This window comes from Tachyglossus aculeatus, chromosome X4 (genome assembly GCF_015852505.1).
Source record: "Tachyglossus aculeatus isolate mTacAcu1 chromosome X4, mTacAcu1.pri, whole genome shotgun sequence".
NCBI lineage: Eukaryota > Metazoa > Chordata > Mammalia > Monotremata > Tachyglossidae > Tachyglossus > Tachyglossus aculeatus.
Genome location: NC_052098.1, coordinates 54,183,522 through 54,471,879, shown reverse-complemented (window position 1 = coordinate 54,471,879; position 288,358 = coordinate 54,183,522). Strand labels below are relative to the sequence as shown.

At 41.9% G+C, this 288,358-nt stretch overlaps 1 non-coding gene across 1 annotated transcript; it reads right to left on the bottom strand.

Annotated features, from left to right (window-relative positions):
* Positions 1–52,469: 52,469 nt before the first annotated feature.
* On the bottom strand, positions 52,470–52,606 carry LOC119948480. Its single transcript, XR_005456873.1, has one exon. It is a non-coding gene; the product is annotated as a small nucleolar RNA SNORA7 (small nucleolar RNA).
* Between the last annotated feature and the right edge of the window lie 235,752 nt (positions 52,607–288,358).

Sequence of the window (288,358 nt, the reverse complement as noted above, 5' to 3'; positions counted from 1 at the left end):
AGGAGAGGGGGAAGCAATAATGGGCTAACAGTCACATATCAACTTGCATGCAAAATCACTTTATAAAACTTAAATAACAATTACATACCCTTGACATACAGTCACATTTCAAATATCCTCAAGCCACTCAGGAACTATTCAAGAGTAGCATCACATAATTTTCAGAGCAGGAAAGAACGAATTAGTCGTAACACAGACCTTTTTCTTTGCACAGTGTAAGTGCTTAATAAATGGCATTACAGATTGGTTGAGCATGGTTCAAATGCAGGTCCCATGTGACTTGCCAGATTACTTTTAGTTATCCATGAACCCCAAAAGTTGGTTCCCAGTGGTGACATATCAGGGCTTTGGGGGGCCAGAGAATGGCCAAACTCCCTCCAATGCCCAAAACTTGAAATGGCAAAATATTAGAAAACATATTTGTCTTTGCCAACAAGTGGCAATGGGGTTCAATTCCCTAGACAGCTTCCATCTCAGCCTCCTGTCTCAGCTGAAATTGCAAAGGTGGGGAATGGGTTTAGCTACAGCCAGACTAGCCCCTCTAGCTACATCCACACTAGGCTTCTACTTGCTCAAATGACCCTGCTTCTAAACACTTCAATAGTGTTCTGAGCTGCGTCCTTCCCACGTGTGTGGTTTATCAAACCGGCCTGGGTTCAGGGACTGTTTCCCTCTTGGCAGTCACACTGTGGGCATCCTTAGCACTGAGCAGGCAGAGGCTCTTTTGGGCCAGCTGTCTCTGTTTATGTCCACCCTCTCTGGGGCCCTATGTGTCTTAGGTCACCATGGAGCTTTCCGCTGCCGAGGCCAATCGCCCCCATTGCCCTCTGGAAAGAAGGGCATAGAAGGCTTATCTCCAGGTTGTGGCTGCAATGATATTGCTACAGAAGACCTTTATTTCCTCATTCACCCGAAGCCTAATAATTAGGTTCCTTGAATAATAATAATAATAATGATGGCATTTGTTAAGCGCTTACTATGTGTGAAACACTGTTCTAAGCGCTTGAAGGTTTGGATGTCAATTTTTCAAAATATTGGTTATACTGATCGCTCCCTTTCAGAGCACAGGGGCTGATGGGCAATCCAGCAACAGGCCTTTTGAAGGCCCTCTGACAGATGATGATTTAATCTGTGAGATAATGATGATTATGATTATGTTGATTAAGCTCTTATTATGTGTCAAGCACCATGTTAATTGCTGGAGTCAGTCAAGATAATAGGCTAAACAATGAAAGGTCACTGTTTAGACCTTGGGGACATGCAGATGCAAGTTGCACAGACCCAAAGGCTGGGCAATTACAGAATCTTTTTTGGGGCAATCAAGTATTTTTGTTCCAGTGAGTGGAGATTCCTGATCCAAAGGTTTGGGTAATGTGGGAGCCAGAGAAATGGTCACTGGCCCTTGGGTGGAGTAGGGGTAGTTTCTATTGGATCCAAGCGCTTAGTACACTGCTCTGCACAAAGTAAGCACTCAATAAATATGATTGAATGAATGAATGAAATAAGAATAAAAAATTACTGTGGTATTTGTTAAGCACTTTCTATGTCCTAAGCTCTGGGGTAAATAAAGAGAATTAGGTCAGCCACAGTCCCTGTCCCACATGAGGTTCACAGTCTAAGTAGAAGGGAGAACAGGTATTGAATCCCCATTTTTCAGATGAGGTAACTGAGTCACAGAGAAGTTAAGTGACTTGCCCAAGGTCACGCAGCAGGCAAATGGCAGAGCTGGGAAGAGAACTCAAGTCCTCTGCCCCTTCCACTAAGCTGTCCTGCTTCCCATCGGCCAGGGAGACAGGGGACGTGGGTTCTCATCCTCAGTTCCCTCGTCTGTAGAATGGGGATTGGGACCGGGCCCCGTGTGGGACAGGGACTGTGTCTGGCCCAATTGGCTTGTATCCACCCCAGCACTTAGTACAGTGCCTGGTACGTAGTGAGGGCTTAGCAAATACCATAATGATTATCCTTGCCCTTAAAGAGCTTACAGTCTTTTGAGGAAGGTGGATATGAACATCATTTGCAAATAGGAAAGTGGAATAGAGCAAGAAAGATATGGGCCAAAGTTGCTACTGGTAGGGGTGTGTGGGTGTGCATCTGTGTCTGTGTACACACACACATACACACACACACACACACACACCCCTCCCCCCCAAAATGTTTGGATGGTTCAGAGTGACGGTTGGGGATGAATATCGTGCCCGGTACTAAATGCATCTTGGTACCTTCTGGACCTTTGGCTGGCTTGGATGAGGTTGTTTGTTCAGTGCTTACAATACGCTAAGCGCTGGGGTAGATAGAAGACCATCAGATCGGATACGCTTCGGGTCTGAGGGAGCGCCGGGGTCTCCTTGAGGAAACCGAGGCCTAGAGAGCTTGGACCGCAACTTGGCTCTTGGACTCTCCTGCCCCAGGTTCACCCTCTCCAATAATCAGCACTGCTTTTTGTGTGCCTTTGAAATCCCGGGTGAGGATGCGGGTCGAGCCCCGGGACGAGGTGGCATCACCGTGGCGGGCACAGGAGGGTCATTTCTGCTCCGCCAGCCCTGACTCCCCCAGCCAAAAAACCTTCCTCTGGGATGGGGAAGTCATTGCAGTTCCAGTGGCCGGCAGTGGTGCCCATGCCCAGGCCTTGGTTTCCCTCACAGCTGGCCCGTGGAGAGGCCTTGCCGTGGTTCCTTTGCCACTTTTCATGCAGCCAGCCCATGGGGCAAGCGCTAGTTGATAATAATAATAATAATAATGGCATTTATTAAGTGCTTACTGTGTGCGAAGCACTGTTCTAGGCCCTGGGGAGGTTACAAGGTGATCAGGTTGTCCCACCCGAGGGCTCACAGTCTTATTCCCCATTTTCCGGATGAGGTAACTGAGGCCCAGAGAGGTGAAGTGACTTGCCCAAAGTCACACAGCTGACAAGTGGCGGAGCCGGGATTTGAACCCATGACCTCTGACTCCAAAGCCCGGGCTCTTTCCACTGAGCCACGCTGCTTCTCTATGCGGCCTCGTCTCTCATTCCAGACTGGCTGACGGGGTTGCCTCGGCCCTGGAGGGTTAATATGTTTTGTTTTGTTGTCTGTCTCCCCCTTCTAGACTGTGAGCCTGCTGTTGGGTAGGGACCGTCTCTATATGTTGCCAACTTGTACTTCCCAAGCGCTTAGTACAATGCTCTGCACACAGTAAGCGCTCAACAAATACGATTGAATGAATGAATGAATGAATCCTAGCTCTAGCTCTGCCCTTTGCCCACTGTGCAGTCTTCGGCAAATCACTTAACTTCTCTGTGCTTCCAAGTTTCTCCACCTGTAAAATAGGGATTCGATACCTGTTTTCCTTCCCCCTTAGACTGTGAGCCCCACGTGGGTCAGGGACTGCGTTCAACCTGATTACCTTGTATCTACCCCTGTGCTTAGTTCAGTGCTGGGTAAGCACTGAACAAATACCACAGTTAGTATTATTATGGGAAGCAGCATGGCCTAGTGGCAAGAGCATTGGCTTGGGAGTCAGAGGATGTGGGTTCTAATCTGCCTCCACCATTTGTCTGCTGTGTGACCTTGGACAAGTCACTTCACTTCTCTGGGCCTCAGTGACCTCATCTGTAAAATGGGGATTAAGAGTGTGAGCCCCATGTGGGACAGGGACTGTGTCCAACCTGATTACGTTGTATCTACCCTAGCACTTAGAATAGTGGTTGGCACATAGCACTTAACAAATACTATCATTATTATTATTATTATTATTATTAGCTGCCAGTTCTGCACAGCCACCCTCACTCAGGAGACTTCTGCAGACTCAGGTATCCCTAAATTAAGCCCAGCAGCTCACTGTCCCTTTGGAGAGTCCAGCTTGGTGGGTACTACTCTCATGTTAGCCCCTTAGTCTCAGACCAGATGATGATGATGATGGCATTTATTAAGCCCTTACTATGTGCAAAGCACTGTGCTAAGCACTGGGGAGGTTACAAGGTGATCAGGTTGTCCCACAGGGGGTTCACAGTCTTCATTCCCATTTTACAGATGAGGTAACTGAGGCACAGAGAAGTTAAGTGACTTGCCCAAAGTCACACAGCTGAAAATTGGTGGAGCCATAATTTGAACCTATGACCTCTGACTCCAGAGCCCGGGCCCTTTCCACTGAGCCACGCTCCAACCACAGCAAAGCCTCTACTAGATCCGAATGCTGCCCCTTTAATTTCCAACTCCAAAAGAGCTGTAAAAGCATCCGTGTTCAGGAGCACACCACCAACCTAGGATTTTTTTTTAAAAATGCCTCTCAAATGAGTCATCGACAGGGGCTGACACACATATGTTCAGCTGGGTTTCTTAAGTCATGTGTCACCAAATTCAGCTGCAAAAATTCACATGCAGCCCGTGCCAGTGGCAGATACGAAAAACTTTCAGGAAGTATATTTAATGTAAATGCATTTAGAGAGTGCTTACTGAATACAGAATACTGAACTAACCATTGGGGAAAGTACAGTTCAATAGACTTGGTAGACACAATCCCTGTCCACAAATAGATTAAGATTACAGTCTAGAGGGGAAAATATAAAGATATTAAATAAGCATATAGTCAGAATAAGTGAGCAATATGGTACAATCTATTTCAAAATCATTTTGGATTAATTTAAAATTTGTTTCATCCAATTGAACAAATTACAGTAATTAAAATGAACTATCAGAGAATATGATCATAGACAATTAGCAATTATTTAAAACAAATTGTTTGGCAATCTAGTGAATGATGATTATATGCCTAAATAGTTTCCACACCAAACTGCTCTTGTACTTTTCAAATTATTTACATAATCACCAGGATTTTCTCATTTACCCAGAATAACACTTATTATACTCTCTTTAATGAGTAAATGATATTTGATTTATCTAAACAGATTCCTTAAAAGCCCAAACACATCCCTATGGAAAATTTTAAATATTCAATGTAAAGTCATCAAGGAGAAAAGTAAAGGCTCTCACTACAACATGATGCAGGAAGGGAAAATAGTTGGACTGTATTTTAATATTTCCTTTGATTCATGTTGCAGTCTCCTTCCAGTAAGTCCAAAGCAATTTAGTGAATCCCTTCAGAATATTTAATAAAGAATCAAGAATACCAAACAAACTTCTCTGGAAAATGATAGAGACAGTGAATTACACTGAGTTGGAAACAGAGGTCCTGGTTGTTCTAGCCCTCATTTTTCTGGTTTTTTTCTTGAGACTAGTTAGACGGTGAGACATCTGGCAAGAGTTGTTTGATAATAATAATAATGATGATTATAGTGATAATATCTGTTAAGCACTTACCATGTTTCAAGCACTGTTCTAAGTACTGGAGTAGGTACAAGTTAATCAGTTCAGACACAGTCCCTATCCCACAAGGGGCTTACAGTCTAAGTAGAGGGGGCAGGTACTGAATCCTTATTGTACAGTTGAGGGAAATGAGGCACAGAGAAGTTAAGTGACTTGTCCAAGGTTACCCAGCAGATAAGTGGCAGATCTGGGATTAGAACCCATCATCTCTCTGACTCTCAGGCCTGTGGTCTTTCCATTAGGTCACGCTGCTTCCCTCCAATCAGAGTCCTAGCAGAACTCTGGCAAGGGATGTGCAGGAAAGGAAAGGAGAAATCTACATTTCCCAAGAAGCAAAGAAACTGATTAACTATATTTCCCAACATCCACTGGGGCTATCCAAGGGGTACCAGGAATGTAATCTGACTGCATGGATATTTGGCAAATTCCCCAAGATTTATTGGTTTTGAGGTGGTTTTACAAAACCACTATTCCTTTTCTCAAGACTTCTAAGCCTTGGTTTCAGCGGTGTTAGTGAAAAAGGTCTCGGGGGATGAGGCAGGGTGATTGCTGCTGGGCCACCTTCCCAGAAACCACTCATTTATCTTCAATTTTCCTGGAACACAAAGCCTGAGTTCCAGACTTCTTGCCTTCCCCCATCTTCCCCAGCCCTAGTCCCAACAGTGAAGAAAACCACAGCTAGGTCAGGGGTGGGTGAGTGGGAATTCAGAAGAGCCCATGGGGCATTTTCTGGGATATTCACTTGTAGCCAGGAAGGAAGGAATTAGCCTCAAATCTGCAGGTCCGCTCTCTCTGGAGGAGCTGCTTAAGGCCCCTCCCCAACTCTTCTACTTCTAATAGAAGTAGCATGTCTTAGCGGAAAGAGCACGGGCTTGGGAGTCAGAGGTCATGGGTTCTAATCCTGGCTCCGCCACTTGTCAACTGTGTGACTTTGGGCAAGTCACTTAACTTCTCTGTGCCTCAGTTACTTCATCTGTAAAATGGGGATTAAGACTGTAAGCCCCATTTGGGACAACCTGATTACCTTGTATCCCCCCAGCACTTAGACTGTACTTCCCAAATGCTTAGTACAGTGCTCTGCAGACAGTAAGTGCTCAATCAATACGATTGAATGAATGAACAGTGCTTGGCACATAGTAAGCATTTAACAAATGCCATTATTAAATTAATAATAATAATAATAATCGTTGTGGCATTTGTTAAGCATTTACTATGTGCCAAGCACCATACTAAGCGCTGGGGTGGATACAAGCAAATCGGGTTGTTTTCTACTCTTTGCTTAACCATATGTGTGGGAAAATAGGCCAGAATGATGCATTTTGAAGTATTATGGTCTCAATTTTTGGTTAACCTTTCCTATTCTTTTTTCCAAGCAAGAGTCGTAGACCAAAATTTGCCCATATGCTCTGGGACCTATCTTAAGCACAAGGTAAATAGGCTCTTTAACTCCTAAGTCAGTCCTATGTGAGCAGTTTAAATCTGTCCAATTTTCACCTCTTCTTGCATTTTTCACTTGTATCTAAGATTAAACTATTATTTATTAGAGGCATATTTGATCCAAGTTTAAAAACTTCTCCAAAGATTTACTCAAAAGTTTCCTCTGAGCCTTGATTAGATTCCATATCTTCTTTATTCCATCTGAATGCCTTTTGTTTATAGGAAATTTTATGCTAATTAAGGGAGAAAAGGTAAGATCTTGCCCCAGATCTCTAAACACCAGTTATCATTTCTGGATATCAAACTTTTCTCATTTATAAACGTAGAGTTGGAGAATGAGATGCAGATTGTCATCCCACTGTTTGAAGAATTGAGACTTGTTTTACTTCAATTCAGGACCAAAATGTGTCATCTTTCTAAAAACCTTTATAAGAACTGGGATGAGAGAATGGAGTAAAATAGGGAGAATATCTATCTACCACATATGGCTATGGCAAAGAATCACTGAAATTTGTGTACAAGTGTATCTCTGTCATCCATTTTAAGAGGACAGTGCTGATGGTGTTGCTATCACTGTGAGCAGATGTGGTGAATAGACTTGGTATATATGAATATTTTTTTCTTTGTGATGCTGCTTCTCTTTGCAGACCCTGTCACTGAAGATGAGGCTACCAGCAGATTTTATCAGTGAGTGTCAATGTGGTTGACAGCGTTGATAGTAAACAGTGCTTCTCTGAGACACTGTCTAACAGGCAGCCATCAAGTCAGCGGGTACAGGAAAGTGAGTGCATCAAGATCAATTTGATGAAAATGACTCAGATTTAAAAACTACTTGTCACAAAACAGAAAATGCATTAAGAACACCTTAAGCCTAGACATGACCACCAAAAAGCAGAGGCCTATGAAAGTTTGCAATGGTACATATAGATCAAATTAAGAAACATATGTAACCAGTGGTGGGATGCCAGAAATGAAGAGATCCAGGGATATGCTGACCACTGCCGAGCTGATGACTTTGATTCATCATCCATGCACCCTATTAATGTACCCCACCCCTGGAGGGTCCATTAGCATCAAAGAAATATAGGGAATCCTTCACAGATGGCAAGAAATGACTTGAAGTTTCTTGAGGGTAGGGATCATTTCTTCTAACATTATTATAGTCTCTGGTGCTTTGAAATCCACCAATCTATGTATTTGTTGATTGCTTACTGTGTGCAGAGCACTGTACTAAGCAGTTGGGGGGGTACAATACAAAAAGAGTTGGTAGACACATTCCCTGCCCACATTGAGCCTAAACCCAGCGCTTAGAACAGTGCTTCACACATAATAAGTGCTTAACAAATATCATCATCATTATTAAATCTGGAGGTAGAGACAGACATTAATATGAATAAATAATTTACAGATATGTACATAAGTGCGGTGGAGCTGAGAGTGGGTATCTATAATAGTATTTATTAAGCACTTACTATGCGTCAAGCACAGTCCTAAGTGCTGGGGTAGATACATGATAGTCAGATTGGATAGATTCCCTGTCCCACATGGGGCTCACAGTATAAGTAGGAGAGAGATCAGGAATTGAATCCCCATTTTACAGTTGAGGAAATGGAGGAACAGAGAAGTGAAGTGACTTGCTAGGATCACACAGCAAGCAAGTGGCAGAGCTGGGATTAGAACATAGCTCCTCTGACTCTCAGGCCCGTGCTCTTTCCGCTAGGCCAAGCTGCCTCAGCATCCAATAAATATTATTGCTTGGAGAAGTAATTTGCCCCCTAATCACCTTCAACTACCATCTCTACACAGATGACCCCCAAATCTACCTCTCCAGCCCGGACCTCTCCTTCTCTACAGCCTCACATTTTCTCTTGCCTTCAGGACAAATCTATTAGTGTGTTCCATCAACATCTTAAACTTAACATGTTCAAAAAAGGACTTGTCATCTTCCCACCTGATCCTGTCCTCCTCATCTTTTTCTCATCACTGTAGACAACAGAACTATCCTTCCGGCTTCACAAGCCCCTAGCATTGGCATTGTTCTCGACTCATGTTTCATCTAACACAAATATGCACCAAATTCTGTCAGGTCTAGCTCCACAACATCATGAAAATCCACCCTCTCTTCTCCATCCAAACTGACATTATGCTGATCCAAGCAAGTATTCTATCCCATCTTGACTATTGACTGCATCAGCCTCCTTGCTGACCTCCCTGCCTCCTGTCTCTCCCCACTCCCATCCATGCTTCACTCCACTGCCCAGGTCATTTTTCTAAGAAAATATTCAGCTTAATCAACCAATTAATAATAATAATAATAATGGCATTTATTAAGTGCTTACTATGTGCAAAGCACTGTTCAAAGCACTGGGGAGGTTTCAAGGTGATCAGGTTGTCCCACAGGGGGCTCACAGTCTTAATCCCCATTTTACAGATGAGGTAACTGAGGCACAGAGAAGTTAAGTGATTGCCCAAAGTCACACAGCTGACTATCGGCAGAGCTGGGATTTGAACCCATGACCTCTGACTCCAAAGCCCGTGCTCTTTCCACTGAGCCATGCTACTTCTCTATGTGCAAAGCACTGTTCTAAGTGCTGGGGGGATACTAGGTGATCGGGTTGTCCCACGGGGGGCTCACAGTCTTCATCCCCATTTTACAGATGAGGTCACTGAGGCCCAGAGAAGTTAAGTGACTTGCCCAAAGTCACACAGCTGATAAGTGGTGTAGCCAGGATTTGAACCCATGACCTCTGACTCCCAATCCCAGGCTCTTTCCACTGAGCCACACTGCTGGTATCTACTGAGTGTTTACTGTGTGCAGAACACTGTACTAATTTCTTGGGAGAGTACAATAACAGAGTTGATAGTTCACATCTCCCCACTCCTCAAAACTCTCCAATGGTTGCCCATGCACCTCTGCATCAGCCACAAACACCTTACCAGCATCTTTAAGGCATTCAATCAGCTCTCTCCCTCCTACCTTAACTCAATTTCCTTCTACAACTCAGCCCTCACGCCTCACTTCTCCAAAGCCACCTTATACACTGTTCCTCAGTCTAATCTATCTCTCTGCCAACCCTTTGTCCACATCATCCCTCTGGCCTGGAACTTTCTCTCCATATCTGACAGACAACCACTCTCCCCACCTTCAAAGCCTTATGAAACTCATATCTCCTTCATGAGGCCCTCCCCAACTAAGTACTCATTTCTCCTAACCTCTCTCCCTTCTGCATTACCCTTGCACTTGGATTTGTGCCCTTTAAGTACTTGATATTCATTCACCCCACCCCCAGCCACACAGCAAATATGTACATATCTGTAATTTAATTCAATGTCTGTCTCCCCCCACTAGACTGTAAGCTCCTTGTGGTCAGGGAATGTGTCTACCACCTCTGTTTTGTTGTATCCTCCCAAGCACTTAGAACAGTGCTCTGTACACAGTTCGTTATGAGCAGGGAATGTGTCTACCAACTTTGTTATGTTGTACTCTCCCAGGCGCTTAGTACAGAGCTCTGCATATAGTAAGTGCTCAATAAATATAATTGATTGATTAATAACAATGAATTCTTAAACATATAATCCACCATCGAGGAAGAGGCCCTCCAAAGTTTAAAAAAATCATCCAGAAGGTGGAGACATGACCTTAGACACTACTTTTGAAGAAGTAGCCTCCACAATCAATGCCATGAAAAGTGGAAAAGGACCCAGATTTGATGAAATTGTTATACACAAAGAGGGGCCTACTCCTCAGAAATCTGCATGAGCTCTTCCTCAACATATGGATCGCTAGAGAAATGCCACAAGGCTTCCTAGAAGCTAAATGAATCACCTTCAAGAAGAAAGGACAAAGAGGTTTTTTTTTTTTGTGGAAACCACAGAGGAATCTCCCTATTTCCCATTACTGATAGGATTCTTGCCAGAATTCTTCTGAACTGACTACTGAAGAACACTGTCAACTGTGCACTACCTGAATCACAACACAGTTGCTGACCAAATCACAGCACAGAAGATATGATCTTTGCAGCCCATCAGAAATGGGAAAAGTGCAGAAAACAACACCAAGACCTTTGTTCCTTGTTTCTTGAGCTTACAAGCTTACAAAAAACATTTGGCCCCATCAACACAGACCAGAGCTCTGGAAAGTGCTATGCAAATTCAGCTCATCTGAGAAATTCATCAAGATCCTTGAACTACTCTGCAGCATCGTGGTTGTTCAAGCTAGAGTTGAAGGAACCCTATATGCTCCTTTCCCCATTGATTTCAGGATGAAGTAGGGTTGTGTGGTATGCTGCCTTGCTTAAGGATGGAATGAAAGATCCGTAAGCTAGTAGCAGAATACATTTCCAGTCCTGAAATTCTTCCAGTTCAACAGGTTAAGAGTATCATCAGGAATGGCCAAATCCATATGACTGTGTTCTGGAGGACATGCAAATTACAAAAAACTGCTTTATAGATTTAGCGTGGTTCTATAAATTGAGAATAAATCTAAATAAGACAGTAATAATCTACTAGCCTACACTTGGGAAACCCTATGGAAAAACCAAAGGTTTTCACTGCCAACACAACACTCAAAGTGAACACTGAATTCTGCTATTTAGGCAGAAAAAGAAAGACAGAGGAAATAGAATGGAGAAGGCCAGCATGTACAGGGTGATTCAAAAAGAATTGAAGACTTTTAAAACTTTATTACTCAGTAACTAGCTTATATATGAACATGTAGTCATGGCTTTCTCAGACACCCGTGGCCACCCTGTACTCTTCAATTCTTTTTGAATTACACTGTATTTTGGCTGATGTGAGACAGAGTGCAGTAATAAAGGGGCTTCGAGGTTAATAGGGCTGCTGCGGTGTCCAACCTTCTTCTATATGGCTGTGGAGACTTGGACCTTCTCCTGTTTCTTGAGCAGTTTCACCATGATCACCTAAAAAGCACAGTCAAATGGCAGGACAAGATTGCCAACCATGCATTCCTGGGACACAATCAAGTTCTGCAGCACTTTGAAGCAATGCTTACAGTAACAACGCTCTAGTGAGTGTGACGTATGAGGAGGATAGATATAGCAGCAAAATATCCTAGCAGCTGCTGTACGAGGAACCGAAAGGGGACATGCACAGCCCCAGAGGGCAGAAAAGAGAGATTTAAAGACATGGAGGAGGAGCAGTAGGCCTAGTGAAGAGCATGGGCTTGGGAGTCAAAGGACCAGTGCATTAATCTTGGCTCAACACCACTTGCCTGCTGTGTGACCTAGGGGAAGTCAGTTAACTTCTCTGTGCCTCAGTTTCCTCATTTGTAAAATGGGGATTCTATATCCATTCTCCCTTCTACTTAGACTGTAGGCCCCATGAAGGACAGGGACTGTGTCTGAACTGAATGTCTTGTATCTACCCCAGCACTTAATACAGTCGTTGGCACATAGCGTTTAACAAATATCACAGTTAGTATTACTAGGAAGCATAGTTTTAAACAAAGTGGCATATTAATGGTCTGCTGGGAAGCACTGACAGACTAGAAGTTGGAAGAAGGGTTGTTCACCCTGAGAGAAGACTTCATGAAGGTTGGGGATAACAAAAGGCAGCCTTCAAAGCAAGAACAGGCCCTAGAAAGGATACCTCAGCAAGGATCTAGCTTTGCATGCAAATGATGTGGAAGAAAGCATTTATCATGCATCAGTCTTATAGAATTTAACCATTAAGTAGCATGATCTTCGACCACGTGGGACATCTATCCACAGATGGGGAAACACAAAGTATAAAATCAGCCCTCACTCATAACAATAACAATGGCCTTAAGAAAGTGTTCATTCTCCTCACCAAGTTTCTCCTGGGGCCAGATGGGTTGATAAGACTACACAAGGTTGCCCATTTATGTGCATCGTACTTGAATAATTCAGGCTCTAATTCTGTAAAGATAAAATTGGAAATATCACAAGTGCAAGCTCTCTCTCGAGATTTGAAGTCTATTTATAGTCCCAATTAAAGCTAAACCTGTGGAAGCTCGTGAAAATTGAAAATCAATATTTGAGAACCTGGAATAAAAGTGAGATGGGAAAGTGGCAAATTTGGATAAAGTGATCTATGGAAAAGGCTTTTCTCTGGATTTTTGAACATTAAAAAGTGATTTGAACTGATTCATTTTTTGCCAAATCCCAATCCCCTGCTAAATCACTTCTATATTCATTCATTCATTCAATCGTATTTATTGAGAGCTTACTGTTTGCAGAGCACTGTACTAAGTGCTTGGGAAGTACAAGTTGGCAACATATAGAGACAGTCCCTACCCAACAACAGGCTCACAGTCTAGAAGAAAGCAGTCTAGAAGAAAGCACTGATCTAAACGCTGGGGGGGGGAGGGGGGGATACAAGGTGATCAGGTTGTCACAGTCTTAATCCCCATTTTACAGATGAGGTAACTGAGGCCCAGAGAAGTGAAGTGAAGTGACTTGCCCAAAGTCACACAGGTGACAAGTGGCAGAGCTGGGATTTGAACCTATGACCTCTGACTCCTAAGCCCGGGCTCTTTCCACTGAGCCATGCTGCTTCTCTATCTCTATCTTTAAATATGAAGCTTCATCTAATGGTTATGTATATTATTCTTCTTTTCAGGAAACATCACATAAAATTCATTTAGATACAGTTGACTAAGGCTGGATCCTGGAAGACCTCTTGATTATAAATCAAATACTTCTTACCCTGTTTATGGAATTGGTTGTTAAATTATTTATTCAGTTATGCAGCTTCTTTGTCTCTTGGGGTGTTCAGACAATGGCTGAAGAGAACATTGGTATGATTCCTCTCAAAAATGATCGGAATGATAGTTGAAATGTCTGCAGGACATTTAATCTACCATGTTAGTGTAAGATGTCCTTGCTACTTTGCCACAGGTTCTCTCATCTATCGTCACCTCTATGTTCAATATAGATTTAATAAATAAAACATACTTTGTTCTCTAGCAGTTTTTTTTAAGTTTGAATTCCATCTCTCCTTGTCCTTTAGAGACAATAAACTTGATTGTATTGGATAATCAGAAGTACAATTACGGAACATGAATGATACAGAAGGTTAAGGTAATTAGGAGCAGTCCACAGGAAAAGTACATGTTTCTACTTTGGGTGAGTGAAGCATATTCACCATAGAGGTACCTTTTTAAACATAGGTAGATTTGCCTAATATCACTAGCTTTGTAGTTCTTCCTAAATAGATCATAGCCAATTTTTTATGGTATTTGTTAAGTGCTCACTCTGTGCCAGACACTCTACTAAGTGCTGGGGCAGATACAAGATAATCAGGTTGGACACAGTCCCTGTCCCACATGGGGCTTTAAAATATTAATCCTCATTTTACAGATGAGGTAACTGAGGCCCAGTAAAGTGAAGTGACTTGCCCAAGGTCACCCAGCAGACAAGTGGTGAAGTCAGGATTAGAAGCCAGCTCCTTTTGATTCCCAGGCCCATGCTCTATCCACAAAGCCATGCTGCTTCAAAGCTGTTGCCCTAAACTCCACAGCACTAAAGACTGTGTAAGGATGCCTTCTCCCATTTAAACTTAATTTGGAAAAATTCCAACCTATTTTTCCAGGGCTAATTAACACACCAGATATTGGTTGGACTGAAAACCAAAGAAAAGTTATCTATAAATATTAATTAATTAACAAGTCATATTTACTGAGTGCTTACTGTGTGCAGAATACTGTTCAATAGAGTTGGTAGACATAATCATTCATTCATTTATTCAATCATATTTATTGAGCACTTGACTGTGTGCAGAGCACTATACTAAGCGCTTGGGAACTACAAATTGGCAACGTATAGAGACGGTCCCTACCCAACAACAGGTTCACAGTCTAGAAGGGGGAGACAGACAACAAAACAAAACAAGTAGACAGGTGTCAATATGTGTCAATAATCCCTGCCCACAAGAGCTTGCAGTCTAGAAGGAGAGACATACATTAAAATAAATTACATATAGGGGAATGGCAGAGGAAAAAAAAGATGTACCTAAGTGCTGTGGGACTGGCTCTGGGGTGAATATCAAGCAATTAAGGGGTAGAGATACAAGCGCGTAGATGATAGAAGGAAGGGCAAATAGGGGAAATGAGGAGTTAGGGAAGGCCTCTTGCAGGAGATGTGATTTTAATAAGGCTTTAGAGGTGGGAGAGTGGTGGTCTGTTGAATATGAAGGGAGAGAGAGTTCCAGGCTAGTGAGAAGTTGTGGGCAAGAGGTCAGTGGCAAGATAGACAAGATCAAGGTAAAGGGAGTAGGGTGGTGTTAGACGAGCAAAGTGTGTGGGCTGGGTTGCAGCAAGATGAGGGGGAGAGCTGATTGTAATGCTAAGGAATTCGTGTAAGGAATGGCCAAGGACATATCCAGTACAGATCCATCCATAATGGACCTTTGCTGAAGTTCTTTTGCTGACAACCAAAAAATTTAATGGATTGAGATTAAGCAGCTCATACCCTTCATGATGAATCATACAGAATTCAAACCTCAGGAACTCTATAAGCTATTTTGGCTTCTAGTACTAAGTACTAAGCACTGGGGTGGATACAAGCAAATCAGGCTGGTCACAGTCCCTGTCCCACAGGGACTCACAGTCTTAATCCCCATTTTACAGTTGAAGTAATGGAGGCACAGAGAAGTGAAGTAACTTGCCCAAAGTCACACAAGAGACTTGTGTCAGAGCAAGGATTAGAACCCAGGTCCTTCGGACTCTCGGGCCCATGCTCTAACTACTAAATCATCCTGCTTCTAATCTGGATTATTTTTTCATCTACGGCCACTTCAGCACTTCTGTGTCACTTAAAACCTTGAATACTCAGCTGCTCCTCTTCCTCCATATTGCACTTATGTGAATATTTATACTTTTGGAGGGGCAGTGTTGCTTAGTGGAAAGAACACAGGCCTGGGAATCAGAGGATGCAGGTTCTAAATCTGAGTTCTGCCACTTGTCTGCACTATAATTTGGGCAAATTGCTTAACCTCTCTGTGTCTCAATTTCCTTATCTGTAAAGTGAGGATTGAATACCTGTCCTCCCTCTGACAAGCTATGAGCCCACTGAGGGACAGGGACTATTTCCAAACTGATTATATCATTTCTATCCCAGAACTTAGCATACAGTAAGCATTTAACAAATACCACCAATACTACCATTACCACTTACTTCTACATGTAATTTATGTAATTTATCTTCCCTACTTGAGCACAGGGATCATGTCAAATAACTCTATTGGATTCTCCGAAGTACTTAGTACAATGCTCTACACATAATAAACATTCAGTAAATACTAATGTTTGGTGGATGTATGTTTTCTAAACCTGAACCAAGACATCAACTTCATTCTGCATTGGTATAGCCAGATGGAGACTCAAGCCGCATTCTATCATGAATACTTTCAAAAACACATCAAAAAAAAAAGAAACAAATTTCTTGGAATTTTTTTACCTATCAGAGGAACCAAAAAAACGCCAAAATCAGCATTAAAATCTAATATTATTTATGTAACTCATTGTGAATGTGAAAGAAAAAATTGTCAAACAGGCTCTATATATTACATTTATATATGTATTATATTCATGACAGTATACATGAACTTCTGTCTTTGGGGATTGTGTATTATTCTGTATCATTTCCATACTCTGGTCAGAGGCATTGTGAAAATACCTTTGTGCCCTGCCTCTACCACAAGAGAAAACATGGGTTATTTGAGATATTCCTCTTTAGATTGTCACTGAAAAAGGATTTTTTTTGTAGAATAAAGAATTTCTGAAGTATCATAATAGGCAGTTCCTTTAATATCCTACCTAAAATTTATTTGTTCAGGGCAATGCTGTCATCACAAAAAAGACTTTTCAAAATATTTTAAGGTTTTCAATAAATATTTTTATGTCTTTTATTTGAACTAAGGGGAGTATTGCAGGTTACTGTCCTTCAAAATGTTTTAACATATTAAGGTTTTCCTCATATTTGGTCATTTCAGCCGGCAATTGTGAATTCTGTCTCTCAAATACTTTCTCCTAACTCTCTGACCCAAAATAACCTAGCCCAATTACCCTAACTCCATCATCCACTCTGCCCCAGTTATGTCTTAAGACTTTGAACAAATAGCTGGGCTGTGTTGAAGGTACAAAAGCAAACCTCTACATGTTCCTCATAGTCCTAATTTGTCCACTTCGGGCCAGAGTTCTAGCTAATTTTAGAAGGAAGGAAAATGATATCAGCAATCGATAACAACAACAATAAAAAATTGGGGAATCGAGAATTATTTTACAAATAGCATTTCGGTCCTTTACTCAAATTTTGTTGTTGAATTTTGTAGTCCCATGACAGACTGGGGCATTTTGTGCTATGAATCGTTAGGTGAAATCCTTCAAGGTGATCCCATAAAGGAGTAGTTAACAGTGATTCCTGTCCTGTTGTTTGCATACTTTAAATTAGGAAGGCACCCAACCCTTAGACCAGGGTGCGGCACTGGGGAAGAGGGGCACAGGACTTTCCTCTGAAGCTGACCCCTGGGGCAGGGACGGGGGGAACCCCAGTCTAGGCTGGGTGCAGAGAGATGACGCCACTGCTGCTGCTGCCGCTACTGCTACATTGACAACTGTGGAAGGGGTAAGAACTGGGCCTCTCCAGGCAGGGCTCAGAGACACACACAGAGAGTGGGCCCTAGGCCAGCATCAGATTGCCTCGTGTGACTGGTAGATGTCAATCATAGGGGAGACGGCATCATGTTGGGTCATAGTTCAACCTACTTGATTTGGGATTTGTAGAACTGATAGGATGTTCAGGCAAATTCTTAAGCCAATAAAATGCTTCTTATGCAAATCGCACTACCATCGCAGACCCAATTTTGCAAGTGCATGAATGTGCTTTACCATTTTACTTTACCATATTTAGTACTTTCTATTATGTAAATTAGTACATTAAATAAGCACAGATGGCTGGAGAAAATTGCTTTGAGATATATTTGACTACAAAGTCAAACAAATAAATACCAATTCCAAATAGTTTCTGGGATAAATTCTCTATTTAGGAATTTACAAGTGATGTTTCACATGCAAGATAAAGCAGCACATCTACATTAACAACCCATTTGAAAGCTTTTCTTCCTACCTTTAAATTTACTTTCTATTTTCATTACGTCTAAATGGAACAAAGGCAGAATGGACAAAGATGATGTTGCTCTTTAGTCTGAGGATTAGAATTTATTGTTATCAAAACTGAACTTTTTATATAAGCAAAAAACCACCAGAACTGTGGCCAAAAATTACATAGCAACCCAAAGGGGCAAGGGGGAAATGTATACAGAGGATGAGATGCAAAGGAGCATATTGATCCTCAGGAGCCAAAAATGGTACGGCTGTGATGATGAAGATTACTTTTGAACTCAACTCTTCTATATTCCAATAAAACAACCCCACAAGTTGCAATGTCATTAAGTAACCTTGTCCTCAACTCTTCTATATTCCAATAAAACAACCCCACAAGTTGTAATGTCACTAAGTAACCTTGTCCTCAGCTGGAAAAGTTGATTCACAAGTAATAATGCTTCATTCTATCAAGAGCCTGGATTTAAATATTTTCCTGAACATATGGATGTTTTCGCTGAGTGGAAAACAAATACCTGCTGGATGGCATCACTGTCTGGTATGAATACGCGTGTAAGCTAATTTAGAAATTTCATAAAAGCTGAGTTGGTGGATCAGCTTTTTCAGATGTGCAGTTTTTTGATAATGACTTCTTCAGAGATTCAATATAGTATCATTGACCAAAGCTCAAGTATAAAATGCTTGATAAGGTGAATCACAAATAAGGTTAAAATGGCTACATAACTCAAAAGAGGTAGAGGTCAACATTGTCATTTGAAAATCCCCAAATTCTATTTTTTCCCACAAAGTTTTCCATTTTTGCCAGTGGCCTTAAATGAAAAAAACTTTTAGAATAAAATAAAATCCAATTGTATGGCCAAAAGAGACCATGTGCTGCCTGGATCATCCTTGTGAAGAAAAGCTCTGGGCATGTTACTCTCCTCCTCAAAAATCTCCAGTGGCTGCCTGCCAACATATGCATCAAGCAAAAACTCCTCACTCTCGGCTTCAAGGTTCTCCATCACCTCGCCCCCTCCTACCTCACCTCCCTTCTCTCCTTCTACAGCCCAGCCCACACACTCCACTCCTCTGCCGCTAACCTCCTCACTGTACCTCGTTCTAGCCTGTCCCGCCATCGACTCCCGGCCCACGTCCTTCCCCTGGCCTGGAATGCCCTCCCTCCACATATCTGCCAAGCTAGCTCTCTTCCTCCCTTCAAAGCTCTACTGAGAGCTCACCTCCTCCAAGAGGCCTTCCCAGACTGAGCCCCCTTTTTCCTCTCCTCCTCCCCCGCCCCGCCCTACCTCCTTCCCCTCCCCACAGCACCTGTGTATATGTTGTACCAATTTATTACTCTATTTTACTTGTACGGATTTACTGTTCTATTTTGTTAATGATGTGCATCTAGCTTTAATTCTATTTGTTCTGATGACTTGACACCTGTCTACACGTTTTGTTCTGTTGTCTGTCTCCCCCTTCTAGACTGTGAGCCCGTTGTTGGGTAGGGACCATCTCTATATGTTGCCAACTTGTACTTCCCAAGCGTTTAGTACAGTGCTCTGCACACAGTAAGTGCTCAATAAATACGACTGAATGAATGAATGAATTTATCATTTTAGCCTCTCTCTTGCTTAGATCTATTTTAAACTTTTCACCTCAAGGAAATCTATTTTCCCAACGGTATCAGTAAACTAAAGATGTAACAGTTAATTTCTTATGAATGTGCTTTCTTCTATTTACACTACATCAGCTGAAGTCATGTTGTCAATTTTTAAGGCGCAATAAGTACTCATCCTTGCTACAGTGAATTCCCTGATGCAGTTATCATCGTGCATATGAAAAGGTTTCTCTGGAGGACTCTTTTTTTTACCTCTTAAAATAGTTTCCTTAAACAAATTCCTATTGCCCACACCATTCCCAAGGACTTAGTTTCTGTTGAAGTAATCTGCCCTTTGAACTTTATTGGTAATGCACATGTAGAGATTTGTCCTCCTAGATAGGAAACATTTTTCTGTCAACATTCAGATCTATAAAAAGAAAACAACACATTTCTACAATGTTAGGTATGAAAACGAATTTGGTTAATCTTTACCCTCGTGACATAGTATTACTTGGTCTCAGTCTACACTTGAGTGCAAGAATTCCCAAGAATAGCTGGAATAGAATGAAGCGATAATTGATCAAATTGGCACAAAAAATTGATCCACTGTACACTAACCACATATTATTTCTAAATGCTCTTCTAGATATTGCCCTTAGTCTTTTCTACCTTTTAAATTTGAGATGTATGACCTCAAAGATTATGTGTTTCACTGGATTCCAATAGCTAATTAATTCCAAATTCCTCTTCCTGTAGATCTCTAAAGTCTTGTTCTGTTATGCTATCAAAGTATTCTAAGTCAAGTATTCTGTCCAATAGAGTTAGGTCCCTTTGGTAATTCATCAAAATTCAAGTGGTGAAATCTTTTGGGGGTACTCAAGGATTATTAAGGCTTTCTTTTATTTAAAAAAATTATGCCAAATCTTTGGCTTACAATGAAAAATGAGTATAATGCTTGCTATCATTCTAACTAGAGGATATCATGAATGTTCTTATAGCAAAAGTTCCCTGATAGATTGTCCACAAATCTCTCACCATTCTCACCATTTGATCAATATCGGTTTCATTCAATAATTGTCATCATCTGAATAATGAATGTTTGATTCCACCATCCTACTTCCAGCTATACCTGAATGTGAAAACACCCTCCTCCTACATTTCTTAACCTCTCTTCTACCTCTTCGATGAGGCCTTCCCTGACTAATTGAAAGAGAAGTATCGATATTTGGCCTCTTCCCAACCCCACCCTGTATAAACAAACCTACAATTCTTTAACCCTACCACCCACTGTCCCTTGGAATATACTTAATATGAATAGCTGATGTTTTTGATTGAGATGTCTATATCCTTTATCCCTCTGTTTAACCTATACTGTAACATGTATATTTGAAAAGTAGCATGGCCTAGTGGAAAGATCATAAGACTAGGGGACGGGGGCCCAGGTTCTAATGCCGGCTCTACCACTTGCCTGCTGGGTGATCTATAGCAAATCAATCAATCAATCAATCAGTCAATGGTATTTATTAAGCACTTATTATGTGCAGACCACTGTACTAAGAATTTAGGAGAGTACAGTACAGCAGAATTAGCAGACACTTTCGCTGCCCATAACGAACTCAGAGTCTAGAGGACTTTCCTTCTCCGGGCCTCAGTTTCCTCATCTGTAAAATGGCAATTCAATACCTGTTCTCCCTCCTACTTAGACTGTGAACCCCATGTGATACAAGGACTGTTTGACCTAATTACCTGGTATCTACTCCAGCACTTAGTACAGTGATTGACATATAGTATGTGCTTAACAAATCCCATTATTCTTTTTGTTGATGTCAAGCAATGTATTTAGCTTGTTTGTCCCATATCAGAAGAAAATTATGAGCAAGAAGATATTTAATGGTTATTTCTGCCAGTTTTATGTGTGTGTGTTTGTGTGTGTATCTGTGTGTGTGTAGCTGCCCTTCTTTAAGATTATGCTAACAATGAGATGCTCTCAATTCAAAGATTGGTGCATGTCCATCCTTATTTATGCCCGTGATCATTGTCCTCATCAGTTTTTTTCAGATGTTTAACTCCACCCTGAAACCCTCCGCCCCCTGCTTCCGCCCCACCTTCCCCATCTCTTCCCCAAACGACTTGGCCATGTACTTTACTGAGAAAATTGAAACCATCAGGCATGATCTCACTAAAATCTCCCCTGCTCCTCTCCAGTCCCTCCCTCCTCCTGGCCCTTCAACACTCCAATTGTTCCCAGCATTATCTCAAAAGGAGACCTCCTACCTTCTCTCAAAATCCACCCTCTCCCCCTGTGCCTCCGTCCCCATCCCTTCACACCTTCTGAAAGGGCTTGTCCCCACCCTTCTTCCCTTCCTGACCACCATCTTCAACTGTTAACTCTTCAATGGCTTCTTCTCATTGATTTAAAACATGCTCATGTCTCCCGTGTCTGAAAAAAAACCCTAAAATGACCCCATGGCTCCCTACAGTTATCACACCATCTCCCACTTACCATTCATTTCCAAACTCCTTGATTGAGTTGTCTACACCCTCTGTCTCCACTTCCTCTCCTTGACCCACTCCAATCTGGCTTCCTCCCACTTCACTCCACGGAAACTGCTCTCTCCAAGGTCACCAGTGATCTTCTTCTTGCCAAATCCAATCCAATGGTCCAAATCCAATCCAAATCCAATGGTCTCTACCTCCGTTCTGACCCTATAAGGTATGGGGGAGGAGGGGAGGCAGGTGGGGAATTGGACAAGTGGAAGGTGGGAATCTGGAACTGCCTGAGCATGCAAGGGATAAATATCTGCCACCTCCGACGTTCTGCAGTGGTGGATTGAGACTTGCAGCAGTTGCTTGCATCGCTTGTCTACCCTGCCCAGAGTGTCAGACACCCATTCTGTCTCTAGAACCAGTGCACTAAAATGAAGGACCATGGGATGGGTGAGTATGTCACTGAGTACTTGTGGTAGGGAGCCTGATGCTTCACCACAGGCTGGTAAAGCATAAGTGAATTCCTCCCAGAAGGGAAGTTCAATTTGTCACATCTAAATAATTATGTAATTTCACTTCTCCCAAAAAGGAAGTTCAATTTGCCTCATCCAAACAATTAAATAATGATCTCCCTCCCGAAAGGGAAGTTCAATTTGCCAAAGGGAATACACTTTGTACAGCTCAGCCCTTGACTCTCTTCTCTTTTTCTCACCACACTGATTCCCAAACCCATCCCCGGGTGATGGGTGACCCCATCCACTTCCACATCAAACAGAAACTCCTTATCATGGGCATTAAAGCACTCAATCACCTTGCCCCCTCTTCCCTTACCTCCATGATTTCCTGCTACAACCTAGCCTGCACACTTTACTCCTCTTAACACCTACCTACTCAGTGTTCCTCGATCTTGTCTTTCTCACTGCTGACCCCCTTGCCCATGTCCTGCCATTGGCCTGGAACTGCATCCCCTTTCACAGCAGACAGACAAATACTCTCCCCACCTTCAAAGCCTTACTGAAGGCACATCTCCTCCAAGAGGCCTTCCCTGACTAAGCCCTCATTTCTTCTTCTCTCACTCCTTTTAGCGTCGTTCTTGAACTTGGATTTGCACTCTTACATTCACCCCACCAACGGCACTTATGTACATATCCATAATTTATTTATATTAATGTCTGTGTTCCCCTATACAGTGTAAGCTTGTTGTGGGCAGGGAACGTGTCTACCAACTCTGTTATATTGTACACTCTCAAGAACTTAATGCAGTGCCCTGCACACAGTATGAGTGCTTGTTTATTATATCATCGATTCACTGATTTATTGCTCTTGAATCCCACTTAACGGACAAATAATAATGATGACATTTATTAAGCGCTTACTATGTGCAAAGCACTGTTCTAAGCACTGGGGAGGTTACAAGGTGATCAGGTTGTCCCATGTGGGGCTCACAGTCTTAATCCCCATTTTACTGATGTGGTAACTGAGGCCCAGAGAAGTGAAGTGACTTGCCCAAAGTCACACAGCTGATAATTGGTGGAGTCAGAATTCGAACCTATGACCTCTGACTCCAAAGCCCGGGCTCTTTCCATTGAGCCACGCTGTGACTTATCCACTCACCTTGGGAAGATTTTTATGTCTTCTCTATCTTGATTTTAGTGGGAAGAGCACAGGCTTGGGAGTCAGAAGATTTGAGTTCTAATCCTGGCTCTGCTACTTGACTGTACCTCTCTGTGCCTCAGTTTCCTCAACTTTAAAATAGTAACTCAATACCTGCTCTCCCTCCTACTTAGACTGTGAGTCCCATGTGGGCCTTGGGATGTGTTTGCCCTGATTATCTTGTATCTAACCAGTGCTTAGTACAATGCTTGGCATATAGTGAGAATTTAACGAATGCCACAGTTATTATTATAGATTCCTCACATCTGCTGCTACAAAACCAGAAATTTCATCTCTATTTCCTAGCCTGTAATTCTAACAATCTCATTTTAGCATTCACTGACTGACTCTCAAAATGCCAATTATTTAACATTATAAGTTTTCATAGCAATTATGTGCCCAGTTAACATGCTCTTTTCCTTAACCATTTCAACAAGTTTTTTTTTAAGCTGTTAACATCCAACATAATAATCATGTAAGTAGGATTTTTAACACAAAACTGATGGGCAAATTCTGAACAAGTACTTCTGAGTTCTGACTGCGTAGAGCAAATGAATTGAACAGCATAAGCATAATTCAGATATGAGCATTAAAACCTATCATTAAATTTTTGTGACAACCAACTGAAAACGTGTTTTCAGGCAAAACCACATATGGTAGGAAAATATGTAAATCTGATTTAAACATCATCTTGCATCTCAATGTCCAGGTCCTTTACTGTGTAGGCACAAGCCCCCACCATAGACTCTCAAAAACACTTATTGCTGATTCTATATATCTACGTATGTATATATAATATACATTTAGTCGCCAAGAGGCATGCTAAAACATTCAAAATTCAGCTAAACAATGTATTTTTCTTATTTTTACATACCACACTAATTCAGATGATTTTCCCATCTTTATAATGGGGATTTGTAGGAATTTCTGAGAAAGGGAAGCTCCATTCAGGTGACACATTTCCAGCTCTACAAAGAATGGAAATCTCATTACACAATTTCTTTGTGGCTACAAACCTCACTCTTTAAGAGTGGCACCTTTAAAGGTATTGAGTAGTTCTATTTAACAACCTAGTAATGTTTGAAAACCTGGCTTTGAAGGCTTTATAGATGTGGATATATTTATGTCTAACTTTATCAGTTATTTAGACCAAATAAGGCACTCCTCTCCCCTTTCCTTTCTTCTTTCTTTTTTCCCCTCTTTCCTTTCTGCCCCTGTCTTCTTTCTCCTACCTCCTCACATCTTAGAGGAGCCCTTATCTTTCAATGGCTCTGGTTGAGAGAAATAATTATGTGTTTTTTAGAACTAACACACCATGGAACTAACAACCCAGGGATAGTATAAATTGGACCTTTCAGGGAATGAAACCCTCAGAAGCTTTCAATATAATAGAGAAGTCAAGATAAATCAAGAAAAATTGTAACAATAATTAAGAAAAAAAGAATTCATGGGGAGGAGGAGCCATGGGTCGTACTAGTTAGAAATTAGATGGATTTAAGTGGGAAAACTTCCTGTGGGGATTTGAGCTGTAATTTGAGAGGTGAAGGAAATCTTTGGTGGGTTGGGAAAGGGAGGCTCTCCCTCTCTAGACTATAAGCTTATTCTGGGCAGGGAATGTGCCTACCAACTCTGTTGTACTGGACTCTCCCAAGAGTTTTAGTAGCATGCTTTGCACCCGATAAAAACTCAATAAATATCACTGATTGATTTATCAATTGATCTTCCATTCATAAGGACAATTTGGGCTTAAGTTTAGAAGTGGAGAGGGAAACCTGAATGGCAAGCAGACCTGAAATGGAGTTTGAGGACTGGCTATAACAAGAGATGTGAGTAGTCAAGTACAGTAGAGTCAGCAGTTGAGCCCTAGGGGGAATAGGCAGAAGGTAATATTCGATCTGGAGAGTAATGGCAAACTATAGGAGGACTGTATGTAGTGGAGTGGCATCAAAGCCTCAATCAATCAGTCAGTTGTCTTGGTATGCTCCTCCACTAGACTGTCAGCACCTTGAAAGCAGGAATCAGACCTATGTACTATATTGCACTCTCCCAAGTATAGAATAAGTGCTCAATAAATGCCACTGTTTGATCAATTGACCTATATTGAACATTTGCTTGTTGCAAAAGATATGGAAGAAGAGAATAACTGATTGATAGTGGTAGGCATCAGTTATTAGAAGCAGGACAATCTAAGAGTGGTGTGTTGACTGGCTTTGATTTGTGCTATTTTATGGACTTTTCTACTCAACACCTCTCCCAAATTGCCACAAAAATGGGAAAAAAAGAGAATGATTTCTAGCTCATATAGACCTCTACTAAAATGAAGGGTGATTTTGAATTATGAATTCACCCATTTGGGTTCTTCATTATTTGAAAATACTTCTACCTCGAACTCTCCTATGTTCCAGGCTAGTTATCAGCTGGTTAAATTTATTTTACTTGTTAACTATAAAGTATATCTTAGTTTATTATACTGTTGCAGTGACTTGGAAGAGTTAGCCATTCTTCTCTCCTTGTTTTCCTCTTCATTTATTGCTATTAAGTGGATCCACTTAGGAGCATACTCCTAATATGCAATGGGGAATAATCTAGGAAAGGGACTTCACTTCAAATTATCTTTAAGTGGGGCAGTCACTATCACAGCTGGATTAAATCTCATAAATCTCATAAATAATTTTAGCCAGTGAATTATAAGGGAAGAAAAGATTAATTCTGATAAAAATTACCCCTTCTTCATGCTGTTTGCAAAAAGTTTAATTAATTTTTATTGAGTTTACAGTTTTAACTCTTTTGGACCTGGAATTCTGAAATCCAGATAAAATTTGAGCTCATCTAGGAATTTTTAGTGTAGGATTTTAGCTAATACAGAGCTGTAAAATATTATGCTTAGGACGATAAATGCTCAATAAATGCCATTTAACTGTTGATTAGTTGTGCCATTTTAAGCATGTTTTTAACATGTAAGAATTATATTAAAATTGTAATACTGGACTGAAAAGATGCTTTTTAGATATGTACTCAAATAGAAGTACAGTCTCACTCTAAACTTCATGGGAATTATCATAAAGTGAGAAAGATAAAATCTGGGGGGGAGGCATCACCGTGACTTTTGCCCAAGTTCAATTTAACTCACTGAATGGCATCACAGGAGCCTAGCAGCACCTTGCAGAGGTCAGTGTATAATAAGCAGTTTTCAGAAATGAAGTGAGGCCACATGGTCCCTTAAAATAGGATTAGATAGATAGATTAGAAAGCCCATATGCCTTCAAAGGTGCTCCAATAATCCCCATCTTTGAAAAGAACACTGAAGGTTGATTATGGAAACTACTGGCACACCTCACTGATTTCGATGAAGGGCAAAATTCTAGTCAGATTCCTTCTGGGTAGGCTACTTAAAATCATAGTGTAGCTTCAGACCCAAATTCAGCAGATATGATCTGTGCAGTTCTACAGTTACAGGAAATGTACATGAATTAACATCAACAAGCTTTTGTCTATGCTTACTGACCTTTTGGCCTTCCAAAATCATGAGAAGCAGCATGGCCTAATGGAAAGAGCACGAGCCTGAGAGTCAGAGGACCTGGGTTCTAATCGTGGCTCTGCCACTTGTCTACTGTGTGACCTTGGGCAAGTCATTCAACTTCTCTGTGCCTCATTTTCTTCATCTGTAAAATGGGTAGCCAGTATCTGTTCTCCCTCTTACTCTGTCCAATCTGATTATCTTGTATCTACCCCAGCACTTTGAACAGTGCTTGGCACACTGTAAGTACTTAACAAGTACCACCAGTATTTTACCTTTTACCTCTATTATACTCTCCCAAGAATGCAATACAATACTTTATAATAATAATAATGATGGCTATGGGCAAAGCACTGTTCTAAGCACTGGGGAGGTTACAAGGTAATCAGATTGTCCCACGGGGGCTCACAGTCTTCATCCCCATTTTACAGATGAGGTTACTGAGGCCCAGAGAAGTTAAGTGACTTGCCCAAAGTCACATAGCTGACAAGTGGCAGAGCCGGGATTTGAACCCATGACCTCTGACTCCAAAGCCCAGGCTCTTTCCACTGAGCCACACTGCTTCTCTGTACAGAGTAGACACTCAACAAACATCATAAATTGATTGGTCTGACATCATTAAGAGACCAGGGTTCTGACACCACTAAACTACCCTGACTGCTCTGAGAATTTCACCAAAATTCTTTTGTTGCTCTACAATATTATGGGTGACTTGTAGATACCCTGTTTGATGCTTTCTCTATCGTTATTTCTATACTGTGAGCCCATTGTGGGCAGGGATTGTCTCTATTTGCTGCTGAATTGTACTTCCCAAGTGCTTAGTACAGTGCTCTGCACACAGTAAGCACTCAATAAATATGATTGAATGAATGAATTATTTAAGTGAAGCAGGGCTGGGTGGTATGTTCAAGCTATGTATTCTGTAATACTTCAGGATGCAGCGCAATTATAGGAAACTGGAGTTGGAATACATGCGGACATCTTTCCTATTCAACAGGTTACAACTATCATTAAAGGTCTTTAAGAGAATGGTTCAGAAATTGCTCTATGCGGGTGAATGTGCTTTTGAGGCATATATACAGGAAGGCAAGTAAATTATTCTGAATCACTTTCCAGATCCATCTCAGATGCTCTGACAATAAGTCTGGAAAAAAAAAAAACAAGTTATATACGGGCCTACACTTGGGAAATCCTAAATACAACCAAAGATATTCATAGGCATCACATAACTTACTACTGTTAGTGAATTACTTTTGCTCCCCAGGCAGTGCACTATCCAATGATGCATGGATAGGCAAAGTATAAAGCAACATTTTAAAAGACCAGAAAGACTTCATGGAAGTTAGCAATCCATCAGAAACATCCAATTTCACCACAGTGATCTACAAACCGTATTCAACATCAAACAGCAGAGCCAGATCCTGGAAAACTATCAGCTCTCCACCACTGGAACAATGTTCACAGCAAGGGAGTTTTCCTGATGAGAAAAAGTGAGTTGAGTAGTTGATGGCAGGATATCCAAGTAGTTGCCCTAGGGTGAACTGAGAGGGGACCCATGCAAACCAGGAGGAAAGAATAATCTATTTAAAGACCTAGTGACACATAGCCTCAAACAATGTAATATAGCAGTGAACTCTTAGAAGATCACCACAGCAGAAGAGGAGGGCAGTAGACCACCTCTTTTTGTGTGTTTCCTTCCACTGGCTTAACCCCCAAAAGGGAGATTTTGGAAAATCATGGTTCACTCATTCTTGGCTTCCTGGCAGGGAAGCAGTATACCACAGTTGAAAGAGTATAGTCCTGAGAGTCAGAGGACCGGGGTTCTAATTCCAGTTTTGCCACCTGACTGATGTGTGACCTTGGGTAAGTTCACTGAACTCCATTTCCTCATCTGGAAAGTGGGGTTAAATACCCATTCTCCTTCTCACTTAGACTGCGACCGCCTTGCGGGACAGGGACTGTGCTCAACCTGTTTATTTTTGTATCTACCCCAGTGCTTAATGAAAACCACAATTATTTTCTCCACCTAAACTGCTACCATTACCATGCTGATTCAAGCACTTATCAGACAGAGGAGAGGGCAAAGTTAAAGCATGCAAGGATGAACTGGAGGTGGATGAAGTCAGCCTATGTGAATTTCCGCACGTCACTCACCCGCACACTCATGGATGCAGTCTCACCCTCATCAGTGTCATTGTCAGGTTGAAGGACAACTATCATCACCATCACAGCAAAAAGGCCACCTGGCATGCAGCAATTTGAACAATCTGTCAATCAGTGGCATTTATTAAATATGTACTGTTTGCAGAGCACTGTACTAAGCACTTGGGAGAGTAGAATACAGCAGAGTTGGTAGATATGTTCTCTGCTCACAAGGAACTTAAAATCTAGATGAGGAGACAAACATAAATTATGGATACATACATAAGTGCTTAAAGGGTACATATCCAACTGCATAGGTTTTGCAGAAGGGAGAGGGAATAGGGGAAATGAGGGCTTAATCAGGAAAGGCCGCTTGGAGGACATGTTATTTTAATAAGGCTTTGAATCAATTAATCAATGGCACTTATTGAGCACTTACTATACACAGAACATTGTACTAAGCGCCTAGGAAAGTACAATAAACAGAATTGGCAAACACATTCCCTGCCCATAATGAGCTTACAGTCTAGAGGGGGAGGAAAGTGGGGAAAGTGGTGGTCTGTGGGAGAAGTGGGAGGGAATTCCAGGCCAGAAAGAGGATGTAGGCAAGGGGTCAGAGGCAAGATAGAAAAGACAGAGGTACAGTGAGTAGATTAGCATTAGAAGGGGAAAGTGTTCAGGGCAGCAAGGACCTATATTGATAAGTTCATAGAACCTGCATAATGGAATGTCAATACCATATCAGTCTTTTCAGGCTTACTTACATTCAAGGCTAGGATGTCAGCCTCAGGAGCATTACCTTTGAAAATGAAGAATACATCTCTCTCTCTCTCTTTCTCTCACACTCTCACTCTCAGTCTCACTCTCTCTCTCTGGTTGACTCTCCTTTCTCTCACAAAATTTGGTTAGACTGCTGAACCAGCCCAACAGGATTAATAAGAGTCAACAAAATTTCCTTCTAGTATTTTTATGGCTGTGTGACGATGTTATAAGACATAATAACCTTAGCATCTCCAACAATTCTGACTAGATACTTGATCCGATCCATTACTGAAATAGAATCTAGCTTCAAACAAATCTAAACCTTTAAATTTAGTCTGCTTTACCCAGTGATGAAACATTTTAAAGTAACCAATGCAGTAATATCGTATGATTAAAATATCAGCCGATCATGCACAAAGATTCAAGATAGGAATATTTAAATATAAATAAAAGTTTGGCATTAACTACATTACCATTTAGATATTCACAAGTCAGCTTTTAATATTTAAAATGTAAACTCTACATCTTTAAACTTGCATGGCAAAGTTTTATTAAAAGTATCATTGAATAATGGATCATTCAATAAATTATTTATATTTTTCATCCTTGTATTACCTTCAGCTCAGGCCTTGGGGAATCGGTTTGGGGAATTTAATTTGGTTTCATCTCAATTTTCAAAGGGCGGTGGGATCAGCAAGTGAAAGACAGCATATACAACTTAATGAAAACAATGTTAATCGAATCATCCCGGAGCACATCTACTTTAAATAGAGACCTGTTGTTAAGTTTAAACCTTTTTTTAAAAATAGTGGTGAGTGACGTATGTCATAAGGATGCCTCGTGCCATGGGGGCCATATCTCATCTTTCCGGGAAGAGGATAAGAATTGGGGATTGGGCAGTCCCACTAGCTGAAAGGAGCAAGCTGAGGAGCAGGGGAAAGTTGTTTCAGCAGTCCTCCAATCCTCTAAGAGGTACACAGAAATGGAATCAAGAGTGTTTTGTTGTTATTGTTGTTAATGTTGTTAAGTGCTTACTATGTGCTTAGTACAGTACAGTATCTACCTTAGTACACTGGGGTAGATAGTAGGTTGTCAGATTGGACACAGTCCCTGTCCTTCATGGGGCTCACAGTCTTAATCCCCACTTTAAAGATGAGGTAACTGAGGCCCAGAGAAGTGAAGTGACTTGCCCAAGGTCACACAGCAGGCAAGTGGCAGAGCCAGAATTAGAACCCAGGTCCTCCTGGTTCCCAGGCCCATGCTCTATCAACTAGGCCACGCTGCTTCTCGACATTTTAACCTTTAACCAGTATGAGGAGAAGATGGGAAAGAGACATTGTGTTCTGATAGATCTGTTTCCTAGCTTCTCTCCATGAAATGAGATCGATCTTGGTGAGAATGTCCAGATGCTTTTCTATGTCAGTGGAAACTTTGGCAAATGAAAATTTTCAGGGTGAATTACAAAATGATTCTAATATTCAGGAGGGATGAGAGAAGTATGAGTAAATAATTCAACTTCATAATTGAGCCGAGAGAAAAGTGGTCTCAAATTGGTAGAGAGGAAACATCTTTCGACGATCAGAATTGAGAGATGTATCCTACATGAAGTGAACAGTATGTACACATGACTTTGCATATTGATCTTTTGATAATTAAAATAGGGTTCCTTATAATTGCTTTCCAAGCCTCTCAACGTATTTAACATTGCCACCCATCTTTCACTGTCGCTCTCTGACTGATGAGTATTATGGCACCAGACATCAAGTCTGGCGTAAATAAGGGACCTGTTAATTCCTTCATTAAGCAGTTTTGCCGGTGAAGGGCTATTTAGGGAGAGCTTATAGTTCTAGGTCAGGTCTATATGTGGAAAGAGAGCTGGAAATAAATGAGATATTTCTGTGTTTAACTTGATCCAAGTATTTAGCCCACCTAGATGATTCAATCCAGAAACATTCATTTGGGGACCTGAGTAACCCAGATTCAGAATTCTGAATCCAGGCAGAATGTCCACATGGAGAAGATAGACCAGATAGACATGTATTTAGACCTTTTTCACTTCACTCACTGCAGTGGAACCAAGAAAATAAAACTGATAAACATGAAAAATTGTTTTGGAATGTCGAGGGGTATTTTTTTTTTCAAATTGGAAAACATTTAACAGTCTTGATTCACACTGTTTTCCCAGGTATAGCTTAAATTTTGGATCGTTGAATCTCTGTTCTAGGTACTGTCAGCTGGCACAATTTTTACATAAACTCATTTCATTTTTCCTCTTCATCAGCACTAGGAGCCTTTAGAGTTCTGAGCTATGTAATGGTGGGAACTGAAATGTGTCTTTCTGGGAATCCTGCCTGAATTACTACTATTCATAATCTATTTATACATTTATTTGTCTTTTGAGTTCAAAGATGTCACTGTGGTTGGTGTTATTTTATCAGTATGTGTGGGTGTGCCTGATGAAACAAATGTGGGACCGACAACTGCTTCTGTATCTGATTTATTATGTCTAATCATTTACATACTCTTATGAATGGTTTTTATTTTGGTATAGGTAGAAAGTGTGTATTTTGCCCCCACCTTCTCTATCTCCCTCACTGGCTATGGACATAAAGGAAAGTCACCTTGTGTAAAGAACAGGAGTCTGGAGTTAAATCTCCAGAACAATTTCACACACTGAATTGTATTTATCACCAGAAGTCACACATTTCCATAGGACTCTGTGACAGTGACATTTATATTTAGGCATTATTTACTAAAGGGGTCAGCAGGATGACAACAGAGTTAGTACGCTATTGGATTAGGATATAGAATTTGGGACTAGGTCCCGACATATGCATATCCTTGCATGCCCAGAGCTCCCAGTATTAAAACCACATGATTTTTAAAATTTAAAAAAATGATTTAAAAAGACAGAGAAACAGCGTGGCTCAGTGGAAAGAGCACAGGCTTGGGAGTCAGAGCTCATGAGTTCAAATCCTGGCTCTGTCACTTGTCAGCTGTGTGACTTTGGGCAAGTCACTTAACTTCTCTGTGCCTCAGTTACCTCATCTGTAAAATGGGGATTAAGATTGTGAGCCTCATATGGGACAGCTTGATCACCTTGTACCCTCCCCAGTGCTTAGAACAGTGCTTTGCACATAGTGCCTGGCAAATACCAAAATTATTATGATTGATGTTATGCTTACATAAAACTCTCTCCTTTAATGTTTGACTCTGACTAAAAGAACTCAGATCTAATGCGGATATGCTTAAATACCCTTCATTCTATTTCTTGTTTCCCCAATTTTTTTTTAAATGGTGTGCGTAAAGCACTAATTACGTGCCAGGCACGGTACTAAGGGCTAGGGTAGATACAAGCTAATCAGGTTGCACACAGTCCATGTCCCACATGGGGCACACAATCTTAATCCCCATTTTACAGATGAGGTAAATGAGACCCAGAGAAGTGAAGTGACTTGCCCAGGGTCACACAGTCATGTGGCAGAACCAGGATTAGAAACCATGTCCTTCTGACTTCCAGGCGCATGCTCTATCCTCTAGGCCATGCTGCTTCCATCTCCCCCTTATCCTTTCTCCCTTATCATAGTTATTTGATTGATTATTTTCTTCTGACAAATTATCTCTTTTTCTCTTTCCCTCTCTCTCTCTCTCCCTCCATATAGTAGTAGTAGTAAAGTAGTAGAGTAGTAGCAGTAGTAGTAGCAGCAGCAGTACTTATTGAGTGCAAACCTGAGTGCAGTGCACTGTACTGGGTGATTGGGAAGTACAGAATAATGAAGTAGCATGTTCTCTGCCCTCAAGGAGCATGCACTCTAACAGGGGAGAAAAACATAAAAGTATTTACAATTAGAGTGGGCATACATAGATGAGTGCTAAGGAGAGTGTGAGGAAATTAATAAGTGGCTGAAGGGATGGTACAGCTCACGGTCTTGGGAAATGAATCAGGGTAAGTTTGTTGGAGGTGGTGAAATTTAAGGAGAGACGTGAATGTGTGCATGTGTGCATGGGTGTGTGTGTGTGTGCGTGCACGCGCGTGCAGAGTGGCCACTAATTCTCCTTGTATATACTGGACAAGAAGGAGCATGTGATGTCACATGCATTACTCCAAGCAGTCAACATAACAAGATTATGTCAAAGCCACAATTTTGCAGAACTACATTCATTCATTCAATCGTATTTATTGAGCACTTACTGTGTGCACAGCACTGTACTAAGTGCTTGGGAAGTGCAAGTCGGCAACATATAGAGATGGTCCCTACCCAACAACGGGCTCACAGTCTAGAAGTTTAGAAGTCACAGTCCAGAACTACATGATTTGAGATGATCCTGGAGCACATCTCTGAGGGACCCATGAATTCCACACATACCTCAGCGCCTTTGAAATCCACTCCCAGATCAGTCTGAAGTATGGCACAGCCTTCTAGTTCTTGAACTCTGCAGCAGGGAGTCACAGCAGAGGGACACCCGACCTGGAAAATAAAAAAGAAGGACATACAGGTTTCCAGTACTGTATTAGAACCATACAGGGTGCAGGATCTCTGAAAACTGGAAGACTGGTCACCCTACACAAACACACACAATGTAAGCTCATTGTGGGCAGGGAATGTGTCTGTTATATTGTACTCTCCCAAGAGCTTAGTACAGTGTCTGCACACAGTAAGGGCTCAATAAATACGATTGACTCACACACACATATGCTTCTCTTGATTAATGCCTTTCTGTTTGTCTGTCTGCCTACAGCTATTTCCAAAAATCCACTGCTTTATCACATTAAAGATCCTTAGGCTATTCCACAATGGTACGGTCAGCTAAGTCAAGAAATCGATCGGAAAAAACTTTTTGGAGGAGGTGGTATTTAAGGAGAAATTTGAAGGAGGGGAGAACTGTGGTCTGCCTGATGTGGAAGTGGGAGACAACATATCGATGACCTAAGTAATGACCATCTTGAGTGGGTCAGAGGGGGCACCGATGCCGTTGCTGTAAGCTACCCTGAGGCAACCGTTTATATTTCTGGCTGTTTTAAGCCTGCCCTTTTCCTATCACTTTTGGAGTAAAGCAGGACTGAGTCTAGCCTTGTTCAACCTATTCTCTGTAGCCATGTTTGAGGATGTGATGAGGGGCCTGGAGGCTGGTACCCTGTTCTAATATCCTGGGAAACTCCCAACTAAATGGGCTACAAGCATCTTGAAGAAGTCATCCCAGCCCTGCTCTATGCTGGTTACCGCATACATACGGGAAAACATGCAGATCATTTAATCAATCCATGGTATTTATTGTCTCTATTTGTTGCTGAATTGTACTTCCCAAGCACTTAGTACAGTGCTCTGCACAAAGTGCTCAGTAAATATGATTGAATGAATAATAATAATAATGATAACATTTATTAAGTGCTTACTATGTGCAAAGCACTGTTCTAAGCTCTGGGGAGGTTACAAGGTGATCAAGTTGTCCCACGGGGGGCTCACAGTCTTAATCCCCATTTTACAGATGAGGTAACTGAGGCCCAGAGAAGTTAAGTGACTTGACCAAAGTCACACAGCTGACAAGTGGCAGAGCCAGGATTTGAACCCACAACCTCTGACTCCAAAGCCCGGGCTCTTTCCATTGAGCCACGCTGTTAGCACTATCCACTGTCCTTGGGAGAACACAATACAATAGAATAAGTAGAGATGATCTCTGCCCACAAAGAGCTTACAGAATTAAAGGGGTGAAACAGGCATATAATAAATTACAGGTGGTTATGCATATAAGCGCTGTGAGAGTTGGGAGAAAATCAAAGTGGTTGAGGTGTTAGACCCCAGTGCTCAGGAGATACAGAAGGGAGAGCAAATGGGGAAGTAAGGGTTTAATCAGGGAAGGCCTCTTGGAGGAGATATGATTTTAGTAGGACTTGGAAGATGGGGAGAGCGGTAATGTGTCAGAAATGAACGGGGAGTTCCAGGCCAGAGGGAGGACATGGGCAAGGGGTTGGTGTTGAGCAAGACAAGATCGAAGTATAGTGAGTAGGTTGGCATTAGAGGAGCAAAGTGTATGTGTTGGGTTGTAGTAGCAGATCAGTGAGTGTTGGACTGACCACTAATAATAATGATAATGATGGTATTTTTAAGCACTTACTATTTGCCAAGTGCTGTTCTAAGCTCTGGGGTAGATACAAGGTAATCAGGTTGTCTCACGTGGGGCTCACATTCTTAATCCCCATTTTCCAGATAAGATAACTGAGTCCCTGAGAAGTTAAGTGACTTGCCCCAAGTCACACAGCTGACAAGTGGCGGAGCTGGTATTAGAACCCACGACCTCTGACTCCCAAGCCCATGCTCTTACCATTAAGCCATGCTGCTTCACTGCTCGATACATTCCAAACTTTCACCTCGGCTTTAATGTTAGTATCCCCAAATCAACTCCAACCCACCCAAACTTCTAGACATATGCAATAAACTTTGTAATGATATTGAAGCAGCCCAGTTTGAACAGGAAACTCTATGTGTTAATACCAATATGTCTAATTAGTAAGCGTCTTTTTAAGGTGTTGTATAGCATAGGTCCTTAAATATTGTGGGCCCTGCCAGCAGAACTGGTTTGCTGAGAAAAATTCCTAGATCAACTAGCTAATTGAAGCTAAACAAGCAAAGCATCAACAACGCCTCACCAATTTTCACAGCCCCGAGAAAAGGGATGCTTACCAAAGCTGAAGAGAGCTAAGGCTATGCAGATCAATATCAACCCAGGCCTTTTATAAGTCCATGAAGAATATTAGTAGTATTTATTGAGCACTTACTGTGTGCAGAGCACTGTACTAAGCGCTTGGGAAGTACAAGTTGGCAACATATAGAGACGGTCCCTACCCAACAGCGGGCTCACAGTCTAGAAGGGGGAGACAGACAACAAAACAAAACATATTAATAAAATAAATAGAATAGTAAATATGTACAAGTAAAATAGAGTAATAAATATATACAAACATATATACAGGTGCTGTGGGGAGGGGAAGCAGGTAGGGCAGAGGGGATGGGGATGGGGAGGAGGGGATATATATATCCAGGCATACTATCATAAATGAAGAGCATACATGGCTTCCCCCATATAATATGTTCTTCATTGCTGGTTAATCCTAGCCAAAGCCCACCTGGATTGATGACCGGAGAATATCATTAACTATGCACATCAAGACAGTGCAGTTTCTACCCATAATGGGATCTTTGTATTCATCAGGATTAACTAGTATGCCATCTTTTTGAATGGGGGTCTTGAGCCATCTATTGACAGATCAGCACTTAGAACAGTGTTTCGCACATAGTAAGCGCTTAACATATACCATAATTATTATTATTCTGGTTGTTGTTATTAGCTCAAAAGAGGAACTCCTCAGTCTGATGATAATGCAAGCAGTGACCAGTACGGGGCACTGAGCTCCTAAAACCATGTTGCCGTTTCCAGCTACCAAATTCACACTACTTTGTCCCACTGTTACTTCATCGCCTTGAACGCGCTGGTATTTACCACGTTAAATGTCTGTTGAAGTTATTTCTCAGATATGTTAACACTCTGACAGTAGCACTGTAATTCTATTACCCTGAGCCTGTTGTAATACTGGTATCATTCCTAGAATACTGTCACCATGAAGACCAAAGGAAGGATGTAGACTAGACATTTTTTGGATTTTTCTTTCCTAAATACCATTCAGGTGATGCAGAGATGAGTGTCACTGGGTTGGTGCAGCACCTAGTGGGTTCACAGCTGTGTAACATGACAAACTAGGGTAGAGCCTTCCATCCATGTAACTATTTCGAGTGGTATGATTTCTATATTCTGGATAGTCATAAATCACTTCCCTTCTCTCTAAAATGGCTATTCCTTGGTCAAATCCTTTCCTCCATCCTCACTTTCATTTTCCTAGAGTTTTGTGCGGTGTTTGACAATATCACTATATCTGCCCTCATCTTCTGAAGATACAATCCTTGCCCATGACCATGTCCTAAATCTCTTTTTAGTCCTTTAATTCCTTAAGAATCCCCTTCAGAGGATTCACCTGTAACTCCGCAGCACCTGACTCCCCACTCCTCCATCTGTGTTTTTGAAGCAGGAGCATTTAGAATTCTGCTGTTTTCCTACCAGATATCTTCTATGTCCAAAGGTCATGACAGGAGCAATACGGATCTATGACAAATCCTGCATGGATCATGGAATTAGTCTGGGATAGTTTGAGGGCCGTACAGCTAGTCACATAAGAGGAGTTTTTCTTTTTCCCTTGCCAGAGAGACTCAAGCAATGTAGATTCTATGTGCAACATTTAGAAAGTCAAAAGGATCATATGGTTAATGGGTTTGATCAAACCTTTAGCTTTCCTGAAACAGCAACTAGTGACAGCTGACAGGCCTGGGTAAAGAAGAGTTACAAACCCTATACTATGTGGAAGTCTTCATTAAGCAACTGTCACTTTTTTTGACCTTCAGTGCTCTTGGACTGCACACTGCTGTGTGACTTATCCATCTCTCATGAATTTAAAATGATGTTGCTTTTCCTTTTATTCTCTCCCTCTTCCTCTTGTTCGAGATTCAATTAATTTCTCCCATCTTTTTTGACAATGTGTCAGTGAAACAAAGGTCAAACTGTTTTCCAAATCTTTCCATGACACAAAAGTGCTTTATTTTTGAATAGTGAATATTGAAATGTCAGCCCTTGATATTGATTTGAATCTACTGAAGTTCAAACCTTAATAAAGTTGTACTTAACTAGTCTGATAAAATGTAGTTACATCTTGATAGTTCACGTATGAGGTTTAAGTTATTTGGGCACCATATCTTTTGTGTACCTGAATCGAGGAATACCTGATCATTAAAATGATCTTAGTAGTGTTTTGGCTGCTTGCATTTTATACAAGCCCTGACAACAGGGGAATCCAAATAACATGCTCCTCTCCAGACACTTTAGAGTAGATAATAAATTAAGGTTCTTTCCCAAAACTATAGAGTTCACCTGTTCCATAATTTTATTTTGTTTTTCTTTACTCCCCTTGCATTTTCAAAGGAAGAGATGTCCTGAAATACTACTAGACAATCGGTAAAGAAAGGAATTAAACAGGGGAGATCAGAATATTTAGAATATAGCCATAGGAACTTAAACTCATGACCAAACTAAGATCATATTTTTCTACAGACCATTCATTTCTATCAACAAAAGATCTGGCTTGGGACTCAGGATTGCTAAATTTGAACGTGAGGTTGACCTCTGCCTTGCTAAGATTGTAAGCTCCTTGAAGGAAGGGATCATGTCTACCACACTCTCCCAAACACTAAACACACTGCTCTGCACAGAGTAGAGTAAATGCTCAGAACATACTAATGATTTCTAGGGGAAATTCTGTAAGTAAATCTGAGCTCCTTTCAAAGAAGAGGAAATCAATTAATCAATCATGGTTCACTAGTTAATTAAAAGTGTATTTATTAGACTCCAAAGGATTCTCATGCACTCGGACACTCTATTATACAATAATAATAATAAAACACAGGTACTTATTAAGTGCTTATTATGTGCCAAGCACTACAGATGATAAGTATGGTGAAGTGGAGATCTGTCTCCCTTGCTAGACTGTAAGATCACTGTGGGCAGGGAATGTGTCTACCAACTCTATCTTATTGTTACACAGTACTCTCAAGTGCTTAATACAGTGCTCTGCACACATTCAGTGCTCAATAAATATGATTGACTGATTGATTGCTCGATTGACCATTGGATTGCCTGTCCCTGGTTTTAAGAGGTAGTCTTTTTGTAACACTTAGCCCAGTCTGGTTTGGGATCCTCTTTGTTCCAGCACATTTTGTTTTGGCTCTGTGTCTTGTTCATGTCTTGCCATGTATCAAAAGGCTCAATTACATCTCCTCTGCATCTTATTCAGAACTTATGATGTCTTACTAAGCCTAGTTACTTCCTCTATGTATCTTATTTGAAGCATAAATTGTTAACTATCAATTTATACTTCACTGGTAGGGAGAGCCATGCCCACATTCTTGGGTGAAAAGAAAAAGTTCCTGCTTGAGTTCCTGACTGTGTGAACATACAAGCTTTTCCTTCTTTACCTTTATTATTTATTTATGATATTTGTTAAGTGCTTATTATTTGTCAAGCAATGTTCTAAGCTCCAGGGTAGATACAAGTTAATCAGTTCAGATGCAGTCACTGTCTCACATGGGGCTCACACTCTAAGTAGGAGGGAGGACAGGTTTTGAATCCCCATTTTACAGTTGAGGAAACTGAGGCACAGAGAAGCTAAGTGACTTTCCCAAAGTCACACAGCAGGTAACTGGCAGAACTGTGATTAGAACCCAGGTTTTATGACTCCCAGGACCATGGTCTTTCCACTAGGCCCTAGGCTTCTGTATCTTTTTCCTTCTGGATACTTTTCTCCAGTCATTCTCATTTATACACCATTCTTCATTATATTACGGTTTTATTTCCTACACTTTTAAGACAAAATTATTGGAATTGGAACGCATACCTCTCCAGCCTAGGTACCTCAACAGGAGAAGCCTTTCAGCAAAGTGAGCCATAGTTTTAAATGGAAATACAATCAATCAATCATATTTTTTGAGAAGTCAGTCAATCGTATTTTTTTTAGCGCTTAATGTGTGCAGAGCACTGTACTAAGCATTTGGGAGAGTACAATATAGAAATAAAACAGACACATTCCCTGCCTACAATGAGCTTACAGTCTAGAGGACTGACTGTGGGTAGAGCATGTACTAGGTGCTTGGGAGAGTAGAGTAGATAAGTGCCCCAAAGTGAAGTTTGGAAATAGGAATATTTTACTGCCCACTTTCGAATTGCTTGTTGGTAAATCTGCACCTCCATGATGGGGCTTTATTAAGTGCCATCATGTGCGTAGAGGAGGAAAAGCTAGCATGCCAATCGGAGCCAGTTTTGGCACATGCTTGCAATGAAATGATAATAGTCAAGGGACAAGAAGTGGATACCTCTTCAAGATGTCTGAGAAGTTTACAAGATGATCAGGAGGATGAGGGTCTGGGCTTAATGGAAGCTGTTAATAATATCAAATAAAGGAAAAACTTCTCTTAGTCTGAACAACTCCATTTCATTCAACCTTTCCTCAAAAAACCTGCTTTTCAACTCTTGAACATTTTTATTGCTCTTTTCTGGCCACTCTCCAGTGCCTCCATGACCTTTTCAAAGTGTGCTGATGGGAAACTAGGCAGAGCATGCTGACAAAGGTCTGCCCAGTACAGAGGATTTTGGAAAGCTTGTTTCCCAACTCTTGTACATCTTATACTTATTGATAGGCCTCTAGACCACGAGAGGGTCTTTTAAGGAAGCATTGTATTGGCGACTCATTGAGCAAAGTATTGTTGATTTTTGCCATTCGTATCCCCTAGGAATGAAAGGTTCATGAGTAAAATTATGTTTCATCATTTACTTTCAGAACAAGTCATCCTTGCATTTTGTAGAAAGTTTTCAATAGCATTTACATAGCAATAACAACAGACTGTGAGCCCGTTGTTGGGTAGGGACTGTGTCTATCTGTTGCCAACTTGTACTTCCCAAGCGCTTAGTACAGTGCTCAGCACACAGTAAGCACTCAATAAATACGATTGAATTAATGAATGAACAGCAAGACTTTTAAGATATCACAGTTTGGGATTTACATTTCTGTACAATTAATCTTACCACATTAATGTTTATCAGTCAATTAAGCACATGTGCTTAGAGGAGCTACTGTTTTCACCCATAATTGATGTCAACCTAGCATTTGATTAGAGAATCTTGTCCCTTAATGAATAAATGGTAGCAATCTGCAAAACACAAAGAACATTTTAACACAATTGAAAACATGAATAAATCCAACTTTTAAGCATTAGTAAGCTAATAGCAACTTCATAAAGGCCCTTATAATCATTGATATTTTTTTAAGTATTTGCCAAGGAACAAAATAAAGAATACTTAAGACAGATGAGTTCTACCTTTATTTAATTCTTTTTTTTTTAGAAAGCATGTTTCATCCCAAAGAATTCTAAAGTAGTTTACATATTTTGCTAATCAGTTTTAACTGATTTCAAAAATGATAAACACACCCAGAATCCCTAAATCAATCAGACATTTTTCCAAATGTTTCAAAGTTCCAGTTTATCTGTCACAAGTATGATGCATTAAAGGAAGATTATAAACTTCTTGAGAACAGGGATCATATCTTCTAATTCTGTCGTATTCTTCCAAGAGCTTAGTACAGTGCTGTACACAATGTAGGTACTCAACAAATACTATTGATTGATAAGATGATAAGGGAAAAGATGATGGTCCATGCCATAGGACAGAATGAAGCATGATTTAGTGGATAGAGCTTGGGCCTGGGACTTAGAAGGACCAGGGTTCTAGTTCCAACGCCGCCACTTGTCTACTGTGTGACCTTGGTCAAGACACTTCACTTCTCTGGCCTCAGTTCCCTCATCTGGAAAATGGGGATTAAGACTGTGAGCCCTTTGTGGGGCAGGGACCGTGTCCAACTTGATTATCTTGTTTCTCCCCAGAGCTTAAAACAGTGCTGGGCACATAGTAAGCACTTAACAAATACCATTATTATCATTATTATTATTAATGGAACCCGAGCATCATAGGAGAAGCCTAGTAAATTAGTATAGGAAAATACAATTAAAAATAGTTTGGCTATGAGTCTTGTTGATGAAGTCCCTCGTGGGCAGGGATCGCGTCCACCAACTTGATTGTATTATAATGATGATGATGATGAACGCTTAGTACAGTGCTCTGCACCCCAGTAAGTGCTCAAAAAATACCATTGATTGATTTACCTAACCTTGCAGAAAAGTGATTTAGAGCCACCACAGGAGTGCTTTTGTTAGGATTTAGGGTTTGATCAGGCAGCGAATGGTACAAGGGTCCAGCAGAAGAGGGAAGAAGAAAAAATGAATAACATGAAACCCAAACAAAAGTGAGGGCATAAACGTTTTACATAAAAAGGAGCATTTGTGTGTGTATGGTGCCAAAACGTAAGGCCAGAGAGAAGCAGTATCTACTGGGAAAGGAAATCCTGGGAGTCAAACAAAAGATGAAGATCCTGAACTGGGACCAACAAAGCAGGTAAATCTAACTGGGAGTTTTTAATCTGCCTCAGTCATATTGAAGGAGGAAAGAACAATCTTTCTAATTATGAAGATACCTCTGTTGGTATCATCAGCTCATAATCCCCATTCAGATGCACATTTAAATCAAGCACTTAATCTTACTCAAAATTCAGTTTTTGGCATTTAATACCATAAAGTCAGTTTCACTACACAAATAATTTGTGAAAAGAGTAGTTTTAAAAAAGTGCTGCCATCAAATCAAAGCCCTAAGCCAGAATGCTTAATATATGCAAGCAGAAGTTTGATACAAAGGCAACTGGATGTCAGTAGAATGGAGCAGGGTAACATGATGCGAATTTACAACCAGAGTCGAGACTCTCTGGAGGGAGTTAGAATAATGGTGATTGATTACTCTAATCAATAATAGAAAAAAGAAATTAACAGGACTGGTCTGACAATTTATGTGAAGCATCACGTGTGAAGTCCAACAAAGGCCTCTCCAGAGTAACTTAAAAACAGAATAACACATTCTTGGAAGTAATTTATGCTAGGTGTGGAACTAGTATTTAGAGAGGAACCAGACATTTTGATCCTCAGTAAAGTGAAAATGAGTTCATTATTTTAAAGGAAAAAACACAGTGCCCCCCAGATTAGCTCAAACGATGTGGAAAGCATGTTGAAATCTGATTTTCCAGGGAGTGTGAATGTGAGTGTACCTGTGGTACTCAAAATTGATAGCAAGTTCTCAGGCATGTACAATATTGTTCATACCTTTCTAAAGGATGTTCGGTATTACACTTCAACAAGCTTTTCAGAAGCAGAAATTTATCCTTCAAGTACCTGTAATGCTAGCACTCAAGACTATAGCAGTTAGAGAGAGTAAGCCTAAATAATGAAACAGGCCATTTTCAAAACATAATTTCTGAACAATAGCAGAACAAATCATTAGACGACATAACATGAGTAAATTTAAATGTTAATCACGAAGGTGAGCCCAATTCACAGGTCTGAAGCACCTGAGGACCTAAGAGTACAACATCTGGAGCAGCAGAGAAAGTAATTTCCATCTGAACTTGCTCTTATTCTTAGCCAAACATCTACTTCAAGCTAAAACTCCCTCACTACGTGGCACTGGCTTCCACTTGCCTCCTCCCCCACCCCAACATGTTTTGAATGTGCTGTAACGGGGGAAGAAGATAAGGGGTGACCAATAAGGGGTGACCACGCTGATATCAGAGTGTTTATCCAGGACCCCAGTCTCACCCAGCTCCCAGCCATGGTCTATCAAAGGGATATATGTCAACCTTGTTGCACACCATGTGTAATGAAGCCATTTACTGTTCATTCACAGTACCCAGGGCAAGGGATGCTTTATACTGTTCTTTTTCCTCCATACCCCTCACCCCTCACTACTTACCTGAAGGCATCCCTAGTCAGGGGCAAAATTGGGCTCCAAAAACAACAAGAGGATTTTTTAAAAAGAAAATCGACAGCTTATTTGGCACGGAATCTCCTAAGCAGCAAATGAACTACCATGCTTGGGATGTTTATACACACACACACACACACACACACACACACACACAAACACACACACACACACACACACACACACGTGCACCCACCTTCTAGATCTCGCTCTGCCACTTGTCAGTTGTGTCGCCATGAGCAAGTCACTTAACTTCTCTGTGCCTCAGTTATCTCATCTGTAAAATTAATGCTGTGGGCCCCATGTGGGACATGGACTGTGTCCAACCTGATTAGCTTGTATCTCCCCAGTGCTTAGAACAGTGCTTGACACATAGTAAGCACTTAACAAATACCATCATTATTATTATGCATATTATTTATATATAGTACACATATACTCTGTGTGTGTGTGTGTGTGTGTGTGTGTGTGTGTGTGTGTGTGTGGTTTGTGTATTTGTTCTTCATTTGTGAAGACAATGCCTCTGAGGACATGATCTTATCCACACACATGAATGTGGTGGAAAAGACTGATATGTGGGGGACTACTCTTCCTCATTGTGTGCCCATAAAGCTAGTTCCTTGCTGCACAGATACATTTATCCCATACAAGGCCGGGCTCTGTTTTCAAACCTGCATCTTGGTATCTTAATATTTTTATTTCCTTTAATCAAAGTGCCGCTTTTGGTTCAGTGAAATGAGTACAGCTCTATGCAGAGGGAGACCTAGGTTCTAGTCCTAGCTCAGTAAATAGGGGAATATCTGCTGCGGCTATGCCATCAGTCTTGAAGTTTTCTGATTGAAGAACCCCTTGGGGCATTTCACAAGGTGGATAAGCCTAGGAGCAAATGTTTTACCCCCATTTTACTCTCCAAAGTGTTCAGTTCAGTAGGAACTCAATAAATCATATTGATTGACTATAAAAGAGCACACATATAAAAGATGATAAAAGCAAGTAAGAAAACAAAGATAACGAATAGCTAAGAAATGAATAGTGTTAGAGTGGTTGATGGGCTAGGATGACCAGAAATGTGGGGTGTTAATCCGGGATTGACATTTTGAGGAGATGACTCTATTGAAGGGCTGTGAAAATGGGCAAGGACATGGTTTGGATGTCTGGTGAGTGAAGTGGGTATTATGCAGGGAGGAATGCTGTGAACAATGGGCCGGTGACAGGAAAGTTATGAGTGAGGCGTGTTAAGGTATCTTAGGTGAAGAAGTGAGAGTGAGCTGAAATGTAGCATGAGAAGAAAGCAGATAAATGAGAGAAAGCTGATAGCCTTGAAGCCAATGATTAATAATAATAATAATGGCATTTATTAAGTGCTTCCTATGTGCAAAGCACTGTTCTAAGCACAGGGGAGTTTACAAGGTGATCAGGTTGTCCCACCTGGGGCTCACAGTCTTCATCCCCATTTTACAGATGAGGGAACTGAGGCCCAGAGAAGTTAAGTGACTTGCCCAAAGTCACACAGCTGACAAGTGGCGGAGTCGGGATTTGAACCCATGACCTCTGACTCCAAAGCCCGTTCTCTTTCCACTGAGCTACACTGCTTCTCTGATTGTCAGGAGGTTTGTTTTATGCAACCTAGCAAAGCTTGGTGCAATGAGCATTGCCTCAATTCCAGTTGACTAACTGCTTTCCAGAACCTCACTGTTGGTTATCTTAGCATTAGGGGTTGAGGATGGCTAAAAAATGATGGTGAAAAAACTGTTCAAGAAACCAGAATGCCTTTCTATCATTGATCTGGTCTCACAGCCATATAGAAGACTGCAAACCACCGCAGTTTGAATGCCAAGCTGCCAGGGAAAGACACAAGGAAGGGGAAGGACCACAAGGAAAGGACCACCCCTTCCTGCCGAGGATTCTGGAACAAGGACATGCAGCATCGCCTCACCACAGAGGCTGGGGGAGGTGAGATTGCAAGTGCAATCCTACTAAAGGCACTTTCCCCTAAGAAGGAATGTCACTCTTCTCTCACCCTGAGTCAACTTTCTGGAGCAAAGGGCAGGGAAGCTAAGTCTGCAGGGGGTGAGAACTGTCACCTGCAACTGCCTCTACTTCCCACCCCAAACTACTCTTGTTCTCCTGAACAGTAATGGGGGCAGAAGCACGTAAGAGCTAGTGTTCAGTGCCCTTCCCCATTCATACCCCTACGAAGAGGGTTCTTCTGTCCAGAAAAATCAGGAAAGAACTTCTGACTTATTTTAGTTGATTAGTTAGGGGAGAGAAGAGGTCTGACCTGATTATCTTGTATCTATACCAGCCCTTAGTACAGTGCTTGAAATAGAATAAAAGCTTACAAATACCACAATTATCATTATTGTTATTATTCCCTTCCCTAGTCCACAGTTACTACAAGACCTCCTAGACTGACACACGATTGGGGAGCTTTTTACTCTCTCCCAATTTAAGGAAAAGTAGAAATCGACCTAAAGAAGCCCTGGACAAAGCAATATATCATTTTGTAAAATCAACTTTAAGTTGGTCAAAATACAAAAATTAGCTGTCCCTGATGATCATTTAGCCCAGCTTAATGGTCAGAGAACCCTTAGAAAGTCAAATGTCAAAAGCAGGAAGAGTTTTAGAAGCTTTTGATTATATTTGGATATCTAACTGCCAGTTACGGTTTCTGAATACTCTGGAACATGCAACTTGGTGTTCTATAAATTTATGGATATGTTAAGAAAAGGAAAATATCACAAGCAGAGAATATTGCAAATAATTTTTTCTTCTTTGGAAGGTGGAAAAATGTGAAGGGATAACAGAAAGCATTTCATACTAAGAAAAAAGACTGAGCTGCTAAACTAAATCCACTGTATCATCCTTTATCTTAAAATTTATAAATATTATCCCATTTGTAAATGTTATTGGATAACAGAACAACTTAACTGTCGGCAGTGAGTTGTTGCATGTTTACATACTGTAAAATTGCTTCAGACACATCATTTACCATTTCCTGATGAGTTAATATGCAAAGTGGAAGATTAGTGCACAAAATGAACATGTTTTCCATTAGGCATTAATTGGAAATTCATCTAGAAGGCAGGCACTGTTGGCAGCTAATGTGTTTGCATACCTAGTCTGAGAGAATGCTAATAATTGTCCCAATTTCCCCCGCTTTGATGGTGCCTAATATTATGTATTGTCCTCTCCAGAAAAGTAATCTAAATACCCATGGCTCCCACTGCTCAAGAAAGGTTATCTTAACCATCATTCTCTTTAAAATTGATCTCAACTTTGCGTGTTCCACTTAAAGGTCATGATCACTCTTTTTGAGTCTGGTTTTTTCACGTTGTTAGAGAGCAAGATGACCAGCCTGAGAGAGGGATACCTTCTCCTCCAGAATCATTTGGGAATTTCTGGGAGGAGGTTGGCCTCTCTACCAAGAGTGAGAAAGCTCCATCCCACCGGGGGTGGAGCCAAGCTCTGCTGAACGCAGAGCAAAGGGAAGTCAAGAGTTCTGTTGGCTTTGAGGTGAAGTAAAAGTAAGAGAAGGAGGAGAAGTAATAGTAGTAATGGTAATTCTTAAGCCCTTACTTTGTTCAAAGCAGTTCTGGGAAAAATATACATGGGCAAAAATTAAACAAAATTGCTGGCCCTCAAGGGGCTCACAATAAAGAAGGGACCTGGGGATGGGCTACAGCCATATAATACAGGGTGAAACAATAAAAACACATAAAAAAACATAAAAGACAGGACAAAAACAGAATCAACAAAAGGGACAGAGGGCATTGTGGCTAGAGGGAGCAGAGTTTCAGGCTCCTCATGGCTTAGTGTCCAACAGTGACAGCCATGACCACAGTCACAGTCATGGTGAGTCATAGTGGTAGACTGGAGTAGGGTCAAGCCATATTTATTTATCCTTCCCTAGCCTGTATGTTTGCTCACCTCCTGTGACTGTTGTCATTTATTGAGCTTGGATGGTGTGTTTTTTCCACTGTCTCCATGTACTGATGGTTCGGAACTGGTGCAGTCCTTCAGGGAAAACAAAAAAACAAAAACAAAAAAACCTCCAAAATCTGTGTCAGTTTGCTTAAATATTAAAAATGCCAGTCATTCACCTCATCTGGTAGTGATTCTTTCTGTGTTCGTATGTTCATTAGAGATTTCAGAGTATTTTCATGGCTGATGTTGGTTTGGGGGGGCCTATAAATAATACTAATAATGATGGTATTTGTTAAGCATTTACTATGTGCCAAGCACTGTTCTAAGTGCTGGGGTAGATACAAGTTAATCAGGTTGTCCCACGTGAGGCTCACAGTCTTAATCCCCATTTTACAGATGAGGTTACTGAGGCACAGATAAGTTAAGTGGCTTGCCCAAGGTCACACAGCAGAGAAGTGGCAGAGCCAGGATTAGAACCCACACCCTCTAACTCCTAAACTCATGCTCTTTCCACTAAACCACGATACTTCTCTAAACTCACAGTAGTCTATGTTTTCTCCTCCACCTTCATTTAATTCCTCAGACTTCAAGGTGTTGTTGAGAGATAGGTGACTGCAAAATGCCATGAATGAAATCAAGGAAATGGAAAGGCGGATGGACAGAAATGTCCAGCTGAGATTTAGATACTTTTTTCCCTTCACAGTTCACTCTCCAGAACTTCCAAATATAAAAATATCCAGTAAACGTTTTGCTATACAGCTTCTAATCTCAGAAGTTCTTTGCAAGTGAAAGTAAGACAGAATGTCTCTGGAGTGATGGCACTGCCTGCTGTTGGCTCCTGGTGGTGGGAGAGAAGTGGAAAGAATGGGTAAATGGTGGATTTTTTTTATAAAAATACAGTGGCTTTTGATGGGTCTTCTAAATTTAGAGTTTCTTGGAGAAGTGCCTGCAGTGCCTGCAATTATCTGAGGAAAATCGCTGAGAGACTTTAATTATTATTAGTAATAATTATAATAATAGTATGGTCAGGGATGACTTTGTGCTGGTTTCTTCTTCCGGTGGAAGAATTCGGAAGAGATATCTCAGTGTTGCATTGGGGAGACCTCAACCACTCCATTATATCTACTTAAAGTACATCCCATTCATTAATTTAAACTATGTCACTGAAAGAAGGTGAACCTGTTAATGATATAAACTGTTTGGGAGGCATATTGAGAAAGATAAGGTGCTGTTGGATATAGAGGAGGAAGAGAGGGATAATCAGAGAGGGAGAATGGGAAAGGAAATTGAAAGGTATAGGTAGAGAAGAATACAGGGACAGAAAAAGAGAACATGATAGGCTCAGAAATGAAGGCAAGATAAGGGTGAACAATGCAGAAAAAGAGTCTGAGATTCTCCTACATATTTGCCCACAGATTGACCCGCATTCTTTCTCCAACAGGAGAGGTGGGGTGGGGAGGATAAAGTAAGAGTTAATTCTAGGAACTGTTAATCTGGGACAAATTCATAGGGACAATCCCCAGGTGGCACCATAGCTTTTTAAAAACCTAGAGGGAAACTGTGATCATCTCTGAGTTGGGAGATAACAGAGAACAGGTCAATACCCCCACAGGTGATGCATTTTTGTGGTCCCAGATAAGGTATAGTGAAGTTTGGGAAGTTTGGCAATGGAAATTTCATAGAGCCAGAGGCTTCTATTAAGAGACATCAGAGCTGTGCAACTGCCCAGTACCAGGATTATGGTATGTTTGAGCTGAAATCATTTGATTTAGCCTTTAGAGTTCAATTCACATTCATTTCATGAGCCCCAAGTACTGCATTAAGACATTTCTGAATGGGGTTGACTTGGCAGCTGAATGCACTGCTTGGGGAAGTTCAAACATCAAGCTCGCTTCCTTGCAGCAGGACTGGAGTTCAGAGATAGCACACAGGCTCAGGGCAGCAAAGGCACTACAGTGAAGCCTGCTTATATTATTCTCCTTGTTAATGCTTTAATCCTACTGTGTAATCAAATTCCAGCTAAAAACCCATTAAGATATGCGTTTTCTTGTTTCTCCCCATTTATCAAGTTGGATTTTTATAACCCTCTGTAAAAGAACAAGACAATTTTCAGTGAAACTCAAAGTATATTGTTGATGTGCTTCACTAAAGCCCCTTTCAGTCCTCCTCTACTAAGGTGGCCAGATTTCCATTTTTAGAAAACAAGACACTGATTACAGTCTGGCTTCACTTGCTCTCTAATTCTGTGGAGAACCAGGGTTTATGTCACTCCAAAATGGGACAATTATTCCCTCCAGACAAATCTTTCTGGGAAAGCAGGACAGGGTGACAAAAAAAGGGACCCGCCTATTTGCATGGCAATTCCCTACGATATAAACTGTATAATATGAGATTGGCCTCCGGCACACACAGCAGATGTGAGATTGATCAATACCAATAGTCTCCCTTCTGGCTCAAGCCCCATGTCCAAGACAAAACAGATCTCTGGCAAAACCCAAATGCTATATCACCATACAACTGCTGCAGAAAAACCACAAATCAAAAATCAACTTCACTTCACTCTGAGGACCATTCCCGTCTCAAAACAGGAGTCTTTCTGCCTCCCTCCAGATGCCAGGCTCTCCAATCGGCCTTCCCTTGCGGCACTCTTTGGCCTGCTATATTTTTTGGCTTTTCTCTGAATACCCTCCTCATGATAGCAGCTGGATTCATGAATTATCCTGTCCACTCTCTTTTGGTGGGGCAGAATCCCTAAAGAAACAGCAAGTTTAAAAGGAAGAGATTAGGTGCAGTAGGGAAGGTAAGAAGAAACATTTCACAGAATCCAAGATGTGTTACTTTTTTGTCATGGGGGAAGGGTCACTGCTATGGAAATAGCTCTTTAACTGACAGGTGCAGGGGAAAGATTTATATCATCTTGGTACTCTGGACCCCTGGAAAAAGGAAATAAATAGTCTTAGTTTTCAAGTAAAGATACACTGAAGCAGCATGGCCTAGTAGAAAGAGCACAGACCTGGAAGTCTAAAGGACCTGGGTTCTAATCCCGGCTCTGCCAGTTGCTTGCTGTGTGACTCTGAACAAGTCACTTAACTTCTCTATGCCTCAGTTTCCTCAACTGTAAAATAAGACTTAAACCTGTTCTAATAGTAATAATAATGGCATTTATTAAGCACTTACCATGTGCAAAGCACTGTTCTAAGCGCTGGGGAGGTTACAAGGTGATCAGTTTGTCCCTTGGGGGGCTCACGGTCTTAATCCCCATTTTACAGATGAGTTAACTGAGGCACAGACAAGTTAAGTGACTTGCCCAAAGTCACACAGCTGAAAATTGGTGGAGCCGGGATTTGAACCTGCGACCTCTGACTCGAAAGCCCATGCTCTTTCCACTAAGCCATGCTGCTTCTCTGTTCTCCTTCCTACTCAGAATATGAGCCCCATGTGGGACAAGGACTGTGGCAAACCTAATTAACTTGTACCTGCCCCAGGGCTTAGATCAGTGCTTGACACATAGTAAGTGCTTAAAAGTGCTACTTGAAAGAGAGAGAAGAGTGAAATAAAATGACAGTTATGGGCTTGTGAGACAAGGAGGATGGTGGTGTTGTCTACATTGATGGGAAAGCCAGGGGAAGCAGCAGAGCATAAGGATATGTGCTGGCTGGAGGGAGTAGGGGGCAGGGGGAGGGTGGTTAAGGTGGCTGGATTATAGTGGGAGAGGCAGGAAAGGTAGAACTGAGTACCTTAAAGATAATGCTAAAAAAAGATAGGGAAAGAATAGAAAAAGTTTAGAGGGAAACTTCTGGCAGGACTGGAACTCTTAGTTCTTATGCTCTGTCTTGTCTTATGGGTCTATCTGACCCATAGTGATTCCATGGATATATCTCTCCCAGAATGCCCCACTCTCCATCTGCAATTGCTCTGGTAGTGTATCCATAGAACTTCCTTGGTAAAAATACAGAAGTGGTTTGCCATTGCCTTCTCCTGTGCAGTAAACCTGAGTCTCTGCCCTCAACTCTCTCCCATGCTGCCACTGCCCAGCACAGATGTGTTTGAATTTGCAGCAGATTGCCTTCCACTTGCTAGCTACCGCCCAAGGTAGGAATGGAATGGGTATGCCTCTGCTTGACTCTCCCTCCCATAGCTGAGACTGGTAGAGTACTCAAACTCTCCAGGTGCGATCCTGAGAGGGGGCTTATGCTCTGTGGGGAAGCTCTAATTCACAGTGGCCTCCTCTTACCAGGTGTATAATGCTGTTAAACTATTTCATTTTTTTTTACCCAAATGTTTGAAAATCCTGAGCTGAAACATAGAGTTACCATCTTACTGCTTGAGAGAACAGCTTGAAAACCACATGGCTAACATCTTTAATAATAAGGATACTTCCCAAGAAATGAAATAGAAAAGAATTCAAATAATGAATGAGTAATAGTCAGCCCTCATATACAAATAATTTTCATTTCATTTAACTTACTGAGTTCAAAAATACAAGGAAATAATTTACAACAACAAAAAATACCTTTCTAAGGATATCAATTCACCACCATAAAAGAAGGCTCTGTTTGGTCTTAGAAGATGGGGAGAGAAGTAGTCTGCCAGTGGGAGAGAAGTCCAGGCAAGAAGTCATCGACAAGAGAGACAACAGCAAGGCAGAGTGGGTAGGTTGGTATCAGAGGAATTATGTTTGTGGCCTGTGTGGTAGTGGGAGAGGAGTGGGGTTAGGTAGAGAGGAGAGAACTGACTGAGTGCCTAAAAGTCGATGGTCAGGAGTTTCTGTTTGATGTGGAGAGGGATGGCAACCATTGGAGGTTTGTGAGGAGTGGGGAGAAGTGTGCAAAACGATGTTTTAGAAACTTTATCCAGGCAGCATATGGATGGAGAGGGGAATGCCTGGAGGCAAGGAGGTCAGAGAGGAGGTTGATGCAGAAATTGAGATGGCATAAGACAAGTTCTTGGGTCAGTGTGGTGGCAGTTTGGGTGAGGAGGAAGGAGCAGATTTTGTAGATGATGTAAAGATAGAACTGACTGAATTTGCTACTTGAAAGAGAGAGAAGAGTGAAATAAAATGACAGTTATGGACTTGTGAGACAAGGAGGATGGTGGTGTTGTCTACATTGATGGGAAAGCCAGGGGAAGCAGCAGAACATAAGGATATGTGCTGGCTGGAGGGAGTAGGGGGCAGGGGGAGGGTGGTTAAGGTGGCTGGATTATAGTGGGAGAGGCAGGAAAGGTAGAACTGAGTACCTTAAAGATAATGCTAAAGAGTTTCCCCCCATCCACCTGAGTCCCTCAAGAAACAGTTATGGATCCCCTTCTAGTCTCTAGCTCTCTTGAAGAACTTCTTCACTCCCACAGCTTCAATTATCATTCTTTGCTTTTAGTGGAATTATATTTGCTGTTCCCCATCATCTATCTGTTTTTTTCAAAATCTAATTCAATCAACCAATCAATGGTATTTAATGAGCACTTACTGTGTGCAGAGCACCGTACTAAGCACTTGGGAGAGTAAAATACAATAGAGTTGATAGACACATTGCCCATTCACAAGGAGCTTAAAGTCCACAGGGATGGACAGACATTAAAATAAATTATGGATATGTACATAAGTGCTATGGGGCTAAGCATAGAGTGAATATCAAGTGCTTAAATGTTCACAGCCAAGTTCATAGGCAACTTGGAAGGGAGAGGGAGTAAGGGATATGGTGGTTTAGTCAGGGAAGGCCTCTTGGAGGAGAAGTTTAAGCTCATTATTGACAGGAAACATGTTGGCTAATTCTGTTGTACTCTTCTAAGTGCTTAGAACAGTGCTCTGCACACAGTAAGTGCTCAATAAATACCACTGATTGATGTGATTTTGATGAGGCTTTGAAGGAGGGTAGAGTGGCAGTGGTATATAAAGGGGAAGGGAGTGGACAGGCCAGAGGGAGGATGTGGACAAGGGGTCAGCAGTGAGATAGATTGGGATCAAGGTACAGTGAGTAGGTAGTCACTGGGAGTGAAGTATTGTAGTAGGAAATCAGCGATGTAAGATAGGAGAGGGCAAGGTGATTGAGCACTTTAAAGCCAATGGTAAGAAGTATCTGTTTGATATAGTGGTGGGTGGGCAACCATTGCTGGTTTTTGAGGTGGATGTGAACCGAACGATTTTTAGAAAAATGATCTGAGGAGCAGAATGAAGTATGAAATGGCAAGTCTGAAACAGTTGGCATGGGAAATGGGCATGGGAGTCAATAAGGGAGAGGTATTGTTTCCAGACAGAGGAGAGGGCAGAGTTATAGCAGTTAAACCAGCCATACTCATCATCAACAATGAGGCATGTACAAACCAGGAATGAAGAAGAAACAATGTAAAGACATAGTGAAGCAGTGTCGAACAATGAGGCACAGCATTGGACTGTTGGGAGACCCCTATAACAACCTGGTGGGCAGCAATCAGGAGAGATATGGATCTTCTCTAGCAAAAGCTGTGCAAAAAAATGGGATATCAAGGGACAGGCTTGAAAAGAGTCAGGTCCTGTGTGAGGAAAATCTATTAGCACAGAAATGAGCTATCTTTATGTGCAAAACAGGTAGATAGAAGGGTTGCTCACACATTTGTTTTTTTAACCAAATTCACACATGCAGATAAAGCTCAACATATCTTGTTTCCTTGTCTTTCCCCTGCAACCTGCTCATACTTGTACCTTTTTTCATCTCAATCAAAAATGACACCATCTTCCTGTCATCTTCAAATTCTCACTATTTTTCAACTCACATTCAGTCTCCTGCTAAATCCTGCCAGCTCTTTCTACAGAATATCTCCCGGATCTGCCCCCTTATCTCCACCCAAAACTGCTACCACTCTGGTCCAAGTCATTCCTTGCTGCTCTGACAGATTCCAGCCTCTCTCCCCTTCAATCTAAGCTATACACTGCTACACTGGTTATCTTTCTGAAGCATCACTTGGCTCACATCACCCCTTTTCTCAAAATGCTCTACTTGGTTTCTGTTTCTCTTTTCATCAAACAGTAACTCCTCACAGTCAGCTTCAAGGCTCTCCACCAAATCTATCTGCTCTCTCCACCTGGTGTTCCCCAACATAATCCCTTTGGTCTGATGGAACAAACCAACCACCAAAACAACCTTCGAGCTGTACCTCGCTCTTGTCTCTCTCACCTTTGTCCCCTTTCTCATGCTGTTCCCTCATCTCAGAACTCCTTCTTTCCCCACATCAGACAGATCACAGCTCTCCCCACTTTCCATGAATGCCCTCCTAAAATCCCACCTCCTTCAACAAGCCAGCCCAGATTAATTTCCTAGACATGCATACTTTGTTGATACATATATCTTAAATTATTTACTTTTATGTTTATCTGTCCCATAAGAGTGTTAGCTCCTTGTGGGCAGGGAATGTGCCATTTCTATTTCTTTAACTGTACTTTCCAAGAGACTCGAACAGTACACTGCACCAAAAGCATGTTCAATAATTATCACTGCTTTCTTTCACTGTCAATAGCACCATTTCACAGATATATTGAAGGTGTTATATTTAAATCACACTTTTATAAGAGGCAGATAATTTATAACTGCTTCTCCTATATTATTATAGATGATTTGGCTACTTTTATAAAAACCCAAGAGAACTTCCTTTAACTAATGTCCATGATGAAAGATCACATACTTTCTTTGCCTTCTTGAAACTTACCTGGGTGATGTCAGGGCTGCCAATCTGTGGAGAAAATATCTTCAACTGAAGACTAAGCTTTGACCTATAGCTCTTCTGCTGTATTGCAAAAAACTAAATTTTGGTTTCATTAAGAGCAAATCACATTTTTTTGACAGTTGCCTTTGGCATGGAGAAAAAATAAAAGGCACTTCATTAGTGTAAAGCAGTTTTTCATTTTGGGGAGAAAAATGAAAATATGTGATCATCACCCACTATATAATAATTACAGTACTTGCTAAGCACTTACTATGTGACAAGAACTGTTCTAAGCACTATGGTAGATACAAGTTAATCAGGTTGGACACAGTCCCTATCCCACATGGGCCTCACACTCAATCCCCATTTTACAGATGAGGTAACTGAGACCCAGAGAAATTAAGTGACTTGCCCAAGGTCACACAGCAGACATGTGGCGGAGCTGGGATTACAACCCAGGTCTGTCTGGCTCCCAGGCCCATGCTCTATCCACTAAGAAACACATTATATGTTGTTCCTTCTACTACTTTTGAGTAGTACCTCCCTACCTGGATCTCACAGATTGTCTACAGCATATTAATGGATGTTGCACAGGAGACACTTCCCTGTTTCTTTTCAGTGTGCCTCTAAGATACGTTGAGAAGATACTGGAAGGTTGGGAAGTTAACTTCTCTACACCTCAGTTTCTTCATCTGTGAAATGGGGATTAAGTATCTGTTCTCTCTCCTACACTGTGAGTCCCATATGGGACAGGGACTGTGTCCAACCTAATGATCTTGTATCTACCCCAGTGCTTAGTACATATTAGGTGCTTAACAAATAGCACAATTATTATTGTTAGAATGGACCCTGATGAAAGAGGGGCAAAATTTGATAAACTTGGAAATGGCAGTTTCTGGGCAGTGAAGGAGGTGGAAGCCAGATTGGAGGGAGTCAAGGAGAGAATTGGAGAAGTGGTAGCAGTGGGAGTAAATCACTTGTTCAAGGTTTTGGAAACGAATGGGAGGAGGGAGATGGGGTAATAACTGGAGAGAGCCATAAGGCATATATGAACCACTTGGAAGCAGTGGGGAAGAAGCCAATTGGGAAGTGAACGGTTGAAGATGGTGGTCAGGGAGGATAAGAAGGAAGGGGAAAGTGTTTTGATAAGGTGCTGTGGCATAGGGTTGGTAAAAATCAGCTGTAGTGTAATAAAACTATCTTCATAGTATGAGATTAGCACCACAGTCGAAATGATCCCTTGGCAAACAATTATACAGATGACTTTCTATAGATTTACAATGTGGTCTTCCAATAGATGTATTTACTGACATGTTTGTAAAGATCCTGGCACTCTGACTGATGGGTCTGTTTAGGGCCTGTGGTAACCTGGCCTAAAAAAAACATGGGTGCATTGCCAGCTCAGGTTGGGTCAACTCATCATGGTGCTGCCTGCACAACTTACCTTACCATCCCTTATAAAACAGTCAGTTTGTAAGGAAAAAAGACTAACAAAAGGGTAGCCTTGCTTGAAGAAAATTAGTTGTGGTCAGCCCTGCTTTGAGGAGGTCAGATCCAGAACCCAGGGCTCCTACCAGCTTGCCTTAATCATAACCCTCTAGCCTTCTTTAGAGGGGGCTGGCTAAAAGTCAGAAAGAAGATCAATCAGTCAATGGTATTTATTGAGCACTTACCATGTGCAGAGAACTGTATTAAGTGCTTGGAAGAGTAGAGTTGCTAGACATGCTACCCACCCTCAAGGAGCTTACAATTTGGAGATCTTAAGTGTAGTCTGTCCCCATACGACCCCCTGAGAGGGCTCAAGTGTGCCGGAATCTTCTCTGCAAATTAGCACCCCCAATGTCCCCTTCACTAAGTTCCTTGGTGCCACAAGACCATATCCTGCCATGTCTGGGGGTTTAATGAAATTGCTTATAAAATATTTGAAACATATTCCGGTCCTCAAAAGAAAGACACTATATACTTTCAAGGCATTATCACTAGGATGACTATGATCTAATAAGTTGTTCAAAGTAGTTTGAGAACTTCTCTCTCTAAATGGATGGAGGAATGGCCAGGGTTAAATTTGTTCCCTTTATGGGAGTCCTGAAGAACTGAGACACTAGCAAATGATATGCCAAAAGGTCACATAACAGCTGAGTCTGCACAGGGCAAATGGAAGAGCTTGTTGCAAGAAATCCATAGATTCCCATGGCATCGTAAAGGTGCTGATGACTCACTACCCTGCTAATTTCAGGAGAGTTCTTTTTTCATCATCATCAATCGTATTTATTGAGTGCTTACTGTGTGCAGAGCACTGTACTAAGCGCTTGGGAAGTACAAGTTGGCAACATATAGAGACAGTCCCTACCCAACAGTGGGCTCACAGTCTAAAGTTTTTGTGACATTTCAGGAGAGTGGAGCTCAAAAGAGCTAGGTTGTGCTTGAGCTCATCTATATTTGATTGTCTCTTCATGTGTCCCTCCTGGTTAATAATAATGGTACTTGTTAAGCGCTTACTATGTGTTGAGACTGTACTAAGTGCTGGGGTAGATACAAGTTAAACAGTTGGACACAGTCCCTGTCCCCCATGGGGCTCACAGTCTAAGTAGGAAGGAGTAAGATTTAACCCCCATTTTACAGAGGGAGTAACTGCAGCTCAGAGAAGTTGAGTGACTCGCCCACAGTCACACAGCAGACATGCGGCAGAGCCGGGGTTAGAACCCAGGTCCTCTGACTTCCAGGTTCATGCTCTTTCCTCTAGACAACACTGCTTCCCTAGCCCAGATGAGCTCAGATAATTTCCCAGATCAAGCTTCTACTTGAGGAAGCTGCAAGTCCGACACTCCTCCTGTTGTCCCAACGTCAGGCTGCCTAAACTGTAGGAACGCTGAAGCCATGTAGGCCTCTGGTCAGTCTGTAATAGATCTGTAAGTCTTCCTATCAGGCAGATATATCATCAGAATTCCCAGGGCATCTTGGAGAAAGCACTTACAGTACAAGGCTCCCAAAACACTGATCCTAACTACAGAGCACAGTCTCCACTCGGCACTAATGTTGCTCTGTGCAGATTCAGGACAGAAAAGGAACTTTCCAGAGGAAAATGTTCTTGCAAATATAGGCCTGGCCTTAGCATTATTGGCCACTGAGTTAGCGGCAGACCTCCAGTGAAAAGGCAGATCTTTTTTGATTCCGCAACACATAGTATCACTACTGGTGACAGAAATGTTTACTTAATAAGTAGTAATCTTACTCTTATAATCCTAATCTTACTCTTATCTCATATTTACAGATAACTGAGTGATAATTGCCCTTTGAATGGCCTATTTAGTGTCAGTTTAGCTGTAACTACTGTTGGGCCACAGTAATTGCAAACTTCTTCGACAGTGGAGCTAAGAGATTGAGGGGAAGAGCAATACAAAGTGAAAAAAATAAACTCTCAGTCGACATTTCCCAAAAGGCAAAGAGAACCTGATTACTTAGATTGTGAGCTCCATGAGGGACCAGGATTCTAACTTGATTATCCTAAAGCTAGTCCATTGCTTAGGACAATTTTTGGCACAAATACCACAGTTATCATTATCTTTATTATTAGCACAAAGCAACTGTATTTCCTGCATTCCCAGGTTCCCTGGTTGGTGAGGCTTTCTTTCTTCTCTGCTGCTGTCATACTTGCCCTGAATCCGACTATGTTGTTCGTCTTCTGGGAAAACTTTTCCATGTATTCTAAGGAACCTTGTTGGAATCCTGTTAAGATGATAAACTCTTGTTTGTTTCTCAGAGACTTTTATATGAGGAAATAGAGATAAAACTATCAAGTATGTAGTTGTGAAGTTTGGGATTTTGTGAAGGTTTTCCTGTCTCATGATTTGTTAAGCACTTACAAGGTGCCAAAGCACTGAGCTAAGTGCTGGAGAAGGTACAAAATAATCTTTTTGCTGAATTAAACTCCTTTATGTAGTGCAACTTAAGTATTAAAGTTGCATATTTCTACGCTCCTGTGAGAAGCAGCGTGGCCTAGTGGAAGGAGGACTTCTTCCAACAAGATTCTCTGTGACAGACTGTGAGGCTCATGTGTGATGGGGACTGTGTCTGTCTGGCCTAATTATCTTGGATCTACCCCAGCACTTACTACAGTCCTTGGCACATAGTAAGCGCTTAAAAAATATCACAATTATTATTATCATTGTTTCTAGGGAATCTGTCCACAATGCATTCCTTCTATGTATGCCTGACATCCTGGCTCAGTGGAAAGAGAATGGGCTTTGGAGTCAGAGGTCATGGGTTCAAATCCTGGCTCGGCCAACTGTCAGCTGTGTGACTGTGGGCAAGTCACTTAACTTCTCTGTGCCTCAGTTACCTCATCGGTAAAATGGGGATTAAGACTGTGAGCCCCTTGTGGGACAACCTGATCACCTTGTAGCCTCCCCAGTGCTTAGAACAGTGCTTTGCACATAGTAAGCGCTTAATAAATGCCATTATTATTATTATTATTATTATTATTATCCTGCAAGATCTTTAAACAGGCTTACTTAGGGTGGCCATTGACAGGTTTGTGAATAGCAGATATGGAAATGTTCATGATGACTCATGTGGGCAGGGAACATGTCAACCAACACTGTTATACTGTACTTTCCCAAACGCTTAGTACAGTGCTCTACACACAGTAAACATTCAATAAATACCATTCATTGATCGATTGATGTGTCACACCAGGAATGCAGCAGTGCTGTGATAGTGCATGCACCATTTGCATAAATGCACCAAGTTTGGCAGAACTTATAGCATTTCTCTGGGAAGACCCTTGTTCCTTCACTTCCTCCACAGACTTTATGTTTTCCTCCCAGATCCCTGGAGACATGGGCTCTGCTACCAATCTGTGGATTTTGGTGGCAGAAGCAGCAATGGAGGGAGCAAGATGCTAAAAATAAAAATACCCAATGATTATCGGACTGTCCAATATAAAATAAGATGAATAGCTACTCTAGGTTTGACTCTCCCAAGGTAGCATTTGGTAATTCATTAATCAATCAGTCTATCAATACTGCAGGAAGAGCACTGTTTGAAGCACAAAGAATTAAAACTAGTATCAGAAAATATTATCCCTGCCTTCAAGGACCTTACAATCTAGAATGGGAGATAGACACAAAATAAATAACAGAGAGGAGGAAGAAGAGAATAGAAAGCTGGATATGTAAGAGCTTAAATAACACAGAATGTCAGCTGCTACGTACAGTACTGCTATCAGCTGGTAGGGAGTGCAAAAGATCAGAGGTAACACAAAAGTTGGTAGGATATGACCTGGGGAAAAGAAATATTAATCAGGAAGATCTTCCTGGAAGAGGTGATTCATTTTGAATAGTTCTCATGGGGGAGTAGAGGAGAAAAGGCAACCTTGTTCCATTTCATCAATCGTATTTATTGAGCGCTTACTGTGTGCAGAGCACTGTACTAAGCGCTTGGGAAGTACAAATTGGCAACATATAGAGACAGTCCCTGCCCAACAGTGGGCTCACAGTCTAAAAGGGGGAGACAGAGAACAAAACCAAACATAATAACAAAATAAAATAAGTAGAATAGATATGTACAAGTAAAATAAATAAATAAGTAGAGTAATAAATATGTACAAACATATATACATATATACAGGTGCTGTGGGGAAGGGAAGGAGGTAAGATGGGGGGATGGAGAAGGGGACGAGGGGGAGAGGAGGGAAGGGGCTCAGTCTGGGAAGGCCTCCTGGAGGAGGTGAGCTCTCAGTAGGGCCTTGATTAAAAAGGCCCTTTATTATTGATTAAAAAATACAACCATTGCTGCTATGTGGCTATACACATCAATCATAAAAATTAATAAAAAAGAATTGTCAAAAATGACTTTTAATGTTTGCCATCACTGGGCAGATACTAGAATTCTAGCAAGAACGTTTATTAGGGTGATAAACAAATGCCATTTTTGCCATATACCATTTACTCTGGCTACATCACAAATTTTCTCTTCTGATTTATTTTAGTATTTTTCCCTCATATGAAGGAATACAACTATAAATGATTCCCTTCAGCAATCTTAGACATTAAATAACAGAATTTAAATCTTCAGACATAAAGCACAAACCCTGCCATACTACAGAGATAGAATAGCCATCATGGAGATTAATAGCTATGCTCAGTACAAAAAGTGAAGCAATGTAATTGTAGAGACGGCTGTGTTCTGTTAAGCCTGAAAATCTGGAAGAGTTTCTCTTACGGTGGAGGAGGCTCCTACCTCCTGGGAGCTCCTGGGTCAGAGTCTCTGAAGGCAGATGTGGAGAGATTTTCAAAATAGGCTCTTATTGAACATCATGTAAAATTTAAATAGAGCAGCACTGCCCAACAACAAAGGGGAATGCCAGTTGGTGACTGTCCGATAGTCGGAAAGTGCTGCAGATTTTCATCCCACCCCCCATGCTCTCACACCTTCTTCACAAGAAATGTCACCATTTTAACCTGCTTTTCTGCTCACAGGTGAGTCAAGGAGCAGGGGAAAAATAGTGATTGATTGATTCCTGTAGGATATTCTAGTTCAGGAGGGGTTCCCTCCCTCCCTCCCTCCCTCCCTTATGGTTGTACATATTTATTACTCTATTTATTTATTTATTTATTTTACTTGTACATTTCTATCCTATTTATTTTATTTTGTTGGTATGTTTGGTTCTGTTCTCTGTCTCCCCCTTTTAGACTGTGAGCCCACTGTTGGGTAGGGACTGTCTCTATGTGTTGCCAATTTGTACTTCCCAAGCGCTTAGTACAGTGCTCTGCACATAGTAAGCGCTCAATAAATACGATTGATTGATTGATTGATTCCCTCGAAAAACATTGACACTTTTGCAGATGATGTTCACCTTTTGGGTACTAAGGATGACCACTGGGACCATGCCATCAGTAATGGAGGTTTCTGACTGAAGAACACCTAGGGGGGTAATAATAATAATAATAATAATAATGATAATAATAATGACATTTATTAAGAAACAGCGTGGCTCAGTGGAAAGAGCACAGGCTTGGGAGTCAAAAGTCATGGGTTCAAATCCTGGCTCTGCCATTTGTCAGCTGTGTGACTTTGGGCAAGTCATTTAACTTCTCTGTGCCTCAATTACCTCATCTGTAAAATGGGGGTTAAGATTCTGAGCCCCACATGGGACAACCTGATCACCTTGTATCCTCCCCAGCGCTTAGAACAGTGCTTGACACATAGTAAGTGCTTAACAAATACCAAAATTATTCAGCACTTAGAACAGTGCTTTGCACATAGTAAGTGCTTAATAAATGCCATCATCATTATTTTTACTATGTGCAAAGCACTGTTCTAAGTGCTAGGGAGGTTACAAGGTGATCAGGTTGTCCCATGGGCAGCTCACAGTCTTAATCCCCATTTTACAGATGAGGAAACTGAGGCCCAGAGAAGTGAAGTGACTTGCCCAAAGTCACATCGCTGAAAATTGGCAGAGCTGGGATTTGAACCCATGACCTCTGACTCCAAAGCCTGGGCTCTTTCCACTGAGCCATGCTGCTTCTCTGCTCTTCTTAGGGTACCTTGGGTGATAGACTAGCTCAGCAGGAATCCTGACAATAGCTGGCTAACATGGCTGAGGCAGCAATTTTGGTTACTGCCTGCTGGTCTATGGCCCTATGGCACAGTTTGGGCCATTAATGGGCTTTGTATGTAAAAGTGCTCTGTACACACAAAAAATTCTAAAAATCAAACAATTGCAGACAGATCCAAAATTCATTTCAAGCTGCTTTCTGACAACAACTTTTAAAAGGCATAAAATGTCTTGATTATCATTTATAGTGACTAACCACAATATTTGAGTCCCCACAAGGTGCATTACATACTCTCATGCAGTTTCTAGGTCCTGAAGTCTTCATGAATGGCCTGGGGATTGGACCGCTAGGGTGGAACAAACTGCCTCAGAGAGGAAATTTAAAAAGCAAGTAAAAGATAGTGTCAAGGCTGCTTCAGCAAGTTGTTCAAAATGCCGTCCCTCACGTGACATGGGACATAACACCTCACGATGCCCACAGAACATGGGCTGATTACATCATGCAGCATACTAAGTGCTGTTATGAAATCATGCTGTTTTGCCATAGGGTGGAGCAGTGATATTAGGTCTTAGTTGGTCCCCCTCGTGCTAACCCTACCCTTCTGCCCTAAACTGCAGAGCTGCCCACAGCCCTACCCTGAGTTGTGGAGCCAATAGCACTTGCGGCTCAGTTAGCTGCTCTTTCCAGAAGCAGCAGCTCCTTCCCCTGTCTCTGTCCCATCTGAGTCTGTCCTTTCTTTCCCCGCTTCCCTCTGAACCTCTTCCTCTCCACCTCTGTCAGTTTTCTGCTGTGCACTGGCCCTTCCCTGACCCTCCTTTCCCTACACTCCTGGCCAGAACCTTAGAGTCCAGGCAATGAGGGCAGCAGACAATGTGCTTGACTCCCTGAGGCTTTCCCCACCCTCATGTGTCCACTGTCCCTTCCACCCCACAGATAGGCCAGCTCCCTCCCTGGCTATGAGCCCTTTTCCCAGCCTGACCCATGTGAGGCACTCCCAGTGCCAGCCACCCACCCCTCCCACTCTTGGCTTCTTCCTCTCCCTAGGCCCTGGCTCCAATCTCCTTTATCTACCACCCCTTCTCTTCAGTTTCCTGCCCCACTACCTCAGTGCCAGGCCTTGTGCACCCTTGGGACCCTTGAGCGGGCAATCTACCCCTAGGCCTCTCAGCTACCTCCCCCAGAGCAGACACAGCATCATACATGGTGGCCATAAATTGTGAAAGCACTCATTTGTGCGCTTTCATTTTGTTTGACTTCTCTGCGAAAAAAGCCACTGACCCCTGCTGCACATAATACTCACCCCTGTTTCCTGAAACTTATCTCTTTTGAAAGCTCACTTGATTAATTAGTGATTAGTTGGGAGGTTGCATTTATCACTGTAGATCTGATCCCCATTTGCTGGCTTCTAATGAAACTGATTATACTAGTGTTTTGTTAGAGGAAGGTCCCTGAGCGCAATGTTCATCTTCATTGAAGGCAGAGTAAGAGGGAAGCATTTTAAACTGTGACCAGAGAGATTTGGATTCGGTTTAGGGAAGCACTCCATGTCAGTGAGACCTAATAATCAATCAGTCAATCAACCGATCAATCAGTTGTATTTACTGAGTGCTTATTGTGTGCAGAGCCCTCTGTTAAGGACTTATTAAAACTGGAATAGCCTTTATGAAGGCAAACATGAATGCCTTTTCCTAGGGAGCTTTAAAAAATTCAATGCTCATCTCTCAAAGATGGTTTCGATGTAGCCTTCCAGGACTAGATGCACTTGTAAGTTCTGGTTTCTACAGATTGATTTAATGCTTGGAAGATTCTTTCATTTTCTCTAGGGTGGAGTTCTCTACAACCATTTCCTTTTCAGTCTTTGGTATGAATATCATAAAGAAAAAGGCCATGTTGATGAAATTTCTGCAGCAGTATAGTAAAGCCCTGTTTAAACCACTATCAGTTTATTCAAAAACAGCCTCTATTCACCATCCATTTAAAAGTCATATATTCCTCCCCTTTGTGTTTCTAAGACTATGCATAGTATAGTAATTGTACAATTGTGATATTCATTAAGCACTATGTGCCAAACACTGTACTAAGTCCTGGGATAGATACAAGATAATCAGGCTCACAGTCTAAGCGGGGGAGAGAACAGGTATTGAATCCCCATTTTGCAGATGAGGGAATTGAGGCACAGAAGAAGTAAAGTGACTTGCCCATGGTCATGTAGCAGGTAAGTGGCAGAGTCAGAATTAGAATTCAGAACCTCTGACTCCAAGGCCCGGGCTTTTTCCATTAGGCCATGCTATTTCTTGTGATATGCTTATAAAAGGAAGTCTGAAAAAAATACCTATTTTTTCAACCACTTTCAGGTATCAAATGCATATCAAAGGTTCTGGATTTCTTTATAAAGTAAGTCTATGTCACGAGGTATGTGGGTGCATCGTCACTTCATATTTTACACAAATGCCTTATACATAGTGTACATAATAATAATACTAATGGCATTTATTAAGCACTTACTATGTGCAAAGCACTGTTCAGGTTACAAAGTGATCGGGTTGCCCCACGAGGGGCTCACAGTCTTCATCCCCATTTTACAGATGAGGTAACTGAGGCACAGAGAAGTGAAGTGACTTGCCCAGAGTCACACAGCTGACAATTGGTGGAGGCGGGATTTGAACCCATGACCTCTGACTCCAAAGCCCATGCTCTTTCCACTGAGCCATGCTGCTTCTCTTGAAATCAGTAGTCCGTGAATAGCCTTGAGGTCAATCACATTTTGTAAGGCATCCTATGAGATTGGAGGTTTAAGGCTTTGTACATAAAATATACCAAAATCCCTAAATCAAAGAATGTGGGTGCAGAGTCATAAATGTGGCCAGGATTAAAAAAAAAAAAAACTTCGGATAATCTGAACCTCATTAACTCAAAGTGGTTTTTTTTCTAGGCTATGTCACTTCAAATCATTGAAGTGGGATGTGATTATATTTTGTAGCTAGATAATCCCAATGAGCATTGAGAGAAATTTTGATCATAAAGTTGAACCAGATTTGCTTTCTACTCAGAATGAGAATGAATTAACATAAATCTATAAGGACAGAACTCTGCAGATTTAAGAGCGGGCAAGGAAGTATCCTTCCACTAAACACAGATGGGGTATTAGAAAGCAGAATAGTTGTTCTGAGGAGCTAGACAGGCAATTTGAGTCTTGGTGGGGAAGCAACAGAGGATGCCTGGGAATTTTGCCCATATTTCATATGGGATAACAATAATAATAATAATAATAAAATATTTATTAAGCACTTAATATGTGCCAAGCACTGTACTAAGCACTGAGGTAGATAAAATATCATTAGGTTGGATACAGTCCCTGTCTCATATGAGACTCACAGTTGAGGAGGGAGAACAAATACTTAATCCCCATTTTACAAATGAAGAAACTGAGGTGCAGAGAAGTTAAATGACTTGCCCATCCTTCCATCATCTTTTCAATACATCTTAGAGGCACACTGAGAAGAAACGGGAACGCGACATTGCACTCAAAGTGAAGAAAGAGGAGGATACACAATGACAAGTTCCTCTCTGCAACCTCCAGGAATGTACTGTAGACAGCTGGTGAGATCTAGATAGGACAGTACTGCTCAAAAATAGTAAATGGAAAACACATAGTGGGAGATGATCACATTTTATCATTTTTCTCCCACAGAGGGGAAAATTGTTTTACACTAATGAAGTGTCTTTCATTTTTTCTCTATGCCAAAGGCAACTGTCAAAAAAAATGTGATTTGCTCTTAATGAAACCAAAATGTATTCTTTGCAACAGAGGGGAAAAGCTATAGGTGAAAGCTTGGTCTTCATTTGAAGAGATTTTTTCCACAATTGGCAGCCCTGACACCACCCAGGTAAGTTTCGAGACGGCAAGGAAAGTACGTAGGCTTTCATTAAGAAAATTATTTAAAGGAAGTAGCCAAGTCACAAACATCTATAAATTATCCACCGCTTATAGAAGTGTGATTTAAATATAACAGCTTCGATATAACACCTTCACTATATCCGTAAAGTGGTGCTACTGACAGTGAAAGTAGCAGCAGCAGTAATTCTACTAGTGATAATTATTGAATACTCATTTGCTTCAGTGTGCTGATCTAGGCTCATGGGAAGTACACAATAAAGAAATAGAAATAGCATGTTCCCTGCCTGCAAGGAGTTTACACTCTTATGGGACAGATAAACACAAACGTAAATAATTTAGGAGATAAATACATCTACATGTGGATGTATATATGTAGATATTTATCTCTCTCATCCTTCCAGGTGTGTCTCAAATGGCAATCCCTCACCTCCTTTCAAAATCTCCCCCTCAACCGGCACTTCCTACTCCATCTCTTCACACCTTATTAAAAACACTTGCCCCCTCCTTTTTTCCCTTCCTGACTACCATCTTCAACTGCTCACTCTTCAATGGCTCCTTCCCCTCTGTTTCAAATATGTCCATGTATCCCCTATCCTAGGAAAAAAAAAACCTCCTTTAAGGCACTGCACCCTCCTGTTATTGCCCCATCGCCCTATTCCTTGAACAGACTGTTTACACCCACTGCCTCCATTTCCTCTCCTAGACCCCCTGCATTCGGCTTCCACTATCTCCACTACACTGAAACTACCCTATCCAAGGTCACTGATGACCTCCTTCTTTCCAGATACAATAGACTCTACTCCATCTTACTCTCCCTTGACCTCCCAGCTGCCTCATACATTGTGGACCACCCCTTTCTACTGGAAAAACTATTTAATCTTGGTTTCACTTACACTGCCCTTTTCTGGTTCTCTTCCTACTTCTCTGGTTCTTCCTTTTCACTGTTTATCACCAGTTCTTCCTCTGCCTCCCACACCATAGCTGAGCAGTCCCTCAAGGATTAGTTCTGTTTTTACTTCTATTCTCCATTTACATTCACTCCTTTGGAAAAGTCACTCGTTCCCTCATCTTCAACTACCATCGCTACACAGATGACTCCCAAATCTACCTCTCCAGTCCTTCTCTCTTTCTTACTCGGCAGTCTCACATTTCATTTGGCCTTCAGGACATATCTACTTAAATATCTCACCAACACCTCAAGCTTAACATGTACAAAATCAAAATCGATCAATCAGTTAATCAATATTTACTGAGCGCTTAGTCTGTGCAGAGCACTGTACTAAGTGTTTGGGAGAGTACAATTCAACAGAATTAGCATATATGTTCCCTGCCCATAACGAGCTTACAGTTTAGAGGGGGAGTCAGATATTAATGTAAATAATGATATAAAATTTTACGATCTGTACATAAGTGCTGTGGTTCCCACCCAATCCCTGTCCTCCCACGTCTTTCCCATTGGAGTAGACAATATCACCATCCACCTCGTTATTCAAGCCAGTATCCTTGACACGAAACTCAACTCATCTATCTCGTTCACCCCACATATTCAATCTGTCACCAAATCCTGTCGGTTCTAGGTTCTATCTTCACTACTTCTATAGAATTCAACTCTTCCTCTCCACTTACAGTGCTACAAATGCTTAGTGCTCTGCACACAGTAAGCGCTTAATAAATATGATAGAATGAATGAAAGAATACCATTTGGGACCAAGCACTTTTGTCATATCTGTCACAAATACTGCATCAGCCTCCTTGCTGACTGTCACCAGCCTCTCCCCTTTTCATTCTGTACATCTTGCTGTTGATTCATTCAATCGTATTTATAAAATGCTGACTGTGTGCAAAGCACTGCACTAAGAGATTGGGAGAGTACAGTATAATAACAGACACATTCCTTGCCTACGAGTTTCCAGTCTAGAGGGGGAGAAAGACATTAATATAAGTAAATAAATTACACATATGAACACAAGTGCTGTGTTTGACTATCATTTTTTTTTAATGTTCTCCTCACATCTCCCCACTCCTTAAAATCTCCACCGGTTGCCCATCCATGGCCACATCAAACAAATCTTTCACCCTCATCTTTAAACTATTCAATTAGTTCTCTCCCTCTTACCTATTCTCACTCCTCTCCCACTACAATCCAACCCGCACCCTTTACGCCTCTAAAACCAGTCTACTTTACCTCAATCTCCTCTCTCACCACTGACCCCTTGCTCACATCCTCCCTCCTGCTGATACTCCCTCTCCCTTCATAACTGACACTCCACCACTCTCTCCATCTTCAAAGCCATACTATCATCAATATCACTACTAATATCCCCTACTAAACCCTCATTCCTCTTGTCCTACACCTTTCTGCATTGTCCTGATTTGCTCCCTTTATTCACCCCCACCTCAGCCCCGCGGCACTTATATACATACCTATAATTTATTTCTTTATTATTATTAATAATAATAATAGTGATGGCATTTGTTAAGTGCTTACTATGTGCAAAGCACTGTTTCAATGATAATTATAATAATTGTGGTATTCATTAAGCATTTACTATGTGCCAGACACTGTACTAAGCACTGGGGTGGATCCAAGCAAATCGGGTTGGACACAGCCCGTGTCCCACGTGGGGCTCACGGTCTCAATCCCCATTTTCCAGATGAGGTAACTGAGGCCAGAGAAGTGAAGTGACTTGCTCATGGTCACCCAGCAGACAAGTGGTGGAGCCGGGATTAGAACCCATGACCTTCCGACTCCCAGGCCCGGGCTCTAGCCACTATGCCACGCTGCTTCTCTATGCTAATTCTGCCTCTACCCACCTAGACTGTGAGTTTATTATGGGCAGGGAATGTGGCTACCAACTCTGTTATACTTTACTCTCCCCAGCGCTTAGTACAGTGTTCTGCACACAGTAAGCACTCAATAAATATGACTGATTAAATATCCCTACAATACTATACTATACTACTAATATAATAATAACAATAGTATTTGTTAAGCGCTTACTATGTGCCGAGCACTGTTCTAAGCGCTGGGGGAGGATACAAGGTCATCAGGTTGTTCCACGTGGGGCTCACAGTCTTAATCCCCATTTTACAAATGAGGGAAATGAGGCACAGAGAAGTTAAGTGGCTTGCCCAAGGTCACACAGCAGACAAGTGGCAGAGCCAGGATTAGAACCCACATTCTCTGACTCCCCAGCCTGTGCTCTTTCCACTAAACCACACTGCTTGTCTATCATATGCCATTCATTCAATCATATTTATTGAGTGCTTACTGTATGCAGAGCACTGTACTAAGCGCTTGGGAAGTACAAGTTGGCAACATATAGAGACAGTCCCTTCCCAACAACGGGCTCACGGTCCTCCAGGAAGCTTTCCCTGACTAACCTCTCATCTCCCTACTCTATTTTTTTTCCTTTCTGCATCACCTATGCAGCTGGGTCTGTACCCCTGAGCACTCTGATACTCACTGCACTACCACCCCGACAGCACAGCGTGGCTCAGTGGAAAGAGCCCGGGCTTTGGAGTCAGAGGTCATAGGTTCAAATCCCGGCTCTGCCACTTGTCAGCTGTGTGACTTTGGACAAGTCACTTAACTTCTCTGGGCCTCAGTTACCTCATCTGTAAAATGGGGATTAAGTCTGTGAGCCTCACGTGGGACAACCTGATCACTTTGTAACCTCCCCAGCGCTTAGAACAGTGCTTTGCACATAGTAAGTGCTTAATAAATGCCATTATTATCACATAGCCTCTTACTCTGTTGCTTTCCCCTACCTGAAATTGATTTTAATGTCTGTCTCCCACATTTGTTTGCAAGCTGTTCAAGGGCAGAGAGTGGGTCTATCAACTCTATTGTACTCTCCCAAGTGCTTAGTACAGTGTTCTGCACACAGTAAGCACTCAATAAATTATATTGATTGCCTGACTGTTTGTGATTCTGTGCTGTGGCCTCTGAAGTAGGTCTGGATCTCTCAGCCTTATACAAGATTGACAGCCTGAAAGATCTTCAACAGGCACGATCCTACAGGGCACAAACTCATGCCGCATCAAACACTTCCTCTCACCCACTGCCCACTTCAGCCTGAGGTGGTCTAGTGTGGAAGGGGAGAATACGGTGGGGTGGCTGCCACTACTGCCTTCAGACTCACTGCCATTTGTGCAACCCCATTAGCTATCGTTACAGGACTGTTGAGGGTTGGAGGGGGAAGAGAGGGGAAGAAAGCAAAGAGAGTACTGAGGACGGGCATAAAATCTCAATCTTCTTAAGTCTCAATCTGAATGACACACAGTAAATGATCATCTAATGAGATTCAAAGAAGTGGGATGGCATTTATAACGGTTGTCATATAACAGCCCTTGATATTTTCCATCTTGTTATCCCGAATGTCTTTTAAATGGTAGTTTTGGAGAGACTAATGCTAATATAAACTATTAGAATTAAATGACCATTTTCATTATTTTTCATTGAACTTGAAATGCATTTTTCTTTGACTATGGCTAGAGGAAATGTACCAAGCACTTCCCTCAGTGACTTGAAGATTGCCATATTCCCCTGATTTAAATTTACCATTTTATAGAAATACTCCTGACAGAGGAAAAATAAAAACATTAAAACCATCCCTTCAAAGCCTGCCAATACTGATCCTCAGTGAGAAAATAGAAGGGAACCAGAACTCCATCGTTCTTTCTTCAGGAGAAAGACTATTATTAGCACAAATACTATTATTACTACTACTGCTAATTTTTATTCCTTATTTTATTCCTTATTATTCCTTATTTTCCCCACTGTAACCAAAGCAACTTTGTGTTTTTAAGAGAAAAAGGGAAGGAGAAGCTAAATTCTACCTTTTTCCCCTCCCTACTTCAATTAGCCTGGAGTTTCTGGGCCCTAATCTGCTATGAAAACTTCTATCCCTCCCCTCCTCTGCCCCTCCCCACCCTTCCACCCCACAGGGAATCAGCCTCACTGAGCAGGAACCTCAAGGCTCCCCCCAGCCACTGAGGGCCAAAGGAACCTGAGGACCTCAGGCAAGCCTCCTTTGGGCAAAAGTGTACTTGTCGAGGCTGCAGTTCTAGGGAACAAACTGCAAACCACCCCTGCGTGAACTTGCCTTGGAAACAGGCAACAGGCCAGATGCAAGACTGCTGCAAGGATAGGATTGGGAAGGAAGTACTGCAAAGCTCTGTGGTTTCAGGGAGTGCTTAGTTTGCTCCCCGTATACTAAACCTAAGAATCGGACACATTATTATTCTTAATGATAACGTACTCATTTGATTTTTACATATTAGAACAATACAGGCATTAGCCATGTACAACTCTACTTGATTGTTAAGATAAAAGCTTCCTGGTTTTTTGACATATAACATGCCTTCCAAATTGGTAGGGGGCCACTAATGGCACTCAAGAATACCAGATGGTTCTGTGCCTACAGACTCCCCACAGTACCAGAGGATGGACCAGGAGAAAACTGGCCTTTCTGGGGTAAAATCAGACGAATGGCCACGCTACACCCTAGGCTATCATGACCATCAGCAACTGCAAAGGAGGCCGATGCCTTAGTGTTTTAGGACTCCACCATCAATTGTGGTGACACTGATGATGGTCAGGTTGGATGTGGAGGAAGTGGATCCCTGCCTCTCACTTTCACACTGTTCCTTCACCTCTTAGAGCCCTTTACTCAATCCTCATTAGATTCTAAGATCCTGAGGGACTGGGACCATGTCTTTATCTTTTATTATATGCTTCCAAATGTCTAGTACAGTGCTCTGCCCACAGTAAGTGCTCAATAAATACTGATAATGGCGACAGTGAGGCTAGCTGATGAGCAATGATCATCACTAACAATATTATTGAGCACAGCTGATGGGGACGTTATAGCCCATCTGCGCATACTAGAACAAAGTCTCAGTATTGATTCCATCCAGGGATGAAGTTCCTGCATTCCAGCATCAGACTCTCCATCACATTCCACTCTTCACCTGAAACTTTCCAGTTCTCATTCTCTTCATTCCTCCGAAGCCTACCTTTTAGCTCTACCTCGCTCTCGACTCTTCTGCCTCTGTTCTCTCACTCAACCTGAGAAGCAGCATGGCCTAATGGATAGAGCATAGGCCTGGGAGTCAGAAGGACAGGTCTAACTCTGGCTTTGCCACTTGGGCAAGCCATTTCACTTCTCTGGGCCTCAGTTATCTCATCTGTAAAATGGGGATTAAGATTGTGAGCCCCATGTGGGTTAGGGACTGTGTCCAACCTGAATATCTTGTATCTCTACCCCAGCATGTAAAACAGTTCCTGGCACATAGTCAGTTCAAGACTGAACTCTTTGTCTTCCCTCCCAAACCCTGCCCTCTCCCTGACATTCCCATCACTGTTGACGGCACTACCATCTTTCCCATCTCACAAGCCCGCAATCTTGGTGTCATCCTCGACTCCACTCTCTCGTTCACCCCTCACATCCAAGCCATCACCAAAACCTGCCGGTCTCACCTCCGCAACATTGCCAAGATTCACCCTTTCCTCTCCATCCAAACTGCTACCCTGCTCGTTCAAGCTCTCATCCTATCCCATCTGGATTACTGTATCAGCCTCCTCTCCCATCTCCCATCCTCTTGTCTCTCCCTACTTCAATCCATACTTCATGCCGCTACCCAGATTGTCTTTGTCCAGAAACGCTCTGGGCATGTTACTCCCCTCCTCAAAAATCTTCAGTGGCTACCAATTAACCTATGCATCAGGCAGAAACTCCTCACCCTAGGCTTCAAGGCTGTCCATCACCTCGCCCCTCCTACCTCACCTCCCTTCTCTCCTTCTCCAACCCAGCCCGCACCCTCCGCTCCTCTGCTGCTAATCTCCTCACCGTGCCTCATTCTCGCCTGTCCCACAGTCGACCCCTGGCCCATGTCATCCTCCTGGCCTGGAATGCCCTCCCTCTGCACATCCATCAAGCTAGCTCTCTTCCTGCCTTCAAGGCCCTACTGAGAGCTCACTTACTCCAGGAGGCCTTCCCAGACTGAGCCCCCTCCTTCCTCTCCCCCTCCTCCCCCTCTCCATCCCCCCACCTTACCTCCTTCCCCTCCCCACAGCACCTGTATATATGTATATATGTTTGTATGTATTTATTACTCTATTCATTTATTTTATTTGTACATATTTATTCTATTCATTTTATTTTGTTAATATGTTTTGTTTTGTTCTCTGTCTCCCCCCTCTAGACTGTGAGCCCACTGTTGGGTAGGGACCGTCTCTATGTGTTGCCAACTTGTACTTCCCAAGTGCTTAGTACAGTGCTCTGCACACAGTAAGCGCTCAATAAATACGATTGAATGAATGAACATTGTAAGCAATTAACAAATACCATAAAAAAGCTGCCCCTATCAGCCTGGAACTCTCCTCTCTCTCCTCTCTGCAGGGTCTTTCCTCTACTCTGAGATAAATCCTTATGATGATGTGGTACAACTGTGCATAACTGATGAAAAACAGAACAGCCTGGAATAAAGCAATTAGAGATGGAGTAACAGAGCAGAGGCTTTAGGAAGATTGTGGCACCAAAGGAGAGCCCGGGCCTGGAAGTCAGAAGACCTGGGTTCTAATCCCAGCTCTGCCACTTGTCTACTGTGTGACCTTAGGCAAGTCATTAAACTCTGAGCCTCAGTTCCCTGATCTGCACAATGGGGATTCAATACCTGTTCTCCCTCCTTTTTGGACTGTGAGTCCCATGTGGGACCTGATTATCTTGTATCTACCCAGCACTTAGTACAGTGTTTAATATATAGTAAACCCTTAACAAATACCACAATTATTCTTCTAGACTTTAAGCTTGCTGTGGGCAAGGAACTTGCCTACCAACTCTGTTATATCTTATCCTCCAAAGTGCTTACTACGGTCCTCTTCACACAGTAAGCACTCAATAAATATGATCGACTGATTGGGAGATGAAAATGGTATGTAGTGTATGTAATATAAAAAGTGTGATGGCCCTACAAAGGACAATCTTTATAAATTAACAATAGGAAAGGAATCATCAACCACACTCTGGTCTCAACACGCTCATACACCCAGAGAAAATCTCACCATCATTAGCATCGTCTTCGAAAGCCAAAGAGTAGCTCTCCCACAACCCTCTCTCTCTTTCTCATCATCGTCAGCATCAGTAATAAACCAGATTACTGCATTAAGAAGAGGGGCTACAACTAAGCCAGTATCAACCAATGCTGTGCATCTTAGCTGTCCTCACTCTCCAATTCTGCCTGCCCCTGCCTCTAGGGCAAGGTCTTTAGATAGTGGGAGACCTTAGAGCTCCCATGCCACTTCTCAGAAGTGCCCCTACTTGACTAGGACTCTGCAGGATCCGGACTGCTAGAGTCTGGGACTTCTACAACTGGGATGGCCATTCCTCCAGTTTTACATTGGATAATCTGTTTTTTAGCTGGCCCATCTGGTAGCAACACAGAATTGGATGCTTTTATATATATTTTTTGTCATTTTCAACAGCCAGCTTCCCTCTGCCACCACTCCTGCTGCTGCATTCACAGTCTGGACACAGAGCCAGAGTTCATGTGGATCTGGGAGAACATGACAATATGTGACAAATCTGGAGCAAGTGAGGAAGTTCAGGAGTTCCCCAGGAGAAATATTCTGTGATTGGGGAGAATTTTGACATTGTTCTGCAAAAAAGTGTGGAGATTGTCAATTCTGATTGATGTGTATGTAATATATTATAATATATTGATGTGCATGTAATTTCACCGTGGTATAATAATGATGATGGTATTTATTAAGCACTTACTATGTGCAAAGCACTGTTCTAAGCGCTGGGGAGGTTACAAGGTGATCAGGTTGTCCCACTAGGAGCTCACAGTCTTCATCCCCATTTTACAGATGAGGGAACTGAGGCACAGAGAAGTGAAGTGACTTGCCCAAAGTCACACAGCTGACAGTTGGCGGAGCTGGGATTTGAACCCATAACCTCTGACTCCAAAGCCCATGCTCTTTCCACTGTGGCAAGCTTGGCAAGGGCTGTCAGTGCTACCCTCTGGGGATGGCAGTGCTCCAATCTGAGTCCTTCTGATCTGGCATAAAGGGGACAGTCCCTAGGGTGACATGGGTCCATGAGGGTCCCACCTTGGGGAGAGTCAGTGGAGAACAGCTAGAGTGGCCTCCCTGCCTGTTTGTTCCCAGACAGAGAGGCTCCCGCTGGCCTAGTTTCCACCTGCTTCCCTTCAGGCCATTGCCAGAGTTGGTATCCCAGGTTTTTAGGGTCCTTTTTTCTTCTACACCAGAGGTAAGCAATGGATGGATGGAAAAGTGGAGATAACCCATTCTCTGCACACCAAAATTACAGTGGAGATGTTTGAAGTGTGGTTTTTGCAGTCACACCCACACACTCATGGATCAGGGCTGTCATCTTTGAATATGAAGGACAGCCAGCTAACCGATTTTACTTATGCAAAAATGCTGAGTATACTTAAAGGCATCTTCAGTGGAGTGGGGTACACCATGGCAGATAGTCCTTCACAGGGTCCTCCCTCCCATGTGCATGGTGGGCAGATACAGTTTCCATAGGCAAAAATAATAATTGTGGTATTAGTTAAGTGGTTACTATGTGTCAAGCACCATTCTAAGCACGGCAGAAGATACAAGATAATCACATCAGACACAGTCCCTGTCCCACACAGGGCTGACAATCTAAGTAGGGAGGAGAACAGATATTGAATCCCCGTTTTACAGATGAGAGAACTGAGGCCCGGAGAAGTGAAGTAACTTGCCCCAAGTCACACAGCTGACAGGTGGCAGAAGCGGGATTAGAACACATGACCCTCTGACTCACAGGCCCATGCTTGCTGCTTCGTTGTGGAGTCCTGCTATAAATATGAGGGACCAAATACAGTCAATGAGGATCTGATTCCAACGTGTCCCGGGTGTTACTAGAGAAATATGCTTCATGGAAAACCGGAGGGCAGAGTCATATGCTAGTATCTGAGAGGCACCAGGGGCATCCAGCAAATCCAAACATCAATCAATCCATCAATGTTGAGACCCCACTGAGTGTAAAGCATTGTTCTAAGAGTTTGGGAGCATCCAACAGAAACAAGAAACATGTTCCCTAACCTTAAAAAGTTTAGCATCTAATGAAAATTCTCTATCACTTATTTAATGACATAAAAGCAGTGTGGCTCAGTGGAAAGAGCACCGGCTTGGGAGTCAGAGGTCATGGGTTTTAATCCCAGCTCTGCCACATGTCTGTTGTGTGACCTTGGACAAGTCACTTAACTTCTCTGAGTCTCACTTACCCCACCTGTAAAATGGGGATTAAGACTGTGAGCCCCATGTGGGACAACCTGATCACCTTGCATCTCCCCCAGTGCTTAGAACAGTGCTTTGCTTATAGTAAGCACTTAACAAATGCCATCATTATTATAAAAATAACAATGCAAATTGAATGACTGAGGATTCCAAAGTAAATCCAAACGACACATATATTAAAATCAAAGCACATAACAAAAATAAATCCATATATAGCAGAGTGATAAAATTTCCCAAATAGTTTTGCTTTCAATATTGCAGAAAGTGTATAGAGGTCAGGGACTAAATCTGTTTTGTTTTCTTTGTGTGATCCATAGTATTAAAGTCTCAGGAGTCCCCCCCCACTCCTTCTTCCAGTTGCTATGGAAGCCAAGACCACCCCTTTGTGGTGGGAAGGCAGAAGCTTGGAACCACACAGCCAGCCGCTCCTGCTCTAAGGGCCAACCAATATTTCAACCACTCTCCCCTCTGATATCCAACATCTCAGGGTGCAAATCCCACCCCTGCATGAGCTCTGTGACCCTAGCCTTTTGCATAAAGAATATTTTCAGTGATAGTGGATCCCCAAAATGGAGTGAGAAATTACCAAGACGACAATTTTTGGTGAGGTATTATGTCATTAATGTTTCAATAATTTTAGATACCTATTTAGCCTTACATGTATACTGCTCTGTAACTTGCTTAATGGGGCTCTAGACTTAAAGCATCCCTGCTGAAGTAGAGATGAAGTCAGTCTATTAAGCAGGGCACAAATAAGTCTACAAATAGAGAGGATACTTTTTTTATTTTCCTTGTCTCATCAAATGAATCACACTTGCCTATGGGGGTAGTTGAGCATAAGCTATATGTCCATTTACCTTAAAAACTTATATGCTTCTGCAGCTTCTGAAAAGCTTTCTTAATGAGAAAAAGAGATGATAGATTACAGAAATGTAATGTGTTTAGTGGGAAATTAGATGTATAATTTCAGTTTGATTTCCAAATAACTTATATTTCTATACCCAGAAAATGAATTTTCTAAATAGTCATTTTAAAAGTTGGCATTTTTACTAGTCACCTATCTTATAAGGTTTCTTATCCTGCTCCAGTATCCCATTGAGAAATCAGTCAATAATAGGCCTTTGAATTAATGCTTTCCTTTCTTTCCAGATTTCAGAAACCCTATCAGACAGCTTCTCGTTTCAACTTTTCTGAAAAATATCTCAATCTGACTACTACAAGGAAAACCTTTGAACAAAGGAAAATAGAAAACTAGAAAACCAATTTGAGTGCCTCCAAATTTGCTTTGTTCAATCTGACAGTGAACCCAAACCAACTGACACTGAAGCAACTTTCCCATCCATGAAAGTCCAAGTGGGAAAATTGACAAATATAAAGCATGATGAAAAGGGGAGTGTATGTTGTAGACTGCATTACACTTGAAAAGAATCATGTCAGTGAGGACATACACAAGGTCTGTCTCTTGTTGCAGAAAATTCTGAGAAAATCTCATGCAGCCACCTCAGACCAAGTCTTAGGCCCCACGGCTCATTTTGCCTTTTGTTTACCAGGCCAAAGAAAATGGAAAAAGTCAAGTAAGCTTTTATGACAAACCCGGGCAGAGCAGTGTTGAAAGTGGAAAGTTCTGGAAATCAATCAATCAATCGTATTTATTGAGCGCTTACTGTGTGCAAAGCACTGTACTAAGCGCTTGGGAAGTACAAGTTGGCAACATATAGAGACAGTCCCTACCCAACAGTGGGCTCACAGTCTAAAAGGGGCTCACAGTCTAAAAGACTGCACTTACTATGTGCAGAGCACTGTGCTAAACTCTTGAGAGAGTACAATTTAATAAAGTTGGTAGAAAGGATCTCTGCCATAAAGGATCTTACAGTCGAGTGGGAGAGACAGACATTAAAATAAATTACAAATAGGGGAATCAATCAATTGTATTTATTGACCACTTACTAGGTGCAGAGCACTGTATTAAGCACTTAGGAGAATATAACAGAATTAGCAGATACATTCCCTGTTCATAACAAGCTAACAGGCTAAAGGGGGAGACAGACATTAAGACAGAAGCAACAGAGTATAAGAATATGTTCAGGGTGGGGGTGAGTATCAAAGTGCATAGGTGACACAGAAGGGAGGGAGAATAGTGTGGGGGAATGAGAGGTTAGTCAAGGCAAGCCTCTTGGAAAAGATATGATTTTAGTAGGATTTTATTTCTTTATTCAATTGACAAATTATTCATTAAAAGGGTACACTAAAGAAAAGAGGTGTTTATGCCAGCAATTTCACTTATTTATTTTTAATTAGCTTTTATGTGCATTTTTTTATTTTTGCCAAGTGATTATCCTCTAGATCATTCCAAACAATGGCGCCTCACAACTGGTTAATCAATTAATCAATCAATTATATTTATTGAGTGCTCACTATATGCAGAGCACTGTACTAAGTGCTTGGAGCAGTACAAAATGACAATATAACTGACACATTCCCTGCCCCCAATGAGCTTTCAGCCTAGCGGGGGAGGCAATCATTAATATGAATAAATCAGTTATGGATATAAATATTAGTGATGTGGGGGTGGGGGGTGATGAGTAAAAGGAGCAAGTCAGGAGACGAAGAAGGGAGTGAAAAAGAGGAAGTAAAAGTTTAGTCATGGAAGGCCTCTTGGAGGAGATGTGCCTTCAATAAGGCTATGAAGGTGGGGAGAGTAATTGTCAGGTATGAAAAGGGAGGGCATTCCAGGTCAGGGGCAGGATGTGGGCAAGAGGTTGGTGGCGAGATAGATGAGATCAAGGCATAGTGAGTAGGTTGGCATTAGAGGAGTGAAGTGTGTGGGCTGAGTTGTAGTAGGAGACTAATAAGGTGAGTTGGAGGAGGCCTAGGAGTACATAGGAAAGGAATACTCCTCTGTGGTGATGAATAATATAGCTGAATAAAATGATGTGAATATTCAAAGGAAATTGTGATTAAAGTCTTCAGGCCTCCTAGAAATCTTCTTAAATGAAAATTAACGAATAAAGTCGGTGGATGCCTCTGATTAAATAATGCTTTGCTTTGTTTTGGGACAAATGCTGCACTATCAAGATAAATGTTGGGAAAGTTGATTTGATTCTCTTACCCCAGAACTATGATTTAAAATGACTGGTATTCCTGAAGATTACGAATATCATTTGAAGGTTTGAGTTGTTTGAATGTGCTTGCATGGGGGGTCTGATAATCATGAAATTCTATTTTTTCCTTTGATCCTGTGATAAGAAACTCGTTTAGCCACAATCCCCAAGAAATGATGAACCTGGGGAGATGGAAGGGTGGTGGCTTAGAGAGTCCAAAAGTCAACCAGGGAGAGCCAGCAATTGCTCCTTATGGGTAAGGAACATGTCCTTGTGCTCCTGTTGTACTTTCCCAAGTGCTTGGTACAATGCATTGCATTCACTAGGCACTCTGTAAATGCTATTACTAAGGTAATTTTCTGTGAAGACCGAAAGAAGGCCTATGCAGGGAAGGGATGGAGATGTTGATCCTTTATGACACTAATTCCATTTACCACCTAGAGTACGTACTTCATCAGTGGTAAGGGGGACATGTGGGTCCTTCCTGTTGGCTCCTCCTAGTGATTAGGCATATAGAGACGGTCCCTACCCAACAACAGGCTCACAGTCTAGAAGGGGGAGACAGACAACAAAGCAAAACTGTACTTGTACTTCCCACGTGCTTAGTACAGTGCTCTGCACAGAGTAAGCGCTCAATAAATACGATTGAATGAATGAATGAATTAGGCACCAACTCCACAAGAACAGATAGAGAGATTTGATCTAATCTATATACTGTATTGCTTTACTGATTGAGTAAAACCTAAGAAAAAAGTGTCCTGCAATATTTTCATATGCACAGTTTGGAAAAGACTGCTCTTTCAGTAACATTCATGAATGAAATTTCACAATCAGAAGCTTCATCTTCATGTATATATATGCCTAACTGGCCTTTGTTTTTGACAACGATGCTACTCACAGGGAGAGGCTAGCCATGTGACCAAGTTTGGCCAAGGAGACCAATGCATAATTAACAACACATCCTGCTGTGAATAAATTTGAAATTGAGATTTTACAAATCCCATATGGAATGTGGAAACATCAATGTACCCTTTTTGCCCAGCAATCTGATTTTGCCAGGGCTTTTGGCAGGACTACAGTTTATCTGCTGTGATTATCATTATCCTGATCAAGTAGATCTTTTTAGTCACCTGTTGTCAGTGGCACATGTTCCCCATTTGGAAAATATACCGTAATTTAAAGTGGCCACCTTGTAAATACACTTAACATCTCCTACCCTAACATAGTGCCAAGTTAGTCACATTAAGATTTTAAATAGCACCACACAGGACTTGGTGTGTCAGTTTATCAATGACACGGGCACTCTTGTGCGTTGACTCCCTTTCCTCTGACATTCATATGTTTAACAAAAACTTAACAAAAATCATCTTGGGATGTTGACAGGCCATTTATTTTGTGCATGTTTCTATTAGGCTTATTCTGTCCATATTTTGAAAATTAATATTGAGCTGAATCTAAATACCTGCTAAGCTGTGGCAGCATTCTGGAAAGACAAAGTGCTGTGGGCAGTTGGTTTTTCCACTGAACTGAAGAGTTTTCCAGACCATTGTTTCCCCACAATGAAAGAAAACTGCACATAGGCATCATGTTGATGAAAAATTATTTAATATCTAGTATCACTGGGATTTTCTACAAAGGATATCAATTTCAACATTATATGACTTAATAGCATTGAGAAATGGAGAATCTGAAGTATCGCCAAAGTTTATAGCATTCCTTTGAAGCTTAAACCTGACGATGCAGCAGACAATGAGACGAAAGAGGAAGAACAGTAATATGAAGGTGATGTCACCAAATGGAATGGAGTTGAAGTAAGTGGGAGATCAATTGGCAGTAGCCAGTTTAGGGGGATTCACCAAAACATGGCTAAATTAGATTGCAATAGCGATGAGAAAAAAAGATATAAGAGATTTGATGCAGGAAAACCATATAGGATTTGGCAAATTTGAAGGTGAAAGAGATTACAAATGAGTTGAGGGAAAAGAAGACTCATATGTCGGGAAACAACCCTCAAATTTATGGAATGGACAATATCTGGAAAATTCATAGATTAAAGTGCTCTTTGCTTCAGCCTGAAGAATCTCATCTTACCAAATAAGATTTGGGGAGAAGCCTGTAAGGCAGAGCACTGATGAGGATATGATTTCCTCTCATTTGTAAGTTCTTGGTGTTCACTTATCACTTAACATCATGAAATCTATAGTTTTGTATTCTCCAATCAATTGTATTGATTGAGCGCTTACAATGTGAAGAGCACTGAACTAAGCACTTGGGAGAGGCCAATACAACAGAATTAGCAGGCACATTCCCTGTCCGTAACAAGTTAATAATCTAGAGGTTTGCATGGTTGGTAACACTGGCTGAAGTACTAGTTAACAAAAGATATGCATCATGTTGGCAACATTAGCGTGAAACAGAGTTAGACTAAAGTTTACAGTAATTAGTAACATTGATGCCATGGCAAGTAAGAGAAAACTAGTGTTATGTTCTTAATAATAATAATAATAATAATGTTAGTATTTGTTAAGCACTTACTGTGTGCAAAGCACTGTTCTAAGCACTGGGGGCATACAAGGTGATCAGATTGTCCCACGTGGGGCTCACAGTCTTAGTCCCTATTTTACAAGTGAGGTAACAGGCACAGAGAAGTTAAGTGACTTGCCCAAAGTCACATAGCTGAAAAGTGGAGGAGCCATGACCTCTGACTCCCAAGCCCGGGCTCTTTCTACTGCGCCATATTCATTCATTCAATCGTATTTATTGAGCACTTACTGTGTGCAGAGCACTGTACTAAGCGCTTGGGAAGTACAAGTTGGCAACATATAGAGACGGTTCCTACCCAACAGTGGGCTCACAGTCTAGAAGATTCATACCTAAATGCCTACAGTTCACCAGAATAATCAATCCATGGTATTTATTGAGCACTTACAGTGTGTAGAACACTGTACTAAGTGCTTGGGGGAGTACTGTACAAGAGTTGGAAGACATGTTCCCTTCCCACAGTGAGCCACATATACTGTTTGTTTAGTGTAATTTATTTTTCTTTCATTTTTTACGGTATTTGTTAAGCACTGGGGTAGGTACAAGATCACCAGGTTGGACACAGTTGAGTCCCACATGGGGTTCACAGTCTTAATCCCCATTTTACAAATGAGATAACTGAGGAACAGAGAAGTGAAGTGACTTGCCCAAGATCACACAGCAACCAAATGGCAGAGTCTGAATTAGAACCCAAGTCCTCTGACTCCCAGGCCTGTGATCTTTCCACTAGGCCATGCTGCTTCTCTTCATACCTAGTAGCTGTATGACATTACCCTTTATTCACCCTCCCTCAGGCCCAACAGCCCTGACATATATAGCCATAATTTACTTATTTATACTAATGTCTGTCTCCCCTTCTAGACTGCAATCTCACTGTGAGCAGGCAACATGTCTAACAGCTATGTTATATTGTATGCACCCAAGCGCTTTATACAGTACGATTGATTGTTTGATTGAATGACATTTTACAGTAAATTGAAGAAGTTTCTGTGAACTGCAGCAGAAGACTAGGACTCCAAGGATATCCCAAGAAATTTATTTCTTCCATTGCTTGTGAAATCTGAATTAACAGGTTCTCATTACAACGATGATCCACAACTACAGATATCTAGCTGAGCTTCAAACTATGCAACTTAAAAATTAATCAACAACATTTTAGGCCCACTTTGCTCACCTAAAAGAACCATTCTGGTGGTAAGTCCGTGACATTTACAGTTCCTCTTAGACTTGGTGGTAGGATGTGGGAGCTCTAAATGAATACGCAGGGAGTGAGATTTTACCTTTCTCAGTCTCATAACATCCGTAATAACTGAAATGATCAAACTGAGTTGGGGTAGTACCAGAATATATCAGGAATTATGAAACCACTATTCCGTCCCTAGAAACCCAAAGATTCTTGGGTAGAAGCTATAACTTGATCTCCTCCCTGTCTCGAGGGTGATTGCGAGCAATCCTGTGGCTGAGGCTACTCCTCCTAAATCTACTTCAGCTGCTGGAATTATTCTCGAGGAATTGACTTTTTGGCTTACTAGCATCTTTTCCTTTATTACATTTTAATATAAAAAGCAATAAGAGGTCCTAGGGCAAGGCCCTGATGGGTTGCCTTTGGATTCTTGCTGAAAACAATCCAGTTAAGACAGAGACAGCCATAAGCTTAGGGAAATACTACTACCCGGGTGATTACTGGGTTTCTGAATCTGGATAGAGTTTCCACAAAACTGTTTCTCATTTTTTTTTTTTTTTACTTTCAGTTGGGAAATTAGAAAAAATTTGAAGAGTATTTGCCCTTAGTTTTCCATTTTCTATCTTCATTACTTCTCTTTAAAATCCACTGATTGCATGTAAAATGAGTGGAATTCTCCCATAGCTGCTCTACAGAACCCAGTAATGTGTCCTGTGGAGGTGATTAAATTCTTTTTCCATGCTTTTCTGTTGTCTCCCTTAACCAACTTAACACACCATTTGCTCTCAGAATCACTGCCCCGATTGCCCACAGTATATCTCATATCCAGATCTCACACTAGGGTTTATGTTCTTATATAGCTTAAAATTATATATTTATACATAGCAGTGTTGCCTAGTGGAAAGTGCACGGGCCTGGGAGTCAGAGGACCTGGGTTCTAATCCCTCTTCTGCCATCTGTCAGCTGTGTGACTTTGGGCAAGTCACTTAACTTCTCTGGGCCTCAGTTCCCTCATCTGTAAAATGGGGATGAAGCCTGTGAGCCCTATGTGGGACACCCTGATTACCTTTTATCTACCCCAGCGGTTAGAACAGTGCTTTGCACATAGTAATCGCTTAACAAATGCTATTATTATTATTATTAAATGCCTGATCATTGGATTCCAGGTGCTCCACCAGCTTTCTCCTTCTTACCTTACCACTCACACCACCTGCTCTCCTTAGCTCACAATTTCACTCCTCCCAAGTTTGTTTTCTAACTGAACCTTGCTCTTGAATTTCCTCTTTTTGATCCATTGCACACATCCTTCCCCTTGTATGGAATTCTGCTCCTCCTCAAACCACATCCTACCCAACCTTCAAAACCCTCCTATCAAGCCATCTTTTCCAGAGGCCTCCTCACCTTCTTGATCTGTCCATCTCATTAGACACCATTAATAACAATAATAATGATTATGATTTTTTAAGCTCTTATTAATGTGCCAAACACTGTACATAGTGGTAAGGTCAGACACAGTCCTTGTCCCACACAGGGTTTATAAAATCTGTCCATTCCTCTCCAGCCAAACTGCTACCATGTTAATCTAAGCATTTACCCTATCCTCCCTTGACTACTGTATTAGCCTCCTTGCTGACCTCCCTGCCTCCTGTATCTTCCTGACTCCAGTCCACACTTCACTCTGCTACCTGGATCATTTTTTACAAAAATTTTCAGTCCATGCTTCCCCACTCCTCATGAACCTTCAATGGTTGCCCATCCACTTACTCATTAAACAGAAACTCATTGCCATCAGGTTTAAAGTACTCAATCACCTTGTCTCCTCCAACTCACCTTGCTAGTCTCCTACTACAACTCAGCCCACACACTTTGTTCCTCTAATGCCAACCTACTCACTACACCTTGATCTCATCTATCTTGCCACCAACCTCTCGCCCACATCCTGCCTCTGACCTGGAACGCCCTCCCTTTTCATATCCGACGGACAATTACTCTCCCTACCCTCAGAGCCTTATGAAAAGCACATCTCCTCCAAGAAGCCTTCCCCAACTAAGCCCTCATTTTTTCTTCTCCCACTCCCTTCTGCATCACCCTTGTACTTGGATTTACACCCTTTACTCACCCCACCCTCAGCCCCACAGCACTTATGTACATACCCATAATTTGTTTACATTAATGCCTGCCTCCCCTTCTAGACTGTAAGCTCCTTGTGGGGAGGGAACATGTCCACCAACTCAGTTGTATTATACTCTCACAAGTGCTTAGTGTAGTGCTCAGCACACAGTAAGGGCTCAATAAATACGATTTATTGATTGATCAACTGATTAAAAAAAAAAAACTTTTACCACCTCCCTGCCCCTCTCTTTTACCTACTGCATGGTTCCCTTCTAGACCATCAATAATAAAAATAACTGTGGTATTTATTAAGGGCTTCCAATTTGTCAAGCACTGAACTCATCTCTGGAATACATATTAAATAATCCCCGTCTCTCACAGGGCTCACAGACTAAGAGGGAATGAGAAGAACGCCCCCCTCCCCCGGCCCAAACCACAGGATTGTAGGGATTGACCAAGACAGGGTGGGGATGGGGGATTATGGCCACCCAGTGGTCACTGGAGTTTGGGAGGGAAAACGAGTTTGCATGAAGAATCCAAACCACTACCCTGCTCATTCAAGCTCTCATCCTAACCCATATGGATTACTGTATCAGCCTCCTCTCCGATCTCCCATCCTCCTGTCTCTCCCCTCTTCAATCCATACTTCACGCTGCTGCCCGGATTGTCTTTGTCCAGAAATGCTCTGGACATGCTACTCCCCTCCTCAAAAATCTCCAGTGGCTACCAATCAACCTATGCATCAGGCAGAAACTCCTCACCCTCGGCTTCAAGGCTCTCCATCACCTTGCCCCCTCCTACCTCAGCCCCCTTCTCTCCTTCTACTGCCCAGCCCACACCCCCTCGCTCCTCTGCCACTAATCTCCTCACCTTGCCTCGTTCTCGCCTGTCCCGCCGTCGACCCCCGTCCCACATCATCCCCCTGGCCTGGAATGCCCTCCCTCCGCACATCCGCCAAGCTAGCTCTCTTCCTCCCTTCAAGGCCCTACTGAGAGCTCACCTCCTCCAGGAGGCCTTCCCAGACTGAGCCCCTTCCTTTCTCTCCCCCTCCTCCCCCTCTCCATCCCCCCTGCCTTACTTCCTTCCCCTCCCCACAGCACCTGTATATATTTACATATGTTTGTATGTATTTATTACTCTATTTGTACATATTCATTCTATTTATTTTATTTTGTTAATATGTTTTGTTTTGTTCCCTGTCTCCCCTTTCTAGACTGTCAGCCCACTGTTGGGTAGGGATTGTCTCTATATGTTGTCAACCTATACTTCCCAAGTGCTTAGTACAGTGCTTTGCACACAGTAAGCACTCAATAAATATGATTGAATGAATGAATGAAAAGAAAGACAAAATCATTTTTGAGAGGCTTACCTGGAGGACCTGAGACAGAGACAGGGTGATTTGTGTTGGCTTGTCAGCAAGCAAGACACTTAGCTGTCATGGAAGCCCAGTAACGAGGCCGCTACAGTAATTCAGTCGAAAAGTAGTGGTTGGTGGAACCAGGGTGAGGGTTGCAAGGGTGAAGATAAAGGGAAGGATCTGGGAAATAGTGTCGAAGAAGACTTGGCAGGATGTAGAGACAGACTGAATAATGAAGATACATGACAGCGAGGAGTCTAACTTGCTTCTGGCAGCCAGGCTCTGGGTCGAGCCCAGGGCTTTTTATGCCCCCAGTGGACCCCTATGATTCCCAGGGGAAAACACTGATAAATGAAAGAAGAGCCAGACAATATATGCAATTGTTGCAGGATTTAATGGTAATGGGAAAAGCTGCATTTGCAATTAACTATTATATTCAGAAATTCAGAACACAGGTTACTTATGCCAGGCTCTGAAATGTATTGATATTTATTATCTTGGCTTGTATGAAATTCAGCAACATTCAGTAATCATTTCCTCCATACCTTAGCTATTTCAAAATGAAAATGGCTACCTGAGGAGCCATTCATTAAGACCAATGGCATCAAAATGAATGCCTAAGTTATTAACAGTGGTTTTTCCCTAATTTTTAAATATCTTAAACTTGTATTTATGTTTCACAGTTCATGTGGCCTTTGAGGCACAAAATAAGTTCCCTTCACTGTTAGATATGAATCTAAATGAATACCCTATTTGAACAGAAGTATCATCTTGCACGTATTCGTATTTACTTCAGTATCTGATGCTTGGTATAATTTATTTGGTGAGGTATCATCTTAGTTTCAGGGTCTCATCTGAATTTTTAAATTATTTTTCTGTTCTAAGTTACAAAGTATCAAAATCCCACTATCGTAAAACTTATTTTTTAATCTCTTCATTCTGCCCTACTTGGAACGGTACTTTAGTGGAACAAAGCCTTGTGTATTTTTATAGTTTGATTTCCCTCTCATAAAATGGTGCTCTTTTTTAAAAAAGTTGCACATGACAGATTTTCACAGTTCCATTATTTCAGTCTAGGTGCTATATCCTAAATCTAAAGAGTCTAATAATAACTGCAGAATTCAAGATTGCCAAAAGATTGCAGGTTTTGGCAGTCACTAAGAAAATTCATCCCTGGTAAATTTTGTGTAAACCCAAAGGACTAAAAGATTTCTCCACCTTAATTTTAATTTTCCCATAAAAAGTCACTTTTAATGACTACTATGATATTGTTTAGTATTAATAATAATGATGGCATTTAAGTGCATTACTATGTGCAAAGCACTGTTCTATGCCCTGGGGAGGTTACAAGGTGATCAGGTTGTCCCACGGGGGGCTCACAGTCTTAATCCCCATTTTACAGATGAGGTAACTGAGGCACACAGAGAAGTTAAGTGGCTTGCCCAAATTCACATAGCTGACAGTTGGCGGAGCCAGGATTTGAACCCATGACCTCTTACTCCAAAGCCCGTGCTCTTTCCACTGAGCCACGCTGCTTCTCTAGTATTACATGCAGCAATCCTGGGTTACACTGAATTTCAAGAGGTCGAGGAAAAAAAAAACTGATACAAGAGAGTTACCAGATCTGATTTGTTTCTATGCCAGTCAAGGTCAAATTCTCCATTCCTTTCACCCTAAACTCATCAAAACTCTACTGGATCCAAGAAAGGGAAAAAGATCTTTTTCTTTTCCTCTGCTCCTCCTCCCCATCACCCCAACTAGCTCCCTCTACTCTACCTCCCAGCCCCACAGCACTTGTGTATGTATGTACATATTCATTATTCTATTTATTTTATTAATGATGTGCATGTAGCTATAATTCTATTTATTTATATTGATGCTATTGATACCTGTTTACTTGTTTTGATGTCTGTCTCCCCTCTTCTAGACTGTGAGCCTGTTGTTGGGCAGGAATTGTCTCTGTTGCTGAACTGTACTTTCCAAGTGCTTAGTACAATGCTCTGCACACAATAAGTGCTCAATATTCATGCAATCATTCGTATTGAGCACTTACTGTGTGCGGAGCAGGATATGGATGAGAGGTTGGTGGTGAGATAGATGAGGTACAGTGAGAAGGTTAGCATTAGAGGAGCTAAATGTGCAGGCTGGGTTGCAGTAAGAGAGCAGTGAGTTGAGGTAGGAGAGGGGCAAGATGATTAAGTGCTTTAAAGTAGGGGGACATGTAATATGAAATACACAGAAAAGTTAATGATTTTATTCTACAGTTTATTTCAGATTCTCCCTTATATGTATGTATATGTGCATACATTTATATATGTTTGTGTATTACATAGCTGTTCTTCAAATTTGAAGACAACCACTGACAGTGAGAATTCATCAGTGTGGGTGGGTGGCTGGCTGATAAAAATCAGTGAAGGACTGACAATCCTTCCAGCATCCTGTAAATAATAATCAATCAATCATATTTATTGAGCACTTACTGTGTGCAGAGCACTGTACTAAGCACTTGGGAAGTACAAGTTGGCAACATATAGAGACAGTCCCTACCCAACAGTGGGCTCACAGTCTAGAAGGGGGAGACAGAGAACAAAACCAAACATATTAACAAAATAAAATAAATAGAATAGATATGTACAAGTAAAATAAATAGAGTAATAAATATGTATAAACATATATACATATATACAGGTGCTGTGGGGAAGGGAAGGAGGTAAGATGGGGTGATGGAGAGGGGGACGAGGGGGAGAGGAAGGAGGGGGCTCAGTCTGGGAAGGCCTCCTGGAGGAGGTGAGCTCTCAGTAGGGCCTTGAAGGGAGGAAGAGAGCGAGCTTGGCGGATGGGCGGAGGGAGGGCATTCCAGGCCAGGGGGATGACGTGGGCCGGGGGTCGACAGCGGGACAGGCGAGAACGAGGCACGGTGAGGAGATCAGTGGCAGAGGAGCGGAGGGTGCGGGCTGGGCTGGAGAAGGAGAGAAGGGAGGTGAGGTAGGAGGGGGCGAGGTGATGGAGAAACTTGAAGCCGAGGGTGAGGAGTTTCTGCCTGATGTGCAGATTGATTGGTAGCCACTGGAGATTTTTGAGGAGGGGAGTAACATGCCCAGAGCATTTCTGGACAAAGACAATCCTGGCAGCGGCGTGAAGTATGGATTGAAGTGGGGAGAGATACGAGGATGGGAGATCAGAAAGGAGGCTGATGCAGTAGTCCAGATGGGATAGGATGAGACCTTGAACGAGCAGGGTAGCGGTTTGGATGGAGAGGAAAGGGCGGATCTTGGCAATGTTGCGGAGCTGAGACCGGCAGGTTTTGGTGACGGCCTGGATGTGAGGGGTGAACGAGAGAGTGGAGTCGAGGATGACACCAAGTTTGCGGGTTTGTGAGACGGGAAGGATGGTAGTGCTGTCAACAGTGATGGGAAAGTCAGGGAGAGGGCAGGGTTTGGGAGGGAAGACAAGGAGTTCAGTCTTGGACATGTTGAGTTTTACGTGGCAGTCACATCCAGATGGAGATTACCTGAAGAAAGGAGGAGATGCGAGTCTGGAGGGAGGGGGAGAGAGCAGGGGCAGAGATGTAGATTTGGGTGTCATCAGCGTAGAGATGATAGTTGAAGCCGTGGGAGCGAATGAGGTCACCAAGGGAGTGAGTGTAGATCGAGAACAGAAGGGGACTGAGAACTGAACCTTGGGGAACCCCCACAGTAAGGGGATGGGAGGGGGAGGAGGAGCCTGCAAAAGAGTCTGAGAATGAATGACCGGAGAGATAAGAGGAGAACCAGGAGAGGACAGAGTCTGTGAAGCCAAGGTTGGATAGCGTGTTGAGGAGAAGGGGGTGATCCACAGTGTCGAACGCAGCTGAGAGGTCAAGGAGGATTAGGATAGAGTATGAGCCATTGGATTTGGCAAGCAGGAGGTCATTGGTGGCCTTTGAGAGGGCAGTTTCCATGGAATGTAGGCGACGGAAGCCAGACTGGAGGGGGTCGAGAAGAGAGTTGGTGTTGAGGAATTCGAGACAGCGCATGTAGACAACTCGTTCAAGGAGTTTGGAAAGGAATGGTAGGAGGGAGATGGGGCGATAACTAGAAGGCGAGGTGGGGTCAAGAGAGGGTTTTTTTAGGATGGGAGAGACATGGGCATGTTTGAAGGCAGAGGGGAAGGAACCAGTGGAGAATGAGCAGTTGAAGATGGAAGTTAAGGAGGGGAGAAGGGACAGAGCGAGAGATTTCATGGGCACTTGTTAAGCACTTACTATGTGCAAAGCACTGTTCTAAGCGCTGGGGGGAATACAAGGTGATCAGGTTGTCCCACGTGGGGCTCACAGTCTTACTCCCCATTTACAGATGAAGTAACTGAGGCACAGAGAAGTTAAGTGACTTGCCCAAAGTCATACAGCTGACAAGCTGCAGAGCCGGAATTAGAACCCATGACCTCTGACTCCCAAGCCCAGGCTTTTTCCACTGAGCCACGCTACTTCCCATATATAAAAATTTATAAAGAAGGCCCCTTGCTGCACTGTTGTATTTGTTGCCCATAGTTCCTGACATTGTTTTCATTTCTCCCTTTTGGTGTTATGATCATAGTGAAACCTCTGATCCAGAACAGTTACCCCATTTGTGATTCCTTTTTGCCAGGCTGATTACCTTCTGTGGTTGTCATCCAACTTTCCTGTTTTATGCCACCTCATTTAGGGTTTTGCTTCATTGTGTCTTTAAAGTGTTTCCTCTCGCCACCCTATTTACCCTCATTTTAGTTCACTATAGGGAAGTCTTTTGAAATACTATCAAAATAAAAGTCAGAGTCCTGATGTCATCCATTTTCCTTATATGCCTGGATCAATAGAGGTGGGATGCTTTGCTTCACTGAAGGTGGTCTGATTGTGTTCCAAGACCTCATTTTTTTAATGGTGTTTGTTAAGCTCTTACTATGTGCCAGGCACTGAACTAAGCCCTGAGACAGATACAAGCTAATCAGATTGGACAGAGTCTATGTCCCACATGAGGCTCACAGTCTTAATTCCCATTTTACAGATGAGGTAACTGAGGCACAGAGAAGTGAAGTGACTTGCTCAAGGTCACATAGCAGACAGGTGATGGATCAAAGATTAGAACCCAGTTCCTTCTGACTCCTAAACCCATGATCTATCCACTAGGCAACGTTCCTGCTTATTGCATCTACCAAGTCTATTGTAACCTACCTTTCCAAGTGCTCAGTACAGTGCTCTGCACACAGTAAGAGTTCAATAAATACTTTCGGTTGATTGATTCCTGATCTATCTAGCCACTTGATGTTAAGGTGAAACTGCTCCAGGGGTTGAATGTGGCAGTTGTGCTAAATCCAGGTCTCAGAAGTATACAGAAGGCCGGACACCACAATTACCTTATCTACCTTCAGTTTGGCAATAATTGTGATATTTGTTAAGCGCTTACTGTGTGCCAAGAACTACACTTAGCACTAGGGTAAATACAATACAATCACATCAGACACAGTTCCTGACCCACATGGGGCTCACAGTCTAATGCGGGGGCGAGGTGGGGGGGGGAGAACAGGTATTTAATCCCAATTTTACAGATGAGGAAACAGTCACAGAGAAGTTAAGTGACTTGTCCAAGGACACACAACAGACAAGTGTGAGAACAAAGATCAGTCCCCTAACTCCCAGGCCCACACTCTTTTCTCTAGGCCACACTTCTTTGGTCTGAATCTCTATGCACTGTTTGTGCTGCATATTGTATTTTAGTCAAAAGTCCATGCAAATAGGCACTGTTGGCTCAGTTGCTGAAGATGTAGTAACATTGATCTGTAATAACCAGGGTAGGAATGCACTGCTCTTCCCAGTGAAGTGAAGCAGAATATTTGTTCCTATATATTGCCTGCTTCAGCCAAACCCAAACAAATTCACTAGGGGACCATAACTGGTGAGTCGTAACCTGACAGTACAAATATAAACAAAAATAATACTGATTACATCCTGGAATATCAGCTTTGTGGAAATATTCAAAACTATTAATTTGATTTTAAAGCATAAATTTCTATTTTCAATGACAGAGTAGGAAATAGTAAAATTTAGGTGCTTCTGAACATTAATGCACCTTTCCTGTAATATTGGAATGCAATACAAGAATGATTAGGCCCAAAGGTTTTAAAAAATAAGATAGCTCTAAAACTCTTTCAAGCTGAAGCTAGTAACAGGAATATCAAAGCGCAAGTTGAATTTCAGAGGATTCTTGATCGACAAGTTTCAATTTAAGGATGCTGGTCACTCACACAATCTTTTGGAAGGAAAATTTTAGTCTAATTCTTTGGGTTTAGCATAGGTAATTTGGAGATTCTTGGGAGAAGGTGAGCACTTTGGCTCTACCGAGTTCTTTCACTAACTGCAGAAGAGAGCAGCTTGAAGAACTTTCAGAATCCAAGACAAGTTGATGTTGATTGGGAAAATAAGCCTTCCTCATAGCTAGTTATATTGAATAGGGGAAGCAGGCTGTCCATCTGAACATGATAAGATGACATAACAAGAGGAACCAAGAATGGGTGGGGAAAGACAACAGAAACACTTTCAAACGTTAAGGATGATTCATTTTTTAATCTAATAAATGGTCACTTTGTAGTAGAACCAAATATGAATACACTTAATTCTTCCATAACGCCTGTTTCGCCCCACATTTTGTGTAGAACAAAGTTAGGTAATTAAAGACGGTCCTTCTGACAACACACACCAGTTTAGGTAGAACATGATGCAATACTGGGAGAAATAGTTGTGCCCATGGGTGTGGTGCTGGTCAAGCCACACATACTTTAAATGCATTTTCTTTAACATGAGTTTGTCAGGAATATTGCCCTCACATTCTAGGAGACCTAACTGTACATACACATATCTCCCAGCTCCTCAAAACCCTCCAATGGTTGTCCATTTGTCTCCACAGCAAGCAGAAGCTCCTTACCATCATCTTTAAAACTGCCAATCAGCTCTCTCTCCACTATTTATCCTCGCTCTTCTCAAACTACAACCCAGTCCCCACACTTCGCTCCTGTAATGCCAAACTACTCATCATGTCTTGTTCTTGTCTCTCTCGCTGACAAACTCTACTTCCTGCTTGGCACTCTCTCCCCCTTCATATCTGACAGATCGCCAATCTCTCCATTGTCAAAGCCTTACTAAGCCCTTCTCCTCCCAGAAGCTTTCCCTGCCTAATACCTCATCTCCCTGCCCTATTTTCCTTTCTAATTCATCACTTATGCATTTGAGTCCATACTCCCTTAGCACTTAGGTACACACCCTACTCTCTCCTCCTCTCCCACAGTACTTATGTGCACATCATCATACTTGGTTTCTTCCCTTACCTGCAATTTATTTTAACATGTTTCCCTTGCTTAACTGTAGGCTCCTTGAGGGAAGGGATCATATATACTTACTCTATTGTACTCCCCATGGGTTCATCATCATACTTGGTTTCTTCCCTTACCTGCAATTTATTTTAACATGTCTCCCTTGCTAAACTGTAGGCTCCTTGAGGGAAGGGATCATATATACTTTATTGTACTCCCCATGGGTTTAGTACAGTGCTATGCACACAGTAATTGCTTGATAAATATGATTGTTTAAATATTGCATATGAGCTAGCCAGATACTGAGACAAAAATACTTCCTAATGGAGAACACTTCAGAGAATTAGAATTCTCCTTTTTTAAAGAGAAGCCTTATTTCTCTGAAGCCTAGAGAAGCAGCATAGCCTAGTGGAAAGAGCATGGGCCCGGGAATTAAAGGATCTGGGTTCTAACCCCAGTTCCACCACTTGTCTACTCTGTGACCTTGGGCAAGCCACTTTACTTCTCTGTGCCTCAGTTCCCTCCTCTGTAAAGTGGGGATTTAATATCTGTTGTCCCTCCTACTTAGACTGTGAGCCTCACCTGATTATCTTGTATCTCTCCCAGCATTTAGTACAGTGCTTGGCACATAGTAAGCACTTAAAAAAACAATTATCATTATTATAATCTATTATCATTAGACCTGAAAATTTTCATTCTGAAATCTACCAAATGCTTGTCACATGCCTTCTTAATCTGCTCAGATTAAGCATCTAATGATCCTATATCTACCACTAAAACAGTAGTGCTAGGACACCATCATCAGTGTATATGACCCCAGCATTACTGATACTGAGAAAAAAAATGAGAGATTCTTTAAGGAATTGAACAGAACCACCACAGCAGTACCAGTATCTGAGACCTTGTTTTCTCATAGGAGATTTCAATTCATGTGTGGGCAGTGACACAGAGTAAAATCACTGGACAACCCAGGATTGTTAAAATAAACAACAATAGTTTACTTCTGTTAAGTGACTATGTCAGACATCATCTTGTAGCAGCCAATAGTTTTTTCACTTAAGGAATAAGAGACAGAAATCTTGGATGCATCCACAATTTAACTGTTATTAATTTTATTATGCAACCAAACATTTTAATCAGTCTCCTCTGATAAATTCTAAGCTCCTTGAGAGAAGGGATCATGTTTACTTACTCTATTGTACTCCCTATATGCTTAGTATAGTGCTCTGCACTGTAATGGAATTAATGTATCTTGGCTTCTTAATACACAAAACGGGTATATATAGACACTCCACAATCCTTGAGGGCAGGGATCATCTCTTCTAACTCTAATGTACACTCTCTGGTTTGATTAATATAGAGCCCTGCACACAGTCCATACTCAATAGACTGTAAGCCGGTGTGGGCTGGGATTGTCTCTCTTTATTGCTGAATTGTCCTTTCCAAGCGCTTAGTACAATGCTGTGCACACAGTAAGTGCTCACTAAATATGACTGAATGAATGAATACAAGTTGTTAATTGATTTAAAAAATAGGACTTGCAAATTCTTTCTTGTAAGAGTTGCCTAAGATAAAATTAAAGTCCCATTTTAATCCATTATGGTGCCAGTCATTATTCTAATCTACTTCTGACTGAAAGATAGTCATTTATTTCCATTAAGCTAAGCTCATGAAATGCATAGTCTGGGAGTCATTCATTCTGAGAGAACAGCAGTGAGAATTCTGAATTCCTTTAATACAGAAAGTCACCAATTGGGGGCAGGGAGTTTTAATATCCATCCATCCATTGTTTTTATGTCATGTTTTATGGATAATTAATGTGGCCCAATTTTAAGGGGATAGTCCATCATATTTAAAAGACCACTCAAATATATATTAATAATAGTTAAACATTTTTGAAAAACTAAAAATAATTTCCATGTATCAACTCATTTTACCTTCATTCTATCCCTGTGGGGTAACTAGATCAGTGTTTAGGTCCTATTTTATGGATGGGAAAACCACAGTACAGAGAGGTGAAGTGATTTGCCCAAGGTTATAGAGTAGTCTCTAGCAGAGGCAAGACTAGTACCCAAATCCTATATTCAGAGTACTTTCCCCCAGATCAGACGACCTCTACAGGGAAGTGCCGAATAGGCCCGCCAAATTTCTCAAGATTATTTCTTCTCCTAATAATAATAATAATGATAGCATTTGTTAAGCACTTACTATGTGCAAAGCACTGTTTTAAGCGCTGGGGAGGTTACAAGGTGATCAGGTTGTCCCACGGGGGGCTCACAGTCTTCATCCCCATTTTACAGATGAGGTAATTGAGGCACAGAGAAGTTAAGTGACTGGCCCAAAGTCACATAGCTGACAGTTGGCAGGGCAGGGATTTGAACCCATGACCTCTGACTCCAAAGCCCGTGCTCTTTCCTCTGAGCCATGCTACATTCTAAAGACATTTGAGATATTAAAACATCTAAGGGATAGATCTCAGGAGAATGTAGAATGTGTTTATTTTTAATTAGGGTAAGCTGCAGAACAAGATTTTAAAAAAGAATCTGAATTTGAGAGGCTGGTTGTGAGAAAACAAAAATCTCACATGGCAAAACACCTTGGTAACAAAACAACGTCATTTTACCTGAATGAAAAAAATCTCTAAGTAATTCAGAGGGTGTTTTTTTTTTTTCAAAATAGTATACAAAGTCTTTTGACTCTGAAAAACTGGGTGGAAAGCTATGAGAAAAGCGGGTTTTTTTGTGGAGTATTTAGCTAGCTTGAAAATTCAGGGATTCTGGCACTGTGTTTGCAAGTAAAAGATGCTGTGGTGAATTCCCTTGGTTTCCATATGGTTCGGTTCTGTTTCTTACCTCATTTTTCACCACCCAGTCATCTTTCAGTCAAACCCTGAGGAAATGGTAGCCCCCTTTTTATTCGGGGGGGGGGGGGAGGGTGATAAGCAATTTAGAGGGAGTGGAATTTTGAAATTACCATGTGGAAATTCCCAGTGAGCTATAGCATTGGCCCTTTCTGGCACTGGAGAGGCAAAGTAGTAACGTTTGGCACCTGTCTTTGGTGTGTTCTGCTCAACTGAACTAGTACATTATGTAATGTTCTTCAGGATTTTAAGGTACCTTCTGGGTTTAGAAATAGAACAGTTGAGAATTAGAATTGGACCAGGTGCAAAAGGGTAAGGACATCAACATTTCATGTTCACTGGCTTTCGAGGAATATAAAGTCGATACCTACTGAAAACACTCCCAGAACCATTTCCAAATCACCTAACCAGCTCTACCCTAAGCTGTGGCACTGAGATCAATCAGTGGTGTTTATTGAGCACTTACTATGTGCAGAGCACTGTACTAAGAGTTTAGGAAAGTACAACAGCAGACCCTCTCCCTACCCATAACAAGTTTACAGTCTGGAGGGAGAATCATACTCAATTTGGGACTTGCACCCACGACTCTGAGACTAAGAGTCTCATGCTCTACTGATTGAAGTAGTCCAACACACAAGCCTAACCTAGTTAACTAGCACCACAGACGGACAACACAAATAGTGGGACGCATGTCTACAGGGCCAGATTAATGCAGGGGCTCAAAGGGTTTAAGAACAAGACCAACGGTTTACAACCCCCCGCAAAATAATAATAATAATAATAATAACAATCCTGCCACCTCTTCACCTTGCCAACCTAGCTGTTGTTTGGGGCATCATGAAGATGATATTTTTCTCAAAATGGCCATGTCAGCGTCCCCTTTAAATTGGGCCTGGTAAGTAACTAACGGACAAAGTCGATTCACCTATGCTGGGCAGCAGTGACAGGGGAAAGAGCCAAAGACAGATGATTAAGTGATCAAAACGTTGATCAAAGACTGCCATTTACCTGCTGTGTGACCTTGGGCAAGTCACTTCACTTCTCTGTGCCTCAGTTACCTCCTCCCCCTTATAGACTGTCCCCCTCTTCTAGACTATAAGCCCGTTGTTGGGTAGGGACCGTCTGTATATGTTGCCGACTTGTATTTCCCAAGCGCTTAGTACAATGCTCTGCACACGGTAAGCGATCAATAAATACGATTGAATAAATGAATGAATAAAATGGGGTTATTGAGAAGCAGCGTGGCTCAGTGGAAAAGAGTCCGGGCTTTGGAGTCAGAGGTTGCGGGTTTAAATCCCGGCTCCGCCACTTGTCAGCTGTTCTAACCTCCCCAGCGCTTAGAACAGTGCTTTGCACATAGTAAGCGCTTAATAAATGTTATTATTATTATTATTATTAAGACTGTGAGCTCCACGTGGGACAACCTGATTACTTGTATCTACCCCAGCGTTTAGTGCTTGGCATATAGTAAGCGCTTAACAAATACTATTATTATTATTATTAACGGCAGAAACTCAAGTTTGTACTGCGCTGAAGGCAACGGTAAACTACTTCCGCATCTCTACCGAGAAAAGTATGGATACACATACCAGAAGGACTTTAGGACAGAAGATGGGGCGTTCTTAAGAGGGTGTGTCCATGGAGTCGCTTGGGTCGGAAATGACTCGACCGCATTTGAAGAAGTGATTAACACAAATATGTGCTAATGGGTGGGGGCGGTAAGTGATCAACACAAATTAGGCACTAATCAGCGGTACTCATCACTGCCCGCCCCTAGCTTTTCATCTCGGGAAGAATCTTGTTGATTCCTTGGTTGAGAGAGATCAATAAATTGATAGTGAGTAGAAAGGGGCAAATTATGTTTGACGTTTAAGACATTAAGAAGTGATACTTGCTTTACCAGATATGTGTCTGTAGTAGTGATATTTATTGAGCGCTTACTGTGTAGAGAGCATTGTACTAAGTATTGAAAATCAGTCTAGAGGGGGACTGACTCCAAACCCGGGCTCTTTCCACTGAGCCACGCTGGTTCTTCAAGTGGATAGTGGATAGAGCATGGGCTTGGGAGTCCGAAGGTCGTGGCTTCTAATCCCGGCTCAGCCACTTGTGTTCTGTGTGACCTTAGACAAGTCACTTCGCTTCCTCTGGGCCTCAGTTCCCTCATCTGTAAAGTGGGGACTGAAACTGCGAGCTCCATGGGGGACAGTCCAACCCGATTTTGCTGGTATCCACACCCAGTGCCTGGCACATGGTAAATGCTTAACAAATACCATAATTATTATTATCAGGAAACCTTACTCAATGAAGGAGCCTCCTCCTTCCCCCGCCCAGTCCCAGCCTCCCTGGCTTTGCAGTTTGCGGGATGGAGACCTTCACCCACAGTAATGGCTGGAGCAACGAGGCCCCAAATGGAAGCCAGCAGCACTGGAGTTGTTAAAACAGAGAAAATGGGGAGAATGGAAAGAGGTGAGAGAGGACAGGAAAGTTTAGGGCTAGGTGCAGAGAAGAGGGTCAGGATTACACCCCTAGTGAGCTCGGAAAAGGAGAAACACAGGCGATACTTTGAGAGGAAGTGATTTTGGCTAATGATGTCCAGATGGCCTGCTCAGTTCCACCAATAAGGGCAAGGAAATGTCCTGTGATGTCATCTGTCACCTTCCATGACAGTGCACAGGTCATAGTGTATGGCAGCTCCTCTCTAGCAGTCAGGAGGAAGGGACAAAAACGAGGGAAGGAATACCCTTTCCCCAAGAAGTGAGTGATAAGAAAAGAATTGCCATCTAAAGACAGGTGACATCAAGGAAGACACATACACAAGACATTTCCTCTCCACAAATCCAGAGCTAGGCGAGGAAAAGAGTCATTGGGTAGCAGCGATTATAAGTCCTGGAGTGGGGGGGGTCAGTCCTCTAAAGAGAGACGGGAAAGAACTCTTACATTTTTCAGGAGAGCCAGTAAGACTGCCTCCACCCAAAGAGAGAAATTCATGGGGCTGTCTATCTATGAAGATTTAGAGGAATAACGGGGACCACCATCCCTGAGCGGGGAGATGTGGGGAGAAAAAAGTGGAGAAACAGAGATGGCAGGGGAGATGGTGAACTCCCCTAAAGAACCAGTGATTAAATAAAGTGTTTATTCCCTCTGAAGAATGAGAGATACAGGAGACTATGGCTACACTTTCCCAGACTTGGTAGGAAGTCAAGCATATCAGAAAAGTCTCCCTCTGTTGGCACCTGTTGGGTTGATATAACTCAAGAGTTTTGGTAAATTAGTCGGGGAAAGCTTGTTTGAAAAGGTGAGATTTTAGACATGCTTTCTTTTTTTTTGGTCGGGGGTGAGGGCCGGTAGACTTTGGGGGAAAGTGAGTTTCAGGCTAGAGGGACAGCACGGGCAAAGGCTTAGAGGCAGATCAAAATGATTAGGGGGTGAGCTTGGAAGGAGTGAAGACTGTGAACTGGGAAGTAGTGTGTAGGGAGACTCCATATGAAAAATGCAGAGAGCTGATGAAGAGCCTTGGAGCTAATGGGAAAGGGGACTACAGCTATTCCACTAGAGTCAGAGACTTGTTGATTGATTATCTTGGCACCAAGATATGGTGTAACTGTAGAAATAGGCTAAAGCTATTTCTAGAGCAAGTGCTCCTTTTATTTTTGCAGTTTTGGAAATCACCAAGAATTGTCCATCCATGGCCTTGCAGATACTTTTTAGAAAATATCATTTCCCAGCACTCTGAGCTTCCACTTTATGAATTTATTCACACTTTCCTTAGCACTTGTGTATATAATCCTGTTCAATTTATTTTTGACCACTCCAGCTGTCTGCCTCGTTAGAATATAAACTCTTTGTGGGTCACTTTGTTATTCTGGACTTTACAAGCAGCTAGTACAGTGAACCAAGTTGTAGAAGTAGTAGCAGCATTCTACTATTACTACCAAGATTATTGAAACTGCCAAGCAGTGTGGCTGAATGGCAAGAGCACGGGCTTGGGAGTCAGAGGACATGGCTTCTAATCACAGCTCTGCCACTTGTCTGCTGTGTGACCTTGGGCAAGTCACTTAACTTCTCTGTGTCTCAGTTCCCTCCTCTGTAAAATGGGGATTAAGACTGTGAGCCCCACGTGGGACAACCTGATGACCTTGTATCTCCCCCAGCGCTTAGAACAGTGCTTGGCACATAATAAGCATTTAACAAATACCATCATCATTATTATTATTCTCTGTGTCTCAGTTCCCTCATCTGTAACATGGGGATTAAGACTGAGCCCCATTTGGGACAGGGACTGTGTCTAACCTGATTACCTTGTATCTACACCAGCGCTTAAAACAGTGCTTGGCACATAGTAAGTGCTTAACAAATACCATAATAATAATAATAAAAAGTCTGCATATTAGCCCTGCATTGATATATTACACTGTCAGTCTTTGCTTCTTCTAACAAAAGTTATTTTTCTGGGAAGACCTTAATTGGTGTGAGCCAGGGCAAGGCTGCTGTCCCTTTAAAATCCCGCCCCCCCCCCGCCCCCATGAAAAGGATGGGGGAATTTAGCTTTTAAAGACAGCAGACTTCAAAGCAGCATGGAGTTTGGAGGATTTGGAGAGAGGTCATTCTGCATATAACTGTGGGGTTTTTGGTTCTCCTCCTCTAGACTGTAAGCTTGTTGTGGGCAGGGACTGTGTCTGTTATACTGTACTCTCCCAAGCACTGAGGCCACGGCTCTGCACACAGAAAGCACTCAATAAATACGATTGACTGACTGGCTCCCACCAGGCACTTTCCTCCTAGCCTGCCTCCCTAGAGAACAACCAAGGAAGCAAAATGATGGAGAGACAGGGTTAAGTGGAGGAACAATCCATCCAAAATGTTGTGTTAGGTGGATAGGCTGACAATAGGATAACCAGATAACGTTTGATAATCCTGTCCTCACAGTGAAACTCCTATTAACAGTATCTTAACACTTACCAAGAGGTTTTGTCTTGGTCAGATTTGATATCCAGCAGGAACTTTCAACTATAAAATTTTCATTAGAAAAATCTGCCCTGTGCATTGTCAATATCATTATTATGCTACACATTTATCATACATTTTACTTCTATCAACTCAAAATGCCTCATTCATTCTCGTGGGATCCCTAGAAGGTAAGAAGTAGATATGACCCCATAAAATGTAAGAAATTAAATATAATTGGGTACTAAATTGGATTGAAGAAGTCAGCGAGACAGATTTTGTATTACAGCCTTGCTCCACCAACTCATTCCAGGGCTTGTGAATCCTACAATGCTGAATTACGACAAAACATGCTAAAGCAGTATCAGATACACCTAACATTTTCCTGCCTTCCCCCAGGTATTACCCCATCGGAGCTTCTTTTGTTTTTCAGATAATCATCTTTCCAGCCAGTTACAGGCCAGTTTAGATCCAAGATTTGCAAGCGCACCCAATCACCTGTATACAAGTTGCCAACTTGTACTTCCCAAGTGCTTAGTACAGTGCTCTGCACAGTAAGCACTCAAATACGATTGAATGAATATAGACATCGCTTTGATAAGAATAACAAGAATCACAGCATCCTCGACAATGTCATCACGAGGGCCTAGCAGAGTCTTCTGTTGCAGAGGATGCCCAGTACTATTCTGTTTCATGGCCACAGATAAACTCCTATAACTAGCGATGCATACTGCTGGTTTCAGGGGAACTGAGTGAGAGGGTGCAAATAGCTTAGCGCAAGTCATCACCATTCCTGGAAAAGCAATTCAAGGATCTCAAGCAGTCCCTGATTATTTTTTTAAAATTGTATTTGTTAAGCATTGACTAGGTGCCGGGCACCGTACTAAACGCTGGGATAGATGTAGGATTGGACACAGTTCCCGTTCCACATAGGGCTCACAGTCTTCATTCATTCAACTGCATTTGAGTGCTTACTGTGTGCACAGCACGGTACTAAAAGCTTCGGAGAGTACACTATAACAATAAACAGACCCATTCCCTACCCACAAAGAAGTTACAGTCTTAATCTCCATTTTACAGATTAGGTAATTTAGGTTTAGAGAAAAAGAAGCGGTATTGCCTAGTGGATAGAGCATGGGTTTAGGAGTCAGAAGGACCTGTGTTCTAATCCCAGCTCCACTTCTTGCCTTCTGTGTGATCTTGGGCAAGTCACTTAATTTCTCTGGGCCTCAGTTCCCTCACCTGCAAAATGGGGATTAAGAAATTGTGAGCCTCATGTGGGACATGGACGGTGTCCAACTTGATCTTGTATCTACCCCCAGTTCTTACCAGGCACATAATAAGTGCTTAACAAATACCATAAAAAAATTTAAATGACTTGCCCAAGGTCACACAGCAGGCACGAGGCAGAGCCGGGAGTAGAACCCAGGTCATCTGATTTTCAGGACTGTGCTCTTTCCACTAGGTCATGCTGCTTCTCTGATGCTGGTGGGAGATACCCCCACAAAAGTCATCTGCCAATGGGACACCCAACTCACCGGTCTTTTGACTGTTGCTGATGACGTAGCAGTGACATTTGATGACACCTTGGTTGTCTGAGCGGCTCTCTTTAAGAATGTCACTACTCAACCCAAATACAGGAAGAGCTTGTAAAGATTTCCTGCCTCAAAAAGCTGAGAAACAGCTCCACCGCTGTTAAATTTTACTTTTGCACTGCAATACTGCATAGAAAGCCAATGAATAGAAAGAGAATAACTAGATGGTTTGACAGATGAGGCCTTCCCTTGACAGTTATACCAATCATCCCCAAAGAAGAATGTCACTTGTTGTTTGTAAGATAATAATGGCATTTATTAAGCACTTACTATGTGCAAAGCACTGTTCTAAGCGCTGGGGAGGTTACAACGTGATCAGGTTGTCCCACAGGGGGCTCACAGTCTTAATCCCCATTTTACAGATGAGGTGACTGAGGCACAGAGAAGTTAAGTGACTTGCCCAAAGTCACACAGCTGACAATTGGCAGAGCTGGGATTTGAACCCATGACTTTGACTCCAAAGCCTGTGCTCTTTCCACTGAGCCACGCTGCTTCTCTAAGCAGCACTGTAAGCTGGCCATCACAGCATTGGACAAAACTAGACTACCTTGATGAAGGACATGGTGACATCACTCATGTATTGGATTTAGAATTAGACGGTCCTTAATTCCTCTTCAGAGTGACATCACTCAGATATCGGATTTGCAATCAGACAGTACTTAGTCTCAGCACTCTTAAATCTGCTCAGAGGCCTAAGTGATTTACTGATGACCTCTAAAGCCAATGTGCCTGTGCCGCCATCATCAGTGCACATGCCTCAGTGATGACAAATAACCATGGTGAAAAAGAGATATTTTATACGGATCTGGAGAGCCCCATTACATCTCCTCCAGAATCAGATGCACTATCACAGAAGATATCATTCATTCATTTGATCGTATTTATTGAGTGCTTACTGTGTGCAGAGCACTGTGCTAAGCGCTTGGGAAGTACAAGTCAGCAACAGATAGAGACGGTCCCTACCCAACAACAGGCTCACAGTCTAGAAGGGGGAGACAGACAACAAAACAAAACATGTAGACAGGTGACATGTTGATTAAAGTGAGCCAAGAATGGGGGAGAGGCTGCAGGGGAGAGAAGGAGGAGATGGTGAGCCAGGAGCAGGGGTGGGAGCGGGTGTTGTGGGAGCCCCCCCTCTCCCCAGCTGCGGGGAGGGGGCAACTGGCCCGGTTTAGACCCAAATCCAGGTTTGCCAAGGGCAGGTCGGTGACCGGGTGGTTCCTGGCCCCCTAAGGTGGTGCAGTCTCCCAGGGGCTGGGCAACGGGGGTTGGGAGCCAGGACACTCCCCTGGTGGGGACTGCTCTAACTGGACACCTCCCTCCTGGGTCCTGGCCTCCCCCTTTTAGACTGTGAGCCCACTGTTGGGTAGGGACTGTCCCTATATGTTGCCAATTTGTACTTCGCAAGCGCTTAGTACAGTGCTCTGCACACAGTAAGCACTCAATAAATATGATTGATGATGATGATGGCCTGGCCCGGCCCTCCCTGGCCCGCTCGCTCGCTGTGCCTCGTGCTGGCCCGGCCGGATGGATGGGCGGCCTCAGGTCGCCGCGTGTGCCTGGGGGAGCCATTGGCCGGGATGGAGCTCTTCCTCTTCTTCAACTGCCTCCTGCAGCGCTTCGCCTTCCGCCTGCCCGAAGTCGGGCCCAAGCCCTCACTGCAAGCCCGCTTTGCCCTGACCCTCTCCATAAAGCCCTACGAGCTCCGGGCCCTCCTCAGATAGACACACACACTGGATCACCTACCCTTCCCCTCCCTGCTCACCCTGTCCTATTTCCCTGCCCTCCTTTCCTGTCTCACCCTGCCAACTTGGCCACCCAGCCACCTCACTACAAAGTCACACCTCTTACAGGCAGCAGACTGGTGGCTCACATCTCCCCTTCCTACCCACCCCGCCTAACTTTCCCACCCCTTAACCCTCCCACCGTCTCCACTCTCCAAACCAGGGCATCAGCTCTGGCTCTCTCTTTCTCTCATCCTTGTGGGCAGGCCGATTTCTGTTCCACGAGTTTAGAAGCCGGCTGCCCGAGCTCTTGAGCCTTTGGAGCTTCTGGTGGTGGAGTTGTGTCCCCAGCCCTTGAGGGCAGGAACAGGTCTTCCAGCTTTCTTAGCTCCTTTAGCCAGCACCCGGGGGGAAGTAAGGCCAACCGGGTCGGTCTGGGAAAGGACCTCTCATCAGGAGACGGTTTGGGCATTTCAGCGCCAGTGGGACGCCACCCGGTGCACGGGCATAATCCGAGACAGACGCAGAACCGGGATTGTTCTTGTCTGCTCTCATGGAGGTACCCTCTAGTTCCTGGGTACAATGGGGGGAAGGAAGGGCGATCGGGTCAGTCTGGGAAAAGGACCTCTAGTCAGGAGATGGTCCGGGTATTGCAGCACCAGTGGGATGCCACGTGGCGCTCGGACATAGCCCGAGACAGACACAGAACCGGAATTGTTCTTGTCTGCTCTCGCGGAGGCACCCTCTAGTTCCCAAGTTCACTGGGGGGAAGAAAGGCCGACCGGGTCGGTCGTAACCCGAAACAGATACAGAACCTCAAAAAAGGAACGTTTTCCACCCATTATGGGAAGTTTTTTCTTTTCAATCACCTCAAAAGAGGAACGTTTTAATAAGGACAAATTTGGTTTGGCCGATTTAAAATGCCAGTAACTGATTTTTTTTTTTTGTGCACCACAAAATGGCCCCAGTATAAATTAGAGGATCAGGAGGTCTGGCCCAAATATGGGTCACTAAATTATAATACCATTCTCCAGCTGGACTTCTTATATTGCAGGCAGTTAGAGAAATGGTCAGAAATCCCATATGTCTAAGCTTTTATGGCTTTGTCCCAGAGCTCTGAGGGAAAGAACTGCCACATGTGTTTTTCCTGGGCCCCTCCCGGGGGTCCAGCTCTTATGCCTGATTCCCCGGATGTACTGGATGATCCTCTCCTTGGCCGGGGACCCTGGGAGGATGGCTTTCCATACCAGTCCACCTCGTGGGCCCTAAGCCCTTCCTGCAACCTGGGAGGCACACACTATGCCCTACCAGAGACAGAGGAAAGGATACTCCCCTTGAGGGAGGTCACAGGGGAAAGGGGACAGATAGTGCGGATACAGGCACCCTTCTCTTTGAGCGAATTGGAAATGGCAAAACGGAAATTGGGACAATATTTTGCGGACCCCACGCACTTTCGGGAAGAATTCTGGAGTCTGACCCTGCAGTACAATCAGTCATGGGAAGATCTTAACCTGTTGCTTTATAGCTGTCCCTCGCTCCAAACCAGAGTGGAGCTATCAGGGGGAGAGTACTGATAGACAGCTCCAGGATCATATGATTACATGCCTACTGGTGGGCATGGAGAAAGGAATTAGAAAGCAAGTTAACTACGATTGGGTCTGAGCTGTGACCCAGGACTCTACCAAGAACTGTGCCATGTTTAGACTCAGGCTGGCGGAGGCGATTCAAAAGTACACCCAGCTTGATCCCGACTCGGTAGAGGGAAGTGTAATTCTAAATCTGTACTTTATTAATTGGCTGAAGATATCCAACGAAAACTACAGAAGGAGCAGTTGGGGCCATGAACCCCCACAAATCAGTTGATAGAGGCTGCCTTTAGAGTTTTTAACAACCGTGACCAGGCAGCCTGAGATGAGAGGGACCACAGGGCCAAAGTGAAGAGCAGAGAGCAGGCCCAGTTACTTGTGGCGGCTCTGACGAAGGGTCAATCTCACCCTGGAAGGTCGCCCGATGCGGCTACGGCACTTGCCCGGGGTGTGGGAAGCCCTCTTTTGTGTGCCACCAGTCTGGCCATTTGGCTCAGGAGTGCCCCCAGGCATGGAGGCCTGGGTCGCGGCCGCCAGCCACCTGGACCGTGCCTCCTCTGCTGGGGACATGGGCACTGGAAGCGGAACTGCCCACTACTGGAGGCGAGCGCCGACCCTGAGGCTGGCCAAATAAGGAGGTAGACTCTGCCCAGCTCTGTACCAAATCTGCACCAATCCAGTCCCCACTGTTTTCAAATCTACTAATCACTGTGATCAGCAACAGCAGTATATAAGCCCATTGTATCGGGCACTCGGGGCCTTTTCCCTTAAGGAAATGAGTCCACCAGGTGTGTTACCCCCTATTCAGTCTTCAGCCTTACCAATAAAACCTTATTAAAACTTTCGGCAGTCACACGCTTTCTGACTATTTCTTTAGTCGCCCAGGGACTTCGTGGCCACCCGGAACAACCGCCGCCATCAAGATTTCCCTCATGGATTGGGTAAAAGACTACGGATGGTCTACCTTACACGTTTGCTGAGAGAAAATCAAGCTGTTAATCAACACCATCTTCTGCTTTCCAAATAAGAGAAAGACATCATGGATGCACCTCAGGTCTAAACAATGGCATCTCATAGATGAGATCATTAGCAGGATCTGAAAAATGATGATCACTATAGCCATGGAAGGGGCCAAATGCTGGACTGACTAATGAAACTCAAGGCAGTAATACTACCGATGAATTTAAAAACGTCATGAAACTAATCAAGAAGGTTAATCAAGCTTCTGAAAAATTAGAAAAAAACCCCCACAAGCTTATTGTGGGCAGGGAATTTATTTGTTTATTGTTATACTGTACTCTCCCAAGTGCTTAGTACACAGTAAGCACTCAATAAATACAATGATTGGTTGATTGATTAATTAGTTTACACAGTAAGTGCTCAATAAATATGATTGAATGAATTAAGTCTGTGACACTACCCTAGCAGCCTTACTGGAACAAAAACAACCCCTTGATAGAAGTAACAACATAAACAGCGTATGGGGCTCCTTTCTGAGTCTATCAGGCAGTCATCAAACCTGTGGCAAGAAGACACCACCAGAAAATGTGGATGAAAATGACACAGAGATTTAAAAAAAAAACCCTACTTGGAGCAAAGCCAGAAATATATTTTATTGATATTAATGTCGATCTCCCTCTCTAGACTGTAAGCTTGTTATGGGAATGGAACATGTCTGCTAATTCTGTTATATTGTACTCTCCCAAGCGCTTAGTACAGTGTTCTGCACAGAGTGAGCTCTCAAATACAAATGATTGATTGAAGTGGATAGAACATGGGCCTGGGACTCAGAAGGACCTGGGTTCTAATCCTAACTCTGCCACTTGTCGGCTCTGTGACCTTGGCCAAGTCACTTAACTTCTCTGTGCCTCAGTTACCTCATCTGTAAAATAGGGGTTAAGACTGTGTATCCTATGTGGGACATGGACTATGCCCAACCTGATGGTCATGTATCAATCTCAGTGTTTAGTACAATAACTGGCACATAGTAAGCGCTTAACAAATACCATAAAAAACAACACCTTATAACTCTTCATGATTCAAACAAAAAGGAAATATATGGAAGTGTGCACAAATAGTGGTGAACCACTAAAGCAGAAGAGATCCAGCATTATGCTGAAATTGATCATTATTATCATCGTATTTGTTAAGCACTTACTATGTGCCAGACACTGTACTCAACGCTGGGGTGGATACAAGCAAATCGGGTTGGACACAGTCCCTGTCCCATGTGGGGCTCACAGTCTCGATCCCCATTTTACAGATGAGATAAAGGCACAGAGAAGTGAAGTGACTTACTCAAGGTCACAGAGCAGACAAGTGGCAGAGCCAGGATTAGAACCCATGACCTTCTATCCTTAGGCTACACCACAGTGACATAGTTGGTAGTCACAGCTGCCTGTGCTCTGTCTGGACTCTTTCCCTATCATCTTCTGAGTGAAACAAGGCTGTATCGGAACGTCCAGTTCTAGTTAACCTATTCCAGGCTGTCAGGCTTGAAGATGCTAAAAGAGATTTGGGAGCTGGTGTCAGGATACACTTCAGATCCACCAGGAAACTCCCCAGTTGATCAAGCTATGTGGTATCATCGAAAGGCAATGAGACAGTCACAAGAGGGGAAAATGTGAGATAGTATCAGGTAACATGGTCTAATTGAAGGACCACGGGGTCTGGGTTCCACTGTCATCTTTGCCACAGTCCTGGTGCATGAAACCTTGGGAAAAGTTGTAAAAGCTATTTTGACATAACAGCAATGACAATGCTGCTATCTCGTAACTGCCCCAGCATATAGTACAGTGCCGGGCACAGAGTAAGCACTTAAATACCACAGTTATTATCATTGCAAAGGAATGGTTTTTATATCCCTGTGCCTTTAAATGTAATTACCTTTTAAGAACTTAGACACTCTGAAAAGATGTTAAGTATTCAGGCCTCATTGATGAGCAGCTTTACAAAGATTACTCACATCATTACCAGTATCCTGAAAAATAGCTGGCCAACATGAGCAGCAATGAATGACCTGCAGTGGCTACCAAGGCAACCGCCTCATGGGTCACGACAATATAGCACAGCATCAACCCTATGCAGCAGTCACTTTAGCCATAAATGTGCCCTTCATATACAAAATATCTGTGTACATTTTATAATGTGTGGCACCCCCTCCCGCCTACTTGCTGACTGAACTCTGTGCTGCAGCAGGAACAAGACAGGCGAGGAGGGGGCGTGTATGGCAGAGAGAAAGAGGGAGAGCGAGAGAGGAGAGAGCAAGAGAGAAAGAAAGAGAAGGGGGGGCACTGAGCAAACCATTAGCACTGTAATGAATTACTGCACAGTTCCTTGGGTCCTGAAGTCCCAGAACCAAATCATGTCCATCGTTCACAACAGAAGATGCTATCATTTGCACATGAATATGTTTTAGAGGCACATATATGGGAAGACACGTGAATTAGAAATCACTTTGTTACAGAAAACCAAAGTCCTGTTCCAAACTACACTCAGAAAATCCTACACACACAAAAGGTTTCATCAGCAACATGGAAATGATCTTACCTAGGCAATTCCCTGTCCCTCGATACACAGAGGTAGAAAACAGCATAAAAAAGACCAGCATTCATTCATTCAATCGTATTTATTGAACATTTACTGTGTGCAGAGCACCAGCATAGCTTTTGTCAGATTGCAAGATGGTGTCTGGTGACCAAAAAGTGTCAAACTTCAAACGAAACTGAAGGTCTGTAAGGTTATTGTGAAGTTCATTCCCCTATATGTGGTGACAGTCAGACCTACTATAGCAGACATATATAGTCTCTTGAGCAGTTTCACCAGGGTCAGCTACAAGCCATTCTCAGTATCAAATGGTGGCATGCAGGGAATGTGCCTGTTTCTTATAATAGTATACTCTCCCAAGCAGTTAGTACAGCGCTCTGCACACAGTAAGTGCTCAATAAATATGACTGAATGAATGATACAATGAACAGTGAGGTCCCAGAACATAGCCAATTTGCCAGCATGGAAACAATGCTCACAACACAGCTCTACTGGACAGCACAAATGAGAAGAATGGAAGGGCATACAGTCAAGGCAAAATAAAACCTTTTAAGTCACAATGAAACACAATCCCAAACAATGAACTGTTGGGAGACCACCTTTGCAGATAGACTGGTCCGGCTGGTATCAACTGGGAGTGGGCTGTTCACTTTAAGCAAAGGGTTCTCATAAATTTGGATACCAAGAGGCAGGCTCAAAACAAATAGATACTATTGCTTTACTGAGAAAAAAAAAAATTGGATCGGCGAGGGACAATCTTTCCATGTGCACATTGAGCAGGATCAATGATTTTAGTCACACTCAGACTGTCCATCCAGGCAGTGTGGATTATCTCTAATTTTTGAAGATAAATCTATTGATAAGATTCTACATCTATATATAAAGTAGACTAATGTATAATGATTCCCTAATGGCTCGAGACACATGGAATTTCCATGACATCTTTCAATTTGTTGATCCACATTAGATTTTCAGCTCTTCTAAGGGAGGGAATGTGTCATTTACTTCTTTGTCATATTGCCCACGTGCTGAGTAAAGAGCTCTGACTATATCGGATGCTTAGTATGTGTTGATACTGATTTGTCCCATGAAATCCTGGCCATTATCAGAATCAAACTCATATTTGTGATAACTTCAATCAATAGCATATATTTAACTGCATAACAGTATGGAAAACTGTATTATATGTCTAAATCACCCTTGGATTAATTTAAGAGAAATATACTTTAATGTGCTTTAGCTCCACCTTATTTTCATCTTTATCTTCCTATTTAACTCCTTTAGAATGAATCACTCAGCTTCTGTCTTCCAGTGCAGACAGGCTGTTACACTTGCCTGAAATGGGCCTATCATAAAAATTGGTAATTTGACGAGGTGTCTAAAAATATTACTGTACAATTTTAACATCAAAATACTGTTCAGCTTCCTGTCAGCTACCAAATGATTATTTACCACTGTTACAAAAAAAAAAAAAACTTTTGCAAAAAACTTACAGCTCTGTTCTGGACTATATTCTGTGCATGTATAGAGCTCATATTCCTCCCATTGTCAATGAAAGGCAGTTGAGGGTGGCAACCAATACACAATGAAACACTATATACTGTAATTTCCTAGAACCGAAAACGAAACAAAAAAAGGATAAAATTCAGGACCATTATAAGGCTAACACTGGTTCACTCTAGGGAAGCAGCATGGCTTAGTAGAAAGAGCCCGGGCTTGGGAGACAGAGGTCATGGGTTCTAATCCTGGCTCTGCCACTAGTCAGCTGGGTGACTTTGGGTAAGTCACTTAACTTCTCTGTGCCTCCGTTACCTCATCTGTAAAATGGGGATTAAGACTGTGAGCCCCACGTGGGACAACCTGATAACCTTGAATTTATCCCAGTGCTTAGAACAGTGCTTGGCACATAGTAAGCACTTAACAAATACCATCATTATTATTACACTGTGCTTAATTAGAAGTGTAGGGGTTTATTTGTTTATAAATTGCTTATAAATAATCTGTTTATTGTTATTGTTTGTTATATTGTACTCTTCCAAGCACTTAGTACAGTGCTTTGCACACAGTGAGCACTCGATAAATATGACAATGAAAGTCAACACTCTCTCCACCTTATTAAAATCACATCTTCTCCAAGAGGAATCCCCCAACTAAATGCTTATTTCCCCTACTCCCTCTCACTTCTGTGAAGCCCTTGCAATTGGATCTGTACCCTTTAAGCGCTTGATATTCACCCCAATCTCAGCACAGCACTTATGTACATATCCATAATTTATATATTAATGGCTGTCTTTGCCTCTAGACTGCAGGCTCCTTGTGGGCAGGGAATGTGTCTACCAACTCTGTTGTACTATGGCCTCCCAAATAATCATTCACCCCTCACATCCAAGCCATCACCAAAACCTACCGGTCTCAGCTCTGCAACATTGCCAAGATCCGCCCTTTCCTCTCCATCCAAACCGCTACCCTGCTCGTTCAATCTCTCATCCTATCCCGACTGGATTACTGCATCAGCCTCCTCTCTGATCTCCCATCCTCGTGTCTCTCCCCACTTCAATCCATACTTCATGCCGCTGCCCGGATTGTCTTTGTCCAGAAACACTCTGGGCATGTTACTCCCCTTCTCAAAAATCTCCAGTGGCTACCAATCAATCTGCGCATCAGGCAGAAACTCCTCACCTTTGGCTTCAAGGCTGTCCATCATCTTGCCCCCTCCTACCTCACCTCCCTTCTCTCCTTCTACAGCCCAGCCCGCACCCTCCGCTCCTCTGCCGCTAATCTCCTCACCGTGCCTCGTTCTCACCTGTCCCACCGTCGACCCCCCGGCCCACGTCATCCCCCTGGCCTGGAATGCCCTCCCTCTGCCCATCTGCCAAGCTAGCTCTCTTCCTCCCTTCAAGGCCCTACTGAGAGCTCACCTCCTCCAGGAGGCCTTCCCAGACTGAGCCCCCTCCTTCCTCTCCCCCTCGTCCCCCTCTCCATCACCCCGTCTTACCTCCTTCCCTTCCCCACAGCACCTGTATATATGTATATATGTTCATATATATTTATTACTCTATTTATTTATTTATTTTACTTGTACATATCTATTCTATTTATTTTATTTTGTTAATGTGTTTGGTTTTGTTTTCTGTCTCCCCCTTCTAGACTGTGAGCCCACTGTTGGGTAGGGACTGTCTCTATATGTTGCCAACTTGTACTTCCCAAGCGCTTAGTACAGTGCTCTTCACACAGTAAGCACTCAATAAATACGATTGATTGATTGATTGATTAGTGCAGTGTTCCACACATGGTAAGCACTCAGTAAATATAAGTAATTGATAAAATAAAACTAAATCAAAACATACACATGTACAAAAGTGTTGAGGATAGAATTAATAGTGAACAAGTGCTACAAGTGGATTTGTTCTGATGCAACTGAGATTTTGTGAATTAATGGTGGAAGACTTCCTGGTGGAAGCCACACATGGCACTCAATAATGCCAGATACACAGACATATAAGAACACGGGCCAGAGAGTCAGAGGACCTGCAATCTAACCCCACGTCCACTACTCGCCTGCTGTGTGAACTTGGGAAAGTAACTTCACTTCTCTGGGCCTCAGTTTCCTCATCTGTAAAAAAATGTTTTAAATGCCTGCAGCTTAATATAATGGTATAAGTGTTATTTTTGTAAACTGAATTTTGTAAACGGATTTGTAATTCATTTTGTAAACTGAATTTGAGGAGCAGCATGGCCTAGTAGAAAGAGCTCGGGCCTGGGAGTTGGAGGACCTGCTATTTGTCTCAGTGCCTCAGTTTCCTCATCTGTAAAATGAGGATTCAGTACATATCATCTCTCCTACTTAGCTTGTGGGCCCCAAATGGGACAGAGATTGTGTCTGACCTGATTACCTTGTATTTATACCTGCGCTTAGAACGTTCTTGACACCTAGCATACACTTAACTATTAATAATGATGGCATTTGTAAAGCGCTTAGGATGAGCAAAGCACTGTTCTAAGCGCTGGGGAGGCAGGTTGTCCCACGTGGGACTCACGGTCTTAATCCCCATTTTACAGATGAGGTAACAGGCACAGAGAAATTAAGTGACCTGCCCAAAGTCACATAGCTGACAATTGGCAGAGTCAGGATTTGAACCCATGACCTCTGACTCCCAAGCCCTTGCTCTTTCCACTGAGCTACGCTGCTTTTCCTATTACTATTAATAATAACAATAATTCATTCGAATTTTCTGGTAGTGCCCCTGACCCCTGCACCCACCTTGCCCCAGAGGCTACACAGATCCTCTGAATTTAGCCACTGCTTTGGAGCTGCAGGATTCAGCCTTAGGAGTTGAGGCAGAGGAAGGCTGGGCCCATGAGATAAAAAAAAACACCAGGCACAAAGACACGAAGTGCGCAGTTTGCTCCTTGCCTTAACGACTCGTTAAACTTAATGCCCTTCGGCTTATCGTTTCCTGTGATTCCAACCAGCCAGACAGAGAGGCTCCTTGCTAAGACACACCCGCAGGGGCAGCAGGCGAGACAACTTCTAAGAAGGGAACACAAAGGAACTGCAATTGATAGATTAGGACAATTAAGAGGAAGAAGCTCTATGTAAAGGTCAATAAGTAGAATATAAAAAGACACCTAAAACAGGGAGTTGGAGGAGGTAGGGAATGTCCAAACCTATCCTGAATCCAGCCAGGTTTGTCTCTGTGTCCAGCAGGTCTGTAGGTTTAACTCTATCTTTTGAAACATTGATAGAAATACAACTTTTCAAGCTTTTTTATCCATCACTGCTCTTATTATTATTATTATGACATTTATTAAGCGCTTACTATATGCAAACCACTGTTCTAAGCGCTGGGGAGCTGGGGAGGTTACAAGGTGATCAGGTTGTCCCTTGGGGGGCTCACTGTCTTAATCCCCATTTTACAGATGAGGTAACTGAGGCACAGAGAAGTTAAGTGACTTGCCCAAAGTCACACAGCGGACAATTGGCAGAGTCGGGATTTGAACCCATGACCTCTGACTCCAAAGCCCGTGCTCTTTCCACTGAGCCACGCTGCTTCTTATCCCTCTAGCCTGTTGCTGCACTGAGAAAAGAAATACTCCTCCCAATTGCTAATGCTACATAAAGGAGAAAAGAAAATTGGTCTGTCGCTGCTGCTCACTGTCCTCCGAAGAGAAGGCAGAGATTGAGGCCGGGGATGCCCCACGATGGGAAATTATCAATGCCCCTGGCTTGAGAGCTTAAATAGTGTCGCCTCTGGGCTAAGGGCAGGATCTGTTGAGCTTGATGTTTTGCTGTATGTTAATAAATGCTTCCTTTCTGTGATACTCGATATCGCAGTTTATTCAGTCGGTAAAGCTGGGACACGAACCTCCGCCCCGTCCCTAATTGACTACTGAGATGTAACGAGACATAAAAGCATCCAGGCCAAACCTGCACCTAACGCAGCTGCCTGGTTATCCTAGTTCAGAGCCATTTCCAATTGGACCAGGATCAGGCATGGTTCAGTACACCTGAAACAGGGAGTTGGAGGAGGCAGGGAATGTCCAAACCTATCCTGAATCCAACCAAGTTTGTCTCTGGGTCCAGCAGGTCTGTAGGTTTAACTATCTTTTGAAACCTTGATAGAAATACAACTTTTCAAGCCTTTTTTATCCATCGCTGCTCTTATTCCCTCTAGCCTGTTGCTGCTCTGAGAAAAGAAAGACTCCTCCCAAATGCTAATACTACACAAAGGGGGGAAAAAAACTGGTTGCCAAGGAGAACAGTTTCGCTTGGCACATTCTGTCTACTAACTCAACAGGAGGGGGATAAAACCATGAAAGTGAAGAGTAATTGTTCCCAGATAAGGAAAACAAAAACACAAATGCTTCCCCTCTAGAAAAAGGAAATTCAAGTTAGTTCCCATTTTGGTAGCAGATAAGAAAGAGCAAAAATGATCCAACAGGAAGAATTAGCCCAATAACTGATCAGAAATAAAACTAGATAAGGAGTAATTAGTGCCACAAGTAAAAGCATCAGTCAACCACACCTAAGGACTCTTAAGACCTTAAACAAATTAAGTTCAACTGATTCGATTACACTGTGACAGAAATAGTCATTGCAAATCTCCCATTTGCTGCACTGGAAAATAAGCCTCGAAAGCATCTCTGCTATGAATAAGTCCGTGGTTTCAAGATTTTTCACTGACTACCAACATCATCCCATATATATCTGGTTGATGATACAACACCATGACATTTCTATCGAGAGGAGTCTGGGTTTTAAAAGTGGCAGATAGTGGATTTTATTACTCTAATACTAGCTATGGTATTTGTGCTTACTATGTGCAAGAATTACTCTAAGCAATGGGGTAAATACTGGATAATCAGGTCCCACACAGGGCTTGGAGTCTAAATAGGAGGGATAACAGGTATTGAATAGCCATTTTGCAGATGAGGGAATTGAGGCACAGAGAAGTTAAGTGACATGCCCAAAGTCATACAGCAGGTAAGTGATGGTCCTTCTAATGCTTCTAGACTTCCTTCTAGACTGTAAGCCCGCTGTTGGGTAGGGACCGTCTCTATATGGTGCCAACTTGTACTTCCCAAGCGCTTAGTACAGTGCTCTGCACATAGTAAGCGCTCAATAAATACGATTGAATGAATGAATGACGGAGCCGGGCTTAGACCCCTGATCCTCTGGCTCCCAGGCCCCGGGTCTCTCGATTAGCCCACGATACTTCCCACACTGTAAAGCTGTGTGGCTGTGATGCTTAGTTAATGTACTATTTTATGTTGAATAAACTATCAGGATGTTACTAAGTTGTGGCAGCCACCATGTGAATCCAATGGCCTCATCTTTTAATTAAGATTTTGATTCTGTTTCTCTGGGACTGTACTTTCCCAGTATAGTAAGAATTAATCTGCCATCCAAAATTTTGGAAGTTATCTATCCTGTTGCTTTTTCTTTGTGAATTTGCTACTCACTTTCAAAAGAACCAGCTTCTTTTTCCAGTTCTAGCGTAAGACTTTCATCCCACAGTAGCATGTAATACACTTAACCTTTGTTAGTTGTTTTTCACTCTTTGATTTTTTTTCTACAAAATGTATAGTTATATACTACAAAGACTACAATGATAGTAGTACACTAATTCAAGACTACTCCAACATTAATATACAGATTTTCCTTGCCAGTCACTGAAATTAGATTCCTGAAAGCCCCACTGATTGGACAGGGTTGGTAACAAAGATCATTAGAAACTTTTAAAACCAAATTAGAGAAGCAGCATGGCTGAGTGGATAGAGCACATGGCTAGGAATCAGAAAGACCTGGGTTCTAATCCAGACTCTGCCACTTGATGGCTCTTTGACCTTGGGCAAGTCACTTAATTTCTCTGTGCCTCAGTTACCTCATCACCCACTCACCAACTTAAGACACATATCTTGAGCTCATCAACTCTAGTCACGGTACAATCTCTAACCTCCTCAACTTTGAAATTCCACTTTCTGACCAAAACCTCTAGATCTGCCTTCGCGCCCACACACACCCTTCCTACAAAACTGTCCTGTTCCCCAACTGAAACCTCCAATATTTTGACCCCCTCTAATATACCAAAGTCATTATGCCCCATTTGATCTCCACAGACAACCTATCATCTTTTGATGCACAAATCTATTCCTTCAATACTGTCCTCTCCACAGAATCAACTCCCTCACTCCCTTATCCCTCTTCATAGTATGATTCCTTTGCTCCTGTCCTTGAGCGGCAGAATGCTGCTGGTAGAAATCCAGAAACCAGGGCAGCGGTAGCCATCTTAAAGTCATCCTAACCTGCTTTAATTCTGCTATCTCCTCCTCCTGACAACAATACTTCTTCACCCTTATTGACTCCCATGGCCATTGCCCACACCAGCTGTTTCAGACTTTGAACTCCCTCCTCAAACTCCCTGTGCCCCCATCTCCTCCACCTCTTGCCCCTAATGACCTGGCCATGTTCTTCATCAATAAAATTGAAGCCATTAGGCATGGTCTCCCTAAAATCTCTCCTGTTCCTCTCTAGTCATAGTCCTAGTCTAGTCCTGCCCCCAATTTGACTCTACCATCCTTCTCAGAAGTGTCTCAAGAGATCTCCCATCTCCTTTTGAATTCTACACCTTCCACCAGTGCTTCTGCCACCATTCCATCTCACCTTATCAAAACAACTGCAGTTGTATAAATCTGCTGCCTCCACTTTCTCTCCTCCAATTCTCTCCTTGACCCCCTCCAGTCTGGCTTCTGCCTCCTCCACTCCACGGAAACTGCCTTCTCTAAAGTCACTGATGACTTCTTCCTTGCTAATTCCAACAGCTTCTACTCCTCCTAATCCTCTTATACCCCTCAGCTGCCTTCAACATTTTGACCCCCCCCACCTCCCCTGCTTCTACCTAGAAACATTAGCTAACTTTGGCTTCACTGGCAGTGCCCTCCCTTGGTTCTCCTATCTTTCTGGCCACTCTTTCTCAAAGACTTTTGCTGGCTCCTCCTCTGCCTCCCACTTCTTAACTGCCAGAGTTCCCCAAAGCTCAGTTCTGGATTCCATTCTATTCTCCATTTACACCTACTTCCTTGGAGCACTCATTCACTCCCATGGCTTCAACTACCAATTTCTATACAGATGATCCCCAAAACTATCTCTCCATCCTGAATTTCTCTCCTCTGCAGTTTCGCATTTCCTCCTGCCTTCAAGACATCTCTACTTTGATATGCCATCAACAACTCAAACATAACGTGTCCAAAATACAACTCATCTTCCCTCCTAAAACCTGTTCTACTCCAGACTTTCCCATCATTAAACACAATATCACAATCCTCTCTGTCTCGCAAGCTTGCAACCTTGGCTTTATCCTCAACTCATTTCTCTCATTCAACCCACCTATTCAGTCTGTTACTAAATCTGTAGATTCTACTTTCATACCACCTCTAGAATCCACCCTTCTTCTCCACCCAAACGGCTACCCTGTTGATCCAAGCACTTATCATATCCTGCCTTGACTATCACATCAACCACCTTGCTGACCTCCCTGCCTCCTGTCTCTCCCCTCTCCAGTCCTTTCTTCACTCTGCTGTCCTGATCATTTTTCTAAAAGTCCATTCAGTCCATGTCTCCCCACTTCTCAAAAACCTCCAATGGCTTTTTTCCCCACCTCTGTATCAAACAAAAACTCTTAACCTTCGGCTTTCATCAATTAATATTTATTGAGTGCTTACCGAATGCACAACACTGTACCAAGAGATGGTAGACACATTCCCTGTCCACAGTGATCTTACAGTCTAGAGGAGGCACTCAATCAGTTCTCCCCTTCCTCCCTTACCTTGTTGATTTCCCACTACAACCCAGCCTGAACACTTGGCTCTTCTAAATATCCAACCTATTCAGTGTTTCTCGATCTCATCTATCTTGCTGCCTACTCCTCACCCACATCCTCCTTCTGCCCTGAAACTGCCTCCCCCTTCACATGTGACAGACCATCACCTTACCCCCAGCTCCACAAAACTTCATCTACATATCCTTACACTCTGCCATTTCCCCTATATGTGATTTATTTTAACATGTCTCCCCACCTAGACTGTTAAGATCTTTGAGGGCAGAGACTGTCTCCCAACTCTATTATAGCATTCTTCTCCAAGCACTTTGTATGATGCTCTGCATACAGTAAGTACACAATAAATACTATTGATTGATCAATGGAATCACACCTTCCCTTATAAATGGGATAAACGCCATAAAAAGCCATCGAAGCCATAAAAAAGGTATGGCTTTAAATAATTGAGTAAGAGTGCACGGGCAATTTTTGGTTGAGTCTCCATTTCACCTCAGGGCGAAGGTACTAGCTTTGGAGACCGCCGTGAAGCCAGCATGTGTGGCACATCACACCTTGGCAGCCATATTCTTGCCAACCCCTCTGAGTTTCTTCTTGGGCCATTTTTCTATTAAGGATGTTGGGTCCACATGCAGAACTGAGAAACAATATGACCTAGTGAAAAGAGCACAGGCCTGAAAGTAAGAGGACCTGGGTTCTAATCCCAGCTCCTCTAATAGCCTGCTGTGTGACCTTGGGCAAATCACTTAACTTCTCAATTGCTTCATCTGTAAAATGGGGATTGAATATCTGTTCTCCCTCCTACTTGAACTGTGAGGTCCATGTAGGACAGGGACTGTGTCCAACCTGATTATCTTGTATCTACCCCAGCGCTTAGAACAGGGCTCGGCACATAGTAAGTGCTAAACAAATAACCATTATTATTGTTATTATTTTCCAGCCACCTCACTTAAAATGAAAATGTTTCATGCACAGACTTGTGTGGATTTATGTGTGTGGTATGTGTGTCTTAATTAGTGAAGCTTATTCAAATTTGAGACTAATGCTAATGTGACAGACTAAATAGTTGGACAAAAGTACTTGCCAGGTTGATTTAAAATATATCTGTTTAGTGTGCATGACTTGCATGCTGAGTGGTGGGAGCAGAATATTGCAGATGGAAGAAGAATCACTGACATACTCAGGAAGGGCTTCAGAGAAATAGTAGGATTTTGAAAACTAACTGAAGGAGGGGACAAGTTGGCCAAATTTAGTGGTGGGGGAAAAAGGAGGAAGAATTTCTAAGATAGGCTATGGGAATGCTGGATGAAGGGAACATAAAGGAGTAAAGGAGGTGAGAAGGAGTAAATAGGAGGGATTCAGTGTGCTTGGGAAGGAAAGGAATTATCAAAGGGGACAGAGAACAGAGAAACAGAAGGGTCATCTCTCTGAGACAAGGGAGAAGAAGGAATGAAATGGGAAAAATATATCAGTATCAAGGAGTTAGCAACAGACCCGAATTCAGAGCCAAGTGATTTGGAATATGTTGTTTGGTTCCCTGAGCTGTGGATAAGAAGCATGCCTCAAAGATAAACTGATAACAGATATGGTAGAGTGGGCCATTTCCATGTGCTTCCCCACCTTGTGAATCACTCCTTTTATATGCCAAACTGGGATCTGCCATCACTAAAATTGCCCACCCTGTTTCAATTCAAGAAGGTGGAGGCACAAGCATTAAAGGTATTATAACTGCGACCAAAAACACTTTAATTACATCAAAATGGTAGAGTATCAGACTCTTTCAATGCCACCTTTGGCATCCCTAAATGACTTTGGCAAAGTTTTCACTCTGCACAAATTAATGGTTTGTGGGGAAAAAAACCCCACAGTTTACTTGGAAGTGATAACTGGCCTTGCTGTGATTTGGTTAGTTGACAAGCAAAATTTCAAAAATCCTTCCCAAAATGCATTGCCTACCTTTTAATTAGAACTCAAAATGTCATTTAGTTGGCTGCTGTAGGTTTGGAAGAGAAATGATTTACATTCCGCCTTATATCCAAAATTCTTCAACCTCGCCATTACAGATGAAACAAGCAACACTTTGCAACCACAGATGAGAGCCCATTGAGTAAATATATAATGGGTACTGAACTACACTATCACTTAAGGGGATGGTCCTTGTGTATATTAAAAAAAAGCCATGAGGAAAAGTTGATGTTTGCCATCATTTTTGCATACGTCACTACTTGCATTTTTACAGTTGGAAGACTGACATTTGAGATCTACCTTTTGTTCCATTTAGTGGAAGGTAAGAACAACAACAAAAAAAGCCTCAAACATTTGGGTTCCATTATAACTATTATTCTCCTGATGAATATCTGAGAAACAAAAACATGCCTAGCAATAAATTTCTTCTGCTGTGGTAATGGCTTAGGAATGGTAATAGGATAGCTGATATGAAGCACAAAGACACACCAAAAACATATATCTACCCACGCATTTTAATCCATTTTTGGACAAATTGCTTTAAGAAAATGTAATTCAAAACAGGAGGTGGCATTTTTAAAGCCTTATAAATCTAACTTTCAAGGCAATGATAAACCACCCTCGTGACTGTACATGCCATTTGATTATTTCAACAGCTTTCATTATTTTCACCACTTTTGCCATTATTTCAAATGAAATGTGATTACAAGATTAGGAATGATTACAATTAATTTATCCCTATAATTGGAATGATATTAATGGTGGCCTGTTACCAACCTGGCTACCTGAAAGATAGCAAAACTTGCTTTTGTAACAGTCACTTTGCCCTCGGGCATATAAAAGAGTCACCCTTTTCCATCGTAGTGGACCAGGGGGTTTACAGCTCTACAAACATATACTACCACATTGCTGCACCTGTTTTACCATCTCCAAAAGTTTGTGCCAGCCTTCTTGATTCCTTGTCTATCGTGGCATCATTGATTGGAGCATTACCCAAGTAATGGAACAGTGACGGCATTCAGCTGTGTGTTGCCAATATAAATATTTGGTTGCATGTATGGCTGCCTGGGAGTAGGCTAGTACCTAACATCAGTTTTCTTTAGTCTTATCTGCAGCCCACAATTACTAGCTGAATTGGTGAAATGCTTTAAAAGCCTTCCCTTATCTTCTTGGGGAATGCGTCTCTAGGGCATGGTCACCTACACATAGCAATTCTTGAATGACTGTCTATAGGATGTCAGAAGGATGTTCGAAGTAGGTTGAGTTGGATGAGTTCCCCAGAGGAGTGGAAGCATATTCAAATGTCAGCATCCAAGTTCTCTTGTAGCATCTTCTAGCCTGGCTACATAGAACAAATTGAATAGTCACCGCCTCAATGAATTTTTCAGGGCAGTCCATTTTCTGAGAAATTTCTAGAGCCCAGATCTACTAGTGGTGTCAAATGCTTTTTGTAAGGCTCATGTCCAATCTGATAGTTTTGTGTCTACCCCAGCACTGAACACAGTACATGGCATATAGTAAGCACTTAATAAAGATGATTATTCTTGTGAAATCCATGTTTTGGTGCTGCTCCCAGTATTTTTCCTGTATATGATGTGCTGCAAAGATCATGTCTGCTGTGCCATGATGTGATCTCACTGAAGTGACTAGTTAATAGATGCCTGAAAAAAGGAGATAATAGGGGACAGTAGGAAACCCAAACTACTACCCCATTGAGCCTAAATGGGGTAATCATAGAAGATAAGGATAGAAAAAAAGGCTTTAAAGACAAAATGAAGTAAAACCTCAAATGATGTAGCACAGCAGAGAATAGTTAGGGGACAGCAGCAGGAAACAATTTAGCCTAGCATGCAGCAATCAGAAATGAGATGACCATCTTTCTGCAGAGACTCCAAAAGACTGTGACACCAAGTAAAAGGGAAGGAAACAGTTGCAGGGACCAACAGAAGCAAACCAAATGGTTTATGAGCTATGTAAAGTAGAAGAGATTGTCAGTTATGAAATGGTACTGGTAGCCACACATTCACGCTGATAAAATCTCACCATTAGTAGTGTAATCTTCAGACTCTGATAGCCAGGCAGGCATGTTTGGACCACACTCCTATTTTAGGAGAACTGGATGTGGCACGTTCTGTGATCCCTCCACTTCTGTTTCTAGTCCAACAGTTACATTTGCAAAGCTGTTGTTCACTTTTTCTGGAAGAAATCACTTAAATGTTTTCACTTATTTGTAATTTTTCCCCTCAAAACATGGGAATTCTGGAAAAAGAGCTTTTCCATTTTCTTCGCTATGTTTGCTAAAATTACAGCTATTGGATTTAACCCATCATTACTGAAAATAATAGGGTTTTATATTGTATCAAAATGTATCATGAAAAAACAAAATAAAAGGTCTTTGTGCTCCAGCAGGGGAAATCATCCCTACTTTACAGTTGGCCATAATGGAAGGTAACACTCTTTAAGATATTGTTCCTTCAGACATCATTCAGAACCACTCTTGGAAGCAGAATAGTGGCCTAGATGAATGGTTGGTCTTACGCAGCACGGTATTTCATATATTCTTAGATTTTTAATTTTCATTCAAAATCTCTCCACAGATGAGCAATTTTAATAACTAGACTAACTACTTCTACTTATTTTAACATCAGTTGAATAATGTGCTATTCCAGGAAAGCATTTTTTTTTTTTTACTTCAACACATCAAAACTAGAAATGCTTCCGTAAGGATGAAACACCATTTAATAATTTGTCACAGGATTCCATTCTCGATTCTATCTTTGTTTACTTTGCTGTCCAGGACATGATGATTACTTGTGGTGCCTCGACTAACATGAAAAAGAATAATAATACCTGACACCTCCATAGTTTAACAGAATACTGAAGGCATTATTCTTTTTTTAATAATGTATCTTGTATTCCTCTCACATAAGCAATTTAGAAGCAAGAGTCTTATGCCGGATACAACTCATGAGAAAATGGGAGGAACCTCTAATATTAAACTGCTTATGGTGAACAGATAAAATTCAATATATTCATTCAAAACAACCCAATGGGAACTTGCCATGAAAACACAGTCTTACTTGCTAACCTTCCCTACACTGGTCTTTGGAATAAGCGAGGTTTCCTTCTCCTGGACTAAAATCTACTTAATCACTAAGTTGCAGTCATTGCCTTACATACCCATTCTCTCACACATTTGGAGGAATGGAATTGCTTGTTAGAAAACTACTATCTTCTGCTCAAGCTCTACTTCAGCATCATACCTTGATTAAGTAGCAAGCCTATTAGCCATCTATTGGTGATTGAATGATTGGGATTGCTGGCTCTTAATTTCCCCTAAAGAGGCCCTTCCACAGTTCCCAGGTCTTTACAGTTATAGAACAAAATTTGAGCCCAAATTATTTTTGAGACTTTGCAGGGAAGGGTATTCACTCAAAGTATGAGATACTTCAATTTTGGAAGCCTGAAAGGCCTTGATATAAAACATAAACATTTTCAATTATAGGAAGCGGTTCTGATAATTCCAATGTCGAAGATAACGATGAAGAATGATGGGACTTCATGACAGAGCATCTGCCTGAAAGAATTCATTACACTGCTAGTGGTTTGCACAGTGACATTCGCCAGTTGTGTGCCCACTGGCACCTCGAATGCAAAAAGCAAGTAGACAGGCATGGGCATGGCACACTGTGAAGTGCACAGAAAGATTTTTTATGTGCAGGAGTGACTGCAGCATAGGGTCGATGCTGTGACATTGTGCTAGGAACCTGCTGGTAGTTGTCTTGTTGCCACTGTGGACTTCCCCACCCACATTAGCTAGCTACTTTTCAAGGATATGCCAAGCCTGATCACCTCACAAAACAGCCTAGGTGGTTCTTTGTCGATGATGGCATATCTCCTGCAGGTAGTCCCATAGTAGTAAGAGACTAGATCCCAGGTCACCCGATTCACAGAATTGTGCTCTTTCAACCGGGACCAACAGTAGAGCTAATGTTTAGACACCACAGAGCTGTCCAGGGTCCACACAGAACAAACACAATGTTTTTTGTAAGAGGAGGGGTGGGGGGTGGAGAGGTCATAATTCCTACTCTATTTTTCAAATTTGCAGACTTTTTCTGTAGGATTAGCCAGGTGCCATGCATAAAATGGTACAAACACCTTTTATTTTGAACTTTTGGACCGTGGTCATCCTATAGTTCTTTCCTCTTAAATGATTAAATACTAAAATGTAATTCTCTTTAGGTTTTCAAATAATTCATTGGATGGAGGTAAAGCTTTGAAACTAATTAAAAATGGGGAAAAACATCATGAGCAAAGACAAAAAGACGTGAAAGCCTGGTAGTCACCTTAGTGCTCATATACTGTGAACCACGTAAAACAGTTCATTAGTATTGTTTAATACGAATGAGCCAAATATGTGCTACCTAAAGTGCAGAAATAAATTGAAATAGTTCCTGCACATTGGACTTTTAAATTGAATGCGTAGATGAAACAAAAGCACAAACAGATGGAGAAAGTTGTAAGGGGAGTGAGTGCCATTATGACCCAAGGAACAGGTTTTTAAAATTTTAAATGAACATACTTTCCGCTTTGGCACGCATTTTATAAATTGATATTATTCATTCTATTATCATGGTGGAGGCTATAATAACATCCGTGTTGGGAATGGAAATGACTTACTCTGGGAGGCTGCCTGTGTTATTGTTTAATCAGCTACCTAGAGTTAAACCATTTACAGACTCATGAAGTTAAGTGTTATATTATACCTTTAGTCTCCATGGTTGTCCATGTCTCCCTCTATCATTCTTCTCCCTTCCTCACACACTTTTACTTTTAACACTCTAACTTCAGGAGATTGCTTAAACTCTTGAGAAAAACTGCTTTGTTTTATGTTAAAGTGAATTTTCTGTGAGAGAAATCTGACTCCATGTGCATACAGGTTCCATTTAAATTATTCGAAAATCTATTTGCATTTCACCCAGTACCAGGGAAAACCATCAATAATGCAAAAATCATTGAAAAATATGTAAATACAAGAATGATTTCAGCCCTTGATTTCTTTGTCCCCAAACCATATTTTTCATATGAAGATAAACTCTGGATTTTATGATGCACATAATCATTTGGTAAATATGTATGTTTATATAATACTCTTAAACTTGAAATTATTTACACGAAGTCTGAATCTACAGGTTATTATCCATAATCTGATTTTATTGTATACTTAGATTTGCTTTTATGTTCATGAAAAACAAACCACACAGGATCACTGAAGAGATTGGAAATCTCAGTCAGCCTGCCTCTGTCAGACCTTTGCAACATTGCCTCAGGGTCACTCGGTGCCCCAAAGACATAAATTGGTCGTGCTGCTCTTTGTACCTCACTATCTTATTTGCTCGTGATTTTTCCCATGACCTCCATTTTAAAATCCAGGAACTTTCCTACTGAAAACCAGAAGGCAAAGACACATAATGTTTCCTTCAAGTGGCAAGTTTTAAGTCACCCTCAGAGAAAAATTATGTTAACTGCCTTCTACACTAGGATGAAGATGAAAATCCCCTGAATTTTTAAGGAAACCCCTGGTGTCACTTTACTCCCAGGTCAGGAATATTACTACATAGCTCAGGCTGAACAAACAAGGGCTGTACACAAGGTTATGGTATTCACTTCCAGGATTTTATGCAGAACGGGTGTTCTCGATTCACTAGGGCATCTGGTATCACAGCCTCCTCACCTGCCCTCTCTTCCACCCACCCACTCTATTCCCACACAGTGTTTTGACCCACTCCAATTTTTGAAAGGCCTCCTGCCCCATTTAGTCTCCATGTCCAAACTACTTTCCTTTTTTAAAATGATACTCTTTTTATGGCATTTGTTAAGCATATAATATGTGCCAGGCACTGTTCTAAGCACTGAGGCAGATACCAGCTAATCAGTTTGGACACAGTCCATGTCCCACATGGGGCTCACAGTCTTAATCTCCATTTTATAGATGAGATGACTGAAGCTCAGAGACGTTAAGTGATTTTTCTCAATGTCACACAGCAGACAAGTGGCATAGCCGGGATCAGAAGATTAGAACCTCTGACTCGGTCCGTGCTCTTTCAACTAGTTTACATCGCTTCTTTTGATGCACAGGTTGACACTCTCAACACCGCCCTCTCCACTGAACTGAACTCACTCACTTTCTTGTCTCTCTGCCAATCTCATATCATTCTCAATCTGGAGCCTTGGATCACCTTCACAGTATTTTTCCTTGAAACTTTATCCAACCTTGGATTCACTGACACCATCCTCACCTGGTTCTTCTCTCATCTCTCTGATTGCTCCTCCTCTTCCTCCAATTCTCTGACAGTAGGGTCGCTCAAGGTTCAGCTCTAGGTCCCCTTCTATTCTCCCTCCACATCCACTCCCTTGGAGAACTCATTTGCCTTCATCGCTTCAACTACAACCTCTATACAGATGATTTCCACATCTCCACTTCCAACCCCGACCTGTCTCCACAATTTTGCATCTCCTCCTGCCTTCAGGACATATCTACTTGGATATCCCGCTAATACCTCAAATTACACATGTCCAAAACTGAACTCCTTATCTTCCCACCAAACCCTGTCCTCCCCACATTTTCCCTATTACTGTAGCCAACACCACTATCCACCCTACCTCACAAGCCTGTAACCTCAGCACTACCTCGACTCATCTCTCTCATCCCACCCCTACATAATACTGATAATAATGATGGCCTTTGTTAAGTGCTTACTATATGCCAAGCACTGTTCTAAGCACTGGGGTAGATACAAGGTTATCAGGTTGTCCCACATGGGGCTCACAGTCTTAATCTCCATTTTACAGATGAGGGAACTGAGGCACAGAGAAGTTAAGTGATGCCCAAAGTCACACAGCTGACAAGTGGCGGAGCCAGGATTAGAACCCACAACCTCTGACTCCCAAGCCCATGCTCTTTCCACTAAACCATGCTGCTTCACACCAAATCCTGTCTGTTCTATCTTCACAATCTTGCTAAAATCTGCCCTTTCCGCTCCACCTAGACTGCAACCATGCCAATCCTAGCACTTATCCTATTCCACCTTTACTGCATCTGACTCCTCACTGACCTCCCCGGCCTCCTGTCTCTCCCCACTCCAGTCCATACTTCATTGCATGGATCATTTATCAACAAAAGTAAATGGGCTTGAAAATTTATATTTAGTATAAAGATGGTAACACCTACATTGCCATTAAAGAAAAGGAGTTAAAAGGAAAAACAATACACAATACACAATAGTTGACACTGTTTTGTGCAGAAAGCTATTTTGCATGTTTGAGTATGTATTTTCTAGATTTCAAATGGCACCAGTTGAGAGAATTGTCCTAATGTGAGCAAAGGGGGAAGAATAAAAGGTCACGCAGGGAGATGAGAACCTAGCAAAACTTGAAGGGTTTTTTTTTTTTAAAAAAAAACACACATCAAAAAACAAAGTCTTGACACTCATGAATCAAGATCAGTGATGTGCGCTATAACTCCTTTGGGAATCCTAACAATGACCAGGTAAGAAATCAACATGGGATGAAAACGCAACTTGCTTCCTCAGAGAACACAGCTAGAACAAACCTGCCACCAGACTCTGTGTTCTATTTTAGAAATGAGTAAACAGTAGTTTCTGATTGATTGAGAGCTCAGTGGGAGAGCACCACGGCAATGGCATACAAAATAGCATCCCCTTCCAGGAGTGGCAAGCACAGTCAACAAAAGGAGAGTAATAATGATTAGACTAAGTTGTTTGTCAGGCCAGACCAGGGAATTTTTTATTTATTTATTTTTTACTAGGACATACCACCAGAGAGACTTTAGAGACAAGTAGTGTGGCCTTCACAACAAGACATCATTGAGAGTTGGAGAGGAAAAAAGAGTAATTTGCTAGGTGTGGGCTAGAAGCAATTATTTAAACCAGACAGTGATAAGGAGACTTCAGCACCCAGAATAATTTCTTTTCTGAGTAGTTCAAGGTTAAAGGGTTTTTAACTACACCCAATGGATTTAATATTGAGATACAAAACATCCCTAGCATCGGTGAAAGACAGTGGGGATGATATTGAGAGACATCTCAATGTGTTCTAAACATTTAGTCTATAGTAAGGATTTTGAAAGAGGAAGTTTCCTTTAATTACAGAATGAGATGACCTTGAAATCAGATAAAAGCGCTAAACATGAAAAAAAAACAATGATTCTGATAACTGGTCTCTTTTTGGCTCTTCAAACAATGCAATGTGGATATTTATAAACTATTTTGGCTATTACACTGAATTCAGAGCCAAGGGCAGAATGCTTGAAGAGGACTGAAGGTGGAACACGCCTTTTGAAGAGGTGAAAATAGATCAAGACTCCTGTTCTAGAAAACAGTTTTAGGACAATGCTATAGAAATGAATGGAAGAATGTTGATATAGGAACCGTCTCTATATGTTGCCGATTTGTACTTCCCAAGCGCTTAGTACAGTGCTCTGCACACAGTAAGTGCTCAATAAATATGAATGAATGAATGAATAGCCTGTCATGACCACTTTAGCTATCAGAAGGATTCACTGGGATAAATTACCTTAGGAGTTTTTCCCAATCAAAAATTTTGTTGGTGGTGTGCCCAGGGAAAATGCAAGATGAGGGCAGGTTTATAGTAGCTACTAATAATAATAATGATGGCACTTGTTAAATGCTTACTATGTGCCAAGCGCTGTTTTAAGCGCTGGGGGTGGGGGGGATAAAAGGTAATCAGGTTTTCCCACATAGGGCTGACAGTTAATCTCCATTTTACAGATGAGGTCACTGAGGCCCAGAGAAGTGAAGTGACTTGTCCAAAATCACACAGCAGACAAGTGGCAGAGCCGGGATTAGAACCCATGACCTCGGACTCCCAAGCCCGGATTCTACCCACTGAGCCATGCTGTCTTCCATGTCCTGGTAGAGCTATGTCTCTGGGATACCAGTAATAATAATAACAACAACAACAACAAAAAATTTGTGGTGTTATGCACTTACTATGTACCAGGCACTGTTCCAAGCTCTGGAGTAGATACAAGCTAATAGGGTTGGACACAGTCCCTGTCCCACATAGGACTCATTGTCTTAATCTTATTTTACAGATGGAAGAACTGAAGTGACTTGCTCAAGGTCACAAAGCAGACAAGTGGCAGACCCGGAATTAGAACCCAGGTTCTTCTAACTCCCAGGCCCATGCTCTATCCACTAGGCAATCAATGGTATTTATTGAACACCTACTGAGAGCAAAGCACTGCAGCAAGCACTTGAAAGAGCACATAATAACAATAACATGTGTTAAGAATTTAATATGTGCAAGGTACTGTACTAGGCACTGGGGTGGATACAAGCAAATCCAGCCCCTGTCCCACGTGGGGCTCACAGTCTCAATCCCATTTTACAGATGAGCTAACTGAGGCACAGAGAAGCAAGACATATTCCCTGTCCTCAAGGAGTTTACACTCTAATGGAGGAGGCAGGTAGAAAAAAATGTTTCTGTAAATAGCAAGAGCAGGAGGAAGAACAAGCAAAACTACACAGATGTTGTGATGAAATAGTTGCATAAATAATATACAACTGAATATACTTTTTTCCATTAAGTGCTGAGGATGGGACTAAATACCTAAGTGCTAAGGGCGGCTTTTGGGGTGATATTGTTTGGCACGTCGTAAACAAATACAATCCAGTTGGGTTCAAGCTCTCATCCTATCCCGTCTGGATTACTGTATCAGCCTCCTCTCCGATCTCCCATCCTCCTGTCTCTCCCCAATTCAATGCACACTTCACGCTGTTGCCCGGATTGTCTTTGTCCAGAAACGCTCTGGGCATGTTACTCCCCTCCTCAAAAATCTCCAGTGGCTACCAATCAACCTACACATCAGGCAGAAACTCCTCACCCTCGGCTTCAAGGCTCTCCATCACTTCACCCCCTCCTACCTCACCTCCCTTCTCTCCTTCTACAGCTCAGCCTGCACCCTCCACTCCTCTGCCACTAATCTTCTCACCGTGCCTCGTTCTTGCCTGTCCCAGCGTCGACCCCCGGCCCACATCATCCCCCTGGACTGGAATACCCTCCCTCCCCACATCCGCCAAGCTAGCTCTCTTCCTCCCTTCAAGGCCCTACTGAGAGCTCACCTCCTCCAGGAAGCCTTCCCAGACTGAACCCCCTCCTTCCTCTCCCCCTCCTTCCTCTCCCCCTCCTCCCCTCCATCCCCCCGCCTTACCTCCTTCCCTTCCCCACAGCACCTGTATATATGTATATATGTTTGTATGTATTTATTACTCTATTTTACTTGTACATATCTATTCTATTTTGTTAATATGTTTTGTTTTGTTCTCTGTCTCCCCCTTCTAGACTGTGAGCCCACCGTTGGGTAGGGACTGTCTCTATATGTTGCCAACTTGTACTTCCCAAGCGCTTAGTACAGTGTTCTGCACACAGTAAGCACTCAATAAATACAATTGATTGATTCAGCCATTGAGCCAGTGCACATTTGTCATATCACCTTGAAAGATTTCTTCTGAACAACATTTAGTAGAGCAAAATGATCCAGCCTATTGTGGAACTTTGTATTGTACTCTCCCAAGCACTTAGCACATTGCTCTCCACACAGTACGCATTTAATAAATACCATTGATTAGCTGAGTGATTATGTGACTAGCCACAGTCACAGTGCAGAGCTGGACCTATAACTGAGACCTCCTGATGACAGCCCCACACACTTTTCCCTAGACCAAGTTGCTCAAAATAGAATTGAAGCTTTCATTGAGGGGTTTGGGTTTTTTTGGATATTCTTGAAGAAAATATTACATGATCAATTTAAATTGTGCTAAAGTGATTTAATGAACTGTGTGGAATGAATTATGCAAAATTAAGTTGCTAAAGAAAAAATGCCAAAGTACTGGTTAGAGGTAAGCAGTTAATGAATAACCATCACAATTTCCAGGAAAAAGGGTATATTTGGGGGAACTAAAAAACAGAAAACAAAACAAAACAAAAACATCCAGAAGTTTGGCTTTGCCTGTCAGGGTATTTTTGTAACACAAGTTCTTCATTGTCATAAGGATGCTCTCTGCTCCAGTGATTTGGCTTATAGAACTAAGACACACTACTGGGTTCCAATCCATCCCTGTCTATCTTGGCTTTCCCATAAAGCTGTTTTAGCTTCACTAGGTTTAATATTTAGTTGGCACATGGGAGGAAAATGATCTAAAAGAGTCACGCAAGAAAGACAAAATCACATACAACAGAATAGGCACCTCTTGCAGGATATTATAGAAGACTGGACGGAAACTTTAAAATATGACGAGCAAAGAAGTTAAATATGTAACAATATTGTATAACATTCCACACAGTTCTGCTCTCTTGGAGAGTTGTAGCATAGAGAACAGAGACAACAGCTCACTTCAAGTCAGGCACTATTAATCCCACTCCATCCCATAAGGTTTTAGGACATCACCACTGATCCAGGTACTGAACGTGGGCTGTTTACACGGCTGGGTTTGTTTTTTTTAAAAATATCCATCATTTACATAAACCCACCCTGAGCTGACCCTTGGCCCTCCCGAAGTTGTTCCCAAGGGTGCAAACCATCAGTAGTCCTCCCCAGGCTCAGTCAGGTTCCACGGCTTCTCGTTGGCAGTTAAGCGGGAAGGTGGCATCCCTTGTTCTCCAATGGTACCTGTTCCTTGCTCTTAGTTCCTCCTTCAACCATCCGTTGATCTGCACCTCGTGGCCCGATCCACCATCTTGGAGCCATGTGGCTTGGAGTGGTAATCGGGGGCACCCTCAAAATAATAATAATAATAATAATAATAATAATGATGGTATTTGTTAAGTGCTTACTATGTGCTAGGCACTGTACTAAGCACTGGGACAGATACAAGCAAATCAAGTTGGACACAGTCCCTATCCCATGTGGGGCTCACAGTCTCAATCCCCATTTTGCAAATGAGGTAACTGAGGCCCAGAGAAAATGAAAAAAAAAAATAAGTGATGGTATTTGTTAAGCACTTACTATGTGCAAAGCACTGTTCTAAGTGCTGGGGAGGTTACAAAGTGATCAGGTTGTCCCACGGGGGGCTCACAGTTTTAATCCCCATTTTACAGATGAGGTAACAGGCACAGAGAAGTTAAGTGACTTGCCCAAAGTCACACAGCTGACAGTTGGTGGAGCCGGGATTTGAACCCATGATCTCTGACTCCAAAGTCCGTGCTGTTTCCACTGAGCCAAAATGACTTGACCAAGGTCATACAGCAGACAAGTGGTGGAGCCAGAATTGGAACCCATGACCTTCTGACTCCCGGGTCGGTTCTCTATCCACTAGGCCATACTGCTTCTAAAATACCAAGACGTTGAGGAAATACGGGGCGCTAGGGTCAATTCCAAGGTGTACCTGCAGCGACAATGGCTCCAAAGGCCACTGTGGGCTACACTCCATTGCACCTCATCGTGTGTGGGGGAAAGGGGTGGCCATCCTGGGCCCCTGGAGTCACTTCAGCTCCAAGGTGGTGGCAGCTCACAGCTCCCTCTCTGCGCTGCGGGGTCCAGTACTAAGCGCTTTTACAAGGTGGCTTGGATCTCCCTCCTCACACTGCGGAGCTCAATCCAATCCAAGGTTTGGAGCCCGAGGGGAAGGAGCTAGGGGGTGGGGGGGAATCTTGCCTCTCTCTATCTCTATTTTCATTCATTTATTAAATCAATAGTACTTTAAGTGCTTACTGCATTCAAAGGACTGTACCAATCGTCAAACTGAAGGACAAATCTGCTACTACCAAGGGCTGGGGACAATTACAAGAATGAGAATTAGATTCTGTCCCTGGCCCCAAAGGAGCTCACAGTCAAAGAAGGATAAGGGGGATTGAGGAGTTGGCAAAGATTGAAATAATAAAAAAAATAGAGCAACAACATAGAAAGATAAGGACAACAATAAATACAATAGGAGCTGAATAACAATAAGACTACTAGAGCAGAGTTTCCAGAGCAGCCAGGGAAGGGTACAAAGTTTGGCTTCAGAGTTCTCACTAATTTGGATACGAGTGATGAGACAAAAAAACAGCATAAAAGACAAGGACAAATGCATAAAATATACAAAAAAATAAAAAACCGAAAATCAATAGGGTGCTGTAGTTAGAGGAGAAATTGAATATAAAATTGAGTAAGCATATACACAGGTTATACAGATATGTTTTCGGGTGCAGGGTATTCATTGGGGAAGCTTGTTGGAAGAGGTGGGATTTCAGGAAGACTCAATTAACGGAAGCGTGGGTCAGATTTAGAAAAAATTCAGTCTAGTTTTTTCAGCATTGAGAATGTAATAATTACTTTGTGTCACTCTAAATCCAATGGTAATGCTTCTCAAATTTGGATCCTTAGATAATGGCAGACACAGACAATAGAGATCAGAGAGGTGAGATCTCTTCACATTCCTCTTTCTGGGCTGTTGACTTTAAAAGCTAATTATGCCCATAGAGACATTAACTAAACAATCTTTTTTTTTGAGGCGATTGTGTGTGTTCATGGTTCCTAATTTGTGAGGTTTAATCACTCCTGTTTCTCTTCCCTAACCTACACTTCTTTTTTTACTCTTCTGGGCCTCGGTAGGAGCAACAGTATACAAAAAAAAAGTCCCACTCAACCCAGTAGGGCTGATGGGGGCCCCCCTCATGCACCATGGAAAGGTTGCAGATATTGTTTGAATATACGCGGTTCTGTTGCCATATGTGGTATGGGCCTTAGACCCTGCAGCCCACTGGCTGGGTCCAGGAACCAAACCAAACAAGGAGGTAGACTCCGCCCAGCTCTGTACCAAATCTTCACCAAATCTACCAATCACTGTGATCAGTAACAGCGGTATATAAGCCCGCGGTATCGGGCACTCGGGGCCTTTTCCTTTAAGGAAATGAGCCTGCCAGGTGCGTTACCCCCTATTTGGTCTTCGGCCTTACCAATAAAACTTTATTAAAACTTTCGGCAGTCACATGCTGACTAATTCTTTAGTCGCCCGGCGACTTGGTGGCCATCCGGAACAACCGCCGCCATCAGGGCTATACACATATCTGAAATTTAAAAAGATGGGACACACATAAAAATCTGGAATCAGGTACCCCAAATCCCATCTGTAATTCAGATGAACAAATTTAGTTCATGAGCAGAACTGTGGTTTCAGATCCGATAATACTGTTTCCTGACCCTACATCTAGATTCAGGCCATAAAAGCAATATTCCTTCATGAAGTTCCCTTTCAGAAGTACACTTAATCAATGGAGGGGCTGCTGATATGTATGTGTATGCTGATTTAATGGATTGATAATGTCCTTTCTCGTCCATGCTTTATTTATGGATTGCTAGAAAATGCAATAGGGAAAATAATTGCACTATTCCTAAATTGAATAAATATCAAAATAACATTTGATTAATCAATTGTATTTATTGAGCCCTTACTTGATGCTGAGCACTGTACTAAGCACTTGGGAACATACAAAATAGAGTTGACAGACACATTCCCTGCCCACAATGAGCTTAACACATTTAAAAATCATCCTGCTATTTCACTCAGTTTCGCAGTTTCTTTTCTCTGTCTGCAGGTATACAGGATAATAATAATGATAATAATAATAATAGCATTTGTTATGCACTTACTATGTGCCAAGCACTGTTCTAAGTGCTGGGGTAGATACAAGGTCATCAGGTTGTCCCGCATGGGGCTCACAGTCTCATCCCCATTTTACAGATGAGGTAACAGGCCCAGGGAAGTAAAGTGATTTGCCCAAGTCACACAGCTGAAAAGTGGCAGATCCGGGATTAGAACCCACGACCTCTGACTCCCAACCCCGGGCTCTTTCCACTAAGCCATGCTGGATGAATGGATGAATACTGAAATGCAGTTAAAGATAAAAGATTCTGTCTGCATCAAAGCAAGGCCTAAGTTTAAAGGAGGAATTTTATTTTATGTCCATTGTTGATCTCTTCAGTGAATAACTCAAAAGAAAAATATTAAAATGAATGTTCTGAAGACTGACACTTCTGATCTTGATTTTAATGTACCTAATTACTCATTGTACCTAAAGTAGAGAATGTGTAAAAGACAATAGGTCTTTCTCAAACAAAATCGATTTGCATTGAATGGTCCTAAAAATCAACAAAAAGACAGCAGAAGGAATAGGATTAGATTGAAATGCTAGAAGAAGCTGGGCACATGCTATGCTCTCCAGAGTTATAAGAAACAGCACTACATGATGGAACACATAGTATAAAAGAGTTTTGCAAATTGCTTAGGGAAAAATATGTACATAATGTGAAGAGCTAAAACAACAAGCCCATATTTAGTGTCCAAACCATATGCCTATAAATTGAAAACAAAGTACAACAATCAAACATAGGTAGAAAACCAGCTTCCTTCCCTGGAGCACAGAAAGGTGAGCAACCTGCAAAATACAGAATTCATCATGACAAAACACGTGTCAATTTTCATTATTCAATAAATGTGATTGAATGAATGAATTATATCTCAATAGTCACTGATCTTGTGAAAAATAAAGCAGTAACTCAACGGGAGAAATTCAAAAAAAAGTGTTTGCTTAAAGTTTTAAAATATTTAAAAATATTTGCACATATTAGAAAGAAGACAGTTTAAACAGATGCATGGATATATCAGTAGGATTGGTCTGACTGAGAAAATCGATCATATATGTGTAACATTACCAGAGGTTTTTCTGTACTAAATCCTTGCTGAAAGAGCCCTGGGAATCACTTTAGGAGCTCCTGGACCCTCCTCAGCCTCTGCTGGGTCCTAAAGCCCTATAGATCTGTTCTCACCCAGCATTTGGGGGTGTCCTACTCACTGCTCCCCAAATCCTAGCACCCCTATTGCTGCTACTACTCTACAGATGAAGCCTAGGCATCTCTCCAAAGGCATAGAGGTGATTGGAGACTTATCTCCACTCCCTCCCATTTGCATAACTGCACAGAGTTTCTTTCCCTCAACTACCAGACTCAGACACCAAGATCTGTGATCTTAATATTTAATAAGGTCTTAACCTGGTAACAAATGAAAGGAAATGCAGTTAAAAAAAAAAGTCACCTTTCCCTGGATCTACTACTTCAACCTCCGGGACCCTTAATACTTCCCTGTAGTGAAACCACGGCCAGATTTAGGGGATTAGCCCAGGCAAAATCCTGACCTCTTGTTCTTCGTTGAAGGTTTCCACCTTTGAGGTGATCGAGGGCAGCTGAAACTGGGTTGTGTGGCCTGCTCTGGGTCAGCTATTCTGGAATCCCAGGCCCTGCCTCCCCATTATTCCACACAATGGGCTGAGTTAGTTGCTCTTACTTGTGCCTGGGTTCTGGCCGCCGGACAGAGCACAACAATCCATACCGACTCCTGGTAGGCCTCTGGGGTGGTGCATGATTTTTAGTTCCTGCTGGCAACAATGAGGTAAAATGAGTACTAGCAAGTCCTTGACTTAAGGTCACCAGATTTAGAACAAACAACAAGCAGTATTTAGGATATACCTGATTTACATATTGTTTCACGTTAATGCTGTCAAAGCTAATTATACAGCACAAAGCTTGTAAAATGGGAATTACTGGAGAAGCAGAATTGTCTAGTGGATAGACCACAGGCCTGGGAGTCAGAAGAACTTGGGTTCTAATCCCCTCTCTGCCATGTACCTGCTGTGTGATCTTGGGCAAGTCACTTAGCTTCTCTGTGCCTCAGTTCCTTCATCTATAAAATGGGGATTAAGACTGTGAGCCCCCATATGGGACATGAACCATGTCCAACCTGATTACTTTGTATTTACCCCAGTGCTTAGTACAGTGCCTGGCATGTAGTGCCTGGCATGCCTGGCAAATACCATAAAATGTTCCATAATCCCACTCTGTCTTGATAGTTTTTTGGCTCTTCTTCCTCATACTTGCCTCATTCATTCAATCGTATTTATTGAGCGCTTACTGTGTGCAGAGCACTGTACTTGCCTCCCCAATTTTCCCACAGCCATACCCTTCCCTCTGCTCAATGTCATTCTGACCGTTGCCCCAAGCCCTCTTTGGGGAATCAGACTGAACAGGCCAGGACCTCTCTTCTTGAAAAATATATTGGCACCATTAAAAGCCTTAACTATTTTCTTAAGTTACATTCATATAGCTGTTTGAGCCACGAAGAGCCTGAAATTCTGCTCTTTCAGCCACAAAATCCTACTGAGCTTTGGTTTTGTCTCCACATCAATTTAGTGCTTTGTTTCATCTCTCCTCATCTAGCTGACTCCAGACCCCTCTCCCTATTTTTAATCTTAGATGGTGAGCCCCCAGCCATCTTGGCCTAATGGACAGAGCATGAGCCTGAGAGTCGAAGATGTGGGTTCTAATCTCAGCTGTACCACTTGTCTGCTGTGTGACTCTGAGCAAGTCACTTCATTTATCTGTGCCTCAGTTACCACATCTATAAAATGTAGATTAAGACTGTGAGCCCCATGTGGGACAGGGACTGTGTCCAACCAACTTCGCTTGCATCCACCCTAGCTCTTAGTACAGTGTCTGGTACATAGTAAGCACTTAAGAAATACCACAATAATAATAATAATTATTATTATTATTGTGATAGGAACCATGTCTATATCCTGTTTGTGCAGTATTTCCCAGCATGTAGTACAGTGCTCTGCACACCATAAGCACTTAATACTGTTATTACTATTCAAATTAATATTTAACACATCTATTTCCAAACCTTTCCTTTCTTATTCAACTCTGCTATATTTTACTCTCCGAAGTGCTTAGTACAGTGCTCCACACAGAGTAAGCGCTAGATAAATATGATTGATTGATTACTGGAAAAGCTAACAGGTGAAGGTTAAATGTCCTTACCTTGCAGGTCAATTTGATAAAAAGAAAGATCTGTAAGGGAAAAAAAAATTCTATATTTCTGAATAGGAATGTGAAATAAATCTAACCTTTGCTCTTAACCTTTATTTAAAAGGGCATTACTCTGATTCAAGCATTCTTCCCTTTTAATATATACAGTGAAAAATTATTCGGCCGAAATGAAAGAAAACATCCTTAGAGACTGTGGATGAGAGTAAGTAACTGTTTAAGAGGTTAACAAGGTGTTTCCTGTAAGATAGTATGGTGGCACAGTGGTCTAGGCCTTGCATTAGTCCTTTCTCATCCACCATTCAGTCACTAATAAGGCAGCTTGTTGTGGGCTCACCACATACATGTCTGCAATTTATCCATTTATATTAACGTCTGTCTCCACGTCTAGACTTTAAATTTATTTGTGAGCAGGGAACATGTTTATCAACTCTGTTATACTAGAAGAGAAGCAGCGTGGCTCAGCGGAAAGAGCACAGGCTTTGGAGTCGGAGGTCATGGGTTCAAATCCCGGCTCTGCCAACTGTCAGCTGTGTGACTTTGGGTAAGTCACTTAACTTCTCTGTGCCTCACAGTTACCTCATCTGTAAAATGGGGATTAAGACTGTGAGCCCCCTGTGGGACAACCTGACTGCCTTGTAACCTCCCCAGCGATTAGAACAGTGCTCTGCACATAGTAAGTGCTTAATAAATGCCATCATTATTATTATTACTCTCCCAAGTGCTTAGTACAGTTTTCTGCACACAGTAAGCATTCAAATATGATTGATTGCCAAAGTTCATAGGTTGGTGGCAAGATTTTTCTAGCTGCCCAACTCCATTCCTACCTACAGTGGTTTGGGTCTTATAACTGCTTCCCTGTATAAAGTGGGAAAAAGGGGCCCAGATTCACTGTAGATCAGGGGAGGCCCCGAAAGAATGTATTAACAGCAAGGGAGAAAGAAGGTGAAGTTAGTTTGAATTAAAGCCATGAAAGCTTATGTCAAAAAGGGTGAATAATCTATGAAAATATTCTCCCCTTGTTTTTTTGTCGGTTTTTTTTTTTTTGGACAAAATCACTGAAAATGTTAAAAAGCACGAGACCATCCTTAACTGGGAATAATGCTACTGAAAGAGGCATTTAGGGAAGATGGACAGTACTACTAAGTTTAACATGACTATCAACATTTGACAGCATCAGAATAAAATATTAAAATGCCAAGGTTTCAAATGGATGAATATTTATCTAATGCAAAATTAAATGAAAAATACTATAGACAGGGAAAATATCATTGTGTGGAGTTTACAAATTTCTAAATTTATCCAGTTCAAATCATATTTTAAGTGTCATCCTTTTTGACCTTTTAAAATGAGGAATTTACCTTTTAATAAGAAATCAGCATTTCATTGAAAAGATGAAATAATGTTCCTGGCTTAGTCATTATCTAGAGGAGTAGTTGTTTCTTGTTATGACATGCTTAGCATATAGTAAAGACACAAAATTCAGCAAATTTATTTCAGAAACTAAATACTGAAGTCATGCATATGGATGGACAGAGGAATATGAAAATGACAACTTCCTCTTTCAGTACACTGAATGTTAAAGGTGACATCACTAAACATCTATTTCATCACCAGGAGTCCACGAGGGTAGAATGATTCAAGAAAATAGAGCAGTTTCAGAATGTAATGTGTGAGTAAAGTTATTATCAATAAAGGAGAGCTCAGTTATCAAGGGTCATGTGAATCAGTTCCTATTTTAGGCAATAAAGCAATACTTCATGGATTATTTCTTCATTATTTGCTTCTTTGGGGAAAGTGCAATGCCCAACCAGAAGGATGCCTTAAAACTGAAACAACTAGAATTTTCTGTCAAAGAGTCTTCATTTCTAAGATAACAGTGAACCATTAAATTGCCAATATCAGTAATTTAATTCATTCTGATAGAGATGCTGTTAATAAAATTTGCATGCTTTCATTTGAGACTGAGCTCATAGTATTGCATCTGAAGTACCCAAGGATGTGCCAAGAAAACCTTCATTTGTTTCAGCATTTATGTACATATCCATATCCATAATGTATTTTGTTTATATTAATGCCTGTCTCTCCCTCTAGACTGTAAGCTTCTTGTGGGCAAGGGTCATATAATAATAATAATAATATTTATTAAGCGCTTACTATGTGCCAGGCACCGTACTAAGCTCCGGGGTAGATACAATGAACTTAGGTTGGACACAGTCCCTGCCCCATGTGGGGCTCAGAGTCTCAATCCCCATTTTATGGATGAGGTAGAGGCACAGAGAACTAAAGTGACTTGCCCAAGGTCACAGCAGAGAAGTGGCAGAGCCGGGACTAGAACCCATTACGTTCCGAATCCCAGGCCTGTGATTTATCCACTACGCCAGTAAGCACTCCAAAAAATATGATGGATTAATTTCACTAAGAAAAAACACAACACTGCTTTGGGGTGTTAAGATGGTGGAGGGGAATGCTGCAGATGCGTCTGTCCTTACCACAGAGACACAAACAGCCCAGCCTTATACTACACTTCTAGCCACATCTCAAGTGGGCATAATGCACTTCTAGAGGGTCCTGCAACCTTTTCCATTCAGAAGAGCCATATTAAATGAAACCTTTGAGAAACTGGTGTGCAAAGAGAAAAGTAAAAGAAAAGGGGGGCAAAGGGGGGTAAAGGGAAAGGAGGGGGGAGAATTTCTGGTTCATTGAGGAAGCAGGGAGGGTAAGTGCCAGAGCGGAAAAGCACCTGTGCCTGCTCTTGTCACATCTCACTCCCAACTGTGCCACTGCTTCCACTCTGGACCTGGCACAGGGGTGGTGAATCTTTTCCCCTAGTGTTCATGAGTCACATGGAACATAGTTTGGGGGGTAGGGGAAGGGCTCTTCTCACCCCCTGCCAAGAGTACAGCTCTACTTGGCTTGGGAGCTGTTTTTCCCTGCTGCTCCTGCACTTCCCTGCCCAGCGTGAAGCTAAATGCTGTCAGCACCGCTGGGCATGGGGCCCAGTACATAAGGTGGGGGTAGGAGGGCGGGGATTGAGTTTTTTCTTTCTCTGTCCAGCTTGGCTGGTCTGCCTCAGTGCCACTGCTGCTTGCACAGGAGTCAGGGTGGAGGGCAAAGGGCAAAAGCAGCTCCCGCTTATCCTGACATCTGGTGAGGATGACGGGAACCCCACTGCTTCCCGAACTAGGGCTACATCCTGCTGGCAGAGGCCAAGGAATGGAGACACCATCTTGACTTCCCCCTTGGCCCCTTTCCAGCTCAAAGAAGCAAGGCAGAGAAGCTATTTACTGGCCTGAAAGCTGGGGGGAAGGATTAATGGTATTGGCCTCACTGTGTCAAGTCTGTTCACTAATTAGGTGCATACAGTGGAGAACCACATATGGTATCATGAGAGCCACAGGTTTCTGACCCCTTCCTTTCCACTAGTGCACTAGCTCAAAAACTCATATTTTCTTCCACTGGGCATTGGGGCGAGCATGCTACCCATTCAATCAACTTTATTTATTGAGCACTTATACATTCAGTGCACTGTTCACAGTACTTGAGACAGTATAACAGAGTTGGTAGATGCATTCTGTTGGGGATCCTTGAATTGCCCCCATCCCACAGTCTCATTACCTTCCCCCAAACATGAAGTTTTCCAAAAGTGCACAAGCCAATCTGAATAGCCCTATACTTCTCTACAGAAATACATGTTTAAGACAATTCTCTGAACTCTTTAGACCTGAAAGGGAAACTTCTAGCCCATTTAGTTATTCAGTGAAAAATGCCACTTTGCATAATAAAGATTAATATCTCATTCCTAGCTCATATTTTTTAACCTAATTAACTTGTATTTACCACTGTGCTTAGAACAGGGTTCAACATATAGTAAGTACTTAACAAATGTCATAATAATTATTATTTATGCTATCATTATTATTAGCTTATGCTAGTTGAAAGAGTGAGTCAAGGGCAGTGTTAAGCATTACAAGATAGCATTTATGAAGAAACATTTAACAGCTAAGCTGGGAATAAATTATGAGAGCAAAGATATTGGAAGTTCCTTATCATGCAGAAAGTCATGGTTGTCATCCCTGCTGTCTTCAGACAAATTGTCTCCCAGAAAATATAAAACAGAATGCAAGGGAAATGAGAAGTATAGTAAAATGAAAGGGAAGAAAAGAGACCAGGAAGAAAGAATGAGGGAGGAGGCATGTAGGAGCTAAAAACAGAAGGAAACATTAGAGAAAGAGTGCCAAGACCTATTAAGTTCAAAGAAAAGTGTAAATAATTTGTTGGAGAAAGTGGGAGATGGAGGAGAGTGGAGGAATTAGTCTATTTGAATTGAGATAGGGAAGATTTTTTTTCCTGAATTACACAATTAGGCATCATATTCCCTCTGTGTGCAGAGCAATCTACTAGGCAGCACAAACTCTCAGTTTGCACCAATCAGGACCTTCCTGGATCAGGGGAGCCTCAATGACACATATATAAGTCAAACCACACCTCTGATCACCAAGGTTACTGTGAAGTTTGTTTACTTAGTTTTTACCAACATGCAAGGGAGGGACACATACATATATACACATACTCACCCCACCACCCAAGGGTCCAATATCAGTCTGTGGTCAAAGGAACCCATTTTGCCAGTGCTACTTCTTTCTGCTTCCAAGTACTGCTCTCTGCAACTCAGCATGTCCCTATCTGCCTGCTCCTTCTACATACTTCCTCCAAGCACCCCCTTTTTGGTTCAACGTGACCACCTTTTATCTGCCTTAGGTGTCACAGCTGTGGCTCTACCTGGCAGTCATTGATTGATCCAGGCCTGTTACCAGGTAGAACAGGGAAAGCCCCACTTCCCTCCATGCTCCACCTCCACAGGCCAGAAATCACCTGTCTCAGGTAATGCCCATTAGTGGCTTTGTAAAGTCTCCCCCTTGTTGTTGTTAACAGGATCACAAACAGTCATTAATAAGGCAATTTATTGTAGGCTCACTACACTAGGCATTTGAGAAACACTCAAAAATAATAGGACACCTAACTGGCCCTTGAGGAGCTTGCAGTATAATGGAGGAAGCAAGAGACTTATTGATAAATGATCAAGAGTGAAGAGTGAAGAGATAGATTAAAATAATATAGCTGTTCTTCATCTTCCATGATAACACAACGAGAACCAAATAAATAAACAGATAAATTCATGCATACTGAGGTGGTCAATGTAACGATAGTAACTGAAAAGGAGGAAGTGGTGTTTTGGAGGATTTTGAGGAATTATCCTTCAGAGGAGTGAATTTTGCTCTGCTAATTACCTCAGAAGTAACACACTCAGCCCCTGTTAAACTACATAATCCAATCCTGCCTGTGCTCTGCCCCTTCTCCCCATTCCCCTATATTTGGTTTTTCCTGGCTCCTTTCCCAAACCTTGCCTCCCCCTGCTCCTCTCCCCAAGTCTAGTATACCTACATGCTGCTGCTGCATGCCCTGGTTCCTCCATGACTGCAAAATTGTGCGTGGGGGCAGAAGAGCCCGAGGCTGAAACAGAGGATAATAAAGGCAATGATGAAGGAGTAGGGAGAAGTGGGGAAGAGGTCTGTACCTTTTCCAATAGCCGCACCTCATCCTTTGAACTCCCATTCATCTTCTGCAATCCCATCTCCTCTGCCAGACTTGGGGCTGAAAAATCAAGTTACAAAAATAGATTTACAATAGAAAGATGTCTGAGAGGGGTAAGAAGAATGGTGATAATGGGGAAGACTGGGCTAGGAAGGACAAGGCAAAGCTACTTTTCTGGTGAACTTGCAACAGCAAAGTCCCTAACTTCCATCATTTCAAGAAGTGAAGCAGCATGGTCTAAAGTGGAAAGAAGATGAGCCTTGGAGTCAGAGGACTTGGGTTCTCATCAAAACTGAACTCATCTTCTTTCCTAAACCTCTGATCCCCACAACTTCCCTGTCACTGTTGATAACACCATGCTTCTCCCTGCCTCACATGTCTGCAAACTTGTCTTTATCCTCAATTCATCTCCCTCCTTCAATCCATACATTCAGTCAATCACCAAATCCTACCAGTTCTATATTCACAACATGTCCAGAATTCACCCTTTGCTCTCCAGCCAAACTGCTACCATGCTGGTCCAAAGCACTTGCCACATCCCACCTCGACTACTGCCATCAGTTTCTCCCCTCTCCAGTCGATACCTCACTCTGCTGCCCCGATCATTTTTCAAAAATCATTCTGCACACATCTCCCCACTGCTCAAAAACCTGCAACGATTGCCCATCCACCTCTGCATCGAACTCCTTACAATCGGCTTTAAGGCACTCAATCAGTTCTCCCCATCTCACCTTATTTCACTGATATCCTACTACAACACAGCTCTCCCACTTCACTCTTCTAATGCCAGCCTACTCACCATACCTCAATCTCATCTATCTTGCCACTAACCCTTTGCCCACATTCTCCTTCTGGCCTGGAACTCCTTGCCCCTTCACATCCAACAGACCACCTCTCCCTGCATCTTCAAAGCACTACTAAAGTTATATCTCCTGCAAGAAACCTTCCCTAACAAACCTCCCTTTCCCCAACCCTATTTGTGCTCCTTTCTGTGTTGCCTATGCACTTGGATCTATACCCTCTAAGCTATTTGATTCTCATCCTACCCCTGGCCCCGCGGAAGTTAGTTATATATCCTTACACTCTGCCCCTTCCCCTCTCTGGAATTTATTTTAATGTCTGTCTCCCCAACGAGACTGTAAATTCTTTGAGGGCAGCGATCATGTCTACCAACTCTTTTGCACTGTACTGTCCCAAACACGTAGTACAGTACTCTACATGTGGTAAGCACTCAATAAATATCATCGATTGATTGACTGAGTTGCTGGCAGGTCATTCAAGTGGTGAGAGGTAGATGTGGGAGATGCCTGCAGAGAGGTGGTTGCTGAAGCCATGTGACATCCTACATTGCCGATGGGACGTCCCACAATGTCCAAGTGAATGGGATTGTCAAGTAGAGTAGGGGACCCAGAATGGAGATTTATGGGACTCCATCAGTTAACAGATGAGAGGTAGAAGGGGAGGTTGGTGGTGGGAGAGATAAGAATGAGGCACAGGAAATAGTTTGAGAGGAATGAAGTGTGCAAGTGGGGATATAGTGGGAGAAGAGAGTGGATAAACAAGAGTGAGAGAGTCCATTGAGTGCCTTAGAGCAAATATGAGTGTTCTTCCTACTGCATGTGCTATTTGTAAGTATTTTAATGTCTGTCTTCACCTTTAGATAGTAAGATTTTTGGAAGCAGGGAAGATAGTAGCAGCATCGTGTAGTGGCTAGAGCATGGGCCTGGGATTCAGAAGGTCATGGGTTCTATTCCCGGCTCTGCCACTTGACGCTTGCGTGACCTTGGGCAAGTCACTTTACTTCTCTGGGCCCCAGTTACCTCATCTGTAAAATGGGGATTGAGGCTGTGAGCCCCACATGGGACAGGGACTGGATCCAACTCGATTTGCTTGTATCCACCCCAGCTCTTAGTACAGTGCCTGGTACATAGTAAGTGCTTAACAAATACCATAATAATAATAATAATGTATTTTGCTTCTATTGTAATCTCCAAATGCTTTGCATACTGTTACACTCAGTAGATAATAAATCATAAGTTTACTATTACTACTACAATTACAACTACTGCTACTGCTTTTAGTACTATTCTACTGTCTACCTCTGTCTACCTCTGTTGCCTTGACTAAGACTGCTTCATTATGTCTTGGAATAGTTTATTCTGCCCTCCCAGTGTGTGCATTGGCGACAACCGAAGGGCCGGTCCCGGCCAGCCCGGCGAAAGGCCTTCCCCAACCCTCTTCCCCTCCCCGCAGCACTTGTATATATATATATTTTACAGATTTATTACTCTATTTATTTTACTTGTACATATTTACAATTCTATTTATTTTGTTACTGATGTGCCTATAGCTTTAATTCTATTTGTTCTGACGATTTTGACACCTGTCTCCATGTTTTGTTGTCTGTCTCCCCCTTCTAGACTGTGAGCCTGTTGTTGGGTAGGGACCGTCTCCATATGTTGCCGACTTGTACTTCCCAAGCGCTTAGTACAGTGCTCTGCACCCTGTAAGCGCTCAATAAATACGATTGAATGAATGAATGAATGAATGAGTGTGTGTGTGTGCCCCCTTTCAGCCCACCATATGACACTTGCTTGGGTATTCTACTATTATTACCATTCTCCTCATATCCTGTCCAGTGAAGCTGTGCTGCTGGTGACATACATCAGTCAATCAATCAATGCAGGAACAGCAGAAAGAAAAGAGAACTAATCAGCTAATTAAGGAAACACTTGCTACACAGGATTAAATTGGAGCTAAGGCATCTTTGTGCTGCCACCAAAAGTTGATATTAAAATGATCTGTTTACTATAGCATAAATGTTTAAATTGGACTCCTGTTTCTGAACAGTAAAGCACTGATTAATGCCAAATTCTGATTGAACAAGCATATAATGAATTCACAGAAAGTACAAACACAAAAACTGCATTTCTATGGGTATCCCTAAGAAACTAATATGTCACTATAAAACCATGTCAAATATGTTTAGAAAGCCTTGGGAATCAATCCCTAAAAGACATATATATTATGCATTTGTTTTCATCCTTACTCTTCTGGTATACTCTTCATATATATATAAGAGTTACCTGAATGAATACTATACATTTATGGAACAGAAGAGTAAGGATGAAAACAAATGCATAATTGGAAGATACATGGAAACATTTTAAGAAAGAACAATATTACTTTTGCAAGTCAAATAATTCATTTTTAAACACCTTCTAATCCTTAATTCCAAACATCCATCTGCCAAACCGCTTTAAAGCTATCCACATGAAAATATAAAGAACACTTTCCCACCAATATATTTTATTAAGAATAGCCATATATTGCAAACACCAATTTCAATCATGAGTTATGATTTTCACAAAATTGAACGATAATGATCCAAACCATATACTCGTTCCTATGCTGTGCTGAAGTTTGGAGCAGCTTTGGGATTTTATTACAGTGAGGTTCAGGATACAAAGGACACCACTGAAACTCTGCCAGTCAAATTTCCATGGTGTGAAGATACTTACTGACATTCCAAATAAGTATTCAGGCTTTTACTAGGCAGGACTAAATTGTCACCAGACCATTACTTGTTTTTAAAAAGCACATTCATTGCTAAACACAAGCTTCATTTCAATGAGTAAATCATCATCATCATCAATCGTATTTATTGAGCACTTACTATGTGCAGAGCACTGTACTAAGCGCTTGGGAAGTACAAATTGGGAACATATAGAGACAGTCCCTACCCAACAGTGGGCTCACAGTCTAGAAGGGGGAGACAGAGAACAAAACAAAACATAGTAACAAAATGAAATAAGTAGAATAAATATGTACAAGTAAGATAAATAAATGAATAGAGTAATAAATATGTACAAACATATATACATATATACAGGTGCTGTGGGGAAGGGAAGGAGGTAAGGTGGGGGTGATGGAGAGGGGGAGGAGAGGGAGAGGAAGGAGGGGGTTCAGTCTGGGAAGGCTTCCTGGAGGAGGTGATCTCTCAGTAGGGCCTTGAAGGGAGGAAGAGAGCTAGCTTGGCGGATGTAGGGAGGGAGGGCATTCCAGGCCAGGGGGATGACTTGGGCCAGGGGTTGATGGCGGGACAGGCAAGAACGAGGCACAGTGAGGAGATTAGCGGCAGAGGAGCAGAGGGTGTGGGCTGGGCTGTAGAAGGAGAGAAGGGAGGTGAGGTAGGAGGGGGCGAGGTGATGGACAGCCTTGAAGCCGAGTGTGAGGAGCTTCTGCCTGATGTGTAGGTTGATTGGTAGCCACTGGAGATTTTTGAGGAGGGGAGTAACATGCCCAGAGCATTTCTGGACAAAGACAATCTGGGCAGTGGCGTGACGTATGGATTGAAGTGGGGAGAGACAGGAGGATGGGAGATCAGAGAGGAGGCTGATACAGTAATCCAGACGGGATAAAATTAGAGCTTGAACAAGCAGGGTAGCGGTTTGGATGGAGAGGAAAGGGCATATCTTGGCAATGTGGTGGAGCTGAGACCAGCAGGTTTTGGTGATGGCTTGGATGTGGGGGGTGAACGAGAGAGCGGGGTCGAGGATGACACCAAGGTTATGGGCTTGTGAGACAGGAAGGATGGTAGTGCCGTCAACAGTGATGGGAAAGTCAGGGAGAGGGCAGGGTTTGGGGGGGAAGACAAGGAGTTCAGTCTTGGACATGTTGAGTTTTAGGTGGTGGGCAGACATCCAGATGGAGATGTCCTGAAGGCAGGAGGAGATGCGAGTCTGGAGGGAGAGAGAGCAGGGGCAGAGATGTAGATTTGGGTGTCATCAGCGTAGAGATGATAGTTGAAGCCGTGGGAGCGAATGAGGTCACCAAGGGAGTGAGTGTAAATCGAGAACATAAGGGGACCAAGAACTGAACCTTGAGGAACCCCTACAGTAAGGGGATGGGAGGGGGAGGAGGAGCCTGCAAAAGAGACTGAGAATGAACGACCGGAGAGATAAGAGGAGAACCAGGAGAGGACGAGTCTGTGAAGCCAAGGTTGGATAGCGTGTTGAGGAGAAGGGGGTGGTCCACAGTGTCGAAGGCAGCTGAGAGGTCGAGGAGGATTAGGATAGAGTATGAGCCGTTGGATTTGGCAAGTAGGAGGTCACTGGTGACCACTTGCTCCTTGAGGGCAAGGATCATGTCTACTAAGTCTATTGTATTCTCCCAAGCACTTAGTACAGTGCTCTGCACACAGTAAGTGCTCAATAAAGTCAATTGATTGATTGATTGAGTGGGGAAAAAGATTGTGATTCTTGAAAAAAATCTCATGGAACACCTGGGATTTGTCTGAAACACACTATTTGCTAAGGCAAACTGGTTGGGAAGCTCTGATATAAATCTTAAAATACTCATTACTCATTATACCTATATGAAATACTGAAAATAATATAAAAATCATCTTGAAATTTTTCAATTGGATTTGTTATCACAGTCAGTTTTACTAGTGGTGGCTACAAAAATGCTTCTGTTGTAAAAGAACAAATAAAATGTTAGAAAATACTTCATAGTTGAAACTTTCTTAACTTAGTTGAGGATTATGTAAAATTTTAAAAGGGAAGCACAAAACATAATGAAAATGAACTATGCATAGGCTGATTACATTTTTTGAATAATTGCCAAAATCAGTGTCAGCACATATCATAGGATACAAGTACTTTTCAAGTTACTCATTTCACACTATTTTAGCACACAGACTCTATTCGATAATGAAACAGTTGCTTCGATAGCTTACCAGTTCTTTGCCTATGATCATTTTCCATTTATGTTCTTTACCATTCCACTAAAAAAAATTGGCCCTTCAGCTAGAATATTCTGCTGATTATCTAAAATAGTTTTCATCTGGTTCAGAAAGAATTAGAGAGAAAAAAAGACTTCACACACTATTCTCTGTATTCAGAGATGATGCTCCTGATGGTGAGATCTCAAGCATGCACTTAAGTCTTCTAGACTGTGAGCCCGTCTTCTAGACTGTGAGCCTGTTGTTGGGTAGGGGCCGTCTCTATATGTTGTCGATTTGTACTTCCTAAGCACTTAGTACAGTGCTCTGCCACAGTAAGTACTCAATAAATATGAATGAATGAATGAATAAATGTGGCTGATAGGACAACTGGCAATCCATGTCACACTGCGCATGTTAAATTAGCCTGCTTGTGTGCTAATGTGCTTTCCAATTTTAGGACTTATTACTATTTTCTCATCTGTTTTTTTGGTATGTTGACATTCTCAAAGCCTTTGCTTGAAGTTAGGGACTTCCTTCCGATTGCCACATCCCAGGCTGTTTTGACTGCTGCAATTATTTCTTAACAGCTCGCTGCTGTACCAGTGTTTGAAACTGCTTTTGCGGCGTGCATATGCCTCATTGCAGTTTGCAGCTGCTTGGGGATACTCATCCATTTTCTTCCTATGCCCACCTAACAAAAAGTTACTACTAGCATGGCCTCAATGCCGGTTGACATGCTGTGCTTCAGGAACGCATTGCTGGTCATAGCCCCAATGCTGATTAGCAAATCTTTCTGAATCTAAATCTTGATCATTCTCTTACCCAGTTAACTGGAAAGATTCTCAGAGGGGATTTCCACAAAGCAATTGCAGATGAATAATATGGACTAGTATAAAAATGAAGTTTTCCACTCTTGCATATAATGTGGTGTTTTGCTCTATGTTAAAGCTATGAACATCACAATGCAGTAGGACCTCTTCTAAAAGGAAATAAGTTACTTGAGTTTGGACTCCAATTTGGATCACAATCCCAAGCATTTAGTGTGGCATTGAGTGAGAACTGGTCTGTCAGAGTTTGGGAGAGAGGACCTGAGAAAATCATGCTATCTCCAGATACTTTAGAACATAGGGAAATAATTTTAGTTTAATACACAAGGACAGAAAGAGGGGAAAGCTATACCAAATTTGACCTATGCATCCCTAGATATACAGGCCGCAATATGATCTCAAATGATTTTAAATATTTAAGCAAACTTCCTTAAATACACAGGCAAACTACTGAGTGTGAATATTCACATGGGAAGAACATAGATATACTTTCTGGAGAAAGTGTGTCTGCAGAGTCACTAAGAATCGGAAACGACTTGGTGGCACTTAATAAAATAATAGAAAAATCTAAAAGGTTACTTGCATTCCTAGCGGGCATGGAACGAAAGGGAGAGAAGGCTTCATTTCCTGAATTTAAAAGCTTCCTCTTGGCTTGTTGACTGGCTCTCCAGATGAATACGGGACATATAGTTCCCTGACAGCTGATGTTTGAAGGATAAATTTTGTAATTCTCCTTCAATTCCTTGACCTCAGTTCCACTTCCAATGGGAGAATAAACATAATAATCAGGGGCTTTTGACATATGAAAGAATCCACCATTTCATTAAAACGAGTGGCCACCTGTATACCCACTGCTTTCTTATTTAGGAAAGGCAACACTATTATTTATATTATCTATCTTTTTTGTTACTACTGTATTATTGGATTGTTAATTATTCTATTGGCTACTGAAAAAATACAAAATGTTGAGTGTTCATACTGGAGAGAAGAATTTCATTTTGGGGAAAGATTCTCTGATCTGGAACCTCATTTATGTAAAGCTAAAGGACTGTGAGCCCCATGTGGGACAGGGACTGTATCCAACTCAATTTACTTGTATCCATCCTAGTGCTTAGTACAGTGTCTGACATTCAGTAAGTGCTTAACAAATACCACCATTATTATTATTATTATTATTATCAATAATCACAAGCAAGAGTGAATTACAGAAGAAAAGATCTGCACTTCATTTTAATGTTGTACATCCATTAATGTCCAATTGAATGGAAATTTTCCAGTACATCTTTAATAAGCAGGATATACATAATTCTATAAAAATTATTTTTAATATTTAAAAACTTCAAGGGAAATGATTTGACACTGTCACTACTAATGGAAACTGTCAGTTTTTATAATTGAGGCAAAACATGAATCGTGGAGCTAATAATTTATTCACTTCTTTTACAAGGTTACAAGAACAAACCATGATATTTTTGTAAATGCTTTTCAGAAATACTTTTTCTGGGGGCATAAATCAAATTTCTATTTCTATTTGATTTAATCCTACAATCAAGTTATTGTGATAACATAAAAGTCTGCTATCCACCTTGATTCTTCACAATAAAGTTAACATGAAATTTTTCTGTGGTCACATAAGAATTCATGGTTGGATCTTAATTGAATTTAATAAAATGCTTATCAAGCCTTTTTGAATAAAGACTTTGTTGCCATTACACTTTCTACAAATAAATATTGTAAATGAAGAGCAAGACAATTTGCTTACTGCAGCACTAAATTACTTCAAATACTTCTGCTCATGGGAATACATAGTCATACATAATGAAACTTGAAATATTTATAAAATCTGTAACCACTCATGGTAATGATTTTAAACTTTCCTGGAGTCAGTTTTAATTTGAAAATTTTATAATGAAAATTCTATAAAATATGCTAATCCCAGCTCAAAACTGATACTCTATTTTTTAAGGTTTAATATGGCTCCTGATTATCTCAAAAACTTATTATCAGTATATCTATATATATCTTTTTGTTTTACTAAAATGCAAAGTTTATTTATACCCTACTTACATTCCAGTTTTACTAGGATTTGAAATATTCTTGGGTAGATCTATTGTTAATGGCAAGGAAATTGACAAATTTAGCTTTAATAAATGACACAACCAAATAAACAGTTAATTTTATAATTCACACTGATAATACTATTAGATAGCTGGGTCTAATTAACCCTCCCTCTTAGTTGCCATAGAAAGAAATAGGAGACTTTATTATTCAGTCATTAGGAAGAAAAGTACTGCTCTGCAAGTCATTACAGGGCTATGTTTGTGCTCTTCTTTGTACAGTTCGTAAAAATATCCTTCCATTCTTTAGTCCTTAGATCTTGGAAAAGAACAAACAAACAAAACCTATGGAATTAGTAAACACAGATTTCGGTGAATGAAAGACCTAGGCCAGAGGCATAAACACTGTAGTGACTATTGCCAGCTAGGTTATTGGCCAGCTCTCTGTCAATCAGTCAGTCATATTTATTGAGCTCTTACTGTGTGCAGAGCACTGTACTAAGTGCTTGGGAGAGTACAATATAATAATAGACACATTCCCTGCCCACAATGGGCTTAAGGATGGGCTTACAGTGTGTCCCTGTTAGCTGTAGCCTGGCTAAGCCACTCTCGAAATATTTTTAACTCTCACTGCTGCTCATACAATGCAAGAAAAGGGAAGTTGGGGCAATTAATATATTTAATCATTTACCAGGGTAACAATTGGTGATGACAGGGAGATTTCTGCTGGCCCGGTCTGGCAGTAACTAGCCAGCACAATGACATGATGGTGGCCAGAGAAAGAGCCATACTTGAAATGAGAGCAAGATGTGGAGGTCCAGGTGGAGCACGGAATCAGGAACAGCACAAGAACTGCTCTTAGCACCTAAGGTGAGATTAGATAGTGGTTCAAGGAGAGAAAGGAAGTCATGTTGAGAGCAGGATCTAAGATCTGCAATAAAAGCAGAACCTAAAACTGGAAAGATAGGATAGGATCTGAAAGTAGTATTTATTAAGTGCTGTACTAGCACTTAAGCAGCATGTACTAGCACTAGTGGGGAAGCAGCATGGCTCAGTGGAAAGAGCATGGGCTTTGGAGTCAGAGGTCAGGGGTTCAAATCCCGGCTCTGCCACTTGTCAACTGTGTGACTTTGGGCAAGTCACTTCACTTCTTTGTGCCTCAGTTACCTCATCTGTAAAATGGAGATTAAGACTGTGAGCCCCCCATGGGACAACCTGATCACCTTGTAACCTTCTCAGCGCTTAGAACAGTTCTTTGCACATAGTAAGCGCTTAATAAATGGCATTATTATTATTAGGCACCTGGGAACATACAGTCGAAGGAGAAGATACAATTCCTGCCCTCAAAGAGCTGGCATATTTCTTCCTTTCCCATCTCCCTGATGCTGCCTCTTTCACTCACACCTATTTCCCCACCTTTAACTTTCATGTCCATGGCATGGGAAATGTCAATCATTTAAAGAAGTAATTATAGAGCTATGTAACTGGTCCATTAAATTTCAGTTCCACCTTTTCCAGAGCCTGAATATGAAAGATCAGAAAACACTGTTAATTTGAATGATATCTATCTTGACCCCCAAAACAAAATCATCATACAGAATCTGTGGCCTCCTATAACAAAATGAATAACTATCCTAATATTTCCATTCACCTGAGCATTATGAATTTTGTAAGGATTATGGTTCTAAAGTAAGGATATTTGAGTTTTCACCCTTGGCACAGACACTTATTAATCAATCATATGTTTTGTGTTATTTTTAATCCCTCATGAACCTCATTAAAAAGTAAATTATTCAGGAGCAGGAATAATGTCTTATTCTTCTTTTGGAATTCCCCAGGGCCTAAAATAGCTTCTAGGGAAAATTCTAGGCACAAGGTAGAAAAAGGTAGGAAGGGGGTCTATAAATACCATTGTTAAAAAAAAGAAATATCTTGCTCTGTGCAGACAGGCAAAGGCAGTATTACCCTATCCAGTTAGCTGATTCAGCTAATAGAACAAATCTCAGCCTACTCTCTAAATGATTTCATTCTTTCAATCATATTTATTGAGCGCTTACTGTGTGCAGAGCATGGTACTAAGTGCTTGGGAGAGTACAATACAACAAGAAACACATTGACTGCAACGTACTTGTGAAACGCTTACTATGTGTCAAGCACTGTTCTAAGCGCTGGAGACAAAATCAGCCAAAATCTAGACTGTAAGCTTGTGGGCAGTGAATGTGTCTGCTAACTCTGTTGCATTGGACTCTCCCATGCTCTTAGTACAGTGCTCTGTGCATAATAAGTGCTCAATAAATACCATTGATTAATTGATAAGTGCTTGGGAGAGTACACTATGACAGAGTTGGTAGACATGAGTGATAGATTTTTTTAGTTTTAACATATCAACCAATCAATAGTATTTACTGAGCACTTACTATGTGCAGAGCACTCTACTAAGAGCTTGGGAGAGTATAATAGCATTAGTTTCCTGCCCTCAAAGACCTTACAGTGCAATGTAGGAGACAGATGGTAAAATAAATTACAGCTAGTAGGAAACAATATATAGCTAAATAAGTGCTGTGTGGGAAGGGTGCCCAATTACTTGATCATTAAGTGATTGATCCAACAAGCACTGACCTAATCAATTTCCAAATTGCAACCCAATCATTACGAAGTAGTCATAAGGCTGACCTGTGCCATGATCCTAACCTCAATCTTAATTCTGTTTTTCAGGGTCCGATTTTGTTACAGTTTGAACACTGATTTTTGACATTCCTTGAAAAATATTCATGTAGAAGACTGACTTTTAGGACTGTCCTGTTTGTTTGATGCAATCATTTCTACTCGACACTTAAATTATGAACTGAATGTTTCTACTGTCATTTGTGTGATAACTATATGGCAAGGGACCCAGGACCAAACCACATCTCTTCAAGGTGAATTGATACAACTGCCAGAAATCGAAGCTATTCCCGGGAGATGTGAAATGTTGAATTTATGCCTCTTAAACTTGAGATATTAGAAGTTGGCCAGTATTATTTTCCCTATTGAGCAACTGAGGAAAACTGATATTAGAGGTTAAGTAATTTGCTCAGGGTCACCCGAGGCAATATCAGAATGAGGATTAGAAACACACATCCTTTTGCTTCTTAAAGTGGATTTCCTACTTCAATCCCCTGGATCAAAACTATCAGAAAAAAAGCTTTTGGGCTATATTCACCTGAGTCCATCTTAGTGTTTGGAGGGATTTTAAAATTGTCTTATTCATATTTTACATTCACATATTCTAGCAAGTTGCAAACCATTAAATTTAGTACTGTCCAGAGGTCAGAAATTGGATTTGACCTATTGTACAGATGATGGCTTTGAAGAGATAGTTTGGTGGGGGTTGGGGGTGGGGGGGGGAAGGAGGGAGGTGATTAGGGAAGACTTGAGGTGGAGGACACACTTCTCTGGAAATTGCCATCTCTCCCTAGATACCCTCCCTGATCAAAATTGACAGATCATCTTACCATCTGGTGTTTCAGATGCAACCTGGTGATAAAAAAGAAAGAAACTAATGACCTAACAAACATCGAGTGAAATTATTAATGTGATTTAAAGCATATTACAGGACACTTGCATATTTCTAACATTCAGCAGAGCTTTCATCATAAAACTGGAGTCCCTAGCCTACAGAAAGCAAGACCATACTGAGATATGCTGCTCTACTTTGAAGTCACTGTCCTGTGAAAAATAAGCATTATGAGAAGGAACTCATGCAAGAAGGGTGATCCCTCCCTCATCCAAGTATATGGAAATAAGAGATGAGTCTCATGTCTCAGTATGATTCTCTGTGACCGCCCAATAAAAGTGTTTCTTTAGCAAAAAAAATCCTCATAAAGCCTAGCCACATTTTTTTTACACGGAGGGCACCAAGTCTGCTTTAAAGATACATAAACCTTATTCAGGAAAACACCTCAGTACTCCTAGGGAATTGTCATGATCAATTCTCTGAAAGTTTTAATTAGCCTCTAAAATCCTCTTTACCATCTCAGATTCTTATTCTCATTCTTCCTCAAGGATCACTTTCTTAATAATTGTGGTATCTCTTAAGCATTTACTGTATGGCAAGCACTGTATCCAGTGTTTGAATAGTTACAAGAAGATAATCAGTTCAGACATAGGACCTGACTCACATGGGGTTCACAGTCTAAACAGGAGGGAAAACAGGTATTAAATCCCCACTTTACAGATGGGGAAACTGAGGCACAGAGAAGTTGAGTGCCTTTGCCAAGGCCACACAGCAGCAAATATTGGGGCTGGGATAGAAACTCATGTCCCCCGACTCTGAGGTCTGCAATCTTTCCACTACACTACTGCTACCATGTTAATCCAAGCACTTATCCTATCCCATCTTAATTACTGTATCATCCTCCTTGATAACCTCCCTGCCTCATGTCTCCTCTCACTCCAGTCCATATTTCACCCTGCTGCCCAGATCATTTTTCTACTAAAACGTTCAGTCCATGTTTCTCCACTCCTCAAGAACCTCCAGTGGTTTCCCATCCACCTCCACATCAAACAGAAACCCCTTACCATTGTCCTTAAAGCACTCAATCACCTTACCCCATCCTGCCTCACCTCACTACTCTCCTACTACAACTCAGCCCATATTCTTTGCTCCTCCAATGCTATCCTATTCACTGTACCACAATCTCATCTATCTCTCTGCCGACCTCTCGCCCATGTCCTGCTTCTGACTTGGAAAACCCTCCCTCTTCATATAATAATAATAATGATGATGATGATGATGATGATGGTATTTGTTAAGCGCTTACTATGTGCCAAGTGCTATTCTAAGCACTGGGGAGATGCAAGGTTATCAGGTTGTCCCAGGTGGGGCTCACAGTCTTAATCCCTGTTTTACAGATGAGGGAACTGAGGCACAGAGAAGTTAAGTGACTTGCCCAAAGTCACACAGCTGAGAAGTGGCAGAACCAGGATTAGAACCCACAACTTATCACTCCCAAGCCTGTGTTCTTTCCACTAAGCCAAGCCGCTTCCCATGTGACAGACAATGACTCTCCCCACTTTCAAAGCCTTATTGAAAGCACATCTCCTCCAAAAAGCCTTTCCTAAGTCCTCTTTTTCCATTTTTCCACTCCCTTCTGCAACGCCCTGACTTGCTCCCACAGCACTTATTCATTCATTCAATCGTATTTATTGAGCACTTACTGTGTGCAGAGCACTGTACTAAGCGCTTGGGAAGTACAAGTACATTTATGTACATATCTGTTATTTATTCATATATATTAATGTCTGTCTTCTCTTCTAGACTGTAAGCTCTTTGTGGGCAGGGAATGTGTCTTTTATTTTATTATACTGTACTCTCGCAAGCACTTTAGTACATTGCTCTGCATACAGTAAGTTCTCAATAAATACAATTAATTGATGGATGAATCGATAGGCCACACTGCACGTAGCAACAGTGTAAGGTTTTGAACATCACACTGGCAACCTGGGAGAGAGATCTTTCAGCCGTCCTGCCATCTGGGCTTCCCATTATGTCCTGCTTCTTTGAATCACGGAGAAGACAGAGCAGCAGCAACAGAGCCTGGTCCCTCTTTTAAGAATGTAGCCTTCACCGAGGTATGCCTCCTGGGAAAGGGGTTGGCCAGCACTCATATCACTTAGGGCTTCTGTCATACCTTACTCTTGCCTGATACAGTGAAGGCATAGCAGCAGTGTGAAATATTTCCAACGTTTAGTACGCTGAAAAGTCTGTCTGCCTCCCAATCACTTAGTACAGTGCTCTGCACAAAGTAAGCGCTCAATAAATAGGATTGATTGACTCTGAATAACCTTACCTTAGTGCTGAAGGAACTCTGCTCCTCCATTCATTCATTCAATCGTATTTATTGAGCACTTACTGTTTGCAGAGCACTGTACTAAGTGCTTGGAAAGTACGATTCAGCAGCAGACAGAAACAATCCCTAAACAACAATGGGCTCACAGTCTCGAAGGGGGAGACAGACAACAAAACAAAAGAAGTAGACAGGCATCAATAGCATCAAAATAGATAAATAGCCACTTAACTTCTCTGGCCTCAGTTACCTCATCTGTAAAATGGGGATTAAGACTGTGAGCCCCACGTGGGACAACCTGATTATCTTGCATCTACCCTAGCACTCAGAACAGTGCTGGGCACATAGTAAGCGCTTAACAAATGCCATCATCATCATTTTTTTTTTTTATTCTAATTGGCTGCAAGAGGAACCCCAGGACCAGGAAGGGAAAGGGGGCTGGGAGCAGGGGGGTGAAAGAAAAAATGTTTCTTACTTGAAATGGGTAGGCAGTGAAATCTCCTTTGGCTCATGCTGCAAGGCGTACACAGTAAGCGCTAAATAAATACTACTGAATGAATGAATGAATGAACAAGGTGAAACCCCAAAGGTTCCCAGGGTGCGGTGAGAATCTCATACCGCCGGCTGAAAGAGCTGGAGCAGAGAGGGTACAGACCAGTTTGCCCCTGACCCGGAGAGGCCCCAGGATCCTCCATGCTCAGTCTGGAGGCATCCTGGGCATACCTCCTAGCTGCCTGCCATAATGCAGTTTGGGCCTCACACCACACAGACAAGTCCACGTCTTTGCTCACCCAACTACCCAGATGAGGCGTAGCCCAACCCTGATACCACTGCCCAGTCTCCAACCAGATATGGCAGCCCTCATCCTCAGCCACGGTGGATGGAGGCTCAGCTCTGAAGAAGATAAAAGAAAGTGTCCGCTTGGATGTAATTCCGACCATGCACCTGTACCTCCCTGCTTCACCCATGTAGCATTCTGGCCTGCCCTTCCCAAAACTCCCATTGACCCACCCAGCCCCTGGGTGACTTCGTAAATTAAACTATGAACAAAATCCATACGGAGCCAAAATAAACTGTCATTTACCATTTATCAAATCATCTCAAAAAATTTTGCCTGATTAATGTGTCACAGTGCAATAAGAATCAATCCACTGTGGAACTGATTCAACTTCAAGATGATAGTAATTTGGCCCAAGATGGAAACCTTGCCCAGGGCCAACTTGTGGACTAAAAGTGGTTGTTACATGAAAGAAAATCAACCTGCTTGGTGGAAAATGCAATAAAATTAAGGCAGAAATATTTGAAATAATATCTTGTTTAAACTCTGAACCTGGCAGTGATCAATTTTTGTTGTTAAAGAAATAAATCGTAAGTAGGTCACTGTAGTGCATCTTGGATTTGTTTGCTTGACTGACTTCCACTTCCATTTTAATACTTTTCTGCATGGTGAATTATGTCATTTGATCCTGTTTGCAAGGATGACAGATTTATTACTGTCATTTTTATCCTCTTGGGATTTTTAATAAACTGTTTTTTAGGATGAAACATAAATGAATAGCTTATTAACAGATGTAAAGAACACTTGCTAAAAAAAGATAGTGTCATTTGGGCAAATATTTCACACTACAGGTAGAGACATTCTCTACCAGAATGCCAGGTTATGCTACTTTAAATCAGATTCTCCCCCGCATCATTCTCTGGTGGCAAATAAGACTGTGACAAAGGTTCATTCGCTCTTTCCAGTCTTCATGGCACCATCATACGGTACTACCAGCTTTTAGTACAGTACTCTGCATACAGTAAGCATTTAATAAATACTATTTTTACTACTATTACTACTACCAGGTAATAATTCATGTAAAAGAAGTCACATCTGATTTTTCAACTTAAACTTTGCCATACAGAACCTTATTCATGAGTAGAATTATATCTTGCTCTATAACTGTCCATCAGTTTTGAAGATGATGCTTCTGATGTTGAGGTCCTCTCCATGCATACGAATATAGCTGAAAAGATCAATGTGGGATTGACACCCACCCCACGTTTGCATTTTTTAAAACTAAGGATAGACTCTTGTTGTGTTAGTGGGTTGTCCTGCTTTGGACCTATCTGTTTCTGACTCCGTCTCCTTACAGTTCAATCTTCATAAAGCCTTTGCCCTAGGAGACCAATTTCTCTCCTTGATTTCTGCTCACCAGCTTGGCCAGTAGATTGCAGTGGTCTCCCAGTATTCCATCACTGTGTAGCACTGCTTGAGACTATGCCTTACGAAGTCTTTACATTTTTTACTCTTGTCCTCCCGAATTGTGTTCATCTCCTTTCAGTTTCCCCAAACAGCTGCATTTCCCTCACTTGTTCCACCCAGCAAACCTTGTAGTGGATAGCACATGGGCCTAGGTGTCAGAAGGTTGTGGGTTCTAATTCCGACTCTGCCACTTGTCTGCTGTGTGACCTTGGGCAAGTCACACCATTTCTCTGGGCCTCACTTACGTCATCTGTAAAATGTGGATTGGGACTGTGAGCCCCATGTGGGATAGGGACTTTGTCCAACCCGATTTGCTTGTATCCACCCCAGTGCTCAGTACAGTGCCTGACATGTAGTAAGCACTTGACAAATACACAATTATTATTGCTCTGCACATTGCTTCAATGCTGGTGACAGCTGATTGCATTCCATGACCTTGTTGTTGCTATTCTCGTGCTGCCATCTGCTATTAAGTTTGCATTGCAGGAAATACTCATAAAACCACTCGAAGAACTGCCTGTGTCTTCTGTAAGAAGTCTACGTCCAGCCATATAGAGGGGTGGACATGACAGCAGCCTTGTAGACCTTCAATTAGATAAGGAGAATGATAGCTTGATAATAATAATAATAATAATGGCATTTATTAAGCGCTTACTCTGTGCAAAGCACTGTTCTAAGCACTGGGGTAGATAGGTGGTCAGGTTGTCCCACGGGGGGCTCACAGTCTTAATCCCCATTTTACAGATGAGGTAACTGAGGCACAGAGAAGTTAAGTGACTTGCCCAAAGTCACACAGCTGACAACTGGCAGAGCCGGGATTGGAACCCGTGACCTCTGACTCCAAAGCCCCTGCGAGGGGATGGAGAGCCTTGAAGCCTAGGGTGAGGAGTTTCTGCCTGATGTGTAGGTTGATTGGTAGCCACTGGAGATTTTTGAGGAGGGGAGTAACATGCCCAGAGCGTTTCTGGACAAAGACAATCCGGGCAGTGGCGTGAAGTATGGATTGAAGTCGGGGGAGACAGGAGGATGGAAGATCGGAGAGGAGGCTGATACAGTAATCCAGATGGGATAGGATGAGAGCTTGAACGAGCAGGGTAGCGGTTTGGATGGAGAGGAAAGGGCAGATCTTGGCAATGTTGCGGAGGTGAGACCGGCAGATTTTGGTGACTGCTTGGATGTGAGGGGTGAACGAGAGAGCAGAGCCGAGGATGACACCAAGGCTTGAGAGACGGGAAGGATGGTAGTGCCGTCACCAGTGATGGGAAAGTCAGGGAGAGGGCAGGGTTTGGGAGGGAAGACAAGGAGTTCAGTCTTGGACATGTTGAGTTTTAGGTGGCAGGCAGACATCCAGATGGAGATGTCCTGAAGGCAGGAGGAGATGCGAGCCTGGAGGGCGGTAGAGAGGGCAGGGGCAGAGGTATAGATATAGATATAGACTCCCAAGCTCGTGCTCTTTCCACTAAGCCATGAAAGTACAACTGTTTGTGGATTTATGAATAAGGATTATAAATATTTTAAAAACAGTCCAGCCTAAGTTCTAACTGGGTCCTCCTCAGAAAGGACTGAATTTTCTTTTTTTGTTTGTTTATTTTTCATCTTAAACTATGGGAGATTGGTTACCCCCTTAATAAAAACCCAGAATCAGGGCACTAAGAAAGAAGTCAAGGAGGGCAACCAGAGGACACATTTGGAAACAGAACACTAGGTTGGGTAGATCATTGATCTGACCTGGAAATATTTCATCTGTTCTTTTTCCAAAATGTTTTATGTCTATTCCTAGGTAGTCTTCACTTCAATTCTTCCAGACAGGCAAATGTATTAAGGGTCACCAGAAAAGTGTTAGTATTTAAAAGGTAGAATTTAAGATAATAGTAATAATAATGGCATTTGTTAAGTGCTTACTGTGTGCCGAGCACTGTTCTAAGCGCTGAGCAGATGGTTTCATACCTTCTGGCTTAGAAGGGATAGCATTAAATTTTTGAAGCCTGTTCAGAGCAATATTAAAAAAGACTATATTCAGATGTGCTGGAATCGAGAGTTTTCATTCAATTAGTTGGTCTATCTTTTACTGATTCCCAGATGATTGTCTTTGTTTTAAATGGTTGGACATCCATATACTGACCAGAATATGCTCAGTACGTGACCACATTTTTTTCCACTTTCTCCTATTCTATACTCTCACACCCCCAAAAGCAAAGATAAAGGATGCTCAGCTCCACCATTCAGTGCCGTGCATAGCAGTATTAATATGAACATCTTTTAGGTCTCACTGTCAGAGAATGTTATACACAATAACACACCCTTATGCAGACCTTGGGTGCAACCTAGATGGTTCTTTTTTACTCAGTGAGCCAAAAATGATTGTTTGTTATTAAGAGCTTATGTTTGGCTCATGCACTGAGCAGCAATAGGCCATAGCTTTTTAGTTTACGAATCCCACATTGTCCAATTATTTTTCTACACATTTCAACATCACTGCTCACACTTGCTTTGAAATCTACCATGAGAATTGGTCTATCAGATATTGGCACTGCTACAAGTCTGGCAAAAACTCCTCACTCTCAGCTTCAAGGCTCTCCATCACCTCACCCCCTCCTACCTCACCTCCCTTCTTTCCTTCTACAGCCCACCCTGCACCCTCTGCTCCTATGCCGCTAACCTCCTCACTGGGCCTCGTTCTCGCCTGTCCCGCTGCCGACCCCTGGACCACATCCTCCCCCTGGCCAGGAATGCCCTCCCTCCCAACATCCGCCAAGCTAGCTCTCTTCCTCCCTTCAAATTCCTACTGAGAGCTCACCTCCTCCAGGAGGCCTTCCCAGACTGAGCCCCCTCCTTCCTCTGCCCTCCTCCCCCTCCCCATCCCCCCTGCCTTACCTCCTTCCCCTCCCCACAGCACCTGTATATATGTTTGTACATATTTATTACTCTATTTATTTTACTTATACATATTTATTCTATTTATTTTATTTTGTTAATATGTTTTGCTTTGTTGTCTGTCTCCCCCTTCTAGACTGTGGGCCCACTGTTGGGTAGGGACTGTCTCTATATGTTGCCAACTTGTACTTCCGAAGTGCTTAGTACAGTGTTCTCCACACAGTAAGTGCTCAATAAATACGATTGAATGAATGAATGGTTAGATATAATATATTCAATTTTTCATATACATATATATGAGTTATGCTATGGTATTTGTTAAACTCTTACTAAGCGCTGGGGTAGATACAAGATAATCTGGCTGTACACATTCCTTGTCCCACATGGGACTCACAGTCCACGTGGGAGGGAGAACATGTACTGAATCCCCATTTTACAACTGAGGAAACTGAAGCAGTGAGAAGTTAAGTGATTTTCCCAAGGCCATATGATGGCAGAGCTGGGATTAGAACCCAGATCCTCCGACTCCGAGGTCTATTCTCTTTCCACTAGGCCATGCTGTTTCTCCCATTTGCATTTCTCATATATGCTGTGGGACCCTGGGCAAATCACTTAACTTCTCTGTGCCTGTTTCCTCATCTGTATAACGGGGACTAAAGACCAGCTCTCCCTCCCCATTAGATTGTAATGGGACCCTATCCAATCTAATTATCTTGCATATTGTAGACTGTAAACTCCTTGTGGGCACTACCAACTCTGTTGTATTGTACTCTCTCAAGTGCTTAGTACAGTGCTCTGCACAGAGTAAGCACTCAATAAATAAATAAGAGGAGAACTAAGGCCCAGAGAAGTTAAGCGACTTTCCCAAGGGCACACAGAAAGCAATTGGCAGAGCTGGGATTCGAACCCAGGTCCCCTGACTCCCAGGCCCAGGCTCTTTCCACTAAGCCACGCTGTTTTTTAAAATATGTGTATTATTATATGCATATACGAAAAATGTATATATATATATAATATACATGCACAGACTTATAACAGTATTATAAGTACATATGGACACACACAACATGTATGTTCTTTTAAGATGAATCCATTCAATCAATCAATAATAATTATTGAGCACTTTCTGTGTGCAAAGCACTGTACTAAGCACTTGATAAAGAACAATATAACAGAGTTGGTAGACGTTCTACTGACTTTATTATTGTGTGCAACTGATGGAACTATATAGACATACAAATATTCATATATAAAACATGCTATTCAAATCTATGGAGACTGTTGGTTAAAAGGGCCATCAGTGTTGCTTTGTTTTTACCAAATTTAGGATTAGGTCTTCATCATACTCTTCTAGGTAGCCAAGGATTATTAAAGTTTGAAGAACTGAGACTGATGGTTTGCTAGAAATTTGTCAAGGCAGACCAGGGTAGTAATTGAAACCTGAAAGCAAGCAAGCACATGAACCTAGCTAAGTAATGGATGTGAAATGCAAAGATATGCAGAGGCAAAAGAAAGGCAGTAAAATAGAAATATTCAGGTGGCATCTTCATCTCTCCATGCACACTGTTTGCGATGATCATAGTTTTGATAAGGTTCACATTCATTTGCTGAACAGATACATCCCACTTTACTTGTGATTGCTATCTTGAGGATTTCTGAAACAAGATGAGGTTGGATACTTGACATATGTATTACACCGCATTATACAGGTGGAAACCTCTCGGTAAAGAGAGGGAAAAAAAGAAAAATTAGCTCCACTAAAGTTATCAGTGACAAAGTGCCCCCAAGACAGGTGTTAAAATCTAAGAAATGTTAGACAGAGTCAGAAACCTATGTACCCTCCAATAGAACTGTTATTGGCAAATACATCACATATCCTGATTAAGCTGTGAGAGCCTTGACTTTTTGTTAGCACTTTGAAAGATGTACAAATATTTCTGAATCAGGTTGGCCCTAGCTAATGGGGACAGTCTACCTTATGTCAACTCCTAACTGATCTCCCAACATCTCCAGCCCAGATCTCTCTCCCTCTCCTCAGTCTTGCATTTCCTGCTTCCTTCAAGACATGTCTCCTTGGGTATCCTGTGTTACCTCAAACTTAACATGTAAAAATCAGAGCTCCTTATCCTCCACCCAAACCCTCTCCTTCCCCTGACTTTCTCATCACTATAGACAACACCACCATCCTTCCTGTCTCACAAGCCCATAACCTTGGTATTATCCTTGACTCTTCTCTCTCATTCAACCACATATTAAAACTATCACTAAATTCTGTTAGTTCAGCCTGTACAACATCACTAAAATCCATCCTTTCCTCTCCATCCAAACTGCTACCACATTAATCCAAGCACTTATTCTAACCCGCTTAGATTCCTGAATCAGCCTCCTTGCTGACCTCCCTGGCTCCTGCCTCTCCCCACTCCAGTCCATATTTCGCTCTGCTACGTGAATCAATTTTTCTATAAAAACATTCCATCTATGTTTCTTCACTCCTCAAGAACCTCTAGTGGTTACCCATCCACTTCCGCATCAAACAGCTTTAAAGCACTCAATCACCTTGCTCCTTCCTATCTCACAACACTACTCTCCTACTACAACCCAGCCCACACTATTCTCTCTTCTAATGCCAACCTACTCACTGTACCCCGATCTTGTCTGTCTCGCCGCCGACCTCTCCCCCACATCCTACCTCTGACCTGGAAAGCCCTCCCTCTTCATAGCCGACAATTACTCTCCCCCTATTAAATGTCTTATTGAAGGCACATTTCTTCCAAGAGGCCTTCCCTAAGTCCTCTTTTCCTTTTCTTCCACTCCCTTTTGCATCACCATGACTTGCTCCCTTTATTCATCCTCCCTCCCAGCCCCACAGCACTTATGTACATATTCATAATTTATTTATTTACATTAATGTATAGACTGTAAGGTAATTTTGGACAATAATAATAATAATGATGGCATTTGTTAAGCACTTACTATGTGCAAAGCACTGTTCTAAGAGCTGGGGAAGATACAAGGTGATCAGGTTGTCCCACTTGGGGCCCACAGTCTTAATTCCCATTTTACAGATGAGGAAACTGAGGCATAGAGAAGTTAAGTGACTTGCCCAAAGTCACACAGCTGACAATTGGCAGAGCCCGGATTTGAACAAGGAATGTGTCTGTTGTATTGTTATAGTGTATTCTCCAAAGCACTGAGTACAGTGCTCTGCACACAAAAAGTGCTCAATAAATATGATTGATTGATTGAACTGCTCACACATCCACTCTGCTGTCTGGAACTTTGTGTCCTGGCAACACTTTACTATGTTTAGAGCCCCAGTATGTTCTGGCTTTTGCATTTTGGGTGAATATACGATCAACAGCTGTCCATACTACTCACATATTGAAATATCAACAAAACATTATCATACCTCTCCCTCCCTACTTTCATAGCCAGCTGAGAGAGGAGCAGAAAGTGAGCTTGCTTGGTACTGCCAGCACCCCTCTTTCGTAAAATGGTAAATTTATAGAATGAGGAATATTGAATTTTCCAGTATTCAGTTTGGACAGATTAATAAATACATATTTGTCCTTCTTTATTCTCCAATGACATTCCTCAGCTATGGTTTTGAGAGACCTAGATTCCTGCCATACCCTGCCCGTTCACTCTTCTGAGGGGTAACAATGTTTCACTGCTGTGATAGCTCCCAGTGTGTGCGAAGAAGTATACTCTATGCTTGCTCGGTTCAGACTTTACAGGAATTGGGAGATTCATATAAGTACGTGATTAATTCTACAAATCCAAGAATGTGATGGGACTGTAATTAACCACTCTCCCGGGGGGAGGGAAGATGAGGACAATTTACCAAGCTAGTTTTAAAATCACGAAATCCATTTGCAAAGTATATTTGGGCATCTAGTCAATTCCTTTTATTTTCAAGGGAACAATTCACGTCGATGAGAAATGTGCTTTGGAAAATAACTTTCTCCGTGAACAAATTAAGACAAACCAAAAAAAAAAAATTAAAAGAATAATTCAACAATTTGTTGAACAAATACACTTAATCTTATATTTTATTTAAGTCTAAACCCAGATCGTGAAATGAACAAAACGAGACCAAATTAAATGAACAAGCTTAAATATAGATGAAAATGCAGAATTTTTTATCAAATATGACTCTTGTTATCAATCAGTCAATCAATTTTTTTACTGAGCATTTACTTTGTGCAGAGCATTATATTGAGGACTTGGAAGAGTAGAGTATAATAGAGTAGGTAGACATGATCCCTGCCCTTAAGGATTTTACCATCTCATGAGGGAGACAGATATTAAAATACATTACAGGCAAGGGAAACAACTGAGTATAAGGATAGGCACAAATGTGCTGTGGGAGTGGGAATAACAACAGATGGCTGGCAGTTACCCACAACAGTAAAAGGTCCAACAAGTAGGACCAATAGGGTCAGTGAATCTAAGGCAGAGTCTACTCTGATAATATGAAGTAATAATAATAATAATGATGGCATTTGTTAAGTGCTTACTATATGTGAAGCACTGTTCTAAGTACTTGGGGTGATACAAGGTGATCAGGTTGTCCCACATGGGGCTCACAGTCTTAGTCCCCATTTTACAGTTGAGGTAACTGAGGCAAAGAGAAGTAAAGTGACTTGCCCAAAGTCACACAACTGACAAGTGGCAGAGCCAGGATTTTAACCCATGACCTCTGGCTCCCAAGCCTGTGCTCTTTCTACTGAGCCACGCTGCTTCTCTTAAGTACATTTTGTTAGGAAAATTAGATGATAAAATATGCTTTGTCCATGTTATGGTGGAATATTTGCAATAGTGCAGGAGAATATATTGAGTGATTTTCCAAATAATTTAGCATACCCTGGAAGAAAATACCATATTCTCACTTTTTTCTTTTCAAATAATAATAAAATTCACCTTGTCAGTGAACAAATAAATGCAGATTGGATTCTAATTTTGTATCTTTTTAAATTATTATGGTTCATTAATGTAAAATCATGTTTCTTTATAAGATAATGTCATTTGTGTGGTAGGATCATTATTTCATTTGTAAATATTCTCAGGGTCTACAATGTATGTCAACCATTTTCTGAAGACTGTCAGGTCCCCCAGTAATAATAATAATGATGATGATAATAATAACCATTATGATATTGATTGAGCACTTACTGGTGCCACGCACTGTGTTAAATGCTGAGGTGAATGCACAATAACCAGGTTGGACACAGGCCCTGTCCTAACTAGAGTTTACAATACAAGCGGTAGGGAGACCAAGCATCTTAGTCCCATTTTAGAGATGAGGAAACTGAGACAGAGAGGTTAAGGGACTTGTCCAACGCCACACAGCAGAGCCCATGGCAGATCTGGGACTAGAGCCTGGGTCTCCTGATTCCCCATCCCATGTTCTCTCCACTAGGCTATGCTGCCTATTGAAACTCTCTTCCCCTCTTTCAAATGTACAAGAAAACTAGCTAAATGCCTCTGCTGACCTGAAAGGGAGTAAGCCCATGATTAATGTCTATCTATAACTCCTATGACCTAACTGGAAGGAAGAGTTTTTGGCAGGTTATCTCGCAATCTCTACACTGGATGCACAAGTGCCAAGAGGAAGGGAAATATACACCAATCTTAGCAAGTCATCTCTCTCCCTCCAACCAAGGACACGAGAATCATATAATGATAATAATAATAATGTTGGTATTTGTTAAGCACTTACTATGTGCCAAGCACTGTTCTAAGAACCGGGGTAGATACAGGGTATCAGGTTGTCCCACGTGGGGCTCACAGTCTTCATCCCCATTTTACAGATGAGGTACTGAGGTCCAGAGAAGTTAAGTGACTTGCCCAAGGTCACATAGCTGTCCCAAAGCTTTAAGGTGGCTATGCGACAAAGCATATGGTGGTTGGCTTCAGGAAATCTGACAACCAAAGCTCTTGAAACTTTAAACCTTAGTGGTTTTACATATCATTCTGAAAACCTACTCTTTGCTACTTTCTGTTACTCTTCATTCTAATGTGTAGTACTTATTTAATCATGATTTTGGCCATTATTCTGTTTGGGATTCTGACTCACCCTTGATCACTGGGACTTCACAGATTTATCCTCTGGCTCCTGGATGGACTTTCTGATGAGCCTTCCTTTAATTGCTCCGAGTATTGGATTGTTAACTTTAGGCCTAGTTTGGTGTAATACGGTTACACCACCCCAATCTCAATCTTGAGAAGCAAGACCTTTGGAGCACACACATTGTAGGTGTGTAGGTGGATTGCGATGGTGGTGCTATGATGGCGCCAGCTCAAGTTGCATTAGTTTCATTCTGCTGCCCACGACACTGAACACATAAACATGACATCTGGTCTATTACACTACTGTGCAGTGACATAATGGATTAGATGCCAACGATGGGAGTGTGGGTGCTTCCATGTGATTTTATGTTTCATTGCCTGCTGGAGCCCCATCTTTGAGATAATTAGCAAAATAACTCACATATTAAGAAGAAAGCTGCTTCTGTTTGCTTTACACAACCTGAATGCCCTCCTAAAATGTTGGGCCAGGCCTCAAAATTAATTCCAATCTTGGCATGCAGGTCTCGGTGTTCACCTTATGAGGAACCTCCCAAAGGACATTTTCTAGTTCCTCAAAGAGCCTCTCCTTATTGTCACCACAATGGGTCCTAGCTGTGGTATAAATGTGGTGTGAATGCATTAGGGCCAGTTGTAGCACCTTCAAATCAATATTGCTTCATCTCAGGATCACACTGGATGCTTTGGCGAGAGACATCTGGATTGCAAAGCCAACACCAACCTTCTATTGCCCCTGGAACTGCTTGATAATCTAATGGAAAAGCATCCAACAACAAGTTTCTACAGGCTAGATTAGTTGGGCAGCCTTGGCTCAGTACTGTTGTGCTCGTGTCATACTGTCTAGCTCTCTGATGATGACTGCTGTTCCCCACTCAAGGCAGTTGTCCTTGTCCGACGGTTTACCAACACTCCAAGAATCAAGAATCAGAGATCCTTTCATTAATTTCTTAATGCTGAGATGGATGATTAGTTGGCTGTGGCTGTCAAACAAGTTGGCACTAAAGCAAAGCAGGAGAGACAGGGAAGGATGGGGTCAAGTTCAGGGTTCCAGGAGCTGGGGAGGGGGCAGAAAAACTGCCTGGAACAAGGGCTAGCGGGAAGAAGAGGGAGTGAGGAAGGAATTGATTTACCAGCAGTGACTGGACAAAATTTCGGGGATGGGCCTTCAGATCCTGAGGTACATCAGCAATTGGGTGCATTTCAAGGCCATGTGCATTGTGTGGTGGCCATAACCATCATATAGTATGTTACTACTACATGTTTCTGATACATACATGTTTCTGATGTCCATTATATTTCCTTCCACAATTTAGACAACACACTGCTTACTTTGGCAATAACTAAAAAGAATAGTTTTCAGAACCACACAATCCAAATTTAAAAGCCTTCTCAAATTACATACAGGCTGGCTTTTGTTGTTGTTCTGAAAAGCCTTGGGAGTCATTTCTTGCATCTACAAATCCCTAATGCCAATATAACTTCTTCACTTTTAATTATGCGTCCTTGGAGAGAGTGATCTTACTGAACTTGCTTTTTGATGCTGAATTTTTTTTGCTTTAACAGTTCAGTGAGTTAATCCTCCTAGTGTTCAGTTATCAAAGGACGTGATTCGACAAACATATCGATAACAGAAATGCATCTTTTTGACTTTTCAGCTTTATTCTGGACTTTCTCCCAGAATTTAAAGCATCTTTATTCAAAACAGAATATTTTGATTTAGCTTCATCCATTGTTCTCTAAGCACCCAATCATTAGTTTTTTTTTTTAACTTGGTGTCAAATAAAACCAAGATGGAGTTTCAAAATCCACACTGAATGTTCCAATGTTGTCTTTCCTGAACAGTAAAGCTCTGATCCAATCTTATTTTAGATAAGCTAAGGTTTATGAAAAATGAATGCAGCTGAATTCATGTAGTGTGCAAAGAAAATGACTGGCACCATGCTGGCATTTTAAATTTAACAAAGATCAATTCCTGGATACTAGCCCTTTAAAATGTCAGGAAAACAGCAGGGAATTTGAAATTATGTAAAAATATTGCTTTGTCAAAAATAATGTTGCCAGGAGATATTATTGTATGATTGCATTTGGCTGATGCAAATTACACACTGACTACTAAGGAGTCATTACCATTAAAATGGTTGAAGTCAGGGGTTTATTCTTAAGTGCAGACAGTATAGCAGGATGTGTTCGTTATACATCAGTCTGGTCGGCCGCTTTCACATACATGGATAATGATCTTACCGTCAGTAATCTTTGAAAATGAAGGACAGCTCTATGTATATGAAGGGAATATGGATCCAAAATCTATCATCTGTCACCATTCCACTTGCCCTGCATTTCTCATCATATAGGATTAAAAGATTGCCCCCACACAACTGGGAATTATACTCTATCAATTGCAAGTCACCTACTTTATACTCTTTCCATTTTCTTGCATCTGATGAACTTGCTAAAATAGTTTATCAACAGTTTCGTCAAACTAGTCTTTTCCCTTTGCTCTATTTATAATATGCCTCAGATATTTTCTGCGACCATATTCGCACGTAATAATAAAAATGATATTTGCGGTATTTCTTAAATGCTTACTGTGTGCCAGGCACTGTACTAAATGCTGGGGTGGCTACAAGCATATTGGGTTGGACACAGTCCCGGTCCCACGTGGGGGTTCACGGCTTCAATCCCCATTTTACAGATGAGCTAACTGAGGCACTGGGAAGTTAAGTGACTCGCCCCAGGGCACCTAGCAGACAAGCGACAGAGCCGGAATCTTAACCCATGACCTTCTGACCTGTATTCTTTCCGCTAGGCCATGCTGCTTGAGTGTTTCAAGGGCTTTCACAGATGTTCTCATACGCTGTTCACATGAAAATATTTAAGCAGTGTTGCCTAGTGGATAGAATATGGGTCTAGGAGTCAGAAAGACCTGGGTTCTAATCCCAGATCTACCACTTGTCTGCTGTGTGACCTTGGGCAAGTCACTTAATTTCTCGGTGCCTCAGTTGCTGCCTCTGTAAAATGGGGATTAAGACTGTGAACCCCATGTGGGACAGGGATTGGGTCCAACCTGATTAGCTTGTCTGTACTCCAGTGCTTAGTAAGCACTTAACAAATACCATAAAAAAGATTGGAATCATATTCTGACACCAAGTCCAGCTCCCTTGTTGCCACCTCAAAAAGTGCTGCATAAAATAGATTGAACAGGATTTAGCACACAGTCCTGCTTTTCTCTATTGGGGACGGGTAAAGGATCTGACAAGACCCCTCCAATTCTGACATGGTCTACTTCTAATGTTTTAAATACATAAGTTGCTTTTCAACTGTTGCATGACACTTTCAAAAATGACTTTATATTAAAATTACATTTATTTAAACTGGAATAATCCAATCCAAGGGCTTTTTATTGATGCTTTTGGCGACAACCTGGCAGAATAACATTTGGGAAACTTTTTCCTATACACAAAGGTTGATTTCAAGCCATTTCATGTTAATACTGCCTGATTACATTTCATAAAATCCATAGAATGGTAAGGTATGGAAATAGTTTACTGTGCAAAATGGAATCCTTTCCTATTCCACATAATTTACATGAAAATAGGCAAGTGAAATTTAGCATGCAGAAATATAATTCTATTCAAAGTTGCATTTATTTCATTTTGTTTTCTAATACAGTACAACCAAACTGCCCTTTTTGTACGATGATTGTCAGAAGTAGCATGGTCCACTGTAAATACCACATGCCTGGGAGTCAGAAGACCTGGGTTCTAATCCTGGTTCCACCACTTGTCTGCTGTGTGACCTTGAGCAAGTTACTTAACTTCTCAGTGTCTCAGTTGCCTCATCTTTAAAATGGGGGTTAAATTCCTGTTCCTCCTTCTTAAGACTGTGAGCTCAATGAGAGACAGGGACTAAATCCAATTTGATTATCTTGTAACTACCCCAGACCTTAGTATAGTGCTTGTGATATAGAAAGTGCTTAACTATTATTATTATTATTATTATTTAGGCCAGGACAGGCCAATCTGCTGGAGTACAGCAAGCTGACAACTGATGGGACCTCAGTTCCCAACCTCCAGTTTCCATTTCTATGGGTCCTAGTTCCCAGAAGACTTCAGTTCTCATATGTTGCCAACTTGTACTTCCCAAGTGCTTAGTACAGTGCTCTGCACACAGTAAGCGCTCAATAAATACAATTGAATGAGTGAATCTCCTTAATTTTGGCAATGAACCTTTAAGAACATTCTAGTACCATTTTAGAGCGGATTAGGAGTGGGCCTGAAGATGCTATGAACTGAGGGGGAAAGGTTGGAGAACTGAGTCAGGGGAAGGCTCCATAATGAAAGTATTCATTCATTCACTCATTCAATCGTATTTTTCGAGCACTTACTGTGTGCAAAGCACCGTACTAAGTACTTGAGTAGGTAATCTGGCTCGTGATTCTTTTATATATTTTTTCTCACTAGAATTGTAAACTCCTCAAGGGCAGGGCTCATGCTAACTAAATCTAGTGTACCCTCCCAAGTGCTTAGTACAGGGCTCTGCACCCAGGAAGTGCTCAATAAACACCATTGATTAATTGATCACCCATAAGGCATTTTTATTTTCCAGTTTGTGGTACTATGGCTAGCCCATGCATTATAATTTTAGCTTTATCCAGAGAAGGTATATCACAATGTTTGACAACCTGATTTCCAGAGGTGTTTAGGGCTCATCGCTGCTGGCTACTGAAAGAAAATGCATGTGTATTTTCTGAAGCACTTCTTTACTTCTGAAAACCCATATAGAAATATGAGCATTTTCATAACTAATTAGGAAGAAACACTTTTTCAGTCCTTTAAAAATGAAGCTTTAAATTTTAAAAAAGGAACAGCTTTAGTGTAAAATGTCCAGTTTTATGATGGTGGCTGGGCTTATAAGAGATAAAATGATACTTTCAGATGTAAACAATGGATCAATTTGATAGTGATGGAATCTGAGTCAGCACTCTTATTAGCATTATAATTGTGTGTTTATCTTACATTCTTTGGTAGTGAATAAATCATTGTTTCCAATATTTAATTACATGAAACATTTTAGGTGACAATGAATAATTTTTTAAAGTATCAAGACGAGATGTCAGTCATCTGGGGTTAACAGTCATGTTTTTTGCCCTAAAAGTTAGCAAACAATTCATCACATTTTAAAAAGCTTCCAAACATTTCCATTCACATTTACTATATGTCAGTTTCACTACCTGAATAAACATTTGCAAAATCTCTGGTTATAGCTATATTGTATTATTGTTTGTATAGTCAAAATGAAAACCAAGTTGTGTGAGTTGGGAATCAAGAAACAATAAACCATTTTTAGTTAGCACTGCAGTTCCTGGGAGTAAAGAGATAAATAATCCACAATGAATAGTTTCTCCGAGAGTGCGTTTTTGACAGGGATATTCTTGTTGCTAAGGAAACTTGCTATATTTTGCATAACAAACATGTTCTATACGTGCTTACCCCTCAAGTCTTCGCTGGTACTTTACTTCTGTTTCTTTATCTGGTCTCAAATAGGTTCTTTGAGTTGGACAGAATCTTCCAGCGCTTAGAACAGTGCCCAATGCTTTGAACAGTGTTTGACACATAGTAAGCGCTTAACAAATACCATCATCATTATTATTATTATTAGACAAACCTTCAGGTGGTTATGAAATGAAATAACCCAACAGAAATACTATTTGAAATACTGATCTTCCTCTCACAAGAACTCCCTGTCTACTTTTAGTAGAGTGGAAAACGTAAAAGTTTCAGAAAGCGTCAATGAGAAACTGGGGGGAGAATTGCCACCACTGAGTTGATGAAAAGGCAGGCAGGAATGGGCCAGATTATTTTCTCCATTTTACAGATGAAGAAATTGGAGCTCAGAGAGGGTAAGGACCTACCGGCCCTCATATGCACCATATAGCGACTTGTGGTCCAGTCATGCAGGAACCCCATGAATGCAGCATGGCCTAGTAGAACGAGCACAGTCCTGGGAGTCAGAGGACCTGGGTTCTAGTCCCAGCTCTGCCACTTGCCTGCTGTGTTACCTTGGGCAAGTCACTCAATTTATCTGTGCCTCAGTTTCCTCATAGACTGTGAGCCTCTTGTGGGCCAGGGACTGTGTCCAACCAGATCACCTTGTACCTACCCCAGTGCTTGGCACATAGTAAGCACTAATCAAATACCATGATGATTATTATTATTATTATCATTAGTAACTGCTGCTGATATTGAACTGGACAATTTCCCAAAGGGCCACAAACGCATCCTAACACAGACGTGCAGGTTTCTTGAAACACCGTCAACCAAGCATAGTTGCCTAAAATCTTTCTCAATCTTGTTTCAGATTTTCTTCCCACTTGTCAGACACTAGGACTAATGCCAACATGCTCACTGTCCCTCAATCTCATCTCTCTCGCCGCCTACACCTGGCTCATACCCTTCCTTCTAAGAATTTGCCCCCTTCGTATTTGACAGACCACCACTCTCCACCTCTTCAAAGCCCTACTAAAATCACATGTCCTCCAGGAAGCCTTCCCTGACTAATTTCTCATCTTTCTTCCCAATTTTCCCTTCCATCTGCATCACCTAGTCATACCCCTGCCTGCCACGGTGCTTATGTACGTATCCTTATACTCAGCTGCCTACCTGTAATTTAGTTCATCTCCTATGTTAGATTGGAAGCTCCTTAAGGCCGGGGGTAATATCTATTTATTGTATTCTCCCAAGTGCTTGGCACAGTGCTCTGTGCACAGTAAGTGCTCAATAAATACCATGATTGACCGATGGTATCACATCTTCTAACTCCATTGTATTCTTCCAAGTACTTAGTCCAAAGCTTGCACAAAGAAGGTGCCAAATTAATAATATTGAATGATTCTCGATTGCTCTGTTTTCTGAGGAAAATTTCATGCAGACCTCACAGACCTCTAAAAGGCTGTCCCAAGTCTTCCAAAAACCTTAATCTGGTGCTTTCAGGAAAACAGTGAGATCACTTGACACGGAAATCGTGCCTTCACCTGATAAATTGGACATGAGCAATAAAGCATCCTAGTAAAAATGTCAGAGGCCACAAAAAGAAATTCATCAGTAATTGGAGGAAAACAATCAAATTTGTGTCCATTTCCATCAGCCAGTATTACGCCTCACTGGACCTGTTGCTGGACAGAATTTAATATGTAGAACATGAACTGCCTTATTAAGTTTGACAAGTTTATGTGAAAAGATTGGAAGGAGACTAACTGGCGTATTAGTGAATTCACCTTACCTATGACCAAAAAAAAATCAGTTTTCAAAACCCAGCACGAGAGTTAATGATATTGACCATTCATATGAGAGCAGCTATTCCAGCTGATCAGGATTAATATTTTCTCCCACAGGATAAGATTCCTAATGGAGTCAATCTATTTTAACACATTGCCTTTCATTTTAGGTTTACAGTAAATACATTAGGAAGTTTAATTCTGTTGAGGCAGTGGTTTTGTAAATCGCTTCATCTTTCCATAAATCCATTTTTCTTGGTCAAGGTCCGCAGGGAGACTGACAAGCACCCTGAAATTTATTCAATATGAAATTCTTGCTAAATGCTTATCTCTTGCCCCTTTTATTTCAAATTGAGCACAATAATGGCAACATCTTCATATCTTTCCCAAATAGAAAGACTAAACTAAGTAGTCATTAAACATGAGCAATTACCTCAGCTAATAACTCATAAAATTTAGTAACTGAAGCATTTATATACTATTTCTCTAGAACATTTATTTCTCCACAAAAGGCCTATCTGTAGTCCTTTCAAAGTGAAGCCAGAGTCCCAACTTTATTTATGAGCCCACCAAACCTTTTTTATAGATTCTGCCACTTTTCACTTCAGAGAGCCTGAGCTAGGTAATGAAGACGTTTCATCACCTATCGAATCTGATTGAAATTCAATAGTAAAAATGACTTAGGTCAAATATCTTTTTTCTGAACTGCCACAAAGTCCATCTCCACCACAACTGTACCCAATACGAACCAGTGGAATGGAAAATGAACAAAGCTATTTTGTGTGACTGAGGTTACTGGGTAAAGTATCTTAAATATACGAAAATTATGAAATCTCTCGCTCCATCCCTTCTCCACTCCTTAACTTCCATCTTCAACTGCTCACTCTCCACTGGTTCCTTCCCCTCTGCCTTCAAACATGCCCATGTCTCTCCCATCCTAAAAAATCCCTCTCTTGACCCCACCTCACCTTCTAGTTATCGCCCCATCTCCCTCTTACCATTCCTTTCCAAACTCCTTGAACAAGTCATCTACACAATCTGCCTCGAATTCCTCAACACCAACTGTCTCCTCGACCCCCTCCAGTCTGGCTTCCGTCTCCTACATTCCACGGAAACTGCCCTCTCAAAGGTCACCAATGACCTCCTGCTTGCCAAATCCAACGGCTCATACTCTATCCTAATCCTCCTCGACCTCTCAGCTGCCTTCGACACGGTGGACCACCCCCTTCTCCTCAACACGCTATCCAACCTTGGCTTCACAGACTCCATCCTCTCCTAGTTCTCCTCTTATCTCTCCGGTAGTTCATTCTGTCTCTTTTTTCAGGCTCCTCTCCGCCCCCATCCCCATACTGGGGGGGTTCCTCAAGTTTCAGTTCTTGGTCCCCTTCTGTTCTCGATCTACACTCACTCCCTTGGTGACTTCATTCGCTCCCACGGCTTCACCTATCATCTCTATGCTGATGACACCCAAATCTCCATCTCTGCCCCTGCTCTCTCCCCCTCCGTCCAGGCTCGCATCTCCTCCTGCCTTCAGGACATCTCCATCTGGCTGATTTGTACTGCCCAAGTGCTTAGTATGGTGCTCTGCACACAGTAAGTGCTCAATAAATATGTTTGAATGAATGAATGAAAGACAAAACCCGAAAACTATAATAGACCTTGCAGATGGTAAGCTTGTGAATAAAATGGGAACAATCTGTGCGCATGGTGCTAGAGGTATATTGTAGGCTGGTTAAACTCCATGATGACAGTGATTGTGTCTTTTAATACTGGTGACTAAGTCAAATTTGTAAGACAGAGTTTGCTCTTACAGAATTATGTTGATCAGTCACTAAATGGCTCTAGTTTGTTCTAGTATGTGTCCATATATCAATTAGAACCGATAATGATAATTGTGGTACTTGTTAAGCATTTACTATGTGCCAGGCACTACGAGTTTGTAATTTTCAGGGTATATTTTTCTGAAAGATGGGAATTTTCTTGTTCTTTCCATTCATTTGGGACATCATGATTCATGCCTGAATACTTGAGAGCCAGTCACTCTGCTAGGGCAAAATTAGAATTTTAAGCTCATAAGACTCTCTAGATACCTTACCTTCGATGTCCCCTGAGAGACATTCATCATCATCATCATCATCATCATCAATCGTATTTATTGAGCACTTACTGTGTGCAGAGCACTGTACTAAGCGCTTGGGAAGTACAAGTTGGCAACATATAGAGACAGTCCCTACCCAACAGTGGGCTCACAGTCTAAAAGGGGGAGACAGAGAACAAAACCGAACATACTAACAAAATAAAATAAATAGAATAGATATGTACAAGTAAAATAAATAAATAGAGTAACAAATATGTACAAACATATATACATATATACAGGTGCTGTGGGGAAGGGAAGGAGGTAAGATGGGGGTGGAGCGGGGGACGAGGGGGAGAGGAAGGAAGGGGCTCAGTCTGGGAAGGCCTCCTGGAGGAGGTGAGCTCTCAGTAGGGCCTTGACATTCTGAAGATATACATGGTTGAGTCAGCAGAGGGCAAAATTAACAGCAGCTTGAAAAAAAATGAATAAAATCCATGCATAGGTGCCAAGTCCATGGAGGGAATGGGTGATACCCCAAATGCTTTTTGAGCTGGACTCTCAGCATCACCTCAGGAGTTTCCAATCATGATGGGAAATGTCCTGGCCTGTTAGCTCTCTGAAGACTATCCCCTTGCAGGCTATTAAAAACCTTGGCCCCTTTCCACCCCCACACTCAAAACAAAAAATAGTATCTCATAGAAGAAGCAGTAATGGTAGTAGTAATAATATTCATTAAGTTCTTACTATATGACAGAACACTCTACTAAGCCCTAGGAGTGAATGCCCAGGTGAGAATTAGACACAGTCCCTGCTGCTCGGGGGAGCTCACAATCTAATTTGTACTTCCCAAGCTCTTAGTACAGTGCTCTGCACATAGTAAGCACTCAATAAATGTGGTTGATTGATTGATTGATCTAAGAATCTAGGAATCCAAGCAACGTTGCATAGTGGCTAGAACACAGGCCTGGGAGTCATTCGTTCATTCAGTTGTATTTATTAAGCGCTTTCTGTGTGCATAGCATTGTATCAAGCACTTGGGAAAGTACAATACAACAATAAACAGTGACATTCCCTGCCCACAATGAGTTCACAGTTTGGAGGGGGGAGACAGATATCGATACAAATAAACAGTTACAGATATTTACATAAGTGCTGTGGGGCCGGGAGCCGGGAGGAAGAGCAAAGAGAGCAAGTCAGGGCAACGCAGGAGGAAGTGGGAGATGAGGAAAAGAAGGACTTGGGTTCTAATCGTGGTTCTGCCACATTTTTTTTGTCTGCTGTGTGACCTTAGGCAAGTCACATAACGCTTCTGTACCTCAGTTACCTCATCTGTAAAATGGGGATTGATTGTGAACCTCACTTGGGACATGGACTGTGTCCAAACTAGTCAGTTTGTATCTATCCCGGCTCCGCCACATGTCTGCTGTGTGACCTTGGGCAAGTCACTTAACTTCTCTGAGCCTCAGTTATCTCATCTGTAAAATGGGGACTAAGACTGTGAGCCCCACGTGGGACAACCTGATCACCTTGTACCCCCCCCAGCGCTTAGAACAGTGCTCTGCACATAGTAAGCACTTAACAAATGCCATTATTATTATTATTATTACCCCACCACTTAGTACAGTGCCTTGCATAGAGTAAGCGCTTAACAAATACCATTAAAAAATGTGTCACCAGTTTGTTCTCTAATTCCTTCCCGGTTCCTCGTTGAATCCTCAAGCAAGGCTAGGTAGAATAGGTCAAACAAGAATGGACCTAGTACACAGCCCTGCTTTGCTCTATTGGCAATGGGGAAATGTTCAGACAAGACCCCCTCCAAGTCTGATATGGTTGCCCAAATCATTGGGATTTAGTTTCATTTCCATTTCTCCCACTTCTTCCTGCATCGCCCTGGCATTTAGATTTGCTCTTAGAAGGAGCATGGCCTACTGGATAGAGCATGGGCCCAGGAGTCAGAAGGATCTGGATTTTAATCCCAATGCCACAATGTGTCCGCTGTGTGACCTTGGGAAAATCACTTAACATCTTTAGACCTCGGTTATCTCATCTGTAAAATGCGGGTTAAGATGGTGAGCCCCATGTGGGACAGGGTCTGTGTCCAACCCAATTTGCTTGTATCCACCCCAGTGCTTAGAAGAGTGTCTGGCACATAGTAAACACTTAACAAATACCAAAATGATTTGCACCTTTGATTCACTCCATCCCTCAGTCCCACAGCACTTCCACCCATATTCATAATTTATTTATATTAATGTATGTCTCCCCCCTAGACTGTAACTAGCTTTGAGTAACCAATCAACCTACGCATCTGGCAGAAACTCCTCACTCTTGGCTTCAAGGCTCTCCATCACCTCGCCCCCTCCTACCTCACCTCCCTTCTCTCCTTCTACAGCCCAGCCCGCACCCTCCGCTCCTCTGCTGCTAATCTCCTCACCGTGCCTCATTCTCGCCTGTCCCGCCGTCGACCCCCGGCCCACATCATCCCCCTGGCCTGGAATGCCCTCCCTCCCCACATCCACCAAGCCAGCTCTCTTCCTCCCTTCAAGGCCCTACTGAGAGCTCCCCTCCTCCAGGAGGCCTTCCAAGACTGAGCCCCCTCCTTCCTCTCCCCTTCGTCCCCCCTCCATTCCCCCCATCTTACCTCCTTCCCTTCCCCACAGCACCTGTATATATGCATATATGTTTGTACATATTTATTACTCTATTTATTTAACTTGTACATATCTATTCTATTTATTTTATTTTGTTAATATTTTGGTTTTGTTCTCTGTCTCCCCCTTCTAGACTGTGAGTCCACTGTTGGGTAGGGACTGTCTCTATATGTTGCCAACTTGTACTTCCCAAGCACTTAGTACACTTCTCTGCACACAGTAAGCGCTCAATAAATATGATTGATTGATTGATTTGCAAAAAGTAGCAGCATGGCGTAGTGGATAGAGGATGGGCCTGGGTGTCAGAAGGTCATGGGTCCTAATCCCGGCTCCACCATTTGTCCGCTGTGTGACCTTGGGCAAATCACTTCTCTGCAACTCAGTTATCTGGAAAATGTGGACTGGGACTGGGAGCCCCACATGGGACAGGGACTGTGTCCACCTCGATTAACTTGTATCCACTCCAGTGCTTAGTACAGTGCCTGGCACAGAGTAAATGCTTAACAAATTCCATCATTATTATTATCATAAGATGGGGATACGAAGAACAGAAACAGACATGGACAGGCCCCATATAGTACAAATGCATCATCCCAAAAAGGGATCGTTTGCTTGCATAGAATGCTAAAGTAAGTGCCAGGCACCACCGCATTTATGTTTAGGATTGCACCATCTATGAAAACTAAGGACACCCAAGTTATCCCCCTCAGTAAGGATCACTACTTTTATTCCTCTGGTACATTCCTTAATTGGTAGGTACGGAGCTTTGCCCACAATAAATGCTACTGACAACATTGATGATATTGCTAGCACTGTTAAGATGTATAAAGATTTCAAGACAATTTTCAGCCTAAAATTAGGTTTGTCCCCGGTAGATATGACCACAGCATATACTCCCTGGGTGAAGAGAGCAAAATAACGTTCAACCATTTCAGCAAATGATGATAAAGCATTTTAACAAAACAATGTACATCTGAGGATTAAATTGCCTCCATTAGTTATCAGAGTAACCCTACATTAGTTTGGAAAAATTCCAAAGTCTAATTGATCTGACCACTGAACTTTCCCTGATAGTCAGTCTTCAGTTTCCTTTCCCAAACGCCATTCAGTTGTTCTTGACCACTAATGTTAATGAACAAAAACAGTACAAGAAGCACTCTTCATTTTTAATGGTCAGTAACAGCCTTCAATTATCTCCCATTATAACCCTTGAATGGTTTGGGCCAGTTTATTGGTAATTGGGGCTTTTTCGTCTTTCTTTGTAGATTCATTTCCCAGCTTTAGCATCCCTATGTTAGATCCCAAGGACAACGGTCTGTCTAGTGTATTCCTGGATCATTTGGGGGGACACTGTATCCTGTGGGCCACTGAAATGCTCCCCTGGCTGTAGTGGGAGCCCAGTACTTTCCTAGACTACATGACACTGAACAGGTGAAAACATTTTAAATATTTTAAGTACAATAAAGCACAACTTCAATCTGTATTGCACGTATGTGGATTGCTGGGAAAAGCGATTGAAAATCTGTCCTGCTTCCTACTGACCCACTCACGGTCAAACTCACAGTCGCTGGTTAGTACTCCTTGATACAGATCACTGGATTTGGTTGACTGCTAAATCCATTGAATAAGTGAACATACTGCAGCAGAACTGTAGATGAAATAGGGCTGAGAAGATTTGTACTGCATATTTGTTTGATGGGCTTAAATGACACAAGTTGTTCCAGGGGATCTATTTTAACAGGCAACTTCCCCAACTGGATCTCTCCCCCTGAAGAAGATGTGGGTACTTGGAATAATAATAATGATAATAATAATGGTATTAGTTAAGTGCTTACTATTTATCAAGCACTGATCTAAGCGATGGGGTAGATACAAGCTAATCAGGTTGGACACAGTCCATGTCCCACATGAGGCTCACCATCTTAATCCCCAATTTCCAGATGAGGTAACTGAGGCACAGAGAAGTGAAGTGACTTGTTCAAGGTCACACAGCAGACAAGTCACAGAACTGGGATTAGACCCGAGAACCTGTAGTAAGAACTCTGTTTAAAATAAAGGGAGAGAGTGGGGATTCTGGAGCCCAATCTTAACAGCCATTATTAGTGGCATTGGCAACATGGAAGGATCTGCTAGTGGTAGCAGTAAGAGCCTGCTTCAACCTCAAGGTAATGAAAACAGGCATATTGATGAGCCAAAACAGATTACTGTTTTCATAGTGGGGATGACATTCACATATTTGACAAATGAGATTAATCAAAGCAGGCATAATGAATGTGACAAAAATAATGCCTATTAAATAATGCTTACTGAACATCTCCTAGGTGCGCGGGACTGTGAATGGGCCTTTGACCAGGATGTTTTCAAGGCTCAATACAATCAGTTCTAAAATGCATATTTTCAGTACAGTCAATCAGTCAATCAATGATATTTATTGAGTGCTTACTATGTACAGGGCACTGTACTAAGCACATGGGAGAGTATGATTCAACACTACACATTTTGGATAAAACACTGTTAGGGATTAGGGAATGTTCTTCGGACAAAGTGTGTCTATTTGAAAAGAGCCAGAGTGGCCTAGTGCAGAGAGTACAGATCTGGGAGACAGAAGGACCTGGGTTCTACTCCTGACTCCGCCACTTGTCTGTTGTGTGACCTTGGACAAGTCACTTAACTTCTTTGTGCCTCAGTTACCTCATCTGAAAAATGGGGATTAAGACTGTAAACCACACATGGGACATGGCCTGTGTCCAACCTGATTAGCTTGTATATACCCCAGCACTTGGTCTGGTGCTTGGCACATGGTAAGTGCTTAACAAACATCATAAAAAAATAGAATACAATGCATTGGTCAGAAGAAATGGTTGTGCACAGGCACATGGAGGAAATTAAGGCATGAATTTTCTTAAAGTGGGATTAGTCAGGAATGCAACCCCTGCATTGTAGGAAGACTGTATTTCATCCTTTTAAACTAGCTAATATTTATTTTAATGCCACAAAATTTCTTTTTTCATGGAAAGATGGAGAAGGTTCCATTCCTTCATCTTTTCTATGATAGATCGACTAATCTTCAAAACTCTATTACAGAAATGCGTTTCCTTTAGATTTAAGATTGTACATATATCTTCTCAAAGTTGCTGTAAGATTTGTTTTTGTTTTTCTCTGAAATTATTTTAGAAGGCTTCCCTTTGGGATGGAGCCAATCCCAAGGAAGCAACTGAGAAATGGCTTGATCTTGTGGAAAGGACATGAAACTGGGAGTCAGGATACCGGGATTTTAATTAGAGCTCTGTCAATCGCCTGCTGTATGAGCTTGGGCAAAACACTTTACTTCTCCGTGCCTCTGTTTTTTCATCTGTAAAATGGGGATTAAATACTTGTTCTCCCTCCCCCTTAGACTGTGAGCCCCATGAGGGTCAGGGACTTTGTTCAACCTGATTATCTTGAATCCTAGTGCTGAGTATTGTGCTTGGTACAGAGTAAACACACAACAAATAACACCATTTTTTAAAAATTATTATTATAATCGTGGTGAATGGGACCTATCTGAAGAGGCTCATTTGTAATTTTGCTGGCTCTGAATCAATCAATCAATCAATCAATCGTATTTATTGAGCGCTTACTATGTGCAGAGCACTGTACTAAGCGCTTGGGAAGTACAAATTGGCATCACATAGAGACAGTCCCTACCCAACAGTGGGCTCACAGTCTAAAAGGGGGAGACAGAGAACAGAACCAAACATACCAACAAAATAAAATAAGTAGGAAAGAAATGTACAAGTAAAATAAATAAATAAATAGATAAATAGAGTAATAAATATGTACAACCATATATACATATATACAGGTGCTGTGGGGAAGGGAAGGAGGTAAGACGGGAGGATGGAGAGGGGGACGAGGGGGAGAGGAAAGAAGGGGCTCAGTCTGGGAAGGCCTCCTGGAGGAGGTGAGCTCTCAGCAGGGCCTTGAAGGGAGGAAGAGAGCTAGCTTGGCGGATGGGCAGAGGGAGGGCATTCCAGGCCCGGGGGATGACGTGGGCCAGGGGTCGATGGCGGGACAGGCGAGAGCGAGGTACAGTGAGGAGATTAGTGGTGGAGGAGCGGAGGGTGCGGGCTGGGCAGTAGAAGGAGAGAAGGGAGGTGAGGTAGGAGGGGGCGAGGTGATGGAGAGCCTTGAAGCCCAGGGTGAGGAGTTTCTGCTTGATGCGCAGATTGATCGGTAGCCATTGGAGGTTTTTGAGGAGGGGAGTAATATGTCCAGAGCGTTTCTGGACAAAGATAATCCAGGCAGCAGCATGAAGTATGGATTGAAGTGGAGAGAGACACGAGGATGGGAGGATGAATGCGAGGATGAATGCACTGGCTGCTTCTAAAGAAGCAGCAGGTGCACATGTGCGCGCGTACACACACATACACACACACTGACCTAGATTTGCTGAACCAATACTCGATGAGGAATTGGGTCTGAGACTTGAGAAAGGGTTAAGAAGAAGGCAGGCAGGGATGGAACCTCCCCTTTTTCACTATGCTTAATTTAAGAAGGTAAGAATTCAGAGGAAAGGGGACTGATTAAAGCAAGAGTTACAAAATGCACATGGGAGAAAGATGGGGAAAGGCCTATGACCACAGAGAGGAGAAAACAGACTCTCTGTGTGACTTTTTAAAATTCTGAGATGTCTTAACACAGGCTAGGAGAAGGGAAAGAAATGCACAGCATTTCTTCTTATGCTCTTTCATCTCCTACACCAGTGTGGTGGACTAGCTTCAAGGTGATACCTGTTGAATGCTATATTCTTTCTATTTTGCTTTTATAATTCCATAATTTCATTTTAGTGACTAACCAAATACTTTCTTACCAATTTTCAAAACAAATACCTGTACATGTTTTCAGTTAGAGTATCCCACAGAGCTTCATACAGTGCTCAGCATGCAGTAAGTACTCAATAAATACCATTGATTGATTCTCCACATACTGGGAGTGGACATTGTAAAATAGCTATACCCAGCCATAAGGACTACACTAGTGTAACTGAACCAAGACTTGTTCCCAGGGACTGCTTGGGTGGAGCATTTCAAGTTATCGGGAAGTGGCTTAAATACTTTAAGAATTCTCTAGCCAGGAAATAACCCAATAAAGATAAATGGAAGCTTAGGAACTCTCATTTTCAAAACCTTTGACATGGGTCTAAGCAAATTCCTGGTGTATAGATGCAAGCGGTCAGACCTGGCCCAGTCAGTCGGTCGGTCAGCTCCTTCAGGACCACTCTTTTTGGATGTCCTCTGGCACCCAAGATCAAAGGGAGAGGCCAGGAGAGGCCAGTGTCAGAGAAACTGAGTTTAGATAGTTTTTCCAGGTCAAGAGAGGGGCTTGGTCAATAGTGTGGAGAATTATAATGGAGTAGATTCCTTTAGATTTGGCCTCAGCTAACAAATGTTGATTGCTCAAGAAGAGGGCAATTAAGATAAGACAAATAGCTGCAGAATAGTTCATATCATCTCTGCTTCTTGAACATCCATTGTATTCATATTTGGCAAGTTCTGTAGCAAATATTAGGTTTAAGACTAATGAGCTAATTAGGAAAACAATTAAGAGTGTATAATCATGAAAGTAGGATAGGAGAAATCATGTCTTGGAATCCTAGTTGGCAAGATGAGTTATTAAAATAGGCACTGCTCAAGTGCTGCACTGAATGCTAGGGAAAGAGCAAAGATATGGAATCAGGTAGGGTCCCTGGCCTTCAGAGGACTCACACTCTAAAACAGGGTAGAGACTTAGGTGGCCCCATATGTTTTAGCTGGACTCCCAGACTTGCATATTCCAGGTCTCTGAAAAGATCTGAGAGTATCCAATCAGTGCTCAAATCAATCAGTAATATTTAGTGCGTGCTTACTGTGTGCAGAACACTGTACTAAGCACTTGGGAGAGTACAGTACAATAGAGTTGGTAGATATGTTCCCTTTCCACAAGGAGCTTATAGTCTAGAGGGGGAAACAGACATTAAAATAAACTACAAAGAAGGGAAATGGCAGAATACGTAAGCTTGTAATGGGCAGGGAATGTGTCTGTTTATTGTTATAGTGTGTACTCCCAAATGCTTAGTACAGTGCTTTGCACACAGTAAGTGCTCAATAAATATGATTGAATGAATGAATGATAGATGCGTCAGTGCAGTGGGACCGAGGATGGGGTGAATATCAAGTATTTAAGGGGCACAGATTCAAATGCATAGCTGACAGGTGGCTTTCTGGCTGTTGGATCTGTGAAACCCTTCCCATCCCATCCCAGTCTTCAACCCCCTACAAATCTTTATTCCCCTTTCACCCCATGCTCAAAGTAAAAAGTTGGCACCTCTGGGTAGAACGTAAGAAGTGACAAGACACATAAGGAAGGAAATCGATCAATTAATTGGATTTACTGAGTGCTTACTGCATGCAGAGCACTGTACTAAGCGCATTGGATAGTACAGTATAACAGAGTTGGTAGACACATTCCCTGCCCACAAAGAGCTTACGGTCTAATACGAGACATCCAGCAGAAACAATATCAATATGAAAAGCTGTAGTATATCACCACTGAAAGAAACGTTTTCTAAGCTTTTTTTTAAATCACTCTGAGGAGGGCTATTCCTTCCCAGTCTTAATGGGCAGGAGAAGGAGACACCACTCCATTGACTCCAGAGCTCTAATGGAAATAATATATAGGATATGGATAATAAACACTGCCTGTTCTGTATAGTACAATTTGCAGAAGACTGCTCAGTGAATACTAAATTTGGGTTGTAATTTCATTCTGAGAACTTGGAGAATGATTCTGTTTATGCTGGTGACCTACAGCAAAATGTGAAAAGATAACACTTTGGCCTTAACTCATGTGCTCTTTTGTACCTTTTGAGATCTGTATCAGACAAAGATGTTATTAGAATGGTCAAAAACAAGCACCACTACCCCTTTCCTCACTCTCAAAATCCATAATCTACGTGTTTATGTGTGTGTATGCCTCTCTTCAAAGATGCCCAAATGGAAGGGAGACACTATCTATGCATGCCTATTTACTGTTGAGTACATATCCTGCCATGTATTACCATTTCTTCATATACCTTAGAGGTTAAAAATTGGATAGGGGATCTGTTAAATGACCTTGTTTTAGGGAATCAATCAGTCAATCGATTGCATTTTTGAGGGCTTACTGTACTTGAGTGCTAGACTGTAAGCTCTTCATGAGCAGGGAAGGTGTCTGCTAATTCTGTTGCACTGTACTCTCCCAAGTGCTTAGTTTTCTGCACATAGTAAGTGCTCAATAAATACCATTGATTGATTGATAAGAACTTGGGAGAGTATAATATAGCAGACCTGATAGGCATGTTTCCTGCTCCAAAGGAGCTTACAGTCTAGATGGGGAGCTTACAGGCTACAGGGAGAGTGTACAGTCTAGGGAATGTCATGAAGTTGCCAGAATAGGTCTGATTTAGCTCTCAAAACTTAGGTGAAAGGAAATCTATCTATAGAACTATTTTCAATTAGCACCCATTCACTGCTGGCCCTACTTCAGCACTGCCTTTTGTGTAATAGTTTCAACTAGTAAAATAACCAACAGGCCTAGATGAAAGATAGAAACTACTGAGGTAAATCCAGCAGTTAATCGCATACTCATGCTTTAGGGGTTTTGGAGGGTACATTGATTCTGGAGTCTTGGGACATGATTAAAACACCTACGAATTCTGAGAACCACTCAAAACTGAAGAAAGCTTTGAAGAAAGCTTCAAAATGTTAAAATCCAACCAGTACATCAGAGGAGTCTTTCGTGAAGAACCCCCCACCCCCCGGTCCCCATTGACAAGATGGTGCAGAAAGAGCCAGTCATACAAATTAAGCCTATTTAATTTGAATGTAATAGTGATAATGAGGGCATTTGTTAAGCACCTATTATGTGCCAAGTACTGTACTTAGCAATGGGGTAGATACAACTTAATCAAGTTGGACCCAGTCCTTGCCCTTCATTGGGCTCACAGTCTAAGTAGGAGGGAGAACAGGAATGGAATCCCCATTTTACAGATGAGGAAACTGAGGCACAGGGACATAAAGCAAACTGCCCAAGGTCACTCAGCAGGCAAGTGGCAGAGTAGCTATTAGATCCCAGGTCCTCTGACTCCAAAGCCCGAACTCTTTCCACTAGGCCACAGTGCTTCCCAATGTATCTTACTTCACTGTGTAAATGTTGTAATGAAACAATAATAAAGAAGAGAAGAGAAAAAGGAAAAAGGGAAGAAGGAGAAGTAGAGGGAAAGACAGGGGGAGGGAAATGAGAGGGAGACAACTGGTTGGGATTGAATGCTTCCTTCCCCTCACCAGGGACTGCACAATTCCCGCTGCCCTCCTTATAGAGGCCCTGTGGAAGGGTAGGGCCACAGCTGCAAGCATTATGCAGTCAGTTCCTTTCTCTTCCCCACTCACTGATCATCACAGTCTCTGACAGGGGGCTGCTCTTGCCCATGGAGCAGTTTGTGGTCCCCTTTGCCGCCTGGCTTGGCTGGCCTGCCGCTCAACTGCTGATTCTTGCTGATAGTAGCAGGCACCATTGGGGAGTAGGATGAATTGTCCCCAGGGAAGCCTGGGGGTGGAGAGGCAGGGAAAGAGGAGCTCCAGCTCTCCTTGCTATCCTACAAGGATGAAGAAAACACCACCAGTACTCAGGATAGGCAGGGCCACAACCCACCACCTTGCCTTCCCCTCCATCCCTTTCCAGTTCAAAGTGGTGGGGAGGACCAGCTACTTCCTGACTTCCAAACTGTGAAGGCAAAGCAAATGGGGTCATTCTCATAGTGTCAAGTCTGTGGGGGCAATGACTCCCATAGAGTAAGTGCCTATGCTCAAGAACCACATCTGGTATCAAGAAGAACTAGATCTTGTTTCCAAGCTATTGTCTCCTGACATTCTGGAGGATCATAATAATAATAATTGTGGTCTTTGTTAAGCGCTTACTATGTACCAGGCACTGTATTAAATACTGGAGTATTTAATCACATTGCACACAGTTCCTATCCAACATGGGGCTCACGCATCTAAGAGAGAAAGCTCACCGTGGGCAGGGAACCTGTCTACCAACTCTGTTATATTGTACTCCCCAAGCTCTTAGTACAGTGCTCTGCAAACAGTAAGCGCTCAATAACTATGACTAATGGCTTGAGTGAGGTATTTTATCCCCATTTTACAGGTGAGGGAACTGAGGCACAGAGAGGCACAGAAATGGCAAAATGTGTGGAACAGGCAGGTGGGGATAAAATTGCCTCCACAATTGCTTTTAACCAAACACTTGGAATTTCAAGAGAGACAAAGTAGCAATTATGTTGAAGTTCAATTTTAGGGAACATGTCAAGGAGCAAAGTAAACATCTCTTTGAAAAAAAATACAAAAACCACATACTTCTTAATAGTTCAAATGTTAATAGCCTTGCTTTTAAACCAAATGAAAATGGAATTTCTTGTTAATGCTCTTTCCCTCCAGCTAGCAAGGAAATGATAAAACTGTCATGTTCAGGTCACATAAACAGTTTTTTGAGGGAGGTTGCTTTCCCTCTAATATTGTATTTGTTGGCTTACCTTTGGATTCACCCAATAGACTATCCGAGTGACAGCTGCGACAGGTTCCAGAAGCGATGAAGAGTGGAAACCTAGGAAAATAAGATCTAGGGCATCTCGGCTATCTGAGTTCTGGGTCTGAGAGGTTGAAGGGGTGAGAAGATGCCTGAAGACCTAGACAGGCTTGCTCTCCAAGAAGGAAGCTCTAACCCCTTACGGGAACAGAGATCAGGTATACAGGCCTACATATTTGGCATTCAAAATGTTGTAAAGAAAATGGCCATTTTAATCAAGGTTGATTCTGCCTGGAGTGGTAAGCTGCCTAAGGACTAAGATTTCCTCTAACTGATCAGCTTCCACCTGAGCAATATGAACTATTAAATTTTTACTGTTCAACTTGCAAATTCAGAAGTTCCATTTTCAAACCAATTTTAATTAAGTTGTAAGTTGAACTACTGATTTTCCTCTGTGACTGACCTCTTTGCATTAGATTCAGAGTCCCTAATGGACTACAGATAGTACATGCATTGACCCCGGCAATTATTATGATGCTTCACACACATTATACACGTTTACTAAATCATTGTGATGATGCTGGTGCTGATAATGGTTTTTACTTTTCTATGCTGAATATCTGTATGAATTTTCAATTTAGTTAGCTTCACAACAGCTGGAGTGTACATTGAATGAATAATTAAACAGCTGCCCTTTTTTCCCATTCACTAGGAACAATTTCTTTCTCCTGTAGTGCTATCATTCAGTTCCTGCAGTGTTATCAATAGTATGCAGGAACTCCATATAATAAGGTTGAAAACAAAACAACCTTTCTTTTTATATATAAACCCATTATCGATATAATGGATACTCTGCTTTCTTTTATAACGAGATTGTCTTTGTAGACCTATTAGTGCAGATGATGATGATTATTATTAGTAGTAGTAGTAGTCATAGTAGTAATACTAGTAGTCATAACATTTATTGAACACCGACTAGAGGATGCCAATATAAAAATATTGACAGAGTAGTCAAAATCCATAATTGAATGTACAATTGGATTAGAAGCAGCATGGCTCAGTGGAAAGAGCACAGGCTTTGATGTCAGAGGTCATGGGTTCAAATCCCAGCTCTGCCACTTGTCAGCTGTGTGACTTTGGGCAAGTCACTTAACTTCTCTGTGCCTCAGTTACCTCATCTGTAAAATGGGGATTAAAACTGTGAGCCCCATATGGGACAACCTGATCACCTTGTAATCTCCCCAGCACCTAGAACAGTGCTTTGCACATAGAAAGCACTAAATAAATGCCATCATTATTAGTGTATAAAAATATGGTATATAGACAAACATAAATACTCAGGGTTGGTATAAATAAGTACCTAAAAATGAGACATATTACCAGGGTTCCCGAGCACTGGACAACAGCAATATCAAAGTATCCTAACCCTTGCCCACAAAAACAAAAGCAACATAGGATAATTTAAGCAAGTTTTCCACATAATCCCATCTATGAATGTACTGATTATTTTAATTATTTACTTTTGGCCTGCTAAACCTAGAGCTAACCACCCCCCCTTGTATTGAGGGACACTTCTATACTCTCCCCGAATTCAAATTTCAGTTTACGGGGCCTTAAATCAGACCCCTTGGTATGGAGAATAAAGAGGAACTGGATTTATCAGCCTATCAATCAATGACATTTTAGGCATAGCCTCTTCTCCTAACCCCTACTCCTAAAACCAACCTTTGTGGAAACCAGCAAGTAATCCTGCTTGTTTTAGGATCCCAGTGGCAAACACCCAACCTAGCTCCCTCTATATTTAAGCTCTCTCTAGACTGTAAACTCATTCTTTCATTCATTCAATCACATTTATTGAGCACTTACTGTGTGCAGAGCACTGTACTAAGCACTTGGAAAGCACAATTTGGCAACAGATAACAACTCATTTTGGGCCAGGAATGTGTCTGTTTATTGTTATATTGTGCTCTCCCAAGTGCTTAGTACAGTGCTCTGTACACAGTAAGTACTCAATAAATTTGATTGAATGAATGAACGAATGGATGTTTCAGAGGACCATGTCATTTTTCCAGAACCTTTTGTAGGTTTTGTAGGAATGAAGTCCCGGGCTACAACCTGGATACCTTAGGTTAACTTACCTTAGACGCAACTTATATCCCAGCTGATGTATTCCCAGAAAAGGTAGGTCCCCAGTCACCCTATCAGTCCAATGAAAAGCTTTATTAATTCTAAAATCAGACTCCAGTTCAACAGATTCATGTATCCAGAAGGATCGGGAACTTGGCTGGCAGAAATCCTCTATCAGGAATTGTTCTCCCTTTAATGTGTTGTCAGAGCTTAAGATGACAACACGGAAGCTCTCATGGTGAATGTGACATTTATTGAACATTTGGTCTTTAAATATTTAATATTAAAAATTAAGGAAAAAATTTGCACTGAAAAACTTCAGCTATTACTGGTCGGTAGATATCAGTGGATTGACCCCCAAAGTCATGGGTTAATATCCTTCTACCCTGTGTTCAATGGTGTTACCTTTACTCACAGTTTTCTTATAAACAACATTTGCTTGTCACTGGAGCTCAAAATTGGGTTGGCCTTATTCCCAGCTTGTCCCTGGTTTCTATACTGAAACCTTGTTATTCTCAAATGGTTTCTTACTGGGGGGTTGGAATTTATAACTTTCCTCTGTATTTGACTGAAGTTGTACAGCTGCCATTTTACAAGTTTCCAATATAACTTATATTCACTAATTCCAATTCACAGGTTTATTCATTTTTTATCTCTAAAAATATATGATGATGCTTCTGACAACGTGGTCTTATGGCTGAAAAATTCCATATTGTAAGCATGTAAAAACAGTTCCTTTTTCCAGTGTTACTTTTGCTGTTTTCAAGATTGTTTCCAAGATCTTCCCAAAGCCTCTATTCAAGGACAGTAAGCCCATTCCTAATTGTTGAACACCCATGCTGGTCTGGCTTCCATGGCAGTCTCCCATCAATCCATTGCTATATCATATTGCCTCTGACTGTGCTTCACTGTGTCTTTAAAATGTCTGTTCCGCCCTCCTCAATAGCATATGTCCCTTTCCAATTCACCATTCAGCAGCCATTTGAGTATCTTGCTATCAGCTATTCTCCTCATGTGCCCAACTCAGCTGAATTAATAATGATAGTAAGGAAAATCTTGGTATTTGTTAAGTGCTTACTACGTGTCAAGCACTGTCCTAAGTACTGGGGTAGATAGAGGATAGTCAGGTCAGACAGAGTCTCTGGGCCACATGGGGCTCACATTCTAAGTAGGAGGGAGAACAGGTATGGAATCTCTATTTTACAGATGAGGAAACTGAGGCACAGAGAAGTTAAGTGACTTGCCCAAGGGCACACAGCAGGAAAATGGCAGAACTGGTATTAAAGCAGTGTGGCCTAGTGGAAAGAGCATGGGTTTGGGAGTCAGAGGACATGCGTTCTAATCCTGGCTCTGCCACATGTCTGCTGTGTGACATGTCACTTAACTTCTCTGTGCCTCAGTTTCCTCATCTAGAAATAGGGGATTAAGACTATGAGCCCCATGTGGATCAGGGACTGTGTCTAATCAGATGATCTTGTATCTCCCCAGTGTTTAGAACAGTGCTTGTCACAGAGTAAGAGCTTAACAAATACCACAATTATTATTACCCAGGTCCTCTGATTCTCTAATTTCTATCCATTAGGCCATGCTGTTTCTCTTCAATAATGGAAGAATGCCCCTCAAGGGAATAGTCCAGTTCAAAAAAATGTCCTAAGGCAGGTCTACTCTTTGTGCTCTTGACTAGGTTGACATTATTTCATTTATATGAAATACTACTGACTCATGCTGTGGTTGGACCAGAGGCTTGTGCTGTTTCACCTCTTGGACACATTCCTAGGCTATTTCTCCCGTGTTAAGAGGCTAACAAAAATATAAAATCACTTTTTGAAGTTTGGCTAATATACATCAACTTTCATTCTGAAATATGAATGAGGTTTCTTTTTTCTTTTCCTAAAATGAAAATCCTGACAGTACCTAAAATATACTGTAATCCTGCCATAAATAATGCATTAATCCAACTTTAGTACAACCCTTTCTGCCTTTGACACTAATATCAGAAATTTCCAAGGTGTTGAAAGTGACATACCACTTAAAATTCTCATTTGAAATCATAGATGAGAGAAGTAGAGCATAACATGCATGTGAGCAATATGTTTTTTCCTGAACAGCTTGTTGACACAATACATTTTCAATTTAATAAAGCAGTCATTAGTTAAAGGATGTTCAAGGGGGTTCTTTGTTGATTTTTATTGTCACCAACGTTATTTGCTCATTTCCGTAAATTCAGGTGCCATTGCTTGACATTCACATATTCTTTTTTATTGATAATAATAATAATGGCATTTATTAGGTGCTTACTATGTGCAAAGCACTGTTCTAAGCACTGGGGAGGTTACAGGTGATCAGGTTGTCTCACAGGGGGCTCACAGTCTTAATCCCTGTTTTGCAGATGACAAAGAAGTTAAGTGACTTGCCCAAAGTCACACAGCTGACAATTGGCAGAGGTGGGATTTGAACCCATGACCTCTGACTCCAAAGCCCGTGCTCTTTCCACTGAGCCACACTGCTTCTCTATGATCAGGATGATCAGGATGATGATCAGGAAACATTAAAATTATTTTATAGATTCATGTATGCCCTTATTTCCTTTTCTGTAAAAAAGCCGGACAACTTTTCACTTCTTCTCATCCGTATTATTAATCTCACTTCTGCTTTCTTGATTCTGTCAGAGTGACCCTTGTCTATGTGCCTCATGCTTGATTGAAAGAAAATTTCAGTGGTGCAAACAAGGAAAGTAGGATAAATTAATTTGGACTGCCATGATTCTTTTTCTTATCAGTGCTGCAGTCTGAGAGTATGTTAGAGAAGCAGCACGGCTCAGTGGAAAGAGCACAGGCTTGGGAGTCGGAGGTCATGAGTTCAAATCCCGGCTCTGCCAATTGTCAGCTGTGTGACTCTGGGCAAGTCACTTACCTTCTCTGTGCCTGTTACCTCATCTGTAAAATGGGGATTAAGACTGTGAGCCCCCGGTGGGACAACCTGATCACCTTGTAACCTCCCCAGCACTTAGAACAGTACTCTGCACATAGTACGTGCTTAATAAATGCCATTATTATTATTTAATTTTATCTTGTCCCAGGCACTTCCAAACGTGCAGGCCTCACTTAGTGGTATGCCTTAATTCTTAAACGTATTTGTGTTTCTGTCATTCATGTTCTTTTGTAACTTCCTTGAGGGGCAGTGAATTTTCAGGTGCAATTCCTTTGTGTACCCTGTCAGACCTCTACATCCAGTGGGTGCTTCAAAATGTCTACTGGATGACTGACTACACAGTGGTCAGGAGAGGTACACCATAGGTTTGAGACTTGCTAATCTACAACTCTCACGGAAAATGAAAAAGACTTCTGGTGAAATCATTGTTGTGCAGATTCCCCCAATTAAAACAATGGTTTACAATACATCCTTCCCTTCCTCCCTCTCCTCTGATTGTTTCCCCAGGCAGGACCTGGTGGAGGACAACTCTCCCTGTAAAGTCCCCTAAACCCGGGGTGGTGGGTACAGTGGGCACTCGGCACCCACCGAATGTTGCTTCTCGTGGCGGTAGATACTCTGTTTCGCAGATCTCCTAACTACCAGCCCGGGATCTTTCCACAGCCAAAGCTGAAACTCTGGGAAAAGGGTTATCAGCAACGAAGGGAGAATGGGGGTGCGGAGGGAGTGCAGTTCGGGAGGGTGACTGGGAAGGTAGTCTGAGCAGAATCACACTTGCTTTGGACTCAGGAATCCAGCTCCGGGAAAATCGGGGGTCAATGAGTAGTCTCCAGGAAGGTGACTGGCCCTCGTGCCCATCTAAGGGGACTTGAGGGCCCACTGAAGGCTCTTATCCAGATTCCCTGTGAATTCCTGGCAAACATCAGGTGGGTTGACTGGTTGCCACTGCAGGTTTCTTCCTTCCTGGTGGGTGGGCTCTGGGGAGACAGCCCTGTGGCTGAAGGTGTCGCACCCTGCTTCTTCCTCCACCTCACCCCCTCTTCGCTAGCAAGGTTGAAATTGAACCTTCATAGCCTTAAGGAAGGGGAAAATCACTTTGTAAAACTGCCTCAAAAATGATCCATCGTGGGGAATTTGCCAAACTGGAGAATTACATTAATAATGATGATGGCATTTGTTAAACGCTTACTATGTGCCAAGCACTGTTCTAAGTGTTGAGGTAGATACAAGGTTATCAGGTTGGCCCATGTGGGGCTCACAGTCTTAATCTCCATTATACAGATGAGGTAACTGAGGCACAGAGAAGTGACTTGCCCAGAGTCACACAGCTGACAAATGGCAGAGCCGGGATTAGAACCCATGACCTGACACCCAAGCCCATGCTCTTTCCACTAAGCCACACTGATTAATCATATTTATTGAGTATTTACTATATGCAGACTAAGTGTACTATTAGACACATTCAGCATGGCTCAATGGAAAGAGCACAGGCTTGGGAGTCAGAGGTCATGGGTTCAAATCCCAGCTCCACCACTTGTCAGCTGTGTGACTTTGGGCAAGTTATTTAACTTCTCTGTGATTCAGTGACCTCATCTGTAAAATGGGGATGAAAACTGTGAGTCCCATGTGGGACAATCTGATCACCTTGTATCCTCCCCAGCACTTAGAACAGTACTTTGCACATAGTAAGTGCTTAACAAATGCTATTATAGAGAAGCAGCATGGCTCAGTGGAAAGAGTACAGGCTTTGGAGTCAGAGGTCATGGATTCAAATCCCGGCTCCGCCAATTGTTAGCTGTGTGACTTTGGGCAAATCACTTAACTTCTCTGGGCCTCAGTTACCTCATCTGTAAAATGAGGATTAAGACTGTGAGCCCCCCGTGGGACAACCTGATCACTTTGTAACCTCCCCAGTACTTAAAACAGTGCTTTGCACATAGTAAGTGCTAATAAATGCCATCATTATTATTATTATTAATATATTTGGTGCCCCTGTTTACTAATCCATTGGAGTGTGGAATACAAAACCAGACACAAAAAACTTTCTCTGGAGCTGTCTCAAAATATATCTAAAATGAATGGGAGGAAATTTATATTACAGCTAAGGTATTCATTTTTCCCCAGAACCCCTGTTCAAAGTGAGCTTAGATGCAGTATCTCTTTAGGTGGATAAAGGAGGAATTAACTGGAAAATATTTCCTTTTTTGACCTGGGAAAATGGGAGCCCAGGCCCTGTGGTTTGAACATAAAAATTATCCTGAGATCCATCATTTTTTCAATAGCAGAAACTGGTCACTTTAAACAGCTTGAATTTGAGAAGTGACAAAAGCTCTTTCTTTGCACCTGATTTTTGACCAGAGAGAACTGCAATTAGAGTGTTGATTAAGTGAAAATGTGATTTGCATATTTATCCAGGACTTGAAGCTTCAACTTAAACAACTCTCAACAGATGAGCATTTGTGAAGGCTTAGGAACATCCTCATTATCATCATCTTCATTAACTTCATCAACAGTATCTCTGGAGTGAGTGCCTGCTCTAGAATATTTGGGAAGTTGGATGGCATCTTTCAGAATCACAACTTGCAGAGTTCTCTTTGGTTCTTTATTTTTCTTCTGTTCTTCAGTCACTGCCTCTGTTCCCTGGTCTCAACATTGCAAGCCAAATAGTTTTGTGTTGGTGGAGTATTTGACACTTGCCACATTCTCATACTCCAAGCCACACTTCCAGAGGACTCTGCAGCCTCTTAGGATGAATGTGATGTATGGATGCCATTTAGGTAACTAATGCTACCCTACCTCTCCCTATCTATTGGGAAGAATCAAGGATGATCATACACTTTTATAACTACCAAAATACCACTGTGACAGCCTATAATCTCTCTGGGGTAATATTTTATAAACTATGGCTATGGAATACATCAACCCTTTTATCAAAAAAAATCCATTTCATATCCATGAATTCAATAAAGAAGAGAAGGGAATGAGAAGAAATCAAAGGATCACTCCCCATTCCCACACAGGTGTAACAAAATAAAAATATTAAAAAGTTAAAGACACTCAAATGATTAATTTTCCTATAAATCAATGTTACTGAAAATCCCGAGATTCAGAAAAGAGAGTTAGCTTTCTTAGTACGGCTATTTCCCTGAAGTTTACTTTGCCTCATATGCCAGAATTCAGAAATGGTTCTTTGGGAGTTAACTTTTCTAATAATATACTATAGAGTGATTCAATTTGTCACTATTTGAAGCTTGGGAGTGATTTTCATTTTGTCTTATACGAGGAACAAAATTCCAATTGACAAGTCTCTGGTGTTGTGAGGATATAAAATAAAATCAGTACAGGAATGTTACCTTGAAAGGATTGCCTTAAAAATGCCTCCATCTTTTATTATAAGGAGTGAGCCTAAAGTTCTATCAAAGTCAAATTTACTCTTAGGATATGCACACTTGCTGGTTGACTTCGGTTTTCTTGGAACTATAGTGCCAAAACCCAGTGACTTCCAGCCCAAAGGACTCCAGGACTCAACTGAGCTTTGCTTCCAAGTAACTCCTCCCCAACTCTTACAGTCCTCTCTGTAGGAAAAACAGTACGGGAGCAGCCTCCTCACTAACCACCCTGCCTCAAGTTTCTCCCCTCTCCAGTCCATATTCACTCTGATGCCTGGATCATTTTTGTACAAAATCATTTTGTCGTGTCTCCCCACTCCTCTAAAACCTCTACGCCTATCTAATTAAGTAGAAATTCCTCACCATCAGCTTTAAGGCTCTCTCCCTGCTACCTAACCTTGCTCCTCTCCCCCTACAACAACATCACCATCCTTCCCGTCTCAGGAGCCCATCCCCTTGTCATTATTTTCCACTCACCTCTCTCATTTAACCTGCATATTCAGTCTATCACCAAGACAAGAGCACGGGCTTGGGAGTCAGAAGTCATGGGTTCTAATCGTGGCTCCACCATTTTGTCTGCTGTGTGACCTTAGGCAAGTCAGTTAACTTCTCTGTGCCTCAGTTATCTCATCTTTAAAATGGGGATTGAGACTGTGAGCCCCATGTGGGACAAGACTGTGTTCAAACTGATTGCCTTGTATCTACCCCAGTGCTTAGAACAGTGCTTGGCACATAGTAAGTGCTTAACAAATACTATTATTATTATTCACAACAACTCTAGAATTCACCCTTTCCCCTCTAACCAAGCTGCTATCACTCTGGTCCAGGCACTTATCATATCCTGCCTCAACTACTGCATCAACCTTCTTGCTGACCTCCCTGCCTCCAGTCTTGCCATTCCTCAGTCCACGTCTCCTCGCACTTTAAAAACCACCCATTTATCTCTGCATCAAGCAGAAATTTATCAAGCCGAAACTTCTTTATCATTGGCTTCAAGGCACTCAGTCAGCTCACCCTCTAACCTTGCTCATCTCCCTCTACAATCCAGTCCACACACTTCCCTCCTCTATTACCAACCTACTCACCGTAACTTGATCTCACCTGTCTGGCTGATGACCCCTTGCTCATATCCTCCATCTGGCCTGGAACTCTCTCCTCCAGATATGAAAGACTGCCACTCTCCCCACATTCCCTGCCCACAATGAGCTTACAGTCAACATTCCAACCTCTAAGCACTTTATGGAGGCACTATCAAACTGGGCAGGTCTCTAGGCCCATTTTCTGTTTTTGTCTGGAATGATGGCCATTTTTTCTATGTTCTTTAGTTATGCTGTGGTTGCGAGTATGGGACAATACTGTTTCTGTCATGAAGCACCACAACTATTTGAATTTCATATGAAATGATTCCCTTACAGCCCTTCTGTCATTGTACCTTTAAGGGAAGATTAAAGTCTTTTGTTTGGGGATAGTTAACATATACATGGATCTCTCCAGCTTTGCATTCTCTGACAATTGGTCATTGGAAGAGAGTAAGCACTGAAACAATATTTGTTGTATATCCCTTATGGGATTATAACCTCACTATAGGCAGGGAAAAGGTATTTTGCTTCTGTTGTACTGTCCCAAGGACTTAGTCCAATAATAATAATAATTGTGGTATTTGTTAAGCACTTACAATGTGCAAGGCATTGTACTAAGTGCTGAGGTAGATATAAGCTAATCGGGTTGGAACAATCCCTGTCCTGCATGGGGCTCAGAGTCTTAACCCCCATTTTACAGATGAGGTAACTGAGGCACAGAAAAGTGAAGTGACTTGCCCAAGGCCACACAGCAGACAAGTGGCAGAGCCAGGTTTAGAACCCTTGAGTTTCTGTCTTCCAGGCCTGTCCTCTATCCACTATGTCATGCTGTTTCCCAGTGCTTTCCCTGTGCTTTGCACTCTCTGGATGTTCAATAAATACCACTGATTGATTGTTAAAAGCCAATTTTGCCAGGTGGAGGTCATGCAGAGACTGGACAGTGGGTATTGAATTGAAATGGGGCAGAAAAAAGGGCTATAGGGACATATACTCTCTCAACTAAAGCAGAAGAGGGATGAAAGAGTATGTGTCACACTAATTAGGCATGAAACATTCAGCATATAAAGTCTTCAGAGACTAAATCCGTACCAGGCACTGTAAATAGTACATCCAGTTGGAAACTGCAGAATAGTGTTATCTGAATGTAGATGTCCTCTCAGGAAGGCACCTGGAGAGTTTTCAGTACTTTACCAGTCTCAGCTTCGGGAAGGTGAGTCAAGCAGAGAAGCAGCGTGGCTCAATGGAATGAGCGTGGGCTTGGGAGCCAGAGGTCATGGGTTCAAATCCCGGCTCCGCCAATTGTCAGCTGTGTGACCTTGGGCAAGTCACTTCACTTCTCTGTGCCTCAGCTCCCTCATCTGTAAAATGGGGATGAAGACTGTGAGCCCCCCGTGGGACAACCTGATCACCTTGTATCCTCCCCAGCACTTAGAACAGTGCTTTGCACATAGTAAGCACTTATCAAATGCCATCATTATTGTATCCATTCCATTCCTAGCTTGGGTGGTGGCTAGCCAGTGGAAGGCTACAAGTCAAAACTCGCCTGTGCTGGGCAGCAGCAGCATGGGAGAGAGTCAAAGGCAGAGACTCAAGTTTACTACACGGAAGAAGGCAATGGTAAAGCACTTCCATATTTTTACCCCAAGAAAACTCTCTGCAGACACTACCAGAACCATCACAGATGGAGGTGGGGTATTCTTGGAGAGATGTGCTCATGGAGTCACTAGGGGTTGGAAATAACTTAACAGCATAAGACAAGAATGTAGATGGGAAGGGACATTTCATTTACTTATTGGCATTTTCAGGAGCAGCATGGCCTGGTGGAAAGAGCATGGGTCTGAAGAGTTGGGGAATCAGGGTTCTAATCCAAGTTATACCACTTACCTGCTATGTGACCTCAGGGTAAATCAATGAACTTCCTGGTGCCTCCATTTCCTCATCTGTATAATGGGGATTCAATACCTGTTCTTCCTCCCCCTTAAACTTGGAGCCCTGTGTGGAACAGAGACTTAGTTTTCTGATTGTACTGTATCTACTCCAGCACTTAACACATAGTAAGCGCTCAATGAATACCACTATTATGATTTTCTGCACACATGGATAGTCAATAGCAGCATATTCAAATATGAAGAACTACAAGCATTTATGAATATACACACATACATTTTAATACTAGTGCTTGAGCATTTTCCCATTTACTTCTCTATGATTGAGCTGTATAGATCAAATTGACATTGTTTTAGGATCTTTCTATTGCACATCATTTTAAAATACAGTATCTTTTTATACCCTTCCATTTACACTTTTATTTTCCCAGTAATACATCAGAATCCTTAGGAATGCATAGCCTTATGATCGAGCCACAACATAAATACTGAAGAGGAAAACATCTTGTAAACTAAAAAGGGCAAAAATGAAAGAATGAATGAAGGTGAAGTTGGTTGAATTCATGATTTTCATTAGCATTTCTTTTGCAAAAGCAGGATTTTGGAAATTCATTGTCATGTTTAATGTAGTTAGTTGTTCACATATTTCTGTTACCATTTCTCTGCAGACGTTTTTTTTTCCATTCTCGTGACATAGGCTATATCATATACTTAAATGAGATAATAGAATATTGCATTATGATAGAAATCAAATTTTTCAAATGTCATTCTGGTTGAGATGTTGATGAAATAAAGTCATCTTATAAAATGAAGAGGAAATTAAAGCTCTGTCTGGTCTAGAGAAATTGAAGACCTCAATTTATTTAGCTGTTAGTCTAGCCCTTTGTTCACAAGTTTTAAATTAACTTTAAAAAGGAAATAAAAAAGAAGAAATGGTATTTGACCAATTCAGTACAGACAGTGTAAGAATATTTCTCATAATGTCATTGCTAAATTAGGTCAATAGAAAACTAGGTTTTGAGCATAGCTAGCTATTCATTTCCTTAATACATAACTCACAAACATATAAATACATGCTGCTATTTCTAAGAGTAGAAAGCATTTTCTGAAATTCAGTGGTGTCAAAAAAACCCTGTTAAAATTAGTTATCTCAGCCAGGCTTGGTCCGAGGAACCCCAGCTCCATGCTGGGAAAGCTTCCCTCCATTCTTAACCTGTTCCTGACCAAATTACTCCTCCTCCTCACTAGCTTGACACCTGGCTCTCTTCAGACAACATTTCTCCCTTGCTGCTCTCTCCCAAGGGAATTTCATCTTTTCCTGCTCCCCAAGACTCACTGGGAAAGGGGAAGGAGTTGGCTTCCTTCTTGTTATCCCCACCCAATCTTATCCCCCAACTCCCCCCATCCCTTTTTCCCCCTTCTTTAGAAGCTCACAACATTTGCCTCTACCACTCCCTCCAATTACTCACTGCCATTATTTACCACCCACCAGACCCCACCTCAAACCATTTTGATAACTTTTTCACCTTTCCTTCTTTCCTTCTCCATCCCTACACTAATCTGCGGAGTGTGAATCACATGCACGTGAATGTTTCTGATGAACTTTCTGCTGTCCACTTCATCTCACTCTCCATCTCCAGTGACCTCCTGCTCCCCTCCACCTTACCCACCAATTTGGCCACAATGCTTAATCTAATCACCTCTAGGCACTGTACAATCTCCAACCTCACTAACTTGGAAATTCCACTGTTCGACTACAGCCTCCAGACCTGCAGTCTCTCACATATGCTCCCTTCCCCAAAATCTGCCGTGTTCCCCCATAGAGAACTCCAATCTTTTGACCCCATCCAATTTTCTAAAGTCATCATGCCCCATCTAGTTTCCATATCCAACCTACATTTTCTTGACACACAAAGTCAACACCACCCTCTCAACTGAACTCAATTCCCATGCTTCCTTGTCCCTCCACCAATCCCTTACCACCACCCTGCAGCCATACATCACCTCCACTCGTGCGACTGTAAGCTTGTTGTGGGCAGGGTATGTGTTTGCTAATTCTGTTGTACTCTCCCAAGTGCTTAGTTCAGTGTTCTGCACATAGTAAGTACTCAATAAATACCATCGATCAATAGTATTTGTTGAGCTGTGGAGTGCTGCTGGTGGAATTCCACAGACCAGACTGACCTCACCCACCTCAAATTCATCCTGGCCTGCTTTAATTCTGCCCTCTTGTTTGCCCGGCAACAGTACTACTCCACCCTTTTGACTGTAATGCTCACTGCCCACAACAGCTATCTCAAACTCTTAACTCCCTCCTCAAACCCCCTGTTCCACCACCCCTCATGAACTGGCTACATACTTCATCCATAAAATTGAAACCATTAGGAGTTGTCTCCCTGATCTCTCCCCGTCCCTCTCCAGTCCCTTCCTCCTTCTGCCCCCTCTTCAGCTCTCCCATCCATCCCAGCTATGTCTCAAGAGGAGATCTCCTTCCTCATCTCAAAATCTACCCCTGCCACGTGTGCTTCTGATCCCACCCCATCTCAACTGCTGCCTTGCTTTCTCCCTCCCTGACAGCTATTTTCAACAGCTCACTTTCCAGTGGCTCCTTCCCCACAGATTTCAACCATGCCCATGTATCCCTTATCCTAAAAAAAGCCCTCCCTTGGACCCACAACATCATCAAGTAATCACCTCATCTCCTTCCTACCATTTCTCTCCGAACTCCTTAAACGAGTTGTCTACGCTCGTTGTTTCTACCTCTCTCCTCTAACCCCAGCATTCTGGCTTCCACCTCCTTCATGCCACAGAAATTGCCCTCTCTAAGGCCTACGATGTTCACCTTTTAGCCAAATCCAATGGCCTCTACTCCATCCTAATCCTCTGCAACCTTTCTGCTGCTTTTGACATTGTGGACCACCCCCTACTCCTGGAAATATTATCTAACCGTGGCTTCACTGACACTGTCCTCTCTTGGTTCTCTTTCTATTTCTCTTACCTCTCTTCCTCAGTTTCTTTCTCAGGCTGTTCCTCTGCCTCCCGACCCCTAACTGTGGGGGTGACTCAAAGCTCCATTCTGGGTCCTCTTCTATTCTCCATCTACACTCATTCACTCCCATGGCTTCAGCTATCATCACTCCAAGGATGATTCCCAAATATAACTCTACAGCTCTGACCACTCTCCTCTACAGTTTCATATTTCCTCCTGCCTTCAGGGCATCTCTTCTTGTATGTTCTGCCAACACTTCAAACTTCACATGCCTTAAACAGAACTCCTCATCTTGGAAAGAACATGGGTCTAGGTTCTAATCCCGGCTTCACCACTTGTCTTTTGTGTAACCTTAGGCAAGTCACTTAACTTTTCTGTGCCTCAGTTTTCCTCCTCTGCACAACAAGTCACTTAACTTTTCTGTGCCTCAGTTTTCCTCCTCTGTACAATAGGGATTAAATGCCTGTTTTCCCTCCCCTTTAGACGATGCGCCCCATGAGGGAGAGGGACTGAATCAGATCTGATTATCCTCTAACATTTAGTACAATGCTTGGGATTTAGTAAGTACTTAAAAATACAACCGTTATTAGTAGTAGTACCATATTACTGCAAATAGTTCTTCAACATGTCCTGGTTTGGGGCAATGTGTATCTTCTGAATGAATATTAACTTGGTTAGAAAGTAATGCTTCCTGATTTCTCTTTCTAGTCAGCTACCAGAATTCAATAAAAAGCAAGAATCCTGATAAAATAGTTGCATTTACCTCTCCTTGTGTTAAATAAAGTCCTCATATATGATGATGATGATGGTACTTGTTAAGCGTTTACTATGTGCCCATCACTGTTCTAAGCACTGGGGTAGATACAAGTTAATAAGGTCTGACACAGTCCTTGTCCCAGACGAGGTTCACAGTCTAAGTAGGAGAGAGAAGAGGCATTGAAACCCCATTATACAGATGACAAAACTGAGGCACAGAGCAGTTAAATAACTTGCAGAGAAGCAGCATGGCTTAGTGGATAGAGCATGGACCTGGGAGTCAGAATCAATCAATCAATCGTATTTATTGAGTATTTCATTGAGTATTTTATTTATTTATGTTGCCAATTTGTACTTCCCAAGCGCTTAGTACAGTGCTCTGCACATAGTAAGCGCTCAATAAATATGATTGATTGATTGATTGATTGAGTGCTTACTATGTGCAGAGCACTGTACTAAGCGCTTGGGAAGTACAAGTTGGCAACATATAGAGACGGTCCCTACCCAACAGTGGGTTCACAGTCTAGAAGGGAGAGACAGAGAACAAAACCAAACATATTAACAAAATAAAATAAATAGAATAGATATGTACAAGTAAAATAAATAAATAGAGTAATAAATATGTACAAACATATATACAGGTGCTGTGGGGAAGGGAAGGAGGTAAGGCGGGGGGGGGGGATGGAGAGGGGGAGGAGGGGAAGAGGAAGGAGGGGGCTCAGCCTGGGAACCCAGAAGAACTTGGGTTCTAATCCTGGCTCCGCCACATGTCTGCTGTGTGACCTTGGGCAAGTCACTTGACTTCTCTGGGCCTCAGTTACCTCATCTGGAAAATCGGGATTAAAAGTGTGAGCCCCATGTGGGACAGGGACTGTGTCCAACCTGATTAACTTGTATCCACGCCAGTGCTTACAACAGTGCTTAGCACATAGTAAGCACTTAACAAGTACCATAGTTATTATTAATTATTACTTGCCCAAGGTCACACAGCAGGCAAGTGGCAGAGCTGAGATTAGGACCTCGGTCCCTGCTCTCTCCACTAGGCCATACTGCTCTTCAGTTGTAGATAATGACTTGCAAATAATAATAATGATGGCATTTATTAAGTGCTTACTATGTGCAAAGCACTGTTCTAAGAGCTGGGGGGGGGGATACAAGGTGATCAGGTTGTCTCTTGTGGGGCTCACAGTCTTAATCCCCATTTTACAGATGAGGTAACTGAGGCCCAAAGAAGTTAAGTGACTTGCCCAAAGTCACACAGCTGACATTTGGCAGAGCCAGGATTAGAACCCATGACCTCTGGCTTCCAAGCCCGGGCTCTTTCCACTGAGCCATGCTGTTTCTCTAATAGGACAAACACACAGTGGAGAGAATGATTCCCTGTCTAGAAAGTCAGTTACTATCCATGCATAAAGGTGTCCTTCATTCATTCATTCATTCAATCGTATTTATTGAGCACTTACCGTGTGCAGAGCACTGTACTAAGCGCTTGGGAAGTACAAGTTGGCAACATAACGAACATAACCAACATTAGGTCCTCTAAAACCTATTTGCATTTTATTTATCTGTGTAGACATACACCAATATCAGGGCAACTGTAGTGACTGAATAAACCAAGTTATCCTGGGCAAATTGCTCAATCTTAATATACCTTGAAAGAGAAAAGGGAAAAATTCAAGAGAATCAACATCTACTTTCATCACGACTGTGAGCTGGTGACAGACACAAGAGATGAAAATTATTTCATCTGACCAACTTCTGTCATGATCTTGCTTTCTCAGAAATAGCAATGAGATGTGCAAAACCTCTTTACCTAAACCTCAGCAATAAAATATTTCATGAGTTCCAGTAAATTAAGGAAAATTGCTGTTTGGATGTAAGAACTCAAAGGAAATAAGCAGTGAGTATTGGCACACTGTCATGAATATTCAATTACTATTAGAATGAGGCAAAATTAAGATCCTGACCTTTATCATCATCAAAGATCCCATACCATTTGCTTGATGATAGAGACATTAGCAATGACCACCATCCATGAAGAGACTAAAAGGTGGGAGGTAGAAAAAAGGACTTTTGACAGTCATAAAGAAACAAAAGATGAATTAATTTGGGTGGTATTAGTCAGAAAGGGTAGTTGCTTTCTTTAAGACTCAGAAATCCTGGAGATATAAATTGGTGAGTTAGGATGAGTGGCTTACCCCAAGGTCATTTTCAAGGATTACTTTGTATTTGAAATCTTTATTGTTTAATCAATTAAATATATTTCAGGCATATTGTCATTTCCCAGATGGTAAAGAAATAAATTACCCATATTTGACAGGGCAAGAGATGTCTCTCTTTATAAGGCTAAGATGTGCAACCTCATTCCAGCCTGGCTCTGCCAATTGCCAGCTGTGTGACTTTGGGCAAGCCACTTCACTTCTCTGTGCCTCAGTTCCCTCATCTATAAAATGAGGATTAAGACTGTGAGCCCCCCGTGGGACAACCTGGTCTCCTTGTAACCTCTCCAGCACTTAGAACAGTGCTTTGCACATAGTAAGTGCTTAATAAATGCCATTATTATTATTATTATTATTATTATTATTATTATTGTGTGCTGGTGGTGTGCACTGTCAAGAGTCCAGACAACAGTAAGTCAGGCTGAAATGTTCCCCTTTTTTATGGTATTTGTTAAGTGCTTAATATGTGCCAGTCACTGTATTAATCACTGGGATAGATACAAGACAGTCAGGATGGACATCAGGAGGGACACAGTCAATGTCCCACACAGGGCTCAGAGTCTCAATCCCCATTTTACAGTTGTGGTAACTGAGGCCCAGAGGAGTTAAGTCAATCAATGAATCAATCAATCGTATTCATTGAGCGCTTACTGTGTGCAGAGCACTGTACTAAGAGCTTGGGAAGTACAAGTTGGCAACATATAGAGACAGTCCCTACCCAACAATGGGCTCACAGTCTAAAAGGGGGAGACAGAGAACAAAACCAAACACACTAACAAAATAAAATACATAGAATGGATATGTACAAGTAAAATAAATAGAGTAATAAATATGTACAAACATATATATATATACAGGTGTTGTGGGGAAGGGAAGGAGGTAAGATGGGGGGATGGAGAGGGGGACGAGGGGGAGAGGAATGAAGGGGCTCAGTCTGGGAAGGCCTCCTGGAGGAGGTGAGCTCTCAGTAGGGTCCTGAAGGGAGGAAGAGAGCTAGCTTGGTGGATGGGCAGAGGGAGGCCATTCCAGGCCTGGGGGATGACGTGGGCCGGGGGTCGATGGAGGGACAGGTGAGAACGAGGCACGGCGAGGAGATTAGCAGCAGAGGAGCGGAGGGTGCGGGCTGGGCTGTAGAAGGAGAGAAGGGAGGTGAGGTAGGAGGGGGCGAGGTGATGGACAGCCTTGAAGCCCAGGGTGAGGAGTTTCTGCCTGATGCGCAGATTGATTGGTAGCCACTGGAGATTTTTGAGGAGGGGAGTAACATGCCCAGAGCGTTTCTGGACAAAGACAATCCGGGCAGCAGCATGAAGTATGGACTGAAGTGGGGAGAGACACAAGGATGGGAGATCAGAGAGAAGGCTGATACAGTAGTCCAGACGGGATAGGATGAGAGCTTGAACGAGCAGGGTAGCAGTTTGGACGTAGAGGAAAGGGTGGATCTTGGCAATGTTGCGGAGCTGAGACCGGCAGGTTTTGGTGACAGCTTGGATGTGAGGGGTGAATGAGAGAGCGGAGTCGAGGATGACACCAAGGTTGAAGGCTTGTGAGATGGGAAGGATGGTAGTGCCGTCAACAGAGATGACGGTTAAGTGACCTGCCCAAGGAGCTCACACTCCTAATCCCCATTTTACAGATGAGATAACTGAGGCCCAGTGAAGTTAAGTGACTTGGTCAACGTCACAAAGCAGACATGTGGCAGAGTTGGGATTAGAACCAAGGACCTTCCGACTCTGAGGCCCGTGCTGTACCCATTAAGCCACACTGCTTCTCATAAGCCCTGCCTATGTGTCAAGAACTGTTCTAAATTCTGGGATAGACACAAGTTAATCAGGTCAGACACAGTCGCTGTCCCATGTTGGGCTCACAGCCTAAATAGGAGGGAGAATAGGCACTGAACCCCCATTTTACAGATGAGGAAACTGAGGCACAGAGAAATTAAGTAACCAAGGTCGCAGCAGGCAGCTGGCAGAGCCAGGTTCTCTGACTCCTAGTCCCATGCTCTCTCCACTTGGCCGCACTACTGCTCTTCAAGCTGGTCGCTTCCCTCTAGACTGTAAGAAGCAGCGTGGCTCAGTGGAAAGAGCACGGGCTTGGGAGCCAGAGGTCACGGACTCTAATCCTGACTTTGCCACTTATCAGCTATGTGACCTTGGGCAAGTCACTTCACTTCTCTGTGCCTCAGTTACCTCACCTGTAAAATGGGGATGAAGACCGTGAGCCCCACATGGAACAACCTGATCACCTTGTATCCCCCCCAGCACTTAGAACAGTGCTTCGCACATAGTGAGCGCTTAACTAATGTCATCATTATTAGTAGGCAGGGAACGTGTTTACCAACTCATATAAAACATGTCTACCAACGTGTCGTATCACGCCATATTTGGCGAGGGTGAACCAATGGCCAGTCCAGTACTTGAACTCTCAAATAGGTGCGGTAATCTGTATATAATTCATCTCGGTAATGGATAATGATATGATCCTCGAGCGGCCTTTGTTTATGACCTTGAATGTAGCTGTGATTTCTTTTTCTTATGTAGGAGGCGGAAGGAATGTTGGTGAAAACAAGCCAATGTTTTGGCATGCTCTTTGAGTATAAGCAGACCACTGTCATTTAGCTTCCCAATCCCAGAAGGCCCGATGACTTTTTATGCATTTTGGCATCATTGCCCACTCATGATAGTGAGCCTCTCTAGATCCTTCCTAAAATTTTTCTATTTGTCATTGTTGGGACATATGCATTAACTGTAGCAAAAGTGTATTTGCTTGGTCAGTAGCCTTAGGGTCATCAGTTGGACACTTAAGGGCATATCTAGGAGACCAAAGATTAAGCACCGTCTAACTGCAAATCCAACATTTGAGTCATTACTCTGAAGAAAGCAGCATGCTCAAAAAGATGAATTTGGCACCTGTATAGTTTTGCTGAAGCCACAATGTCAACTCCCTATCCCATCGGTTCACTTGCACCCAGGGTTGTCTTTGGGGGATAACTGGTGTTTTCATCATCAGGTGGCCTCCTGGTATAACATGACAATTACTTTGCTTTAATCACAAGTTTTTTGTTCATTATTGAACCACAAGAATGAATGCTCTCTAGATACCGTTCAGGAACCAGGTTTGAGTTTAATGAGACAGGCAAAATATCATATTAACCTTTCAGGAAATACCAACGTTTGTCATAGCTGCCTGCATTTACAGAGGGCTTCCTCTAGTATCCACGAAAAACGGTGATTTACAGGGAACACTTTATTTTTCCATCTTGGGGGTTGGGGGAAAGAAATACAAACAAATCACTCTGGTTAGTGAGGGCAGGAAACCTACTGACCTTCAAAGAGTATTTTTATGCTTGTCACCCTGAGAGTTACAGGCAGACATTTCAGAGAACACTAGAAAATTTCCCTTTTAAAGACTTCACCACAAAATTGACTACACAGTACTTTGGCAGGTGATTGCTACTTTTTGAATTATACCCCTGTAATATCCTCAATCAGAGAAACTTCTTCTTATACCCCTTCAATCCCAAGCTCTAAATCAAGAACAGAGCACTGTCAATCAAATTTATCTTTCCAGGAGAATCAGATCAGAATATCTGGAAGAACATCCGCATGCAGTACCCTGAAAATGAAAAGATATTTTTTATTTCTGTGATTAAACTATATCATTGTGCTATTATTTGTTACAAGAGGGTTGTCTAGAAAACCAGATAAAACAAATATGACCACACCAGAATAGAGTTGGAAAGGAATTAATTGGAACAGCAAATAAACTCTGTACAATCAACGGTATTTATGGAGCACTTATTGTGTGCACAGCACTGTACTAAACACTTAGGAGAGTACAGTACAACATAGTTGGTAGATATCTTCCCTGCCCCAAGGAGCTTACAATATTGATAATATGCTATGAGAAATGTTATTTAGCAGTAGTGCTCATCTTGGAGCAGATCTCATTCAGATACTAATACAAGTATCAAGCAAAAGGTCCTAACAGCATTTTTTTTTCATAAATTCTCTGTGATATATAGGTCATAGTGTTCCTGTGTGATAAGGGGAAGAACAATTGAGCTAATTAACTTCTCGTGATGTGCTATGCATAGGTGTTGACATCACTTTATGAGATCAGACACAGACTCTGTCCTACATTGTGTGAAACCGGACAAACAAGGAATATATTAAACCTTGACAAACTGCTTCCTCTGTTAACATTTTCCCTACATGGTGAACCCTTCTCTAAGAGAAGCAGTGTGGCTCAGTGGAGAGAGCACGGGCTTGGGAGTCAGAAGGACCTGGGTTCTAATCCTGCCTCTGCCACTTGTCTGCTGTGTGACCTTGGGCAAGTCACTTAACTTTCCTGTGCCTCAATTATCTCATCTGTAAAATATGGATTCAGACTGTGACCCCCACTGTGGGACAGGGACTGTGTTCAACCTGATTTTATCTACCCCAGTGCTTAGCACAGTGTCTAGTACATATTAAGCTTTTAAAAATTACTATAAAAAAAGAGACATTTAGAACAGAAATGAAGAAAAGTGAAAGAGGATGTAGATTTCCCCTTTAAAAGCTTGCACATTTCATTTGAAATTTTAGAAAATTCTGCTTTTTGGTCAATGTAAAAATGAGTAAAGAACAAATATAGTCTCCAGTATTTGTTATGCTAGAGTAAAACACCTGGGAAAAATATACTTGTATTGACTAATGAATCTCTATCTGCACACACAGATATCAATTGGGATCATTTATCAAGATGTATGGAGAACTCATTTCTCTTGTTCTCTGAGGCAGACATGTCACCATCCAAAATCTATAAAAATGACCAAAGACAAAATATATTCTCATAAGAAAATAAAACAAAATAAAAAGAATGTAGATTTTCTAACAAATTCAATTTCTCCTTTGTAGTACTATCACAGAGATTTTCTTTTTTTTCTAAATTGACTATCTTTATATATATATATATCTCCCTCACTGCTCTGTCTTTTAAATTATTTCATGAATAACTAGAACAAGAGATACAAAAGTGCCTCTATCACCAATGGGGCAGCCTGTCTTTCTTATCAGTAAAGAAAACGGTCTAGCATTGGATGGCTCTAATATAATGAATTATCCAATTTCTTTAAATAATACATATACCTTTAGGTTTGTAGATGACACTGTCGATGATGAGGTCCTATCCATGTGTGCCAGTGTTGTTTTAAAGAACACTGCCTGATTAAACTCTGCTGTTGCATTCTTTAAAGGGAAAGGGAAATTGTTACAGTAATGGGTTGGTCCTACATCAGACCATATCATTCTTTGGGTTGTTTTGTTTTTTTTTTTACCTCTACCTCCTTACATTCTGATCTTTTCAAAGTCTTTGCTCTAGGGCAAGAACCAGAGCAACCACTTTCCCAATATCTGTCTGCTTAGCTGGTCTGTCTGCTGCAGTGGTATCCAAAGCAGTCCACTATGTCTCATTATTTGCTGCTGTTTCACCATGGGTTTAAATAATATATTCTGCCTACCTGGCTTCTATGTGCTTCCCTACGGAGTTTCGCATATAGCAACTACTTGGAAAATGAAGAGCTTAGTCTGGGAAGGCCTCTTGAAGGAAATGTGATTTTTAGGAGGGTTTGGAAAGCGGGGAGAGTGGTCGAATGGCAGATATGAAGGAAGAGGGCCCAAAGGAGAAGGTGGGCAAGGAGCCGGTGGGGTGGTAGGATAGGTGAGATTGAGGTACAGCGAGTATGTTGGTATTAAAGGAGTGGTCTGTGCAGGTTGGGTTGCAGTAAGAAATCAGTGAGGTTAAGTTTCAGGAAGAGAACTGATAGGTTTCAGGAAGAGAACTGATTGAGTGCCTTACAGCCAATGGAAAGGAGTTTCTGGTTAATACAGAGGTGGATGGGCTACTATCAGAGGTTTTTAAAGGGTTGGGAGATATGAACAGAATGCTTTTTCAGGAAAAATGATGTGGATAGCAAAGTACAGACTGTAGAAGGGAGAGATAGGATGCAGGGAGGGCTGACCCCAATGGAGCTGGTGAAGTAACTGGCTTTCAGGACCTCACTGACCATCATTTTTTTCCAGCCTTTTGATGTTGAGTATAGTTTGTAAGTGACACTGATGAAACTGCTCCAGAAGCTGGATATGTCTTTGGAAGTAAGCACCTTGTGGGAAGGGAATGTTTCTGTTTGTTGCTATATTGTACTCTCCCAAGCACTTAGTATAGTGTTCTGCACACAGTCAGCACTCAATAGTACATACAGCCATATACATTGGACAGCACAACAGCCTTTAACATAGTATAAAGCTTGATACTCTTTCATCATCATCTTTCTCTTGCAGTCTGCTAAGCTTTCAGTTTCTGTTTCCTAGCTCTGCCTGTCTACACATTGTTGGACAGCATGCTATTTGGTAACCACCAAATTTTCTGAGCCATTTGCAGAATCCGGCTCTGTGGGAATCAAAGACTTTCATAAGGTTGGTGAACACAGTTAAAACAATCTTGTTATTCTCTGCACTTTTCCTGTTACCTGTCTTTCAGCAAAGACCACATCTGCCGCACTTTGGTCTGAAATCACACTGTACTGCACGTAGTGCACAGTTGGCTGTTTTCTGTAGTCAGTTCAGAAGAATTTTGGTTAGAATCTCACAAGCAATGAAAAGCAAGAAGATTCTGCCAGAGTTTTCTAAGTCAGCGCGCTTTCTCCTTTCTTCTTGAAGACGATTTTGATGTCATGGAATTTTCTCATTGATCCGTATTTTCAGGAAAAGCTCATGAAAGTGCCTGAGGCCTAGGTCTTTCTCCTTTCTTGGGGATTTTTGCTGTAATGCCATCAGATTGGGATGCTTTTCCACTTTTCATGGTTTTGACTTATGGAGGTTATTTCCTCACACACTGGGACATAGGTTATGTTTCTACACCCTGGATGATTTTTCTACACTTTGAAGGACATCCTCCATAATGGTGAATAGTACATTCGGGAGTTCATTGTAATGTTCTTGCCATCTGTGTTGCATTCTCGCTTTGTGATGAGAGTGATTCCATCTACAATTTTCAGCTGTGTGGGGGTAGTGTGTTTGAGACCAAAGAACCTCTTTAGAGATGAATAAAAGTCGATAATTTCAGAGCAGTCAGCACAATCCTGGATCTCTTCAGTTTTGGTTTCTTACCACTGTTCATGCATATTCCATAGTGTGATCTCTACCACCTGTGATAGGTTTTTGTAGGCCTTGGTTGCAATCGTGAGCTGCTGAGGTGTTGCTGATACATTTCCTATTTTGTTACAAATGCATATTTTTCTTAATTCATTTTCATCCAACTAATATTGATGTTGTCTCCATCATACCTAGTGTTTTGATGGCTGTCTGGTAGAAAGTCTTTTATCAATTTCCTTACTTCTCTATAACAGTAGAACTGCATGCTGAAAAACACTTGGGAAGGCCAGTTTCCAATATTTTCCAGCATTTTAGCAATTCTATTCCCTTTTCTTCTTTTTGTCTTTTTATCATTCTTATTTTAGCTCTCTTAAATCTCAATTTATATATATATATATATTGAGAGAGATACAGATCTCTCTCTCCAAGAAGCAGAGTGGCTCAATAGAAAGAGCACGGGCTTTGGAGTCAGTGGTCATGGGTTCAAATCTCGGCTCTGCCAATTGTCAGCTGTGTGACTTTGGGCAAGTCACTTAACTTTTCTGTGCTTCAGTTACCTCATCTGTAAAATGGGGATTAAGACTGTGAGCCCCACGTGGGACAACCTGATCACCTTGTAACCTCCCCAGTGCTTAGAACAGTGCTTTGCACATAGTAAGCACTTAATAAATGCCATCATTGTTATTATTATTATTATTATCTAGAGATCTATATATAGTGATTTGTCCTTTTTGTTATGTGTATCAGTGAAACTGAACATGGGAATCTGATACAAGATGCCTATTTGAAGGTGGTCCTATTGTAGGTCTTTAAAGGCACTACATAAATTACTACATACCTTTAACCCTATTTGCTGTTTGCTGAATTCATTTTTTTGCTCATTATCTCTCCATTCTTTTAAATTTTAATAGTTTCCCCCCTAAAAATTTGTTCCTTTCTTTTTGTTTCCCTTCTGTTCTATTCTGTTTATGGTGCTGCTGAAATACACATAACCATTTTATGGATTTTCTGATAGATGCATCGTTCTAATTTATGGTGGCTGCAGGGCTCTAAAAGCCAAAATTCCAAGTTAAATGATTTTACAGAATCATCAAACACAAAACAGTGGGTCCAATTCTGTCCAGGCACTGGCTTTCAGAACTTTCTACTCCTTCACACATTTGACTTTTTTTCCCATTTCTCTACTTTCTTGCCCACTCTCCCTCCCTACAAGGTCCCAGATCTCAAGGAGTTTAAAATCCAGTGGGTGGGATAGGCAGGCCCAGATAGTAGTCATACAATGGGTACAAATGGGAAGGCAAAGATACAACTGGTAGTCCAAATATGGAAAAAATAAAATGGAATAAGTAAAGCAATATGCATAAAAGCACCATGGGTAGCTAGTAAGATGATATCATTAGGGAAATGGGGAAGAGGTAAAGTTTAGGAGGACCTTGAAGGGAGGGAGTGACACCATTTGGCAGATTTGAAGGAAGAGGGCATTCCATACAGGGTGAAATTCATGCACAATGAGAAGCAGCATGGCCTTTTATGTACAGCATAAACCTGGGAGTCAGAAGGACCTGGATTCTAATCCCAACTTTGCCACTTGTCTTCTGTGTGACCTTGAGCAAGTCAGTTCACTTCTTTGTAAAGTGGCGATTAAATGGGGATTGTGAGCCCCATTGGGACAGGAACTATGTCTAAACTGATTCTAACCTGATTAGCTTATATCTACCCCAGTGCTTAGTACAGTGCCTGGCATGTATTTATTTTACTTGTACATATTTACTATTCTATTTATTTTGTTAATGATGTGCATATAGCTTTAATTCTATTTGTTCTGACGATTTTGACACCTGCCTACATGTTTTGTTTTGTTGTCTGTCTCCCCCTTCTAGACTGTGAATATATATATGCACACAATGTGGTTGGGACTGTGAATCCCAAATTGGTCTTTTAATCCACATATGTGCCTATAGGTGAATTTAACTGTCAGTGGCATTTTTTTTAAGTACAAAGGATTGTGTGTGTGTGTGTGTGTGTGTGTGTGTGTATACTCACATACAGACACATAAGCCTAGCTGCACTTCATTTCAGGAGAGGCCTCTCTTCTTCAGAGTAGCATGACTTACCTAGCTATTGGATTTGCAACCAGACAGCCATCAATTCCTGGCCTCCTGAACTTACCCAGAAGCGTAAGTGACTGACTAATGACCCTTATTGAAATCTACAATCAAAGATGGGACTGAATCCTCAAGTGTCAATACAAGCACTTCTTCAATATATTGAACACTGAGAAATGCCACATAACTTCCAAGATGCCACCATAATCATCCTCTTTCAGTAGAAAAGTGAGAGAACTGACTGGGGGTTATTTTACTGCTTTTCACTGGCTGCCAAATTCTAGTCAGAATCCTCAAGAAAGGATACAGCCAGCCATTCATTTAAAGTCTTCTTCAAATACTACCTCAGCCAAGAAGCCTACCTAGATAGGGCTATTTTGGCAAGGATATCCACCTCCTCTAGTCATTTCTGTCTCTCCCTGGATGTTCAAGTTAATGATGAAAAAGAATAAAGAAATACAAAACAGAAGCAATACAAAAAAGGAAAATCTGCCACCTTGGCATGAATGTCCTTCAGATGAATAGACCATCCTAGCACAATAACTGTGTCTGCATGGAACACAGCACATTCAGGGGAAAGTATTTGGGGAAAAACTTAATTTTTGATATGAATTGAATGGGGCAAACCGAACTTTTAACACCAAGCTAATGTTGGCAATGATTGATTTATACTACTACTACTACTAATAATAATAACTCTGTTACACTTACTATTTGTCAGGCAGTGTATTAAGTGCTGGGGTAGATATAAACAAATCAGTCTGGACACAGCCCCTGTCCCACACGGGGCTCATAGTCTTAATCCCATTTTACAGATGAAGTAACTAAGGCACGGAGAAGGAAGTGACTTGCCCAAGGTCACACGGAAGACAAGTGGCAGAGCTGGAATTAGAACCCAGGTCCTTCTGAATCCCAGGCCCATAATCTATCCACTAGGCCATGATTTATCTAGACAGAGGTGGAATTTCATGGTACTACATAGCATTACACAGTAAGCGCTCAATAAATACGACTGAATGAATTAGTCATATTCATAAGATACCCCGATGATAGCATGTCTACTTGACTGACAGCCTCAAGCCTTGTCTTCCCGCTTCCCCCATGGACAGCCCTAACTCTGCTGCCATCTGTGGAGGGTCACAGGGCAGTGGAAAGATCATGGGCTTTGGAGTCAGAGGTCATGGGTTCGAATCCCAGCTCTGCCACTTGTCAGCTGTGTGACTTTGGGCAAGTCACTTAACTTCTCTGGGCCTCAGTTCCCTCATCTGTAAAATGGGGACTAAGACTGTGAGCCCCATGTGGGACAACCTGATAACCTTGTATCTTCCCCAGTGCTTAGAACAGTGCTTTGCACATAGTAATCGCTTAACAAATGCCATCGTTATTATTATTATAAAGAGGTTGAGAAGCAACATGGCCTAGTGGAAAGAGCCCAGGCCTCAGAATCAGAAGACCTGGATTCTATTCCTGGTCCCACAACTTTTCTGCTGTGTGACCTTGGGCAAGCCACTTAACTTCTCTCAATCTCCATTTTCTCATCTACAGAATGGGAATTCAATACCTGTTCTCCTTCCGACAGGCTGTGAGCCTCGTATGTAACAGGGACTGTGTCCGACATGATTATCTTCTATTTACCCCTGCGCTTAGTACAGTGCTTGGCACAGAGTAAACACTCCACAAATGCCATCATTATTGTTATTTATTATTATCATTACTAGGTTGGCAAAAGAGTGAGAGGACCAGTACTAAGCAGCCAGAACTCCTAGGCAACAGTTTCTAATCAGTGGACTCCTGGATGAGGCAGGAGACAGAGGCAAACATCTAATATTACAGCCAAAGAGCTACTTGTGCCCAAACCAATAATTTTCATCAGATTCTGAACCTTCTCGTCTCAATTTGGTTTTAGCAAAATGAAAGATAAAATGTGGGTTCACAATTTTAAAATTGGAAATGAGCTTAAATTGTGCACAATAAATCTTAAATGTGAACAAAGCTAATTATTAGCTAATTAACTAATACAGTTCATCACTTTCCCTCTTCAATTTCTTCCAACAGTTCCATGATGAAAAATAAGCACGGTATTTTGCCAGAAATAGTGACAGTGGTATTTTTTAATGGTATATGTTGAACATTTACTGTGGGCAGAGCACAGTACTAAGTGCTTAGAAAGGCCTTTGAATCACAATTCTAACCAAATCTAATCATAGGTCCTGGCAATAATAGAGTTAAAATGAATTTGCTAAAGAATGACCTTTTAAAAACTGGTTGCTGTTTGAGATTCAGATGGGGTAGCTTTTGAATTCACAAGATGTCATATGGTCAGTCATCCTAAAAACTAGCATGTAAAATGTATATGCTAAGTCAAACACTGTAAAAATTGAAATTGCATAGAAAAAAATTCCATCAATTTCTCCTTGTCTGTGGGTGCTTCAAAATTTGTAGTGGAAGAATGGTTTAGCTCTGAAATCAGTCAATCAATCACATTTATTGAGCACTTACGAGGGGCAGAGCACTGTACTAAGCGCTTGGGAGAGTACAATACAACAGAATTAGCTGACACGCTTCCTGCCCATAATGAGCTCACAGTCCAGATCTTATTGTCTACAGAAGTAGATCTTCTAGTGCTAATTTTGTTGTACTCTCCTAAGCATTTAGTACAGTGCTCTGCACACAGTAAATGCTCAATAAACACAACTGACTGACTAGTGTGGTCACTGCCAGTGGTCACCACCACTCCATCATTATGGTATTCATCATCATCATCAAATAATATTTAAACTCATGTACTCAGCACACCACCGTAGATAGTACAGATCAGCTATTTTACTGGAATCAACTTTGCTTTTCTGTCACAGCAGAGGCTACGTATTAAATAAAAAAAAAACCCAAAACACACTTTTTGCTACTGGGCACCTTCAGATAACAGGCTTGCATTAAGCAATGAGAAGCAATACCAAAGTCCACCATCCTTTTTATTTAATGATTGTTCTCAAGTGCCATACAAGTCAGTTAGCATACAGATAGTGCAGTCACAAGTTAAAGCTGAAGATTAATGAGAATGCATAATGAAACTGTCCATACTAGATTAATTTAAAGGATGTAACCATCAATAAGCACTCGTTCCAAGCATGGTTCCAGATATGGAAGTATCAACTGCACAAGTCTAGTAAGGCATTATCTTTCGGATACAAGCAGGTCAGGGTCACTTTGGTAGGTGGGCAAAGAGGCATTTGTCCAAGGGGTCTTGGTTGGAAGAAATCTTTCTGAATCCGTGGGAATTTTAAGCAGAAGAAAGTGCTATACTCATCACATTTCTTTGAGGGTCTCATTCCCCTATTTCTTCCACCTCTCTCACCTCTCCCCACCACCATCCTAAAATTAATGGACATCCTGTTCTTTAATAAAATCCATTAGAGGAAATGTTTCCTCAGCTATACAGTTAGACAGGTTGGTCCAAAATAACAAGTGTAACAAATAGCCTTGCGATATTTCTGAGCTCCAGATATGTGAGAAGCATTTTCCAGCAAAAAATTAAAGTGAATAATTTCAAAATTATTTTGTGATTTTGATATTGAATTGCATATATTATAGTCCCATCATTTACCAGTTTAAAGGGGTAAATAAAAATTAATAAGGTCTTATTGTTTCCTTGGAAAGTACATTTTCTAATAGTTTTTTTGTTGGCTTTTAGGGTACTTCTTAAGTGCTTACTGTGTATCAAGCACTGTACTAAGCACTGGGATAAATACTTAGAAATCTTAGAAAAGTATTTCTTAGAATACTTGGAAAAGCATCATGGCCAAGTGGAAGGAGCATGGGTTTGGGAATCAGAGGTCATGGGTTCTAATCCCCGGCCCACCACTTGTCAGCTATGTGACTTTAGGCAAGTCACTAAACTTCTCTGCGCTTCAGTTACCTCATCGGCAAAATGGGGGTTAAGACTGTGAACCCACGTGGGACAACCTGATTACCTTATATCTACCCCAGTGCTTAGAACAGTGCTTGGCACACAGTAAACACTTAACATGTACCACCATTAGTACTATTATTATTATCATCATCATTTACAAGATAATCACGTTGGACAGTACTTGTCCCACATGGGGTTCACTGTCTAAGGGAGGAGAGTTTAATCTTCATTTTACAGATAAGGAAACTGAGGCACTTAAGTGACTTGCCCAAGGTCACGCAACTGACAAGTAGCAGATCGGGGACTAGAACCCAGGTCTTCTGCCTCGCAGGCCCATGCTCTTTTGACTAGGCCATGCTGCTTCTTACCCTTAACTGTAGTTATACTTTTCAGAAATGTGGAAGTGCCAAGCCAACATAAAGACTGTTTTGATTACTTACATTGAAGAAAATCACCCACACACCCTACCCTGCAAACTTGGTCCTCATTCACTACCCACAACCTCTGAAGCCTACTGCATACTCTACCTCCCCTTCTCCTATCCCAAGCTATATGTTGCCAGCTTGTACATCCCAAGCGCTTAGTACAGTGCTCTGCACACAGTAAGCGCTCAATAAATACGATTGATTGATTGATTGACTGCCTGACCTCCCTCCATGTGAATATACACGCTCTCAACTCTAACCTCTCCAACGGTCTCAACACTCTTCACAAGTCTTCACCCCATCTCCCTTCATTCCCTTGCACTACCAACCTCCTACCCTTGGTCACCCCCACACTCAATCTTTTCCATTCCTACACCCATTTAGCTAATAGAAATCCAGGTATCTGGCTAGCTTTCACAATTCCAAGTTCACTCTGTCCCACTATAACTCAGCTCTCTGCCATTTGATAAGCCTTCAATTTCTCCCTTATCGAATCCCACACCCACAACTCCAGTCAACTCTTCCAAATGTTTTAATTCCTCTAGGCTGCCACCACTCCCTTCCCTTACCCCTGATGACCTGGCCAACTATATTTTTGGCAAAATTGAAACCAACAGTCATACACTTCTCAAAGTTTCTCCATCATCTCCTCACCACTCTGCTACTTCTGCCTCGTTTTTCCTCCTGCTACTGCTGTTTCTCTACCTGTGCTACTGATGCTTTCTCCTCTCACCTCCTTAAAGCACTTGACTCTATTGTTTTCCCTTCCCTAAGAACTCACTCTGTTGGCTCCTTCCTTCTGCCTTCCAACTTGCCAAAGTCTTTCCCATACTTAAAAAAAACCCCTCTCAGTCCCAATGCCCCCAGTCCCTGACACATATTTATAACCCCATCTACCTGCTCAAATTCCTATCCAAATTTCTGAAGTGGGTTGCTTACATCTATTGACTTTAGTTCCTCTCCACCAGCTTTCTTCTTGACCCATTACAGTCAGGCTTTTGACCCCTTCACCCTACCGAGACTGCATTCTCTAATAATAACAATAATAGCATTTGTTAAGTGCCTACTATGTGCAAAGCACTGTTCTAAGTGCTGGGGAGGTTACAAGGTGATCAGGTTGTCCCACGGGGGGCTCACAGTCTTAATCCCCATTTTACAGATGAGGTAACTGAGGCACAGAGAAGTTCAGTGACTTGCACAAAGTCACACAGCTGACAATTGGCGGAGCCAGGATTTGAACCCATGACTTATGACTCCATTTAGCCACACTGCTTCTCCAAGGTCATCAATGGCCTCCTTATTGCCACCACATCTAATGAGTTCTACTCTGTACTAATCCTCTTTGACCTATGGCACTGAGGACCACTCCCTTCCCTCCTCCTTGGAGGGAAGGCCTTGATTTTTCTCACATGGGTCTCTTAACTTTCTGACCACTCCTCAGTTTTTTTCACTAGCTCCTCTTCTGTCTCTCAGCCCATAACTGCGGATGACCCACAAAGCTCCGTTCTGTTTCCCTTACTCCTTTTGTTCTCAGGGAGCTCATCTACTGTACTAAGCACTGAGGTAGATACAAGCTAATCAGGTGGGACACAGTCCCTGCCCCACAAGGGGCCCACAGTTTTAATCTCCACTTTGCGGTTGAGGTAACTGAGGCACAGAGAAGTGAAGTGACTTTCCAAGGTCATAAAGCAGACAAGTGGCAGAGCCAGGATTAGAACCCAGGTCCTTCTAATTCCCAGGCCCACACTCTATCCAGAAGGCCATTCTGCTTCACATGGCTTCAGTCACCACTTCTGTGAATCCCAAATCTATCTCTCTAGCCCTGATTTCTCATCTAACCTGCAATCCTGCATTTCCTCTTGCCTATAGGATAATGTTCATCACACATTTCTCTGTTACTCCTGATCTCCCACTAACTCCCCAGGTTCTTCCGCTTCAAATAAAAAATCCTTATGATTGCTCTGAAGTCTCTCACCAACTCACCCCTCCTTATATATCTGCTCTTTTTGCCCACTCTTCCCCAGCCCACTTTCTTCTTTCCTGCCAAGCTATCTTCTAACTCTACCTCCCTCTCAACTCTCCCGTCTCAGGATTATTGTTCACACGGTTCCGCTGGCTTGAATTCCCTCTCTCCCCAAATCCAACGGATTATGGTCCTCCCTCTATCCAAAGTCCTCCTGAAAGACCCCATCCTCCAACACGCTTTACCTAATTCCCAGCATCCCAAGTCATATAAACCCATGTCATCTCCAACACACACACACACACACACACATATGTGCATATATAAATTGTTTCTTCAACTGTACACTGCTATGTATTTTGACTACTCTCTTAGTAAATACTTTTATGCCTGTCTCCTTCTTTGAAGTGTAAGCTCCTTGTGGGTAAGGAATGTTTCACTGGTTTGTTTTGTACTTGTCAAGTGCTTGGTGCCGTGCAGTGCATCCAGTGGACACAAAATTAATGCTACTAATACTACAACTCCAACAGTCATTAAATCACTATCATTGCTTTTTAATGAAAAACAATTGTGTAATTCTTTATTGTGCTAGAATTTCATTAAAGTGAGAAGGATCATTTGTTCCAGATAACCATTAAACTACCTCTTTCTGTGCAAAATATAATATCTAAATTAATCAGTAGTATTTATTGACTACTGGGGAAGGAACGTGGCCTAATGGAAGGAGACCAGGCCTGGGAATCAGGGAACGTGGGGTTCTAATCCTGCTTCTGCCAACTGCTTGCTGTGTGACCTTGGGCAAGTCACTTATCTGTGTCTCCGTTGCCTCAACTGTAAAATGGGAATTCAATACCTGTTCTCCCTCCTACTCAGACTGTGAGTCCCATGTGGAAAAGGGACAGTGTCTGAACTAATTAACATATACCTACCCTTGCACTTAGAATGGCGTTTAACATTTAGTACGCACTTAATACTATAAAAAAACTCATGAACATTGTGTGCATGGACTAAGTACTTGAGAGAACACAGTAGAATTGGAAGAAAAGATCCCTGCCCTCAAGGAGCTTACCAGTTTGTTTACCTCAATCAAGCACACTTCTCACTCCTGGATAAAGGTAGAGAACCAGTTTGGCCACTGAATAATCAGTGTGCTCTATAATCTCTCAGTATTTTATAACCCTTCTTACTTTGAGAAGGTTTTAAATTCCTATAGATTTAATGCCTGTGCTTCATTTGTAATTTTTACAGCGTCCAATGTTATTTGGAAATGTCGTATTTCAGCCACATTTCTAGAAAGTTTTATAGAATAACCGCATCTTCCTGAAACTACAAAATCTATGAATTAGCTTTTCCCAACTATAAACAATGTAGAATTTTGAAAAATCTTCACTTTTGTTACAAGAATTTCAAATTGGGTTCTTCAAATACCTTCAAGCTTACTTTTACATAGCAAACATTAGGCCAAACCTGCCATGTAGACCCATATAAAGAAATATGAGTAATTACAGTGAAATATGTGTTTAAGCACTCACAAAATGCTAGACCCTATGAATAATGCAGTGATTCCTTTTCCAATGAGGTAATTGCATTCTTGAAGAGCCTACTGTGGGCAGAGTCCTGTACCAAGCACATACTACAGGAAGTAGATACAGGAAACCTGATCCCTTCCCATGAGGGGCTTACAATCTAATGGGCAAAGCAGACACAATCATTTACAGCTAAGCTCAAGAAGTGTCTCAGTAACAGAGTATGTATTTTGATTTGTGCAAGAAAAACACTGGTGATTGTGAGTGTAGAAGTGCTGAATTTATAGTTGGGAGGATGTAACCTGTTGGGAAGAAGAATTAATGGGGGAAAATTTCATGAAGGAAGTGAAATTTCAGAAGGGCTTTAAAGTTCCTCCTCCGGACTGTAAGCTCCTTGCTGGCAGGGAATATGTCTACCAAATCTGCTATATTGTACTCTCCCAAGTGCTTAGTACAGTGCTCTGCACACAGTAAGCACTCAATAAATATGATTTACTGAAGATAGAGGAGAGCTGACGGGCAAGAAAGTTCCAGGCAGGATGAAGGAAATAAGTCAGGTGTGAGAGGCAAGAGTAGTAATAGTACTTATTATGCTCTTACTGTGTGCAAAGAATGATACTAAGCACTGGGAAAGACTAAATGGCTGGGTATTAGACTTGGTCCCTCTCTCTTTCAGGACAAAACACAGAGAGTATGAACTGGGGTGTAATAGGAGAAGAGCATAGATAGGTAAAGGAGGGTGTAGGGGGGTGAGTTGATGGCATTCTTACTCTGCCATCAAATTCTACCCAAGTTGCATACTAAAATAGTGATTTTTGGTAAATCAACCAATCAATCGTATTTATTGAGCACTTACTGTGTGCAGAGCACTGTACCAAGTGCTTGGAAAGTACAATTTGGCCACAAATAGAGACAATCCCTACCCAACAGGCTCACAAAACAAGACAATAAAACAAAACAAGTGGACAGACAACAATAGAATCAATATAAATAAATAATATATACACATCATTAAAGGCCACGTAAAGTACACAGCTTTACTATGATTAGGCACTTGGTCTATTTCAAGAAAGGTCAAATGATTAAACATTTCCTGATTTTTGAAATCATCTCATCACAAACCTTCCCTCTTCTACATTTAATTTTTTTTTCTTAAGAGCTTTATTTTTAGTGGATAGAACACAGGCCTAAGAGTCAGAAGGTCATGGGCTCTAATCCCAGCTCCGCCACTTATCTGCTGTGTGACCCTGGGCAAGTCGCTTCACTTCTCTGGGCTTCAGTTATCTCATCTGTAAAATGGGAATTGAGACTGTGAGCCCCAAGTGGGACAGGGACTGTGTCCAACCTGATTTGCTGTATCCACCCCAGCACTTAGTACAGTGTCTGGCACATAGTAAGCACTTAAATACCACAGTTATTATTATTAGAAATGCAGATATATTCTGAATGCCTGCTTTGATTGGTAGGTGATTCTTTCATAATTGATATTCCCTTTGAAATGATTTTAGTTTTACTAGTAAGGGAACACACATCTAAGATTACCTACGATCATGTTTACAAGGCTGAATATTTTTGACAATCATGTTACACTCTCCTCCACTTAACCCTTTGCCTTGGCCTGTCAACCTCTTTCAGATCTATGAGAGATTTTCAGGGTTTGAAATCAGATCCCATACACAGACTTTTATGTTCGTAAAGAGCTTTACAGTAATGCCAAATTATTAGCCAGTTGATAATGTCAACCTTAAGACAAGTCATCATAACACTATGTAAAATTGACACCACTGCTCTGTAAATAGATTTAGTTCATCATTACCCGATATATGGAGAAAGATAATGAGAGGAGAAGCACTATTCATTCATTCAGTCGCATTTATTGAGCGCTTACTGTGTGCCGAGCACTGTACTAAGCGCTTAGCACTGTACTAAAATTTCTTCATAGTGTTCCATAAAAGTGTTAATCTTAAAAAAGCACAGGTGTATGAAATTTGTCCCAATATCTAATCAGTTATTGCAGTATCAGCTTTAAAAAACTGAATAGAGAAGGAAAACACATCATGCATTTTGATAATATTACTCATTTTTCTTCAAAAATGTAGGGTTTTTTTCATCATAACTAAAAAAAGTCATCATTGGTTTTAGGCAAGAATTAGAGAATGGAAATTCTTGTAATAAAAAAGTAGCTAAAGAAACTGACATAACATTATGTGCTCTCATTCATTCAATCATCTTTATTGAACGCTTACTGTGTGCAAAGAACTGTACTAAGCACTTACCTCTAATGTAATAATACGGAGTGACTTGGCCACTGAAGGTACCAAACTTTTTCACTTTACACTCAAACCACATAACACATCCCCTTTATTACTCTCTTTGTAAGTATTTTTTGTGGATTATAATATATATTGCAATATGTTTGTACATATTTATTACTCTATTTTACTTGTACATATCTATTCTATTTTATTTTGTTAGTATGTTTGGTTTTGTTCTCTGTCTCCCCCTTTTAGACTGTGAGCCCACTGTTGGGTAGGGACTGTATATGTTGCCAATTTGTACTTCCCAAGCGCTTAGTACAGTGCTCTGCACATAGTAAGCGCTCAATAAATATGATTGATGATGGTGATGATGATGAATAGGCTTCTCTTCTACTTAGCCATAGACAGTGATCACTTCATGATCAATAATAGTATCTCAACGTCAATCCAGAGCTTGATTTATTTGTGAGTTAAGACTAACCTTCCATCATTTCCACAGCAGCAAAACCCACTTTTTTCAATGCTCTTCACATTTTATTAAACTCTAATCAGGACTCTTAACCCTATTTTATGTTAAATAACGCCAAGGAGGAGGATTTGAACAATTTTTCATTCAAGAACTTAGTTTCAAACAGTGTATATGGCATATGCAGTGCTGAACTAGCTGTATTCTGTCAGCTGCGCAAGGGGAGAATAAGATGATTTTATTTACATAGGGACACCTACCTGGAATGACATGGGGGAGAGAGAATGATTACTTCCCACCACGCGCATAGAGAAAAGTTATGCCAACTGCCTTTTCTTTTCTGGGGGGAAATACACATTGTGACCTTAGGGAGCCATTTGAGAAGGTGGGTGATTCTGCTGACAAGGGTTCCCTGTGAACTGACTCCTGTGGTATCTCCTTAATGTGGCCTTAACATGGCCTAATGGGGGTTCTTGTAGAGCAGGTGTTAGAACAGACCATTGCTGTTCAGGCAATGATTCTCTAGACTGTAAGCTCATTGTGGTCAGGGAATGTGCCTATTGCACTGTTATATTGTACTCTTCCAAGCATTTAGTACAGTGCTCTGCACACAGTAAGCACTGCTTGGCACATAGTAAGCGCTTAGCAAATACCATCATCATCATCGATCAATATGATTGACTGACTAAAAGAAGCACACGTTTGTCTCAGAGAAAAAGAAAGGGGCAAAGAAAGATTATCTTCTTCTCCACAGTTCCTTAGGCTGTATTTCTCCATCTCTAGGAATCTTGGGTAGAAGGATCATAATTAATTAACTGTTGGCCTGAAAAATTATTTCTAAAACTTCAAGGTAAACAAATCAACTCAATTAAAAGCTCTAAATGTCACTGCAGTAGGTGAATTACACATTAAGAAAACATGTCTGTTCACATCATTACGCTTTGAACATTCACTTGTTCTCTCAAATTAAAGAAAGATTCTAGCATATTAACCGTAGGTTGGTTATTTTGGACCTCGCTGCTTTATTATTCAATGTTTCGACATTGGAGTTGACTACTCTTAATATAGACTCTGTACCATGCAGACGTTAAGAAATATGTTCAATCTGTGGAGCACTGTTAAGACAAAAGAGACCGAGGTCTTATGTTGACCTCCAACAAATTAAAAACTGTTATTCATAACTAGGAAACTGTAGGGTCCCATTCCTATCACCACAACCCCACTAAAGAGTGTAGATGGCTCTTCTCTCATCACATAGAAGGAGAAAATTCTGCAGACATGGAAACAGCCCACAGTGATCTTCTAAATAAACCTTCCTCCATTGAAGATGTGGCTCTAGAAGGAATAGAGAACCGCCAAAAATGTGAAGAAATGATCTTACCTCCAACATTTGAGGAAGTTGCTATCACTACAAATTGATAAGGAATAGTCCAGCACCTGATCTTGATGGCATTCCTCTATCTATAGGCAAAAAGGGGTCATTCTGTTTAGATATCTGCCCAGTCTTTTCCACAACATACAGAAAAATGACACAAATTAATGACATTTATTGGGCACTTACTCTGCGCAGAGTACTGTACTAAACACTTAGGAGAGTATAAAAGAGTTAGGAGACACAGACCCTGACATCGGGAAGCTTACAAATAGCCACAGAACTTGAAGATGTCACTATAATTACCATTCTTCAAGAAGGAAGGTGAGAGACTTGACTGAAGCAACCAGCAGAGTAGCTCAGAACTCTACATTGCTGGCAACCTCTGAACTGGATTTCTTTTGGACAGACTACTAAAGAACACCATTAAATGTACGATAACGGATCAGGGGAGAAACCTCAGACTAAAATTCAGCCCAGCTGATGAAAAATATAGGAGATGTGCAGAGAGCACCCTAAGGCCTCTGTACTGCTTCCATAGGCCTCAAACCAGGTTGGACACTACCAGCAGAGCTAGTCTGAGAATTTCACCAATATTCTAAGACTTCAAGATGATATGGCTCATCACATTGGAGTTCAAGGCATCCTGCTAAATCTGTCCTCATCATCATTTGAATCAAACACTGTGGGGCAATGAGTTCAATCCTGTCAACCTAACCCATTTCAGGAGGCTTAAGAGAAGTGTCTGTGCCTTTGAAGCAATCCAGAAGCAGCTGTAAACTGTTGGCTATGTTCCTGGAGGCAAGAATGCAGGAACACAGAGATACAGGCAGACAGTGAATCTGAAGAGGATTGTTATGTACTCAGTTGCACCTGGAAATTCCTGCACACAATATAATTATTTTGCAGGCAAATGCAGAGCTTAATGCTGTCATCAGATTCTTCTTCTTTAGGGAGTATACCACTGAGTAATACACAACAAAATAGAAAACTGAATGTTGTTTAAGAGACTGACAGAGAGGGATGACAAGAAACTATGTTGAAATTAGCTGCAATGAGTTATGAAAGAATTTATTTTTCAATTTATAAATTGACTGAAGTATGTAATCCAACCTCTAGACGACATTGACAGCTCTAAAGATAGTAAAATGATTGTTCCATGACTCAAATCCCAAAGGTTAGAATGCAGCGGGGAAGGGGAGGGGGACAGGAAGCATTTTGAGAAGTTATTTGTAAATATACAAACTATAGGGGTGGGGTTGGGGTGAAATGTTTCTTAGAATTTAACAATTTAAACAACTTTGAAGGAGGAAATTGAAATGAAAGAATTCAATAACTTTTATTTGCTGTTAATCTTGCTGATGTATTATTGTTATGAAAAGCACATTTCTGAGATGCCAACTTGTACTTCCCAAGCGCTTAATACAGTGCTCTGCACACAGTAAGCACTCAATAAATACGATTGAGTCATTCTTTTGCACCTACCGGATACATTAATTAGAAAGGAAAAATAACTTGAAACTGTTACTTTCTAAAATACTGTATTTGAAAATCTAGAATGTATTTCTTCTAAATTCAGAGCTGTAATAAATGTTTCCTTTTCCTGATTTCTCCCCAGTACAATGTATGGTAACATTCTTGGTGAATGAAAGTAGTACGTCTTTGGTCTATTAACGTACGAAGATAGGAATACTGTCCAGGGCGTTAATAATATTGAAGTCAGAGGTCAAATGCCTTTAGAACCCCAGAGGCTAATTGTATGTTTTCAATCATATACCCTTAGAATGAAACATTACCTATTAATTCTAGGTTGGAATGTTGAAGCAGGATTAAAGAGAATCTTTTTGAACAGGAAAATTTACTAATCTCTGGAGCTTTGTTCTTTACAGAGATAGAAGAAATTCTTGTTACAGAAAATCTTATCTAGCACTGAATAGAAATCAATGAATGACATTTCTCATCAAAATGAAAATGCTACATATCCTAAGAGCCTACCAAATCATATTAAAAAAATCAAGTTCACAATTTGTTTCATTTGTTAAACCACTCACCTGCCATATTTCCAGCATGTTCCCATCTCCCTTCTCCCCATTACCCTTCCTTATATCACTTTCCACATCACCAAGTTAAGATAACAGGTGTATGCCAATAGCAATTACACTACTAGTTTCATTGCAAACACAGATGATTGTAGTATAGTAAATTGCCTTTATGGCATAAGACCTGATTTTCTGTTAGGACCACTGCTTGATTTATTTTAGGACTTGGGCATATAGGCTGGTATTCATTTCTAAAGGCAAATTATGTCAAACTATTGAGAGAGAGGATTCCGAGGGGTGACATTGGTTGGGTTATTACATGAAATAATTGTGTTATAAACAGAAAAGTAAGCGGAGGGGTGGTGATAGAAAGTATATCATTATAAAAAAGTATGCTTTCCGATACAATAATAATAGCATTTGTTAAGTGCTTACTTTGTGCAAAGCACTGTTCTAAGCGCTGGGGAGGATACAAGGTGATCAGGTTGTCCCACGTGGGGCTCACAGTCTTAATCTCTATTTTACAGATGAGGGAACTGAGGCCCAGAGAAGTTAAGTGACTTGCCCAAAGTCACACAGCTAAGTGGCAGAGCTGGGATTTGAACCCATGACCTCTGACTCCAAAGCCCATGCTGTTTCCATTAAGCCATGCTGCACATGATATTTACATGTAGCTATCCAATGTGGAAAATGACACCCTTGTCATTGGGTATTTTAATCACTGTATGTGAGTGTGGCTGGCAAAACCAATTAATGACTGACAACCCCTTGTTGCACAGTTGTATTTATTACCTAAAGTACCTGGAACCATTTTTGTTTTTCATCAATTCTCCTTCAATGTTACAGTGAGTGAATGGCTCAGGAATGTGCCTATACTTCCTATGTGATTTTGATGATAGAGGGTGAACAAAAAACAGTGAGCCCCCAAAGTAAGCTGTTAAAAGAGAATGACCCATGGTAGCTGTTACAAAATGTTCTTCACACACACAACACCTAGCAAGAACCATCCCGGATATAAAACCAAATCTTCTACACAGTCCCTGCCCAGGAATCTCTCAATTACTTGATTACTCCTGTGACCCTGTATCCATCACCTGCTGGCTTTAAGCACCCAAAAGGGATAGGATAACTGATAATACCTGCCCAGAGATATCCATAGAAAGCCCTATCTTTCCATAGCAGCTTTGCTACCTGACCTTGTCTGCTATACAATCTGTGTGTACTGCAACAATTTCATCAACCCTCAGATGAGCTTTTTAACTGTAGAGATGGAGAGTCATAAAATCAGATGAACAGGCTTTGTGGGCAGCCACCTGAGACAATGAATGTTCTTGAAGAGAGGATCAATGGTGGAAAACTCTCCCAGCTGAGGGATTCAATCCCGGTTCTCCCTCTTACTTACTGTGAGCCTTATATGTAACAGGGACTGTGTCCAACCTGATTATCTTGCATTTACCCCAGTGCTTAGAACAGTGCTTGACACATAGTAAGTGCTTAACAAAAACCATTATTATTATCATTATAGGGCTGGCTTCAGACAGGGAAGCATCATGGCCTAGTGGAAAATGCATGGTCCTGAAAGTCAGAGGACCTGGGTTCTAATCTCAGCTCAGCCACTTACTTGCTGTGTGACCTAGGGCAAGTCACTTAACTTCTCTCCGCCTCAGATTTCTCAACTATAAAATGGGGATTCAATCCCTGTTCTCCCTCCTATTTAGACTGTGAGCCCCAAGTGGGACAGGTACTCTGTCCAACCCAATTCACTTGTATCTACCCCAGCACTCAGAACAGCGCTTGCACATAATAAGCACTTAAATACCATAATTATTTTTTGATTATTTGAAATGCAAACTGTTAGTAGAACCAGGTCACTGCATTCTAAGAGTTTAGAGAGGTGGGGAGGCTACCATGAAGTTAACCTAAGTTCAGGGAGATCATGCTGTTTGGCAAATTCCCAAAGATTGATCATTTTACGAGGCAGCTTTACAAAGCCACTATTCCTTTTCTCCAGTCTACTGAGACTCAATTTTGGGATTACTAGCAAAGAGGGTGTTAGGAGGAGGTCGGGGGGACTGCTCCTGCTTTATGGCTGCTACCCCAAAGATCACCCTTTACCCCTAATTTTCTTGGGAAGAGGATCCACTTAATTACTTCAAATTTTTGTGGGAACAAGGTCCACCCATTTAGCCCTAATTTTGCTGGAGCTGGAAGCCTGTGTTCAAACTGTTTGCCTCCCCACTTGTCATTTAGAGAAGCAGCGTGGCTCAGTGGAAAGAGCACGGGCTTAGGAGTCAGAGGTCATGGGTTCTAATCCCGACTCAGCCACTTAGCTGTGTGACTTTGGGCAAGTCATTTCACTTCTCTGTGCCTCAGTTACCTCATCTGTAAAATGGGAATTAAGACTGCGAGCCCCATGTGGGACAAACTGATTACCTTGTAACCCCACCAGCGCTTAGAACAGTGCTTGGCACACAGTAAGGGCTTAACAAATGTCATCATCATCATTATTATTATTATCCCTCTTCGATTTCAACAAATAAGAAAGAAGCCAGTTTTTCATGGGGATTGGCAGGGAAGCAGGAGAAAATCTGCCAGTTTCAATTCTTGGGCAGGGACTGTAGAATATTTTCTGCTTTCTCCTCCCACGTACATGCAGTTTATTATCTGACTTCAAAAGGACTCATCATCATCAATCGTATTTATTGAGCGTTTACTGTGTGCAGAGCACTGTACTAAGCGCTTGGGAAGTACAAATTGGCAACATATACAGTCCCTACCCAACAGTGGGCTCACAGTCTAAAAGGGGGAGACAGAGAACAAAACCAAACATACTAACAAAATAAAATAAATAGAATAGGTCCCTCCGGGGGGATGGGAGGCCCCCAGATGCGGGGATGCTCTGAGAATGCAGCAGAAGTATCTCTGCACACTGGTTCAGAAGACGAGGTTGTGCAGAGGCGATTCCGCTGGATTCCCGGGGATGCGGGGGGCAGCGGCTCGGTCCCCTCGGTCAGGCGGTCGGTTTCCTCTCCTTCTGCAGCATCTCTATGGGCTGTCACTGCTGGTTAATCGAGAGAAACTGCAGTGCAGAGAGACAGAATCTCTGTTCCAGGAACCACAGCCCTGGGGAATACATTCCCCTAGATCTTAAGGTCTCTAACCTCCTTATGCCCGTATCTGTAATTTATTTGTTTCTTTTAACATTGGACCCCGCCTCTAGACTGAAAGCTTGCTGTGGGCAGAGAACGTATCTAGTGATAGAAACTTCACCAGGCTTATAAGGGGAGGAAAATTGATTTTCCTTTCCACTCCACACTCCAGAGAGTCTATCCAAGCTACTCACCCTACCCTCTAATTCCCAGAGTTTCTCATGTCCCTTTTCCCAGAGTTTTTCCTTTTGTTACAGAAAGAGTCTCAGACCGGTATTCAGAAAGCTGGAGAAACAGTGTTTATTGCAACTTAATGCAAGATACACCCACAGTACCGTAGACCCAGATTAAAAACCAGAGGGGATTGTATCACAGGTGGTGGTGGTTTTGGGTGGGTGGGGGGGCTCTTTAGGCCGATTTACATACAAATTAGATCCTTCCGGGAGGAACTAATCAATTGAAGGGGAGTTGGGGGGGGGGGGAGTGGGAGGGGTGGATTTTAAACCAATATTTGAACTGGAGGAATCCAAACAACAAATGTTTCTGGGGTGTCTTACATTTGTTGTGAGATGCTGGCTGCATCCTGTAGGGTAGGTTCAAGGAGAGGTTGGAAGGAGAGAAGAAAGACTTCTCCTATTGGATTATGAGCCAATGAAGGACATAGGGCTGTGTAAGTTTTGGAAACAAAGAAAGTGATCATTCTCTTGCTGAATTCTGCCTGGTATACAACCCTCTCCAGTATGAGAGTGGGAATGAAAGCATTCTGTCCTATAATAATAATAATGATGATGATGGCATTTATTAAGCACTTACTATGTGCAAAGCACTGTTCTAAGCGCTGGGGAGGTTACAAGGTGATCAGGTTGTCCCACGGGGGGCTCACAGTCTTAATCCCCATTTAACAGATGAGGTAACTGAGGCACAGAGAAGTTAAGTGACTTACCCAAAGTCACACAGCTGACAATTGGCAGAGCCGGGATTTGAGCCTGTGACCTCTGATCCAAAGCCCGTGCTCTTTCCACTGAGCCACGCTGCTTCTCTATTACAAGGACTTGTGACCTCCTTAATTCCAAGATTGTCACAGCCACCAGCACTAATAATAAAAATGGTATTTGTTAAGCACTTACTAAGTGTCAAACACTGTACCAAGCACTGGGCTAGATACAATATAATCAGATTGGACACACTTCACTCCATGGAGGGAGAACAGGTATCTTATCCACATTTTTACAGATGAAGAAATTGAAGCACAGAGATGTTAAGTGACTTACCCAAGGTCACACAGCAGGTGCATGACAGAACCTGGATTAGAACCCAGGTCTCCGAACTCCCAGACTCATGCTCTTTCCACTAGGCCACCGCAGAGAAGCTCCTTCTTTAAATGGGGAGAACGCCTATATTTCCCATGGGAAATGTTTGAAAGATTGGCCTCGCACCTTCCTGGATGCTTATAAATTATCTTTTTTTCCACTTAACCCCAAATGGCAACGATCTAGGGACTTTTCAACCTTCTCTCCTGGAAGCAATTTACTACTAGCAAATCTTTCTGTAGTAAATGGGGACTTTGCAATAGGCAGAATGCCTTAAAACTCTCACCAACTCTCACCCTTTTGTTGATGTCATTTGGTCATCTATTAGACATGCCCATCAACCATTCATTTGGTAGTGCAAAGAAACATCTTTAGATATTATTGCTACTTGCTAATGAGTGATGTCCTGTGGATTGCAGATAGCCCGTATTAAGCCTGAAGACATTAGTTTGGCACTGCTATCTACGAACCACAGGACTCCAAGGCTCCAAAAACTATAATTTAAAATCCCATTAGGCAATTTAGTCTTCCACCTAACTTTTCAAACCTAAGGCTCTATATGTTGTACAATTTTCTTTTTTGTATAGGGTTTATTAAGCTGTTCTGGTTCAACATTTCTGGGGTATAACATAAAAAGGAACAGGGCAGGTAGTTTGGGGAGCCTGGATAATCTCCACAGTTAACACAATTTTTATTTTGAGACGCTTAAATGGGGAAAGACTTTTCTTGGGTGGAATGGAAAAACCTTACGTATAAAATGATTGAAATGTAACTGTAGCTGTAGGAGCACCATAAAGCACACTTTTTGCAGTATCTAGTTGACTGAGATAGGGTATTGCAACTGAGATAAGGGTAATTAAACTTAAAATGGCTTGGCATTCTTTGCTTGCCAGTGAGTCAATACATTTTGAACTACTGGATGGCCAAAATTGGGTAAAATGAGATTAAATTGCAGCAAAAATATCTCTCATTCACAAAATGCATACTCACAACATATGCGAACCTCTCCTCCTTCCTTTCCTAAAACCATTTTGTCAATTCAATCAATCAATAGTTTTTCTTGAGCGCTTCCTGTGTGCAGAGCACTGCACTAAGCAGTTGGGAGAGTACACTATAACAGACACATTCCCTGCCCAAAATGAGCTTACCGTCTAGAGGGGGAGACAGATGTTGATATAAATGAATAAAATTACAGACATGTACATAAGTGTTGTGGGGCCAGTTCCACCTGGCTTGGAAGAGGGGCTATCCAGGCATCACCAGAGTGCTACCTACACACTATAAGTGTATCGAGGACAGGGACTGTGTCCACTACTTGATTGGCACTCTCCCAGATGCCTGAGTGCTCTGCATTGATGAATGAAGGAATCAATCGATCCATCAATCAATAGTATTTATTGAGCTCTGACTATGTGCAAAGCACTGTTAAGCGCTTGGGAGAGTACACTCAACAGAATTAGCAGAATGAATTAACAGAATGAATGTAGTCATAAGAAATCCGCATAACTGCCTCTTAGAGAGGTTTGGTCCCTATCGTAATATTTACCTTAATGCTTTAAAACCACCCTTACGGGAGTTACTACAGTTATTTTTTCTAAATAAGCATACTAACTATTAATTTCTTTGATCCAGGACCCACCTAAAGGACCTCTTTTCATTGGCTAGAATACCCTGTTGTTTTGGTGGACTTTGCAGCATGTATTTAATGAGTAAGCTTGGATTTCATTACCTACCCCTTCATAATTCCCTAATGGAAAGTTGAATAATAATTAACACAAGATTAGGTGGACAAGATCTTAATCAAGGACACCATGACCAAAAGTAGTGATAAAAATTCAAAACACTGCTCTGTAAGAGCAGCTGTTCGTTAGAAAAACAAAAGGAAACTGCAGATAAGGAATTTTCAACTTGGTGCTCTAATCCTTCTGAAATGTCAGACTTTAGTGTGAGAGCAAGATAAGGAAGGAAAAGGCATTCTGGATTTATAATCAGGGATGTATTGTAAGAATGAGAGATTCAGAACAAGATCTGGCATTTTTCCATATTTTTTCTGTCCTGGAAACCCCGAATACATCTCTTTTATTCACATCCAGTGCTTGCTTCTCTATGGTAAAGAATACTATGCATAGGTGAAATGCATAGATCATTTTGGACCAAACGGAGAGGTAATAGAAATTAGGGGTTTGGATAATGCACAAAATATATAATTGATCCCTGAATATAGTTGTCTTTTATATTCAAAGACATCACTAACGGTCAAGTGGCCTACTGGAAAGAATACTGGCCTGGGAGTCAGAGGCCCTGGGTTCTAATCTCGGCTCTGCCTCTTACCTGCTGGGTGATCTTGAGCAAGTTACTTACCTTCTCTGTGCCTCGGTTCCCTCATCTGTAAAATGGGGATTCAATGCCTGTCCTCCCTCCTAATTACCCTGGGAGCCCCATGTGGGAACTGATGATCCCGTATCTACTCCAACACTTGACAAATTCAGTGTTTGGCATATAGTAAGCACTTGACAAGTACCGCAATTATTTAATTCACCAATGAACATGTGTGTGTGGCTGTATGGGACAATGCAGGATCCACATTGAGCACAACAGAAGACTGTCCCTTGTTGCGTTGTGGTTCTTAATATTTGTAGAATTGGCCCCAGAATAATTAAGAATTAGCATCTAACTTCACTCTGTGTGCCAAGATATTATATTGGCTCCAGAGGAATTGGTATCGCTCATCCCCCAACCCCTGCATTTAATCATGTGATATTATATGTATAATTGGAGAGGTCCAGACTAATGGACAGAGATGGGGTGGACCTCCAAGGGAAAATTAAATTTTCAGTGAAATTGTTGTAGGTAGGTACAGAGGAAGTACCTCCTATTTAAATGTCCCTTTACTGAAGCTGCTTCTCTTCCTGCTCTCATTTGTCCTGCTTTTGGTCCATTAGCCCCTCCAGTAGAGGAAAGGCAGTGAAGGAAATTTTGTTTTTAGGATTGGAGATTGAAAATATTTATTAAAATGATATCAGTTTCATCTGAATTTCACTTATCCATACTCCTTCCATCCTTCATCCTTCTACCCCATTCCCCCACATCTGTTAAAGACTCTTTCACCCACCTTCCTCCATTTCCTTTTATCGGTTGAAGATAAGTCAGCTGATTCAAATGGCTCCTTCCCACATCCCTTCCAACATGCTCAAGGTCCTTCCTAAACCAATAAATCTTCTCTGGGACCCTGAGCTCCCTACAGTTATTACCCATCTCCTTCCTTTCTTTCCTATCCAAACTCCTTGGCAGTGTTGTCTTTTTCCACTGCCTTTACTTCCTCTCCATAAACTTTCTTATTCTTCCTCTTATTATTAATAGTAATAATAGTAATGATAATAATGGTACTTAAGGGCTTACTATGTGCCAAGTACTGTACAAGCACTGGGGTAGATACAAAATAATCAACTTGGACACAGTCCCTGTCCACATGGAGTTCACAGTCTAAGGAGGTGGGAGTAAGATTTATTCCCCATTTTACAGATGAGGAAACTGAGGCCCAGAGAAGTTGTGACTTGCTCAAAGTCTTGAAATCTACAAAATTATGAAAAATATTGATTAGGCAAACATAGAGTTCTTGTTCATCAAATCCCACAGCACCATAAAGAAGGAACATCCAGTGAAGTTTGAAGGTAGTAATTACAGCATGAACTCTATGAAAGTGATACACTTAAGCATGTAAAAATTCCTTGCCTGCATTTAAAAAAAAATACAGCTCTTCACAATTTTTTAAAATAAAAGAAAGAATTGAAGACCCCTAAATATGTGTGGCTAGTACATGTATTTTTGCTATTCTTCTATAAAGGAAAAACAATTTCCTCAAATGGAGATTTTGAAAAATATCTATTCTGGGCATCAGAGGGACAGCAGGTATAACTTCCCCCCGTTTTCTGTGAAGAGAATACATCCATGTCCTAATCTAAGAGTTGACTGGATCAAGAGTAAGCATCTGACAGCATAGGAATAGAAAACAAAGTGAAGCACCACAGAACTGTTTTTAATTGCATTGGTGGTCCTAGGGTTAGCGCTTAGGGATACATTTGTGAAAGATCAGTTAGTAGCAATGTCACCTTTTTGTGCTTTGGGACTAAATATTATAATGGCATCTGTCAATCCTTCAGTATTCTATGAACAAATGAATTTCATTGCCCTGCTTCCCATTATGTCTCCTGGAAATACAGAGAGTGAAATTATTGTCTTATCTCTTAGAAAAAATGAAAAAGAGTATGATTTAGGGAATTACCTTAATGAGATGAAGCAACCATTTCATTATCTATAACAAATGATTTCGAATTAATAAAACAGGTCTGCTATACAGTTGGTATTTTTAAAAAAATATGTGGTTGCACAAAACAGGTAAATTTAAAAAGGAAATAACATAATTTTCCCATCCATTTTTATTAATCATGTAGTTCTTTGATTTTGAGCCACTTAGTAACAATGTTACTTGAAGATTTTAGCGAAGTAATTTGTTTAAGATCACTTGTTGTATGTGCAGTTACTGTTGTAGGTTGTAAAGTTCTTTGCTTATTATGAATATCCTATCCTATCCTGCCATGATTACTGCATCAGCTTCCTTGCTAATCAATCAATCAATCAATCGTATTTATTGAGCGCTTACTATGTGCAGAGCACTGTACTAAGCGCTTGGGAAGTACAAATTGGCAACACATAGAGACAGTCCCTACCCAACAGTGGGCTCACAGTCTAAAAGGGGGAGGCAGAGAACAAAGGCAAACATACCAAAAAAATAAAATAAATAGGATAGAAATGTACAAGTAAAATAAATAAATAAATAAATAAATAGAGTAATAAATATGTACAACCATATATACATATATACAGGTGCTGTGGGGAAGGGAAGGAGGTAAGATGGGGGGATGGAGAGGGGGACGAGGGGGAGAGGAAGGAAGGGGCTCAGTCTGGGAAGGCCTCCTGGAGGAGGTGAGCTCTCAGCAGGGCCTTGAAGGGAGGAAGAGAGCTAGCTTGGTGGAGGGGCAGAGGGAGGGCATTCCAGGCCCGGGGGATGACGTGGGCCGGGGGTCGATGGCGGGACAGGCGAGAACGAGGTACGGTGAGGAGATTAGTGGTGGAGGAGCGGAGGGTGCGGGCTGGGCAGTAGAAGGAGAGAAGGGAGGTGAGGTAGGAGGGGGCGAGGTGATGGACAGCCTTGAAGCCCTAACCTCCCTGCCTCCTGACTCTCCTCATTCCAGTCCAAACGTCACTTTGCTGCCCAGATCATTTTTCTACAAAAACGTTCAGTCCATGTTTCCCCACTCTTCATGATCCTTCAGTGGTTCCCCATCCACCTCCACATCACACAGAAGCTCCTTACAACTAGATTTCAAGCACTCAATCACTTTGGCCCCTCCTACCTCACCTCACTACTCTCTGACTACAACCCAGCCTGCACATGGCTCCTGTAATGCCAACCTACTCACTGTACCTCAGTCTCATCTATCTCGCCACCGACCTCTCGCTCATGTCTTGCCTCTAATCTGAAATGCCCTCCCTCTTCATCTCGGACAGACAATTGCTCCCCCTGACCCTTCAAAACCTTACTGAAGGCAAATCTCCTCCAAGAGGCCTTCCCTGTCTAAGCCTTCTTTTCCTTTTCTTCCACTCCCTTCTGTCACCCTGAGTTGCTCCCTTTATTCACCCCCATCCCAGCCTCACTCCAAAAAGGGGAAGTTTAGGCAACATTTTTCCCTGATTAACTTCAAAGCACCCTGGGCCATTTCATCCCTTCGACCATGTCTGTTGACAATGATGATGAGGAGAAGAAGGAAGATAATGATACAACAAGCTTACAGTCTAAGAGGGAGGGAGAACACATATTGTAATTGCCATTTTACAAAGGAGGGAACTGAGGCACAGAGAAATTAAGTGACTTGCCCAAGTTCTTAGGACAGGCAAGTGGTGGAGTCAGAATTGGAACCCAGGTCTTCTGATTCCCAAACGTATTCACACCCTCTTTAGCACTCATGTGTTTCGACAATGTTGTAGAGAGTTTTATATTGGTCTTCCCCATTAGAGTGCAAGCTCCTCGTTGGCCAGAAACATGTCAGAGAAGCAATGTGGCCTAGAGGATAGAGTATGGGCCTGGGATTCAGAAGGACCTGAGTTCTAATCCCAGCTCTGCCACTTGTCTGCTGTGTAACCTTGGGCAAGTCACTTCACTTCTCTGTGCCTCAGTTACCTGATCTGTAAAATAGGGATTGAGACTGGGAGCCCAATGTGGGGCAGGGACTGTGTCCAACCCAGTTATATTGTATCTACCCCAGTGCTTAGTACATTGCCTGGCACATAGTAAGCGCTTAACAAATAACACAATTATTATTACGTCACTTCTTTGGGCTGTACTTTCCCAAGCCCCTACTCAGTGCACCACACGAATTTGGCACTCAATAAATGCTACTACTCCCCAGGGATAGAATCGCTATACTAGATGGGTCTCTAGACCGCTTAGATATTTCAGAGGTAAATTCCCTTAACCCTAGTTTTGAATACAATTGCAAAAGTAGACATCTGTTTCATTTTATTTGCCTATTTAGGGGTTGCTCCTTAACTCAGTATGGATATAAATTTTCATTTTGAGTTAAAGACCCTGTTTCAAAAACAAAACCAAAAAGACAGCACATCGCTGTTTTAGTTAATTTCTCATTTATAAATTGGACAAAAATGCACCAAGTTAAAATTACTCTTTACAAAGTCCAAGATTATAAGGATGAAAAGGTGGGAAAGAGCAGAAATAAGTTTCAGTGTGCAGAGTATTTGGCTAACTTTCTTTCTCACTAATTAATACTAATGACTAGAAGATCCAGGGCAAATTGCTGAATTAATTAACAAGCGAGTGCACAAAGCTCTTAAAAAATCATATACTACATTGTTAAATGAACTTTGTTCATTCTTGGTGACAAATATAGTTTTAATTTGAATTATTTATGATAATATTGCACAATAATCTTGTGAATGCATTATAGAAGGCTAGTAGGTTTTGAAAATGTAATGAGGCCTGTTTGTATGAGAATTCTTAGAGTTCTTTCTCTCATTGCAATAAAATCTGGCCAGAGAAAGGGAGGAAGTGGACCACTTTGTTGAGGGGGTGTCTTGTCTGTGTGGATTGTGAAGGAAAAACTAACAAATAACCTTTTCTAATTTAAAAATCTCACTGAACTTTGAGGTTCTACCGAGGGCTAAAAAATGTTCTGCTAAAGAAAGGGGAATAAAAGCTATTTCTACATGAATAGTGGGAAACCTGCACAACTGCCTGGTCTCACAGTTAAGAATCCCGGGCAGACCCATCCAGGTCAGCAATCATATGGACTGACACCGATACCCATTCCTCCACTCTTAGTTGCTCAGTCATTCAGCCACAGATGACAAAATTCAGCCACACACACGTTCACTCAGATTTAGACAAAACAGACATGCACACATGTGCCTTAGTGCATGCACGCACACACACATACACACACACAGGCACACTCAAAAGAGACAAGATCCAAAGCATCAGTAGAGCAGGTGATGGCCACCACAGATGGAGAGGTGAAAATTTGATGGTACAGGCTCTCTTACACCCCTCTTGATGCCACCAGCGATTCCAGTCAACTGCTCCCTAATTGCCATCTGGGAGCCAACGAGAGTGCTTGCAGACAACCAAAAACCAACATTTTTCATATGCACGTGTACATATAGTAACAGTGTCCAACCAAGGAATGCAAGCCACGCGGTGTATGGGCAACTAGACATTGGGTTTGAAGTCCCCATTCTGACTCCTGAAGCTCTCATTACATCTGATCACTGCCTCTCATCACAGAAGATAAGTGATAATAGTCTGAGAGGGCAGTAAGCTATTTTGACTGAACCACGCTAGAAAAGCTGCTCATCAGGTGGTATTGACTTTATGCATGTCCAGACCAGCACTTGACTGCAGAATCCTGAAGTAGAAGGCTGATTTTCACTCCTGAACATCCTCTGCTCTGAACGGCAATTTAGCTGAGGAATGGAGGAACTGAGCTCTGTGAATTACCCCTTTTTTCTCTGGGGGAGGGGGACTAAATATATTCTAATCTCTAGCCCGCTCTGCTTCCAAACCTGGTTTCAGAGGAGCAAGTGCTGTAGGGGCAAGGTTTGGAGTTACCCAACTGGAGTCCCAGTTCCTGGGTGGGAAGATGTCCTTCTGGGTAGGGCTTTCATGTCCATGTCCCTAAGGCTAATGGGTAGGTCCTCTCCACACTGCCCCATCCCTTGCCTCACTGCCTTGTCTGGCCCAAGAAGTTAGGATTCTCTCCTGTCCCCAGGCCTCAGTCTTCTTCCTCCTCCATAGGTTCCCCCGACCCCAGTCTCCGGACCCCTGTGGGGCTGGGGGCAGAGACAGGGAGAGACAGGCTGGAGAGAATGTCCCAGGCACAGGGGGTAACAAATGAAACAGGGCAGCAGAGGACGGTGTTTACACGCTCAATTGTAGAAGGGATTGTTACTCACACATCAGCCTCATTCAACACACCAATGAAAAGCTCACTAGCAGTAGCTTCATTGTCAAACCTGAAGACAGCTATGTCATTAAAGGAATGCAGTCAGACTATGCAAGTCGTAGACATGACCAGGGCCGTCTTAAGAGGAGTTGGCTTGTCTAGTGGGCCCCCCCCCCCCCTTGATGATGTCATTACAGCACCACCAGTTAAGAGTCGGGCAGAGATGTAGAGGAGCTGTGGAGCAGCTTCTTTTGTGGGGGCCAGGGATGGGGGTGGGGGGGGTAGAGAGGAGGAAGAAAGGAGGGAGCAGGAGTCTGGAGAATCCCTCTTCACACTGCACTCTGTGGAGATACCATGGAGCTAATCTGACCTTATGGACAGCAATCCTCATTTTTTCAAATTCCTCAAAGATCGAACATTGCTTCACAACTTAATTCCCTTTTTCAAGGCTTGATTTTGACATTTCTAGTGAAGAGGAGGCAGGGGGAGAGAGCAGAGTGGATCAGAATCCTACCTAGTTTTTTTTTTGGCAGGGATTCATTGGGAAGTAGGAGAAAAATTGCTAGCACAAAGCTCTCTCACATCCCTCTCTTCCTCCACTTCCCACTCCCAACCTTCCCAGAGACCACCCATTTAAAACCCACAATTTTCAATTTTCCTGGAGCTGGGTGGGTCATTAAAGAATGTAACTCATCTCAGACACACTTTCTGTCACTGTCCAAACTGCTCCCCAGAGTTTTTGCCTTTGTTATGGAAAGAGCATGGTATCGATAGTCAGGAATCTTGAGAAACAGAGTGTCTGTTGACATGAGGAGCAACATACAGTGGGTACTGAGTGCCCACCGTACCCACTCTCCTGGGCCCAATTCCTGGGGCTTGCATTGATTAGGAAGCAGTATGCCCTTTTGGAAGGGGCAGGGACCTGGGATTCAGAGGATCTGCATTTTTAACCTGGCACTTCCAGTTGCCGGCTGGATTTCCTTGGGCAAGTCACTTCATTTCTCTGTGCCTCAATTTCCTCATCTGTAAATGGATTCAATACCTGTTCTCTCTCATACTTAGATTGTGAGGTCCATGAGGGATACGGACTGTGTCCAACACGATTATCTTGTATCTACGCCAGTACTTAGTACAGTATTTGGCACACAGTCAGGGCTTAACCAATTTTATTACTATTATTATTGTCATTGCTATCAGACTGGTCTGTCCAAAGCAGTGGTCTACCAACAGTCCAATGGTATATTGCATTGTTTGAGACTGTACTTTCCAAGTGCTCAGTACAGTGCTCTGCACACAGTAGGCATTCAATAAATACGATTGATTGAATGAATGAATGAATGAATGAATGACTGTGCTTCACTAGGTCTTTATATTATTTATTCTGCCTTCTAAACTGGCAAGTGCTCCCTTTCAATTCACTATATAACAGATGCTTTGGTGCCCTGGGTTGTCTATTCTTTTCACATATCCTTTCCAGCAGAGCTGCACTACCATGAACATCTCTTCAAACTCTGTGAGCTGACTGTGTTCCAGGACCACAGTTTTGGCAATTTTGTCCTGCCATTTGATGTGAGTATAGTTTGTTGGCTCATACCCTAAAAAATGGATGTGTCTTCTTTAAGTAGGTCCAGATCTCACAGCCGCACAAGAGATGGTACAACACAACAGTGTTATGGCGTTTCAACTTGGTATGGAGTTTGATGCCCTTTTGTCATCACACTCTGCTTTGCAGTCCGCCCAAGGTAATTCTGGCTTTATGTTTCTGCTATCTCCTTGTTTCACTGGGCAGCATCAAATATGTTCTTGCTGACCAATATAGACCACTCATATTTTTGATAGATGCCTCATCTGGACTACATATTGCTGAACTACCCTGATTGACATTTTGCACACCTTTTACTGGGCATCTTAAAGATGGCTCTCTTTGCAGTGTTTTCTGCCTTTACTCTGCACTGCCGAGAAAACCATCATGAAGATGTTACAGACTGTCAACTTCAACATCTCACTGAAGTGAGTTGCCTGCCCCTAAGTTTGCTTCCTTACTTCCCTCTCTTTATTCCTCTTTCCCCTGTTTCCATTCCTTTCTCCATCCCAATGAGTGGCAGCAGCTGAAAGGCCAACCAAAGTCTTGGATAGAAAACAATCAAACTTCACCACTTCATAAATCCATGGAGTGCCCGCATCAAAAATAGTGCATGCAGAGTTTGTTGCTGCATTTTAGGAAAGATATACTAAAGCTGAAGAAGGAACAGCTATTATAAGCTAGATTGTAGGCTCTTCGAAGGTAAGGATCATATCTACTATTTAAAGTACTTAATACAGTGCTCTGCATACAGTAAGTGCTCAAAATATTATTATTATTATTATCAAGAAGCAGTGTGGCTAAGTGGAATGAGCCCGGGCTTTGGAGTCTGAGGTCATGGGTTCGAATTCTGGCTCTGCCACATGTCTGCTGTGTGACTTGGGCAAGTCACTTAATTTCTCTGAGCCTTAGTTACCTATCTGGAAAATGGGGATTGACTGTGAGCCCCACGTGGGACAACCTGATCACGTTGTATCCCCCCCAGCGCTTAGAACAGTGTGTTGCACATAGTAAGTGCTTAACAAATGCTATTATTATTATTATTATTATTATTATTATTATTATTATTATTATCATTGCTGTGTACCAGGCTCGTCTGCCACAGCAGTGGTCTATCAACATTACCTACAGGGTAATGGAGCAGTATATCTATAAAGAGAGACTAACAAAGATCAGGATTCTTCAATGTGGAGGGGTGCAAACTAAAAGAGAACATGGCTGAAGTCTGCAAAATCATCAAGGGTGTGGACAGGGCAAACAAAGAATTTCTGTTTACCAAATTCCACAAAAAAGGAGTGTGAGGATACAGATTGAAGCCCAAATATCTTCAAATATTTTTTAAAAATCAGTCTCAGCTGTTACAGGATAAACTCTTGTGGACAGGGAATGTGTTTTATGCTTCTGTTGTACTTTTCCAAGTGTTCAGTACATAGCGTTGCATTGGTAGGTACTCAAGAAATATCACTACTACTACTACTACTACTACTACTACTACTACTACTACTGCTACTACTACTACTACTATAAAAAGAAAACACGTCTTCATTCACAGATGACAAGTATATGGAATTCAGTACCATAAGATGTTGTGGAGGCAGAGAGCATCAGCTAGCTCAATAGAGGTTCAATCAATCGATCAATGGTATTTATTGATTTCTTACTGTGTAAAGAGTGCTGAACTAAGCACTTAGGAGAATGCAATCCACCCTTGGCTTCACAGACTCCGTCCTCTCCTGGTTCTCCTCTTATCTTTCTGGCCATTCATTTTCAGTCTCCTTTGCGGGCTCCTCCTCCCCCTCCCATCCCCATACTGTAGGGGTTCCTCAAGGGTCAGTTCTTGGTCCCCTTCTGTTCTCTATCTACACTCACTCTCCTGGTGAACTCATTCACTCCCACGGCTTCAACTATCATCTCTAGCTGATGACACCCAAATCTACATCTCTGCCCCTGCTCTCTCTCCCTCTCTCCAGGCTCGTGTCTCCTCCTGCCTTCAGGACATCTCCATCTGGATGTCTGCTGAACATCTAAAACTCAATATGTCCAAGACTGAACTCCTTATCTTCCCTCCCAAACCCTGTCCTCCCCCTGACTTTCCTGTTACTGTAGACAGCACTACCATCCTACCCATCTCACAAGTCCGCAACCTTGGTGTCATCCTCAACTCCTCTCTCTCATTCACCCCACACATCCAATCCATCACCAAAACCTGCCAATCTCACTTCCACAATATCGCCAAGATCTGCCCTTTCCTCTCCATCCAAATTGCTACCTTGCTGGTTCAATCTCTCATCCTATCCTGACTGGATTACTGCATCAGCCTCCTCTCTGATCTCCCATCCTCCTGTCTCTCCCCACTTCAGTCTATACTTCACTCTGCTGCCCAGATTATCAATGTACAGAAACGCTCTGGGCATGTTACTCCCCTCTTCAAAATCTCCAGTGGCTGCCTGTCAACCTATGAATCAAGCAAAAACTCCTCACTCTCGGCTTCAAGGCTTTCTATCACCTCGCCCCCTCCTACCTCACCTCCCTTGTCTCCTCCTACAGCCCAGCCCGCACCCTCCACTCCTCTGCCACTAACCTCCTCCCTGTGCCTCGTTCTTGCCTGTCCCACCATCGAACCCTGGCCCACATCCTTCCCCTGGCCTGGAATGCCCTCCCTCCACACATCTGCCAAGCTAGCTCTCTTCCTCCCTTCAAACCCTACTGAGAGCTCACCTCCTCCAGGAGGCCTTCCCAGACTGAGCCCCCTTTTTCCTTTCATCCTCCCCATCCCCCCTGCCCTACCTCCTTCCCTTCCCCACAGCACTTGTATATAGTTGTACACTTTTATTACTTTATTTACTATTTATATATTCTATTCTATTCTAATCCTTACTATTCTATTCATTTTGTTAATGATGTGCATATAGCTATAATTCTATTTGTTCTGACGATTTTGTCACCTGTCTATATGTTTTGTTTTCTGTCTCCCCCTACTAGACTGTGAGCCTGTTGTTGGGTAGGGACCATCTCTATATGTTGCCGACTTGTACTTCTCAAGTGCTTAGTACAGTACTCTGCACACAGTAAGCGCTCAATAAATACGATTGAATGAATGAATGAATGCAATATGACAAAGATGGTAGATGCAGTCCTTGCCCCCAAAGTGCTTGGATGAGGCAGACATAGTCCCTGGCCCCCAAGGGTCTTCCAGTCTAAGAAGAAGTGGGTGAGAGGGGGAATAATGACAGAAAAAATAATAAAGACACAAAAGACAATGAGTTTCAGGCTTCTCACAGCTCCAAGTCAAAACTGTGACATTCTGTGGATCCTTGTTAAGAGGTTTTCCTTTTCCAACAATCTTAAAGTTAAAAGTTGGGAACCCAACTCCAGAGAGTTAGGGTAGACTGCATCAAACACGGGATTAGCAAAATCAGTTTCACAAGGAACATTCTTAATGAAGATGAGGGTCTCTTCATTCAAGCCTGGTTCCAGCTGCATTAGTTGATCCTGTCGATGCAGAGGCAGGATGACTCCATACTTGGGCATTCAGATTTTATTCCTCTTTTCCTCACTTGTGCCACAGAATCAATATCACAGTGCATTGTCTTCAGAGGATTTCAACCAACTAGAGAAGGCACTTTTGCAACAGACACTGGGGTGAAGAGCTTACCTAGAGTGACAGTTTCACACAACCACCTATTATATTTATCCCAAGAGTCTTTTCATTCGTGTGGTAATGCAGCAGATTGGGTAGGGGTCATTATGCAGGTCCAGGAATGCCCTATTTGCCTTGAGTTACATCATATGTGTGCATTCTCCTCCCTTCCTACCATCTTGAGTCAGACTTCAGATTATCAAACTGAGTGGCTAGGGATTTCACCCAGGATCATATGTGATGAAATAGTTTCATACCACAGAGAATAGCCTTTTAGAGGATATGCACAATGATTTAGACTACAAAATCAAAACTCGTTAAATGAGCATAATTGACTAGTCATTTATTAACCTCTACAGTCTGCCAAGCACTGGATTAGATATAAGGTTATTTTATCAGACACAGTCCCCACTCCACATGGCACTCATAATCTATCTTGTCCCACTTTTAAAGATGAAGAAATTGAAGCCCAGAGAAGGTGACTTGTCCAAGGTCACACAGCAAGCCAGTGTCAGAGTTGGGGTTAGAATTGGAGTCTCCAAACTCCCAATTCTGGGCTTTCTCCACATGCAGGTGGGTCACAAGAAGATGGGTCCAAGCCAGAGCAGCCTGAACTCTTTTCCAGCTAACCATATCTTCATGAGGCTCCTACCCAAAGGCTCCCCTTTGCTTTTGCCTAAACAGTTTCTCCTGCATGGCCTATATTCTCCCTACTTCTGTCTGCAATACCACCTCCCTAGAGTTCAAGACTCACCTCCTCTGGGAAACTTTCCCTGTTGTCTTTTTGCTTAAGCTATGGTGTTTTGTGACTCTCTTTAACAAACTTATCTCATCTTACACAATAGGCAACTTTGGGTCAAGAGCTTTTTAACATGATTCCCAAGGCTCTGGTATAGTGCAGTACACAGCCAGTTGGCATGTAATGCTTGATGTCTAACTGAAAACATCCCGTGAGAAAAGATGAAGGAACAGAGATTTGCCCAGTACCCTGGACAAGCCAAAAGAGTGACTAGGATTACTCCTTAAGGCAACTTAACTGTTCCCAGAGCAGCAGTGAAATTCTCATTTTGCAAAAACTTCAGCTAAGAGTGAAGTTCCCAGTGATTTGATGAAAATTCTGGCCTACCTGCCAGTGCCCCCAATGCTCAATCATCTGAATGAACCTGGAATTTGACAGGTATCTTAGGACCTGGGGAAAATCAAGCTCAAGTAATAAATTGAGCATTGAGGAGGGCACATTAGTTGTATTCAATGACCTAAGGCTGCACTACAGCAATAACATCCTGAGCTCCCTGAACGACTTATTGCACATCCCTATGGCCCAATCTCAGGGATTAGTCAGCTGAGCAGCCGAGGCCCTTGGGACAATATGTCTCTCAACATTTACCACAGTCTCTTCAACAATTGCATTCACTGCAGGAGCTACAGTACAGAAATTTATGCCATTCAGACAAGAGGAGGGGTGACGTACACATCATATTTATTGAGTACTAACTCCATGCAGAGCACTGTACTGAGCACTTGGGAGAGTACAATATTGTTGGCAGATGTGATCTCTGCCTTCAAGAAGCTTACAATCTAGCAGGGGAAACAGATGTCAAATTGACCTACAAGTAGGGGGATGCAACAGAGGTTAAGTGCCAGGGGAGGAAAGGGAAAGGGAGATAAGAATATGTGTGCATGGAGACGGGTGCGGGGGGTGGGGGAGTACGTTCCCAAGTGCTTAGATGATGTGGAAATTCTGAAATGGCAGTAGCGAAGGAAGAAGGGAGTGGAAATGAGAGATTAATTAGGGAAGGCTCCCTGGAGGAGAGGAGATTTCAGGAAGTTCATGAAGATGGGCAAGATAGTGGTCTTCTGGAAATTAAGGGGAAATGAGTTCCACGCAGGAGGGAGGGCATGAGCAAGAGGTCAGCAGTAAGAGAGATGAAAGCAAGGAAGGAGTCCCAGCGGGGCCAATAATGGGCCCATGGGCCCCAAGCTCCTGGAACATGGACCTGGCCTTGCTGAGCACTCCCCAAAATCAGCCTAGTGGAAACACGGCCAATGATGGGAGAGTTCGTGCAGAGTTTCAGACAATACGATAGAGAGTACCGCCGATGGACAATTATCCTGGGGAGAGTGGTAAGATGCGCCACCGTTAATCAACCGATCGATCACATTAATCGAGTGCTTACTGTGTACAGTACACTATACTAAGCCCTTGGGAAAGTGCAATATAACAGAGCTCGTTGACATGTTCCCTGTCCACATCAAGGTTATTACAAAAGTAGAGGCTCTTTGCTGCTAGAAACTTGGAGAGAAACGTGAGACAAAGAGCTAAAGCAAAAACAGCAGAGGGTGCTAACAATTGCACAACACAGGACAATATTTGGATGTGTATGGTGGTTCAGGAATTCCAAACTCATATGGGCCTTTTTAGCCACACATGCACTCATTGGTAAACTTCACCAGAGGTAGTATCATCATCCTTATATATTAAGGGCATTTCTATATAATGATATACTTGGAAGAGTAGTAATTTTAAAGTTAGCATCATTTAAAAAATTGAATTTTGCCACACAAAATACCTAGGTCCTGAAAGACATAGAGGGACTGGGAATCTATTGTTGGGGGTTAAGGAGCTGATCAAACCAATCAATCAAATGTATTGATCATTTATTGTGTGTAGAGCACTACTTGAGAGAGTACAGTACAGAGTTGGTAGACACATTCCCAGTCCACGAGGAGCTTATAGTCTGAAGGATTAAATCTTTGGGCTCAAATAGTGAATATGCCCACAACGTTTTGGATCTACAAACAGCAAATGGTAAAATAAGAGGGCTATCCTTTTTCAAAATCTGAACATCTAAGTCTCTAATTATACAGTCAAGAATGTAAAGGATAGCTGAGTTATGATGGGAATAACCTGCCATTATTAAAAATCTGGATGCGCTTCGGCTCTGCTGCATTGCTTAATCACATTTTTTGGCTCTGAATGATTTGTTCTATAAACAGAAAATGTATATGCAAAGCTAGAAAATGCTAATATGGAAATAGTCCATTAAGAGAATAAGTTACATGAAAGAGAGAATGGGAAGCAGAGGGGTATAGTACAAGACAAATTTTGAAAAAAAAAAAACAACCATCCCCAAACAACAGCCATAATAATTATAATAATAATAATGATGGCATTTGTTAAGCGCTTACTATGTGCAAAGCACTGTTCTAAGTGCTGGGGGGGATACAATGTGATCAAGTTGTCCCACGTGGAGCTCACAGTCTTAATCCCCATTTTTACAGATGAGGTAACTGAGGCTCAGAGAAGTTAAGTGACTTGCCCAAGGTTACACAGCAGACTTGTGGTGGAGCCGGGATTCGAACCCATGACCTCTGACTCCAAAGCCCGTGCTCTTTCCACTGAGCCATGCTGCTTCTCGATAGATTAAGAATTATAGATAGATTAAGAATTAAAGAAAAGCCCAATTTAAAGCATATTCCAGGGAAGCAAGGGTGCACCTGAATTCTTTCCCTATATACTGATTTAATTGGCAGGCTATGGGGTCGAGGCATCACCATGAGCTTGTGACATATGCAGGCAGGCATGGTGCTGCCCCCACTTAGAGGGGAGACTGGATTTTGTTGAGACTGCTGGCTGGGTCAGAGTCTACACTATTGAAGCTTCCCTGGAGCTTGAACTCCTTGAACGAGTTGTCTACACGCGCTGCCTAGAATTCCTCAACAACAACTCTCTCCTCGACCCCCTCCAGTCTGGCTTCCATCCCCTTCATTCCACGGAAACTGCCCTCTCAAAGGTCACCAATGACCTCCTGCTTGCCAAATCCAATGGCTCATATTCTGTCCTAATCCTCCTCGACCTCTCAGCTGCCTTTGACACTGTGGACCACCCCCTTCTCCTCAACACGCTATCTGACCTTGGCTTCACAGACTCCGTCCTCTCCTGGTTCTCCTCTTATCTCTCCGGTCGTTCTTTCTCAGTCTCTTTTGCAGGCTCCTCCTCCCCCTCCCATCCTCTTACTGTGGGGGTTCCCCAAGGTTCAGTGCTTGGTCCCCTTCTGTTCTCAATCTACACTCACTCCCTTGGTGACCTCATTCGCTCCCACGGCTTCAACTATCATCTCTACGCTGATGACACCCAGATCTACATCTCTGCCCCTGCTCTCTCCCCCTCCCTCCAGGCTCGCATCTCCTCCTGCCTTCAGGACATCTCCATCTAGATGTCCGCCCGCCACCTAAAGCTCAACATGTCGAAGACTGAGCTCCTTGTCTTCCCTCCCAAACCTTGTCCTCTCCCTGACTTTCCCATCTCTGTTGACGGCACTACCATCCTTCCCGTCTCACAAGCCCGCAACCTTGGTGTCATCCTCGACTCCGCTCTCTCATTCACCCCTCACATCCAAGCCGTCACCAAAACCTGCCGGTCTCAGCTCCGCAACATTGCCAAGATCCGCCCTTTCCTCTCCATCCAAACTGCTACCCTGCTCATTCAAGCTCTCATCCTATCCCGTCTGGACTACTGCACCAGCCTTCTCTCTGATCTCCCATCCTCGTGTCTCTCTCCACTTCAATCCATACTTCATGCTGCTGCCCTGATTATCTTTGTCCAGAAACGCTCTGGGCATATTACTCCCCTCCTCAAAAATCTCCAGTGGCTACCAATCAATCTGTGCATCAGGCAGAAACTCCTCACCCTGGGCTTCAAGGCTCTCCATCACCTCGCCCCCTCCTACCTCACCTCCCTTCTCTCCTTCTACTGCCCAGCCCGCACCCTCCGCTCCTCCACCGCTAATCTCCTCACTGTACCTCGTTCTCACCTGTCCCGCCGTCGACCCCCGGCCCACGTCATCCCCCGGGCCTGGAATGCCCTCCCTCTGCCCCTCCACCAAGCTAGCTCTCTTCCTCCCTTCAAGGCCCTGCTGAGAGCTCACCTCCTCCAGGAGGCCTTCCCAGACTGAGCCCCTTCCCTCCTCTCCCCCTCGTCCCCCTCTCCATCCCCCCATCTTACCTCCTTCCCTTCCCCACAGCACCTGTATATATGTATATATGGTTGTACATATTTATTACTCTATTTATTTATTTATTTATTTATTTTACTTGTACATTTCTATCCTATTTATTTTATTTTGTTGGTATGTTTGGTTCTGTTCTCTGTCTCCCCCTTTTAGACTGTGAGCCCACTGTTGGGTAGGGACTGTCTCTATGTGTTGCCAATTTGTACTTCCCAAGCGCTTAGTACAGTGCTCTGCACATAGTAAGCGCTCAATAAATACGATTGATTGATTGATTGATTGATTGGAGCTGAGTCCCAGGCTCCCAGGGTTTTGGGTAAATTCATGGATCAAAGATGCATAGTGGGTTACGGATAGAGGGAAATATGAGACTGCAGAGAATTGTTGCTCCTTCTCAGTCTCTTTGCAGGCTCCTCCTTTCCTTCCCACCCTCTGACAGTGAGAGTCCCTCAAGGCTCAGTTATCCTGCTATTCTCCATCTACACCAATTCCCTTGGAGAACTCATTTGTTCCCATGGCTTCAACTACCATCTTTACACAAATGATTCCCAAATTTACCTCTCCAGTCCTGACCGCTCTCCTTCTCTGCAGTTTCACATTTCCTCCTTCCTTCAGGACATCTCTACCTGGGCATGGAGGTCCATGAAAGAGGAGGAGCAATATTGCTGAGAAGAAGATAAGACAGAATTATAAAAAATAAAAATGAATTTGAAGTAGCCAGTCAGTCTGGTGCCAGGATTTCCCTCAGCTACCCAGTGTGCATTCATGTTGGTGAGTAGAACAACTGGGATGGAGAAGTTGGGCCGAGCTGAGGTGTGAGCAGAAGCGTTTCACATGGATGGTGAAGTCCCCAAGGATCAGTGTAGGGGAGAAGGTTATTATTGTTACGATATTTGTTAATCACTTACTATGTGTCAGGCATTGTTCTAAACACTAGGGTAGATATAAATTAATCAGTTCTGACACGGTCCCTGTCCCACATAGGCTCACAGTCTAAGTAGGAGGGAGAACAGGGATTTGATCCCCATTTTACAGTTGATGAAACTGAGGCCCCCAGAAGTTTAGTGAGTTGCCAAGGTTACATAGCAAGCAATTGGTAGAGCCAGGATTAGAACCCAGGTCCTCTGACTCCCAGGCCTGTTCTCTTTCCACTAGGCCATGGAAAGAAGGAAGGTGTGAAAGGTGTCAAAATCACTCAGAAAACTGGAGAGATGGGGTCGGGAGGGGGAACTAGGTGAAAGTAATAATTGTCATGGCTGATAGATACAGATTACGTGGGTTTCAAAGGGACTCCTGCATTGAGGGGTGAAGAACAGGCCATTGCCTCTGCTTTTCTCCAAGAGCTGTGGGGGAGTGAGTAGAGGTGAGACCCCTTCAGAAAAGAGCTGTTGGAGAGATAGTGCCATAAGGAGAAATCCAAATCTTGGTGAAAGTAAGGAGAAGGAACGAGTGGATCAGGATCGGGTCAAGGATGAAGAGGAGCTTGTCCATAATGGAATGGGGACTCCACAAACCATATTCAGATGGAGTTATGGGAAGGATCTGGTGTGAGGGATGGAAATAGGTTGGATAAGAGTGAGCTGACAGAGCACATTGCTGAGGATGGAGCCTACAGTTTGTAGGCTCCAACATTCTGTTTTATTATTGGAGACAAAATACTCCCTGGGTAGAGAGTAGTTACTATTACTAGTAATAGTAGTAGCAATAATAATAGTACTTATTTAGCACTTACTATATGGCAAGCACTCTTTCAAGTGTTAGGGTAGATACAAGATATTTGGGAAGCCCAGTCTCAGTAGGTGGAAGAACAGGTAGGCTCAGTGGAAAGAGCCTGGGCTATGGAGTCAGAGGTCATGGGTTCAAATCCTGGCTCTACCAATTGTCAGCTGTGTGACTTTGGGCAAGTCACTTCACTTCTCTGAGCCTCAGTTACCTCAGCTGCAAAATGGGGGATTAAGGCTGTGAGCCCCCCGTGGGACAACGTGATCACCTTGTAACCTCCCCAGTGCTTAAAACAGTGCTTTGCACATAGTAAGTGCTTAATAAATGCCATTATTATTATTATTATTATTATTATTAGGTACTGAATTCCCATGTTACAGATGAGGAAACTGAGGGGCAGAAAAATTAAGTGATTGGCTCAAGGTCACACAGCAGACAAGTGGTGGAGTCAGAATTAGAACCCAGGTCCTCTGACTCCCATTGCTCTTTCCACTAGGCAATGCTTCATTTTAGTAATTGGATGCATCATTTTTTTAATGATGAAAATAACAGAACCTACTCCAAATAACTGGAGTAGAGCAGAGATAAGATGAGTAAAATTATACACTTTTACTTCTCTTCTCTTTAGGCACGTAGGCCCCATTAAGCTCACAGGAGCAAGGGAAATAAAAGATCTTCACAGGGAGGCAACACAGCATATGCAAAAATACTTATCTTCATATGGCAGCAGTCCAAGAGTCTCCATAATTTCCAACTAAGAGCAAATATGAAGATATTATGAAGACTCCTTGGCTTAAATCCAAGTCAGAAAGGATCTTTGCCTTTAAAATATGTGCAGGACTACCTTGATGGGGCGTTTGATGTGGGGCTCATGCTGTATTAAACTCTGTACATCACAGGTGCCTGTTATAAAATGATGCTCACTCATTCAAAGGACAAACCTTTTCCTTCCCTTTTAGAGTAAATAAGACTCTTAACAAGATCATCTAAATAGTAGCACATAATTTATAATATTTAGTACATACTTAGTGTTTTCCTTTATAAATTTAAAACTGTCTTAGAGACATGACCTCATTATTTCTCAAGAAATCTCTGTGGCAGGAGCTGGGGTAGTTATCTTAGGATCATTCGGTGGGAAGGGACTCCTAGTAATAATCTGGTTAATCTCCCTACCTCTAAGAAGAATGGCGCCTAAATCAGCTACCCCAGCTGTTTACTATAATCTTATAGCTCACCAGGGAAGAATATTCTACAATCTTTCTCAGTAAGATATTACAGGGCCTAGTTACTCTGACAGGTAATGTTTGTTTGGGTGCCTGACTTAAACCTCTTGCTGCAATGTAATCCTATTCCCTTTCAATCTATCCTCAAGGGAAATTGAGGAATAGCTGGTCACCCTTCTCCATAGTGTAATTTTAAACTGACTGAAGCAACCCCTCACTCCTGTCTTCTACAGTCTATGCAACCCTAGTTCCTTCTCCTCACCTTTTACCTTTCTTTAGAGATCCTCTGTTCCTGTCCTTCTCTTTACCCTGTCCGCTTTTTCTACCAATGTCCTAAAGTGTTTGGTCCCAGACGAGACCCTATCTTCAAATAATGATCTCCCACGTGATTGGAATGATCTCTTTGGTGGCATCTAATATTTTTGAAGAACAAATCAGAATTATATCCTGGGTTTCACCTGTTCTATAGAAATAGAACTCCTATGAGAAATATGGAACTGAAATGATGATGATGATTATAATGATGGCATTTGTTAAGTGCTTACTATGTGCAAAGCACTGTTCTAAGCGCTGGGGGGATACAAGGTGATCAGGTTGTCCCACGTGGGGCTCACAGTCTTAATCCCCATTTTACAGATGAGGTAACTGAAGCTTAGAGAAGTTGAGTGACTTGTCCAAAGTCACCCAGCTGATAAGTGGTGGAGCGGGATTTGAACCCATGAGCTCTGACTCCAAAGCCCGTGCTCTTTCCACTGAAACACACTGCTTCTCTAGTTAAGTGAAATAGTTAACTACATGCACATATCACACCTCTCTACAACAGCCAGAACCAAAAAGGAGATCCCATGTCTGAGCACCAAATTCCCTGAACCCCGCTTTTGCCACATGCAGATTGGAGGAGTTGAAATCTGTGTTAGAGTCTCCTTTCCTGGGAGACTGCTGGTACCTTTGAGCTGGAGGAAAAGCAGCCACTGCTGCTTGTGCTGGGATTTGCACCCCAAAGTTTTCAGGGCTCTAGACTGTCACTCTGCAGTTAATTCTCTGGCCAGAAAATAGATCCCAGGACAACCGTGACAGTAATAGCAGGGAGCTTGGCAAGGGTTGGAGAGAGGCACTGTCTGCTCTGTTTCTTTTACATGATGAAGGAGAAAACAGACACCATCTTGGTGAGTGTGTGTGTTTGTTTGTGAGAGTGTGAAGAGCTGTCACTCTTTACTTTGTCCACCTTTTTCTGTATCACTTTCTTTTTGCCATTTTTCCCCTTCCCATCATGCACCACTGTCCTTGTTCCCATATTAGAAGTCCCACCCACTAAAACCATCTGCAGGGAATCGATGAACAGAATTAACTTAATTCGATATATTTCCTACTATTCTATTTAATAATACTGTGGTTCTACTTAATAATGATGTACTTGATTGGTAATTATTTTTAAAAGAGAGTTGATAGACATGATCCCTGCCCTCAAGTAGCTTACAATCTAGTAGGGGAGACAGATATTAAATTACAGGTAGGGGAAGCAACAGAGTATAAGGAGATGTACATAAGTGCTGTGAGGGTGGGGTGAGTATCAAAGTGCTTAGAGGATACAGATCCAGGTGGATAAACAGCTAGCCATTGTTTTTTTATGGAGATGTGATGGCGAGGCCCATACACACGTGTTAATATGACTGAAAAGATGCAAGTGGGATCAACATTATCTCCCATATTGTTTACAAATAAGGATTTATCCTCATTTTGATAATGAGTTTGTCCCATAACAAGGCCTATCTCTGTTTTTGACTGTTCCTCCTTACATCCCAGGCTCATGAAGCCTTTAAACTGGGACAGCAGCTCCTTTCCAACTTCTGCACTCCAGAAGTCTTTTGCAAGGATTTCACAGAAGTCCATTCCTATATCGCATTGTTTGACACATTGCAATTTCTTTAAAATGTTTCTTCTGCCCTTCAGTTCCCCATTCAGCAGCTGCTTGGGTATCCTGCTATCATCCATTCTCCTCAGATATCCCAATGAGCAGAGTTGTGCTGCTGTGAACATACTGTGATCAGGCTGGTGAGCTGACTCTGTTTTAGAACCTCATTGACTATCATGCCTGCCGTTTGACACTGTGTGGTTCGAAGATGAAGCTGGTGAAACTGCTCCAGAAGCTGGATGTGTCTGTTGTAGTAGGTCCAGGTCTCACAACTACAACAACCCTGTAAACCGTCAGCTTAGTATAGATCTTGATGCCCCGTTGTCATCCCACTTTGCCTAGTGGGATTTCAATCTTTTTTTTCTATTGGTGTATTATTAGACAGTGAGCTGTGCTCACCAAACTGTGATCATACTACATAAAATCCAGAGATATGTCATGCACTATCAATCAATCAATCAATCGGATTTATTGAGCGCTTACTGTGTGCAGAGCACTGTACTAAGCGCTTGGGAAGTACAAGTTGGCAACATAATTAATTGCTGACACAATCCAGGATCCACAAGCGCCACACAGCAGCATATGCGATCACTTCAGGGAAATCAATGCCCTTCTCAGCCCTCCCTCCCTTCACCCCACTGTTCCCTTATCCCAGACTTGAAGCTCAGCTTCTGTACTTCATTTGGGGTAGTGGAGGAAGGTGGCACAGATGGGGCCAGATGGAAGGGGTAGAGACCTTAGGTAGCCTTTTCTATAGCACCCCAATTCTGGGCTGCCCTTCTCCTGAGACCTCAGTGGAGCCAGAGAAGCCGGGTTTCAAGTCTGTGTTTGGGAAGGAGTGACAACCCTACGCAGCTCCTCCCCTCCCCTCACTTCCCATTCACTATTTGCAGCCAGAAGCCTTGGGAGGGGATCTCTATCCCCGTTTTTGTTCCTAAGTCACAGTTTCCTCTGCAGCTGAAAATACCTCCAGGCTGAGGCGATGCCTGGTCTCCATGGCAGTGAAAGCTGACAGGCAACTAGAGCAAAGACACAGGGGAACTTGGAACCTATAGAGAGCAGAAGTAAGGGACCAGGCTGGGTCAAACTGAATCAGCTCCCTGCCATTTGAGGCAATAAAATGGGGCCAGGACTCAGGGATCTAGACACCGGAATCCCACTTTTACCAGCAGCGGCCGCAGCACACAGCTTGAATAGGAGTCACGCAAGTCCTTGCTTTATGCCAGAATCAAATATTTGGTGGGGTGGAGAAGGGCTAGGGAGTCAAAGAAAGAGGGAGCCCTATTTGGTGTATAAGGGGGTCAAGCAAAACCCTCAGAATAGTGGAGGGGGAAGGGATGAGATGAGGAAGGTGGCAGAGAGTGATCCATAGTGTAACTTTTTTAAATTACTTGTAGGCCTCTGATGTTGTATCAGGTCTGGTTCGAGAACAGAACCTAATTGCAATTCAGTCTACAGGAAAACATACCTCACCTGTTCATGATACATCCACATTTTTAAGGAACAGATTATGATCCGATTCTGTGGCATGCCTGTATCTGGGTAAAATAATTTGGTGACTGCATTAAACTCTGTGCTGCTGCTGAAAACTTTTGGATTGTGTATGGGTTTCCCAGGTGTAGGCTGGTGCATGACTTCTGTTTTCTTCAGAGCTATCATCAGACCATAGGACTGTAATACGTCTACAGAGTGACTGAAAATCATTTGCGTATCTTGTGTGTGCCTCTGGATCACAGCCAACTGCATGTAGCAGTTCCTAAACCACTGTCTCAAAGATTTTCAAAGCCTGTGGAGCTGAAAGGGTTGCCAAGTGAACAGAAAGTAAATTTTGACTCCAGTTTGAGGATCTCTCACCGCATCTTCTCAGGGTGGTGGCAGTGTCTTGATGACTGCTTGGCTCATAATAGCCTGGGGAGAGTTTTCTTTTTCATAATGGGGACAGTAGACTGTAAGCTCATTGTGGCCAGGGAAAATGTCTACCAATTGCTATAATGTGCTCTACCGAGCACTTAATACAGTGCTCTGCACACTGTAAGCACTCATTAAATACAACTGATTCATTGAATTGGCTGTTGCAATAGGGCTGCTTTGATAATGCTGCCAAACTCAATGTGAAGCTCTTTTTTCTCCAGTAGTTTAGTGTATGGTAATCTTGGTTGAGCTGCAATAGTTGCCTACTCAGTGTGACCTTAGAGTGTATCAGACTATGGCCTGGTTCAGATTTGTGCTGCAATCATGACTGTTGTGATCCATACATCAGTCAATCAATCTATGGTATTTATTGAGCACTTACTGAGTGCAGAGCACTTTACTAATCACATGGGAGAATACAACAGAGTTGGTAGACACATTCCTTGCCCACACACCCATGAGGTCCTTCTGCTGCAGCATGGCTCAGTGGAAAGAGCACGGGTTTTGGAGTCAGAGGTCATGGGTTCAAATCCTGGCTCTTCCAATTATCAGCTGTGTGACTTTGGGATGTCATCCCTTTGACTTAACTTCTCTGTGCCTCAGTGACTTCATCTGTAAAATGGGGATGAAGACTGTGAGCCCCCTGTGGGACAACCTGATCACCTTGTAACCTCCCCACGCTTAGAACAGTGCTTTGCACTAAGTGCTTAATAAATGCCATCATCATTATTACTTTTATTATAATATGGTGGATCAGATGCCTCAGTTTAAATTGTGACCCAGGATGTTTTCCTTATGTTTGGCATGAGGAAGATGGTGTTAGTGAGCACAAAATGATGTTTGAGGCATTCATTAAGCAAAGATAGGACACTGCGGGTGAGTTTGTCGATCCAATGCAGCTCTATGAGTCTCTTCTATTTGGGGCATAGTTTCCAACTCATTAATCTCACATTGTGTTGTTATGCTTTGAATTACTTTAATAAAATTAAATAATAGTTTAGTGAAGCTTATCCATAACAGTGCATAGCACACAAATATGAAATTACTTTTCCAGAGCTTCTGCTATGGATCTTAATTTATAAAACATATGCATATGGGAAAACAAACCCCACGATACAACCACATTTTCAAGGAACAAAATCCAATTCTATCATGGGGTATACTGTACTTAAATGATCCAGAAAGACAATTTCATACCATTTTTCTTAAAACTCACTCCGCGAGTTTGACATGGCAGGCATGAACACTTTTTAGAAAGCTGAAATACACACTGTGCAGTCCCTCACACTTTCCCTCTGGACCATTTTTCCAATTTGTCAAATCTAATCCTATCTCCTATGATGCTAGCACATTCCAGCAAATGTCATCCCTTATTAGCACCAGTCTACAGATAAGGCACTGAGAGGTCAAAGACATCTACTGCAAACGTTCAGTGTGAGCAGAGCCTAAAAGACAAGTTCTGGGACTTCCAGTTGAGGTTTCTCACCAACTGATCTTTTTCCTAGTCACTATAACAATGATTGTAAGCTATTTCTGATATGTGACTTTTGTGTTTTCCGAGACATTGATGGAAATCAGGGTGAAACCCATTGAGTGGGTGGATGGGAGATTACCCCTGGGAGCCACAGAGAATTATTTTTGTTCATGCCCCAAATAGCAGGAATCTCTTCCTAGTGTTAAATTATGCATTTACACAGACAGATAAAATAAGATAGATGATTGGATTAAAAAACTACTTCAGAAATTAATGGTAACAATCATTACAATTAGCTGTTAGGAGACAAACATAATTTAGAATGAAAACACTCTTCCAGAATGCCTTTCCTATGTTGTAAATAAGTAGCTATGTGCTCTCAATTTAGATATTTTAATTGATGGCATATAGCCATTTTTTATTCTAATTTTTCTTCTCTAAAATAAAAAGTAATCCATATGGAGAAATGTATGTTAAAATAAACAGGAAGTGCTCAGGATAAGATATTACGATCATTTGTTAAATATCATGAATAATTTAATCAAGTTTATCATGTTGCTTGTTAACCCCCAGAAAAGCTCCTTTGTAAGTTATTTTCATTTCAAACTGAAAATTAATAAGATAGTCATAGTGATATGGAGGCTATAGTTTTAATTGCTAGGTTCATATAATTATCCAATTAGTTCTCAACATCCTGTTCTACATAGTGTAGTAGAATTGTAATATTGTAAGGCAATAGTAATAAAGAAAAAGAAATCAGTTAATGTAAGAGCTTACAAGATTCTAATTGTAAATCATCAGTTGTACATGTGCAACTGGGTGAAGACATGATTCCAGAATTGTTTACAAATTTTGACTCCAGACCACACCGGTGAGTGATTATTCCCTCAAACTCTTTCCTCAGCTGGCATTGGTACCATTACACATGTTTAATATGGAGCAAATAAGAACTTGCTCCCCAAATTATTTGCCCTACATAATGATGGTTAAGAACCAAATTCTAACTATGGTTTAATTTCCAGAATCCTTTCAGAAAAAAATAAAGTTTGGAAATAGAGCTTGAGTCTAAAATGCATGAAGGAAAAAAGATTTACAAAGCTCGAAGAATGTGCATTGCTTCTCACATTCATCCAGTCAAGGCAAGTCATTATGCTCAGAGGCTCTCAAGGCATCTTACAATCATGAGAATAAGATACAGGCTTGTTCACTGTTGGTCGGTGACACTTTATGGAAATCTAGAAGTGGCCTAACGATTCTTTTATGTCCCACATCCTTTATTTTGCCTTTGTTTTACTGAAAAAGAGTGATTCACTATGGATTCTGTTTATTTTATGTAACTCGATTTACTTTCCTGAAAATCAAATGGAACTTGAGGCTAAATGTCTCTTCATTTCCCCCTCTTTGTCTCACAGACTACTGATCCTCTTCCTTGGATAATCAATCAATGGCATTTATTGAGCACTTATTTGGGGGAGAGCAAGGTACTACAATAGAGTTTGGTAGACATGAGCTCAGCCCTCAAAGAGCTTTCAGGATATTTTCATATCTAGCAATAAACAACTCAGGGAGACACAATCTAACATATACTGTCTGTGTAGAGCTCAGTCTTTTTCAGACTTACTACAAGTCTATAGCCCTGTAATGGCTAGGGAAGCAGCATGGCTTAATGTAAAGAATATGGGCCTGGGAGCCCAAAGACCTGGGTTCTAATCCTGGCTCTGCCACCTGTCTGCCATGTGACCATGGGCAAGTCACTCAACATCTCTGTGCCTCAGTTATCTCATCTGTAAAATGGAAATTAAGACTGTGAGCCCCATGTGGGACAAGGACTGTGCCCAACCTGGTTAGCTTGTATCTACCCCAGCACTTAGAACAGCGCTTGGCACATAGTAAGTGCTTAACAAATACCATGATTATTAACAAATACCATGAAAAAAAGTTATTAAATAAGTCTTGTGTGAGTGTCTCCACAGCAGTCATCAACAGCTGGGTGATTCAGGAAATTGAAGATACTTATAACCTGTTGGAATTGAATGAATTTCCCAATAGATCAGAAGAAGATTCTAATCTAATACCAACTTCTGGTCCCTGTTTAGCATAAAATATGCTGAACAGGACTAAATCCAATGCACAAGTCATGTCCAACCATGCACAGTATTACAGAAAAGGGTCAGATAGGTCTGCTTCACCTTTTGGTCCAACAGGCTACCCTTCTGTGTAGCTAGCTTAGGAACTACGTCACCTTCTCCAGATGGCAAAATTTGCTTTATAGTTGTCACTGTTCTGTTTTACTGATTCTGTAGAATGATTTTTAAAAAACGGTATTGCACCTTGCTCTTCTTCTGTACGGTCATGCTGCACAGGTAGTACTGCACATCACTTAGGTCTGAAACCATGCAGCAATTTGTGGCATGCACGGTTGGTGATAGTCTTCAATCAGTGGTATTCATTCAGTGCTTATTTTGTGCAAAGCATCATACTAAACCCTGGGGATACTAAAATACAGTTGGTAGACATGATCCCTGCCCTCAGGTAGCTTCTAATTTGTGCAAAAGGATACTGCTGACAATTCAGATTAGTGAAATACCATAAGCGCTTCTATAGTTCACCTGAAGAACATCTCACATTGCTGACTTCTAGAGGTCTTCCTCAGTTTTGTCATGATTATGAGGAGCTGCAAGGTGGTGATGATATAGTGCTTGTTTTGCTGTAAGTAAATTATTTCCCTCTGAGTCATTTTTGTCAAACCAAACTTGGGGATGTCACTTTTTTCCCAGGACCATGCCTGGCAGATAGTATTTAAAAAACAACCCAGGTGCTTTCACAGTTATTCTTGGGTCAAAATTATCTTAATCAAAAAGTATGTATTTGGGAGAATGTACAGAGAAAAATGATAAACCTTCTCCAGCCTCAAAAAAACCTCAAATCCTAGAAAGGAAGCCATACCTAGCAAAAACTAACATTTAGCACTGTAGATTCAATTTCAATAATTGAACCAACGGAAGGGTGCACCTCTTCCTACTCCCACATCCACACAATGAGCTTCCTTGTTCCAATGTGGCTGCTGTTAGAGGGTCTTGGGGGGTCTTAGTAGGTGTTGTCATTTCCCAGCAGCTTGAAATTGAGGCATCCTGATGATTAACTCCATGGGTTTCCATCTGAGGGAGTGACGTCATAGTTTTTGCCCCCTCAGTATTTTGGGATCGACTGCTGGGCTCACTTAATAATCTCTGGTTCCAGTAAGACCTACCTAAGAGCTTCCAAGGAAGACTGAAAAGAGCTAAAAATTTCTTAGTTGAACTCAAAAGACCTCAAACAGAATATTCGGACCTAATGGCTCCTTGAAGCCTACGTCCAACTCCCAAGATCTTTTCTCTAGGCTTCCCCCCCATAAGCCCTTTCTTCCTTATACTCCTACACTGATGATAATGATGGAGTCTCTGGTCACGAGCAACAGAAGAGCCTCAGTCCAATCCCAAAGCCTTTGGGCCCAAGAACTTGCATGAAGGAATTAATTATGGTGCTAGTCGTTTGTACGGCATCATTTTCACTCTATCTTCCCCATCGGTTGTGTTATCACTGTAACAGTGGATGCAACAAGCAATTAGGTGGGTAGGGATGCAGCACGTTCTGAGGTGCACAAAATCATTTTATGTGACACCATAGAAGAGTAGGCAGTTGCCAAGGTAACTGCCTTGATAACTTCTGTGGACTGAGTTGCCCATGTTCTTCAGCTACTTTTCAGGATTCCTGCTGAGCCTATCCATCATGTAAGACATCATAGGTGATTCTTCAGTCAAACATTTCACTGTTAACTTGATAGCCCCAGCAGGAATTTCCCTACTTCTGGCTGTTTCATTATCCTGCAATGATGAGATGTGATTGAATGAAAAGTCGTCACCATTTGGATATCTACTATGGATAAACTGTTTGCACTGCTAGTACAACAGGCAGTTCAGCACTAGCTATCTTTGCAAAGCTGCAGTGATTCTACTTTTTTTTTCAGTCCCATTATTGGGTAATATAATCAGGGCCAAGAAACTCAGTACAAAGATCTTGGTGTTACTCTACCTGTATCCACTGTATTGAGAAGAGCAAATCTTTGGAGCTATATATTGGTCTGAAGTTATGCTATGATTCAAGAAGTAGATGGTTGTATAAATTCTTCAATTTTTGGTTCATAAGAATTTGGGCTAGAATCTTGCCTGCACTAGAAAACAGGTATATACCTCTTTCTTCTGTCTTGCTGAAGATGGTGATTATAGTGGGGTTTTAGATGTCTTCTAGCATTTTTCCATGTTCATATGTTGAGGAAAAGCTCATGCAGAAGTCTAAGGACTAGGTCCCCTCCATGCTTTTAGATTTCTGCAGGAATGTCACCAGGTAGAGAAGCAGCGTGGTTCAGCGGAAAGAGCATGGGCTTTGGAGTCAGAGGTCTTGGGTTAGAATCCTGGCTCCGCCAATTGTCAGCTGTGTGACTTTGGGCAAGTCACTTAACTTCTCTGGGCCTCAGTTCCCCCATCTGTAAAATGGGGATTAAGACTGTGAGCCCCCCGTGGGACAATCTGTTCACCTTGTAACCTCCCCAGTGCTTAGAACAGTGCTTTGCACATAATAAGTGCTTAATAAATGCCATTATCATTATTATTATTATTATTAGGTCTGGGTGGTTTTGCTTTTTCATGACTTTGACTGTGAAAATTACTTTCTCAGAAGTTGGCAGTTAAGTCAAACTTCAAAATTTCACCAGATTTTTCAAACTCTGCTGACCTCCTGCTCCCATTGCACTTCTCCTATACACCAACTTGAAATCGCAAGTCATTCTATCAGGTCTAATCATTTACTCTTCTGACCTCATCCTCCTAACCTCCACCATCACATCCCCTCCAATACAAAAAAAAAAAAAAAAACCAACAAAAAACTGTTCTCTTTCCCCACCTATCTCAAGGTTTTATTCTTCTCCTGGACTCCCAATTAACCTTATGTGCCAAGCACTGTACTAAGTTCTCGGGTAGATACAAGCTAATCAGATTGGACACCGTCCTTGTCCCTCATGAGGCTCACTGTATTAGTCCCCATTTTACAGATGAGGTAATTGAGGCACAGAGAAGTTAAGTGACTTTCCCAAGGTTACACAGCAGACAGGTGGCAGAGCTAGGATTGGAACCAGGTCCTTCTAACTTCCAGGCCTGTGCTCTATCCTCTAGGAAACACTGCTCCTCAATACCTCAAATTCAATATGTCTTAAATGGAATTACTCATCACCCATCTCTCCCCAAGCCCACATCTCCTCCTAACCATCTTAACTCTGTCCCAAAAGCCTGTATCTTTGGTGTCTTTCAATTCTCATATTCAATCCACTGCCAGATCCTGCTGCTATTTCTTATAAAATATCTCCCAAATATATCCCTTCCTCTCCATCCAAACAGCTACCACCCTAGTCCAAGCCAGTTAGCAGCTAGACCATAGAATCAGCCTCCTTGCTGGCCTCTCCACCTCTGGTCTCCTTACCTCTGGCTTATCTCTTTCTAATCTATACTACATGGGGCTACAAGGAGCATCTTTCTAAGTGCAGCACGGCACATATCCCTCTGTTCCTCAAAACCCTCCACTGGCTTCCCAAGTCCTTCCACATCAAGCAAAAACTCCTCACAATTGGCTCCAAGTCTCCCCACCAACTCACCCCTTCCTACATATCTGTTCTCTTTGCGTATAGCTTTCTAACTTGCTTTCTTTGTTCTTCTTAAGCAAACCTAACTGTACCTTCCTCTCACCTCTCCTGCCTCTGTTTCCTTGTTGTTCCCCCAGCCTGGAACTTCCTCCCTCACCAAATTGACAGAACATAGCTCTCCCAACGTTCAATGACCTCCTAAAATCCTGTTCCTCAACAAGCCTTCCCCAATTTATTCCCAGCACCACACACTCACCATCAATCTCCAATACCTAGGCACACATTTATACCCATCCTGATCATTTGTGTATATATGTTATTAAATTGTATAGTTGTTTTCATTATTCTAATTGTAAATATTTTTGTCCGTCTCCCTCAGAGTGTAAGCTCTTTGTATGCAGGGAAGGTATCACTTGCTTGTTGTGTACTTCCTAAGTGATTAGTTCAGCACATTGACCCTTATTGGTGTTCAATAATAATAACCGTGGCATTTGTTAAGCACTATGTGTCAGGCACTGTACTAAGTGCTGGGGTAAATACAAGTTAATCAGTTTGGACACAGTCTATGTCCCACGGGGGCTCACAGCCTTAATCCCCATTTTACGGATGAGGTGACTGAGACAAAGAGAAGTTAAGTGACATGCCCAAGGTCACACAGCAGAAAAGTGGCAGAGTCAGGATTAGAACACAGGTCCTTCTGAATCCCAAGGCTATGCGCTACCCATTATGCCACGCTGCTGTTCAAGAAATACTACTGCTACTATTACTTTCACTCCTCATGCCCCTGGACAGATCTGAAGGCCAGAGCCTAAGGAAGGCTTGACTGTAAAGTCAATGTTCAAGTGGAATCACTCTGAAGAAGGGAGGCCTCTCCAGAAGAGCTCATTGATCAGTTGGGGACTACAATACCATCTGTCAAAACTCACTGACTAGCTGGTCCTCAATTTTCTGCAGCATAAGCTGGTCAGCTCACTCTTTCACAATGAGGATATTCAATTTTCCTAGCCCAGCAAAACCGACTTCTCTATCCAAGCTGGTCTTAATTGGTCTTTTCTTGAATGACTTCTACTCTGAAATGACATCACTGCATCTGCTAGCTCTAACCAATATAGCTCTCTGAAATATTGCCCTTTAGAACCAGGCCTTCTTGAAGCGTTACAGCAATATAGTCCTCCCCAGATATTCACAAATAGGTCAGGTATATTCCAGCCCCAGGACAGCCCATTAATTTCAATGGCATGCATTTCTTAGGAGGAAATGAATCAAATGGAAACCATTTCAAAAACTAGAAGAAAAATTCAAATATTGTGTTAAGAAAGATTAGCATACACTTATTTTACGTAATGACTCCATTCATGCCATCACAAACTGAATCTCATTACTGAAAGGTAAATGTGTTCAAATGCCTAATCTTTACACTGCAGAATATTTAAGAAGACCAATTTTGGACAGTTATTTCAATCTACCACAAAATAACTTTTTCTTTTACTAGGAAATCATCTTACTTTTTCAGCCCTTTCAATGTTAATGCCCATTTAAGAGAACTTGTAATTTATTTGAAAAGCCCAAGGAGGAGGAAATCTGACTTTGAAAGTGTTTTAGTTTTTTGCAAGATGTGAAAATAATGACAGTCTCTTACAGAACTGGCTTTGAAAGTCTACATGTTAGGCATATAATAAACAAGAGGGGCACATTCAAATTTCCTTTGCCAGTCAAGAGAAAATTAACAACAAATTTCCAAAGCAGGAAAGGAAAAGAAAACAAGCATAACCACCAAATATTATGAACTGTGGTTAGGGATAGTCACATTCTTTGAAGAATATTTATGTCATTAATATATTTGCTGCTTCTGATATACATACAAATGCAAAAGAATGAATTGACAACTGCGGTATAATGAACATCCCCCTTCAGTTGGCCACCTCCTTTATAATTTTATTTCACGTAAAAATGTAGGTTATGCAAAAGAGCAAAAGCAAAGAATGCGTATTGTAATTTTAGCAATTGGCATCCATTTTCCCCCTTTAAACTTAATCATCCAGCCAGCTTTCTATTCTCTTTTTCCTCCTATCTGTAAATTATTCTGTGTGTCATTGAGGTCAGATGATTAAAAGCTCCCCAAAAGCAGGGACTGTATCTTTTCACTTTATTGTACTCTCCCAACCACTTAGTAGCTTAGTACAGCCTTCTACACATACTAGAGGCTCCATAAATACAAGTTATTACCCATCAGAGGATCAACCTTTGTGGGCATAGGAACCTCAGCAGTTTTCTCTTCAAACATTTTCTAGACAAATTAGATTGTCTCCCTACCCTCATGTCCATGACTTTACCCCCGCACCCCCCACCAAATATATCCACTAACTACCATTGCAGACCTCACTGTCCCAAGCCCCCTTCTGTCCTACCATTCACCCATACTACCCTGTTGGGGAGAGACAGGGGGAGAACAGGGAGGGGAAGAGAAGAAAGTCCTTGCAAATCCCTCCTCTTATGAGTCCTCAACCTTCACGGAGGGTCCAAGAATCTTTCAAGAATGAGGATAAATACCATTGATTGATTAGGGTGTGGTGGGTACTTCCTAGTTGACTTTGATAAAGCAAATATGTAATCCATTTCAAATTCAAAACCAAGTGATTTTTGTCCCTCTCACTGATTGATCGACCAACCTACTATAATGCTCTGCTCAGAATAGTCATCAGTAATCCTTTTGATGAGGATGATGGGCTCTATTTCCTCTGGCTGTTTTACAGTCGAGGGAAAACCTGGAAAATTAGCACTGTCTTTTAAACCTATAGCCATGCACCAGCCTGAATCAGGGCACCTCCAGCTCATACTTGGATACACCGCAGAAAAAAGCTGTTCATGCACGGCAAATTATTAGTCTTTGTTGAAGTTCTGTTAGAGGCTAATGGGACACCAAATGCCTTCCTCTCATGCCTCATTTTTGTTTTCTTATAATTTGTCTTATAATTGAGTAATTTTGGCTCAAGTAAAGGCACAAGTAAATGCATCTTAATTTGAAAGACTCCAATTGGCCCTTATGTGATTTTAATGTTCCCAATTTTTGTATTTGCACAAAGCAAAAGCAAGACTCCTGTTTCAGCAAAGGCTGGATCAAAGGTATGAGGACAATGCAGCTAACTGTGTTCAATAGAATGAAAAATTCAAAATGCAGAATCCCAAACCAACAAAAAATTAACATTCCACAATTCTCCCTTCCAATTAACCCTGTTAAATACTTGGTAATTAATATTTCAGGGCAAATGCTAAATTAGTAGCAGAAATGTCAAAACAGCAAAGCAAATTAGCACATGTTCAAAGGTTTTTTTAAAAAAATAAGAATTCTCTCAAGCATCTTCTAAATACTATAGTGAGATAAATTTGCCAAAAATGTTAAATACTGTTCAGCCTACTGGATTAGTTTCAAACTGAATCATTTTCCCAATGCCAGTGGGTTACTCAGATGCCTCTAATTATTCAGTCATTCCACCTATTAAATGATAAAGGTACCCTAATGATTCTTTTTCTTTTGGGATATTTTTATTGCAGTATCACTTGTTAATTGTACTTTTAAGAAGAAAAAGTGGCATGACATTAGAAATGCCAAGTGTTTAGGCAGTATTTATTGGTAAAAAATGAAAAAATAAAGTATCCCAGGATAGTTTAGGCATCATTTAAAATATCTGCCATTTAGCATGCACTGTGCTGCCAATTAAACAGCATCAAATTTACAGGTAGAAGTGACATTTCAGTATTTAGTTTTAATGGGCCACAAGAAGGTCAAATAAGGAAATAGGGATATAAAGTCATGTTAGTATGGAAAATACTAGAAATTGTAGAGGAAAAAGGAGAATAAAACAACACAAGAATGCACATTGAAATGTGTAACATTCAAATGTGTACATAAAAAAAGTCCATGGAGATTTGCAGGTCATTCCCATTAAAGACCATTTCTGGCTTTAATGCACTAAATTGAGTTTTAATTAACAACATTCTCCCTTCAGTGTAAAATGTGCATACGTTTATGCTCCAGAATATATGGTTAGACTCACACAGTTGTGTACCACCATATAGCAGTGGTTGTTTGGCTGAAAATACAGGTGTGATGCCGACACTCCCTTCTGCATTATTTGCTTGACAGAATAGAAACTTGCCGTGTTAAAGTGTTTAAATTGCTTACTCTATCCTCTCAGTTTACCATACAGATGTTCCTGGGGAATCCTGTCCAGCTGTGCCGTGAACAGTGCTGAAATTGCTCCGGAGCTGGACAGGTCTTTTACAGAACATCAGGCTTCACAGATATGTAGAAGGTTGCACAGCACATCAACCTAATTGGCCTTCAACTTGATAATCAAGCAATGGTATTGATTGAGTTCTGTGTGCAGAGCACTGTATAAAATGCTTGGGAAAGTACACTATAATAGAGTTGGGTAGGGACCATCTCTATATGTTGCCAACTTGTACTTCCCAAGCGCTTAGTACAGTGTTCTGCACACAGTAAGTGCTCAATAAATACGATTGAATGAATGAATGAATGACCCCTGCCCACAAGAAGGTTACAGTCTACAGGGCGAGACAGACATTAAAACAAATTACAGATAGGGGAAATAGTAGAGTGTATGGATAGGTACATAAGTGCTGGGGGACTGGAGAAGGAATGTACAACCCTGCTGTCACTATTCTGAACATCTACAGAATTACTTAGAGACCCAAAACACTATGTTTATAAACATAATACACACTCAGTTTTCACAATCTAATGATTTAGAAGATGCTAACAATTTGCAAAGCACTGGACTAAGTTCTGGGAAAATGCCATGGACAAGTGATTCAGATTCGGTCCCACAGTCACATCCATCAGAGATTTCGTAATCTAAAGTGAGGAAAGGGGAGGATGGACTCATTGGGTAAGATCAAGTGTAAAATGAGTCAGAATAGGAAAAAAAACCAGATTGAACATAATTATTGGACTGCTCAAAGAGCAAGAGTATTACAATACTTTACTGTATAGTCTGAAGGCATTTCACAGTTTCAGGTAAACTGTGAAAAACTGCCACAATCTTCCGAACATTCCCTATCTGTCCTACTGCTCTCTGGAGGAATGTGGCCACTTGGGTCCGTGGTTCTTAACATCATCATCATCAATCGTATTTTTTGAGCGCTTACTATGTGCAGAGCACTGTACTAAGTGCTTGGGAAGTACAAATTGGCAACACATAGAGACAGTCCCTACCCAACAGTGGGCTCACAGTCTAAAAGGGGGAGCCAGAGAACAAAACCAAACATACTAAGAAAATAAAATAAATAGAATAGATATGTACAAATAAAACAAATAAATAAATAAATAGAGTAAAAAATATGTACAAACAGGTCATAATTGCAGAGTGAATCTGTCCTCTCCCCAACATGGCATCATTTCTCTTCACTTTATCACAAGGAACTCAGTTTGTCCTATAGCTATTAAATTCATTTTCATTTACATAAATTGAAAATATCTCCATTAACATTGGCAGTGATGAAAGGGATTCAACAGGGGAGAATCCTCAAGGCAACCCAAGTCATAGAGAAGCAATGCGGCTCAGTGAGAAAAGCATGGGCTTGGGAGTCAGAGGTCATGGGTTCTAATCCTGGCTCCACCACTTGTCAACTGTGTGACTTTGGGCAAGTCACTTAACTTCTCTGTGCCTCAGTTATCTCATCTGTAAAATGGGGCTTAAAAGTGTGAGCCTCACGTGGGACAACCTGACTACCTTGTAGCCCCCCAGCGCTTAGAACAGTGCTTGGCCCATAGTAAGCGCTTAACAAACACCATTATTATTATTATTATTATGTGCACCCCATTTTGTCATTTTCAGGATCTTGCAAAGGCACTCTTGGGGACCCTTGTTTTACCACCCACTACCGTGATTCAGTGGAAAGAGCACGGGCCTGGGAGTGAGAGGACCTAGGTTTTAATCCTGGCTCTGCCACTCACCTGCTGTGTGACCTTGAGCAAGTCACTTCACTCCTCTGGACCTCAGTTTCCTCATCTGTAAAAATGGGGATTTAATTCCTGTTCTCCCTCCAGTTTAGACTCAGAAACCCATGTTGGACGGGGACTGTGTCTGACCGGATTATGCTGTATCTAATCCAGCATAACGCATAGTAAACACTGAACAGATACAACAACTGTTAATTATTATTATTATTATTACTACTCTTGGGAAGTAAGAACCTCTTTTTGGCCTACTGCACTATCTTAAGTACCTTGCCCACGCAAGTTCCTCTGTGGTGATTACTGACCCTGACCCTGGCCTGGAATGCCCTCCCTCCGCCAAGCTAGCTCTCTTCCTCCCTTCAAAGCCTTACTGAGAGTTCACCTCCTCCAGTAGGCCTTCCCAGACTGAGCCCCCTCCTTCCTCACCCCCACCCCCCCACCTTACCTCCTTCCCCTCCCCACAGCACCTGTATATATGTATATATGTTTGTACATATTTATTATTCTATTTATTTATTTATTTTACTTGTACATATCTATTCTATTTATTTTATTTTGTTAGTATGTTTGGTTTTGTTCTCTGTCTTCCCCTTTTAGACTGTGAGCCCACTGTTGGGTAGGGACTGTCTCTATATGTTGCCAACTTGTACTTCCCAAGCGCTTAGTACAGTGCTCTGCACACCGTAAGCGCTCAATAAATACGATTGATTGATTGATTGATTAGTACACTGCTCTGCACACAGTAAGCGCTCAATACGATTAAATGAATGTATGTGTGAAATGATGATTGAAGAGAAGCTGCATGCGTCTCTGCCAGTTCTAGGCTGGGAAATGAGGCATGGCCAAAGGAGAGTTAAGCATAATGCATTATCAAATACCCACCCAACGTATTACATACTCCACTTCATTTGGAAGGATGAAAGTGTGATTGTAACATAATTAAAGGGAAGCTTGATGATTTAAACCTGCACCAGGCCGCATAACTGAACCCAAAAGTATTTTCAATATTAGCATTCAAATGTTACAGATTTATATAAAACCAATCATCCCTACCAAACCATAAGAATCACTTTCTTGCATGAAAGTCTAATAAATACCTTTACAGAATTTAATCTATGCATTATTACCTAATATATCACCAACAGAAGCAGTAGATTTAAAATTTGAAATACTTTGTTTAGATTTAGAAAACAAACATAAAAGGACGTACTGGATCTCCTCATCTTTTACCTAGTTGCAGGATTCACTGTGGCACTACAGACGGAGTAGCAAAGGATGGAATTCCAATAAAAGCACATCTAAAAAGAAAACAGTGATTGTATTGTTTCCTTTTAAATATGAAATTTAATGTCTTCCAGACCAGGTTTTATTATTGCTCATTCAATGTTCTTATTTTTAAATATTTTGCTGAACCTTCCCTCCTCTGTACTAGCTATGTAAGAAAGACCATAGAACTAATGGAAGTCACATTTGCGCTATGGGACACAATCTCCACCACAACTTCAGGAGTTATAGATTTGGAAAACTGCTATACTACTGTTTTCAACAAGAGCCTATCTTTTCCTCTACAATATACAGCTCTATTCAAGAGATAGAAAAAGCAGATACATTCTACAAAAATAGATTATGCAAAGAAAAGAGGTTTTTTTCTAAATACTTTATAACAGTGATAACAATGTTTATTAAGCGCTTACTTTGTTCGAAATACCGGGACAGGTACAAGATTAAGAAATCAGAGAGTTTCCATCTCACATGGAACTCACAATCTATCTCATCCCCATTTTGCAGAGGCCAAGAGACATTTAAATGACTTGCCTAAGGGCCTAGGGAAGACCAATGGCAAAATTGGGATTCTAACCTCAATCTCCCAACTCTCGGTCCCATGCTTTTCCCACTATACCATAATTCCTCATCGAACTATGCACGTGCTTAAATGTTAATTTACACAGAATGTAAATGGTGTCTGCATTTGTTATGATGGAAGGAGATATATTACAGCTTCTCGTATCATGCTAATTGAAAGGATGACATGTGTCTCACTAGCTATCCTCTTTACAAGGGCACTGGTTAGTATGGGCAGTCAGTTTCCTTCATGAAAGAAGCCCTAAGTGGCTTATAATTAGATGGTCAGCAGTAGTGACACTTTATATTACTTACAGGAGAACCCCACCACTGCTAGGTAAAAGTCTAAGCTACCTGCCAATTTAGCCATGGCAGCCATCCTCAAACCAGGTGAACAGTGTAATGAAACCCATCTTTAAGTTCTCACTTAACCTAGCCCTAAATGTCTGAGTGATTCCCATCTTCCACGTTACTTCTATGTCATCTTCCATTCAGTTTACTGGGCTAGATCAAAAAAAAAAACTTCACAACACACACACACTCTCAATTCAATAATCAAAATGGGACAACATACAAAGGTTAAAGAATAATACCTTTCAGTTTTTAGCTCCCTGGCTGCCATAAACAGCCAGCCAATGACTTTCTGCAAAAGCAACTGATTCTCATGGCTCTATCACTCAAATTACATTGAGATCTAACAGATGGAAACATAGCAACAGTCTTACAGAATGGCTGCCAGATGGTTCCTGAAAATAAAACAGAAAATCATGCCCTGTTTGGTCAGTGTGTCCTTTCTTAGCACCTTCGGTGCAGTTCAATCAAAATTTATGATCATTTTAGCCTGTACTCTAAGCTGCAATCCCCATTCTGGGCTCACCTTGGTTTGAAAACCCCAAGGGTTTCCTCACACTGGCCGTATCACAGGATTCTGTGGATCGGCTTCCTTAGCCTCCCACTAAAGTGTGTATCCCTCAGCTGGAGTATTCCAATTTTACAAGGATTTACTGCCGCCACCATCCATCCAATGATTTGAAAAAAATATCACCCCACAACTGGCACTGGAAACAGTGGGTTAGATCTGTGTAATCGGAGCTTTCAAACTGATATATAATTGCCTTATCTGAGGATCTACTTCCTCCCTTGGTAAGCTGGTGTAGTGGATAGAGAACAAACCCGGGAGCCAGAAGGTCATGGGTTTTAATTCCGGCTCCGCCACTTGTCTGCTGTGTGACCTTGGGCAAATCACTTAACTTCTCTGTGCCTCAGTCACCTCACCTGTAAAATGAGGGTTGAGACTGTGAGCCCCACGTGGGACAGGGACTGTGTCCAACCCAATTTGCTTGTATTCACCCCAGTGCTAAGTACACTGCCTGGCAAATAGTAAGGGCTTAACAAATACCATAATTATTATTATTATGATACACACAGATATTCTTTTTTATTAAAAGATATATTTTAATACAAACTGAAGGTACATTAGTAATTCGTAATAATGCCAAATATAGGCTCCAAGTAGCTCCACTAACACAAGAATAGAAGAACATAAAATAAAATCCCCTGAACATCAGAGGCTCAGCTACATGGTTTCACCACACTCCTCTGCATACTACACTTTTCAGTCTCTGCTCTCCAGGTAGCCAAAGATCCTAACTATCATTTAATCTCTCTATTTTTCCCTTTGCTTAGACCCAGTAGCCATGTGTTGGTATTTTATTTCCTGTTCCAGGTGGAATACACTGCTATGTGGGTGATTCCCAAATCTGCATTGTAGAACAGATCAACAGAACAGGTCAGGGATGGTAATGCCATATTTCCTGTTGCCTTGGAGGCATACCCTGCTTAATTATAATATGGCCCAAACTGCTCTTTTCACCGTCCTAACCAAACCTTTTCCTCTTTCTAAATTTCCCCGTCATTGACAAAGACACCACCATTCTCCCTATGTCAGAAATTGCTCCTGGTGCTTAGTGTAGTGCTCTACACAGAGTAAAATGAGTTGGGCCCAGGCAGATAAGGGGTTAAAACAGATGAGAAGCAGCATGACCTAGTGGCTGGTGCCCCAGCCTGGGAGTCATAGGACCTAAATTCTAATCCCAGCTCTGCCACTATCCCAGCTCTGCCACTTGTCTCCTGTGTGACCTTGGGCAAGTCATCTCACTTCTCCGTGCTTCAATTTCCTCATCTGTTCAATGGGGATTAAGTTTGTGAGCCCCATGTGGGACAAAGACTGTGTCCAACCCAATCATCTGCTATCTACCCCAGCACTTAGTACAGTGCCTGGCACATAGTAAGCACTTAACAAATACCACAATTAATACTAATAAATACTACTGATTGATTGACTGGTCCCACTTTAGGCAAGTTTCTGTTTTCAATTTTGCTTCCTTACATGTTGTTCTTCACAAAGTCTTTGCTCTAGGAGAGTAACCCCTGTCCCTATTTCTGCCCACAAGACTGGTAAGCTTACTGTGGGCAGGAAATGTGCCTGTTACATTGGTATGGAGTACTCTCCCCCAAGCTCTTAATACAGTGCTCAATAAATATGTGCTCAATAAATATGATTCTCTGCTGCAGTGGTCCTTCAACAGACCATTGCTATGTCACATTGTTTGAAGATGGCTTAACTAACTGCTTCACCATGCCTTTAATGTTTTTTTCTGCCATCCCAACTTACATGTGCCCCCTTTAGTTCTCCATACAGCAACTGCTTGGGAATTCTGCTATTACATTATCCAATTACTGGTATTTATTGAACGCTTACTGCGGGCAGAGTACCGTACTAAGCACTTGGGAGAGTACAATACAACAGAGTCAGTAGATATAATCCCTGGCCACGAGGAGTTTATAGTTTACAGGGGGATACAGATTACATGCCACAATAACAGGGAAAGTTGCCTCAACTCTGACACTATTGCAAAGAGGTGGAAAAGTTAATCCGGAAAATTATTATACCGGTCAGTCAGTCGTACTTATTGAGCACTTACTGTGCTCAGAGCACTATACTAAGTGCTCGGGAGAGGACAATATAACAATATAGCAGAAACATTCCCTGTTCACGATGAATTTACACACTAGAGGGTCATTAAACGTGACATTAAGATTCACACCAAGCTTAAGGTACACGGGGCAATTCTAATGTCCTATACACTTTTTGACAACTCCTTTGGGCCTTCCTCACTGACCAATTTTGACTTGTAATCAACCTATCAATGGTATTTATTGAGCACTTACTATGTGCAAAGAACTGTGCTAAGTGCTTGGGAGAGTATAATCCAACAGAATTAGTGGACACAACTACAGAGCCACTTATGTTCAATATTCAGTATCCCGTGGCAAGACTGTAAACTCACTGAGGGCAGAGAATGTGTCTGTTATACTGTACCCTCCCAGGCACTAGTAGAGTGTTCTGCACATAGTAAATGCTCAAAAACACCATTAATTGACTGACTGAAGACAGGATCTCAGGCAATGAGGTCACAGCAATCAGGCAACAAGAAGAGCAATAATCACATTATCACATCTTTGAAGGGTGAGACATTTGAGGAGAATGGATGATGACAAGATACCCAAACACTTGCTAGAGTTGAGTTTAAATTAGGTAACCATTAAGTATAGGGTAGACAGAAGAAACACTTTAAAGATTCAACAGGGCAAACTTCGAACAGGATGATGAAGTCTTCTGTCAAAAATGACTAATGCACCTCAATTTGTAAACTTCCCCATCAAAAGGCTGCTCAGAGAAATTGCTTATAGGGATAGTGGCCTCTGCAGTTTCACTCAAACTCTTTTATCTCTGCACATGATTATCCCTTCATACCCTGCTGGGGTGTGAAATGCAATAAGTGATTAGGCAGGCAGGCTCAGGGGTACATTGTAAAGTGCATGTGTGATTTACACCGGATTAGTAGGGCAGAATTGGTACAAGAAACTAGATTAATCAAATAATGGTATTTATTTAGCACTTACCGTGTGCAGAGCACTGAACTAAGCACTTGGGAGAGTACAAAAAACAAAACCAGAGTACAAAACATGTTCCTTGCCCACAGTGAGTTTACTGTCTACAGATCTCTTAACTTTTTTTAATGGTATTTGTTAAGCACTTACTATGTCCCAGGCACTGTACTAAGCCCTGGGGGAGATACAAGCTAATCAGGTTGGACACAGTCCATGTCCCATAAGGGACTCAGAGTCTTCATTCCCATTTTACAGATGAGGTAACAGCCATAGAGAAGTTAAGTGACTTGCCCAAGGTCCCACAGCTGATAGGTGCCAGGGTCAGGATTAGAACCCAGGTCCTTTGGAGGGGGCCCCAGACTGAGCCCCCTCCTTCCTCTCCCCCTCCCCATCCCCCAGCCCTACCTCCTTCCCCTCCCCACAGCACCTGCATATATGTTTGTACAGATTTATTACTCTATTTATTTTACTTGTACATATTTACTATTCTATTTATTTTATTTTGTTAATATATTTTGTTTTGTTTTGTTGTCTGTCTCCCCCTCCTAGACGGTGAGCCCGTTGTTGGGTAGGGACCATCTCTATATGTTGCCAACTTGTACTTCCCAAGCGCTTAGTACAGTGTTCTGCACATAGTAAGCGCTCAATAAATACAATTGAATGCATGAAAATGATTGAATTTGTTCTATCCACTAGGCAACACTGCTTCTCCATGCTGTTTTCCACTGGACCAGCAGCAGGACCAGGAGCATAGCAGCGGGCAGAAGGGAGATGATAGACAAATCTGTCTAGAGTGCAATAACGAGAAGCAGGCTGATTTTGGAGTAAAGGGAAGAGAGAGAACCAAAAAGCAGGTAACTGTGGGTAAGGAATGCAACGGTACAGCAAGGAGTACTCTGTACACACTGTGGAATTGATTTCTTTTTTAATGGTATTTGTTAAGAGTTTACTATGTGCCAAGCCCTACTAAGCACTGAGGTAGATAGGCGATAGGCAGATTGACCCCAGTCCCTGACCCATGTGGGGCTCACAGTCTTAATCCCCATTTTATAAAAGGGGGCAGGAGAGAAGAGCCCAGATACCCCTCCATTCCCATCAAATTGGCTTCAGTGCTGTAACAAGCCCCCATATCTGCAGCTGGAACTAAAGTCAGATAAAGTAAATCATGGACTGAGGCTGGCACTTCAGCATTCAGTTGGAATTCTTCAGTCACATCTCGTTAAATTCAATGACAACATTTGCATGCTTCCTTACTGCCTCTCTATAAGTGACAACAATTTGGGAATGCTATGCTATTTAAGTAACTTGTATGTGGAGAGAAAAACTTAGGTGTGCAATTTTAGATTTGGGGTCTTTTTTTTGGTTTGGCGACACAATGCCAGCAAACCCAAAGAAATCCTCACTGACGCACTCAGTATATAAATACTCTAATCAATTAAATACTTTTTAGACACTGGCTGGCCTGTTCACCACAGAACATTCTGGTACTGATATTAACAGTGTTTACGTATTCTATTTATGGATTATCAGAATTTGGCATTTATGCTATGGACAGAAAAAAGAGCTCCCACTGATTAATTTTACCTCTCCAAAATATTGACTTTGTTAGAGAACAAGTATCTAGGAGTGACAGCCCTGATAAACGTTTTTCTTTCAACCTTCCCAATTTACTGAAATGGACAGTTTGTTGTTCCTATTGCTCATTCACAGTTAACCCTGCTTTGCCTAAAATACCTTTTATTAGCAAGAGTTTTAAAGAGCTATAAATTGTTTACAGCTTTAAAAATGATTCTCGATCAGTGTAAACTAGACCAGACTGGAGTGATAGCACACTGGAGAATATATCATTTTTCTTGATTATTTAGAAAAATGTTTTAATGATGCATTGAAAATCAAATAAATACTGGAGCTATATGGATGCTTCATCATTTTATTTTGAATGCAGATCACATTCTTCCCTAGGTTTTTGCTAATATTAATAAAATGACTAGTTATAGAGGAAACTCAAAGTAGCATTATTGAAAGGCACATCTCAGCACAGTGCCTGGCACATAGTTAGCGTTTAACCAATACCACAATTATTATTATTATTATTATTATCTGCTTCAAGAGGCTTCCCCGACTAGGTTCTCATTTCCTTCTTTTCCACTCCCTTCTGCATCACCCTTGCAGTGGGATTTGCACCCTTTATTCACCCTTCCCTCAGCCCCATGGCACTTAGGTACATATTCATAATTCATTTATATTAATGTCTGTCTCCCTCTCAACAGTGTAAATTCCTTGTGCACAGGGAATGTGTCTACCGACTCGCTTGTATTCTCTCCCAAGTGCTTAGTACAGTGTTCTGCACTGATTGATTGATTGATCATTTATAAAGGAAAATAGTTTCTAAATTGTCACCTGAACCTGAGTGTTTCCCTCAGAAAATTGGCAAAAAATTCATTTTTTAATGGTTGGTCTTGGAAATGGATTCTTAACTCCCAGGTAACTTGTTTTGTTAAAGGCCAAGGCTTAATTAGTACTGGGATAGTTGCTGAAAAAAATACAACTCTTCGAATCATTGCCCCCATATGACATGTCTCTTGTCAACAAAGCTAGAAGAGTCATGGAGGGAGCAGTGTGAGGAATGGAAACATCTCTACTGCTCTCAAGTGCAGCTGCCAGAGAACTTGTATTTTTTTTTTATGAGGTGGCATAAAGCTGATTTTTTAAAATGGTATTTATTAAGCATTTATGATGTCTCAAACACTGTTCTAAGCCCTGGTAGATATAAGTGAATTAGTTTGGACACAGTCTCTGTCTGGCCTGGGGCTCGCAGTCTAAGTAGGAGGCAGCACAGGAGAACCGAGGCATTGAGAAGTGAAGTGACTTGCTCAAGGTCACACAGCAAGCATTTGGCAGAGACGGAATTAAAACCTAGGTCAATCACCTTGCCCCCTCCTACCTCACCTTGCTATACTCTCCTACGACAACCCACCCCGCATACTTTGCTCTTCTAATGCTAACCTTCTCACTGTGCCTTCATCTCGTCTATCTTGCCACTGACCCCTTGCCCATGTCCTGTCTCTGGCCTGGAACCTCCTCCATCCTCAAATCCGAAAATGACTCTCCCCCCCCAAAAAAAAACCTTATTGAAGGCACATCTCCTTCAAGAGGCCTTCCCTGACGAAGCCCCCTATTTCCCTTTCTACCACTCGTTTCTGCGTCGCCTTGATTTGCTCCCTTTGTTCTTTCCTCCTCCCAGCCCCACATTTATGTACATATCTGTAATTTATTTATTTATATTAATGTCTGTCTCCCCCCCAGCAGGGTGTAGTGGATAGAGCACGGGCCTGGGAGTTAGAAGGTCATGGGTTCTAATCCCAGATCTACCACTTGTCGGCTGGGTGACTTCTCTGTGCCTCAGTTACCTCATCTGTAAAATGGGGATTGATACTGTGAGCCCTACATGGGACAGAGATTGTCCAACCTGATTTGCTTATATCCACCCCGGTGCTTAGTACAATGTCTGGCACATAGAAAGTGCTTAACAAATACCATAGTTATTACTATTAGACTGTAAACTCATTGTGGGCAGGGAATGTGTCTGTTTATTGCTGTATTGTACTCTCCCAAGTGCTTAGTACAGTACTCTGTACACAATAAGCACGCAAATATGACTGAATGAATGAACGAATGAATTTACAGTCTACAGGATTCATATCTTCCCTGGTCCAGTGAGCCATTTGCCTGCTATATTCAGGTTTTTAATTGTTCTTCAAGTCACAGTGCATGATTTATACTTAAAGGCAGATAGATACACTCCTAAATATCATATCCGTGTATATATTAGAAAACAGGTCATCATTAAAAAGTTAATTTAAAATTTTAAACTTTCACATTTCTATTCATAGTTCTCATAGTTCCTGGAAAATTGATTAAGGTATAGTAAGAATGTGAATTTGAAAGGAGTTTATTTTCCAGATCTGTCAAAGGAAGGGAAACAATAACTCTAAGTGTATAAATTACTCTCTACTAGCAACTTCGGAAGTACGAGGAATGCATTACATTTTTTAGGCTGTTAAGGTACCGTTTAGCTCATCAATCAATCACATTTTTTGAGTGCTTACTGAGTGCAGAGAACAATGTAACTTGGGAGAGTACAATATAACAAAGTTGGTAGACACATTCCCTGCCCACGACAAGTTTACATTTTAGCTTATTTCAAACAAACTACTAAATAGCTCATTATAGCTTGAGAGCACCAGTTCACTTCCCAGAGTACTTATTCCACTACCCAGGGAAAATATACAAAACTAAAGCATTTTCTAGTAACAGAAAGCAGCACTGGTGTCTATGTGATGTCATCAAGTATTTAAATGCCTTCCATTCACTTTTTGCAGAGGGTTAATATGACAACTGCACTCCTTTTACTTTGACAGACAGAACCTGAGCAATAATATCTGCACGGCATTTAGATGGAAAACATGGCTGATTCACTGAAGCTTTACATTTTCCTCTGTGAAAGCTCTCTATTGTATATGAAGGGATTGAACAACCTCAATTCCTTTTTCCAAGATTTGCTGTGTATGCTACTTGTTTCCACAAACCCAGTATATTATTCTTCTAGCACACATTTTAAAATACTATTTTCCAAGACAGCATTAGTCACTAAGTAAGTGATCTGCTGAATGAATATTACCTGTAATTCACAGCTTCCAAATCGCAGGGTCCTTTGTCCACCTGGGCACTTTATCTGGAAAAAGACAAACAAAAAAAAATGTAATTTGGTTCAAGTGGTGGCATTTAGAGGACTCTGAATCTCTTCTACTGAACTACTTTTCCTCTCATGAGGGCTTAGTTGGGGAAGGCCTCTTTGAGGAGATGTGAATTTAAAAGGGCTTTGAAGATAAGGAGGGTGTTGGTCTGTCGAATATGACAGGAGGGAAATTCAGGCCAGAAGAGGAAGTGAGCAAGGAGTCGGTGGTGAGGTAGATGAGATCGAGGTACAGTGAATAGGTTGGCATTAGAGGAATAAAATAAATGTGTTGGACTGTAATAGGAAATCAAGGTAGTAAGATGGGGAGTGGGGACAAGGTGATTGAGAGTGTTTTAACACCAATGGTAAGGAGTTTCTGGTTGATGGAGTTGGATGGAGAA